The sequence below is a fragment of the Plecotus auritus genome (assembly GCF_963455305.1).
Source record: "Plecotus auritus genome assembly, chromosome: 8".
Taxonomy (NCBI): Eukaryota; Metazoa; Chordata; class Mammalia; order Chiroptera; family Vespertilionidae; genus Plecotus; species Plecotus auritus.
Genome location: NC_137782.1, coordinates 158,830,439 through 159,074,231, shown reverse-complemented (window position 1 = coordinate 159,074,231; position 243,793 = coordinate 158,830,439). Strand labels below are relative to the sequence as shown.

The following is a 243,793-nucleotide window of genomic DNA, read 5'->3' as shown; positions in this document are numbered from 1 at the left end:
AGGAGTGCTTGGTCAGATGGGCCAAATACAGCCGAGAGGATGAGGAAGATACAGGCCAAAAAAGAGTCCGTTAACCTTGGTCTTTGTTGACCTTGAGAAAGCATTTCCAGTGAAGTGTGAAGAAGATGTTACAGTATAAGCAGGTTGAATCTTACCTGGGATGAAAGACAGTGGAGACAAGAAGTTTCTCCAGAAGCGCAGGTGTGAAGGGAATGAGTGGGTTAGGGCAGTAATTACGGGAGCAAAGGAGAAAAAAAAAGCTTTTAGGACATAAAAACAACCCGAGCATGTTTGGATCGTGAGAAGGGTGAGCGGACAGGGAGAAGGCACTGTTGGAGGAAGGGTCCTGAGCAGGTGGGAGTCACCGGGGGAGACAAGCCCAGGGGTGGATGGCCTCTGACAGGAGGAGAGCCCCTCTTTTTGAGTCGAAGCAAATGATTGGTACCTGTAGGCAGACTGGGCAGGGAAGTGGGGTCTCCCTGTTACTGTGCAAGGCTGGAAGAGGGTGTCATTGTCAGACCCATGGAAGGGGGCAGGGTCTCGGTCTGCGTTACAGTTTGCCTTGTAGGTGAGATCAGGATCCCTCCCTCCCTCCTGGCTAATAGAACTAGAGAGTCTCTAGGCTGCCATGTCCCTGGCTGTTGTTTTGTTTGGGTTATCCGAGGGTTTCAAGAAGTCTCTGGCCACGTGGTGTGAAATGGATTGTGAGAATAATTAACACCGTCAGTTGAAAATAAGGTGATGGATGGATGCCATAAGGTCAGAAAGGCTTCTGTTGTGTAAATACAAAGTATGTATAAATCAAAATAATATCTCAGATCTTCAATAGGCCTCGTTTTCTGTTTCTGAATAATGATTGCTCACGTCAGCACACAAGGAGAAATGTTTACGACGGCGGTATTTATTTTAGCACATTGTATTTTAATATTCATTGTTTATTGCTATTGCTAACTTTGAATCCTTAAAAAGGGATCTGTTATGAAACTGCAAAAAAAATTTCCCATTTGCACATTGGGCTCTCACATGTTGACAACCAATTAGTCCCCTAAAAGAATGGCTAGACCGGAGGTCTTTGGGTCTTTTTCTGTTATTTTGGAAAAAAACACTCTATCCTTTGTATGGAGGGAAACTTCTGGTTTGATTCATGCTGTAAATCTATGAAAAATTGCCCACACAGGCGCCTTTATTAAGATCTCATTTATTAAAAATCAAGGGTGACAGTTTAACAGGCTCATTAGGGCTCAGAAATCCCCTGGGGTGTTTTAAGCTTTTGCAAACTTTTCAGATGTTCATGTTGCTAAGTGCGCTGACCGTCATATCTGCACTCTACCCTGCTCCGGCGCTGGTTTTGGGAAGTGTCACTCTTACTCTACCAAGAAGTCCAAGGTCAGGTACCATCCAAAGTCAGAGTCCAAGGGCTTTCCCTGGAGAGGGGGCGGGGTGGGAAAATGAGCGGTGGCGGGAAGTAGGATTTCAACAAAGCCCCCCCTCTGGGATGGATGGGTGGTGGGCCCAGCTTCCCAGCACACCTGTCCCGTGCTTTGTACATTTCAGGATAATTTCTCTTTTCACTCTCATTCCTCGGGGGAATCACCTCATCTGCTCTCCTGTGTCCCCAAATGTGGACGCAACCCAACAGATCACTGTGTGGAAGTTTGTTTTCAGGGACCGGAAGCCACTTCCATGAGCTCTGTAGATGCCCTGGCATCACCCCCTCCCACCTCAGCCCCCGGGCCCAGCCCTGGCGGTGTTGAAGTTAAGCCTCAGCCATCTCACCCTGTTCCTCTGCCTTCCTCAGAACAGTCCACTCTGTCTAGTCAGTGCCTCTCCCACCAGATGGGAGCCTGGGGTGCTGAGAGAACGAAACCGAGATGGAGCGACAGGTTGAGGTTCCCCCGGGGCCCCTGGAAGGGGAGAGCAGCTCCCACCTGCGGTGCCAGGCTGTGCTGCCTTCTTGCTGGTCCGGAGCCCCAGGGAAAACTTGAGTGAGATGAGATAGCATAGGGACTGCCAGCCTCTCCCCCCTCCCTCCTCCCCCCTCCCCCCTCCCTCCTTCCCTTCACAGACACACAAACACATCAACTTTCCACTTGCCGTGACCTGCCCTCCAGCGAGACTTATCAGCTGTGCGGGCTTGTGGCTAAAAGAACACACAGGGTGCAGGGGCTGCTCTGCATGCTAATGAAAGGGCCGAGCCAGCGCGGGCTTCGGGGAGGGTTTGCGAATGGGGAGAATCATGATGTTGGGTTTCTGACCTCCTGGCACCGCGGCGATGTTTATCAGGAGGCTCATGTGACTGATGAAGGCAGAGCCCCGGCCTGAAGGAAACAGCTGCTCCCGGCGCTCCGGCACTTGCCAGCTGGGCAGGCAGGGTGCACCCCGCGCAAACTGCCCCAGTAAGTAACTGGAGAACGTGTGTGTGCGTGTGCGTGTGTGTGCGTGTGTGTGTGTGTGTGTGTGTGTGTGTGTGTGTGTGTGTGAAGCCACTGACAGTTCTTCATTTTGATTTTTGTTTCCCTCTGGCACAAAAGGAGGCATTTTATTTGTACCGGTGATGAATAGGAATTTTCATTTTTAAAACATTTTTTTAAGAACCTGTTATTTTCAGCTGCGGTGTTTTCTAGTTTTAAGGGTGAATGGGGCACCTTGCTCAGCTCCTGTCTAGAAAACAGAAGGTGTATTTTCTGGTGTCCGGGATTTTTATGGTCTGTGGTGTTTAGGTTCAAAGCCAAGAGTCAGGTCACGAACGAGAGAAGCTTTTGAAGTGTGTGGAGATTTGATTTTAATCAGTGTTACCTTTGGAACTTGAGAGAGAGAGTGTTTTGAGAAATGGCTTGTTTGTTTATTGTATGTCTGACTTGAAGATGATCAGTGGTGTGTCAGTTTTGAAGACTGTCTCATTTAACTGTGTATAGCAAATCTGCAATACAGAAAACTAACGACATGGCATGTCGGTTTAGATTAGAAGTCGGATTTAGATTTCAGACGTGCTTTCTACTTCCACCAGCTAATTCACCTTCCTGACTTTAAAGCTGAAATTTTTAGCTGCCTCTGATCTTCCTTATTTTAGACAAGGGAGCATTCGTGTGTTTACGATGCTCAGAGTCTTGCTTCCTTGTTTATGCCCCAGATTATAACCCTGTTGCCTGAAGCTGATGCTCAACTCTGGGGGGACCTGCTCTTTCTCTGGTTCCCTGGGCAACACTGGAGCTCACTTTGGGGAGAGCCACCCAGCAGTCCCTTCCTGGAACAGAGCTGCTGTTTGGGGACTTTTACCCTTTCCTGGTGGACACCAAAAGAATGCTTAAGCCCAGCCAGTGTGGCTCAGTGGTTGAGTGTCGACCCATGAACCAGGAGGTCACGGTTCGATTCCCAGTCAGAGCACATGCCTGAGTTGTGGGCTCGATCCACAGTAATGGGCGTACAGGAGGCAGCAGATCGATGATTCTCTCTCATCATTGACGTTTCTATCTCTCTCGCCTTCTCCCTTCTTCTCTCTGAAATCAATTTTACAAAAGAATCCTTAAGAAGAAAGGAAAAGGGAAAAGGGAGAGGGCAGAACCTGGAATCGACATAAACTTCTGGAAGTGACCAGCCTCTGAATCAGAGTGTTGTGGGGAGATAACCCAGCAAGTTCCTTTTTCTGGGATGACTGGATGTTGAGGAGGGGGCCAGAGTGTGGTTGGTTTCAAGTGAATTGTTACCAAACAGTTATTTGACTTGTGGCAAGCCCGGGGCACCCTGATGTGTTTCCCCAGGTGACGGATGGCCTGCCATGGATGCTCAGGTTGGATGATTTTCTTGCCATTTCTGTCCCCCTCCCCATGTTGTGTGTAGAGAATGGATTGAAAATGACCCACCGCGTGCTGCTTCTACGCCGTTTACCCCTACATCGTTGGTCTTGAGTCCCACACCGGCCAGAGATCTGGGAAGGAATCAGTTTCGGGTACCCCGTCTGAAAAAGTGGCTCATGTGTCTAGTCTCTCCCTTCTTTTCCTTAACATGTTGAAGAATCCACAAAGCTCAGTGTGTTTGATGAGAACAAGTGTTCCCAACGTCTTTGTTCCTCTTTGTGCCGGGTGTGTGAGGTCGCTGGGTCAGCCTGTGCCCATGTGGCCCGTGGCTTCCCTGTCTGACTGCAGGCGCGGCTGCTCAGTGGGTCCCGGCATAGTTTCACTGTTTCCGCAGGCTGACAGTGGAGGAGAACTGTCCAGTGAAATTGTGTCTCTGGAGTATTACAGCCACCCACAGATGAAATGGGGTGGTATCCTTTGAATTATTCAAGTGCTGAATGTTTGAAAGCCTGCAGATTTTTTTTAAAAAATACAGCAGTGATCCCTTGACTTCCAAAATAATCCTCCTATAGAATAAAAGCCTAATATGCAAATTGTCCCCTCGGGAGTTCAACCACTCGCTACGATGTGCGCTGACCACCACGGGGTGGTGCAGAACATGACGGGCATCGGCGATGTGGGCTGGCGGCGGGCGGCAGTGGAGGTGCTGCTGGCCCCGATGGGCCCCGACGAGAGCAGGACTGCAGCGGGATGGTGAAGCAGGTGAGCGGGTGGTGCCAGGCCAAGGTTGGTGCGAGCGGGGGCCAGATCACCCCTCTGATCACCACACAGATGGCGGCAGCAGGGGGGGAGGGCTGCCACCCGGGCACTGAGGGAGCCGGGCAGGGGGCCCGGCCCTGATCGATCATCCCACAGGTGAGGGGCCAGCGCCAGGCCACAGTGGGGTGCCGGGTGGGGCTGCGGAGCTGCGAGGCTGGGACTGCAAGCTGGGGCTGTGAGCCTTGGGGCACGAGCTGGGGCCCAATCCCCGCAGGCCACCCCGAGGGACCCCACCCATGCACAAATTCGTGCACCAGGCCTCTAATAACAAAATAATAAAAATAATTGTTTTACATGGAGATAGCCTATCGAGTCCAAGATGTTTAGTTAGGTCTGGATAGGAATCTTAGAAGGTACAATCTAATTCCTTTATTTATTTATTTATTATCTATTTATTTATTTTTTAATCTTTATTATTGAAAGTATTACATATGTCCCTTTTTGTCCCCCATTAACCCTCTCCAGTCTGCCCCCGCCCTTGTCTCCCCGCCCCCCCCCCCCCCCCCACACACACACACACAGGCTTTCACCACCTAATTGTCCGTGTCCATAGGTTATACATATATACATTCAAAGTCTTTGGTTGATTACCTCCCACCCACCCACCCTCCCCCATCTTCTTATGAAGATGAGGAAATTGTAGCAAATGTATCTGGGTCACAGTGCCAGTTAGCAGCAGAGCCAGAGAAGAGAGCTCCCAGCTTCTGCTACTTGTCCATCATAACATGAACACTAATAACTTTAACTTACATTTATTGTGCACTTCCCATACCAGATGGCATGCTAAGCAGTCATGTTCATTTTTACATAACCCTCCCAATAAGCCTGTGTGCTCTCTATTATCATTCCAGTTTTAGAGCTGGAGAAACTGAAGCTCAGAGACCCCTTAGCCAAGAGGCTGTATTTGAACCTGAACACATTAAAAACTACAAGTGGGACGAATATGCTAATTGCACATACTTAAATGTAAAATCCCACGACGAAATGCAAATGCGACGAGTTCAGTGCAATACAGTTAGGCACACATGTGTGCGAGGGCCCTTTTGAACTCTCCATGGCAGGAAGGGTGAGGTTTCCCCTCCTGACAGTCCAAGCCGGAGCTCTGTAGTCAATGACGGGCGGTGTTTTCTCTTTTACAGCAGCTCAGCAAAGAGCCTCCCATTGGTAAGAACAGCAACAGAGCTGTATTGCTGCCCCGAGCACACTGCTCTCACGGCCCCTCTGGCCCTTTCCTCCGTTTTTTCCTGTCACTCCTTCCTCTGGAGGGCCGCCACTCCACCCAGGCCCCACCCCAAATAGCCTGCTTCGTGGTGATAAAACGATGATCAGACCCGTTTCTAGTGACTCAACCTGGAAGGTTGGTTGTCCACAGAGGCTGTTGTTGTTTATGACCAGAAGTAATGCAACCCTTCCCCCTGTTTGCTCCTTGGCTTTGTTCTGAGCTGTGAGGGTGGTTGTGGGCCAGGGGACTGGCTGTGGCAGGGGAGGGAGGACAGGTGTGCACCTCTCTGCGGCCTGGGAGGCTGCCTGCACCCGCCTTTGCCAATGGCAAGCTTCACCCCGCTGCCTGCTGCATATCTAAAGAGGCCCTCTCACTTGTGAGTCACGAACCCGAGGCTTTCCTGGGTCGTCAGCCAGAATCCTTTAAGAAACCTACTTCTTGAACCCTTCAAAAAATGGCATCGGGCTCTCCACAGTCCTCCATATGGTGAGATGTCCAGATTAGGGCTGGCGCTGAAAAAGAGCCCTAGTAATTCGTAAGTAGCAGAGGGCCCTTTGGTTAATCAGGAGGAAAATTAAGTAAGCAGACCATTCATGGATGTCAGTGAAAAAGTTACTAATGTTTTCTCAAGGCTGTTATGACAAGATGACACATTTTGAAGATCAGGGTATTAATAGCAAGAAAGGGGAATTTTTAACCCGCTTTGCACCTGCCTGATGTTTCTAAAACTAAGAACCCAAGCGTCTGATCAGCAATACAGTCTGCTAAACCAAAACCACTGGAAATTACCTCCAATCCTTGCTGGGTATTGCTTATTTCTGTAGCAATTGGCACAGTCCAGTGGGTGTTATATGGAGACACATAAGATGGACTCAAAACCATAGAAGAGTTCACAAGTCATACTTCAGAGCTTGTTTGAATCAAAATTGTGATTATTTTCTTAGGAGCTTTTAGGAGAAGGAAACAAGCTTCATGATGAAGGGCTTGCTTTGTTTCTTTGTTTTGGCCAGATTGTGCGTTCCAAAGAACCTGCTCCCAAAGAGTTAACTTCCTGCGGTCCCTCTTTCCTTTTATATGAATTGCTCATATCCAGTTCTTAGAGGTGTTTACGTGTTTGCATTTCACATTTCTATTGTTCTACTAGAGGCCCAGTGCACAAAATGCATGCACAGGAAGGGTCCCTAGCAGCTGCCGGCTGCTGGCCGGGGCCTCCCTTTGTTCTGCGCCGCCCCCTGCTGGTCAGCGCACATCATAGTGAGCGATTGAACTCCCGGTCGGTGGAACTCCCGAGGGGACACTTTGCATATTAGGCTTTTATGTATATAGACTAGTGAACTGGTGCACAAAATTCGTGCACATTAAAAGGGAATTAATTAGAGGAAATATTTTAATATTTCTATTTGCCCTTTCTCTATAATAGAAGTGTCAGAGATGAAAGAAAATTAGTAAAATGTGTATGAAAACCTTCCTCCTGTCAGAGTCTGCGGCACACCCAGGGACCCAGAGTCAAGTCCCCGCCCATCCGCGTGCACCTCGAAATTGCACAAGACCCAAACCCGGCTGGCCCCACCTCCATTGGGCGAGATCCAGATCCGGCCGGCCCCACCCCTGTCAAGCCCCTCTGGGCAGGGGGTGCAGCCTCAGGTCCCCTGTCAAGCCCTGCCGGGTGGGGTCACAGCCTCAGGGCCCCCGTCAAGCCCTGGTGGGTGGGGGGCCGTACACTCAGGTCCCCCGGCCTGGTGCCGGGGCAGGGGCATGCAGCTTCAGGTCCCCCAGCCCAGCACTGGGGGGTGTGGCCTGAGGTCCCCCTTCAAGCCCTGCTGGGCAGGGGACACAGCCTCAGGTCCCCTGCCCCAGCCCGGCACCACACAGCCTCAGGTCTCTGCTGATCGCTTGTTATGGGAACCCCACCTCCACTGTGGGTGCAGCCATCTTGTGTTACGGGAACCCTGCCTCTGCTGTGGGCACAGCCATCTTGTGATGGCATGACGGAGTGAGGGCAATTTGCATATTTACCTCTTTATTTTATAGGATGGATTTGGAAGCCTGGTTTTATTTGCTGTTTTAGACAATCACAGTAGTATCTCTGGAATCTGGGTATATAGGTTCGCTGTGCTCTGATCTTCCTTGAGCCAATCCATGGTATTGGGCAGACACACTCCTGCATTTATATGGGAATTTTATGGTGTGAGGCATTATTTTGCACTTGCTACAATCCTATGAAAAAGACAGGCCAACATCACTATTGTTTACAGTGAGAAACCTGAGAATGAGAGAAAGTGAGTGACTTGTCCATGGTCATGGAACCAGTAACTGGCACAGCTCTGCTAAGTCCCCCATCTCCCGACTCTGAATGATACCTATGAAATTGTCCCTTGTGATCAAAAGTGCTATAATTTGTATTATCTTATGCTGGACAAAAGCTAAGTGAATGGCTGATTTCATGATATGCCATTTCACACATGTCAATGATGGTATTTCCAAGCCTATGGATACTTGGCTTCAGAAACAGGGTTAGCTTAGTTACAGACACAATAGTATTTGCCTGGGGTAATTTTTTAAAGGAACTTAGTGGTCATTTTCTTCCCCTGCAGACCCAATGTGGTTAAGTTGGAGTCAAACCAAATATGGCATTATGTAATATGCAGCTTTGGAAGAAATCTGGTTGTTTTCTTAAATAAAAAAAAGAAAGAAAGAAATGTGACATCCAGCACTCCTCTTACCCAACAAAACCATCAGCGTTCTTGGAAGTTCTGCCTGGTAACAGTGCCCTTATGCCCATGGGAACCGGGTCCACTGTGACCATTTCCCTCTGCAAAGTTATCTGCCCACAACTGTGAGGTCTTAGCTTGCTAACATACTTGAGAATCTGCACTACTAGTCAACTTTCTGTTGGGGCAGTCCGGTTCATTGTGTAAAGCATTATCAGTATGTTGACAAGGTCGTAAAAATGACTGTGTGATGCAGGTGATTTTACAGTGCACGGTGTCATGGCCAGGGCTTAGAGGCGGGGCGGGGTGGGGGCGGGGGAAGTGGAAGCAAGTGAACAGCTTTATGATAATAGCGGCTATTATAGTATGTCTTTCTAAAGTAGCTCTTTTTGGAGTATGAATGTGAAAGGGTAGTCTTCTTTGAATGTAAAAAATCCTGAAAGACATTTAATTCATGAACCGACTCAAAGAGCCTTTTCCTTTGGTGACTGCTGTAATAATCTGCACCTTTCAAGAGAACAAAAGGGAAAAGAAAATTTCCAAAAAAGAGAAGAAAATGAAATGGTGGCTTAAAGGTTCCCAGATAAAAGTCTGTAGAATTTGAAGTCATATAGGCTTTGATGCCTCTATTGTAAGTGGAGAATTGAGCTAAGTATATGAATGACTGATGTACCAGATATCCCAACATCTTTTAAGTTTCTCAGTGATCAGATTGTTTTTGAAAGGCTTCCCTATTTGTCAACTGTTGCCCTATCCTTATACTTAACTTACTATTGTTTAGCTCAGTGGTCGGCAAACTCATTAGTCAACAGAGCCAAATATCAACAGTACAACGATTGAAATTTCTTTTGAGAGCCAAATTTTTTAAACTTAAACTCCTTCTAACGCCACTTCTTCAAAATAGACTCACCCAGGCCGTGGTATTTTGAGGAAGAGCCACACTCAAGGGGCCAAAGAGCCGCATGTGGCTTGCGAACCGCAGTTTGCCGACCACTGGTTTAGGTGGACCTATCCCCAGCCCACAAAATGGGTCTTTATGCCATTGATTTGCTTTAGTATTATGTGTATTCAGCATATCATCTTTGAATATACTTTAGGTACAATCTTTGAGAGAGAACTAGTAAAGGGGGAAATAACTAAAATAACAGTTTAGTCCACATAGTGAATTCCAGAAATTTATGTTAGTAACTACTTAGCTGCTGCTTAATTCAGAAATTGCAGACAAGTGCTTGCTTCGGCAGCACATACACTAAAACTGGAACCGTACAGAGATTATCATGGTCCCTACGCAAGGATGGCATGCAAATTCATGAAGAAAAATTTGCAAACTAGTAACTGCATTTGAATGTGCAAGTGATTGTAACTGCTTCTTTTTTTTTCCCCTCTGAGGTATCTGTACTGAGGTAGAAACCTTAGCAATTGATGAACTGGCCAAAAGGAAGGCAATGAGCCCATGAAGCTGCCATGGAATCAGACTTCATATTAAAAAGAAAGAAAGAAGGAAAGAGCTAAAGAATGGCCATTGAGTTTTGCCTCTATTAAGTTTTTTTAAATATATATTTTATTGATTTTTTACAAGGAGGAAGGGAGAGGGATAGAGAGTTAGAAACATTGATGAGAGAGAAACATCGATCAGCTGCCTCCTGCACACCCCCTACTGAGTATGTGCCCGCAACCAAGGTACATGCCCTTGACCGGAATAGAACCTGGGACCCTTGCGTCCCCAGGCCGATGCTCTATCCACTGAGCCAAACTGGTTAGGGCTTAAGTTTTGATAAAGTAATAATTTTCCTTTCGTTCAGCAATTCAAAATGGCTGAGCTCAGGTGTTGGGGTATTTTTTGTTTTGTTTTGTTTTGTTTTGTTTTGGGTCTTTTACATAAGTTCACTTTGAGGAGATAGCAGTAGGGATTTTTATTTTTATTTTATTTATTTATTTTTTTTTAGGAATTTACACACTGTAAAACCAACCGACCTGATTTTCCAAACTCCTTCCACCTGGAATCAGGGAGCTGGAAAGAACACATGTCCTTTTCCAGCCGTCCTAACAGCGTGCCCTGTGACTGTCAAGGATGAGTGTTCTCAAATCTCAGGTTAATGAAGATTTCTGGAGCTCAGAAACCACTTAGAATTTAAAACAGTTTTAAAATAGAAGAACTGAGTCTAATTTCCATATTTGGTTCTGGAAAACTCATATCATAAGTTCAATTTGACTGACTTTGGATTCAGCTCTACTTCAGTTCTGCTTTTTTAAAAGTAGTAAGTGTTTCATCTATGTATGGAATGCCTGCCATTCAAAATCACATGAGTTGACAGGATGCTTTAGAGATCCTTCTTTTTATGGCAAGGACAGTGCTCAGTCTAAAGGGTGGTGCTCGAGATTTCTCATCCCTTTCTGTTCCCAGCCACTCTGATTCTAAGACGAGTCTGTCTCTATTTTCCTTCCATGGTAGGCATTTCAACTGAGCCTGCTACTGGGAGAGGAGAGAAACTGATGTTTACTTTCACAGCTCCCAGAGGTGGACATTGTTGACACTGCTGCAGAAGTGATAACTAAATTTCTGAGCAGGTTGAGTCACAAGCCAGTGAGTAAGGAAGCCAGGGTTCTGGTCCTAGTTTGCCTGGAAACAGAGTGCATGTCTTTTCTATTCCAACCATACTGTCTCTCGCTCTGCTTATGCTAAAAACTGATGCTCACTATGCAAAGGGCAGCCGTTGTGTGGAGTCCAAATTCTGCTGTTCCTGTCAAACCATGGACATTATGTCATGCCCAGTACATAGCGATTTCCATCAGGAGGATGCTGTGGGACAAAGAAGCATCCCAGGACTCTGTGGGGTCATGACTGCATCCTACAGTCTCCTTTCAGCCCCCCGCCCAGAAAACACTCACCCATTCCCATTGTCAAGGTGTTCTGTCAGCGGTGATGCTCTGCACCTTGGGCAGGGTGTTCTTGCAAAGCGAAGCCTCTGGCAACACTCAAAAATCATCATTCTATCTCACATGATGACACATAAAAAAGAACATGGCTGTAGGACCTGGCTGATTAACCAGCAGTGACAGTTTGCTTTAAGTTATATTCAGTTTTTATGAGAAGTGACTTAATAGTGGCATCGAGTGGAACAGTCATCCTTACTTCATAAGTTTTTTCTTGGGGCCCCGATTACTAATAGATAAAAGGGCCGAGCAGACTTTGAAGCAGGGCCAGGGGGACATATCTCCTGCTATTTTAATTCTCTGTGTTTTAGAAGACCTACTGCTTCCATCCTCTCTTTGGAAGCTGCAGGAACTTCGTTTGACTTAAGCCAGTGATGTAAGAATTGAGGTTTTATCTTTTTTCAGCTACCAGGATGAGTGAAAAATGGGTCATGCATAAAATTCTGCAACCATTTGCAATACTATCTCACAAGTTTGTGGAAGAAAGGCTAATATGTTTGAGAAATTGTTTTGAGTTTTAATCCTCAGATTTGGAAATTCTACTATACCCAAAATTAATAAAACCTCAGTAAATGCAACCTAGTTTTTGGGACCCCCTTATGTGCAATCCAGAATTTATATTTAGGTGACAAGGTAAAAAAAATCCAAAATATTTTTATTTGATTCATTTGTCAAGTATTTTTAAACAAATGCTTTGCACTGCATATTATGCAAACATGAATAATGGCACAGACTTTGTCCTATAGGATATTGCCACCTAGTTAAGCAGATCAATATTTTAAGAATTATTACAACAATTATTGTACAACACATATATTTGTTCTATTAAAGAGGTTTGTACAGAGTTCTATGGAAGTCATCTATGCAGATGACTATATATCAGTGTAAGTCAGGAAAAGTTCGCTAGGGTTGGTGACATTTGACTAGGTATAAAAGGATTGGTAGTCATTGTTCAAGAAGAAAAAAACCCCACTATATTTTGAAAGAATCCATTCCAGGAATAACATGTAACTTGGTAGATGTGAATCATAGGGATATGTTAGAGGGGAAACCAGGGGAAAGTCTCAAAAGACTAGGTGGTTCCAGGGTTAAGGATAGTGTTTGCCCTTCTAAAGCATTCAGATCTTTTAGAACCGTTTAAAGTTTAAGAAAACACACCTTATATTATAGACTATTTCCAATATATACAGAAGTTGGCAATATAATGAACCCCCATGTATTCAATACCCAACTTGAACAATTTTCAATGGCCAATCTTGTTTCCTTTATGTGCCCACCCATGTTCCTTCCTTACCATAACAGTTTTGAAGCAAATCCGTCATTTCATCATTCCATCTATAAATATTTTCCTATGTTTTCTAAACTGTAAGTTTTCTTTTTTAAAATCTACAATATCAGCCATAGCCAGTGTAGCTTAGTTAGTTGGGCATGTCCCATGTACCAGAAGGTTGTTGGCTGGATTCCTGTCAACAAGGGATGTGCAGGAGGCAGCCTATTGATATTATGTTCTCACATCGATGTTTCTCTCTATCTCTCTCTCCCTCTCCCCCCTCTCCCTCTCTCCCTCTCTCTCCCTCTCCCTTTCTCTCTCTCTAAAAATCAATGTTAAAAAACACTGAAAGAAATCCACAATATCATTAATATATTTAACATAATTAACAATAATTCCTAACTGTGATCAAAGCTTGTCAAGTAAAAGGGTGATATGAATATACTTGAATTCTGGGAAGAAAACTCTGGAGGCAATGAGGAGGACATGTTGGGGAGAATAGCATCTAAAATGCTAAAGGAGACAGAGTAATCACTTGAACAGACTGATAACTGAGACCTCTTCAGATTCCATATACTCAATAGTTATAAAACCATAAAGGCTAATGAGTATTATTTGTTCACCAAACCCCCAAACACTGAAGATTTGAAAGAGGTAATTTTAAAATAATGGAATAATTTTTTTCACAATATATGTCGAAAATGTTCTAAATGTATAGTGAATATCCATATTCAGTTTTACCATTAACAATTTATTCTATTTGCTTTTTCACACACCTATCCATTTATCCATTTCTCTATCCATTCATTGGTTCATCTTTTCTTTTCTTCAAAATAAGTTGTGGTCAGCAGTACATTTCATTCCCAAACACTTCATCAGACATAATAGCATTAACGAGAGTTCAATATTTATGCAGAATTTGTATCTTATGTAAGAGAAATTAAACTTAATACATTTATGTTGGCAAAAGGAAAGGCTGTAATTCAAGAAGGATTAACATAATTCAGGGCTAATTCTTATTGGGTTATTTATAAAAATGAGAAGCTGTTTGAAAGTCCCTTGATTCTCAAAGCTTTTTGCTATGGAGCAGCCACACCAGTGACAAACAGCCTTTGACAGTATTTACCTCTCAGTAAATGTTAATTAAAGTTCAATGTGAAGACAGGAGTGGGTTAATGGGGGGAGGGAGGGAGACCTAATACTTTCAACAATAAAGATTTTTTTTTTAAATTTCATTGTGAAGAAATTGGCACCCCAAAGTGTAAAGCTTTCTGACAGTAAGTGATAGAGCGGATATGAGAACAAAGCACTTCCAATAGTTTTGCATTGAGCACCACTCCTTGCCTACACCTACCTACTCCGCAGAGTGAGAATGCAATGTAGTGGATGATTTAAAAGTAAAAAGTGTAATAGAGGCAATGCATTCCATACAGAATCATCCCAAGATTAAGAGAAGCCAATAATTGGGCAATAGGAAAGGAGGTAAAATGTTTTCACAAAAGAGAACTCTTTATTCACGGATTGCAAAAAAGTGGGGGTCTGCATTCATAAATATTTATCCTCTGGTTTCCTCCAAAAACCATTCAAGCAGTTTATGATAAACAGCAAAAATAAAATGAAACTGGAAGTGATTGATGAAGGAATAAAACAAGGTCAAAATATATCAGTAATAGAGTGTGGAATAAGTTTAGACTTTGAAAGCTTTGAAATGTTTAAATTAAGTCATATTCTGCCATGGTTAATCCTGCCAATTGGCTCAAGCATTGAAAATCAAGCTGAGAAGACGTCTGGGAAGATGCATTTGTTCAAATGTTTGTTGTTGGTGAAGATATCTTGTATTCATTTAAAAACTGAAAAATTCAGTCCATCTGTCAGGCATTTGCCTACACAAAAAAGTAGACATTCTGATGCTTAAAAAAAATTTAGGTGTTTGATTGACATTTTCAGTTCCAGTATGATGTTATGACGTCAGTCTATATCAGTAGTTCTCCACTGAAGGCACTTTTACCCTCCAGAGGACGATGTCTGGAGACATTTTTGGCTGTACTACTGGGGGTGGGGGTGGAGTGCTACTGGCATCTAGTGGGTAGAGGCCAAGGATGCTGCTAAACATCTACAATGCATAGGATGGATGAACTCCCCCACTAAAGAAATATCCATCTGAAATATCAATAGTATTGAGGTCGAGAAACCCTGACCCATGTGAATCAATTACAAATCTCACTCTAATATGCTTTCAAAACAATTTAGATGACTTACACGTGCCATTTCTTCTTGAAACCACTGTTGAACAATAAGTAGTGATAACCTAGTGCACTTAATGAAATACTGCTGCATCGGCACCAGGGCAAAAATGAGATGTAAAATGACTAGTCCTTCAGAATAAGGTTCAGAATAAGGTTTGCAAAAAGCTAAGCTGAGTGGTTAACAACACAAGATGACAGCACTCTTGGGTGCCCAAGAGCATCAAATGTTGGCAGGCAGGAAGACAGATATTTTACCAGCAGAAAAGTATCAAAGGAATTAGGGCCACATTGTTTATCTGAGCTGGGAAAAGGATCATTAGATCCTTAGTCAGGGAATGGTTCATCCTGGGACATCTCCCTCTGGGACTTGGAGAGCTCACTTCTCTCTTCTTTTCTCTTCAAAAACTGAAGAAGGAGAACTGCAGGTATCAGAAGCAGATGGATTAGATAAACTCCTCTGCCAACCTGGTGATTCTGTGTCTCTTATTTACATTATTCTCTTTCATCTTCCCCATACTACTGTAATTATATAGACTCTATCTGCATTTGCAACCATTCTCATCTTCTTTCTTTATTTTTGTTACATCTGGTACCCATCCTTTCATTTTTATTATATCCTCCTCCTCCTGAGTCTTTAACTTCTTCCTCTCTATGAGATAATCCCCATTAGAGTCCAGGTATATTCCAGCAACTCTCGTCTTATAAAAATATCCCTTGATCCCACATCCTCTACCAACTGCTCTTTACTTCAATGCTACACAAACTCATTAAACTTATATTCTACTCACGATGTCTTTGTTTCTTTGCCTCCATTTTGTTCTATTTACTCTTCAACTCCCCCAGCCTGGCTTCTGCCTGCTGCTCCATTGAACTGCTCTTGTCAAGATTACCTGTGATCTCCTTGTAGCAAAAAGTTTAAAAGCAGGTAGCTTTCCATCCTTCTCTTACTTGACCTCTTTGTAGCATTCAGTGCAGTTGATGGTTTCATCTCCTGTGAGTATGTGCTGTTGGCCTCATGGCACAGTAAGTTTTCCTTCTGCATCTTTGACAACTACTCAAGATGCTTTGCTGCTTCATCTCCTCTCTCTGACCTCTAGATGTTGGAATTTCCAAGGCTTAAGGTGGGTCCTCTTGTCCTTTAGCTTTATACTTTTTTCCCAAGCTATCTGAACCATTCCTATGGCTTTTGATGCTATTCATGTGGTGATAACTCCCGATTTTAAATTATATTTCAGATCTTTTCTTGGAGCTCCATATTTGAATAAATAACCACATCTTGAGACCTGTACACAGGAGTGTCACAGGAATTTCAACCTTCACACATCTTAAGCACAATTCTAGATTTCTTTTGTATAACCAACCCACCATCCTGCCAGTATTCTCTAACTCAGTATATGGCATTATGATCCAGCCAGTTTTTCAAGCTTTTAATTCCCTTACATCTTTCACTAAATTAATCTCCAAGTTTCAATTCTCGACTTAAATATCACCTCTTCCAAGAGACTTTTCCTACCACTAAACTAAAATAATCTCTCTTGTCATTCTGTGTCCTAGAATCCTGTGTGGGTTTTCATTCATAGCTCTTGTAATAATTTGTAATTATACGTTGATTTGTCTGTCTACGTATTTGATGCTGGTTTTCTTCACTCAGCTGTATACTCCCTGGACAGGGACCAGGTCTGTTTCATTCACCACTGGATACCTGGGCCCTGGCAAAATGTTTGGAAAGTACAAGTGTGTGCTCAGTCAATATTTGTTGACTCAATAAAGGATTATTTTGATACCAAGCCTAAAAAAGACATTTTTTCCCCCCAGGCCAAGATCAGAATTGGGTCCTTTTGTTAGAATCATAACTTTAATTAGTTTAAAAGTTAACATTTAAACACCACCTAGAAAAACACAAGAAAAAAAAGATCATATTTAACAAATACTTATTGGTTAACCAATTGAAAAATATACTAAATTTCTTTGCATTCCAAGTTGTTCATTGGTAACATAGAAATAACACTATTAACTCTCTTTTATAGAATTATTTAATAGGATGAAGTTAGGCAATTGCCCTCTAATCTTCTTTGAAGAAAAACATTCAAGACATACAAATCCCCGTTCAAGATGGTGCAGAGCTTACATGTACAATCAAGTTCCTAAGTCTAAGGAGTGCACTGCACCAGTGTGTGAACTCTTGTGGTTTGTGAGCCAGCAAAGTGTCAGTCATCTTCAATGTTATAAGCCCTATTTGAAGAACACCATATGACAGTGTTTTTGTGAAGTGGATAGAATTATATAATTGTTTATGCAGCCCCAGAGCCCTCTTCTCTGCTACCCCGCCTGATGGGAAGTGCCATATGAAGCTGGTGCACCACACAGAAAAATAGTCCCGGCTGATGGTGTCTGGCCAAGTTACTGAAGTGGAAATAGGTGAACGAAATGGCAAAGGAAGCAACTTCAAGGGGAGGAGTAAAGGGTAGCACCTTTAGGTCTTGACGAGGTCATAGATACCTCTGCAAAAGGGAAACTCTTATGTTTTTATTTATTTTTATTTTTTTAAATATATTTTATTGATATTTTACAGAGAGGAAGGGAGAGGGACAGAGAGTCAGAAACATCAATGAGAGAGAAACATCGATCAGCTGCCTCCTGCACACCTCCTACTGGAGATGTGCCCGCAACCAAGGTACATGCCCTTGACCGGAATCGAACCCGGGACCCTTCAGTCCGCAGGCCGACGCTCTATCCACTGAGCCAAACCGGTTTTGGCGAAACTCTTATGTTTTTAAATTGAATGTTCAGTTTGGGGGTGCTCATGGGCTCTTGGGAAGGGGTAAAATTTTACTACCTCAAATTTTTGTGACTCAAAAAGCTGATGGTGGAAAACAGGGGATGGTGTTTTTCTCTGACCTTTTGTATTGGGCAAGTCCATATTTTTTGAGGTATAAAAAATGATGGTAGAATCTCAGGAAATACTGATTTCCCTTTGTCTTCTTTTGAAATTTTCTGGGACAACCAGTCTTTGTGCACTTGAGTAGTGGTTTTCAGACCTTTTGAGACCCTGGGAAGGTGGCCCATCTGCACCCAGAGGGCTCCTTGAGTTTCTCTCAAGCGCTTAATAAGAGGTATCCTCATGAAGACAATAATCCCATTTTGTAAAGTAGAGAAATCTCTCCCTGATGTTCAGATTGGAGCTACCCAAGCCCTAAGCAAACCGCTGGGAATGTGGGAAGTATTTGCTCTTTAAAATCCTACTTACCCCCTCCTTATCCCTCTTTTAAAAAGCTGTTGCTTGCTATCAGTTGTAGGTGGAATTTGATGACAAAGACAATGGGAACTCTAATTCGTAACCTGTTCAGTCCCAAACCTGAGAGACCAGGGCAGAGGCTCAGAGCCTACTAGTGCTGAAGGAGTGGGTTTAGATTGGGGAAAGGGAGCATGTGAGGTCCTTTCTGGAAGATTTAAAAAGAAAAGCCAAAGTTTGAGTGGCCGGAGGTAACTAACAAAATGTGTAGGGTTCCATGTGACAGGAGTAGATGGACAGACAGGGTTCAGGGCCCAAACGTCAGAGGCAGAGAGCCCGCTGTTTGGGCCCAGAGCCATTGTGAGTTCCAAGGCTCCACCTGCTCGAGCTCACCTTCACCACACGTCTTTGCCCATCTCAAGGTAACCAGAACTGCTTCAGATGCCCAGCAACCAGGAATTTTAGCTATTTACTGAAACCTCCATGTCATTTTAGACCGTCGAAAACAAGAGCTATTTTAACAAAGGGAGATGATTAGGTTGGAATCATTTTTGCAAAGTCAAACAGGCAAATTCTCTTGAAATCAGACTAGAGAGCAGAAATTCCGTGACTGACAGCAATCTCGCTGGAGATCTAAATGGCAGAAGAGCCGCTTTCTGTCCGAAAACTCACACTTTTAAAAAAAAATCTTTGTTGTTGAGATTATTACAGAAGTCCCTCTCCCCCGCCTCCCCATAGTTCCCTTCCACCCGGTTCCCAACCCACCCCAGGTCCTCACCACCCTATTGTCTGTGTCCATAGGTAATGCATACATGCACATAAGATCTTTGTCTAATCTCTTCCCGCACATCCCCTCACCCCTTCCCTCTGAGGATCATCAGTCTGTTCCATTTCCATGCCCCTGATTCTATTCCATTCACCAGTTTATTTTGTTCATCAGATTTTTTATTCATTTAATTTTTAGATTTACTTGATAGATATGTATTTCTTGTCACTTTGTTGTTCATGTTCATAATTTTTTATCTTTTTCTTCTTTTTCCTCTTCTTAAAGAATACCCTTCAGCATTTCATATAATACTTATTTGGTGGTGATGAAATCCTTTAGCTTTTTCTTGTCTGTGAAGCTCTTTTTAGTCTTGTTGTAGTTGAGCCTTGATTGCTGTTGGTGTCACTGTGAGGAATTGACCTCCAGGCCAATTGGCCGGGGAGACCAGCTACGACTACAATGGAAGAGCTGCTGTGCAGGAGACACCCTTATGGAGCAGGACTTGCTTCAGTGGGGCTTTGGTGCTCACTGAGTCTGCCTCTTGAGTGTGTTGCTTATGGATGTGTAGAGTTGTAATTTGGTTTGGTCTCACACTGACCACTGGGTACACTGGCTCTTGGGTAATTTGGTTTGGTCTCACACTGACCACTGGGTACACTGGCTCTTGGGTCTCCAGGGAGGTGCAAAGTCAGCCACTGCCTGGGGCCACCCAGCAGGAGCTACAGAGATCTGCAGATTACTCCTCTTTGTATCAGGTTTGGAAGCATCGATGTAAGGCCCAGCTGTGAAGAAAGGCAGGCTGGTGCTGGTGCCGGGTTTTTTTTTTTTTTTTTAATATATTTTATTGGTTTTTTACAGAGAGGAAGGGAAAGGGATAGAGAGCCAGAAACATTGATGTGAGAGAAACATCAATCAGCTGCCTCCTGCACACCCCCCACGGGGGATGTGCCCGCAACCAAGGTACATGCCCTTGACCGGAATCGAACCCGGGACCCCTGAGTCCGCAGGCTGACGCTCTATCCACTGAGCCAAACCAGCCAGGGCAAAGGTGCCGGGTTTTTTGGACCTTTTATTGATAGGTTTGTAGCTCCCTGACCCAGCTGCTGCCTGTTTGACAGGTTTTGCCTGAGTAAGGACAGTCCATTCATATGCAAAAGCCACTGTGCACGGCTTGGGTGGGGTTGTAAATTGGGTGGGGCGAGGTCTCAGGGAATCACCAGGGCGGAGCGAACAGAAATGGCTGCCTGTCAGCCCTACACTGGGGAGGTCCCAGCACACAATGATCCCTGCAAGCACCTTCTTCAGGAGAAAGCTGCCCCCAAGTTCCTGCCGGGATGCCAGACAGTCCAGTTTCTCTCCGTATGTGTCTGGATCCCCCCAGCCTCGCCCAACGCTGGAGCGCAGAGCAGTTGGGAGCCTATAAGTTCAGTTCGAGGTGCGGCCTTTTAGGAGGAGCAGAGGGGTCTCCAGCAGCTGTGTGTCACTCGGCCCCAGTCTGCACTGGTTTTCACAGCCCGTAGTTCTTATGGTCCGTAGTTCGTACTGCCTTTAGGGACTTCTTTCCCCGGCTCTGGAACCCTGGGCTGGGGGTCTGGTGTGGGGCCGGGACCCCTGGCTCCTCCGGGCGGCCTCCGCAGAAGCAGTCTCCCTCCTGATTAAAAAAGCTTAAAAAGCGGCCCACGTGGGTGCCCACCAGCCCGTTGCGCGCCTCCGCACCTCCTCCCAATCTCAGTGCGCTTTGTTCTCTTCCTCTCCGGTTGTAGGACTTCCACTCAGCCAGCAATCCCGCAGCTCGGGATGATGGTGGCTCTGTATTTTAGTTGCAATTCTGATGTGGTTGTGGGAGGCAGTGAGTACAGGCCTTTACCTATGCCACCATCTTAGTTCCATCCCGAAAACTCACTTTTTAAAGCAGATGCTTTCGTTAGAAATCAGCCTTCTCACATGGACTCTTTCTGGCCCAGGGACCTCATTGTGAGTCTGGAAGCGCACGGTGATGGAATACTTCCCTTTCTTCCACTAGCTCACTGTTTACACTTGGGCAAATTATGTTATGTTTTGGTGCTCTTTGTAAAATGAGGTAAGCTGGTCAATGAAATGGCCTCTTGGAAAGGGGACTTCTCCCCTGTACCACAATCTCTCTATCTGGTTCAACTATACAGAGTCTCTCCGAAGAGACAAAAATCAGCACACTATCAGAAGACTTGAATGAGTGAGCGGATGAAGCTAGGTGTTTAGAGACCAATCCTTGCAAATGTCCTGCCCAGTAAGAAACCCTCCCTTGGTGTCTGGTTTTTCCTTTTGGCATCATAAACAACAATAAAGGAAGAATACCAAATCAACTTGTAGATTCACCAATTATCCAAGTGGTCCATTATCTAAGTGCTGGAAACTATCCTGGAAAGTCCACAGTGATACCTACCTGTGATTTACTCATGTGTGATGTGGAGGAGTAAGCTGTTACTAATTGTAGTCAACAAATCCAAAGCAGCAGAGAGAGGAAGTGGGAGAGAGTGAAACTAGATACCGTAGTGTAGAAACTGAAAATGCATTTGCCTACAAGCATGAGTAGGTACATATTTTTTTAATAGATGGCCCAGTGTACACTCTGTTTTCCCTTAATCTTTCCAGAATGTACAAATTAAAGTCTTGTGAGGGTATTGGCACCATGTCTTATATGCTCTTTGGGAATCATTAGTGAACACCTATTTTACAAGAATTTTTCTGTAAAAGAAAAACACAGCCCAGCTGGTTTGGCTCAGTGGATAGAGCGTTGGCCTGAGGATCAAAGGGTCCCAGGTTCAATTCTGGTCAAGGTCATATACCTTGATTGCAGGTTCCTCCCCAGCTTGGGCCCCAGTCAGGGCGCATGCAGGAGGCAACCAATCAATGTGTTTCTCTCACATTGATGTTTTTCTCTGTCTTTCCCTCTCTCTTTCACTCTCCCTAAAAATCAATGGCAAAATATCCTCGGGTGAGGATTAACAAAAAAAGAAAGAAAAACACAAAAATCAGGGGAAATTAAAAAACTTGGAAGTAACCTAGACATTTTAATCATATTATAAATGGAAATAAGTAATAATGTGTTAGCCTAACCAATGATTGACAAATGCTACAGAAATCCCCAAATTTACTTTCTTGTTTGGGCAAGAGTTGAAGTTTGTGTTGCAATTCAAACCTACTGTTTCAGTGAATATATGCCAGAAGGCATAGTAGCTGTCTTGGGATTCTTCCTTACCCAATCCGCCAACAGTAACATTCTGAAGATTTGCACATTGAAGAGTCCTTCTTAGCTTTTGCTTAGCATCTGTGGTGTCAGCAAGCAGCCTGCTAAGTCTGAGGTCGGGGTTCACAGGTGCAGATGTCTGCAGGGCCAACAAGACACCATAACAAGTGAAGTGGATTAGGGACAAAAAGAGTTCTCTATCTGGGACAAGTAATATTTCACTTTCCTCTTAAATTTACTAAAAGAGAAAAGGCGCATAGTGGGGTGATAATTGGCAATGACACTTGGTCTCAGTTTGGGGGACGATAGCGGGTAGTGGGGACTTTGGGGAACAGGGAAGTAGTTGCTCCTACACTTCAGCTGCCTCACTGGGATGCAGCCCTAGAACATGCAGATCTGATTTTTCAGCAAGAATCTAGAAAACTGGATTTTTCATGTGAAAGACTAGATTTGAATACTTTATTCAAAGTATTTTTGCAACTACTTTAAAATTTTTGAAACTTTGTGAGAGCCAATTCTGTGCAAGCCTAACAAAAAAATTACACCCAGCCCTGGCCGGTTTGGCTCAGTGGATAGAGCGTCAGCCTGCAGACTGAAGGGTCCCAGGTTCGATTCCGGTCAAGGGCATGTACCTTGGTTGCGGGCACATCCTCAGTAGGAGGTGTGCAGGAGGTAGCTAATTGATGTTTCTCTCTCATCAGTGTTTCTAACTCTCTATCCTTCTCCCTTCCTCTCTGCAAAAAATCAAAAAAATATATATTTTTTAAAAATTACACCCATTGGCTTGTTCCCTGTCCAAGAGGTCACCATTTTATAACCTGTGGATGTTGAGTCAGAAAGAACTTGTCAACTTGCTCCATCTTCAGTTTGGAGAAAAAAATGAAGACTTGTGGTTTATTATTTGTATGTCTTTAAATAGGCTTTCGCAGAGAGAAAGATGTAAAAAGCAAAGGGCACTTGAGAACAATGCTTATAATGATTAAATAACCACTGACTGTCCTGTTATACTTAAATGCTGTAGCATCAGAGCCAGAGTTCTTGGGTTATTGTGGAAAGCATGATTTTGTGTTAGGACACACATCCATATCTATGTGAGATATTGCTGATGTCAGGCATATGCTATCTGTACAGTCATCTTGCTGTGAACATGATCCTCAATAAAAAACTTGCTGGAACAAGAACAGACATATAGACCAATGGAACAGAACAGAGAACCCAGAGATCGACCCAAGCCATTAAGCTCAATTAAGATTTGACAAGGGAGGCAAGAGCATACAATGGAGTCAAGACAGTCTCTTCAATAAAGGGTGTTGGGCCGGAACCGGTTTGGCTCAGTGGATAGAGCGTCGGCCTGTGGACTGAAGGGTTCCAGGTTCGATTCTGGTCAAGGGCACGTACCTTGGTTGCGGGCACATCCCCAGTGGGGGGTGTGCAGGAGGCAGCTGATCGATGTTTCTCTCTCATCAGTGTTTCTAACTCTCTATCCCTCTCTCTTCCTCTCTGTAAAAAATCAATAAAATATATTTTAAAAAAAATAAATAAAGGGTGTTGGGAAAATTGGATGGATACTTGCAAAAAAACAAACAAAACTAGAACACCAATTTACAGCATACACAAAAAAAAATTTAAAGTGAATAAAGGACTTAAACATAAGATGGAAAACCATAAAAATCTTAGAAGACTCCATAGGCAGCAAAATAGCAGACATATGTCGTAGCAATATCTTTACTGATGCAGTTCCTAGGGCCATGGAAACTAAGGAGAAAATAAACAAATGGGACTACATCAAAATAAAAAGCTTCTGCATAGCAAAAGAAACCATCAACAAAACAACAAGAAAGCTCATTGCATGGGAGAACATATTTGCCAATGTTATCTCTGATAAGGGTTTAATCTCCAAAATTTACAGGGAACTCATACAACTTAACAAAGGAAGATAAACAATCCCATCAAAAAATGGGCAAAGGACCTAAATAAACATTTTTTGAAAGAGGACATACAGAAGGCCAAGAGACCTTGAAAACATGCTTGAAGTCACTAATCATCCGAGATAGCAAATCAAAACAACAATGAGGTACCATCTCACACCTGTCAGAATGGCTATCATCAACCAATCAACAAACGACAAGTGCTGGGGAGGATGCGGAGAAAAAGGAACCCTCATGCACTGCTGGTGGGAATGCAGACTGGTGCAGCCACTGTGGAGAACAGTATGGAGTTTCCTCAAAAAATTAAAAATGGAACTTCCATTTGACCCAGTAATCCCACTTCTAGGAATGTATCCCAAGAAAACAGAGACACCAATCAGAAAGGATATATGCACCCCTATGTTCATAGCAGCACAATTTACAATAGCTAAGATTTGGAAACAGCCTAAGTACCCATCAGCAGACAAGTGGATTAGAAAACTGTGGTACATCTACACAATGCAATACTACGCTGCTGTAAAAAAAGAAGGAATTCTTACCATTTGCAACAGCATGGATGGAACTGGAGAGCATTATGCTAAGCAAAATAAGCCAGCCAGAGAAATATAAATATCACATGATCCCACTCATTTGTAGAATATAATGAACAACATAAACTAATGAACAAAAATAGAACCAGAAACACAGAAGCATTGAACAGACTGTAAAACCTGTGAGGGAAGTTGGGGGTGAAAGGGTAAGAGATCAACCAAAGGACTTGTATGCATGCATATGAGCAAAACCAATGGACACAGACAGTAGGAGGGTGAGGGCTTGTGCTTGGGGGAGAGGGTGGCGGGGGAGAGGTCAATGGAGGAGGAAAAGGAGATTCATGTAATACTTTAAACAATAAAGAATTTAAAATGTGGAAAAAAACTCACTGGAACGATTCAGATTGCTCCATATTATAGCAAAGATAGGGAGCTTTGGATACATCTAGATGACATAAGGTGTTTTCTAGTTTTTATAAAATAGATGTTTGGCACTTTGTAGACAACACATTATCAAAGTAAAAATCCCATATTTAACCGCAAAATTAGAGGCCTGACCAGGTAACTCAGTTAGTTAGAGCATCGTCCCCAGACACCAAGGTTGTGGGTTCGATCCCCAGGTCAGGGAATGTTCAAGAATCAACCAATGAATGCATAAATAAGTGGAACAACAGATGGATGTTTCTCTCTCTCTCTCTCTCTCTCTCTCTCTCTCTCTCTCTCTCTCTCTCCCTCTCCCTCTCCCTCTCCCTCTCCCTTCTTCTCCCTCTCTAAAAAATAAAAGCAAAATTAAATTTTGGAAAATAAACTATAATACCTGGAAAACAAAAACACTCTGACAAAACCTGGAATCCCTTCACATTGTTTTAGATGCATGAAAGCAATGCATTTTGGGTCTTGAGCATTCCTTAATTTTTAGTCTAGAACTGCTTCAGATAGTTCAGTACTTTTCCGCAGTCACTGCTGTTTTTATTGTGTCTTTTTGCCTTTATCTCTCAAACCAAGTATTAATTACTACTATATTACTTTGGAGCACTTAGTGAGAGGTTTAAACATTTTCATTTGCATTTTTGCTTTAAAAATGCAATAAATAATTTGTGTTGCATTTAGTAGTGAGGAAGTATCTTTTTACCTAAATGTGGGGTGAATACATTCAGGCTTTGTGTGATTAATAGTTCAAGAGTGCTAAGGTAATGAAGTAAATAAATGCATGCTCTGTTTCCTGGACTAGAAATTAGAAGTGTGTTGGGAAGGAGTCACTGAAGATGAGCTGTTGTGGTGAGAGAAAGATTGGCAAGGGTTTAAAACTGTGTGAACATGCAGATTTGTGAAATCCCCACAAATTACCACAGAAGCCGAGGAGGCTCTTGTTCTAATTTTAGTGCCCAGCTTGGTTTCACTTACTATTTCAGCCTTGCAACATCCTTATTGTGACTGGTAGATCCAGCAGCAAAACCTTTCTTGGAAATGTTTTTCTGTGTTATCCACTCTCAAGAATTGTCTTCAGGGATATTAATCACCTGACATGCATTTTACTTCCATTCTGCGGAAGAATGAATGCCATTGTCAAGACTTAGAGACCAATCATGACTCATTGGTACACATGAAATATCACTTACATTTCTATAGATTTCTACTGAAATCTCCTGACTCCTCTTTGGGGGCATGTACTAGTATGTGTCTTTGTATCCCCTTAAGTACTTGTGATAAAAAAAAAATAGATGGACACTGATCAATAAAAATAGAATTGAATAGGTTGAGTTGTATGTGTAGAGAACTCTAGTTTTATCCTCCTAAAATAACGAATACAACAGAGTATAAAGCTGAGTACAGAATCTTTATTTAAGAAATCATGTAACTAACACATAGTAGAAATGGGATTTAAGATAGTTCTCATTTTATAGCTCAAATTTTCAGCCTGTGCTGCCTTGCTTTCCCCTCTTTTTCCTTTCTTTCTCTCCCTCCCCCTCTCTCTCCCTCTCCATCCCTCCCTCCCTTCCTTCTTTCCTTTCTTTTGCACCATGGATATATGTAGATAAAATATATGTGGCTTGTGAGTTTGAGAGAGATGACATAAACATAAATTATTTCATCCCTTAGGTAGAGGGCACTGCCGGGTCGCTTACCAGAAAAATAATAATAGTAGCTAATACTTCTTGAGAATATACTATGTGCCAGCTAATGAGCACTTTACCTGTGTTAACTCATTTGATTCTCATAACAACCCTACAGCATAGATTCTATTATGCTACTATCAAGATAAAGATGTCAAGACACAGATTAAATAACTTTCCACGCAGCTATAAAGTGCAAGAGTCTACTTGGATCCCAGTGGGTCTGGCTCTAAAGTCCAAGTGCTTAACATTAAGCTGCACTCAGAAGAGAACCCATTAAATGAGTGGCACGTGTGAAGGCTCCACCGAGCCACAGAAAGGCTACATTGGACTGTGCCACTCGGGCCTTCACAGAAGCTTTTAGTTGTGATGCTTAGAACATGGCAGTTCCTCCTCTTTCCCTCTCTCAATGTTTGGTGAGTAAAAGAAGGACACATATGTGCTTGTATTCCTTTAAGACTTCATCCTTTCTGCTAGCATTGCTGCTTTCCCACAACTCTCGGCCCTTTTCTGAGTCATTTTCTCTGCATGCTGTGTGCTGCTTCTTTTCTTGGCTCAGTGCGCCCCCACTCATGCTTTGAGATGCATCTCAGTTCTGTGAGAAGTTGATTTTATTTCTCTCACCACTCTTTCATAATGCCCTTTACCCTAATTCTGCTCATGTGTGTCCCCTCTGTCGATCCTAAGGCTTCCGAGATCATAATCTGTGTCTGGCATATACCTGTACTTCTGGCCATGGTGGTAAGCACAGTGTCTGGCACAGAAGAAAAAGGCGTTTACTCAATAGGAGATAAAATGACTGGGGAAAGTATTCAGTGTATTTTTATTTTCTTTACCATAAATCTGTAATACTAAGACTTTAGGAGCGTGTCTTGAAATTCCATTATGGGCATGTTCATATAAACAGAGAAAAATTTATTCACTAACCAAATGAAAAAAATTCAAGAATAAGATCAGAGAAGAAAATTGGAGAAGAAACAAATTTGAAGTTTGAAGACCATGTTGGAAGAATGAGGTGGCAGGGAAAGATACCCGTATAAAGATATCAGACACACTTCTGTATTGGGGGCTAGAAAGACAAAAGACATGGTCTGGTTCTCAAGAAACCACTAGGGAGGCAGAACCACTTTGTAATACAAACCGTACAAATACTAAAGGAAGTCAGTATGTTGAGTGTCAGTATGTCCTGCCTGGAAGAGGTGGGAGGGAGGAGGAGAATTCAAGTGGGTATCTGAGGATGTGAGAATGGGATTGCCAAGCAGACATATTGGGGGGAGGGGGAAACTTGTGCAAAAAAGCAGTAAGTGCAAAGCATGATGTCTTGGCTCAGGCTGCTATACCAAAAATACTGTAGACTGGGAGTTTTCAACCACAAACCACCATCATGCCTTAATTATCTCCCAAAGGCTCCTTCTTCAATACCATAGCAGTAGGGATTAGGATTTTAATAGAGGAGTTTTGCGGGGACACAGACATTCACTCTGTATCACATAGGCACTATGAGAAAGTTCATTTTACAACAATAACTTGTGGTGGAGTGAAGCAAAGGTGAATAAAGAAGCGTTAGGGTATGAATGGCAGACAGTGAAGGCCATTCATGAAAGACTTTGTATGCCATCCAAGACTTTAGAGTTAGAGAAGAGACGATAGGGTTGAAAATGGGAATCATGTGATCGATCTGGTAATTTGGAAAGATTGATTTGGCACCAATAGAGAGTAGAGATTAACAGGAGGTGAGAGTTCATCTGAAGCCTTCTATGTGAGCATTGCAGAGGATCCAGGGAAAGGTAATGACAGCTGTTGTGAACCCAGGAGTAGCAGTGGAGAGGAAGAGGAGTAGAGGCATAGGAGGAGCATTTGGGAGATAGGTGATCAGACTTGGATATGGAGAGATGGTGAAAGAAGGTGCTAGGGAATCTAGGGTGAGTCCCAAGTTTCTGGCATAGAATATTGGGGGGCAGGTTGAGGAATTAAGGAAGCAATATTCCATTATATAGATACTGGAGGCCCGATGCATGGATTCTCCCTCTTGCAATCCGGGACCCCTCAGGGGATGTTGGAGAGCCAGTTTTGGCCCGATCCCCGCAGGCCAGGCTGAGGGACCCCCACTGGTGCATGAATTCGTGCACTGGGCCTCTAGTATGCACTGGGCATATAAGATCTTTGGTTAATCTCTTCTCGCCCTCCCCCCACCCTTCTCTCTGAGATTCATCAGTCTGTTCCATGTTTCCATGCCTGTGGTTTCCACTCCTGTGTTGAGTGTCTGCCCCCTGGTGGTCAGTGTCCATCATAGCTATCAGATAGTTGGCCAATAGGCCAGTCAGCTGGTCGCTTAGGCTTTTATATATATATACTAGCAGCCCGGTGCATGAAATTCATTCATTGGGGCGGAGGGGGGGTCCCTTGGCCCTGCCTGCCCCCTCTCACAGTCCGGGAGCCCTCGGGGGATGTCCGCAGTCTGGCCTCCCTCTGCAGGAGGCAACTGGGCTGATCAGGGGAAGGTGCCACCTGTATCACCCTGCTGCTGCTGCCACTGCTGGTCGTCTCATCTGCCAAGGTGTTTTCATTAACACAGACTCCAGTCCCTTCACCACGAAAAAATGACAACTTTCTTTAGGCATTTTCAAGATGTCTCTTTCATAGGATATGGCATTCCTTTCTTTTTTTCTTTTTTATCCTCATCTAAGGATATTTTTCCATTGATTTTTAGAGAGCATGGAAGAGAGAGGGAAAGACAGAGAGAAACATCAATGTGAGAGGGACACTTCAATTGGTTGCCTCCTGCATGAGCCCTGACCTGGGCCCCAGCCCTGAAGGAGTCTGCAACCTAGGTACATGCCCTTGATCAGAATCGAACCTGAACCCTACAGTCCATAGGCCAAGGCTCTATCCACTGAACCAAACTGGCTAGGGCAGGATATGACATTTCTTAGCTCCTCCAGCAGTGGACCTTCACTTTTTCCTCCAGGAGTGAGGTGGAAAAACCCTAGATCACCTTCTTGGATTCTTATTACCCAAGTTACCAAGAACACTGCGAGTGGTGTACTGGGAGCTTAGCCAATGAGCGGTCAGAAAAGGTTTCCTCTGCAGCTCACGCACAGAGGTGGGACTGCTGGCGCACCACGGTGGGTCTGCTCTGGGCCTGTTCCAGCCACACCATGGCAGCTGGGGCAGGCCCCCCGTGTGTGTGTCCAATCCGGGCCTGCTCCAGCCACGCCGCGGCGGCTGGGGCAGGATGCCCTGTGTGTGTGTGTGTTTGCTCCGGGCCTGCACCATCTGTGACTTGCCTCACTGCACATGCAGTCCCCTCGCACCCATCTGCGCATGCAGCCTCCTCCTGAGCCGGTCGTGACTGTTATAGCGTCCCACTAATTTGCATATTACCTCTTTATATAGATAGATAGGTAGATACCTCATCTTGTTTATGCATTCATCACTTCATGGACATTTGGATTGTCTCTGCTTTGGGGCTATTATGAATAATACCGCTATGAACATTTATGTACACACTTTTGTGTGAACTTAAGTTTTCAATTTTCTTGGATATATACCTAGGAGTGAATTTGCTGGATTTTATGGTAATGCTGCGTTTAAGTTTTTGAGGACCTGCCAAGCCATTTTTCAAAGTGGTTGTATCATTTTGCATTGCCTTTAGCATCATGATGGTGTGATATGAAAACTTACCCAGAAGTTGAGCAAAAGTTGCCCAAAGTCACACACTAGTAGTAGCAGAGCCAGGACATAATCCCAAGTCTGCCTATCTCCAGACTCCTCTCTGTCCTCAATAGTACCCCATGCAGCGGGCCTCAGTTTGGTTTGGAATCACCCACATAGAGGTGGTAGTTGAAGTGGTGGCTGTGGATGAGTGTGCCATAGAGAGTTTGAGGTGAGAGGGAAAAGCCAGGCACGGGAACCTGTGAACCCCTAGCAAATAGTCTGCAACATGAGACTGAGAAACTGCAACCAGAGGCATTGGAGGAAAGCCAGGGAAGAAATGTTGCCAGGAAAACCATCCAAGGATAACATTTTACCAAGAGTGTGGTCAAGAGTGACACATAGCTGCTGAGCATTGGCGTGATTTCCGCCACAGTGGTTTTGGTGAAGTGTGGGGTGGGGAGTGAAGGGAGAATTGGACAGACCTTGATTCTGGTGATCTGAAGAGGGATGGAAAGAGCCAGCAAACTTTATTGGCTGTGAAGGATGGAGAGATAGGAGAGATGGCCAACAGAGAGCTGGTGTTTTTGTGTTTGGCCCGAAAAGACACCTCATGTTTACTTAAATTGTTAACAATCTAGTTCCAATTAGCGAATTCCTCCCTTCTTTTATAACTATCAACACAAGCCATATTCCCAATCCTTTTCTTCCTCTAACTCTTTATAAAAGCTATCTTCTTCTCCCTCTATCTTCCTTTCTTTTCCTTTGTCTCTCTCGATCCACTAATGAGTAAAAAATGCCCCTTGGATTCATGTTTCTAGCAGTTACACAATTTCTGGAGGCTAATTTGTCATATAAGGAATGAGTACTGTCAACATCTAAACTTCTTGAGGATTCCCGAAGTTCTTTTCAGCATTTTTTAGGACCCCACAGAGCTCCTTGCTCTTTATATGCAAATCTGCTGTTAATCTGTTTACAGTATATTGTTCTAATTGGGAAATATACAGGGGGTGGCAAAAGTTGGCTTACAGTTGTGAGTACACGAAACACAGTTTGTTCTTGTATAATTATTTATTAATTATTGTATTATTTTCCATACAAACAACTGTAAACCTACTTTTGCCCTACCCTGTATTCTAAATTCTGAATAACCACTCTACAAATATAGTTTGCAACATTTCATAATTTTAGGACTTCCTTTTATTGATTGTGCTTTATGCTCATAAATCCTTTTACAAATCATTTTCTTTTGTTCTACTGAGGAAGGCAGAGTGATATTATTTCTCTCATGTTAGAAATGATGAAAGTGAACCTTAGAGAAGTTAAAAGGGACCTAAGATACTACTGATATTTTCTACTCCCTTATGTTATCTCTTTTGTTGATATGTATGATGTATTCTTTTTAGGATTAAGGTGAAATTAATGTCTTAGATGGGAGGAATAGAAATGCCGTCACCTTTTGAGATTTGTTTTCCTTTTTGAGAAAGAGAAGCATTTGCTGTAGGGGAAATATCTGAAATAAAAGAGAATGACCAGGTCATTAAGTGGAGCCTTCGAATCATGGGCTTCAAGTTGTGTAAATATAAGTGAGAATACAGAAATAGTCTTTAAAACATTTATTTTGTTCCTATACTTTACTTTTTTAAATTATCACCAGAGGATATTTTTCCATTGACTTTTTAGAGAGTGGAAGAGAGAAGGAAAGACAGAGAGAAATATCTATGTGAGAGAAACACATCAATTGGTTGCCTCCTGCACGTGACCTGACCAGGGCCTGGCCAGGCAGTGAAGAGCCTGCAACCTGCAACCGAGGTACTTGTCCTTGACTGGAATAGAACCTGGGACCCTTCAGTCCACAGGCCAACACTCTATCCACTGAGCCAAACCTGCCTGGGCCCTGTACTTTAGTTTTGATAGGTTCCAATAAAGTCTAGCTTCAAATTCCCGCTTCAGAAGTAAATTATAACTGAAACTTTACCACACCATTAGAGTCCTGAAAACATTTAAAATGTTTTCACTTACATGGTATCATAAAAGGGAAATTAATATTATATGTTCAAGTAGCTTTGTGTTCAAAAATTAGCTTAAAATACTTTAAGATATTTAGCTTTTGCCCAGTCAGCATTGCTCAGTGGTTGAGTGTCAAACTATTAACTCAGGAGGTCACGGTTTGATTCCCGGGTCAGGGCACATGCCTGGGTTGTGGGCTTGATCCCCAGTAGGAGGCATGCAGGAGACAGCCAATTGATGATTCTGTCTCATTGATGTTTCTTTCTCTCTCTCCCTTTCCCTTCCTCTCTGAAATCAATAAAAATATATTTTTTAAAAAGAAATTCAGCTTTTAAAGCTTATCACTATCAATAGTGAAGTGTTCATTTCATCAGCACTTCTTCTAAATATTACCTTATGTGTGTTCTTATTCTTTTTTTCTTGTGATGATAAGTTTCTTAGCAGATTGTTGATATCTATTTCATGCTCAATTCTGGAGTCATGCTCAAATACTTCTGGCCACTGCTCTGGCTGACAGCACTGAATTTAGGTGGTATTTCCGTTTGTTTGTGATCCATAAAACTTAATACTCTCAGGTGTCCTCTCTTTCAGGAAGCCTCCCGACATCTCTTTGGTTGAATTCCGTCCCATTTCTGTGCTCTCATGACACCCGGGCATGTGTCTCTGACACTGGACTTAACAGACTCACTGTTTTTTAATAACCAGTTTGAAATCTGTCGCCCATATGGCGATGTGGGCTCTTTACATCTCAGCCCATACACGGTGCTTAACATTTAATAGATATTCAGCAATCACTGGCCTTTCACCAAATAGTGCCTTTCTCTGAAAGCGTGGAGATACTTTTGAAAGCAATCTTTCATTGTCACTGCTTCTTGCAACATTCCTATGTAGCAACTTAGAACTCAGGATTTTAAATCCTTTCCTGGTATTTTTGGAGACAGGCAGCTTCCACCCCCAGAATGCAGCAATGGTAGATTAGAGAGAGTTTTGTACTCCAGGCTGTGCCTTCTGTTCACATTCTCTTGCTTCTTAGAGGCTTTCACCGTATAGTCCTCATTCCCTTGGAGCCTCTTTGTGTAGATTCTATCCTGTGAGATTGTCATCTGGCCCCAGTGGGAGGATGCCTAAGAGTTTTAGTTACTTACTAGTGGCTTGATGCACAAATAAAGATTCATGCAAGAATGGGCCTTCCTTTCCCTGGCTGCTGGCACCACCTTCACTCTGACCAGAGCAGCCTTTCCACTCTGGCCCAGAGCCACCTTTCCTCCTTCCCACGCTGCCCAGAGGCCCAGAGCAAGCATCCGGCCCATCCCCGGCCCGCTCAGTGCCTGCATAGGCAAATTAACCCACCATCTTTGTTGAGTTAATTTGCATACTCACTCCTGATTGGTTGGTGGATGTTGCAAAGGTACGGTCAGTTAGCATATTACTCTTTTATTAGGTAGATGACAGTTACTGAAAATGATCTCTTGTTCATGGTGGGCACATAAGGCATGAACATGTTTGTGCTGGTACCAAGAACTGAACGATGTCAATAACCAATTCAGAGTTCATCTCCTAAGGCCTCCTTGCATTTTTTTGGTAACAGTTAAGTAACATGGTTTAACTGCATTTTATTTATTGCTGGATTTCTGGGGTGGAGCCTGGACTCCCAGAGTTCTTTGGGTAAAGTGCTCAGTACAATGACTGGCACAGGAGCACTCATAAAGATGAGTGCCGCCTCCTCCTCTGCCTCCTCCTCATCCTCTTCCTCCACCACCACCACCACCATCATCATCATCATCATCATCTACTTCTGAGCTGCACATATCTTAGTTTGGGGCCTTATTTTGGGGTGTTATTCACAATTTGAACATTGAAATTGCCATAGTATGCCATAACTCTTCCATGTGGTTGAGTTTGTCCATCTGGAAACCACCTGATTGCAAATGTCTAATAAGTATATACTTTGGTTCTCTTCCATGTCCAGCTCCAGCCAGATGCTAGGAAAATACTTCCTTGATGGGACTTTGGAATTCCATAGTTTTTATTACTAGAGCTCTTCAAGACTTTCTCTTCTTGAACTAATGTCAAATCACTGTAAATATGTTTGTTTGGTTGCCAAGGTTAAATCCCAGTAACCAAGAAAAGATAAATAAAATGCAGTCTAACTTTGTTACTTAATGGGTTAACCAAAAAATGCAAGGAAGTCCTGTGAGATGAGCTCTGGGTGGGTTATTGACTTCTGTTTTGTATTTCATACCAGTGAGTCCCTGAATTGCCAAGATTGCTGTATTAATGCTGGTTATTCATTTGCAGACAATAGGGCCTGTGATAGAATGCTTAAAAGCCAAGCACAGGCAATAGTAAACATTTGTTCTAGACAATGCCTAGAAATTGATCAAATAAGTTTTACTAATGATAAAATGTGTGTGGATGGTGGAAAAAGTTAAATTTTAGAATCATATGGACCTGACTTTGCAAATGAGTAACACGATATGAACAAGTAATTGAACTTCTGTAAGCCTCAGTTTGCTTATCCATGAAATGAACAGAATAATACTTAGTTTCTGGGTGTTATAAGACTTAAACATTAATAAAGGTAATTTTTCTAACATGATGTCTATCATATTACATGCCACCAGAAACTAGTATTTGTAGAGACTATTATTTCTTCATTTTCTAAAATCTAGAACAACATTGATTATAATGCCTCATTGATTTAGTAAAAGCTTTTTGCAGGGGGGAAAAATGTAAAAACCCAGGAAAACCTCATTTAACAAACCCATCCAAGACAAAAATGAAAAAGAATTACATTTAGAGTTAAGAAATACATTATTATCCAGGGCTACCACATATTGTAATTGTTAACTAAATTTTGGGGATATTGCTCCACTATCCATAAATAATAGCTTATTCTCTGAGTCATCATTTCAACCTGTTTACAGCATTTTAATTTTACTGTAACCATTTGGCTCGTGCACGACGGGGTGTGTGTCCCTCAGCCCAGCCTGCACCCTATCCAATCTGGGACCCCTCGAGGGATGTCCGACTGGGATCGGGCCTAAACGGGCAGTCGGACACCCCTCTCACAATCCAGGACTGTTGGCTCCCAACTGCTCCCCTGCCTGCCTTCCTGGTTGCCCCTAACTGCTTCTGTTCACTCCCTAACCACTCCCCTGCCAGCCTGATCACCCCCTAACCACTCCCCTGCCAGCCTTATTGATGCCTAACTGCTCCCCTGCCAGCCTGTTTGCCTCCCCTGCAGGCCTGGTAACCCCTAACTGCCCTCCCCTGCAGGCCTGGTCGCCCCTAACTGCCCTTCCCTGCAGGCCCGGTCACCCCCAACTTCCCTCCTCTGCCGGCCTGGTCACCACTAACTGCCCTCCCCTGCAGGCTTGATCACCCCCAACTGCCCTCCCTTGCAGGCCTGGTCCCTCCCAACTGCCCTCCCCTGCTGGCCTGATCACCCACAACTGCCCTCCCTTGCAGGCCTGGTCCCTCCCAACTGCCCTCCCCTGCTGGCCATCTTGTGGCGGCCGTCTTGTGTCCACATGGGGGCAGCCATCTTTGACCACATGGGGGCAGCCATCTTGTGTGTTGGAGTGATGGTCAATTTGCATATTACTCTTTTATTAGATAGGATAGAGGCCTGGTGCACGGGTGGGGGCCAGCTGGTTTGCCCTGAAGGGTGTCCTGGATTAGGGTGGGGGTTCCCTTGGGGCATGGGGTGGCTTGGGCAAGGGGCTTGTGGTGGTGTGCAGGCTGGCCACACTCCCTGGCAACCCAAGGGGAGGCCCTGGTATCTGGGATTTATTTATCTTCTATAATTGAAACTTTGTAGCCTTGAGCGGAGCCAAGCCTCCTGCTTGCTCCGTGGCCGCAGCCATTTTTGTTGGGATTTATTTATCTTCTATAATTGAAACTTTGTAGCCTTGAGTGGAGGCCTAGGCCGACCAGGGTGTGCGGAAAGCTTGGCTTCCTCCATTTCTGGGGAAACCCAAGCCTTCTGCTCGCTCCATGGCCACAGCCATCTTGGTTGGGTTAATTTGCATACTCACTCCTGATTGGCTGGTGGGCGCGGCTTGTGGGTATAGCAGAGGTGCAGTCAATTTGCATATTACTCTTTTATTAGATAGGATGCTTTAGACAAGACAATCTTTGGAAGTTCTAATATGGCCAACATCACTTCAAAACCATTTGTTGAACGCTTATTAGATATAATACTTCACCTTATAAATTCTGCAAGCACAGAGCCAGGAGGAACCTTTGCTGTCATTTTGGCATGCTTCCTAGACACTGTCTGGGAATTTAGTCTACAGCATCTCTGACAATCATTACCTTATTTGGCTGGAGAACTTTCAGGAATGGGATTCCATTGCTGATGAGCCCACCTGCCCCACTACTGGATTCTCTGGTGTCACGATATTTATTCTTCTATTTCCCTTTCCCTTTTCTAACCTACCATCTCTCTTCCTGTCCCTTCTACACATAAATCGTCTACTGTAACTAAATCCTCAACTTAAAAGCCTTTAAATATTGGAAAGGAAGAGGTAGCGCAGGCAAAGGGAGACACCTTCCTGAGCACACAGCGTTTTGCAGGCCACATGGTAGGTACATTTTATGGTACCTCACTAACTCTTTAGGCAAGCTAATACACTAAGCAGCATTAATAACATTTTACTCAGAGGTAATTAAACTTTCACCATTTAGTTAACTTTATGTTGAAATCCAATTTTTTAGACCTCTAAACATTCTGAGTAAAGAGCCCGAGGTGCTAATTCACCCTGGCCAGCGTGCTCAGTGGATAGAGCACTGGCCCACACACCAAATGGTCTCAGGTTTGATTCCCGGTCAAAGGCATGTACCTCTGTTGCAGGTTCCATCTCCAGCCCCAGATGGGGCACATGCAGGAGGCAACCAATCAATGCAGCTCTCTCACATCCGTGTTTCTCTCTCTGTCCTCTGCCCCCTAACCCCTGCCATGCTCTCTAAAAAATCAAAGGGAAAATATCCTCGGGTGAGGGTTAACAAAAAAATAAATTTAAAAAGAACCTAGGTGCTAATTTATAGCTGTTAATAGATAGTTGCATGGAATTGGCTCCTCTACACTATTTCTAAAATTGGGAGCACACTTCTTGTTGTCCTAGGCAACCTCACAAGGGATTTTTTGAAGAAAGAGGCTTCGCCAGTCACGTTAATGAAATTCTTTTTGCTGCACAAACACATCATGGCTTTTGGAAATCACACCCAACAGAACTATGTTGCCCTTTTGAAGTGAGAACTTCTTAATTAGAAACTAGAGGCCCGTTGCACAGATTTGTGCACGGGTGGGGTCCCTCAGCCTGTCCTGTGCCCTCTCACAATCCGGGACCCCTCGGGGGTTGTAGCAGTGCCAAAGGGGCAGGCGGCCAAGGAGGAGCCCCAGCTGGGGTGGGGCGCAGCTCTGCTCACCCCAGCCCTGCTGCACCTGCCACCGCTGCGGCCGCTCTGTAGTGTTGCTGTGGAGGCAGGAGAGGCTCCCGTTGCCGCAGCTGCGCTCGCCAGCCGTGAGCCTGGTTTATGGCTGAGCGGCGCTCCCGCTGTGAGAGCGCACTGACCACCAGGGGGCAGCTCCTGCATTGAGCGTCTGCCCCCTGGTGGTCAGTGTGCGTCATAGGGACCGGTCGACCAGTTGTTCTGGTCATTCAGTCCTAACGGTTGGGTTGCTTAGGCTTTTGTATAAATAGATGGTGCAATCCTTGGGGAAATTCTGGCTTCTTGTGTCCTTTCTAAACCTGTGAGAAAATGTCTATGCTGGGGAGCAATCATTTCCATTGCAGCCAGGGAGCACGATCAACATTAAAGCAACCCCTAAACCACTGGGAGACTAAACAACCTGGACTGAAATAACACTGACATTCACGCTGAGACAGTCAGGAGTGATTTAGAGCCAGAGGCTGAGGATCAGCACAACAAATTGTTTTAGAGGTTTACTAACATCCCAAAGTGTGTGTTTGGGAATTCTCAATGAGTAATCCACTGATAGAAGTCACTTGGACTAAAGTAATATTTTACACTATGTGTATAAATTTTGGGTTTGCAACATTTTAAGGTTTTTAATAGACTGGATTTAAAAAAAAAAACTGCTTGACTTTTGAAATATTAAGTCACAAAGTAACTATTTTGAATGTTTTCTCTTTTTTAATTAAATTTATGGGTGAATTTTAGACAAAATAAATCTCAAAAAAAAAAAAACCAACACCTATATTTTAAGGTTTTTGGAAATGCTTTACCACAAGGTGAATTCTCTTGGGTTTCTATTATTCAACTCTGTCTGAGGAATATTTTTCTGTTCTTTTATCAGGTTCTCCAAAGTACTTACTACTTATTGGATAAGCCACCACTACAGACTATGTTCCCAATGCAATTTCCAATGATGGTAACTGCCCTTAAAATTCATTCAGACCTGGAAATCTTTGTGAAGCCAATAGGTAGGTATTTCTTTAAACTATTGTAAATTAAGCAAGAAACTCTGCAAAACAAATATCCCTGGAAAAACTAACAGAAACATGTCATGATATTAAACAGGAGTTATCTTTGGGTGGTGAGATAATGGACAGCTTTTTTCCCTTTCCTTTCTTACTGTCTCTTTTAAATGATGCATGTATATTGCTTTTACAGTAAAGGAGCTTTACTTTTGAAAAAGCAGTTGTAGATAATAGTATCCACATATGTGACATAAGATCTCAGGTCCATGTGCAGGTGACAGAATCTAAGCAGGGACACAGACACATCTGCTGAGTATAGAAACAGATTGTAACGGGATAGCCCAGCCCACCTGGCTCTCCGGGGCTGGCTTCTTTGCAGATCACAAATATAACTCCGAACATGGTGACAGGATTTTGGTACCAGGTTATGTCTAACCCCTTGTGGGAGGTCAACAACTTCACCATACAGCTTGGCTGAATAATTTTGCATTTGACCTGAGAAACTAGTTTAGTTAATCTAGGCCAGTGGTAGGCAAACTCATTAGTCAACAGAGCGGCAAACCGTGGCTCGCCAGCCACATGTGGCTTGCGAGTCGCAGTTTGCCAACAACTGATCTAGGTTGTTTGGTTCTAAGTAATAAATCTAATATTCAGCAACAGGAGTTCATAAGATTAAAAAAAAAAATGTCTGTATATACACAAAGGTAACCAAACTTGTCAATTACCTAATCTTTACTTTTAATGGGGTTGACAGAGATTAGGGAAATCAGAGAAGTGCAGCCCCCAAATGTCCTGCAAGACGTTACCAAGTGCATATTATAAACATAGGCAGATCCTATTGAGTCCTACTGATGTTTGCTAAAACCTGATTTAAGTTAGTAAAACAAACTAAAAAATGACCTCTTAAAGTGTATAGTACACATTCAAGCAAATATACACATATTCAAAATCAAACTTTTTTTTTAAAATATATTTTTATTGATTTTTTACAGAGAGGAAGGGAGAGGGATAGAGAGCCAGAAACATCGATGAGAGAGAAACATCGATCAGCTGCCTCCTGCACACCTCCTACTGGGGATGTGCCCGCAACCAAGGTACATGCCCTTGACCGGAATTGAACCTGGGACCCTTGAGTCCGCAGGCCGACGCTCTATCCACTGAGCCAAACCGGTTAGGGCCAAAATCAAACTTTTTATGATTTTTCTTTTATTAATTTCTTCATCTATTCATTCACTCATTCATTAATTTAGCACATGCTTTTTTCAGAGGCAAAAGCATAGGAGTTGGGGAATATACAAGGGGGGGGGGAAAAACACAAAAATCCCCAAGTTCCTGGAATATGTTTATAGTGTTCGAGAAAATATTTTAAAAACCCAAATAAACAAGTAAAATATATCATAGGCCATATGCAGATACATGTTAAGAAGGAAAATAAATCCAGGAAGTAAGGTTGAGCATGCCAGGTGGGAGCTGGGCATGGAGAAAGAGGTGTTGTTTTAACTGGGTGGTCAGGAAGGCCTCCGGTAAGGTAACTTAGCTAATAAATGTAAGAGGGTGGGTTCCAGGCAACTTTAATATTCCCCTTTCTCAAATCATTTGCGCAGCCAAAGTGGGAGAATATTGATTCAGCGTGTCTGTTATATTTCATTGCACATGTGAAATAACCCTACTTTTTATGCTCTAAGAGTGATACCTTCAACACACAAGAATATGGTTCTTATAGAAAAAAATGCACAGTAGACAAGTTTCCTCTGGAAACTTGCCTGGCGAACAGACTCTCTCACATGTCCGCTTTGGTGGTCCCATTGACTTAGTACAACTGTTCGGATGGACATTAGTTTTTTTCCCCTATTTACTCAAGTGTTTGCTTACTGAAATTGACTGTGAGCCCACTGAAAGCAGGGAAGGGACAATGATTTGTCCCCTCTTATCAGCCTCAATGCCTTGCCCAGGCCTTGAACATGCCGAATACTCAGTGATTACCAGTTGCATAAATAAATTTCAGGAGTAAATTAGACATTGACTTCAAGCAGTTCATAAGATGACTCCCCAGGGGCCACATTTACCTACTCAACTGTTCAACGTGGGTAACTATCTTACATCATGATGACATCTGGACTTTTCCAAGCCCTATGTGGACCTGGCATCAAGAAGTCGCTCTGTAAAAGAAAATGATGGAGTGCCCCCAACAGGGATCCTTTCAGTATAAGCAGTCCTGAGAGGTTATTTCCAATCCCATGTTCCCCATGACAGTGCTGTAAAATGAGACAGCTGTCATCACCACATTTTTCTTCTTATCTCTGCAACAGAGAATCAGTTTATAGCCTCTTTCTGAGATGGCGTGAAAGAGTGATATTTTCACATTATATTAGGGGCAAAATTATGAGAGTTTATGATAACTATACTGGGGTGAATAGTAAAAAGAGAAAAAGGAACCCAAAAGCTTGATTTTATAATAGAGTCCTGATTCTAGGGCCTTAATAATAATTGTGTGGTTTTGAACAAGTAGCTGAATCTCTGTGAATCCCATGGCCTCATCCGTAAACTGAGAATAATAATTACTGCCTCACAATAATATTATGAAGTTCAAGTTGTATAATATATGTAAAGAGTTTGGTATAATGCCTGGTATATAATGTGGGTGTTTAATAGATTGTTTGTATTTTTACTACTACTAATAGTAGTGTTGATGGAATATTGCTTAGCCCTAATGAAATTTTGCCTTTTGTGACAGCATGGATGGACCTGGAGACTATTATGCTAAGTGAAATAAGTTAGACAGAGAAAGACAAATACCATATGATTTCACTTATAGGTAGAGTCTAAAAAATAAATAAAATGAACAAATAAAACAGAACCAAACTCATAGATCCAGAGAACATTTTTTATGGTTGCCAGGTGTGAGGGAGATTAGGGGAATGGGTGAAAAAGGGGAAGGGATTAAGATGTAAAAGTTGCCAGTAAAAACAATCACATGGATGTATAGTCAATACAGCAAAGGGAATATAGTCAATACTATTGTAATCACTATGTGTGGTGTCAGATGGGTACCAGACTTAGCTGGGTGATTACTTCACAAGGTATATACATGTCTAATCACTGTGTTGTACACCTGAAACTAATATTTTATTGTATTTCAACTATAATTGAAATTTTTTAATTTTAATAAAAGAAAAATATTATAGTGTTACTATTGGAGAACTTAGGCAAATAAGATTTTTTAACTTTTATATGATCACTGAGGATAATGCTCATAAATATATTTGCAATTTAAAATTTATCTTCGTCTATATACTCATAATATTAAACTAAGTAATGTTTATAAAATTCTTGGATGTTTTGTCACTTGAGAACATGAAGAAAATGTTTCCCCCAAAATTTCAGCTGCAAAATGGGATGGTATTTAATAGAGAACATTTGTGGTCTCAGAGCATCATACTCGATAAGGGATAGCTTAGCAAACATTTTGCCATCATTGAGGTTGATACTTTTCCTGTAGAAAGATACAGTTGATGAAAGCAATTAGCTTTTTGGGTAGGAAAGTGATGCTTTAATGGGGTCTGAACTCTGGTCTGATAACTTTCTTTTTGTTTCTTTAGAGCCTTGAAGTATAACTAAGGACAGAGACCACCGCGAGGCACAAACATCACCAACTTGCATGATTATGGAGATGGTCTGTGTGATGCTGAAAATGTCTCTAGTTTTTTGACAACGGCTAAATAACCATGGGGTCCAGTGGACTTGGGAAAGCAGCAACATTAGACGAACTGCTGAGCACTTGCATTGAGATGTTTGGTATGAGTCTTTTCTCCCCTTCGTATATCTTGATATCACTTCCTCCTAGTCAGAGGCAAGTGTTGCTGTAGAGCAGAATTCAGTCTTCATATCTTGGTGCTTAAGGCCTTTTGATTGACCCAGTCTGTCTCCCCAGTATCATTGCTCTCTGCATTTCCTTCCCTTTACTGCCCACAGCTAATACACTAGCCATACTGTCTACATAATGATTCTGGAACATTCTCTGCATCTTTCTACCTAAATGCCTTTATCATACCCCTTTCACTGAAATCCTGCTTTAGGGTTCTTCACAGATATCATCTTCAATGTTCATAATACCATTCCTAATCTCCCCTGTCAGGATTGTTCCCTCCCACAGTCCTTTGTAACTTTCATATGGCACATGGCATATGCTGCTGTGATCACTTCTTGGTCTTTGGCTTGGACAAGTGAGGGTAGCACAATCTGCTGCATTCTCTATTTGCATATGTGTCTTATATCTCCTACTAGTTACAGACTTTACAGCTATATGCTTATGTTTATGTATCTACCTCAGCATTTTACATTACTCTTTACCACAATAGAGTCACACTCGAGTTATTTGTTGAACTGATTTTATACGAAAAAGCTAAACCAGAGTAGGATTGCCAGATAAAATACAGGATGATCAGTTAAATTTGAATTTCAGATAAACCACAGTTTTAGTATAAGTATTTCCTAAATAATGCATGGGATAGTGGTTTACCTTATTTCAGATTTAACTAAGGGTCCTGGATTTTCATTTGCTAAATTCTGGCAGCCCTAAACCAGAGTAAGGGTGAAACCTACCCACTTAAACTTGCAAGAAAATACCAGCAGAAGTAGGAGGAAAATGATAATTGAGTCTATGAGAAATTTTTGACACTAATGTTTCTCTACTGATATTAGGAAAAGAAAAGAGAAGTACTGTTACCTCCTCACCCTTCATCTCATTTTATTTTTTAACAGATGACAATGGAGAGCTGGATAATAGTTATTTGCCAAGAATAGTTCTACTGATGCACCGATGGTATTTATCTTCCACTGAATTGGCAGAAAAACTTCTCTGCATATATCTTTTCAACTACTGTATAATCATAAATCAAGTTATGTACTTGTGTAGATAGAGTGTCTAACCAAAGCCAGTAAATTAGGATGAATAAATAATCTTCAGTCAGTTATCCAGCTGTTTTGTGAATATATTTAGACGTCTAGACAAAACATCTGGATGGTGGAGCAAATAGTTGCCTATCCATATGAATGTTTTGGCTCTCCTTGAACGTACGCGCTAGATATAAAATGAAACAGGAGCTCTAGGCTGAATGTCTCTAACCTACTTCAACATTTCTGCTGTGAGTACAATGAAAGAATATTTGGCACTGATTCAGGACCTAATTCATCCCTTTTAGAATGGCAAAATGGTGGACCTAGAGAATATGATTCAGACATTTAGAAATGCCAGCCAAAGTAATATTATGTGGCTCAGGCACAAATACCACCTAAGATTTTACATCTTTCCTTACTGTCAAGATACAAAGAACATTCTAGCAGGTTTATTGTAATTTGTTGACTGATGTCAATTTCAGGTTTTCTTCTGACTTAAGAGGAAAAAAAATATCATTCTAGAAGTGTTTTTAGCAGTTCATCAGTTGCACATAATGCAGTCTTAAAAGATGGTTTAAAAGCCAAATGACTGAAAATGGTCTTACATTTATAAGGATGTTTCATTCGCCAATATCTAATGTTATCATATAATTGCTAATGTTGGTTCCTATAGTCTCTGCCTGCTTCAAGCCCAGGGGCCCTGCAGATAAGAGAGAGGCCCTACAGGGCCGGGCAGCCCGAGAGGGGGCGGGCCCATGGAGTGTCATCCGGGCCAAGAGGAGCTTCCACCTGCTTGCTTCCAGCTTCCTCCACTTTCCACTTCTTCCCTCCATTCTCCCACAGCCTCCAGGCAGAGGAGATGATAGAGAGGATAAGGGGACGTTCACTCTGAACAGCGGTCCCTGGAAGTGAACAGGATCCTGGTTCCCAGTGCCCCAAGGTTTCCAAGAGTCCCACTACTGAAGGTAGCCCACAGGGAAGGATGGATGGAATTGTCTGTCTGGTCCCATCTCTCCTCAGGATCCAAACACTGTCCAAAGAATGTGCCCCAAACAGCATTCTCATCATTAGTACGCCCGCTAATAAAATGAAACACATTAAAATGGATATTTAGACACATTACAGCCTAATGTCTGAAAGCACCGATTGTGTAACAGTTGAAACTGCCTGTGAGCTGACATTTCTTTAGATTTTCCTCCCTTTGGATCACTAGCTACTGCATACCCACAGTGCCTGGCCTGCAGCAGGAGCTCAGTAAATATCTGTTAAAGACAGTGAGTAAATAGACCAGAATAAATTGCAACACACCCTGTGTATTAATATAACTGCCAATGGCATTTTCAAATACTAAAGAAATATATATATTAATTTCTAATAATATATATTAATTTCTACTATATATATATATATATATATATATATATATATATAATACATATATAAGGCATTAATCCTAATTACAAAACTTTTTTTTTTTTTTTTTGCCAAAATGGTGCTTCTATGTACTACCAGTTTTAAACGATATCTAGTTGGTAGCATAGCTGTAATTATAGTTGACAGTCATCACTTGGTAAGGGCTCAGGAAGGTAAAATTTTGTAAGTGACTTCTCTTCCTGACCAAAAAAGGACATCCCAGAGCAATAAACTATTCAGTGCTGACATCATCAGAACACACTTCTCTCCCCATTTGAACGCCCACATAAGCCAAAGGTCCCCAGTGCGGCCCTCTTATCAGGAATTCATCTACATTGATCAAAGCTGCAGGTGTCTGCAAAGGAAACAAATTGCAAGGAGCTTTTCTTTAACAAGTGTACGTATCGAAATGCCAGTGGAGAAAGCTGTGATGAATTTCGATTAAAGATCTGCTACTTCATGAGGTAAATATACTTACAAATTTAATTGTCTTATAGTGTCTGCTTCTGGTTGACACTTTCCTTTCCCCCAAGAGGCAGACCTGGTTTGACAATGAAACTGACTCAGATTCCCCTTTGTTGATTTTGCTAAAATTGGCCCTCCTCTGTTCTTGGAGTTAGAATTTATCTTTCTTTGGAACTAGAGCTCAAGCAGTGGTAAATGTGATTTGGGGTGAAAGCAGCCCTGAGAGTGAATTCTTTTTTTCTACTCCTCACCATGCACATTCCCACCTACTTGCCATGAGCCTAGAAGGGTTTCCTTCTGGAGAGAGTCAGAAAGAGGGGCTCAGTGTGGGACTGGATTTGGGTCCTTGATTGAAGGGAAAGGGTGAGAGTCAATGTGAAGGGTGGGGGATAGGAGATTGCTAATTGGGGTGTGGTCCTAAATTCTCTGTTGAATGTAATCTGTAAAATGATACTATAGTTTACACAGAGGTCCAGCTTGAAATCTTCTGGTTGTCAAAAATATTTGATGCCTTTCAGGTACTGGATTCTGAAATTTCCTGCAGAGTTTAATTTGGACCTTGGTTTGATCCGCATGACCGAAGAATTCCGAGAAGTAGCTAGTCAACTAGGATATGAAAAACATGTCAGCCTCATCGACATATCCAGCATGTAAGAGTGGCTCAAGCTTCTTTCAAACATGATGAGTCCTCTGTTCGGGGGAGGGACTGGTGACGACCTCGCTAGACCTCAGTCCATGCCATTTCAGAATCAAGGTGTGCTTCTTTGAGAAAGTCTTGCTGCAGTGAGCATCATTGCACCTAATTCATCGCTCCCAGCTTCCATTTCCTTATTTGTAAAATGGGAGTTGTACCTTTTTCATAGAGTTATTATGAGCATCCAGTCAGTACATAAGATAGTAGGTAAAAGCATTTGGCACATATAAATGCCCATATTTTCTAAATGTAGTGAATGTCCCCTACGCCCTTGCCACTCAATAGTGTGGTCTCTGGATAGGCAGCATTGGCATCACGTGGGAGCTCAATAAAAATGCCGACTCTCAGGCCTCACCCTAAACCTGCCGAATTGGAAACTCTACTTGAATCAGATCCCCAAGTGATTCATATGCTCATTCAAGTTTGAGAAGCCCTGTACCATGGTGCTTCTGAGGTCAGCCTGAGGCTGTACAAAATTGACCATAGTTGTGCCATGAACTAGTTAGCTCAGTTATTAGGAACGTGGTGCTAGTTAGGATAGTGTTTTATATCAACCAGTTCACTTTGCACAGAGAAAACTATTTTATGAGCCTATGTATGGGTTTCCATCTTGCAAATATGTGTCCTCTATTTTCCTACAATACTTCTTCAAGAGTGATCCGGGAATCCTTCGGGATGTTGTTAAAAATCCAGACAATTATTCAGATTCATTCCAAGTAAATCAGAATCTCTGGCAATGAAGTCATGCCTCTGTCTTTATAACAAACTTTTCTGATGATCCCTATCTTGCTGAAGAGTGAGAACCAGTTTCTAGTGATCCCCATGTGCCTTAAATCACTACCTATATATTGATTAACTCCCAAATTTATAGACCTTGTCCTGACCTCTCCCTTATGATCCAAACCTTACTGGCCACCAGAAAAACCAAGTGAGAGATTCTGGATGGATCAGTGCAAATCCACCCTGTCTGGGAAAACAACTCAGAGTTTATGTTCTACTGGCGATGGGTCAGTGGTTTACTCTTCAAATACCCAGGACCGGGCATGTATTTTGCACAAGCCTCTGGAGGCAGACCAAGAGTTACAGAGTCAATAGGTTAATAACTTCCATTGAAGGAAACAGGCTTTCGGCACACTGACCAGACTCACTCCTCTTTTCTAGACCGTCCTATGATTGGATGAGAAGAGTCACACAGAGGAAAAAAGTATCCAAGAAGGGAAAAGCCTGTCTGCTGTTTGACCATCTGGAGCCCATTGAGTTGGCTGAGCACCTCACTTTTCTGGAGCATAAATCTTTTCGAAGGATCTCAGTAAGAAATTTGACATTTATTCTTCCAAGGATAACAACCTCCATGCCAACTTTCCTAAGAGCCGCGTTTTCATACTCTGACGTGTTGGCAGCCTCTGTCACTGTGTTCTATTGGAAAAGTGCCCTTAATTCACAGGAACAATCCCTTTCCACCAAAAATAAATATTATCCTGTCTTTATTTTATGGCTCGGGAACTATATTTCTGCTGCTGTATTTTCAATGTCCCCTTTCACAGGATGAAAGCATGACTTTCTGAATACCCAGTGCCGATACAACCATTCAAGGTTTATTTAGGTCTGTTGGCTTCTCCCCAGTGAACGTATTTTGCTAGGCCCTCTGTTTGGGGGAAGAAATATTTATTTAGGTTGGGATTTGTATAAATGCCTAATTATGGGTGTAGGTTGAAAATAGGAATTGTAGGCTTTGAGGAGAATCTCAGTATCCGAGTGTTGGTTTTCCAGGGATGGAGATCCTGAATTAAACATTTCTTTCCTACTCTGTCTTGATAGCTTTCCTTCTCTACGCTTTTCTTGCTTCTGACTGTGGTCTTTTACTAGCAACCTACTCACTGCCCACTTGTTATGATAATATTTCCACAACGGTTGGTTGGTTACAAGCAGCCTTTGTCTCTCTCACCAAGCTCTGGGGCGGTCACTCCTCCTCCTTCTTTCCCAAGATGCCAGGGAATGAATTACATTATTCCTTGCAAAGAAGAACACGAGGTTAGAAATATGGATTTCTGAAAGACCGATTCTTTTCACTAAGCAATCCTACTTGGATAGGCCCTTTTACTGACTCCCGGCAGGCAGGCTATAAGAGGAAACCCCCTACACTGTTTATATGACAGAAGGCTCATATGTATTTGACAACATCCATGCTGATTTTCTGAAAATATGTCTGTTTTACTAAAGAGCTGTCTTACTTCAATTACTATTTTTTTTCCTGGAAAAATAAAACATTGATAAAATTTGAAATCATTATATTTGTATGCATTTCCTCCTTTTTAATGTATGCCATTGTATCTCAATCTTACCTGACCATTGGAATCACCAGTTGTGGGTGAAAAATGGAGATTCTGAGGTTCTTTCTCTGAAGATAATGACCCTTTAGGTCTGGGGCATTCCCAGAAAACCCTATTTTAGCAAATGCCCCAGGTGACTATTATGACCCAGCAATTTTAGGTTTCACTGGAATGTGACTTGGAGTCTTACCCCTTCCTCGTCCCACCAACACCGTCATGTGTACTAGTAATGAGTATATGTCTGTGTCGGGGAGTGAAATACAGCCAAATAACATGTTAAAGCTACATGTGTGTTTAAACTTACAAGATGCCACTAAAATGTGAAATGGAAGAAATCATTGTGCTATAATAAAACAATATCTCACCTCTTTCATGCAACATTCTAATTTCCCATTTTGCAAAGACTTCATTATAATTCAGAGTCTCTTTTACTAGTTTACTGATTACCAAAGCTATGTCATCCATGGCTGCCTGGAGAATAACCCGACCTTGGAGAGATCTATTGCTTTATTTAATGGAATCTCTAAGTGGGTCCAGTTGATGGTTCTGAGCAAACCAACCCCCCAGCAAAGGGCAGAAGTCATCACAAAGTTTATCAATGTTGCCAAGGTATGTACATCTGGTCATGAGACTGGAGTTCTTAAAGCATTCTAGATGTCCATGCACTCTATTGAGAAAAATCGTTGGGAAAACTTGGGGTTCATAATATAAAGGGCAATTAAACTACTCATACATGTTTAATGAGCAAATCATCCTTCTCTCATGCAAGAAAATTGCTTTTAATTGCCAATACCTGAAAGCTCTATTTTTCTGTGCAATGATTAATATATTTTCCTAATGGATTTTATTTGCACTTCATTTTAAATTATTTGTCCTATATCCTTGTTATCAAATTGTGTATGCATTCACCTGTAATTCAGAAAGCACAGAAGAATTCAAAAATTGTTAGAAAGTACTGATGTTGACATTTTTTATTGCAGAAGCTCCTTCAGCTCAAAAACTTTAACACCCTGATGGCAGTGGTGGGAGGCCTTAGTCATAGTTCCATTTCACGCCTCAAAGAGACCCATTCTCATCTTTCTTCAGAAGTTACCAAGGTACAGTGGCTTGGATGCTAATCCCAAGTAAAAAATTCATTCGTAAACTGTTTAGGGGTAGGATACTCTTAACAAATGTCACTGAGAGGGGTGTGTTTTCTTCTTAGACAATGGTGGGGTACACGTGGGGGATGAAATAGGAAGGGAATAGACATGCCACCTGGAAAACAGGTTGGAGGTGGTGGCAAATGTCCAAGTAATAGTACCTTGAATACCATTACATATTGTAGTTGTCAGTATTCAACAAGTATGTATTTGGTGCTTCCCATGTGATAGGCACTGTGATACAATCAGGGACTATAAGGCGAATAAGACAGAAATCATTCCTATCATCCCCTCCTCAAAGGAAGTCATTGAACTCCTGCTCTATTCATGGCACTGTGTTCAACTCAGCAGAAGATGCAATGGAAGCGAGAGACATAGGCCTTGTCTAGAGACTCCTCAGATTTATTGCTGATTTGTCAGGAGTAAAGGTATATTTTTAAAAAATGATTACTTCCCAAATCAAGCTTTCTGCCACGTTTATTTCCAGGTACCTATAATAATATTTTTCCTTACTGAACAAAAAGAAAAATTTCCTTCTTATGAAGAGATTTCCTCGTAAGAGTATACTTTGCTGTATCAGTAAGGACACTTTCAGTTGTAAGTTTTTTAAAGCTCTCGAAATGGCTTAAACAATAAGGAAATAGATCATCTTCTCACATACCTGGAAGTCCAGAGGCAAAGCTCACTTCAGGCATGGTCTGATCAGAGCTCTGGCTGCTGTACTGCCTTCCTCTGAGTATCAGTTTTTATTTTGTTTTGTTTTGTTGTTTCATCAATGCAGAAAATTAAACTCTCTTGTTCATGAAAGGTGGAGACAGAGAACATTTCTTTCGTTAGCTCTGCCCCTGTGGAATTAAAGACCTTCTTTTTAGACAGATTGGACCATCTCAAGTCATATGTCTACTTCTGGACCAATAACAGTTGCCAGAGGAAAACAGTGTATGGATTGGCTTCACTCTGTGTTTCTGAACCAATCACAAACTAGAGGGGTGGAGTTATGATAACGGTAAATCAGAACCCATCCTTGGACCTAGGGATGGAAACAGCCCCCTCTGAGTCACGTGGGCTGCTTTGGGAAAGAGTAGACTGATCAAAATGAGGGTCTATTAGGAAAGTCTGGTTGCTGTTAGGCAACCAACAATAACTTGTCCAGACAAACAGGAGGACGTAGACCACAGAGCACTGGTGTCTGACCTCAAGCACTGCACTCACTCCAAGCATGATAGGGCTCATTACGTGTTTCATTTTCCTTTAGCTTTGTACTGAATTTCAAATAAAGAGCAAAACATACTTTTTTATTAAAAGTTTTTAATGTTGGCATGATTGCAGACATTCCCCTGGTGAAGAATATGAATCCAACAGAGGCTCAAAGAGGCTAGGTACCACCAGTGTGTCTTAAAAATTACTTATTTGAACTCCTCTTTCTTTTTTTTTCTAGAGTATAATTTTTTTTATTGTTTAAAGTATTACAAATAGTAGTACATATGTCTCCTTTTTTTTTTCCCCATTGACCTCCCCCCGGCCTCCCCTACCCCCTAGTACATGCCTTTACCTGCCCCCCTCCCAGTGTCTTGTATCCATTGGTTATGCTTATATGCATGCATACAAGTCCTTCGGTTGATCTCTTACAGCACGCTCCCCCCCCCCCAATCTCCCCTGCCTTCCCGCTGTGAACTCCTCTTTCTTATAGAAAAGGGAACTGAGGCCCTAAAAAGTGAAGTGACTTGGTCAAGGTCACCCTGTGAGTGGCAAAGTTCAAAACCACAGCTGTCTCACACCTCAGTGTGACATTTCCTACCCCATACTGTCCCAGATTAATCTTTAAGTAATATATCTCAAATGCAACTTTCTTGGAATAACTAGGAAATTTTAATATACTACGTACTTTAATGTAATGCATGTATTTGTGAACCGTAATGTTTTCATTAATTATAAAATACATATATAGACATGATATTTAACATCCCAGCTTCCCTAATAGGTTGGTGGAGGTGTGGGCTATTTGCATGTTGCAGCAGAATGGAACAGGCTGTCCAACTCCTAGGACATTTTTCTTGTTCCTGTTTAACATTTCCTTGTATCAACATTGGTGCAATGGATACTTCTCTCAGTAGCTGAGGAATTTCCTAGCCACACACTGCGGGCCTGGGGATGGGCAGATGGAAAGGCTGTCTGAAAATTCTTCTTTTCCATCTGTTCCCAGAACTGGAATGAAATGACAGAGCTGGTCTCCTCCAACGGCAATTACTGCAATTACCGCAAGGCCTTTGCCGACTGCGAGGGCTTCAAAATCCCCATCCTTGGTGTGCACTTGAAAGACTTGATAGCAGTCCATGTCATTTTCCCAGACTGGACAGAGGAGAACAAAGTGAACATTGTGAAAATGCACCAGCTCTCCGTCACCCTGAGTGAACTGGTCTCCCTGCAGAATGCCTCCCACCACTTAGAGCCCAACATGGATTTGATCAACCTGCTCACGGTGAGTCCAAGGGACTGGGGTGTGTGCTAATAACTCTTCTGACCATTACGTCCCAGGTGGTGCAGAAAGAACTGTGCCTGCAATTCACTGGGGGTGCAGAGGGTAGGGTTGAACTTCTGGTCAGTAAACGGGGAGAACTCTCAAAAGATGAGGGGAGCCAAAACCGGTTTGGCTCAGTGGATAGAGCGTCGGCCTGCGGACTGAAGGGTCCCGGGTTCGATTCCGGTCAGGGGCATGTACTTTGGTTGCGGGCACATCCCCAGTGGGGGGTGTGCAGGAGGCAGCTGATCGATGTTTCTCTCTCATCGATGTTTCTGGCTCTCTATCCCTCTCCCTTCCTCTCTGTAAAATATCAATAAAATATATTTAAAAAAAAAAAAAAAAAAGATGAGGGGAGGGGATCCCATAGCCATAACCACATGATTTAAGGCCCAGTTTCTGCACCTGCAGCTCTAGTTTCTAGCATTTTTAGAGAGGCCCTCCAGGGCGGCCTTCAGCCCCTCCCTATCCTTCATCACACTCCTTAATAAATCACCTCCTTCTCTATGCCCTACACTCACTGCTTTCCTTTATCCTCATGGCTGTTGGCGAGGCCTGGAGCAATGCAAGGACCTCCTTTGTGATCTGCCCTCACCACCAGTCTCCCCCAAACCCAAGATGCAGTTCCCAGCGACCCCGGAAGCCCTTCAGGACGCATGTTCTGACTCTCAGGCTAGCCTTGTTTGTTGTCATGCAGCCCCCATCACAGCTGCCTTTGAGGGATAGCGGACTTCTTACACTTTCCACCATGAACTGCTGCCCCTGCTTCCTGGCCTTGCACTTTCTTGGAAAACCCCTTCCTTACCCACCCCTGGGATTAGCCCCAATCCAAAAGTGCCGATTTTTCTGGTGCATTCTCTCTTCCCCTCCAAAGCACTAATGCAGGGGTCCTCAAACTTTTTAAACAGGGGGCCAGTTCACTGTCCCTCAGACCGTTGGAGGGCCGGACTATAGTTTTTTAAAAAAAACTATGAACAAATTCCTATGCGCACTGCAGGCCCGGGACGAGTCGGCTGCTAAGCAGGACAGGCAGCAGCACCCAGCGGGCCGGATAAATGTCCTCGGCGGGCCGCATGTGGCCCACGGGCCGTAGTTTGAGGACGCCTGCTAATGCGTCCGTCGCATGTGTTGCCCTTGCACTCTATGCCTTCTTACCTATAGGAGGTATCCCTCGGCATTAGACTTCTCCCCCTGTTTACCTGACTTATACTTCACATGTCCCCCGCACCTTTCACAAAACCTGGCATATTTAGGAGCTCAGTAGGTGAATCAAGTGCTGTACTTAGTAATGATGGAGGTCGGACAGAAGTTCACCTGCCATTCCTATCTTAGGGCATTTGTGACACACACCTTTAGCTGGTGCCTGGATCCTAGCACCTTTAGACACAGCAGGTGTATAGAAGAGAACTATTCCCATGGGCTGCCTCTTGGTCAGGGGGACAAAGCAGAACCAAATTCTCTCACCCTTGCTAAGCAACTTCTCTGTATAGGTTTTTAACACGGTAGCATCTGAAACTTGGCTGCAATATTGAATTGACTCTTTTCCTTTAATTGGCCGTGGAAAATAAAAACAATACCCTGTCTGAAGTTCTGAGAGCCTAAATCCCCTAGGACTGTGCCACTGGAATAGAGTGTGGTACCCAGACCTTCTCCACAACTGTTCCTGGAGCACATAATTGTTTACCAAAGAGGAGAAACCCTAAGTGTACAAAATGATGCCAGCTGCACCCTTAGTATAAAGCAGAAGTAGCCAACACACAGAAACACAAATCTCTTGGGGTTCAGTTTGTGTGACAAATAGTAAACACACAGACAGTCTCTATTGGAGGAAGGGGGGAAACCTCACAATAATCTAGGCACCTGCGTTTACTAGTATTCATCATTTGCCTGGTAAATCTGTTTCCATGAATAAGTGCCCAGACTGGCACCTTCCAACAGACTACAAACCCACAGACACAGGTGCTGTCTGCAGACCGGCCTACTTTTCACCCGTCCCTGTCTGGGTTGTCTCCATGAGGTGGAGGAGAATGTCACAGAGTAGAGGCCTACACTTAAGCCAGTTTCTCATCCAGGCAGACGTTAATGATGGAGTAGGGAAATTACTTTTGAGTTATAAATGCAGCAAGCAACATCACAACATCACGACACACCTTTAGAGAAATATAGAAGGATTTGTGACTTAAAACTTTTGGGATGCAAATCAAAAATCTGACCTGTAGAAATAAAAGCTAAGAAATAACTCCGTTTGCTAGGAAGAAAAGAAAAAAGAAAAAGATGCCTCTCTCTCTCTCTCTCTCTCTCTCTCTCATATGGAAGGAAAATTTGGATGCCAGTATGCACCGTATAACACTTAGTAATGGCAGTGTTACATAGTAGAGTGTAGCAGCAAGATCCTAGAAGGAAAATCTACCTCTGAGCCCTGCCTCCTTGCTAACGAGCCTTGAGGTTGGATTTTTCCAAAAGGATTTTGTGTTCATTTGTGAGGTCTCTTCCAGCTCTAAACTTCTAGAATTCTAGATGTGAGGAATGGTGGAGCCTTGAGAATAAGGAGCCAAGTGTCAATGTGATTGAGTGATTCCAGCCCAGACACTCATTAGGCACAGTCCCTCATGTGAACACACGTCATCAAGCCAATTTCTATTTAAAGCCAAGATCCTTTGTCTCTCTTCACAACCAAGGAGAAAGCTCAATGAACTGGGATACACATTCATTCTTTCTGCCACGGGCGGATTAATCTCAGAATGAGGATCGAGGAGACTCCCACGTGTGTCCCCTAGAGCCCAGTGAGCATTTCACGAAGCACCTACCTGGTGGAACTAGAACCATAGGACTGACTGCAGCTACCCAAGTGCATGTGAGGTGTCTGAAAGTGCATCCTTTAAAGGACAATTCATTTTGCCCCAAGACTCTAGATTACATTTCTGCCTGAAATGACTGCTTCTAAACTTGGCTCCCAGCGAGGAGGCTGGTGTGACTGAGAGCCCTGGAAGATAGAAAGTGAAAAGTCTTAAGTTAGTCCATAATCACTGACTGCCTGCTCTGGGCAATAGGCTGCATGGCGATGCAGGGACTTCCTCTAATAAGTGATTACAGTTTTCTTAATAGATTCTCACAAGCCCCCTGTGATGTAGTGCCCAAGGGTAACAAATGAAGAAACTCAGGTTTATAAAGGACAAAAGCCTTGCAAATGGCAAGCTTCTAAATCCCAGGGTGTTCTCTCTCTCTCTCTCTCTCTCTCTCTCTCTCTCTCTCTCTCTCTCTCTCTCTCTCTCTCTTTCTCCGTCCTCCAACCCTGATAGGCATTTACTGTGTAATGTGTTGGCATTTATTTTATTTTGCATCTGTAAAAATTAAGTAATTTCTCTCTTCATGGACGTATAAAAAGTAGATTACAGAACAGAATCTGTGAGGGCGCGGACTTTTTATCACTGTCACTTTAGCCCCCGAATGGTCTTGGGCGCATGAAGGAAGGAGGACTGCTCCACTGTTGGGGTTTGGGCTGTTCTCCTCAGGGCAGATCTGGAGAAGACATTTTTTATTGTCATCCCAATTCACATGCGAGGAGCTTTAAAAGCTGACGCTTCTCATTTCATGGCACATAAAATAGTCGGATGCTTTTCATAATATTTTTAGATCTGTCAGATACTTTTACCAGAGTCTATGCAAATAACTGGAAAGCCCCTGTAGTTTTACAGTCTCATAAGAAAAAAAGAAGAAGAATCGCAAAAATGGTGAGTGGAGATAGTTTGATGATCAGGTGTGTCTTATGTTAAAGCTCTCCAGTCCCAGCCATGCAGGTCCTCCCGTTCAGACTGAATCCACAGCCACCTTTGCCCATTGGCTTGGGCGTAAATGCAGCCACCTGAAACGGTGACTCAACGTTTTTCAGAAACAACTCAACTTATAAGAGCTCGACACAAGCACATATTCTTGAAATCCCATTGACAAGCTGCCTGTGTTATAAACATGGGGTAGGGAGTCAAACAGGTCTTTCTGTGCAGGGCCTTTGTGAAGGCCCTAGGCCAGTGGTCGGCAAACTCATTAGTCAACAGAGCCAAATATCAACAGTACAACGATTGAAATTTCTTTTGAGAGCCAAATTTTTTAAACTTAAACTATATAGGTAGGTACATTGTTATTAACTTAATTAGGGTACTCCTAAGCTGGCCTTTGCTAAAAACTCAAGGGGCCAAAGAGCCGCATGTGGCTTGCGAGCCGCAGTTTGCCGACCACTGCCCTAGGAGATCCAAAACGACGAACAGGATCAAGGCTGGGAAAGCAGAGAGTCGGCAGGGTACCCAGAGGGCAGCGTATGGCCACTGATGAGCACAGTGGCGTTTGGCTGCTGCACTGACTGGAAACGGAACCCTGCCGTCCCCATCTGTGAGGCCCTCTAAACAAGCCCTGTGGACACATATTAGCTCGTTTAACCTTCGCCACAGCCCTGGGGGTGGGGGGCGGGGAGCTATGATTTATGATTCCATTTTACAGATCAGGAGACTGAGATTCAAGAAGATTAGTGTCTTGCCTAGGTCCACACCGCCACGAATAAGTGGGGAGCAAACATTGGGAGAAGAACAGAGCACTTCCGTCATAGATGCAGATACCTGTCCGTTTGATATATGACAATACCCAAGGATGTTCTGTGTCTTTCGAGAGAGCATCTCCCCTGCGCAGTGTGTGGCTTATTTGAATTTCTGGTTGGATGTCTAGTCCTGCTGCCAACTCCTCTCCAGCACCAGCCTTTGGAGGCAGAGTCAGGAGGACAGGAACATGCCCATCAGAGTCCCCATTAACTCTTTTTCTAAATATAGTTTTATTGATTTCAGAGAGGAAGAGAGAGAGAGAAACATCAATGATGAGAGAGAATCATTGATTGGCTGCCTTCTGCACACCCCCTATTGGGGATCGAGCCTGCAACCCTGGCACGTGCCTTTGACCAGAATCAAACCCAGGATGCTTCAGTCCACAGGCTGACGTTCTATCCACTGAGCCAAACCAGCTAGGGCAAATCTTTTTTTCTTTTCTTTCATGGTTAACTTAGTGTATTTTTTTTTCAATTACAGTTTACATTTGATATTATTTTGTATTAGTTTCAGGTGTACAGCATAGTGGTTAGACAATCATATCTTTACAAAGCATTCCCCTTGATATTTCTAGTACCCAACTGGCACCATGCATAGTTATTGCAATATTGTGGACTATATAACTCTTAATAACAAGGAATTCTGAAGGAAGACATCCATTTGTTTTCCTTCTTTGTATGGAGCATTCACAGTGCAAGGCAACACACTGGGACAGGCATTACAGAGGCGGAAAAGCTAGAGGCACAGCCACTTTCATGAGGCTTGGGGACTAGCTGAGTCTTCTATTGTGGGTTTTACAAACTGGTAAGCACCTGCCCACAGCAGGTATGTTTTATTTGGCTCACATGGAATCATAACATGTTTTTTTTTTGTTATTAGTTGCCAGAGTTTAAAAATTGGGATATTCCATATAAAACTCCAGATTTCTGGCTCCTTTTGACAAATCAGAAGACGTGGCAATTGTCAGGCTGACAACAGTTTGTCCTAGCTCAGTAGTGGCTGCCTCCCATTCGTCAGAGACCACACCATTCCCCATGGCTTCCCTGCCCCAGAGATCCAGTGTCAGATTCCACTCCTCAACACAAATTTTCCTTATTGTCTACTTAACAAGAAAGACACCCAAGTCAATTACCCTGGCAAAGACCTGTTTTCCCAATAAGATGTTGTTATGCCAGTATTACTGTCAAAATATGCCTTTCAGGCTCACCAAGTAGAATGATGGAGTTTATTTGGTTATTAGTGGTTGTTGGCACACACTATGCAATATAAATTGAATGATGGTACCAGATAAAATTATAGATGGGAATGAAGCTTGTGTATTATCCATTATCATGTGTAATCAATAAATAGTTTTATATCCTCTTGAAAAAAAAATCCCTTTCAGACATCCCACTTCACTCTTCTATGTAGTGGCTGGTTCCTGAAGGCATTAGTTTGTGATGTGGGGATGGTCCTCACCTGCGAAGTGGCGGAGCCCCTGGAGATGCGAGAGACTGTTGTTCCGGGGAAGGTGGATGAAGTGCACATTCTTTGTGAGCAGGGTGTTCATGATCTGAAACAATGCCGGGGCAATTTCATAGTAAAGTCGATTTTATTATGTTTAGGAAAAAGTCTTTAGGTGACCAAGTCTAGATAAAGCAATATTGATGCTGATGACCACACAAGGTTTATTTTTCCTCTTTTTAATTTCCTTTTCCACCTCTGCATGCCATCTTCATACTGTTCTGCATTCACTCAGATTATTAGACATTGCTTAACCATTCCGTTTGAAAAGTATAACGGCAATTCAAGTAAATAAATAAATATGAGCCAACATATTTATTTATCCATTCTAATTTCTTGTAGCTTTCACTGGACCTCTATCACACAGAAGATGATATTTATAAATTGTCACTGGTGCTGGAACCTAGAAATTCTAAATCGGTAGGTATTGCCTTCTCTCTGAGAATCAGTGCCCACCACCGCGGTTTGTTATTTACAGTAATTGGCTGTTGCAGTGGTGCTCTGAGATCTAAAGATTGAAGAATTTAAAAATCTATATTATTCCCTTTTCAGCAATCACACCGCTTAGCCCTGACAGTTTGAGAAGTACTTCTTTACGTAGGCTAATAAAGAAGAACATCATTTGCAATTACTCTGTGTTACTATTGATCTTCTATGGGTTGTGTCCCCTCTAAGAACTCACCTACATCTAGGACCAAAAAAAGTGAACCATAACTCATCTTAACGTTAAATATCATTAAGATCCTTCCAGGCTTTTCATAAAAAATCCCATTCAACATAAAATTAGATTTAATACATTTTAAATACCCTGATCATCATCCACAAATTTTGCTGAGTCTAATAATGATTGACTCAGCTCAGAATTTTAATATTACATTGGATGGTGTCTTACTTAATTGATGGCTGGCTCTTAGTAAAAAAACATTACATAATGAGATTGATGAAAATGCATTACTGAATGAGCACTTCTCATCAGTTTTAGCAAGTGGACTATCTCTTAAGTGTGTTTTACACTGATTAAAAAAAAAAAAAAAAAGACCTGGGTGAATTTGAAATTCACAGTGAGGATGAGGTTTGAATGTTAAAGGAAAAAGCGACTCTGTTTGCTTCTTATACCCATATCCTGAGATCAGTTTTTTAATAAAGGTCTCATGCGCCTCTTCTCCCCGGTTGAACTCTGTGGCAGCAACTCCAGCCCTAAGTCTGTCCATCCACTAATACCTGCAGTGATTCTGCACCGGGAGGCTGGAAGGGGCAGAATGACTGTGAGCGCTGCTCCCTGGCTCTGGGAGGGCATGCACATGAGTCCGAGTCAGCTGACCTGGTAGCATCTGTTCTTAAACTAGTGAGGGTGATGGTTCCATCAGCTCTTCACCCTGCCAGTCCCCAGAGGCCCATCTCCTAGGGACACTGCAGAACCGAGCCATGTGGGAAGATACAGCAGAGACAAAGGGAGGAGTGAGGACCCAGACTCTCCCAAGTTATCACGACTAAGAGACAGCTAGAGAGAAAGGCAAAGTTCATGTGGAGGGAGGAGGAACGGGTTCGCCCCTTCCTCACTCCATAGCTCTCATGGGGTGAAGCTGGCCGTGGTGTGGTCGGCTGTACTGACCTGTGCTCACGGCATTTCCACCTCCGACACCTTCCTTTACCTATGACCAGGTACCTTCACTGCTACCTGTTGGTTGTTGGATGCCTGGCGGCGCATCACATGCATGTTATCTCATTAACGCCATGAGGAAACTGAGTCTGGCGAGCGTAGGTCTCTAGGAAAAAGGAGAGCTGGGATTTGGCCTCATGCCCGTCTGTCTGCCAGTCTGTGCTTTTTCTACTGTGGACGCTGCCCGTCATTTTCCCACCACTCCTTGTGGGAACAGGGGCGGGTCAACCATTTTAGCACGCTTGCCTGCTTTGTGCTTTTTAGATCCACTTTAGTTTATTTTCAGGATTTCAAGTTGTTGCCGATTTGGGGAGACATGTCCCTCAAACATTGAAAGGTCTTCTTGCAAAAGAAGAAACTTTCAAAGCCCCTTCCACGCGCTAAAATCCTGTGTCTATAAACCACATGTCCCAGTCCCTTTCTGTCTCTCTTAATGGGATGCTACCCTCTGGGGTGCTTAGTGTTTGACATGTGCTGATCACAGGAGAGCCAGGTGCAGGCAGGACTATGTTCCTGAGAAGCCTGTAGCTTTGATGTGCTCGCCGCCCATGCTGGCCAACCTCACCTACTAGCCAGCCAGCCCCACTAAGAAGCTTTTTCTGTTGTTCTTAGTGGGACCCTTCATGCCTCACTAGATCTTTGTGTTTTACTATGTTTCTCTGGTTTTTCACACGACCTCTAGATCAAACAAAATACTTAACAGGTCCACTTAGAGAGTAAGTCCAAACAACTTAATAAATATCTATGTTCTAACAGCATAGTACCCAATTGAAAAAAAAATAATACATATATATTGAAATAAAAATATTTTTTATTTCATTCTTAAAATAACCACAATTACTTACTAATGGATGTGTGTGCCTCTTGGGCTCTGTACAATTTCTTAAGTGTTGGAATCAGATTGGAAACTGCCACCCTTATTTATTGTTCCACGTTGACGTTTTGCTTCGAGACTGGAAAGGTGGCACTGTCTAATGGGTGGCCGGTGCACTACTTCAAGCTGGTAGTTTGTGTGGTGTCTGACAAACACTGGGTATCACTGTATTTCCCTTGGAAGTTTGCAATATCTTTTGGTACCCCTCTGAGTTCTCTGCAGTAGTGTGGGCAGGGTACCTGGCTGTACAGTTTGGGAACTGTGGGCTCATCCTTCATCAGATCAATGAAATGAAAAGCTTGCTAGAAAGAGCCATAATGAGGGCAGATGTGGGAGTGGCCGTAGCCAGCGGGCAGGTAATTTTTGGTCCTGTTGGTAGCCCGCAGGATGCCACCGACCCCCACCTCACAACATTCTTCGGGGCTTAAATCAGTACATTTACTCCTCAATTCCTCTTGCAAAAATGTTTATCCCCAATTTAGTATCCAATAAAAAAACAACAACACCTGTTAGTACAAGTTTGCATGTGTGCAGCAGCCAAAATATTTACATTATGCGGGGTCCCAGGGAGAGGATGTAAACGGGACAACTGGTCTCCCGATAGGATTGTGTTTTTCACTTGCGTTGTGTAAACATGTTATGCGTTATCATCAACATCTTCACCACATTATTAAGTGAAACTGTCTTGCAAGAATATGGAAAAACCTGTGTGGAAAGTTCACAAAAGAGGGCTATAGGGACCTAATAATTAGACAAACAATCTAAGTGTATTAAGAGAGATGCCAGTATAAGGACATAAACTTGGCCAACCACTGGCAACCATTTACTGCACACACCTACTAATTTATCACTAGCACCAAGTATTAAAGAATTAGGTTACTGGTGTTTCATATATTTTGTATTATGTAGAAATCTGTATGGATTGTTATATGGGGGCTTAAGGGTGTTTTTGTAATATTTGGGGAACTTGGATAGGATTTTTGGATGGGCTGGGAGAGCAATTATTTTTTCCCATTTAAAATAATAGAATCTAGGTTCCTGCTAAGCAGAATGCACTATTCCAACATGTATTTCGTTTCAGGTTAGATTCCATTGATAAAAGATATTTGTTTTCAAAATATTTAAGTGTTGCATATATGTAAGTTTTTATTGGGATTATTAATATACAAAATGTAAATATATTTCTCAGTGTTCCTGGTCCTAATTATTCAAGGCCTCAGATAAAGTTAAAAAATGTGTGTGTTTTCTGTCAGCAGCCTACCTCCCCTACAACGCCTACCAAGCCCGTGGTGCCCCTGGAGTGGGCATCAGGAGTGGTGCCAAAGCCAGACCCCACAGTCATCAACAAGCACATAAGGAAATTAGTTGAGGTAAGTGGATGAAGGAGTGTTAAGAGTGAGCACTAGAAGGCCCCTTCTCTTTTCAGAATATTCTTTGATTGACCAGGAACCAACCGGGGGCCTTGAAAACAGCACCACCACCCCCTCCCCGGAGCAGGAGCAGGTAGGAACAATTTAGCAGACACTTAGCTCAACCTGACATCAGCCTCTTGGAGCAGAGTCTTCAAGAAAGGCCCCCTCTCTCCTCCTTGTCAGTCTGTTCTCACATGCCCAAATACTCACAGCTACTTTCAGTTCCTTTCTTTCTCCAGCACTTGACACTTCTGTCATCGTCCCTGCAACTTGAGAGGCTGTTTGGGATAATCTACTCATTCAGAACCCACATGGGTCACAATAACATGCCCCATACACTGGCTACCTGAGAGTAGGGAAAGATTCTGTAAGTTGGATAGCTGCTCTTGCTGTAGGCATCTGGGACACAGCAGCACAATGCCATCTAGGTAAGAAACATCACTTAATGAAGGGCAAGGCTCTGTCAGAGCTATCCATACAGAAAGAGGAGTAGCAGCCCTAACTGGTTTGGCTCAGTGGATAGAGTGTCAGCCTGCGGACCAAAGGGTCCCATGTTTGATTCCGGTCAAGGGCACATGCCTGGGTTGCATGCTCGATCCCCAATAGGGGGCCTGCAGGAGGCAGCCAATCAGTGATTCTCTCTCATCATTGATGTTTCTATCTCTCTCTCCTCTCCCTTCCTCTCTGAAATCAATAAAAATCTTTTAAAAAGAAAGAAAAAAGAAAGCAAAAGGAGTATTGGCGCCAGTGTAGGGAAAATGGAAACATTTGCTTGTGACATGACTAATTCTGTGCCCTCAAGTTCCACACCTGTTTCATCAACTTCTTCCTCTTCGCTCTCCTCTTGTACAGTTCGTCTGTTTCATTGAATGTTTGAGACGGCTTCACCTGGAACTCTGAATTTCTCAGCAGCTTCTAGCTGTGCTTGCCGAGATAAATCCTGGATCTTGGCTTCCCCAAAACTGTGTATTGTCCAAAGCTGGGCTCTTATAGACATATGGTTATGTGATGACAAAGAGGATATTCTTAGATTTCCAGATAGTGGCCCTAGGAGCCCCTGTAACTTGTCAGAGACCCCCTTTGGACATAGCCTTCCATGCCTTCTTTTCCCTTCGCCTCTGTTTTGCTTTGCTGGCTGGTTCTTCGTGGATTTCGGCTGCTGCTGCCAGCTGGGCTTGTTGTGTGGGATCTTGTTCCCCCAGCTCTGGTACTGATTCATCACTGCCAGCCTCTGTCCCAGACCCTGTCTCAGCCTGGGCTGTAGCAACTCATGCCCTGTAGCAGGGAGACTTCTGTGGCTTCACTGAACACCTTTGCGGGGACCACAGAACCAAGATAGCGGCAGCCTCATTACTTCTCATCTTAAACAATTTCAGACTGTTCTCAAGGCCTTCACTTCTGTTTGAACTTCAGAATTAGTTTGTTCACTTAAAACGATTCCCACTGGGACTTTGATTGGAGTTGCATTCAAAGCATACTTTAAATTTTGAAAAGTTTCACATTTTACAGCTTTATTTTCTATTGTCTTGGTCTTGGTATTTGTGAATTCACCAAGCTTAACTCCTATTCAACCATGAGGTCTCAGTTTAGACCTATTTTCTCTGGGAAACCTTTTTAAGGCCACCTCTCCCACCCCATAGCACTGTTTTTATCATTAGCATTGTACTTAAAAGGCTCTCAGTTTTTTTAAATCTCCCATGAGATTCTAAGCTCCTTGATGGAAAGAATAATATGCTAGTTATCATTGCTTTCCCAATAAGAAGTTCAGAGCCTGACTTGTAAGTGGTCATTCAATAAATATTTGTCTTTCCTTTGTAGTCTGTGTTTAGAAACTATGACCATGACCATGATGGGTACATCTCCCAAGAGGACTTTGAAAGTATAGCTGCCAATTTTCCCTTCTTGGATTCCTTCTGTGTGCTGGACAAAGATCAGTAAGTCTTAATTTTGTTATATTTTAATGCAACTTTCCTGAAGCAGAAAATTATTATCAAAAGAGAACAAGGAAATGGTTCATTTACATATCGACAGCTTCCATCCTAGTGCGTTGCTAAGTCTAACTTTTCACTGAATTTTCTCCTGGTGACCATGAACATGACTGGTTGGATGGAATCGCAGGACAGTTCACATCGTCAGTGCTGAGTACAAGCGCCCACTTGCAAGTTAGCCCAGCTCTCCATTTCCCACATTATTTCTACTGTTTAGCTAGTTCATCAACCCTGAAACCTCCATCAAAAAAAATAGAGGAGAAATAGTGTTAGGGCTGGCCTGATACAGTCCTCAGCATCAGTGAACCTGCAGGCAATCTTCAAACTCACCAAGAAAGTAAGATTTTTTTTATTTTTTACTTTGATTTTTTACTATTGATTACTTGTGGTTTTCATGAGAGCAGGTTATGGCCGCAGATAACCAAGAGTACACCCATCCATGTTTTTTTTCCTTTCCAGCTCAAAGGTTGTCTTGATAAACAACAACAAAAATTTTCTTTATCTTCAAATAATTCTTGAAAAATTAAATGAGTGTAGAGGCTAAAACCCAGCTCATTGGAAAAATGATTAAAAAATAATTGCCAAGAAAGCCTGGCATAATAATTTGATTAATTTTTAATTGTCTGAGATTAATTCATAGTTTAAAAACCATCCATAATGAAAAGCTGGATTTTATATTGGTGATATGTCCACATTATATCATATTAAATTCCTCTGATATTTTTGTTGGTGTAAGAAAATTTTAAAAATTAAAGCTGTATGTAATTCAACATACCAAGGAAAGCCTTGCTACTTTATCATAAATGTCTTAAAAACTTAATTCATCTTTATTATATATCTAGAACAAATAATATTTTAAATGAATTAAATTATTAAAAACAAAACTTCCTTTATAAAATAAAAGTTAAGTTACCCACAAGCTGCCCATTTCTTCCCTTTGTTTGTTTCTATGAATAGCACATACATAGGACATAAACTTAAAATCATTTCCCAGTCTTTATTTCTTTTTGTCTGCTGATACTTCAGATGGAACTGAGACTTTCCAGCAGATATACAGCTTTTGTTCCCCAAAAAATGAAGGTTTGAAGTATTCATAGCTTACATGATTTCTTTGGTCAGACAGTCAAATATGTTGATTTTGAGAGGGAAATGGACCATCCAGGAAGAGGTTCTAGCAGGTTGCTGAAGATGTAGCACCAAGATTCAGGGAAACAGTCAGGGCTGGAGATGTAGAGTGTGATGTTTTCAGCCCAGTGGGATAAGCTGGACTCCCAGCCGTAAGAGCCAACATGGGGCCCGAGGAATGTGATTTCGGAGACTCCTCTCCCCACATGTAGAAGCTAAAAGGAAGAAGTGGGTCCTGCAGACGAGCCATGAAAAGGGAGGGGAACACAGGCATCCCTGTTCATGTGCTGCCAGCAGGTGAACAAGCTCAATGAACTACTTGAGGATGTCATTGTGACAGTTTCAATAAAATGGTAAGGTTAGAAACCTGATCATATGGAGTAAAGAGTAATGGAAGGAATGGAAAAAATGTCTAACGAATACTCTTTTTGAAAACTTTTGGAAGTAGAGAAGAAAGAGAAAAAACAAGTATAGGCGATGGCATCAGGACTGAGGAAAGACATTTTTAGGAAGGAAGTCCTGAGCATATCTGTAAACAGAGGAGGAGTGGGTGGTGAGAGGGAGCAGAACCTGAGGAGGCTGGAGAGGGGGGAGATGGGAGCAAGACTTCCTCTGAGAGAGGATGACTCCAAGAGACGGTTACCAATGGCAGTGGCCTGGATGGCATCTTACTGAGTAAATATGAGAATGGTGGGCCCAATGATCAGTTTTCTGCCTTCCTCTTGCAGTCTGATTCTTGCAAACTCTGTTGCAAGGCAAGGGGTAGAAAGGAGATGTCCTTCTGGAAGCTCCTATTTGGTAATAAAGGAGACTTTCTGAGCTATGGTGCACAGGACACACACACACACACACACATCTTTTGCTTACTAAGAAAGCCTTTGGCACTTCAAACCTATGAGAGGCTCTCTCCTCCTTCAAGGTTTGGGGGAGTAAATGATTAAAGTGTGACAACCACTTTGCAAGATGGTATTCAAAGATCTCTCCCTTCTTTGATTCTCTTCACAGGGATGGCCTAATTAGTAAAGATGAAATGATGGCTTACTTCCTGAGAGCAAAGTCCCAACTACACTGTAAAATGGGGCCAGGATTTATCCATAATTTTCAGGAGATGACCTATCTCAAGCCAACCTTCTGCGAACACTGTGCAGGATTTGTAAGTCTGTCTCCCATTGGTTCCTCTTGTCTGTGGTTATTTGTGCCGCATTGTGAGAAGGTTCACTATCAGAACCCGCTGACTGCCTTGGATCAGAAGTTAAACATGGTGGCTCCCTGAAATTAAAAATTAAATAAAAAAACAAAAGCAAGATCTGCAGGTTTAGTTATGTTCTTTCTAGGGATACAGGGCTAGCCAAGATAGGGAGGACTGGTGAGCCTGTTAACTTGAGTGAGCAATTCCTCCTACTGAATCCCTGCCAGGCAAACGTTCCACCCAATGAGCCCTGGCATTCATCACTAATGCTCATAAGTGGTGCAGTTAAGGAGGGTATTCATCATAGCCAGTTCCTCCCAGTTCTTATTTCATATGGTGTCAGTCACTAGAAATCCATCATGGCATGGCTCAGTAATTTATAACTCAAAAGGGAAAAAGACCCTTTTGGAGAGAGGATGGATATAACATTTACCCAGCACTTGAAATACTTCCGTAGACATTAGTAATCCTCATTACTAGCTGTGACATGGGCATTTGACTCTCCCTATTTGCCTGTGAAGGTAGGAGGTCCAGAGAGGATGACCCAAGTTTCCCAGGATTGCACAGCCAATGGTGACCAGAGCCGGGACTCAAATGCAGGTGTTCTGACCTGAATCCTGTGCTCTAGCTACACCACTGCAACAAATGAAGATTACACACTTCATTTCCCCACATTTGATAAGTCTTTGGCAACAAAGGTCAGCTTTGGTCCTGGTATTAAACAAAGACTTCATCTTCTAGTTGATATGATGTTAAAATAAGATGGAAAAAGTGGCACTCTACGTAAGAGTGGCCCAGCAGCCAAGAGAATATGATTATTGCTCCTGGCTCAGTTACGTTAGCTTCATTCAGCCGTCAAGTCCCACTGTTGATCCATATTGAATTCACAGCTGATATTATATGCTACTACTAAATTACATTTTCCCCATCCCATCCCATTCTTGAAGAATGAGCTTTGAGAGGCCCCAAAGACAGGATTTTGTGTTTAAGCACATACCACTCTGACAGTGGCAGTGGTTACCTCAAAGATGGCCCCAACTGGTCACAGCAGCTGATGTGGTCAAGGGCAAGGCCAGCCTAACAAGCTCTCTTGGCCCAGCCCCAGGGAAAGAGAGCTTCTAGGAGCTTCACCACTGGAATTGCATGACCTGACCACTTCATCATAAAAGAAATCTGTCTCCTTTTTTGTGTTTCTCTCCTCTGGTGGGAATTTTTGCACGTATCTAGACCTGAAAGGCACTGAAGTGGGAGGAGGCCATGTGTAGCTCTCAATTGCAGAGTGGGGCTCAGCGAACCTGTTAGGCCATGGCATGGCTCAGGCGAAAGTCAGGTTGAGATGTCTGCCTTTTGGTGTGTTGAGAGAGTTGGAAGGCCCTTATCAAATCTCAGGAGCTTATCTCTGCTCTCCAGTCCCTCCAGATGTCTCTCCATGAAAAGGACTGTCACCAGTTCTGTAGAAACAACATGGCAGTGTTTCTGGGGTGCATCCACACTCCTCTCCCCAACTCATCAGAGCAGATTTGCTGGCGCTAGGTTCTTGATGCGGCTGTGATGAGGTAGAAAGCTCTGGACTTGGAGTCAGGAATCCTGGCTTTGAATCTCACCTCTGTCGCTTATATTAACTCTTTGTTCTTGACCCAGTTATTGACCATCTCTTTGTTTTCCTATCTGTAAAGGGGGTTAATACTTACCTGTCCTGTTGCGTGTCACATGGCTCAGAGTAAATATATATTTTATATATTTTAGTGTTCCTTGATACTTTTGGAACTTAATGAAATCAACTCATTAAAATTTTAATATCTCTATTTTATTTTTCCAAATACATTTAATCGTTGCTACAATTTGACTTGATCTTTACTCACAAACATTTTTAAAACCCCAATGGTTTCAAAGGGATTTATAACTATAACTCTCACCCTGGCTGGGGTGACTTAGTTGGGTGAGTGTTGGCCTGTGTTCCAAAAGGTCGCTGGTTTGATTCCCAGTCAGGGTACATGCCAGAGTTTTGGGCTCGATTCCCAGTAGGGAGTGTACAGGAGGTAGCCAGTTGATGTTTCTCTTTCATATCGATGCTTCTCCCTCTCCCTTCCTCTCTTTCTAAAATCAATATAAACATATTTAAAATAAATAAAACTCTCTAGATATATCATTGAAAGGCTTTGTAGGGGAATGTAAGGAACCACTTATCAGTGACTAGACCACCTGCTTTTGAGATAAATTCTATTTTAAGGGTAAGAAAGATAAACAGACAATGCTTAAAATACACTTATTTTAAAATTAGAATTCCAGAACTGAAAGAGTTTTGCTGATTCCCTTATTACAGGGTCTGGAGAAGTTAAGTGACTTCCCTAAGGTCACATGGAACCTTAGCAGCAGGTCTGTGACTCATCTCCAGGTCTCCTGACTCCCGGTCCAGTGCTCCTTACATCACAATCAATCCCCCAAATGTTACAGCAGCCTGAGGTCTCCAATCAGAGGACCGTGGGAAGTACTCCTACACGCTCATCTACGTGAGGCCACCCTCTCCTTGTCCTTGGCTGGCTCACTGCCCAGAGCCTCTTCCTGCCCAGCGTTGTCTCCGAGTTGCTAAGTAAGGAGGCAACAAGCAATACCCTGACTTCCCCTCCTGAGAGGCCTCGGGCTTGACTGTCTCTCTTTCAGCAGTTCCTGCAGCTATGCTAATAATGTGTCATATCCGGATAGCAGGATGCTTCCTAACGCGTGTCCTTTCTTGTCCTAAATCAGTGGCTTTTGCTCCCCACACAGGGCACCCAGGAGCAGTGGCTTCCTGTCTTTCTTCCAGGTGACACATTGTTCTTTCCCTGCTTACTAGCTATGAGGCCTTGCCAACTGAATTCACCGCTCTGTAGCCCAGTCTCATCTGTAAAAAGGAGGAAATTATTATTTCCTACACCACAGGGAGATTGTTAGCATCAAATGAATTGATACACATAAAGAGCTTAAAACTGTGCTTCTCCCATAGCAAGACTCCAATACACCTTAGCTATTATTATTATTGTAATAATAATAGGACTCGATGAGGTAAAAATTTCTTATCACTACAAAGTTTCCCAGACATGGGACCTTGCAACTTATTTAATTTCCTGGATCATCACACTTATCTATTATAAAAAAGGAATAAACGAGATTATCTTGATGGTCCTTATGGCTCTGACATGATGTCTCTGCCCTGACCACCCACTTGCTTTTGCTGTATTGTCTCCTCCCACCCTAGTCCAGTTACTCTAGGCACCTGAGGCCTTGCTTTCAGTCAGTTGTCATATGTATATGTGTATGTGTATGTATATGTATATGTATATGTATATGTATATGTATATGTATATGTATATGTGTATGTATATTTTAATTGATTTCAGAGAGGAAGGGAGAGCAAGAGAGAGGTAGAAACATCAATGATGATATAGAATCACTGATCAGCTGCCTCCTGCACACCCCCTCACTGGGGATTGAGCCTGCAACCCTGGCATGTGCCCCGACCAGGAATCGAACATCGCACTGTGACCTCCTGGTTCATAGGTCATGCTCAACCACTGAGCCACAATGGCTGGGCCCAGTCAGTTGTCTTAATAATCCTTCTTGTCCCCAAGGTAGAGAGTTGCCCTGCCCCAGGAGTCATTTGCATCGTAATAATGTATCTGAAGAACCAAATGACTTTTAAGGCTCAGAGGAATCACTCTCCACTGGAGGGATTTTCTTGTCAGGAGGAGGGTACGAAGCAGCCTTTATAATGCCCTTCATCACTTCACATTGGCGGCTACTTATTCTCGGCAGAGGGCCATAATGCCTACACTCAGGGCATTGTTCCCTGCAGTGCGTTGTGAATGACATCTCCATCAGCCCCAGTAGGCCACCAGCCCGGCTGCTTTCCAAATTATTCTATTAAGTAGATATTAGCACCTAACCTAACCATTAAAAGGTTCGGAGTGAGCTTCTTCACTTAAGCTCAGCCCATTTCATCCATCCGCACTGTATGTTCCTGGTGTCCCTGGTACCCACATGCAAGTGCTGTGACAGGCGCAGGAAAGAACATGGGGAAGCCCCTTCTTCACAGTCTCCAGTGTGACACCACCAGGATGATGCCCCGGAACTGCCCGGGCAAGTGCTCCGACGCTTCCTACGTCTCACTTCCTACACGGTTGGCAGAATCTGAGCCTTTTCTGCATCCTTCATCCCTCACCCCCACCCTCAGCTCTGGCTCAGGCCAAACACTGAGCAAAGGCGAAGAATGAATGCACGAATAAATACTAGATCCTTTCCTCTTCTGCGTTCTCTCAAAGTACTAATGTTACTCAGAAGATAACCTGGCAAAATATAAATGCTTTAGTGCAGTGGTCGGCAAACTCATTAGTCAACAGAGCCAAATGTCAACAGTACAACGACTGAAATTTCTTTTGAGAGCCGAAAACCGACTTCTGCGCATGGGCCACGAAGTTTTAATCGCACTGTACGTGCGCGCCCGCACGTGGTGTTTTGTGGAAGAGCCACACTCAAGGGGCCAAAGAGCTGCATGTGGCTTGCGAGCCACGGTTTGCCGACCACTGCTTTAGTGGGATGTGCACTGCTTAGGTCACTTAACACGTTAAGCACCCAGTCGGTCACCGGTGACGGACACTATACTTTCCGACCGGAAGACAGAACAAGCTGGGCGCTTACGTGTTAATTCCCTCCAATGGGCACCTAGAGCAGCATGAAGAAAATGAAAGCCGAAGAGAAAAAGTCTCCCCCATGAGTCTTGCTGAGAGCGCAGGTGCTAAAGTCCAATAAATGCACCAACGTCAGTTTCCCATCCCAGCTCCCATTTGGCTCCCAGACAGAAAAGGGAAGCAGAATTCCTGTTATCACCCCAGCTGGAGCGGGCTGGGGGAGGGTTCTTCTATCTGACAGGAAGGGTGTCAGGGGCAGCTACATCCTGTTTGTGCTCCACTAGTCATCACGCTTCCCAGGACTTCCTTCTTTGGGGCCTTGTTTTCTTTCCAGATTTTTCTTCAGATTCCCTGACATCCCTTTGTCTTTTGTTACAGCTCTGGGGCATTATCAAGCAAGGATACAAATGCAAAGGTAAATACGTGTTACTGTGTTAACCTTTTTTACGTGTGACCTTTGGGACAAGAGTCAAATTTGTCTGATGAAACGACAAAAGCTCTTGGCATGAAGGAGAACTTGGGTCTTTGGGGCCACTGGCAACTGAGGAGTTAATGTGTCTAGGAAAGGACTCCAAATAAGGTGGGAGTTTGGGGGAGCCCAGACTGGGTGTTCAGAGCTTGTTAGAAGAGGAAGCACACACTTCTATCAGCCCGCAGACATCTAGCCCCACATCTAAAATATGCTCATAATTATCAGCACACATCAAATAAGGTGGGAATTGTGAAGTGGGACAGGCCTCGCTGAAATGCTGCGTTATAAAACTTTATCCTTCAGGGGGAAAACACACACATAATCAATACATATGCATTGCTTTCCACTCTCACACAGCTATTCCTTTCCCTAGTCAATCACAGATGTTGATGAGAAGAGAAACCTTGAAATGTACTTTTGACCCTTTCAATGAATTAATTCATATGGCTCCCCCATTTAATTAAAATACATAAACTGAATAAATACATATGTGATGACTGTAATACACATGCAGATTACTAGGCATTTAGGACTGTGTTTGCTGCTTGTAACCTGTGAGTATTATACATGATTGATATTTGATTTAAGAAGTTACTGAATCTTTTATGCAGACTCTTTGTACTGATTCTTTTAAGAATCTGATCATGCCCTTGAAAAATATAATAAAACTGTTGGCTCTTGAAAAACATAATAAAATATAAAAATATGTAATAAAACTGAACGGCACCAGGTGTTGGACTGGTGGGGTTGGACCGGACCTGGATTCAGCAACCTCGGTACTTGAGTTCTGGCTAGGAAAGAATTCAGAGCCAAGACTCCAACTATAAGAGAACATTGATTTGGAAAATGACAGAGGTAGGAGAAGTAATTCATAGAAGAAATGGGCTCAGGAAACAAATTATAGAGACAAAGGAAGGGCCCTGGGAGCTTAGAAGTGAGGGAGATAAAGGTGACTGACTTGCCTGGGAGGAGTGGGGTGGGGGGGAGTAGAGGAGGGAGGGAAAGGCTCCGAGGGAGGGAAAGGCTCCGCAGGGCCCCCAGAAGGTAGAGTGGGCTGGGTCCTCCATCTTAAGGGTTTTCAGGATGGAGATTTTAGGGCAGGTCCCAGGGGAAGATCTTGTAGAATATTCAGCAGCTTTCCAGGTGTGTCCTTTCAGGATCGGGTTCTCCTTTGATTGATTGGCTGTCACCAGGGCAAAGGGTTCATTTTTTAATACAGCTGGTCCTGAGGTCAGTCTTGGGGTCACTGGTCTGATTTTGCTGCTTTTCTGGACTGAGCTGAAATACAACTGAGGCCAGGATGTTATCTCTAGGGAGGAAAGGTCAGGGGATCCAAATCGCATGACCACCCATGTGCTAGGGGAGGAAAGGTCACCCTGGGCACGAGGTCCCATCCTATAATTGCCCTTGGCTAGGCACCCAGGGCTTTCCACCCTGGTGGCTTCTGTACCTGGCCCGTTGTCCTTGCTCTGCTCATGTCTGTCTACCTGCCTCCCACAAAACAACAGAAAGAGACATCTTGATCACAGGAGCCTTCAGATTACTCTTGGTCGCTTGTGATGCCTTTTTTCTCTAGTCGTCTTTCAGTGTTCGGCCCTCATTTTGCATGAACAGAATGCTTTCCTGAATCTCAACGGGAGCCACATTTTAGTGCTCAAAATTCTTCCCTTTAGATCTTTGTATCAGTGTCTTAGTCTAACTTGGATTTTTACTTTCAAGCAGCAAAGACACTCCAGTATCTTACTGCCCATTAGTTTTATCCTGGTTCTGTCCCTTGTACCCTAAAAGACAGACAGATACACACACACACACACACACACACACACACACACACACACAATTTTATGAAGATGAATATCAGTTAAACTCTTGCATCATCTTTGTACATATGGCATTTTCTCTTAAAGGCACAGAGAGTGAAAAAACTAAAATAGACTGAACACGTCATTACAACTTGATCTTTCTGTGATGTCATTCATTACAAGACCATTTGAAATAAGACCATTTGGGGGAAAATAGGTATTGGAAGTCATTAGGTCCTCTGATGGTAAGAGAGAAATATACTCTTTAAAATTACCCTATCTTCTCAGTGAATCTAAGGGAAATGTAGATTTGGCATCAGATGAAAAATTTCTACACCAAGTAGCAATTAATATTCTACTTTGTTTTTAAAGTAAAGCATTCTAATGGGAAATTTCACAGACTCTACTTCTGGCCCCCATTCTGCCTCTCTGTGGGGAATCCATGGCCTGGGAAAGAACCTCAGACTCACGTGACTTGCATTTAGTTTGGGGCAAAGGCAACTTCTCACCCAAACTAGCCCCTGCTTGTTGGCTTCCAGCACCTCATTGATCTGTGTAGAAAAAGAAGCTGAACAAATATAAGAGAACTATAGGAATTCCAGGCTGGCAAGAGTCCCACTGGCCCTTTTCCAGCCCCTAGACATACCCTGTGGGCCTGAGGCGGGCTCTGAGCATCAACACAGAATCCAGGATGGGGGAGGGAGGGTGCACAGCTCAAGTGCAACCCTGGAAGCCCAGTCAGCACCAGAGGCACTTGGTTCTCACTGACCCTCTGTGACGCTTTGGGATTTTTCAGACTGCGGAGCCAATTGTCACAAGCAGTGCAAAGACCTCCTGGTTCTGGCCTGCAGGAGATTTGCCCGGGCCCCCTCCTTGGGCAGTGGTCATGGGTCGCTGCCTGGAAGCCCCTCATTGCCCCCAGGTAATGTCCTCTACTTTCTTTACTACCCCGATTTCTCTCTGCTCCCCTTCCCACACCTGGACCTCGGTTGGGTTCTGGATCTAAACCTGGTCAGAGTCATTATAAACACCAAGGCATTCTTCAGGGTGAGCAGCAGTGGCTACAGCCTTGAGTTCCCCTTACTCCTCTCTGCTTTCAGGTCTAACATGCAATTCACCCTGTTGCTCTGGGACCTGACCTGTCAGACTCCTATTGTTTGTACCAACTTCGATGATTTGCTATGAAGCAATCATATGCCAAATAATCACAATAATTTTCCCCCTTCCAGTGCAGGATGAGGTGTTCGAGTTCCCTGACGTCGCTGCTGGACACCAAGACCTGGACAGCAGAGCCATCACACTGGTTACAGGCTCTTCTCGCAAGATCTCCGTGAGGCTGCAGCGGGCCACCACCAGCCAGGCCACCCAGACGGAGCCTGTGTGGTCAGAGGCTGGCTGGGGAGACTCAGGGTCCCACACCTTCCCTAAGATGAAATCCAAGTTCCATGACAAAGCAGCAAAGGACAAAGGCTTTGCCAAGTGGGAAAATGAGAAGCCCAGGGTACAGGCTGGCGTGGATGTTGTTGACCGGGGCACCGAGTTTGAAGCTGACCAGGATGAAGCAGACATGGGTGAAACCAGACAGGATGGTGAGGTCAGTGCTGGGTCAAACCACAAATCAGAAGAGAAGCTGGCAGGACTGAGATGAGTGTTACAGTGAGTTCAGGAGGCAGTCTGGTAGTTTTGAAAGCGGAATGGTTGGGAATCAAGACATGTCACTTTTTGGTTTTCCCACTGGCTGGTTATGTGGCCCTGGGCAAAATAGTTTCTTCTCTTTGGACCTCAGTTTTGTCATGTATAAAATTGAACTGAGTCCTAAAACTTAGTGAAGGTGGCCATGTCTGTGTACTGAGATGATGTCCCAGGGACCCGTGACTGCTGTGTGTATTCATTATACCAGTGTGCCATACTAATCAGCTTAGTTTTCCAAGTTAGAATCAGGAGGCAGTGAAAGACTGGTAGATAAAGGAGAGTTGGAAACTCTTGCCCCTATTTTAAAAGGAGGCTTTGACCTGGCTGGTTTGGCTCAGTGGATAGAGCGTCAGCCTGCGGACTGAAGGGTCCCAGGTTCGATTCCGGTCAAGGATACATGCTTGGGCTGCAGGCTTGATTCCCCAGTGGGGGGCGTGCAGGAGACAGCCGATCAATGATTCTCTCTCATCATTGATCTCTCTCTCCCTCTCCCTTCCTCTCTGAAATCAATAAAGATATTTTTAAAAATAAATAAAAGGAGGCTTTGACAGCCTCATGGAGAAGGGGGTGGTGAGAATGAGACATGGGGACCTCACAGCTCTCTAAGCTAGACTCTGCCTCCACACAAAAATTACACTCCAATCATCCAAAGCAAATTGGGAAGCATATGGAACTTGTTAGAACAAGCTGAAAATATAAATTGATTCAAGATGGACTTAGATAAATTTATTAGTCAACAATTCATAGTGTATTAAGAAAAAGGATTTGGGGAAATTGGTGTCATATTCCTAACCTTCAAAGCAATGTCATGGAGGGCAGCCATTGTCTCCCTATTGAATCCGTCTCATAAACCGAATATTGGGTTAGGCAGAGATCCTATTGGATCAAGCCAGTGCTCTTTATTCTTATGGGTGGTCCTCCACATTCCACACTCCTCAGGAGACCTAGACACACAGTCTCCATAGTTTTCCAGGATGAGACAAACTCCAATGACCTTTACTTAAAATTCCTCTAGTTCCTTCGTCACTGAAGACAATAAGGAGGCCACACATAGCTTCAGTCAGATGAAGTTTATTGTAAGTTTCTGCTGAGCCTTTTTTTTTCCCTTTCTTATAACACCAACTTTGTTTTAATATTTTTTATTGGTTTTTAGAGAGAGAGAGTGCAAGAGAGAGAAACATTGATGTGAGATTGGTCAGCTGCCTCCTGCACACTCCCCACCAGGGATCAAGCCTGAAACCCAGGCATGTGCCCTGACCAGGAATCGAACAGGCAGCCTTTCAGCGCATGGGATGATGCCCAACCAACTGAGCCACACTGGACAGGGCTCTTATAACACCAACTTCAAAAAACAGCTTCACTGACATGTAATTTACATACTATAAAATTTACCTATTTGAAGTGTATAATTCAATGGGTTTAAGTATATTCACAATGTTGCACAACCATCACTACATTCTAATTTTAGAACATTTATATCATTCAAAAAAAAAAAAACCCTGTGCCCATTAGAGGTTATTTCTCATTTTCCCACCTAGCCCAGCCTTAGGTAACCAACTAATTTACTTTCTGTCTTTGTATATTTGCAATACCAACTTTATTTTTATTTTTAAATACATTTTTATTGATTTTAGAGAGAGAGGAAGAGAAAGAGAGATAGAGACAGAGAGAGAAACATTGATTGGCTGCCTCCTACACGCCCCCTGCTGGGGATAGAGTCCAAAACCCGGGCATTTGCTGTGACCAGGTATGGAACCAGCAGCCTCTCAGTATATGTGACGATGCTAAAGCAACTGAGCCGCACCAGCCAGAGCCCAACATTATTTTTAATGTTCCCCCTACTAATCATCTTGGCAAATATTTCAGTCCTATCCAGTATTTCTTTTAATAGTCTAACATAGTTGAAGCTTGGAATATAAAGGTGGGTAGGAAAAAATTCATCATTTGGTGATAGAGGAAGATATCGTAGGACAAGGGATCTTAGGGTCTAAAAAAAAGGCTTCAGGAAATTCATGAAAGTGCATTATGTTTTATGTAAAATTATACATGCACCTATGCTCATTTTGGGGCAGAGTTTCTCAAGAAGGTCCGCAATCCAAAAAGTAGCGTGGAGTCAGTGTTAGATTTTTTGGATGGTGTCTGAAATTGTACTAGTCACCCCAAGTACCCCTTCAGCCTGCAGAGGCTATTGCCATGAGCAATGTGGCTGTTATTGAAATCTCAGAAAAAGAGCTTCTGTGGTAGAGTAATAGGATGCCCAACCAGAGCGCTCATGGACCATCTTTGAATTCAGATGAGTACCTGTGTTTGTTTAACTAGCCATGAGGTCACTTCCATTGGCTAGCACCGTTCTAGTTACTTAAACCTTGCTCTGGGTTAGGTGTAGAACAGCCACTTACCATACATGGGTAAGATTTCCTGATCTTCAATCTCTATAAGGAAATAGAAACTAAGATCTTTATTTGATTCTTTAAATATTGGACCTTTATGTTCACGTGTTTCCTTACCCTTTCAATTTTCTGATCTCATAAATCATAGAGATGGTTCACTGACCACTAGTACTTAATTTTATTTGTGCTAATTGAAGAAGATAGTATATTCTTATGTAAAATGTATTGGTGTACAGTCTTAACCCTCACCCAAATCAGCAACAAATAAGAAGATATTTACCCTTGTTTAGGGAAAAGGCAAGCAGGAAAAATGTAACAAAATTACACCAAGGGTTAAATATGTAGGAGTTTTCAAATTTAAGAGTTTTTCTGTTGAGCAAGACCAATGAATGGCTTTAGAAGGAATGATCTACACATTTATTATTTAGGTTCAGATGATATTTATGAGTCCGATAAGTAAAAATGTTAAACAGACAAAGAAAGTAGTTGGATTTATGATCTGTGTTTTTCCTTCCGTGGAGTTCCAGGACTTACATTCATTTTGAAATATAAGGGTGTGAACATTTTCTGTGGTGGTGGATACCATTCCACCAATGATCATTGGGCCCTTGGATGGCAAGAAAAGGTCAAGATTACTCTCTTGGCAGTAAGAATATGCATATTTTCTTTATAATGCTTCTTTGTTTTTTATTATCGTCTGCTAACTTAAAATAATTAAACATAGAAAGGCTAGGAAATGGTGGACTAAACAAAGTTAAATATGTTTATCTATATATACCTATAATTATCAGTATAGATATAGATCTTCTTCCCTTATAAGTTTTCCCAGTATCCTTATACTAATATATATTATGAATTTCTAAAAGGGAAACCTTGCCCTGGTCAGTTTTTCTCAGTGGTTAGTGCGTCAGCCCTCGGACTGATGAGTCACGGGTTTGATTCTGGTCAAGGCCACATACCTTGGTTTCAGGCTCGATCCCCGGCCCCAGTCGGGATGTGTACATGCGACAACCAATTGATGTGTCTATCTCATATCAATGTTTCTCTCTCCCCTTCCTCCTTCCCTTCCACTCTCTCTTAAAAAAAAAAATCAATGGAAAAAATATCCTTGGGTGAGGATGATAGATAGATACTAGATAGATAGATAGATAGATAGATAGATAGATAGATAAAATAACAGGGAAACCTCCACAAGGGATATTTCAGGGACCAGTGCTTTGTACAGTACCCTGTAGGGAGAAGTGTCCTTATTGGCAAGCATCCTTATTGAAGGGAGCCTCTGTATGGACGCCTTTACGATTTCATGTGCTGGGTGGATACATGATCTTTTAATTCTCTCTAAATCTTGAGAGTACAGATTCTGATCACTTGAGATGGTCCTTCAAATAAACAGCACTCTAGGAACACTCTTATTTTGTTCAATGAGACGCAGCCATGCAACAGGTTCTGATTTGTATTGCAGGATGGCTGACTTCAGGCTGAAGACACCAAAGGCAATCACGTTGGCATTTGGAAGGAGCAAGATGAGAAACTCGGAAGAACAGTCCAACTCTCAGGAAGTTACCTGAAAAGATATGTGGACGTTTACTGCCTAGTGACACCGTGGGATCTCCCTGATTGGACTATGGGACAGAGGACTTGCCCTATGAGCTATTTATTTCCTCCCCCCGCCCCTGGTTAGGTGCCACAAAGACTGTGTGATGTAGTTGGTGGTTTTCTCATGTATCTTTCTCTAGAGCCATTCATATACGGGTGAAATGGAAGCTTTTGTGCATGTACTTGATACTTACTCTCTAAATCAGACTTTGCTTTTTTTTTGTGAGGATATTATTTCAGTATTTTTATAAACTTTTTTTTGGGGGGGGGGGCGGGGGGTTAATGAGAAGTTGATCTTGAGGGTTTTTTGTGTGCTTTTTGGATGGGACCAGGACTTAACATTTTCTTGAGGGACAAGGATGCTATTCAGATCCTGGAAGGCAGAGATTCTTCTAAATGATCATCTGATGCAAGGAGAAGCTGTTTACATTGATTTTTTTTTATCACATGGTTGCTATTAGGATGTGTAATAATTCACACATTTATATATCACATAAGTCTTACCTATTCTGCATCACTAGGAAGCTCCGACACAGCCATGAAAACTCTAATAAAAAAAAATTCCTAATATTTACAATTGCCATAAATTATGAATATTGTAATTTGAAAATTAACTCTTCTTGTCCCACCTGACTAAGTTTAATCATCTTTATTAAGACTTCTATTAAAACTGCTATTAAGAAATGTGAACCACAAAAAATCAGTTCAAATCTTTGGGGATAAAATTTAGAAGAAACACAAACCACTTAGTGAAATATAAAACAACCATCAATTTTTAAAAACTCAAAATAGTTCTAAGTATTTTATTTGTTAAAAGAGAGAATTTGGGGTTGTAAAAGAGACCTAAGAAATTGCCATCCATAATTAAAGAGCGTCATAGGAAGCAAATCACAAACCAGCTTTGATGAACAACATTTCATTTAAAATTTTAGTGTCAATATTTTATATATCTTTTTATATATCTTTGACCCAAAATAACTCTACGTGGGCCTGTTCGTTACATGAGGAGAGGAGAGAGCACTTGGTTTAAGATGTTCAAAAGTAGAGATGGGATTGCGCCTGGGCATGAGGGCCATGACCTGCTACCAAGTGATCAGTTAGAAACTGTACCCACAGAGGTGCACTGGTCTACATTTGGGAATTTAAGTTTATAAATAGTCCACGTAAGGTTGAATTCATTTCTATTGGGGGCAGTCACGTCAGTAAAAAATTGCCTTTTTTCTCTTTTCCCATTAGGTCATTGAGGACAGTTCTGCTCAGCAAACATTTGTTGAGCGCCTGCTCTAGGCATTTCCTATGCTAGATGCACAAAGACAAGCAATGCTTGGTCTCTACCCTCAGAAGCTGAGAGCCTGTGGGCATTAAGGCAAGGTGGTTGCTTAAAATACAGTTCCAAAGTTGCTAGAACTGGCATAATTGTGCGATTTGGAGATGGATTTGCAGAGATATTGAAAATTAAACAAAGTTATTAGTTGAAGGAGCCGTGACTAAGCCAAGTAATATGAGAATTCACCATATGGAAACACCTCAGAAGGTAAACAGCCACCCCCAAGTGTTGGTTCTATGTATATATGCTATCTATTCTTATTCCTAAATGCAATGAAATACATGCTAACAAAATTAAAAACAGAAAATGGCAGTTTAAGTACAAGCAACCTTTCTTGTGTTTGTTTTTTTTTAATTTAAGAAAATTCAGGAAGAACCTTGTTAATAAATATTAGACTGTTCTTTTTCTTTTCAGAGCAATTATATTCTTGCCACTCAGTATGGGCTACTTTTGAGTAAAAAACAAACACAAACAAAATAAAACAAACATATGTGTGTACATATATATAAACTATATGTGTGTATATGTATATAAATATGTACATACACTATACTATTTGTAGAAATTTGAGTCCATAATGAGCAACTTGATAATTAAGATTATATCATTTACTCACAACCGATGGCGACTGTGATATTTCCAATCTACCGATTTCTCATAATCAGCAAAATAAACAAAATAGGCAAACCCATGGTGGAGCAGAAGGATATTCCTCCAGACCTTCCTTTTGTGGTTTTGATGATCATGGTCACCTTTTAGGTGGAAAGCAAAAACAAAGCTCTTAACAGTGAATATTATTAGGTACCAGGAGAAGATATGCTAGATGATGCAACTGGGTCTTCATTGAAGGACATACAAATTGGGTTGAGGCATTTTTATATCTGCCTAAACCAGAGGACGGCCCTAATGGTATTTGAACAATTTAGGTTGAGTGGTTGCTTTTTAGAACAATAATGTCCCCAGATTCCATGGTAACAGAGACTCTCCAAAAGTCAGAGGGGTTTGGTATTTAACAATGCAGGACTCCTACAGAAGAGAACTGTTATTAATAGTAAGAGCATAATATTCCTAAGATAAACATATTGATTTTGCCAAAATATAAAAGACTCTAAACCAGCTTTCGCCAACTTGTGGTCTGTGGACCGCTAGTGATCCGTGAGGTCTGAAAGGTTGGCGACCACTTCTCTAAACGACTGAGGAGGTAATTTCAGTCAGATGAGATTACAATATACCTTTGGTATGCAATCCACATCCAGATTTAAATCCCATCTTTCTCCCTTAGAGTCATGAGATCCTGTTTGAGCCTCAGTTTCATTATTTGAAAAATGAGAGTTTTCACCACCTTCCTCAACTACCTCATAGAGTTGTTATAAAGATCAAGTCAAATAATATTTGTAAAAATACACTGTAAAGACCTTTTAAATTAGCGAATACTATTTTTCAACTAAGTAGGGTTCTACTCTAAAATTGTCTTCAAGATCTTGGACTCTATGTGATACAGGGCTGTGTACTTTGGAGGCTCTAAATACATCATTTAACTAAATTTTGTGTCACCAGACCGGCATGGCTCAGTAGTTGAACTTCAACCTATGAGCCAGGAGGTCACGATTTGATTCCATGGTCAGGGCACTTGCCGGACACGGTGGGGGCAGGAGGCAGCCAATCGATGATTCTCTCTCATCATTGATGCTTCTATCTCTCTCTTCCTCTCCCTCTCTAAAATCAATAAAATATATATTAAAAAAACAACAACTAACTTTTGTGTCAAATAAGGCTTATCCAAGCAAAGAAGCATAAGTGAAAAATATTCAAAGTTTTTTCTTATTCCTGGCACTGTGTGTGGATAGTTTTTGCCCGTTTTCTAAGATCAGTTATTCTTGCTCTGTTGGAAAATAAGTAGGCAAGATAAAGAAACCAAATGGGTAAAATGTAAATGAGTTTAGAGAAAAATAGGGCAAAATATAAACCTGATTAAGAGGCTAGCTCTCGAAAGAACTACAGGGAGACAAGAAGGAAACAAAAACTAGTTTTTAAAATAAAAAGTATGCCCGGCCGGTGTGGTTCAGTGGTTGACCATGGACCTATGAACCAGGAGGTCACAGTTTGATTCCCAGTCAGGGCACATGCTGAGGTTGTGGGCTTGATCACAGTGTGGGGCGGACAGGCAGCCAATTAATGATTCGCTCATCATTAATATTTCTCTCCCTCTCCCTTCCTCTCTGAAATCAATAAAAATATTTTTTAAAAAATAAAATAAAAAGTACGTCATTTATTTTACAACCATTCATTCCAAGTGGTGATGATAGGAAGCTACTTGGAATTTAAGGCTCATCAGGAAATAGCTTTCTCCAGCTGTGTCCAAATCCTGCCTGCTGAGGTCTAGAGAGTACTTGGACCTCAAACCAAAATATTTACTTAATTTTCTTTTTAAAATGTTAATGGCGAGCACATTGGCATTCACATTCAGTGACTTGCAGTTTATATATAATAGCATAAGGGAAGCATGACCACAGCAGCTGGCCTAAGCCCTTCAAAAATAAATTGTCAGAAAAACCTGACAAAGGAGGGGGAGGAACAGTTTTGGATCAGATAAAACACACGAACCAAATGAAACGCAACCCACCAAATGCAATGTTGTAAACCTTGATTGGACTCTGGATCCAAAAATAAATAAAGCAGATGTTCTCAGGGAGCAACCGGGGAATATGGACCTTGTATTAAATGATGTATTGAATGCTCATTCACTTCAGTTGATAGTGATTTTAGGGTTTTCAGGAGAATGTCTTTATTTTTAGAAGTTGCCTGTCGATGTAGTTAGGGGTGAAGAATCAATATCTGAAGTTTACTTTCAAATTGTTCCGTCAAAAAAAATTGTTTGCATAAAGAGATACAGGAAATGTGGCAAGATGGTATGTTAAGTTGTTGAATCTAGGCACATGGATATGCATTGTACAATTTTTTAAACTTTTCTGAAGGTTTGTAGTTAAAAAAAAAAAGTTGGGCTAAATGGTATGGACCCTCTCAGGGTCTGTGTCACAGAGGAACAAATTGAGGAAAGGCGAACAAGGGTGACAAATGCTTCCTTGTAGCAAATTCCCAAGGAATGACTGCAGAAAAATGCATAGTCACACTTTTAATAATTACCTATGGCCTGGCTGGTTTGGCTCAGTGGATAGAGCGTCAGCCTGTGGACTGAAGGGTCCCGGGTTTGAGTCCAGTCAAGGGCACATGCATGGTGCTGTGGGCTCGATCCCCAGTAGGGAGTGTGCAGGAGGCAGCCAATCAATGATTCTATATCATCATTGATGTTTCTATCTCTCTTTCCCTCTTCCTCTCTGAAATCAATTTTATATATATATATATATATATATATATATATATATATATATATATATATATTAAATAACCTATGAAACAGGAAAAATATCACAGAACTATTTGTTAGCAGAACAGAGACAAGAACCAATTTTTTTGAAACTCCTTATACAGTCTTCTTTCCAGGAATTTCCCCATTGCTCTTATTTTTTCCTATAGCTAAGATGATTTCAAAGGTGATGCTCTGTACACTCATAAGGTAGCAGAAGTAAGAAGGGGTTGGCTAGTGTACAGTATGCAGAGAGATCGCTCTGGTCTACGACAGTGGATACGTAATGTGGGTCCCTCAGATACACATGAGACATTTAGCAGGTAGTGGTCTGTAAGCCTTTCTGTTCACTACACACTTTTAAATTTATAAAGTAAACCCTCGATTTTGCAGACCTCGATTTAACAGACTTCGGATTTAACAGACAGAATTTCTGGTGTGTATTCATATGTGCAAATTAACACCCTGTTCATTTTAAAATGCTTTTAACCAAGATATGCTTATATTAAATTAACAGGTTATTTTGTTGTTATTCACTGTGTGTGTGTTTTTTTTTTTTTTAAACTTTAGGGAATAGGACATATGTTGAAAAAAAACACTGTAATAATTTTGCCAACATAAATAAATATTCCATATCTGCACCTATAGCCTATATATTGAAAGCCAAGAGTCGCCGCTTGTAAACAATGTTCAGCTAATGATTAGCACGTGATCGCACCGCATCCCCAGCGGTCACTGGTTCTGTTCCACGTGGCGTGACTTTCTGCGGCAGCTTTAACAGGTGCCAGCTGGTGCGCCCACGTGCGGCCAGCCACGCTCGGTCCTGGCCTCTGTTCACCCGCGGGGACTGCGGGGACTGCGGTGACTGGTGAGTGCACGCATTTACTGGACTTTTCTGTATAAACTTAAAATTATAGTCATATACATAGAAAACTTCCGTGAAACGGAACTTTTCATACATACTTAATTTTCATTACACAAATGTGCAGTAAAAAGAGGTCAACTAATTTGTCAGTTTTTTAACTTATGCATTGGGAAAAGCTACTTCATTATATGACAGACTTTCAGCCTTAATGACACCCCCCACCCCCTAGTTAGTTCATTATATTGAGGTTTTACTGTATTCAAACTTATCATAAATGTAAGGAAGCTTATTATTTGCCATAAAATGAAATGAGCAGCCACTGTGGTTGGAGTATCTCATGATGTGATCTGATAAGTTTCAGCCATCTTATTGCATAAAGACCCCTGAATCTGAAAGAAGTCATTTAACATTTGCTCTGTGAGTTTTATGCAAGTGCTTTAATAGATTTAAGTTTTGTAAAATAGTTGTGTTTAGAAGACGTCGTATAGCCCGGCTGGCATGGCTAGCGGTTGAGCGGTGACCTATGAACCAGGAGGTCACCTTTGGGTTCCTGGTCAGGGCACACGCTTGGGTTGCGGGCTCTATCCCCAGCGCGGTGTGTGCAGGAGGCGGCCGATCAATGCTTCTCTCTCATCGTTGATGTTTTCTGTCTCTCTCTCCCTCTACCTTCCTCTTTGAAATTAATTTTTAAAATATATTTTTAAAATATAAAAAATAAAAGACACCGTATAACTAAGACATACTGTTTTTGGTTGCTCTGAACTCAGACTATCCTAAGGCCAATTTGATCATTAAGGGAAATAAGCCTAAGGAGATTTAAAGGGCTAGAATGGCTTTGACTAAATGTTAAAGGAGGCTTCCTTGAACCAATATTTGGTATGGTCTGTTTGGCACCTTGAGGATGTGACACTCTGGGGCAATTTGCAAGAGGAAGATCTGAGATTTGTCTGTGGGTGTTTTTGTTTTGGTGTTTTTTCCTTTGGGTGTGTTTTTTGTTGTTGGTTTTCTATTTTGTTTTTTAAGTTTATCTTTATTGTTGAAAGTATTACAGATGTCCCCCTTTTTCCCCCATTGACCCCTTCTAGCTTGCCCCTTTTCCTACCCCAGACCTTCACCACAGTATTGTTTGTGTCCATGGGTTATGCATGTACTGGTATGTATATAAGTTCTTTGGTTAATCTCTTCCCACCCACTCACCCTCCCCCTTTTTCCCTCTGAGATTCATCAGTCCGTTCCATGTTTCTATGTCTCTGGATCTATTTTGTTCATCAGTTTATTTTGTTCTTTAGATTCCACATATGAGTGAGATAATGTGATACTTGTCTTTCTCTGACTGACTTATTCCTCTAGGTCCCTCCATGCTGTCTCAAAGGGTAAGAAATCCTGCTTTTTTACAGCGGCATAGTATTCCATGGTATAAATGTACCACAGCCTTTTTATCTGCTCATCTGCTGATGGGCACCTGGGCTGTTTCCAGATCTTAGCTATTGTAAATTGTGCTGCTATAAACACAGGGGTGCATACATTCTTTCTGATTGGTGTTTTGGGTTTCTTAGGATATATTTCTAGAAGTGGGATCACTGGGTCAAATGGCAGTTCCATATTTAATTTTTTGAGGAAACTCCATACTGTTTTCCATAGTGGCTGCACCAGTCTGCTTCCCACCAGAAATGTACTAGGGTTCCCTTTTCTCCACATTCTTGCCAGCACTTGTCATTTGTTGATTTGTTGATGGTAGCCATTCTGACAGGTGTAAGGTGATGCCTCATTGTCCTTTTAATTTGCATCTCTCAGATGATCAGTGACTTTGAGCATTTTTTCATGTCTCTTGGCCATCTGTGTGTCCACTTTGGAGAAGTGGCTATTTAGGTCCTTTGCCCATTTTTTTAATTGGATTGTTTTCCTTTTGTTGTTGTATGAGTTCATTCTATATTTTGGGTATTAACCCCTTACCAGATTTATCATTGGCAAATGTGTTCTCCCATACAGTGGGCTCCCTTTTCATTTTGTTGATGTTTCTTTTGCTGTGCAGAAGCTTTTTATTTTTATATAGTCCCATTTGTTTATTTTCTCCTTTGTTTCCCTTGCCCTCGAAGATGTATTAGCAAACATATTGCTATGAGAAATGTCTGAAATTTTGCTGCCTATGTTTTCTTTCAGGATTTTTACGTTTTCACGACTTACATTTAAGTCTTTCATCCATTTTGAGTTTATTCTTGTGTGTGGTGTAAGTTGGTGGCCTAGTTTCAAAGCTGGTATTATCAAATACATACTAAATGCAATGAAAAAGATACTCATGTTTGAAAAAAAACATGTAATTTAAAAGCAAAAGGGTGCATAACATTGTCCATCGTCACTTCTGTATTGTGTGGGCAACCAGGATATTTTAGGCTGTTTTGAAGTTGTACAGACTGAATGCTATGCACTTTGCAACATTTGTTCCAAACTTTAATCAGGAAGGGAAGTGAGATACTCTCCCTAAGATTCTGTTTAAGGTATTCCTGAGTAGTAATTACCTCTGTATTGACAGAAACTAAACAGTGAGTGCATATTATGTATCATACATTATGGTAGGCATTTTACAGATCATCACACTTAATCTGTACAGCTACTCTCGAAGGTGGGAATTACTACCCTCATTTTACAGATTGGAAGATTATGGTTTAGCTAGGCCAGTGGTCGGCAAATTCATTAGCCAACAGAGCCAAATATCAACAGCACGATTGAAATTTCTTTTGAGAGCCAAATTTTTTAAACTTAAACTTCTTCTAACGCCACTTCTTCAAAATAGACTCGCCCAGGCCATGGTATTTTGTGGAATAGCCACACTCAAGGGGCCAAAGAGCCGCATGTGGCTCACCAGCTGCGGTTTGCCAACCACTGCTCTAGGGAAAATACGCTATTCCTTTGTTTTCCGTAGTAAGCACTAAAATATCTGGGTAAGAAGTTAATTGATAGAGAATAGTGTCACAAGACTTAAAACCGTTATATTTCATCATATTGTAAACAAGATACTAAGCCCAGCTGGCATGGGCTCAGTGGTTGAGTGTTGACCTTTGAACCAGGAGATCACAATTTGATTCCTGGTCAGAGCATATGCCTGGGTTGCAGGCTTAATCCCCAGGGTGGGGCATGCTGTTTGGTGATTCTCATTATTGATGTTTCTATCTCTCTCTCTCCCTTCATCTCTGAAATCAATAAAATATCTCTATAAATAAAAGCCTAAGTGACCATTATGACAGAATGACCGGAACGACCAGTCACTATGACACGCACTGACCACCAGGGGGCAGACGCTCAATGCAGGAGCTGCCCCCATACCGCAGGCTCGATTGCCAATGGGGCCTGCCAGCCAACCTCCCTGTCCCTCCCCATGGCCAGCAGGCTCTGATCGCCCAATCAGGGCCGGGCCCCCAGGCTGGGATGGGGAACTGGGGGTGGGTGGCTGTGGACGTGGGCAGTAAGGGACGGGGGGGTGGGGGGCGGGGAACATGATGGGCCCTGATCGCTGGCCAGGCCTAGGGACCCCACCCATGCATGAATTTCATGCACCGGGCCTCTAGTATATAAAAAAAAAAATGTATATGTACTAAAATAGCCCTCACTCATCTTTTAGGTTGGGATTGACTTTCTGCTTGTTTCATTCGATTTTTTTCATTAGTTTCTGATAATTGAGAATAAGTTAAAATGAAACCGATTTCTCTGTAGTCCCACATTAGTGTAGCTGAATTATGACTGGTCTTCTATCCCATGAGAACTGGTCTCTATTGAGATAAAGGATTCTGAGGCGCCTAAGGGCTTAGGAGACAAAGACCTTAGAGATGGTGTTAGCGAAGGCCTTAAGTGCTGGGAGCTATGTACAACTGGGAGTAAATGTATCTGCTCAGAAGACTTGATAGTACTTTTCATACCTCTCCCCAAGAAAATCTGATCTCAATCATCTTGTAAATGCCTCATTCAAAAATAGCATTGATACTGATTGCTAGATAAAAATAAACTTTTGATAGGTTGTAATCATTCAGTCCCTCCAGACCTCTCCCCCTTCTCCTAAATTTGGTTACAATTAATGTTATTGCCACCCAATCACAAAAAAAAAGAAACCCAGTCATACTAAATTTCCTATTCTTATGCCAATTAGTAAGTGTGGTGGTCTTAACTCTTGTTACTTCCTGAATTTGTCCCTTCTCCATCCCTATTATACATTAGTTTAAGCTCTGTGTTTCTCGTTCCAATCTTTGCCCCCTGCCTTAAGTCCATTCTCTACTCTTTAGCCAATGATTTATACAGAATCCATTATCTGTTCATGCCTTGGCATACTAAGGTCCATAAACTAGGTCCAAGTAACACTAAATTTAGAAAGGTATGTAGAACCCTCTATTACCTGGCACCTGCATCCTTTCCAACTTTTCCTGCCAATTTCCACCTCATCTCATGTCAGCAATACTGAAGACTGTGCCATTCTAATACTCTGGCTTCATTCTAATACTCTGGGATCTTTCATTTTTAAAACCATAATACTACAAGCATCTGTTTCTGCATCTGCCACTGGACATTTCCCAAGGCCGGGACTTCCTAACTTATCTTTGTGCTTCAAATGCCCACCACAATGCCTCGACTATGGCAGGCACCCAAGTGTTTATTGAACTGAACTGCAGGCCTTTTTCTTTCTTTCTTTTTACAGAGAGGAAGGGAGGAGCGTTAGAAATATCGATGAGACAGAAACATCCATCAGCTGCCTCCTGCACACCTTCTACTGGGGATGTGCCTGCAACCAAGGTACATGCCCTTGACCGGAATCGAACCTGGGGCCTTTCAGTCTGCAGACTGATGCTCTATCCACTGAAGCCAAACCAGTTAGGGCTGCAGGCCTTTTTCTTCTTGAAGAAAGTGTAACATAACACATACTGGTCATTGTAATACTTTTTATTCTTTGAGAATTTCCCTCCAATTCCAAACTTTTTCACTGATACATAGTGGGCAGTGAATGATTTACTGTGGAAGTTCTCATGCCAACAGTTATGTTTATGCAATGCTTTTTAGCAACATGATTTTTGCAGGCAACTAAAAGGTGAATAAGTGAGTCCAAGCATGTTTCTGCATCTGCCACTGGACATTTCCCAAGGCCGGGACTTCCTAACTTATCTTTGTGCTTCAAATGCCCACCACAATGCCTGGGCTATGGCAGGAAGGGAGAGTTAGAAATATCGATGAGAAACATTGATCAGCTGCCTCCTGCACACCTCCTACTGGGGATGTGCCCGCAACCAAGGTACATGCCCTTGACCGGAATCGAACCTGGGACCTTTCAGTCTGCAGACTGATGCTCTATCCACTGAGCCAAACCGGTTAGGGCTGTAGGCCTTTTTCTTCTTGTGCTGGTCAGTGTGAACAGCAGACCCTTCAAGAGGGGAAAGAAAAGGTTCTGATTTGTAGTATTTGCTGCTTTTGTTGTGTAAACACTTTAACTATCAATTTCAAGCTATCATGGTGACATCATTGCATGGGGAGTTGGGGAGAAGTGTGCGCGACCCACTCCAGCTCCAGCACAGCACTCATTGCACCCAATAGCCATAATTAACAATTAACAATTTTTAATGATTTTTTCTCAAAAGAAATAAAACATTATGAATAATGTCGAAGTCCTCCTGTCTCTCTCCACAGATCCATATCCTTACCTTCCTTCCCCAGAGACAACTACTATCAAGAATCTGGTATGTACTTTTCCGGATGCCATTTTTATACGTTCCCTACACATCAGTATATATAACATAATAGCATGAGGTAAAATGCAAAGTATGCAAAGCATAACTAGGTGTTGTTTTGATAACCTATATGTGTAGGGAACGTATAAAAATGGCATCCGGAAAAGTACATACCAGATTCTTGATGGGGAAGGAAGGTAAGGAGATGGATCTGTGGAGAGAGACAAGGAGGACTTCGACATTATTCATGTTTTATTTCTTTTGTGAAAAAATGTCATTGAAGTGCATACCCGCTTCAATCAGTGATTCTTAAAATGTGGAAATGCAGTGCTAAACAACAAAATGAACATTTCTAGTGATTAGAATCACATTAGTGAAGAACAAGAGAAAAAGACAAGCAGCAGAAAGTTTTATATAACTTTATCTAGTGATAAATGTTATTTTTCTATTTAGCTTAACCTAAATTTTCAAAAGGCAAAGTATCTAGAAAAGTAGAATGTGCAAAACCTAAAAAAAATGAACATCTAAGTATAAGATCCTATATAATAAATCCTATATAATAAATCCTATAATAAAAGGCTAATATGCAAATCGCCCAAACGGTGGAACCACTCGTTGCTATGATGCGCACTGGCCACCAGGGGGCAGACGCTCAACGCAGGAGCTGCCCCCTGGTGGTCAGTGCGCTCCCACAGGGTGAGTGCCACTCAGCCAGAAGCTGGACTAACGACTGGCCAGTGCAGCAGCGGTGGCAGGAGCCTCTAGTATATAAAAAAAATGTATATGTACTAAAGGATGTCCGACTGCTGTCAAGACATCCTCTGAGGGCTCCCAGATTGCGAAAGGATGCAGGCTGGGCTGAGGCACCCCCCCCCCCAGTGCACAAATTTCATGCACTGGGCCTCTAGTTATGTATGAGTGAATTAGGCAATGGGAAAATAGGTATATATAGAGAAATGACTTCAAATGCTTTCTTCCCCTCAGCAGGAATTTATTTTGTGCCCACAGTTGGACACTAACTCGATTTTTGGATCTAGAGCAAGAAATGAACATGACAGTGCCATATCTTTGACAATTTTCATAGTGTTGATATCCCATTCTAGTTCCTGGTATAGGGAGGAAACAAAGCACTAACAAAAGGTACTGTTTGTCTCAATCTGTCTAAGACAGTGGTCGGCAAACTCATTAGTCAACAGAGCCAAATATCAACAGTACAACGACTGAAATTTCTTTTGAGAGCCAAATTTTTTAAACTTAAACTTCTTCTAATGCCACTTCTTCAAAATAGACTTGCCCAGGCCGTGGTATTTTGTGGAAGAGCCACACTCAAAGGGCCAAAGAGCCGCATGTGGCTTGGCTCGTGAACCGCAGTTTGCTGACCACGGGTCTAAGAGACAATATTTTGGAATTTCAGGTAAAAAATTTCCTCCTAATTTTCATACCCTATTCATTATTTACTACAAGTTAAGGTTAAGAATGTAAGATCAACATACCTGCTCTATTAAGTAATCTAGCAACTTTATTATTTTAATATAACAAAACTAACTGGTGGTTTAAAATATCCTATTTTTAAATAATGAAATCTACATCAAAGAGAAACTAAAAGACAATTCCTTTATGGTTTCATAATGTGTAAAAATTCTACCTTGAAGCAGAAAATGGAAATTTTAGAATCATAGAGAAATGTATCATTTACTTTCTAATATGCTATTTGAAGAGCAATCTATTAATCATAAAAATGAAATTATATTTCAAAAGACTGCAACATAGTTATTAGGTATATTCTGAGGCTAGGTAAAATAGATTAAGGAAAATACTAAATGAAGTATATTAAGATATGAAACCTTGACAATCTTATTTTTAATAAGAAACTCCTGCTGTAGCCAGTTTGGCTTAGTGGATAGAGCATTGGCCTGTGGACTGAAGGGTCTTGGGTTCGCTTCCGGTCAAGGGTACATGCCCAGGTTGTGGGTTTGAACCCCAGTAGGGGGCGTGCAGGAGGCAGCTGATCAATGATTCTCTCTTCCCCTCTCTGAAATCAATGAAAATATATTAAAAAAAAAAAAAAACTCCTAATTATACTAAGTATTATAACAGCACGGAGACGAAAACTTAAAACATTTAAGACAGAACTTAGCTAGCCAAAAAAATCTAATGAACAGGTAAAGTTAACAAAAGATCAAGGGAGACTTTCAAAAATGGTTTTAGCTATCAAAGCAATGTGCTTATCTCAATAGCAAATAGAAGAATGGAGAATATAAAACAAAATTCCTAAAAGATGGGGCTGTAATTTACCTGTGCCTAATACACTGTGTAGCAACAGCTACACCCAGTGGCCACATATGAGTAATGACATTTTCTAGCTATAACATAGTAAAAGGTCGGTTTGGAAACAGCTATTTTTCGATTTATTTAAGGTTCTAGGGTAAACATTATCTTTCACTACAAATTATGTTTTAAGAGAACACCCAGGAATCTCAGGGAGTGGGGGTTGGGGGTGGGGGGGTGAAGGAGGAAGGCAGTTGACATAGGCCTTAGTTCATAAGCTTTAAGCAATTATGCAAAATAATTCCTTTTAAAAAGTAGCTAAAACAAAACTCAAACACCACAGAGAACGTAAATACTTTATTGCTCACCTTTCACACAAAGCACACCTCCAGCCATTTTCTTTCACAGCTTGACAATGTTTAAGTATACAAAAACCCAGCAAGAAGCGTGGTGTAGATTTCAGTAAAGGAGAATGTAAAACATCAGCTCAGCCAGGCTTTTGTTTTCTGCAGCAATAATAAAGGGCCTCCTGCACTAAGCAAAAATCTGTCCTCTTTCTCTGTAGTGCATTTCTTATGTTACAAAAGTCTCCTGCCCAAAGCAAACTAAATTGTATTTGCTGAGCCAGTGGTATTAACTCGTGCATAAAACAAATTTCAGTTTGCTGTTTCTTCTAGCAGATTTCAAGTAAAAATAGGGTTGAAGGAGGAACTTGTTTTGAATGAATGCAGGTCAGTTTGAATTGCTATACTTCACTAAATGCCTACATGTACCATAGACTCACAACTTAGTTTGCTTTAATAATCTTGACGGATTTTGGCCGCGTTCAAGGTTTTCTGAGTTCCGCTTGTGGTATAATATTCCATCAAGAGGATAAGGCTACTGAATGTGCTATCTGCAGAAGAGCTCAGTTAATAGGAACTGACCTAAAAGTTCTATCAGGAAGCAAATGTGGCATAACCTCTCCAAATAAAAAGCCAACCAGGGTGGAAACTGTGCTTGAAAAATAGACATTAGAATAGTATAAGGAAAATGCATATAAATGGGTTGTTAATATGAGGAAGGCTTCCTAGTTGTAAATCTAAAAAAATCTAGGAGAATCCTCATTTTCAAAACTGTATATTGAAAACTACTTATTCAAGTAATTTCTTCAAAAAAGTATGCATGTTCTGACTGTGGAATTAGTCTACTGGTCAATTAAAGGCAATTTTAATTACCTTTAAGAAAATTCTTCATACAAAGGAGCGATGTTGTACATGTTTCTCAAATAAACAGCATTATGTAAGTCCATTAAAAAAAACAAACAAAAAAAAAACAGAATTGAATGAAGACCTACAGATGCTTGTGCCAGGCAGGAATCTGCCTGCCACCTGTGGTCTTACATTCGAAATCCATACTGGACTCAGGATTCTTAAACTAAGTTTCTATTACTTGAGCTCTAGCAAAATGTAGGTTCTGTAGCCTCAACTAGTGTAATGTCTTCCTTGTCCAAATCCAGAGTGATTATACTGATAACCTCCGTGCTGGAAGTGCTGTTCAAACTGTCCCCCTTGGTGGTAATTCTGGCTTCCCCTCCCTCCCCAACCTCCTCCCTGGCCTCCGCGTCCACCTCGGCCTCCACGCCCACCTCTCCCTCCACGACCACTGCCTCGATCACCATGGTGCCCACCATCTTGGTATCTATTGTCCTGCTGGTATCCACCACCCTGGTATCCACTGGCTGTATAAGTAGTTGTCTGGAAGCCACTATAACCACCACCTTGATAGCCACCGCCGTGGCCACCATGGTAGCCACCTGGCTGGAAGCCTGAATCTCGATAACCACCATCTTGGTAGCCACCTCCTCCTCCACTCCCTCCATCTGTCCAGCCTCCTTGGTGCTTATTTCCTCTTCCTCCCCCTCGGCCACCGTGGTCGTAGCCACCACGGTCGTAGCCACCACGTCCACCTCTCCCTCCTTGTTCATGACCTCCTCGTCCTCCGTATGAGGAATGTTCATAACCACCTCTCCCTGCGCCTCGGCCTCCTGCTTGCTGCTGGGGGCCATCCTGCCTTTTCTGCCACGGTGGCATCTCTGGGGGCGGAGGCTCAATTTCATTGGGTCTACCGCCTCTGTCAGGCACCCTGCCCATCAACACCTGCAGGAGAAGAAAGGCATTTTAAACCATTTATTGTGTAAACAGAAATACCTGCATTGGAAAGAAAGATAAAGGTACTCTAATCACCTTATTGATGGCACAGGCAGACTTTTCTCTTATAGAACCACTGCTTGTCCTTAGAATCTTTGACAAGTCTTGTCTTGCAGCCAGAAGGTGAGCAACAGAAATAGTACTTTTAGAAGATAAGATCGAACGTTTCGGCTGGTAAACCTTTGCTAATTTCTCTGTGTGACTCTGTTGAAAGAAAACGTTCAAAGAAAATGTCAGTTTTCAAAATGAATATAAACACTCATATTCAATAAGTTAAAAGATTTCCAAAATGTCTGGTAAATATTTCCGAGGCTCTAGATGGAAGGGGGAAAGTTATATACTCACCATTGCTCCTACCTAGTCAAGAACTCTATTACAGTACAGCAAGAAATAATTGTGTGTATTTTGGGGGTAAAGAAGAAGAGGTACCCAGGGGGTAGAGGGGCGATTTTGGACTGTGAAGGTCACCCCTGCCATTGGTCTCAGATATTTGCTTTTTAATATTCCCATCTTTGCTTATTATGAGATAAAAAATGTTAGCTGTGACTAATTTGTACTAATTATGCTAACACAATAACATGATACATTTCTTACAAAAGTGATCCCCCCCCCCCCCCCTATTTAATACTTTCCCCTGGAAGGACAAAGGGTCTATCTTAAACATTAGTAGAAGTGTAAGTAATGATTAAGGTTGTTAGATCTAAGGAGAGAGACAAATCATTGGGAAATTAGAAAACCTGTGCAAGTCATTTAAATCTATTTCAAACACAAGACCACAAAAGATAAATAAAAAATATAAAGACAAAATTCACACAAGAGAATTTAAGTTCAAATAAATATAAAACATTTTCAATATATTCAAATTAGAGTAACCTAAATTTTGGGATTCAGCAACAATTCCTATCTATTAAATTATAGAAGCACCAGCTACAACTACAATACACAGCAAGTCAGCACAAGAACAAAAATATTTGGTATGCCTTTTGGTTATATGCAGGTACTCAAATATTGATGGTAAATGTTTGGATTACATTATGTAACAAAATAGAATATAAAAAGGTAATTTACCACGATTAAACATATGAATAAAGAAAGATACTAAAAATGCAAACAGCTATTGTAGGTAAGACAAAGATGATCTGTGACTTTTTTAAAAAAGATTTAATAATGAAAAGAATTAAAAAATTATCATTCCATAGTTTGGGGAATGTTTCCTGAATATCTTATATTTATTTTTCTTAAGAGTCACTATTGTACCTAAATAAGTACTCAATCAATGTTTGTTGTATGGAAACAAATACCTTTGAGAAAATGGTTTCATGTTTCAAATAAAACTGATTTAAAATGCAATTTCAAAGTGATATATAAGTGCATAAATTTTATTTCATATGAAATAAAAGTTCACTTTGTGCATATTAAAATAATTTCTACAAAGTAATTTAAAACAAAGTTTTAAAATGAGGTGTCAGTACATAAATTTCATTAAATGAAAAAATAGATTTGTGCAAGTTAATTTGTATAGGCCTTCCTTATCCTTAATATATTTATATATTTCATACAATCATTGTGTATTATAGTTCAACAGAATCAAATATCACCTAGTCCTAGATTAAACCCAGCACTTTAAAAATGTCAAAAATGAGGAGAGTACACGGAAGCTCAGAGTATCAGGGTGCCCACTGTCAAGTCCAATGATGGCTAGCCAAGACTAGAACCACGGTATCAATGTCTCAGTCATGCACTTTCATCAGTCATCATATGTTTCTCTAGCTGAAAGTTGTAGATTATTTATTTCTTTAAATTATATCAACTACTAGAGGCCCAGTGCACAAAATTGGTGCGCTCGGGTTGCGGGGGGGCCCTCAGCCCGGCCTGCGCCCTCTCGCAGTCCGAGTGCCCTCAAGGGATGTCCGACTGATGGCTTAGACCCACTCCCCACAGGGAGCAGCATCCTTAGAGCTGCCATGGAGGTGGGAGAGGCTCCCGCCATGCCGCTGCGCTCGCCAGCCTGGCTTCTAGCTAAGCAGCGCTCTCTCTGTGGGAGCACACTGACCACCAGGGGGCAGCTCCTGTGTTTAGCGTCTGCCCCCTGGTGATAGCGTGCATCACAGCTACCAGTTGTTCCACTGTTCGATTTGCATATTAGCCTTTTATTATGTATGATGATGCTGAGGGTGAAATGATTATTTTTATCAAAGATAATTTAAGGAAGGACTTGTATTTCTTAAACAGCAATCACAGAAGAGAACAATTTACTCCTGGTACTAGTGACTTGCTGTGAAATACTAGGCAAAGTCTCCCAAGGTTGCCATCTTGTTTAGTTGCAAAATGAGGGGAATTAAGACTGATCTCTAAGACCCCCTTCCAATACTAAAATGTCATAACCAAATAGATATCTACCCCTACAATTTAGTCAAATAGGACTTTGCTGAGGTTTCAAGATTTTTGTGAAACTAACATATTAGCAAGATTATTGGAGAACTAAATAAAAACAGTCAATTCACTAAAATTCAGAGAAAAATCTATTTTTAAAAATGAATGCATTGCCCAGCCGGCATGGCTCAGTAGTTGAGCATTGATCTATGAACTAGGAGGTCATGGTTCGATTTTTGGTCAGGGCACATGCCTGGGTTTTGGGTTCGATCCCCAATGGGGGGGGGAAGGCGCGTGCATGAGGCAGCCAATCAATGATTCTCTCTCATTGTTGATGTTTCTTTCTCTCTCTAGCTCTCCCTTCCTCTCTAAAATCAATAAAAATATATTTAAAAAAAATTGAATACACTATTAAGGGAACATCTCCTACTAACATTTGGACCAACCTCCACAAAAATTCACAATTTAGTTCCATTTCAGGGTTTTAAGGTTAAATTAATCATGTCCATTAATTCCCACTTACTGATCATATAACAGGTATTTAAATAAATATCTACTGTTGAATGACCAAGACCTTTAACTGGATTATCTCATTTAAGCTAAAGTAAGTCTTATTCTCCAATTCTATAGATCATAATATTTGGTCTTTCTAAATCCAATGAAATTAAATTGTCAAAGTACAGTAAAATAATTTTAAAAGTTATTTTAGTAATTTTCAGACACTCCATTTCTCTCACATGAGTACTTCAAGTAGGGTCTAACATACAGGGTTTGCTGAACAATATTAAAAAGAAAGGTTCCTCTGTGTGTTTCCTATGTATTTCTCTTGTAGTCTCCACTGTATCTAAACTGAACTAGAAATGCTTAAGGATCAAGTCTATAAATACTTTGCTCTTTTAAATTATTTAATGTGTACCTTAGCTCGGTCAGACCAACCAAAAGACTGGACAGTGACATCCAAACGTTTTATTAGCAGCTTTCTACGAACTTCATATTCATTGGCTATGGCTTGGTTAATTGCTTCTATCTTTTCCTGGAAAAAAAACACAAAACCACATTTTTAAGAAGTTAAGAATTTAAATCTGCTTGACCCTTGTCCAAAAGGGCAGAAACTGTGTCTGTTTCATTCATACCTGAATCCCAGCACTTAGCACAAAATAGTTATTCAATAAATATAATAAAAGTTATAAATTAAAAAAGTGATATGCAAAATAATGTCTCAAAACATAACAGATATGTACAGTACAAAATTATGATTTAGCTTTTCTATAATCCATTGTGTGAAGCTCAACACAATGAAATTTTTGACTTGAAGGCAACCCATATGGCGATTAGAAACATGCATCATACTGAACTTCTATTCATTTTAATTGGCTGTATGAAATATTTACAAATTATGATGTGTTTCTAATCTTAAATAAAATTATTTGCTGCACAAATCTTAAAATTCACAAATGATTCTAAGGATGTCCATCTAGGAGACTACATAGTAAAAAAAGTAACTTAAAAAGCACCCACTGTAGGTGTCAACATAAATATCATAGGATAGATGGATGATTCCTTGCAAATTCACTCCATAGATGATCAATACTCACCCAGTGGGCCGGTCCCAATGACTTCTTCAGTAAAGGCTTTCCCACATGATTAGGTGGAACTTTTGCTAATGTTTCCTTTAACTGACACAAAAAACATAAATGAATGAATAAAAAAATGTAAAAGTAACATATATCCTCCTCATCTTCCTAAGTCCCATCATATCTTGCCATCAAAAGAAGATTCCTGACAGAGGGAAAGGTGGAGGATGTTTTGAAATGTACAAGACCCACACAATAAAGACACTGGCCCACTCCTCATGTGCCTATGGAAGCATGATTCCTTCACTGCACCTACGCCAGCGCCTGACAACAGTAGGCACTGAATGGGTAGTTCCTGAAGGAATGAATGAACACACAGAAAAATAGGGACTATGGATACACTGCTGCTCCCCTGTAGAGTTCAGCCAGATTTGTGCATCATGGTGTACATCGGCCCCATAATGCTAATGTACCAATTCTTAGAGTCCAACAAATATGCATACAGAGTAACTCTGCTATAACAAATATCATTCTCTTTTACTCATTCATTTTTTAAAACCTCTTCATGGTTGATAATGTGTGGCATAAATTATTTTCACATACTAGATTATGTTAGCAGTCAAATCTAAATTGCCAATTGAAACTTTGTAAAACTCGAAGTGAGTGGATTAAAAACCAAGAACGTTAACATCCCTTTTCTGTCCCGTTAATGGGGATGGTGGTAACATTTAATGATAAAGACTTTAAAACTTAATTGCATTAAAGTTTAATTATAAAATAATTTTTAAAGGACTTAATTCTTTTTACATTATATCTAGCTTATTTCAGCTTATAAATCCAAGTGTCAAGTTTCCTTTTTGAAAAAGAAACATGCTAACATGTTAAAAAAAAAAAAAAAACACACTAAAATACTGATGTCTCTTTAAGGCTTCTAGGATTTAAAACCCAAAACTCATTTAGTAACAATTCCTTAATAATATGCACATTAGGTTCCCATTAAGAGAAATTAACTTGCTTCATTTCAAACAAATGTAGGACTATGCCTTTAATACACTACAATCTGGTACTAAAGGTCTTACTTTTTTTTCAATCCCGCTGAAGAATTGGAACATAGTTATATTGGCTGGAGGTTTGGACATTCCTAGAGCAATACATATGCCTTTCAACTCTTGAAAGACCTCACTACCGCCTCCTTCTTGAGCTTTTTTTGGAGGAGTATTCACACAGAGCATTCTGGCAGCTTCTAGTTCTGAGATGAGGTATGCTGAAGTAAACAAAATAAGATTTCAAAATGAGATACAGCTACAGTTAATAGTCATAAGTCTGGAGTCACAACTCTATAGACCTAATGATATGTAACTTTTAAAGCTGCAAGAATGGATAAAAACAAGAAAGGAAAACCATTTTTACCTCAAGTGACATAGCATATAAACTGATTCTGTAACACAGGTATTTAATCAATATATATTTAAAGGCTAATTTAAAAATAAGTGATTCTTCTTTGAAACCAAAAGATCAAGGTAGCTGACATCTGAAAATCTGGATTCTTGCATTCTACTATTAAGGAACCTACAGAACAGGGGTTGGCATCTGTTGACAAATTTGCAAAAGGTGGCAGGTGGCAAATTTTCAGTGACAGTTAAAAAGGTTTATTTTTTTAACTTCTCCCCACTGAGCACCAGTGATCCTATATAATAAAAGGCTAATATGCAAATCGACCAAATGGTGGAATGACTGGTCACTAATGATGTGCACAGACCACCGGGGGCAGACACTCAATGCAGGAGCTTCCCCCTGGTGGTCAGTGCGCTCCCACAGGGGGAGCGCTGCTCAGCCAGAAGCTGGGCTTGCTGCTCCTTAGCACTGCCTCGGAGGCCAGAGAGGCTCCCGCCACAGCCACCTGGCGAGCACAGAGGTGGCAGCCCTAAGGACCCCTCAGAGGATGTCCGCCGAGGGGTCCCGGACTGCAAGAGGGCACAGGCCGGGCTGAGGGACGCCCCCCCGCCCTTCCAGTGTACAAATGTCGCGCACTGGGCCTCTAGTATAATTATATGTTCCTCTAACCATCCAATACTTAGGAAGTCTGTTTAGAATTGGCATAAAACAACATTTTTTAGTCGTCAAAGTTTAATGTACAGGAGAAGGGGGAAAGCACTAATCTCCCAAAAGTTCCTTATGGTGTCCAGTAGCTTAATGTCACGCTCTGGCTGTTCAAAATAAACCCCCCTCTTCCATCTATATTCTTCTCACTATTCCCTTCCCCCTACTTTCCTCATTCTCATCCCCTCCCGTGAAAACAACAAAACTTTCCAGGCAGAGTCCTTTTGTATCAGTATCATCCCGTGTGTGTTGATTTCAGTCATGGATAATGAGGGCTGCAATCTGCTTCAGGTAATTAAAGTGAAGATACAAATATTCAATCTTATTCCTTTAACCTTCCTAAGGACATTTATATTTTTATAAAACTATTAGTAACCATGTGGATTTCAGGATTTCAGGAATGTGACCAAATGAGAACCTCTTGATAATATGAGGAAGTTGGTTTTGAAAAAAGCCATTTTCTGGGCCCTTAAGTTTAGAAGGTCAGAAGAATGATCAGCCTGAATATCTTATGTCCTATACCCAAGGTGTAATGCTAGAAGTAGAGGGGTCATAATTTTGGCAGATCATTTCTGAAAAGCTGCCAACTCCTATTCTAGAACAATATATATACCCGAGTTTCTGGAAAGGTAATTCTAAATGGGTTTGATCAAATCTTAACATATTCCATACAGCAAACTGTATGAGTTAAAAGATCAAAACAGTAAAACTCCCCACTGTCATGAAAATAATCAATTTTTATAAAAAAGGTGTTATTGGAACACTGCCACGTTCATCTGTTTCTGTATCGCCTGCAGCTGCTTACACGCTACATAGTAGCACAGTTCAGAGTTGTGACAGAGGTCTTCTGGTCCACAAAGCTGAAAATACTTATAACCTGGACCTTTAAGAAAGAGTTTGCCAACCCTTGTTCTAGAAAATCATATATTATATGATTTAATAAATTTGTTCTCTAAATTTAGGACAACGTAGCTCAGGTATTCACAAAATTAGTTCCCCAATACAATTATCATCAAAAAGCATTAACTGTAGCTGGTGTGTTCAAAGTACTAGGAAAGGCACTGACTGGATATTTAATGCAAAACAAACAAAAAAAGATCACCTCTACTGACAATCTAGTGAGGAATAAATAATAAATGCATAAAAAGATGAATAGTTTTTCATCTATTAGAAACTTAGAAATGACTTATTTTACCTAAGGAAAATGTTCTGAAAACCAGAAAGGCCAATGAACGGCTAAAATAGTTCTTAATTTGACACAGGAGTTTTTCAGCCACTCATTCGAAGACTATTTTATTTTACTAACAATTCCAATGAGGTAAGTTTATTTTTTACCCCTCAAAACACAATGTATTAAAAGATTCAAATCAGTAAGGTAAGGGTGCTGGAAGAAGTAAGTCAAATATAGCATCAAGATGTGACGACTGATACTTGGGAAAGACACAAAATATTCATATGGAGCAAGTAGAGAATGAGTAAATGTACATAAACATTAGCATGAAAGAGAAAACAAACTGGGGGGAATATTTTAGAAAAGAGGAGACAGCAAAATCAAAGATAAGGAGGGAGGTGAGTAGTGTGTATGTGTGAAGAACACAAAAGAGCAGAGTAAACTTTAGCTGACTCAATCATTCAGTTGAGCAAATAGTTGCATATTCTTGAAAAGCTTTTGAGGTGACAGCACATTAAAACAGCCTATTAATACTGACCCACAATGATCATGTTCTGTGCAGTCTGCTTAAGAAAGAGGAAAGAGTTAAAGATATTTTATAAAGATTTATATTCAAGGTGGTTTTCATAAATATCAGCACTAAAAAGGCCAAACTCTGAGCTCTTTGGAAGAATTAGCTACTCAGGGTTATTACTAACCTTTCCACACAGCTGTTGTCCTGCTATGTAAGATAACATAGTCTAAGTGCCAAATATTAGGTGTTGGTAAAGATAAACAGTGCTGCCAAAGAAGAATCACTGAACACACTGTGGCTGAGCCAGTTACAGAAATTATACGATTTGAAGGTTACTGCATGCATGCACAAGAACTACTGCAGCAATATCAGTACCTAAAGCAGCATCTAATCTTAAGGCATATCCCCCAGTAACAATCATTTGGCAAAGGGGAAGTTAAAAAAGTGATTCTGGTGCTCACTTCTGCAGCAGCACATATACTAAAATTGGAACAATACGGGGATTAGCATGGCTCCTGTGCAAGGATGACATGCAAATTCATGAAACATTCCATATTTAAAAAAAAATGATTCTGGAATAATTAGTGTTAAGTATAGTGGCTATGAACACTTTTTTTTAAATTGTACCTTCAAAATTAGAGCTGTAGCATTTTCTAGAAAACATACGGTTGTAAAGACAAATATTTAAAAAACTCTTATTTGTGTTTGTCATAGTAAGAACTGTACTACTCAGCTAACCAAAGCTTAATCTAAATGTGTTTCAGAATGCTACAACAATTCTGAGTTAAGACTATTCACTGAATTTATTAGAGAGTTTAAGACAGCAAAATTTGTGAGTCTACTTACTGTTTTTCAGGGTGAAGAGAGAAATAGTAGTTAGTATAGACAAAAAATGGAAGGAAATAACTTTTTATAATAATTTATTTCCCACAATGATGAGTAAATACAGGAACAAAGCAAATATTATTGCAGAAAATTTTACATTTGCAAACAAAACCAACACCCTTAACCAATTACCCAACCACAACGAAACATCAACAAGACAAAATATTTTAATTTAAAAAACAAAAAACTTCATTATTTCCACACTGTTTTCACAGTCTGTTTTAAAATATGCTTCCAGTCTAGAACGCTAAGGTTTAATGATCACACATTGAACAACACTCCAGCACTACCTCTGGTCACAGTAGGTGAAGCACAACAATAAATGAGTAGCAATTACAAAACAACTCTGCTGCCAGCGCACGGACCCAATAGCTTCTAAGCTGGAAATTTAATCAAGTTTTCTTTAAAGTAAGTATTCTGAATTAAATCCATAATAAAACAAAAAGTAACAACTAGTTTATTAGTCTTGGAAAACATAAATAGAAAATAATAGCTACATTCTAGTAGCCATGAACTTACTGAGCAAAAGGAGGCAGTTCTTCTGAACGAGAAGGCGCTTCGTCACATCCCCAGATGTCAGTGAAGGATATGGACAGTTCATCTCCCCTAGTAGCCCACTCACCTCAAGCTGGAATTCTTCAGCTTCATTCGGGCCTTTTAAGAATTAAAATCATCTTATTTGATAAAAATGTTTTTCCCATTAGCATACACACATATATAAATTGAAATTTTTAATAATATTTTCCTAACAAAAGTTCCTTTTTCTTCTAATTCATCCTTTCTCACACCACTGACAATTTTCTTCCTTAAATACTTTCATTGGGTTATTCCCTTATTTGCAAATCTTTAATAGCTAATCTCTACCTCATCTAATCAATTTTTTTTCTTTTTTTTTAATCCTTACCTGAGGATATTTTCCACTGATTTTTTAGACAGAGTGGAAGAGAGCGGGAAAGACAGAGAAACATCTATGAGAGAGAAACACATCGAATGGTTGCCTCCTGCATGAGCTCAACCAGGACATGGGGTGGGGAGGAGCCTGCAACCAAGGCCGTGCCCTTCACCGGAATTGAACCCAGGACCCTTCAGTCCACTGAGCCAAACCAGCTAGGGCAAAATTTTCTGTCTTTAAAGATTTTTCACAGCCTCTGCTTTGCCCTTCCCGATTATGTTTGTAATAGTTACCTACTACTTCCACAAATATTTCCTCTATTTGTGTCAGGCTAGTCTCCTCAATGCCATAGGGCCGTCTAATTTCCACATCTGTGCCTTCATTTCAGTTATTCCCCATGATGGATATGCCCTCTATCTCCTCTTCTCTATCAAATCCCACCTATCTATCAAAGTCCAGTGGTCTTGCTCCTTGATGAAACCTTACCCAAGTATTATGGCACTAACTGATTTCCTCCCACTGTGAACCACAAAGGGAACCAGGTAATTACTACTAATATATAATTGTTTCAATTGCGCCAGATGTTTCTAGTTTCTAGACTAAGTGTGAAGGTAGTGAACATGACTTGTAGTTCCTATAACATGCAAAATATAAAGTATACTGGGTGAACCAAGGAAAAACAATGCTCTTTATTCTTTACTATTTTGATGGCTCTCTATTCAATATCACAGAGGGGCAAAAATTAACAAACTTTGAGTCACTTGACCTGAGACCTTTTTCTCATCTATAAAATGGGAAGACTGTATTATCAATGTTTTGCAAACTGTGTTCTGTGAGGTCCAGAGTTGCACAGCCCTCCTTTAGAGGCAGCTGGGACGATGAGAAGAGAGTTGTGCTAAAAGTACTCCCTCTCAACTTCAACTACAACAGCTACACTTTACCTGTTTTATGTGTTGGCTTCCATAAAGTGTTTTCATATGAACAAAGGGGATCCGGGTTATAAATAGTTACCATACAGCACAGGTGTTTGTTCAGAAGTTCTTACAATCTATGAAATGTTAGGTTAAGTGGCAATGTTAAGAGTAATGGCTCCCAGCCCTAACCGGTGTGGCTCAGTGGATAGAGCGTCGGCCTGCAGATTGAAAGGTCCCAGGTTCGATTCCGGTCAAGGGCATGTACCTTGGTTGCAGGCACATCCCCAGCAGGGGGTGTGCAGGAGGCAGCTGATCGATGTTTCTCTCTCATCGATGTTTCTAACTCTCTATCCCTCTCCCTTCCTCTCTGTAAAAAACAAAAACAAAAACAAAAAAAAACAACCAATAAAATATATTTAAAAAAAAAAAAAAAAAGAGTAATGGCTCCCAAATTTGACTGCTAGGATTGAATCCTGGCTTTATCACTTACTGGTTGTATGACCTCAGGTGATGTCTTTAACCTCATTGTGTTTCCTTGTTTAATGTATAAGAGAGTAATAAAACCTAGGATTGCCCTGAGGTTTAAATGAGTTAATATAAGTAAAGTACGCAGAACATAATAAGTACTCAATAAATGTAAGCTGCTGCTATCATTACTATTGTATTATACTCTCCTTAAAAATTAGAATTGGGCCCACTCAGTATGTCTCAGCGGTTGAATGCTGACCCATGAACCAGGAGGTCACTGGTTTGATTCCCAGTCAAGGCACATGCTCAGGTTGTGGGCTGGATTCCCAGTAGGGAGGCATGCAGGAGGCAGCGGATTTATGATGTTTCTCTCTCATCGTTCTATCTCTCTATCCCTCTCCCTTTTTCTCTCAAAATCAATGAATGGAAAAAAAATTTTTAATTAGAATTAAGTGCAATTAATATGTACACATTAAATATATTAAACATAAAAGAGTGAGCTCTTCACAATGGAATTCTGTGAAAAAGAAAATGGGCTTTTGTATATAGTTCTCTATCAGAGTGGATTAACAGGTGGGCATTTTTCTTTTGTCTATTATATTATAGGTTTACCTATGGTAGGAGGGAAACCAGATGGCAGAGTGTCAGGTTCTAAGCCGTACAGCTCTTTTGCAGAATTAACAAAACAGTAGTTGTTATTGCTAAAACCATAACAAAATTGGCAAATATAAAACAGCTCTCAATGCCATAAATCTGATCGTGTTGGATTTGATTTTGGTATAGCTAGTGATATATTATACAGAAAACTTAATAAAGTGTTCTCTTTCTCCCTACCTATACTAATTACAGAGTATTTACTTTACATGCTGTATGTACTTCTAGAATCTGGTAGTACAAAAAGAAAAATATCTTAATTTCTAGTGCTACCACCAATTTAAGATCTCACAAGTCAAGTTTTACAAAGAATGGGAAGTTCATATATGCTATATTTCTCTCCATTTTTTTGTATCTTAGTAATAGGGTCTTTTTCACCTTCCATAACAGTTGCATGACTATATTTTGGTTTTTTCAACTTCGGAATCACTTTTCTCTAAAAACAATGGAGGCAGAGTATTCTGTTGCTTTACAATTTTTTTTATATATATTTACAAAGAACTTGAAATTTTAGCTTTAGTACTGATAATGTTCAATTGACAATACCCAAATTTTATTTTTTATATATTGGACCTAGAACTGATCTTTACTTACTGTTAGTTGCTTGCACATTTTCTTCCAGTTTACAGAGCACTCTTAATTCAGACACCAGCCAAGCACAGAGTTTGGTAAACTCAGGGGAACTGGCTCCAGCAGAGACCGCCTGAGACAGAGCGCCATCTTCTAACAATGGACCCTTGTAACTGGCGAGTTAAGAAATCACACTTCAGAAGAATACAGAATCACACCTAATATATTACAGATGCAATATATTTACGTATTATTTCTATAATTGATAGTTTAAAAAAGATCTTATGACCAGTTTCTAAACTTACAAATATAAAAACTTGAACTATACGAAATCATTAGAAAAATAAGCTAAATGGTAACTGCATTTCATCCCTTCAAAACATAGGGTAATATTTATGTCTACTTCACTTACTGAAAGTTCTTACTGTATAAAGATTTATTTTCTTACTCTAACTGAACTGAGTATTAAAACCAGATTAGTAAGTGATAGCTAGTTATACCATATTTTACTAGTTTAGAAATATAACTTAGGTTATTTTTTCTTGAGATTTTTCCAGAAATCAATTAGGTTAGGGTTTTAATGACTTACATTAAAAGCAAAAACTTTCCAATTAATCATTCATTTCCTTTTTCTATATTTAATGACGGTTAAGACCAGTAAGACCTGCTAGTACCAGAGAAATGTCAAGTTTAATAATTGCTGGCGAGTTGATGTTTGGGTGAATTGGTACAAGTGAAACCTAATCCTTTGCAACTGATTCAAATGTAATTTTAAAAAATTACTTAATGTTCAAACATTCATAAAAGGCAATAGTAATAACGAACCCCAATCTAGGACATAGCTATGACAGATTTTGTCTTTCTCAAAGGAATTTTAAAATATATATTCTTCAGAAGATTATTTTATCTTCTCGTAAAGAAAATATTAATAAAATCCTTGCTATTAAAGGTAATATATTAAGTACGCTTGAGATCATTTGATGTTTAGTGGTATAGAAATGTTAGGGAAATTACAATACTTGGTCCTTTTAAAATACAACTATATGTGAATACAATGAATGGAATGGAAAAAGTGTTACACAAAATGAGGTTATAGATCTCTGGCATCTAGATTTAAAAGCACATATTAGACACTGGGGTAAGGAGCCTAGGCCTAGAAGGAGCCTTCTCCTTTTAGATTTTGCTCTTTTATTTTACAAGTAGTTACTGAATTTCTACTGTGAGCCAAATTAGAGATAAAAGATAGTCATTTAATTCTAGAATTTCTCAGTGAATCCTTTAAAAGTACACATCCATCAATTAAGACTAAATTTTAATGATTGAATGCCACCAAACTAGTTACTGTTAAAATTTATAGCAAAGTTTTCAGAAAATCCCACGGTTTACATTACAACCCATCCTAACTAAATATTGGGTTACAATTACTACTTTTATAGTCCCCATGGGAACAGTTAAAAGAAGGTAAAAGAACAATAATAGGAAGAAACATCCATCACCAATTGTTAGGTGACCTCTTCCCATGCAGAATGACTGCATTTACATAAGGTCTACCTAGTCCTCTCATCCCACAGCTTTCAACACTACCCTTAAGGGCCACTTCTTAGAAGCGTCTAGGACTTGATTTCCTTTGGCAGTAAAGGGACCTTCCTCACACCTCCTCACAGCATATTCGGATAGTGTGCCCTTCTCTTCCAGCTCACTCTGTACCCATCCGTGCTCAGCCCAACACTGCCACAGAACAAATGTTCCTCAAAAAATGTTTACTGAATGAATGGCTTCATGTGTGAGCATGCAATTTCGTTTGAGATGTCTACCAAAACAGTCCATTTTGCTGAACCGCTTTTACTTATACTCCATTCAAAGAAATAAGCCCGCTAAAGTTTGGAATATTCATTAAAAAAAAAAAAAAAGAAGAAGAACAATGGTAATTCACTTTGACAAAGAAAGGTGATCAGCACTGCCACTTCCTTTCCTAAAAATTTCTACCAGGACAGCAAGTTACTTAAGGGGACAGCCTTGGGGAACCCTCACAGTGTCCTTTCTTAAAGAAGAACAGTTTCCCTCAAATGGTTTCCACGTGATCCAAAAGCCTAGGGAAAGGTTTTGATAAAGGACTTGTTTCTTTATAAATACAGCTACCTAAATCCGTAAAAAAAAAAAAATTCTGACACTTTACCTATAGCCAAATATTTAATCATACGATTTGTTTCTGAAACCGCATTTATCCCAACAGGTTCTGAGTTTTCAAGTTTTAAGAGAGTATTCTGATCTGGGTAACCCAGTGAGATAAGAAGCCTTATTTCCAAGTTCTAGATAAGACGACTTAGGGTTAATTAGCTGTCAGGAGGGGAGACAATAGACACCGCAAACAGGTAGGGATTTGGTGAGTGAAGACGACCCTAAGGGTTAAGTAAGGGCTAGTAATGGCTCGAAAGAGTGTCAGAGGCAAGCGAAACTGCCCGTGGTTCCCACGGAGGTGGTGGCAGGTGAGGTGCACAGCGAGCGAGCTAGCGGGACGGATGCGGCGCAAAGACATGTGGCTTCGGGAAGCCTGGGTGCATGCAGAGATGACTGGGCAAAGATTTTTTGAGACAAATGGGGTGGGGTAGGAGTAGGGGCTCAATACTGGGAGTTTGGAGGACAAGTAGGAAATCCGAGAATGAACTTTGGCAACCTCTAAAGTGAGGGGGTACAGCCGAGGGATGGGGAGCAAGGAGAGACGCTCAGAGAGGGGGATGGCGAGAACCGGTGCCCAGACAATGACACGCTAGACTGACAAACACCGCGGGTAACTCGGCTGCAAGGAGCACAGGGCAGGCCTAGGGGCGTCGCATGTGGAGGGCCCTGACCGAGTTGGGCAGACAGTAGACGTGGCATTGGGGTCCCGGAGCCTGAGGGGAGGCGACAGCCAGGCGCCGCGGGGTGCGGCGTGGAGAGCCAGGTGTCTCCGCCTGGGACTCAAGAGGTGTGCCCGGGGGACCGGCCGTGTGGGGACCGGGAGACCCGTGCTCTGGTACTCTTACCCTAGGTCTTCCAGCGACTCCAAGATGTCAGTCTCCATGAGGTCGCACTCCATGCTAGTGGTATTCAAATTTCCGAGTCGAGAGGCTCCCCTCTTCGCCGGCAACGCGTACACTAGCGCATGCGCTGCCTCCCCGGAACTTCCAAGTCGACGTCTGGCGCCTCAGCCCCTGCACTGCGCATGTCCCGAGCGTGCGCAAGAGTCGTGGTCCCGCCTATCGCCCCGCCCCTGCCGGCTGAGGGATAGCCAGGAGGCAGAGTTTTGCACATGCGTATTACTGAGTAATGAAGCCGGCAGCCCAAAGAAGGGCAGGAGGACTGGCTGCGTGGCAGCCGGGCGTGGGGACCTGGCAACTGGGGGAGAGGGGGATTAGGGGAGGAGGGGGGATTAGGGGAGAGGGCATCGTTCTAGCCTCTCTTAACTTCCTTTACGCAAATGTGAATCTTGGGGCGAAGCGGGCGGGGGCGGAGTCAGGGGGTCGCCAGCTCTGGGTGGGTGTTGTCTGGGAAACAATCTTGGATCTCAGGGAGTGGCTGCCCGCACCCTGCCAGCGTGTTCTAGCCTTAGCTGCGGGCCATGGAGAAGGGGAAGATTCTTAAGCTTCGGAGGCATAAACGGGACAAGTGCCGAGAATGGCATATAAATGCGTTTTGATTTCCTGGTGGTTGCAATAGACGTGTGTTCAGGATTAGGGAGCAGTAAACTTTGCTTCGTCGTGGTCATATTCAGAAGTTGTTGCACTCCCGCTTTGCATTCTTTGACTTCTTTAAGACCTTCAGACACTAAGAATCTTATTTTAAAGGGTGGGGCAGAGAAGGGCTTCACTTCATAACAAAAAGAATACAATATATTTAAATCCATGCACTTTAGACAGTGAATAAACTTTTTCTGTCATGCAATTGCCGTTGATATTATTTGCCTGGGTGTAACATTCATTTCACGGTGGGTTATGATTTCTTGATAGTTATTGGTTAGGTATATGCTTAGAAATTATTAAAAAATGAAATTAAAAAGTTTTCAAGATGATGGCATATTTAGAAAATTATATTTAAGCGTAAATTGGTATAATATTGCATTGTGTAGGCATTTAATTAAAGAGTTTTCTAATTGGCACCAGGGTGTGTGTTTTTTGGTAATCTTCAAACATTTTTGTGTCTAGTGGATAAATATCCCCTATAGTATTTGCATCATCTGGAGGAGGGGGTGAGGAATTAACATTTATTATGCAGCTAGTGTGTGCTTGACATAGTATTACTTCCTTGATCCATATTATTTACCCAGTCGTCATAAGGCTGTGTAAGTATTACTCCGTTACACAGATGACACTAAGACTCAGTAGCTTCATGACCAGTTAAAATAGTAAGACCAATAAGAAATGGATTTTGAGGCATATCTGAATCCAGATTCCTTCCTATTTGACTATTCAAATAAGGATTTATAGGCTAGATGTGAAAAGATAGGATATCAAGCTATTTGAATTTGTGTAAGCTTGTATATGTTGTACATGATTACCTTGTAATGAAAATGGAATAATAATTTATTCTCAGGGTTGTAGAAGGTGCCAAATAAAAAGTAATGCTTAATGCAAAATCAGTTGGGGAAAAAAAGTTTCATTCTTGACTCAATTTTCCACGTAAATTGTAACACATACTATTAGTGAGCAAGTGATGAATCCCCTAAATTTGTTTTTCTAATACAAATTATTAGATTAAATGGAAGGTAACCAACACAAAGGGATTTTTAAAATATATTGTTTAAAAATAATTCTATAATACATTTTACTGCAATAAAAACAATGCTTCTAAAAGTAAATATTGTCTCAATAAAAAAGGGAAAAAAGTAAATATTTCTATCATTTTTATAGGATCTACTAGAAATCTTCTGCATTTTATTTTGCATTTGTTTGTATTTATATTGTAACCAGGATATCTAAAGACCTCATTCAAACTGAAACTTAACAGAATGAAAAGAACACTGATTTGGGAATTATTGAGCCCTGGTTTTTGATTCAGATCATTATAAGAAAGGATTTTCTATCACAGTTGTCTCAAGTCCATCAGGTATCTTTAAGAGATGAATTTTCTGTGTAGAAGGTGTTCAACTTGAAATTATGAATGACCTTAGTTTAAAGACCAGCCTTTCCAGATCTTCTTGAAAAGAGTAAAAAGAAATCATATTTTATACTTCTGAGAAAAATATACAGGGGAAAATTGAAATGAAAACTGATATCAATTTTCAGAGGAACATCTTTTTATGTATAACAAATATTATTTAAGAGAAAATTTTAATTATGTAGTAGTTAAAAATTTACGCAGCTGAGATTCTTAGGAAAGTTACTTCTGCCCTGGCTGGCATGGTTCAGTGGTTAGAGCATTGGCCTGTGCACCGAAGGGTCGTGGTTTCCATTCCCAGTCAAGGACATGTACCTGAGTTGCAGGTTCAATCCCCCGGCCTGGTGGGGGTGCATGTGGGAGACAACCACTACATGTGTCTCTCTCACATCTTTCTCTCTCTCTCTATTTCTCTCTCTCTCTCTCTCTCTCTCTCTCTCTCTCTCTCTCTCGATTAATAAAAGAAAAAAAGTTACTTCTAAAATCTATAGAAGGGTAATTTTTTATTTTACTTTTTAATTGAATTTATGGGGGTGACTTTCTTCTACCTCCCCTGACTTCCCTTTTCCTCTGATAATTACAATACTGTTGTTTTCTGTGTCTATGAGGTTTTTTCCTTAATCCCTTCTCCTTTGTCACCCAGCCCCCCAAACCCTGCCCCAACACCTGTCAGTCTGTTCTTTATGAGTCTGTTTCTATTTTATTTGTTAATTTATTTTGTTCATTAGATTCTACATATGAGTGAAATCATATGGTACTTGGCTTTCTCTGACTGGCTTATTTCACTTAGCAAAATGCTTCCCAGGTCAATCCATGCTGTCTCCAAGGGTAAGATTTCCTTATTTTTAACAGCCAAAGTAGTATTTCATTGTGTAAATGCACCACATCTTTTTATCCATTCAGCTACTGATGGACACTTGGGCTGCTTTCAAATCTTGGCTATTGTAAATAACAGTGCAATGAGCATAGGAGTACATATATTCTTTCGAATTAGTGTTTCGGGTTTCTTTGGATATATTCCCAGAAGTGGAATTATTGGGTCATAAGGCAGTTCCATTTTTAATTTTTTTAGGTAACTGCATACTGCTTTGCACAGTGGCTGCACCAATCTGCATTCAGGGACTCTTCACATGACCTTCCATGCGCACATGTGACAAGTGTGTTGGGTAGAGCCTGGCTCACTCCTAGTTTTTTCACTTCTCAGGTGGAGTTGGTTTTAATTGACATAGTGAATCAAACAGACACTGGTTTAATTTGATATAGTAAGAATTTATTAGACTCTATCCCAAAGGTGATAAACTGGTATGTATCCATGTCAGGCCAAGAGTTGTGTTTTATTTGGCCTAAGTGATAAATTTAAAGAATTTTGAGTCCTCATTTAAAAGTTTGGAGATATTATTGGGTTTTCTTGAAAAAAAAAATCAATCAACTTGGTAGCACTGAACTCTTATTGTCCATCAAGGCAATGATTGCCCCTTGGGTTGAGAAGGCTGCCGGTTCAATTTTCTTAAAACCACCTCAGATGGTTGTGTAATTAGTCTTTCATAATTGAACATTAATGTTATAATTTTATGTTGTTTTTAAAATATGTTCCGATCTTTTTTATCCAGTTGCTATAAAACGATGCATTTTCTGCATGTTGCTTAGTACATTGATGCATACACCAAAATGTTGATTAGTTGATCAACAAGAAAGTTTTCCCTTTCTCCTAACCAGATCTTGCTTTCTTCTGAAAGAATAAAGCGATTCTGTACAGGGAATGAATAACTATACAACAATGAGCTATGCTCTGAGCTCTTGGATCATCCTGGAACTTAGTCAATGCCTATTTAAAACTAGGCTATTTTGGTAGGATGATATGTTCTCTGCTGACTTAGATTGTTATTAGCAACTTTGTATTTTATTCTAGTGCAGTGATCCTTTATGGTGGGGAGAAAGAACCCTCAGGGAGACTTTTCAAGCTCTCCACCTCCCAAAGGTCCCCTTGAGAATCACAGCATTGTGTGATGAGAGATGCTACTGATTGGGAGTGTGCTGTGAGAAAAATAGGGCTGGAGCAGAATAAAGGCTGCAAATCACTCTTCTAGGAAGAGCTTGTTAATATGACCATGATAATTAGGCTGGTTTTAAAAAATATATATATATTTTTTAACTGATTTCAGAGAGAGGAAGGGAGAGGGAGAAATAGAAGCAGCAGTGATGAGAGAGAATCATTGATCAGCTGCTTCTGCATGCCCCTGTGGACAAAAGGGACCAATGCTGACCTGACAAGCTCAGGGAAGGCCTGCATGGCGGTCTTGCAGATTTGGAGACCTAAAGTCACCACAAAGGATGGTCTGAAATTAAACTTTAACTAAAAGCAGTTATGGTGGGTAGTTACGTCCTAGGCCAGCGGTCGGCAAACTCATTAGTCAGCAGAGCCAAATACCAACAGTACAACGATTGAAATTTCTTTTGAGAGCCAAATTTTTTAAACTTAAACTTCTTCTAATGCCACTTCTTCAAAATAGACTCGCCCAGGCCATGGTATTTTGTGGAAGAGCCACACTCAAGGGGCCAAAGAGCCGCATGTGGCTCTCGAGCCACCGTTGGTGGACCACTGCCCTAGGCCATTATCTTCACTGACAAGGTCAACCTTTACCTTAACTGAGCCTTTCTGTCTTTTTGCATCTATGATAACATATCCTTGAAATGTCTGGGTAACCTGTAACTTCCCCTTTTCTGGACCCCTTGGGGCACAACCTAATGGGATGGACGCCAGGACAGATACCACAAATTCCTTCATTATTATCATGTTAATAGTTCTTATATCCACCTTAGTATGTGTCTATCATTTTACTTGTATCCAATCCCAGAGGTTTTTCCCACTTTGCTTTCTCCCGCCTCTTTAGTCTATCACCAATGGATTTCATGTAACCCACCCATGTCCCTCCTTTGATTGCAATGTATAAAAATAGAGGAAACCCGCCATTCTCCTGAGCACTATCCCATTCTGTTGAGATATTGCTTCCCGGCAATTGTCAACAGTTTGGCTCAAATAAACTCACAAAAATTCTTTACAGGTTTGAACGTTTTTTACATTAACACCCCCTACTGGGGATCCAGCCCACAACTCAGGCATGTGCCTTGACCAGGAATCCAACTGTGACCTCCTGGTTCATAGGTAGATGCTCAACCACTGAGACATGTCAGCTGGGCTGTTCATTTGTTTTTAAACTCTAGATCATTTATTTTAAAAAAATGCTGGTTGGCGCCAGTTGGTGCCATGGTTTAATTCCTGTCAGGGCACATGCCTGGTTTTCGGGCTAGATCCCCAGTAAGGGGTGTGGGGGAGCCAGCTGATCAATGATTTTCTCTCATCATTGTTGTTTCTGTCTCTCACTCCCTCTACCTTCCTCTCTGAAATCAATAAAAACATATACATATATATGTATATATTTATTTAATAAATATATATATATATTTTATTACTAGAGGCCCGGTGCACAGATCCGTGCACTGGTGGGGTCCCTCAGCCTGGCCCAGGGGTTCCGGATTGGGAGAGGGTGCAGGCCAGGCCGAGGGACCCAACGGGTGCACAATCAGGGCCGGGAGGGACAGCGGGAAGGCTCCAGGGCATGTCCAGCCTGTCTTGCCCAGTCCTGATCAATAACCTACTAGTCAGAGTGTCTGCCCCCTGGTGGTCAGTGCGCATAATAGCTACCGGTTGAACGGTTGCTTAGGCTTTTATATATATAGATTATTATTTTTTAATGCTGGTTGGCAGCCACTATGTTGATCTGGGTCACTGAGATTGTGAGCAGCATTCTGAAAAACAGTGAACGAGAAAGTTTTAGTATGTTTCAGCTTGAGCATTTCGTCTTATGGCTTAACCATCCTCATTTTACAGGTAAGTACAGGAAGCTTCAAACACAAGAACCTAGGTGATGGCCACCCATTAAGGACTCAGACATATCTGGGGAGGCTAATGGGGAAGCATATGTGACCCAATGAGCAAATACCTGAAGCTGAAGACTTGCCTTCAGCATCCTTCAGCAGTGAAAAATCAACTTCCAGGCACTCAACTAGACTGGATAAAGAATTCACCATAAGTGCCCCAGCTGGTTTTGCTCAGTGGATAGAGTGTCGGCCTGCAGACTGAAGGGTCCCAGGTTCGATTCCAGTCAAGGGCTTGTACCTTGGTTGCGGGCACATCCCCGGTAGGGGGTGTGCAGGAGGCAGCTGATCGATGTTTCTCTCTCATCGATGTTTCTAACTCTCTATCCCTCTCCCTTTCTCTCTGTAAAATAATCAATAAAATATATTTTTTTTAAAAAAAAGAATTCACCATAAGCAGAGATCATGACTGTACAAACTTTCAGAGATACTGACGAGGGCTCGTCCAGGAGGAATAGTTCTGAGTATATTCTAAAGCAATTACATTTAAGTGGACTTCTGACTTAGCTCAAAGGAAAACTGGGCCTATTTCCTAGAACAGGAAAAGAGAGATAAGGTGAACTCTAAGCATTTTTTAAAAACCATTATAGGGTATGACAGACATTTATACTTCAAGAAGCCTTGTTTAATGGCTTAAAGACATGGGGGTGGGGGCGTGAAATGGGGGAGAGTAGAGGCTTTCCTTATTTGCCTACTTTATTATTTCGACCTTGGAAATGGGACAACTATGGACGACAATGTCAGTTGTATGAAAACATCACACTAGAAGTGATCTCAGGAGCTTTGCTGAAATGGAGCAGATTACTGCCTGAATTTCACTGAGGACTGTCTGAAGACAGGATATTTTTAGGGAGGTTCACAATCTGTGATTGTTCACCGGACTGATGTGTCCTGGGTGATCTGTTTCCTTAGGAAAGAATCGTCCTGCCCCAGGCCATGAATACTGGTGATGTAAAACCTGAACCCATATCCTGTGATTCTCAACTTAGGGCACATGGATTTTTGTTGTTGTTTGTAATTATTTGTTCACTTTTTTTTTTTTTTTAATGCCCATGGCAACCCCCTGTCCCCCCTAGTAGTCCTACCTATGACTGTGATTATCCCCCTCCAGGGCCAAACCTGGAAGTAACCCAGGGGCCTGATGCTGAGGCCAGTGGGCCTGCACATGCTCAGTGAGGCTTCTGGGTACCTGCCTCAGGAACTCTAGGCCTGTGAACTGGGGCAGCCCCAGCTCAGCGTCTTCTTGGAGATACCAGTCACCCCTCGCTGCACTCCGGATGCGAAGCGGGGAAGGTTTTAGGAGTCAGACCCTTTGTGGCCCTGTGCCGGGAAGGGAACACATACAGGTCCCAGGTGTCTTTCCTCAGGGGACTTCCCAGCTATGGCCCTGATGGCAGGGTTAAGGCGTTCCCATGAGATCTGGCTTCAGGGAAACGGGTAATTCTGTTTGGAATGGGTGAACTTTGGCATGGTGGTGTTTCCCCCAGAAATTGCCGCTGGTGGTCGGGTCTATCTCTGTAAGTCTTGTCTGAATGCCAAGTCACGTAGCCTGCAATGTGCAATTCACTACTGTGCAGCTGCCCTAGGCACAAGGTCCCTAAGGCCTGCTGGACAGGGCCTGGCCCCCACCAGGGGTCTCCCTGGGCTGTTATGATCAGGAGGTTTGACTGATGGATACCATCAGACCCCATATGGCCCTGCTGTTCTTAGGGGCCTCTGTGATAATCATTGTTGTTTTTAATCCAAAACTATTACGGTGTTTTTTTGTTTTGTTTTGTTTTGTTTTTAAATATATTTTATTGATTTTTTACAGAGAGGAAAGGAGAAGTATAGAGAGTCAGAAACATCGATGAGAGAGAAACATCAATTCAGCTGCCTCTTGCACACTTCCTACTGGGGATGTGCCCGCAACCAAGGTACATGCCCTTGACCGGAATCGAACCTGGGACCCTTCAGTCCGCAGGCCGATGCTCTATCCACTGAGCCAAACCGGTTAGGGCTATTACGGTGTTTTTAATCCAAGACTTCTTTGATTGTGAGGTGCAATTTATTTTAAGATACTCTTATCAGTATAATAACAGAACTTTGGGAAAGCAAAATGCTAAGTGACATACACATGAATTTTCCTTTCATGTGAAAAATACACACTAGCAGATCACAAAGTTTGAGTTTAATCTCTTTTTACATTTAGAACCTAAGTATTCTTTTGGGTCACTTTTTTTCCCTTGACAGATTGCACAGCATCATGGTAACATTGACATGGCTTAGATAGGATGATTGAGCAATATTGGGGGATGACTTTTGTGTGGTTGAATAGAGGGTGATGTTTTCCACTTGCTTCAGGGAACCAGGGGAAAGGCCAGATTTGTGGAATAAGATCATGAGATGAGTTTTGGACATGTGGAGACATTTTGGAACATTCTATTTGACACAACGTTTTGGAGCTCCCTGCTATTTGTTAGATGGGGTACTTACTGCCCGATTCATGCCAGCTCCCCGGAAGGCCTAGGTTGTCTCTGTATAGATGCCTTGAGATTGGACTCCAGGTTTCTGGAAGTCACCTTACTAAGGAACCAAGGCATCTACTTTCTCCTCAGAAGTAACATTCTTTAGTAATTTCGTTCACACCAGGAAAAACCCAAACAAGGGCACAGCTCCCATCTTTGATCACCATGTGCCTGTTATCTCTCCCCACCTTCGCCAGTCCTTTCCTAGTTAAAGCCCCCTCTGCTGTTAGCATTTTAACAGTTGTGTGTGTGTTTTTTTTCTTACAACTCTACATTAGGGTCCATCTTAGTGTTAAAACTGCCCGATTGCTTCACTCTGCCAAAGTAAAGAAAACCAAGGCATTGATTCATTAATGTGTTTGACAAATATTTACTGAGTACACACTCTGCTGTCATATTTAATGAAGATTCAGGGCCTGAGCTACTCCAGGCCCCTCTCCCTAGTTGTTTGCTGGAGGAGACCAACTATTATTTATAAATTATGGGGTAGTGTTTGGGGCTTGAGATAAACATATTTTTAAAAATGTATCCCAACAAATCTCTTGGTGGTTTATTTGTTCCATGATCATATTGTCCTTGAGACCTCAAACAATAGTATTCTGAAGTGACTAAAATTCTCAAAATTGTTTGAATTTCCTTGATTTTTCCTTTTGCATTTGATTTTATGGAGTTTAATTTCTTTTATTTCACTGTTACAAAAAAAAAAGAAAAAGATACCTCAGAGTTTATTTAGCATTGAAAATGATAAAGAAAACTTAGAAACATTTCTTTCTAAATGTCTAAGTGCTAAGGTATTTTGATCAAATTTTTAAAATATTTTATTGTTAGCTCTCAACGATTGATCATTGCCTGCCCTCCTCACCTTCCCATCTATTGAAATTTTCTCTGCTGATGCCAAACCGACAACAAAAGAACAAGGCCTTGTGTCCGCCCTCATCAGCTGTAGTTGACTGTGTGAGATGAGAATATGTGACTTTAGAATAATGCCCCCCCTCCGCCCCCCACATCTATGGCCTCACAGGAAAAGATGAGCTGGACTAAACATTTCTTCCCTAGGGAATTGGGAATTGGGAAACTAGAGCACTAAGCCTGAGCCAGTGGCCACAGAGACGGTGGTGAAGCTGTGATATAACATGGCCAGGCCTCCTCGAGGAAGGAGAGAGAAGTGAGAAAGCCACTCAGAAAACCTGAAGAGTGCAGGCATTTTCTCATCTTTATGAAGGAAGCAGTGGCTCAGAGTGCTATCCAAACATGTAGAGCTGATAAAGGTAAATTGTATTCGCAACTTGCTCTTCTTATACTTTCTCCCTTCATATGAAAGTAAAAGACAAAAGAAGCAAACAAACACAAAAACAGACAAAACAAAACAAAAACTTGGGTAGTATCAATGAAATAAAATTCTAGGATAGGTCTCCATCTTACTTTGCCTATGATCTCTCTCTGTCTCAAAATGCTTAGACGTGATGTACACATATTAGGAGTTTTCTGATTTGTATTTCACCCAAAGTAATTTTAAAATTTCCAACCTAGTAAAAAAACAAACATAAAAAAACAAACAAGTAATGTTATATTCTCATTATTTCACTGTTAATAAGACACTCTCCATTTCTACCAGTAAATTGATATCTATAGTCTGCTTTTTGCTTAGAACTCCAGTGGGTGCAAGTCTTTCTATTTAATGAAGAGGCTGAAAAAGAGGAGAAGGAGAGGTCCTCTCTGCCCTGGAGCTTCTGGGGAAGAGAGAACGTTCTGTGCCATCAACGGGGTCAAATAATCTAGTTTGATAAACCCTTGGAAACCTTCATTAGACTCTCAGTCTTGCTTTTCTGGGCAATAAAGAGATTTTTGTGACTATTTATCATTGTTGCTAACTTGTTTCCTGCTAATATAAAGCTGCCCTTGGAAGCAAAATTGAAACAAAGGGAAATTATAAGATTCCAAAGACCTCAGAAAATAGTGCCATGTCCTGCGAAAATAACCTTCAAAGAGAAAGATGTAATTTGGCTCTGTTGGACAGCCTGATTAACGCTTGCCCATTCCTTCCTTCACTGATGCCCTTCCTGGCATAGATCCTCCCAAAGGCTGTTGTTGGTATCCTGTTGTTGGTATATGTTCCCCCATAGTGATTCCACTGTAGGGATCTTGACATCTTTTCCTGCTAGTGGACTATTGTCTAAGCTACACTGATCTACCCAGGTCACGTGGGGCTTCACGTATCTTTCCTCCCAGGGGGCTTGGGCTCCTTAAGCAAAGTGTTCAATCTCTCATCCTGAGTATTGCATCCAAAGGCGTCTTAGGTGGGGACCTTTATCATGCCCTATTAGGATTCAGTTACATTCTTCCCAAGGACATGGCCGCTTGCCTGCCTTTTACTTGCAACACTAAAAAATAGACCATTCGAATGATAGCTCAGTTTAGACAGGAGCATCATCCTTACACCAAAAGATTGCAAGTTCGATTCCTCTTCAGGGCATAGACCTGGGTTTCGGGTTCGATTCCTGGTTGCAAGCATGGAGGCAAGCAATTGGTGTTCCTCTCTCACATAATGTTTCTCTCTCTCTCTCAAATCAGTAAAGCATATCCTCAGTTGAGGATTAAATAAATAAATAAGTATATTATTAAAAAAAAAAAAAGACAATCTTCCCCTAGATAAGTTGTGCCTCAAGGAGCTGCCATAATTTAAAACTTTTCCTCATTTTAAACTCCAAACACTTATTCAAGGCCATGTGCTGCCAAATATAAGGATTTCAGGGCATACCAAAAGGAGGTGAGTTTTTAAATCTGCATATGTTCATAGTGTTGAGTGGAAATCCCTGTGTGTACCCCAAAATGAATTAGACTTCTGTCTGAAAAATGTAGGGAGGAAAAAAATGTTTCCTCTGTCCTCTCAAGCTCAGTGTCTTAGGGCCTGCAAATTAAACTGACAAAAGACGCATTAGCAAGAGAAAAAAAACAGTTTACTCACAAATGCAACATGAATACACATGGGAGTTCTTAGTGATAAAAACTCAAAAGGGTGGTTAGAATTGGGGGCTTATATACCACTAGAGGCCTGGTGCACAAAATTCGTGCATGGGTAGGGTCCCTAGGCCTGGCCGGCAATTGGGGCCGATCAGGGCCTTCTGGCTGCCGGCTGGGGCCTTCCTTTGTTCCACATCACCCCCTGGTGGTCAGCACATATCATAGCAAGCGAACAAACTCCTGGTCTCCTGGTCGAACTCCCAAGGGGACACTGTGTATTAGCCTTTTATATACACTGAGTGGCCAGATTATTATAATCTCTGAACGCATAATAATCTGGCCACTCAGTGTATATAGATAATAAACTTAAAAAATATACAGAGGGTAGTTTCTTTTTGAAGAAAAATATAGTTGATTTCAAGAAAGTTCAATTAACCCAGATATCTCCTAATCTCCCTAGAAAGTCAATCTTAATTGATTTTTAAAAAATGTATCTTTATTGCTAAAAGTATTACAAGTGTCCTCTTTCCCCCCCCCACCATTGACTCCCACTGCCCCACTCCCATCCCCTCCCCAGGCCTTTCCCACCCTATTGTTTTTAACCTCAAGTATATGTTCATTCCAATGGAATTTTTTTTTTTTTAAAAAGACAGCTCCTTAAAAAAAGAATCTATTTATTGATGAGAGAGAAAGAGATAGAGAGATTTGTTGTTCCACTTACTTCTACCTTTATTGGTTGCTTCTTGTATGTGCCTTGACTGGAAATCAAACCTGTAACCTTGGTGTAACGTGAAGACACTCTAACCAACTGAGCTACCTAGCCAGGGTCCCAATGGATCTTGAATAAAGGAACTTTGTGATATTGGAATTCGCTTTAGTGTGAAACCTCAGGCAGTAGTGGAATAAATTCTTACCTCAGTGGACCTTGACTGGTGTTTCTCATTGGACAATTCCATGGTGCCTCGTGGCATAGGAGGGGCGAGGGAGATGGTGGCCCAGGTGGCGCTTTGGTATAGGAAATTAAAATGCAATTAACTTACATGATAAAAGTCTGGTTTCTTGCATTTAATTTTTCTATTCTTTGTTTTTAAGTTTGTAGTCACTAACGAGTAACAATATTCTTTTCTGCTTGGTAAGTTTTTATCCACTTGATAGCTCACCAGATTGGTTTATTCTAGTCTGTACTGAGGACTGGATGTACAATATTTTTTTTAATCTAAAAGATAAAATTTAGATAAAGTGTAATTTTCCAGTTCATTGCATGCCTGTGGACCTAGAAAAGACAAAAGATGAGTTGACTAAATGCTAATGAAGTGGAAAACATTTTTATTTTGTTTTAATGACTATGAGCCCCCGAGCCTGTCGGGATAGTTGGTTTTTATGTTTTGCTGCTGTAGGTACTCAACAATGGCTTTGGAATAGTCTCTTGGTTCTGTGGCCAATGAGATTTTCCTGCTGGTGGCAGATGGTAATTTATTTTTAAGTTGTCCTAAACAGAACAGAACAGGTATACTTTTTTTTTTTTTTCTGGCTATGGTGATGATTTCCGGATGACAAGCCTCTATAGAATGTTAACTGTCAGGTTAGATTTTTCATGTAATCCTAATTGGAAGAATCAGGAATAATGACTGTAAATTGACCAGTAAATACGTCCCACAGGGGAAAGATCTACTCGGAGTGGTTGCTAATGATATCAAGGCCTCCAGCTTCTTCTATAGCTGATGACCATTATACACTGAGTGGCCAGATTATTATGATCTCTGAATGCATAATAATCTGGCCACTCAGTGTGTGTGTGTGTATACACACACACACACACACACACACACACACACACACACACACACACATATACTAGAGGCCCAGTGCCCGAAATTCGTGCACGGGGGTGGGGGGTATGTCCCTCAGCCCAGCCTGCACCCTCTCCAATCTGGGACCCCTCTAGGGATGTCCAACTGCCCGTTTAGGCCCGATCCCAGTGGGATCGAGCCTAAACGGGCAGTTGGACATCCCTCTCAAAATCCAGGACTGCTGGCTCCCAACTGCTCACCTGCCTGCCTTCCTGATTGCCCCTAACCGCTTCTGCCTGCCAGCCTGATCACCCCCTAACCACTCCCCTGCCAGCCTGATTGATGCCTAACTGCTCCCCTTCCAGCCTCTTTGACCCTAACTGCCCTCCCCTGCAGGCCTGGTCACCCCTAACTGCCCTCTCCTGCTGGCCATCTTGTGGCAGCCATCTTGTGTCCACATGGGGGCAGCCATCTTGTGTGTTGGAGTGACGGTCTATTTGCATATTACTCTTTTATTAGATAGGAGATATAGATATAGATATAGATATAGATATAGATATAGATATAGATATAGATATAGACATAGATATTAGAGGCCCGGTGCATGAATTTGTGCATGGGTGGGGTCCGGCCAGCCTGGCCAGGGGAGGGGACATGGGCGGTTGACTGGCCTGCCTGCTGGTCGAACTCCTGTTCGAGGGGACAATTTGCATATTAGCCTTTTATTATATAGACCATACACTGAGTGGCCAGATTATTATGCATTCAGAGATCATAATAGTCTGGCCACTCAGTGTAGTTCAGACTTTTCTCTTGTGCCTTATCTTGGTAGATATGCTTTGAAGATCCTTCTCTCTTTGCTACCACGAGGCCTCTAACCATTCTTGCATAATTGTGATTTTATATTTATGTTTACTTGATGACTCTCCTGAGCCATTATCAGCATCTGCTCCCACAGTGTGCAGGGCATAAAGCAGGAGCTCCTCTAGACACTCTGTGATGTATGATGGATGCTTCTTATCGACTGCATTTTAATCAGTTTCTCTCTCCTTTGCCTCTCAGTAGACGTATTTTCTGCATTGTGGCATTGACAGGTAGAAACTCTCATTGGCTTGTCCATAAATTCATTAGAAAATTAGTTTACAGTTATAAAAGAATCTTACATTTTCCTTACTCAGATTTGTTTCTCCCAAAAGAGGGAGATTTGCAATTTGCCTAGAAAGTCTGATCTGGCTCTAGTCTTTTTTAGAACACTGAATGACACTTTAGCAGTGCTTCCGTGTGTATTCATTCATTTTTTGTATAAAACAATTATCTGTTATGTGGCTTATGCTCTATAAAAAAGTTCTAGATAAAACAATTCTGTAGATCCAAGCTGTGCTTTGAACCTATCATTAGTTTTATGGGAATTTTATTTCAGAAATGACATTCATAACCTCATATTAAATGACTTCTTATGAAGTTATTTCACAGCACTGAAGAAAGAAATCAGAGAAAGCAATGATGTGAGTCTGTGCATTTTCTTAAGTCTAGCACTGATCCAAGGGCCACTGTATGATTTCTGTGGAGTCTTACTGGACTCTTATAGTAGTCATCTTAGAAATTATCTTAGGATAGTTTTATAGACTTAGTATTTGTGTTCCCCTCCCCCTTTCCCCCTCCAAATTTATGGGTTGAAACCCCAATTCCCAATGTGATGGTATTGGGAGGTGGAGCCTTTGGTAGGTAATTAGGTCATGAGGGTAGCACTCTCATGAATGGGATTAGTGTTCTTATAAAAGAAACCTCAGAGAGGTAGGGCTCTTGCCCTCTTTCTTCCACATGAAGACTTAACAAGAGAACAGCAGTTTGCAACCCAGTTGAAGGATATCCCCCAAACCTGACCATGATTTCAGACTTCTGGCTCCAAAACCATTTATATATATAAAAGGCTAAGCTGTCCGACCGTCCAACTGGCCGATAGGTATGATGTGCACTGACCACCAGGGGGCAGATGCTCAACGCAGAAGCTGCTGAGCTGCAGTGACTTGGCATGGTGGTTCTTGGGTGACGCACTCCGGAACCAGAGAGGAGGGAGCCCGATTCCGGGGTGTGTCACCCGAGAACCACTCTTTCGCAATCCAGGACCCCTCAGGGGATGTCAGAGAGCTGGTTTTGGCCCTATCCCCACAGGCCAGCCGAGGGAGCCCACCTGCCAGAGGGAGCCCTCTCACTCCACAGACACCCTTTGAGCTGCAGCGCCGCCCCAGGTGCGGCCGGCTGGGGAGGGACCATGAGAGGTTGGCTCCTGGACATGTCTGGCCTGTCTCACCCAATTCTGTCCCGCCAGCCACCTTCTAATTAATTTCCTTTCAATGTGCACTAGTGAGAAATAAATTTCTGTTGTTTATAAGCCACTCAGTCTGTGGTACTTGGTTATAGAAGCTTGAACTAAGCCAGGTGGCATTTCCCTAAGTTTTCCATAGAACAGTAGTTCAGAGAACTTGTCAATAGGTTCAAAGAAAAAACACAGTGAGAACACATGGTTCAAGAGATTTATGAAGCAGGCTAAAAAAAAATAGAAAGTTTTCTTTATTGTAAGATTTCACATTTCTTTGAAAATGTTAATGTGGATTAGAGTCTCCAAGAGATAAATAAATTATTTTGTGCTTCCCAAGGATATTTAACCATGAATTAATTTTTTTTCCAACCTGTCATTTTTTGAGGCTCATGTTTAGTCAAACATATGGGCAAATGCTGGTCTAGTGTAGCTCCTTTCTGCTTCAGTGGAAGAAAATTAACCCAGAAAAGGGAATTGACATTCCTGAGATCACTCAGATGGTGAAGTGCTGATTCAAGGCTGAAACCAAATTCCCCATGTCTGTGTTCTTTCCATAGTTCCACACTGGCTCCACTCAGTTATGCTTTCCTCCATGACGACCACTGTTAGAGTAGCTCCTCTATACTTTTTTTCATGACATACTTTTTGCAGTAGTTGTTCCACTTACTTATGCATTTATTGGTTGATTCTTATATGGGCCTTCACCAGGGATCAAACCTACAACTTTGGTGTACCAGGATGATGATCTAAGCAACTGAGCTACCCGGCCAGGGGCTGCAATATAAATTTTAAAAATTAAACTTTATTTTTATTTTTAATTGATTTGTTTTAGAGAGAGGAAGGGAGAGAGAGAAACATCAATGTGAGAGAGAGAAACATTGATCGGCTGCCTCTCACACATGCTCCTACGGGGGATCAAATCCACAACCCAATCCCACCACATATGTATTGTGCATTCCTATGGGAACACTGAGATGGAGTAACTCAAAGGGGTGGGTAGAACTTGGTCTTATATAACATCTTAAAAGAATAATAGATTTTTAGGGAAGTGACAAGACAAAGGAAAAGGAATTTGAGTTTCTAGATTGGCAAATTATTGTGGGCAGGCAAATCTATGGGGAAATTAATGGAAGGTAAAGGCAAATGTTAGCAAGATTTGTTATGTAGACTTCTCTAGTGTAGTCTACAATAGTCTCTGATGATTAACTTTTGTCCTTGGTAGAAATCTCTGTCCTGTTTTTACAAATTTATGTCCTTTTTTTAGGGAGGGCAGAGAACTTTTATTGTATCTACTTCTTTTTAACTACTTTTAGCTCAAAATAATTCTTAGGCAAAAGTGGCTTAAAATATTCTATTTTAAGGCTTAATAATATTTCATTGCATGTAAATATCACATGTTGTTTACCCATCTATCACTTGGGTAATGGACACTTGGGTTGCTTCCATTTTATGGCCATTGTGAATAACGCTGCTGTGAACCTGCATATACAAATATCTCTCCCAGTTTCTGCTTTCGGTGGAGTTGCTGAATCACTTGTTTTTAATTTTGAAATCCTATTGGTTAGATGTTGAAATTCTTAAATTGATTCTCTAATTTTCTTATCCTTTTTCCTCCTTCTATTTGACTTTCCTTTTTATGCTACTTTTTGGAAGTCGTCCTTTACCGTGGTTTTCAACTCTTCTCTCCTTCTAATTTTCTTCCTCTTTCTCTTTTTCCTTCTATTGTTCCTTCTTCCCTTCTTTTTTTCCTTCCTTTCCTCCTTCCCTCTCTTTCTTGGACTTTAGCTATATCTCTTACATGGAATAAACACTGATTTGGAGTTAAATCATGAAGCAATTTTACTTTTGTCTACTAGTCTCCTTTTATTATTACCCGGGGCTAGTTTTTTCTTTGCTCCTGAATGAAATGTGAAGGGAAAGAAGGAGAAGAAATCAGAGACCTGACTGTGAGGATAATAGGGTCAAGGTGCGTAGTTTCTTGTAGGTAATACTTTCCTATATGATTTTTATAAGAACACATAGCCATTATTTTTTAATTAAGTAGTTTGTATTTTTACAACCTCATTAGCAGATATAAAATGTTAATATTTAATACAGATGTAATACATCATTTCAATTATGTTGAAGCATCTCCACAACCCCACCTGTCTCCAAAAGAGTTGACTCATCCACATCCTCTGCCGCAGCTTGTACTTCTGTTTTACTCATAACAGACTATATTGCAATCACTTGTTTGCTTGTCTGTTTCCCTTCCAGACAATAAGCTACTTGAGGGGCCTCCTTGTCTCTCCAGTGCCTGGAGTATAGTGTTATTAAACAAATTTCTGTTGAATTAAACGGACAATTCAAAGAGTAAAAAAATCAAAGGTTCAGCAAAAGAATCCAAAGCGAGTGCTGATTCCAGAAGACAGGCTGTTTGTCTACTTGGAAAGAAATATCTCTCACTCAAGATTATGGCCTCTGGTTCCATCCTTTCCTCCTCCTTCATTGAGTAGGGGAGGGGCTAACAAGTTTTTCTACTGTCAGTTCAGGGCTGCCTCCACCCAGCATTAGACAACAGGGCCAAGAACATTTTCCTCCTGAAAAGGAAATTCTGATTACAGTGATCGTGTTCAAATACCTAAAGGAATCTGACCCTCAGTTACCCTGGGAATTACCATATTTTGGAATAAAATTACTCTGAAATAAGATAATGAGATAGGCTTATTCTATATAATAAAAGTATAATATGCAAATCGACTGAATGGTTGAACTACCGTTCGGCAGGGGGCAGGGCCGGCAAGCAGAGGGCGGGGACAGCGATGGAGGGGGGGAGGGGGTGACCAGCGGTGGCGGAGGGGCAATCAGGGGAGGGGTGGCCACTCACCGGCCAGCGCCTTCCCCAGATTGGCCCATAAGTCACCTCCCACAGAGGGTGGCCAGAGGGCTCCCAGACTGCAAGAGGGCACAGGCCAGGCTGAGGACCCCCCCGAGTGCACGAATTTTTGTGCACCAGGCCTCTAGTTTGTAAATATTTGGCTCACCTTTATGAGAGACATATCTTTACACTATGCAAGTGTAGAGTATGTTTTATGGGTTTTTATCTTCCTTCATAGCTCTGTAAAATCAGAGCTTTATTGGTGTGAGCCCTCTGTGTGAAATAAATGATAGATAAACAGATGATCATTCTATTTCATGATCGAGACAAAATGTGCTCGGCTTTATTGCACCTAATCTCCCACTGAAAGAAGAGTTTTTAAGTGCATAGTAGTGGAGAAACCAAGATGGCGGCATAGGTGAACACCCAAACTGCTGCCTCGCACAACTATTTCAAAACTACAGCTAAAAGACAGAACGGACATCATCCAGAAACACAGGAAAGCTGGCTTAGTGGAAATTCTACAACTAGAAGGAAAGAGAGGGCCACACGGAGACTCAGAGGACCTGTAAAAGGCTAAGGGATGGAGACACACGCGCAGAAAGGTTGGGCAGCTGAGTGCCTGGCTAGCTTTCTCTAGCGGGAGAGAGGTGGAAGCTCCCAACTGCACTGAACCCCAGTTCTGACTGCACTGAACCCCAGTTCCGGGCGAGACCTTGGGGTCCCAGACTCATATGGGGGGAGTCTGGACTGTCGGGAAAAGAGGAGCGCACGGAAACTCAGGGGAGCCACGAAAGGCAGAAGTCTGGAGGCACGTGTGCAAGTGCACGCAGAGAGGACTGACTGCTGAGTGTGCCACTGGTTTTTTCTAGCAGGAGGAAGGCAGAAGCTCACAACTGCACTGAACTCCAGTTCTGGGCAAGAATCTGGGAATCCAGATTCATTGGGGGAGAAACTGGACTGTCTGGCAGTGGGCGCAACTCGAGGGCAGCTTTCTCTCAGAGATGCTTGCAGCGATTACCAAGGGACACTGAGACCCAGGGGCCTCATAGGGCAGGGCTGACGGGAAGCCAAGGCTGTCTGCTCAGCCCTGAGACTCCACCCCATCCAAGCTGAGCACAGAGGCTTTCGCAATTTTGCAAGTCTTGTCTCATAAGGCTGTCTCCAGCACAGAAGTTCTCCCGGGGTAGGCACAGCTGATCCTCACAGCCAATTGGCCTGGAGGTCAACTCCTCCCAGTGATACCAACAACAATTAAGACTTAACTACAACAAGGCTGTACACACAGTCCACAAAGGGGTGCACTAAGAGTGTCTACCTCAGGTAACTGGGGAGGCTGAGCTACTGGGCCATATAGGACACCTATCACACAAAGCTACTCTACCAACTCAGGGAAGCAATGAAAATGCGGAGACAAAGAAACAGATCACAAACGAAAGAAATGGAGGAAAGCAAACGACTGGATATAGAGTTCAAAACCACAGTTATAAGGTTTTTCAAGATTTTCCTAGAAAAGGCCGATAAATTTAGCAAGACCCTTGAGGATATGAAAAAGGACCAACTAGAAATTAAACATACGCTGACTGAAATAAAAAATATTATACAGAGACCTAACAGCAGACTAGAGGAACACAAGAATCAAGTCAAAGATTTGAAATACAAAGAAGCAAAAAACGCTCAACTGGAAAAGCAAAAAGAAAAAAGAATCCAAAAATTTGAAGATAGTGTAAGGAGCCTCTGGGACAACCTCAAGCGTACCAACATCAGAATTATGGGGGTGCCAGAAGAAGAGAGAGAGAAAGATACTGAAAACCTATTTGAAGAAATAATGACTGAAAACTTCTCCCACCTGGTGAAAGAAATAGAATTACAAGTCCAGGAAGTGCACAGAACCCCAAACAAAAGGAATCCAAGGAGGACCACACCGAGACGCATCATAATTAAAATGCCAAGAGCAAAAAACAAAGAGAGAATATTAAGAGCAGCAAGAGAAAAACAGTTAGTTACCTACAAGGGAGCACCTATACGACTGTCAGCGGATTTCTCAACAGAAACTATGCAGGCCAGAAGGGAGTGGCAAGAAATATTCAAAGTGATGAATAGCAAGAACCTACAACCAAGATTACTCTACCCAGCAAAGCTATCATTCAGAATTGAAGGTCAGATAAAGAGCTTCACAGATAAGAAAAAGCTAAAAGAGTTCATCATCACCAAACCAGTATTATATGAAATGCTGAAAGGTACTCTTTAAGAAGAGGAAGAAGAAGAAAAAGGTAAAGATAAAAATTATGAGCTACAAATACATATCTTTCAACAAGTGAATCTAAAAATCAAGTGAATAAAAAATCTGATGAACAGAATAAACTGGTGAATATAATGGAATCAGGGGCATAGGAAGGGAGTGGACTGACAATTCTCAGGGTTAAAAGGGTGTGGGGAGTATGGGAAGAGACTGGACAAAAATCGTACACCTATGGATGAGTACAGTGTGGGGGGAGGTAATGGCAGAGGGTGGGGTGGGAACCGGGTGGAGGGGAGCTATGGGGGAAAAAAGAGGAACAATTGTAATTTGAACAATAAAGATTTATTAAATTAAAAATAAATAAAGTGCATAGTAGTTAATTTTCTTTGGCAGGATATGAGCTGTAAACATGTTTGCAATTGCTTTTTCTCTTTATTAAATTAGAAATTTTCAGTGATTATAATTTTTTACTTCTTTTGTGGGGAACCTGGAAATAATTTGTTATATCTATGTTTTCTATTTTTCAGATGCAATTGCAATGTTACCTGGAGTGACATGGGATACAATTTTAATAATTAGTTTTAGCATATTATTACCATGGTATAGTAATATTGACTAGTATAGGACAGAAAGTTAATTTTCTCTTTTATACCAAGTCTGACAAGTAATGTTTGGTTCTGTGGACTATTGATCTGAGAATGTGATGAGGCTGCATCGAGATTCAATAGGAAACAGTGCTACACCTGGTTAGAGATGCCTTCCTAGGTTCAGGAGTGGGATCCCAGTCACAGCTCACATCATTAGAGTAGATAAGTGGGAAGGGAGTTGGAAACCACTCCTGAACCCATGAATTTTAAGACAGGCTCAGTGGTTGAGTGTAGATGTATGAACCAGGAGGTCACGGTTCGATTCCCCATCAGGGCACATGCTCAGGTTGTGGGCTTAATCCCCAGTGTGGGGCATGCAGGAGGCAGCCAATCAGTGATTCTCTCTCATCATTGATCTTTCTGTCTCTCTCTCTTTCTCTCCCTTCTTCTCTGAAATCTGTTATATATATATACAGATAACCCTATTCTATAGGAGCACCATGAATCCAAAGGATACCCATTGGGAATGGGCTTCGGTTTCACTGACAGATCCCTTCTGCATTTCTCTAACCCTTCTTCTATACCTGGAATCAATGGATATATCTTCTTCCCTTAGCATAATGTTTTTAGGGTTTATCTATGTTGTAGCATGTATTGCTTCTTCATTTACCTCATTTTGTCTATCCATTCATAAGTTGATAGACATTTGAGTTATTTCCACTTTTTGACTGTTATGAATAATACTGTTACACACATTGGTGAACAAATTTTTGTGTGGACATGTGTTTTTATTTCTCTTGGGTGTATAACTAAGAGTAGCATTTCTGATGTGTAACTCTATGTTTAACATTTTGGGAAACTGCCAATCTGTTTTCCAGAGTGGGTGCACCATCTTATAATCCCTTCCGTAGTGCAGGAAGATTCCAATTTTCTTACATCCTCACCAGCACTGGTTACTGTCTGTGCTATTTAAATTTTAGCTTGTAATGGGTGTGAGGTGGTAGCTCATAGGGTTTGATTTGCATTTCCCTGATGGCTAACGATGCTGAGTATCTTTTCTATCATGCTGTTTTAAGAACCTATTTCTGTGCCAGTCATCAATGCCTACTGTGTGCAAGGTACACAAGCACGGGTACATTAATGGAACTGAGTCCAATTTTTTGTAAATTAGGGATATAATATTTATCTCATGGAGTTATTATAAGGACCAAACAGTGTTTCACAGCTCAGACATTAGTCAGCTAAAATTCTAATCCAGGATCTGTCTCTTACTATCTGTAACTTCATATATTATTTAGGGTTTCTTAGCTTTAGTTTCTTCATTAGGAAAAGGTTATCTCTCCTTCCATACTGTTGTGAGGATTAAATGAGAACATGCAAGCATATTTTTGAGCACACTGCCTGCCACATAATCACTGAGGGAGAGGCAGCTCTTCCTTCAGAGATGTCAGTTCCTGTAGCAGCCTGAAGAGCCTTCCCAGACCCCTTCGCTATGCCCCTGCCCATGAGGGTTGACTGCTTAGAGCTCACTGCTGCTCTCTTTTCCCAGAGAATGGCCCTGGGACTACATTCCCCCACTGGGGGGGCCAACAGACAGCTAATGACTGACTGCTTCGTTCTTCAAAAGTCTGGTCCCTGGCCTCAAAGCAGACCTACTCTTGGGTGCAATTTCTGCTCCGCAGCTCTCTCCCTGTGAATCAGGCCAAAGTCAGTCTTTGCCCAAGACCACATCCTTGTTTGCTCTTCCTCTTTACTTTCCAGCTCCACCTTCCCCTTACCTGCTTTTTCTGAGTGCATCCTTCAACAAATTACAGACACCCCAAACCCAGTCCCACTTTGCCTCTTGGGAGCCTGCCCAAGACAGTGCCCTACCCAGCCAGCGCCCAGCATGGCCCTCCTTCAGCACAGTCCTTTCCTCCACCATCACCCCCTCTTCCCTTACTGGCCCCCCACCACACCCTCACCCACATTCTACTGCAAAGAGAAGAGGAGAGGCATGTTAGGAAAGTGTGAAGGAGATAGAAATAATAAAAGAAAAAGAAGCTATAACTGTGGGGAAGAAAACAAGGAGGAATTAATGAAATGCCGGAGAGAGGCGAAATGTAGCCATACACAGAGGGACTATGAGTGACATAAATTCAACAATAAAATTTATGGCTATGGTACGACAGAAAAGAATTCTTCTTTACAGCCCTCTCAGAAACTCCTTTCTAAGAAGGATGTGTCCTAAAAATGGATCTTTGTTTTAAGAGGTTAGCTGATACTTGCAAAGATGAGAAGCAGAAGGGAGATAAATTACTCTGCATAGTATAGGAAGGCTGGGGTGGCAGGGAGGCTGGAGGAAGTACCTGAAGTGAGGAAGGGAGGGTGGAGCGGAATAGGTGTGGATAGTGACAGGGGATTAAATCAGAGATCTTTAAGAATGATTTTATTTTCATTTTAATGAAGGTTGTTGTTTTTTTAAAACCACAGGTGTCCGATGTAAACCCAGCTTCCAGCCTCTTTCAAATAAATCATTAATGAAGATCCATTTCTCACTAATGTGCTGGGGCCTGGGGTGGGGGCGGGGGTGTGTGTTGAACTAATTTTAGAACAGTGAGTCCTGATTCAGAAGCAGATGTAGGGGGAAGACGAGGCACTGTCTCCTGGGAGCCAGTCTCCGGGGAGTCCCCGTAGTATACCTACCCTGCTTCTAAAGGAAAACCCTGAGAAAAAGAAAGGACAAACTAGGAGCTTGTGCATATATATATGCATTTCTTTTTTCAACAGATTTTATTCACTAAAATAGAGCTGAGGTGAGGCCAGAGGGGGATGGAGACAGAGAGGCAAGGGGCAATGCAGTGAAACTCCCCCAAGCACATCCTTGGGTGTTGCAACCTGGAAATTTCCATGAATGGGGGCTCTGGTGTGGTTCCATGGCTTGTGTCTATTTCTGGGATTTTAGTGATTTCAGTGGCTTCTAAGTAATTACAGTTCTTTTGGTGGCACCATGATTTCTCAAATCCTGTTATATACCAGCGTGAGGCATCTGTCCTCAGGGTCCCTGCTGCTACGGGAAGGAAGGAGGAGGGTGGCATGAGGACGGAGTCTGTTTCTCTCAGAAAGCTCTCCTGCAGCCCCACTGAGCCATTTGCTTCTATCTTGTAGGTGAGAACGGGGTCCCTCAGCCAGCCCGGGTGTGGGGGTTATGAGAAGGCCGGCATTCTAGCTGTCCAGCCTCCTTCGTAGAGGACACAGGCAAGAGGCACGATGTGAATGGCCTTTGGCTGGCCAAGCTGTTTCATCTGCCAGAAAACAGTATAAAAATCAGGAAAGTGAATACGTGTGTGACATCTGACAACCTAGCAAGGAGCCTGCAGCCTGGGCACCCTGAGAGAGGATGGCCCCTGCCAAGGATAAGGAGACTTCTCACTCGCACAAGGTTGAATTTATCAGAATTTAGAGAGACCAGGCCCTGCATAGGTGGGGGTGTGGGGAAAAGCTGAAGGGGAGGCATTGGTGGAAATACATATACAGAACAAACTGTCAAATTTCCTCCCCATACCCTCTACACACACAGCAAATAGTTTAGTCTCCTGAGACCTTCTGTGAGACAGCGTGTGGAGACCACGTGAGGATGGCATTCTGAATCATTGTCCCCCTCTTGACCCCGTGATCCCAGAATACTGGAGCCAGGTGGATATACCTCAGAAAGGAAATGGAAGGATTCTTCCCTGGGGAAATTAAGAGCCCAGGAGAAAAATCTTTAGAAATAGACACTGACATTTGGCTTTTAATCTCTCTGTGGTCTCTCTATAGCCAGGCAAAATCGGAGTCACTGCTCCGAAGCTGGGATTAAGAGCAGTTGCGTTTTCTCAGGGTGAAACCCCCGACTTTAAGTGATGAGGAAAAGAAGACATTTTTGGGGGGGCAGGGGTGAAGGGGTGACGGGGCCGGTGGTGCCTAGCAGCTTGACTCTGTACCTAGTTATTCAGTATACCTAATGGACATTCTTGTTAACCTATAATCAAGTCACTGCCCCTTCCTTAATTATCTGGTCTTGTAAGACCTGTTTACCTAAATACTCCCATTCTACAGAGGCCATAAACCATGAACCATACACAACCCCTGGAGGGGGTATCACCAGGCCAGGCCTTTAGGTGTGGTCTCACGGCCCCCATCCCAACATACGGGGCTTTTTGCAAAGCCCGAGAAAGGTCCGGAAGTCTGATCCTTATTTGGGGGACAAAGAAACCAAAGGGTATAAAGGGAAAACTTCCTCCATATTGGCTTGCTCAGGATTTGGAAACAGGTTCCCGTGAGTCACAGTACTAATACATCTGGAAATAAATGTGTTTTTTTTTTTCCCTGTATCTCCTGTGTGTATTTTCCAGTCACCTGGTAAATTCTGTAACATAAGAGCTGTGTGCTGGTAGGGGCAGTAGCTTGGTAACATGGCCTTTGTTTGCCTTTCCTGACACAGAACTGCAAACCCAGGAGTGGGTGAGGGAGATTGTGACCCAGGATCCTCAGCTTGCTACGCTTGGGGTAGAGCCTTCCCCCTATAAATTGGGGCTGGGCGAACCTAGAATCATGTCTCTGCACAGGGAGCAAGTAATGCTCCCAGATATCATAGATAGCATAGCTTCTGGCCAGGAAGTGGGGGACAGCCATACAGTCTTGGCTATACCCAACCAGAGTGTAACTTTCCTCATGCTGAGCTGGGGGATGAAGGAGGGAGCAGGTCAAGGCTCTAATGCCAAAGTATCTCCCTGTGCTTGTCAAGACTTAGCAGATTTTTTGAGTAAATGTTTCTTCATTTGCTGTATGCCCTTAGGCAGGGGTGGGCAAACTTTTTGACTCGAGGGCCACAATGGGTTCTTAAACTGGACCGGAGGGCCGGAACAAAAGCATGGATGGAATGTTTGTGTGAACTAATATAAATTCAAAGTAAAGGAGCGGAAGGGAGACCAAGAGAACCGGATAGAACAGCCAGATCCGGCCCGCGGGCTGTAGTTTGCCCACGGCTGCCTTAGAGCAATTTCAAGAGACTTAAATGGTTGTATTTTTATAATTTTCACCATTAAATGTTTGTCCTGATGGATGGTAGGTCTGGAACTTCTGTTGTCCTCCATTTTGATTGTTGGTGGAAATGTTGGAGGGACTTCCTCAGAGTATCCACAGCTCCACACCTGTTGTGGAAGAGATATAATAGAGGCCGTTTACTTTTATGGAGGAGACAGAAAACTCTAAACCTGAGTTCCTTTCCCTCCCTCCAGACTTAGGAGTCATTGGGAAGATGGTATGGATGTTATAATTCAGCCACACACTATAAACGAATATGGTGGGAACAAGATTTATTAATAGAGAATGAGTGTTCATTCTTCTCTCACTCTTTTACTAGCTAAAGCAGGGGTGGGGAATGTCTGACCCACGGGCCGTATAAGGCCTGCTAAATCATTTGGTCTGGCCCTGCCAAGGCAACTGCAGGCATGACTCGAAATGCAATAAATCTAGGAGCTTTTTTCATAGCGACATAAATTAATATTGTGAATCATAATAGTAACATAAATTTTGAGGGACAAGCAAGGAACATCCATTATGGGATAGACAGGACACATATGAGTACATGATGAAACAGACACATATGCTTCTTGTTGGCTGCCTGTGGCCCCTGTGCCTATATTGGGTTGACTCAGAGGATAATCAGTGCTAGACAGGCTGGAAGTGTACATGTTGCGAAAGTGTTAATACACTGGGGTGAGACTATGGAAATCCTGTGAGAGGAGTTGCGATGAGATGATTCCTCATGATGTTGATGACCTTGCCTCCAATGACTGATGGCCATGTTGTCAAGTTCTTTGTCGACACAGACGATAACTCCAACCCAACCTTTAACCATATGTCCATGATCAATCCTTGCAAAAACTGAATCTCAGATGGAGATGAAGAACATTACAGTTCATTATAGAAAAGACCTCAAGAGTCAAGGGAATTCCTTTCTGGCCTGTAGAGTTTTTGATGAGAAATCAGGTGTCAGCCTTATGGGAATTCCTTTGTAGGTAACAGTTTGCGTTTCTCTTGCTGCTTTTAAGATTCTCTCTTTGTCTTTAATTTTTGAGATTTTAATTATGATGTGTCCAGGTGTGGGCCTATTTGGATTCTTCTTGCTTGGGGTTCTCTGTGCCTGCTATACTTGTGTGACTTTTTCCTTTACCAAGTTAGGGAAGTTTTCTGCCATTATTTCTTCAAACACATTCTCTATCTCTTTCTCCATTTCTGCATCTTCTGGCACACCTGCTATTCAAATATTGTTTTGTTTCATGTTGGCCCACAGCTCCCTTAAGCTGTCCTCCTGTTTTTTAATTGTGTTTTCTTTTTGGTTCTCTGATTGAGTGATTTCTTCTAACCCTGTCTTCTAATTCACTGATTCAGTCCTCAGCGTTCCCTAATCTGCTGTGTATTCCTTTCAATGTGTTTTTTATTTATGCTATATCATTCTTTATTTCCTACTATTCTTTTTTCATAGTTACTATATCTTTTCTCATGCTGTTGAGCATCTTTACCATCATTATTCTGGAGTCTGTTTCAGATAAGTTTCTTATCTCCTTTTCATTTATCTCTTCTTCTGGAGAATTCTCTGGTTCTTTCATTTGTGGGTTGTTTCTTTGTTCCCTCATTTTGGCTGCCTGTTTGGGTTTGTGACTATTTATTAGGTAGATCTGCTACTCCTCTCAGTCTCTAGTGCAGGTCAGTGTCAAATGCTGTTTCTGACTAATTAGATCAGGCAAAGACTCAAAGCCTCCAGAGACGACCTCTGGCTCCAGACTGATAGGATTCCTCTTGATCTGCCCTCAGGCAATCATCCACAGGTGTGGCAAGAGTTTTTTTTTTCAACAGGGTGGGGTAATAGTTTCTGCCTGGAGGCTAATTGTTATTCTCAGTCTCTTAAGGGCAAGGTGTTTTCTAATAGGGTGGGTCAGCTGTTCCCCCACCCCCAAGGCAATATCTCCTGTATAGCAATTATCTGCATGAGAAAGATTACCTCTTCAGTGTGAGGGAATGGCTCAGCACAGGAAACCGGGGTGTCTGCCTTCTGAACTCTAATCCCAGAACTCTTGATCCTGGCTTCTGCTCACCCAGCTCCAGTCCACTCTGCTGTTCCTCTGTCAGAGCACAAGATGGGTGGCTCCACAGGGAATGCTATGCATTGGCCCTTTAAGAGGGTGCTTTAATTTCCAGCCATCTCTCCCTGGCAGACAGCTACCCCGCTGCTTTTCACAACCAGATATTATGTGGGTACCCTTCTCAGTTCTGGTGCTCTCTCCTGGGGGGGCCAGCTTGGGAATTAGACCCCTGAGTTCTCAGTGGAAATCCCCCACAGCTGAAATATCGCTCTGCAACCCTCAGTGGCAACCACCTCAAAGCTGAGATATCTCTCCGGACCTTCAGCTGCTGTCTGTGGGGGCCTGGCCAGCTCTTTTGTGCCTCCACCCCTCCTACCAGCCTCTATGCAGTCTCCATTTTTGGTCTTTGGTTATCAGGGTTCTCTCCAGCGAGTCTGGATTATTCAGTAAGTTTTTCTGTCTTTTATAATTGAATTCCAGTTTGGACCTGGGAGCATGTTTGTGCAGCATCCACTTACTCTGCCATCATTTTTAACCTCCATGTTTTTGACTCTGGACTTTGGGGGTGAAGTCTCTCACCAGCATATAAGGGTCTGATTGTATAAATGTACCCGCTGCATTAAGCCTCTGCCTGTAGCTTCAGATTGATGGTTTTTGCCCTTGGAACGGAAACACCAGACCTTGGCTCGCTCTCTGTAATACATAAAGGACATTGAGGACATTGATTTTATTTAGATTTCCTTCCATGACATCAGTAAACTATCGTGTTAGGTCAACTTATGCCAGACAAGATTATGACAGTTCTGAGGTTGCTAAGGTTTGTTGTGTGTTTGATGAAAGGGCATTGATTGCAGGTTCTCAGATGAGATTTCTCTCTGTGAGATGGAATCAGGTGAAGTTGGGGAGGGGGGGAGCTTGGGGTATAGGTTTTAAAAAAATAGTGGAAATGAATGTTCCAAAGAGGTGATTTCTAGGACATCAAAGGGCCTAGGGCTAGAGCAGTCAGTAATAGTTGAAGCAGGTTTCCTGGAAAATAGGTGAGAGAGCTACATAGATGCAATCGGCTTCTGAGTTTCTGGTAGACATAAAATTTGCACAATATCCCCATACCTGGTTGAGTATTTTAAAATTATAAGCATGGGATTTTATATTTGGGGTGAAGAAATTATCTGGCACGTGGTACTTTTTTTTAATGTCAAATTTCAGTCTTAATAACTTTTATAAAAAATAAAAACATAAAGACACCTCATATCTACAGTGTGACCCTCCTGAAAATGATGGTCATCTATTCTATGGAATTCAGTGGCTTTTCAAACGTGGTTAAGTGGGGTGGAGAAAATAGATGTATGACTTTCTTGGCATTTTGCCTTCTTTAAGGAGTCCAGTTGCTTTGGAAAAGCCAAGAAAATCATCATCAAGATTATTTTTAGGGGTTATTGTACTGAGGATTTTAAGAATAAGATAAGGTCTTGGGTTATTTCTAGTTCAGGGGAATGTGGAAAGGTATGCAATTGTGAAGTGCTCTGTTGTAGCTAATTAATCCATAAGGGGACCGTAGACTGTAGACATAAGTACAAACCCGGTGCAACTTTCTGTATGTTGTTGGGGGAATAAAGTTTCACAGAACAAGCACATGGCCTCCCTGATTTCACAATGCCTTTATTAATGTCTGTATTAGCCCTTAATTTTGTCAAAGTCTTTTCCCCCTCTTCCTCTTGAAAAATAAGTTCCAAAATATAGTTTACTGAATCTTCCATCATTAAAATGTTTGCTCTTTCTTCACTACGGGCAGTTCACACAAGGCAAAGCTATTAAACAGTTGGTTTTAGTATGGTGTGTAACTTTGCTGTGTATTAAACTAATTTTTACAAGTTTTCATCCTAAACCTCAAATCACATAATTAATAACTTGCCTGTTTTATTTATACCTAATTGTGATTCTTTTAGTAATAAAAGCTAATGGAAAATGATCCTTAATTAAGCTGATGACTAGAACTATGTTTAGTTTTCCTGCAGTATATGAAGTATTATACCAGAGTATGAAAAGATATGTAATATTTTATTGATAAATCTATCCTTTAAAAGGAATATGTTATAGGATGTCATCATTCTGATGTGAATCATTAAATGTTGATAATATGCACTGTTTATTATATATTTAGTGTTTCCAGAGATTCACTTAATTGCCTTTTTGCCCACGTATATTATGTAGTCTATTTGCAATTGTTTTTAAAAAGGTACATTAAAATAATAGTTTATGTAGAGAAACATTAGTGGATGTTAATTGTCCCTCCACCTGTATTTAGGGGTGTTAGTTCAACTGCTTTGCTAGCTGCAAAGCCATATTACCAGAGTATAAGTGTGTTTGTAAAGTATATGGGAACTAAACATCAGGAATAAAACCATTTTCTTAAAAAATTAAAAAAAAGGAGTCGATGATGAGAACGTTGGATGTGTTCCAAACTCAAGATGGTGACTACAAAGTAAAGTTGATGCAGTGTCGATATTTCCAAGAGAAAGGGACAAATTATTATTATTTTTTGTTGTTGACGTCAAAGGCAAACCTGTGTGCCTAGAGTGTGGTGATGCGTTAGCAGTAATGAAAAAAGCCAATCTGAAGCGTCATTACAACTCAAAAAATGCTAAACTCCTTGAATTGGGAGGCCCTTGTTCTTAATACAGTTTAATAAATAAATACTAAATATACATCTCCCCTGCTTTCTTATTAGATTTTTGCCAGTAGTACTGATTATGAAGAATGCTGATCGTTATATCAGAGGCAGGAAAAATGGGAGAATCAAACCCTGTTTTAAGAAAAGCATCTGTTTGGCCTGTGATTCTTTTTCTCAGTTAAAAGATTTAAAACTTGTAAAACATATGTATTTTTACTTGATTTACATATTCAATTCCATGGTTATATAATGTGTATTTCATTAACGGCTGTTAAAACTGAGGTTCTGAGCCCTGGCTGGTTTAACTTGGTGGTTAGAGTGTCGGTTCATGGACCCGAGGGTCTAGGTTCGATTCCTGGTCAAGGGCATGCACCTGGGTTGCAGATACTATCCTGGCCCAGGTCGGGGTGTGAGCAGGAGGCAACCGATCAATGTGTCTCTCTCACATGGATGTTTCTTTCTCCTCTCCCTTCCTTCCACTCTCTCTAAAAATCAATGGAGAAAATATCCTCAGGTGAGGATTATAAAAACACAAAAAAGAAAAAACAAAAACCGAGGTTCTTCCAGCTAACAGAATGCTAAACAAAAGTATATGAAATGGCATTTGGCCCATATTCCTCAAAAGGGTAAACGGAGAGTTTTTCCTGCACTATTTCACTGGCTGATGTCGCAATTGGTGGGAAGGGGTAACAGCTGTGAAGGACTCCCCCCCCCCCCGTTTCACAACTTAGATAACTGAGGATGGTATTATTTCAACAAGGTATGAATGTAGGTGAAGAGCATTTTAGGGAGGTAGAAGAGATGATGTTTGGAGGTTGACTACCTATGCCTGTGGGACACCAATCTGGATATTTAATGGGCAGATAAATAAATAGATTTGGACTTTGGAGGTGCTCGAGTGAATGATACTGATTTTGAAGTCAGTAACATAATAATAGCGGTAACATACGAGGGAATAAATATGATGATCAAGGGAGGAAGTGAATTTGTGGTAGAGGAGTCTTATGCGCAGAAGACAGAAGGGGGTGAGATGATAGAGTTTGGAGAAAGGAAGAGGATCAAGCATCAGGAACTGAAAAGCTCTAAATAGAGCAAAGTATTTCAGGAACTCTGGGAGGTGAGAATTTCTAGAGGGCAAGAAAGTGAACAATATTATCTAATTCCGAAGCAAGGCTAAATAAACAACACTAAAACAGAAAAGTATTATGGCCATTCAGACCTTTATTGAGTATTTGGTAGCCAGGAGGTGGTTCTCTGTCTTTACCAGTTAGGGGCAGTGGGGGGGATGAAAGGTTGCTGTAGGCTGCGGAGTGAATTGAAGGTAAGGAAGCCGGCAGAGGGAATGTCATCTACTACTTCAAAACCTTGGAGGAGAAGGAAGGCAAACCTGGACCCAAAGCTCATCTAGGGGAATGCAAGCTCCAAGCTGTTATCCTAAAAAAATGAAACAACCAGTTATCATACCAGCAAAATGGGTTTATTCAGCAATAGCAGAGAATTGAATTTTGGGACACGCATACTATAGCCAAAACTATAGCACATGCAAAGATCAAAGGAGAGGAACTTTATTGAGAAAAAGGAGGAAGTAGGAAGGGGTTGTTTTGAAAGAAAGTCCAAAAGTGCGGGTGATGATGGTTTCTCATTGGTTCAGTTGCTGGGCAAGGAAGGAACTCTTCCTTCTGGGGAGTAAAGCAGTATCCACTCACAAGGTGTCTCTTCCTCTTGAGGTGTAATCCACAATTCCTCCTGAGGGATCTAATTGACTTTGCCTGCTCCGGGGTGAGAGCTCCCCCTTCTGGCCTCCCGACTTCCTTCTAAACAAGGCTTTCCTTTATTTTCACAAAGGGAATAAGGTTAAACACTTTTTTCATTTTTTATTGAAAAATGAGGTCCCCAAACCCAATATATCTGACCTAGTAAGTAAGGATTTAAAGAAAAGAAAAGTCAGGCGGTCAGGGAGTTGAGGTTACCAGCAGGAGAGTAGTTGGAAGTCTGTTCTCCTCCCTCTTTTCTCATTTCCCCAACTCAAACCCTTGCTTGATTCTACTATACTTAGCAGACACCAGCTACATAGTGGATCTTTTGGTTGTGGCCAGCCTGTTGTTTATACCTGTAAGTGATGGGTTTAGAAAAATTTTCAAGGTGAATGTTGAGAGTACCATGGATTTACCCTCCCATTATGCAAATGGATCATTCTGAAGCTTGAGAGAAGCTTAATGGAATGGTTACTTCCTGGTATTTCTCCCCTTGCCCGACCCTCACCACAGAATAATCTCTCTGTAGCCCCATTAAATCCATCAGTCACTTCAAAAGGGCCACGAGTTCAATTCCAGCCAAGGGCATGTATGTACCTTGATTGCAGACTCAATTCCCAGCCCTGGTGGGGGCACGTGCAGGAGGCAACCAATGTGACATATCAATGTTTCTCTCTTTCTCTGTTCCCTCCCCTCCCCCTTCCACTCTCTAAAAAAAATCAATGGAAAAACATTCTCAGGTCAGGATTAACAACAACAACAACAACAGCAACAAAAGAAAAGGAGTTAGTGTCCTGGCTGAGTAGCTCAGTTGGTTAGAACATCATCCTGATACACCAAAGTTGTGAGTTCGGTCCCTGGTCAGGGCACATACAAGAATCAAGCAATGAATGTATAAATACTTGGAACAACAAATCTCTGTCTCTCTCTCAAATCCATAAATAATAATAATAGAAGTTAGGGATGTAATATGCAACATGATGACTGTACCAATTAACTTTGCTCGTGGTATATTATGAAAGTTGTTAAAGAGTAGATCCTAAGAGTTCTCATCACAAGGAAAAAATATTTTTCTCTTTTCCTTTTTTTGTGTATCTATATGAAATGATGGATGGTAAGTAAACTTATTTTAATCATTTCATGATATATGTAAGTCAAATAATTATGCTATACACCTTAAACTTATACACCACTGTATGTCAATTATATCTCAGTAAAACTGGAGAAAAGAGAACCGTGGAAACATCCTCTGAATGCAGTTGTTGTATTTATCTTGAGTTGATGCATTGCTTACAGTGGTTCTCAACCTTTCTAATGCCGCGACCCTTCAATACAGTTCCTCATGTTGTGGTGACCCCCAACCATAAAATTATTTTCGTTGCTACTTAATAACTGTAATTTTGCTACTGTTAATGAATCGTAATGTAAATATCTCAACCTGTGGGTCGCGACCCACAGGTTGAGAACCGCTGCTGTAGAGCCTAAGACCATCAGAAAACATAGATATTTACATTACGATTCATTAACAGTAGCAAAATTACAGTTATGAAGTAGCAACGAAAATAATTTTATGGTTGGGGGTCACCACAACATGAGGAACTGTATTAAAGGGTCGCGGCATTAGAAAGGTAGAGAACCACTGGCTTAGAAGAAGCTAAGCTCCTGGGACAAGGTGTTCTTACCTGGGACAAGGTGTTCTTACCTGAATTCCTGCTGTCTTCTGGATATCTTATACTATCCCACCTCTGTTCTATGTCAGTGCTATTCAAACTTAATCTTTTTTACCTTCTAAGCCATGTTTCAAGTGAAATTTCACGTAGATTCAGATAAAAGTGTACTTGTTCTCACTGAGGCAAGGATGTGGGAGGTTTTTCTCTCCTGACTAGTGGCTCCTTCCAGAAACATTGATTAAAAATCTCCCCTTTAGGATGGTAGCAGCAATATAAAGGACCAAAGAGTAGTTTGGCCCACCAGCATGACCAGGTCACTTTCACTGAGTAGTTGTGAAGGATTTCAATATCAAATGGTACCTGAGGCTATGAAATGGGGAATCTCACGTTTGCGCTCTTAGAAGAATGGAACGTAAGAAGTGAGAGACTGATTTTCCCGTAAATGTCTGATTTACACAGACCAAGATTTATCTTCTGACCAGTGAATATCTGCCAAGAATCTCTTCCCATCCTCAAGCCAATAAACTTCCTGGTTAAACTCTTGACTTTCCCCATAAATACAGCCTACCCCAAATCCTGGACAGACTCTCCCGTAGCTTGCCACAGCCTGTGTTTCCAGAATTGCAATTCCTCTGCCATTCCTCAATAAACTTAATTTCTGGTAGTTCAAGCTTTCCTCAGTTTACCTCTTTATTTAGGTTGGCTTAGTCAAGGCTACAGAAGCCAACCCATTCAGTGGGAATGCTCGATGTAGGAGAAACATCAAAGAAAGGAGACAAGTACAAGAAAAGTAAAGGAGAGTATCCAGGATAGTGAGGAGATTGAAACATCACCTTGTGGGAGAAATAGTTGAAAGGACTGGCAATGATTAGCCTGGAGGGAAAAAGTGTGATGTCTTGAAATATTTTTAGGACTGTCACCTATAATCAGAAATGAATTAGTTCTGTGAGGCTGCAGAAAGTAGAACACGAACCACTGGGTGGTAGGATGCTTCAGGGGAAAAGAAAAGCTTCTGGCTCCATTTAAGAAGTAAGTTTGTAATCTATAATAATAAAAGTGTAATATGTCAATTAGACCAGGCAGGTGAACGGCCTTCCGGACGTCCTTCTGGATGACCTTCTGGACGAAGCCGCAGCAGCAGGGGCCGAGGCAGAGGCGGTTAGGGGCGATGAGGCAGGTAGACAGAGGGGTTGGGGCGATGAGGCAGACAGGTGAGTGGTTAGGGGCGATGAGGCAGGCAGACAGTGTGGTTAGGGTTGATGAGGCAGGCAGGCAGGCAACTGGTTAGGTATGATGAGGCAGGCAGTCAGAGTAGTTAGGGGCAATCAGGCAGGCAGGCTGGCAAGCGGTTACGAGTCAGCGGTCCTGGATTGCAAGAGGGATGTCCGACTGCCACAGGGATCAGGCCTAAACTGGCAGTCGGACATCCCCCAAAGGGTCCTGGATTGTGAGAGGGTGCAGGCTGGGCTGAAAGGCCCCCTTCCCCACGCACAAATTTTGTGCACCAGGCCTCTAGTATTATAATGGTTGCCTCAGGACTTCGCAAGTTTCCAGTCCCTGGGGATGTTGAGCCATTGCTTTGATGACGGTGATTATTTATTTCCTCCATCCTTTCTTCCTTTCTCATCCACTCAGTTTGAAGATTCATTTTAATTTAAGGAAGACTATAACTTTCATCAAATAAAATTAAAATTTGAGTACCTACTATATGCCACACAAGTGGTTCCTAACTACAGTGCTGACAGAGAGCTGTATCACAATTAGCTGTGAAGTATGTCACAAAAATTAATTTCTATTGATAAATTATTAAAGTTTGCAAATGACTTGTTTTAAAATTAATGCCAAATGAGAATGGATTCAGTGTTGTGCCTATACTAAGGTCACTTTCATTCTTCTGTAGTCTGTGATCATATGTGAGTGGGAGAAAGGGATGTGGGTTATTAGCTAAAATGTCTAAAATTAATTATAACGTATGTCATATCACATTTAAATTAACCTAGAGTAAGTGGCTGATACTAACTTACCATGAAAAAGTGTGGCGCAATGTAAGTTACCATATTGTTGATGTAGGAACATCCAAACCTACAGAGAATATTTATAAGAGTTTATTTGAACCAAACTGATGACATGCTGGGAAGCAAGATCTCAACTGCTCCAGAGAATTCGTTTTATAGCTTCATTGATGCCTTTGAAATTAAGGAGGGAGGTAAGGAAGATACATGGAAGTGGGAAAAAGCAAGGTGGGGATTGGATTATAGGGTAATTACAAGATTTTGTGCTTTCCTGGGGGTGGTTACAGTTTATTTCAAAGGTGTGTTAATCTAGATGCACAGAAACCGTGGACGGGGCTTCCTCCAGGCAAAGAGAAACCTTTTCCTTTTAGTCTAAAAAGTTATAGACTTGCAGGTAGAGAGCAGGCTGGCAGCTGTGGGGGAGACAGGGGAGGCACGACTGTGTGGTGGGGGTAGACGGGATTGAGCGCCCCCCCCCCCCCGCCAAAAAAAAAAGAGGAAAAAGCTCATGGACTTACACAACAGTGTGGTGGTTGCCAGTGGGAATTGTGGGGGTGGAGGGAGGTGGAGGACACTATAGGGGGATAAATGGGGTGGAGGGAGACTTGACTTGGGGTGGTGAACATACAATATAGTGTACAGATGATGTGTTGTAGAATTGTGCACCTGAAACCTGTATAATTTTGTTAACCAGTGTCACTCCAATAAATTCAATAAAAAGGAAAAAAAAAAAAAAACACCTGCCACTGTTTACAGTGACAAAAGTGTTTTTTCTTGTGATGAGAACTTTCAAATATGCAATACAATACAGTATTACTAATTAAAAAATATAAAAAAGTATTACTAATTATAGTTGTCATGGTGTACACGCACAAAAAGGTTACATGCCGGGGGCATGACGACCCATCATGACCTGCTCAGTTAGGAAGTTGTGATCAGATTACCCTGTGAGGTTATTTTCCATAGAACGCCCTTGTCTTGTGCACAGCATCCTTGTGTGTTGTTTTACTTTCCAGTAAATATTTTTGCATTAAGAGCCCCATCAGAGTGTGTCCTCCACATGAATATCCTGTTATAGGACACACCTCAGGGTCACTGCCTCTACCCAGGGGGGAAGTGTTATTGGTGGGGTGCTCTCTGTGTCCCCACCTATTGCTGGTGGAAGTGAGCTTCTTGTGGTGCCACAGGAATAAGAATTTCCCGAGATCCTCATGGGAGGATGAGGTATCATGGAAAGCTTTGCTTCTGTGGAATTAAGCCCCTAAGTTTCCAAGGCCCCATCTCCCTCCGTCCTGCCATGGGGAAAGCCGCACTTAGTCTTCAGCGGGGCTGAGATCAATGCCTTGTCCAGAGTGTCCACTCCTTATTAAACCACAGTCCAGTCCAGCATCTGGCTAGGTTAGCTTGTGTTTCCAGCTGTAGTCCATTGGGTGTAGGGTCCACATGGCCGTGGGTCATGCAGCTTTTAGGGCCACATGGCTATGGAGGGAGCCGAGGTGAGTGGAAGGAAGCAGGCGTGAAGCAAGAGGAACAAGAGAGAGAATTCCTTTTTCTGAGGATTTCGTATTCCCCAATTTTTACAGGCGTGCTTTGGGGTCCACCCTCCTAGTCAATGATTTTGGTTCCCAGGTTAGACTGACAGGCTTCCCAATGTCACTCTGACTTCACTGCACATGCATCCATTTCCCGCCCCCCGTGATTTGCAGGGAACGGACCTGGAGAGTGTAAAGCTGCAGCTTCCTGGTGAAGCTGCCCAGATGACCATGCTTATAATGTCTGGCCTCCCCTTTGCTCCTTTCCTATCGTTAATATTAGCCAGTTACGATGGTAACAGAAGGGCTGGCCGTTGTTAGAGCTTTGGAATTGGACATGTCTCCTGATGACACAGCACTGACATTTTTTCTTTCTTTTTTTTTAATTTTTATTTTTCAATTACAGATTATATTGAGCATTATTTTGTATGAGTTTCAGGTGTACAGCATAGTGGTTAGACAATCATATACTTTACAGCAAGCATGTCAAACTCGCGGCATGCTTGCTTTATAGTGTTCTCCTTGATATTTCCTGTATGCATCTGACACCATACGTAGTTATAATACTATTATTGACTATATTCCCTATGATGTTCTTTACATCCCCACGACTGTTTTGTAACTACCAATCTGTACTACTCAATTCCTTCATTTTTTTCACCCAGTCCCCAAACCTCCCTCCCCTCTGTCAACCACCTCTGTCAACCATGTCTGTTCTCTGTGTCTATGAGTCTGTTTCTGTTGTTTGTTTATATTGTTCTTTAGATCCCACATGTAAGTTAAATCATATGGTATTTGTCTCTCTATAACTTATTTCACTTAACATAATACCCTCTAGGTCAGCCTTGGGCAAACTACGGCCCGCGGGCCGGATCCGGCTGTTCTATCCGGTTCTCTTGCTCTCCCCTCCGCTCCTTTACTTTGAATTTATATTAGTTCACACAAACACTCCATCCATGCTTTTGTTCCGGCCCTCCGGTCCAGTTTAAGAACCCATTGTGGCCCTCGAGTCAAAAAGTTTGCCCACCCCTGTCTGTGCTGTTGTAAATGCTAAGATATTATTATTTTTTTATGGCTGAGTAATATTTCATTGTATATATGTACCACAGCTTTTTTATGCACTTGTCTATTGATGGGAACTTAGGTTGCTTTCATGCCTTGATTTTGGGTTTCTTTGAATATAGTTCTGCGGAAAAAATAATTGGATAGACGATTGCTATTGTTTGAACTAGTTCATGAAGAAAAGCTGTTTTCTGAACTACATAAGTTTTTTAAAAAATATATTTTTATTGATTTCAGAGAGGAAGGGTTAGGGAGAGAGAGATAGAAACAATGATGAGAGAGAATCACCGATTGGCTGCCTCCTGTATGCCTCACACTGGGGATTGAGCCTACAGCCTAGGCATGTGCCCTGACTGGGAACCGAATCATGACCTCCTGGTTCACAGGTCAATGCTCAACCACAGAGCAACGCCAGTGGGGCTGAACTACATAAGTTTTTATTTTGACCATTATTTTCTTGTGAGGTTTTACTATTTCAAAACAAAATCTACATTTGAATATTAGATCTAACCAACAAGAAATTATCAGCAAAATATAGGACTGCAGAAAACATTATTTTTTTCCCCCCTAAAATTCCAATTTAAGTTATTGGCTATATGTTAACCAGTGGCTGGTTATATTGGGCCTTGTTGGTGAGACTTTAAAATAATTAAAAGGCTTTGAGAAGATTTGACTATTTTTACATGTGCTAATTTGATGTATTTCTATAAAGTGTAACTGGCATAAGTGGGCCTCACTAGACTGTGATTACACGGTGGGAAATATTTAATGTCCACTTGACCACAACTCTGAACTGCACCCAACTTCTTTGACTCCAGCAATAGGGCCAGGATGAGGGTGAGGCAACAATGCTCTTTTATAAATTAAAAATTGCAATAGTTGGAAATGATAACCATATGTTTAGCAGGCACTTAAGGGGAATAAGCTAATATATTAGCAGAGGAAGAATTATTTTGGGAACTCCAACAAGAATTATTTGAGAGGCACAGGCTGGTCTGAGGATTGTAAAGCTATTCTATTGCTAAACAATTTCAGAGCCTATTGAGAGGGAGCCCTGCTGGTGTCTGGTGATTATTTATCTATCTATCTATCTATCTATCTATCTATCTATCTATCTATCTATCTAATCTATCTATCTATCTATCTATCTATCTATCTATCTATCTATCTATCATTATCTATATTCCGGTCATCTCCTTGACTATCAGCATTAACTCATTAATTTAACTATATGGGAGGGTATCATTTAGACTGTGAAGTGCTGTTTGAAAAGAGATTTATTCAGAATGTCAGCCTCTCTTGCCAATGTACTATTAGAAAATAAAATCTAAGTCTTTTTCTTGCCTATGGAGTTGTGTTAAAACTCATCCATTAAGGGGGATTTGGAGGATATTTTCTTCAAGTGTCATCTCTGTGAAAAATCATCCTCTGAGGATGAAATACTAAAGAGCTTTAGGAGCAAGTGACCACATAGAACATCCCCCATGCATTCCTGCAATGATTGGGAATGCTTCTTCTATACACCCCTCAATAAGCTAAATATCTCAGAGATTAAAAAACAAATAAGGGCTTGTGATGAAGAACCGTCTGTGGTGCATTGTGTGAATGACTTATAGATGATGTTTATAGTACTGCCATCAGGTTGGAGACACTGGTAGCCACAGTAGTGAAGAAGGTTGCCTGGGGACATGGTCGTTACTCAGGAAATGACTGTTTTGTTCTTTGATTTAGTAATTCATATTGCAGAAAATCAGCCAAGTTATACTACCTTTGAGAATCTGCCCCCCTATATATCAAAACTGACTTTATGAGACAGATGCAGATGATGAAAAATCAGTGGTGATTAGAAACTGTTTCAAAAGTGAGTTTTCAGCCATTAGGACTTATACACTACTGTATTCCTCACACCTGCATCTACATGTACAAACAGAGTACTTTATAATTAATTCAAAGAGAAGGTTAAATTCTATCAATTTTATGTCATGTAGTAAGCCTCTGAACTTGGGTCAAAGAGAAGTATTATTGTTAGTTTTTAGCCAGGTTTCCTATCACTCCTCTGTGAGGCCTTGATCCTCTACTGGAAAGCTTATCGCACTATCATCTCTGCATCACTATACCTTGTCTAAACCTCTTGGGTTGTACTTGTTTATAGTTTTTGTTTATTTGGCTTTCCAATGACATTTTGATCTCCTTAAGGTCAAGGCATTTATCTTATTCACATTTGTCTTCCTCGGACAAATGTATGTCACATTGGTTGCTCAATAATGATCATTCCATGAATATATCTGTAGCCTTATTGGACCATCGTTCTAGTGTGTCCTGAAATTATCACAGTTAAGATATTGCTCTTTGGGAATACCCTATGCTGTAGTTTGGACAACAGGAACTTAAGAAGACTTAATGAATGACACCCTTGTTTTATATCCCTCAGACTAGCTGCCCTAGGTCTCATCAAATAAAACTTCATGGTGAGCTCTCTAATTCTTTCAAATATTCTTCTGGGAGATGTCTGCTCAGATACTTTTGTTGAGGATGTAGGATGTCTACGAAATATATATACAACAAAACCTTTTAAAAAAAGAAACATACGTTCCCTGAATCAGAACATAGAATTTACTAGATTCCTGTATTATAGATGAGAATCCACTAGATGGTACCATTACATAAGTGATCATACTTGGAACAACACACTGAAATTTTCTTCTCCATTAAACAACTGCTCACTGATTTTGTTTTTCAACTCAAACTAAGCCAGCTTCACTAATAATGTAACTTTAGTTTAGAGCGAGGAAGTAAATTGTCATTATTAAGATTTATGGTAAGTTCCTTGCAAAATAAATGAGTAAGGTTAATCAATTAGCGGTCTTCTGGTAGTTTGTAATGCATGGAAAATTGTGAACCAGAACATGCTGTATTTGAAAACGAGGTCCTTTCAGAAAACCATTTTGGTGCTTAGGAGAAGGGAATTGCATTTGGTATGCATTTAAAATATCCTGCTTTGTAGATGGTAATTCATTGACTATTTGGTGTTTACAAAGTGTTGCCAGGAAATCAACCACTAGTCTGGGAAAGTCTAAACATTACACACTATTCAATTAGAAGCAGATTTGATTCAGGGAAGCAGCTTTATGGGAGCTTCCTTGTAATCCTTTCCATGAAGTTCATACTCTGGATTTCCTTTGGAGTTGGGGCCATTTGAAAGCAAGCCATTTTGATACCTAAGTATCCTTGGAAGTAATCCAAGATGAACCTGATTCATATAGAATTCACTTCAGAGTATCCTTATAACAGAGACTCTCAATCACCAAAGTAATAGATTACATATGGAGAATTCAAAGACATGACTAGAAAGGATAATATATATTTCTATTAAAAGCAGCAATTACATATGTCAGCACTAAAGTTACTACACTTATTTTAACACTGGGAAATGTTCTCTAAGTGACATATAACTAAGTGAGTAAGCTAATACTATGTTGTTTTTTTTTTTTCTTTAAGCTATTAAATCCATTTAACTTAGGACATCTTAATCTGGCCCATGGGCCCCTTATGTGTTCAGGGATGGAAAATTGGGCCCAGGAATTTTGAGTGGAAGAATCATATCTACCTGAAACTTAGTGTTTTATTTACAAACTAGTGACCTGGTGCATGAAATTCGTGCACATTAAAAGGTGATTAATTAGAGGAAATAATTTAATATTGCTATTTGCCCTTTGTCTATAATAGAAGTGTCAGAGATGAAAGAAAACTAGTAGATCTTGAAGGGGAAAGTGGATGTTATTGGAAGCCTGAAAATCTACAACTGTGGCACCCACCGAACAGCTTGCGAACCCCAGAGCACTGCTCCCCAATTGGCGCAAACATGCGGATTCAGAGGAGCTCTGCACTCCATCATGGAAAGGTCAGATTTTGCCTGGGATAAGGTGAGGTCTCTGCTCCTGGCAGGAGAGAGAAATGTGCGCACTGCGGGAGCTGGAGGACCGGGGGAAGTCTGCGCCTAGAAAAATCTGTGGCTGTTGGGGCTGGCATGATCTGTGAATGTGGAAGGTGGTCCTCAGAGCTGCTAACAGAAAGGAACTCTTAGAAGCAACCCATTTTGATCTGACGCAAAAGAACAGCCTAAAAATTTTAAAAGTGTGCTGGCTGCTTAGACACAAGGGGGAAAAAAAGACTGCACAGACTTGTGCACAGCCCCAGAGTTCACACACTTACACTGGCTCTTTTTTGTTTGTTTTTTTGTTTTTTTGTTTTTTCTTTTTCCTTCAAATCCTTGCTTCTGATTACTAAGCGCAATATATAGGATCACCCAATTGGGGACACCCTAAGAGACTGCAGGGGAAAGTTGTTTTTCTGGAACCTGGGGATCAGAGCGGGGAATAACCATCAGAGAACCAGCTTTGGGGCAACCCACTCCCACAAACCAGTACTGAGTGCCACAGGGAAAGCAGGATCTAAGCACTGGCTAGAGAGGACCTATAGACCCGGAGGTCAATCCAGAAACACTGCCACCTAGGGGTTGAATCACAAATTGACTCTTGTGCAAACACAAATAAAGGAATACAAGAAATTAAGACACACTGCCTGCTTAAAAATCAGGACTGGCTTACAATACTGAGGAGCAGTGGAACACAGGGAACTGCAATACTGTCCTGACTAGGAAACAGGCATGCCAAACAGAACAGTAGAGGAAGTGAATGACCTTCACTACTACACATTTTATTTTTATTTTTTTCATCTTTTACTTAAGAAACGAATTTTTTTTTCTTTTTTCCTCACTTGATTTTACTTTTTAATTATTACATTTTTATTTTCAATCAGTATTATTACTACTACTATTTTACCTTTTTTTAAAAAAGTATCATTTTATTTTCTCTTTATTTTACTTTGGGATTAGTGTTCTACATTCTATTTTCATCTTCCCTTTAGCATCATTTTACTCTATCTAAACTTTGCCTTTATGCCATCATTCTCTTCCTAACTTTTCCCCTTTTGTGGTCCTGTTTCTCTTATCCTTTTCCTGCTTTAGATTTTCCCTATTCTTTCTTTTTACCCCCTGTTAAAATTTCACCCTACTTATTTATCTAATTTCCAATCCCCTGCTCCAAGTCCATACACACCTCTCTCTTCTCTGCCTTCACTATCAAAAAATTGTTTTTCTCTCTGTCCTTTTGTTGTTGTTTGCTTGATTGTTGATTATATCGATTTTTATGCTTGTTTGTGAGATTGTTTTGCTTATTCTTTTTTGTTTGTATTGTTTTTATTTATTTTTTACTTCTGTTTTCCCTTGCCTCGCTTGATAATAGTTGTTGTTTGTAGTTTGTATTCATCTCCAGGTATTTGTTGCTGGCATTTGTTGGGATTAGTGGCTGTTTTATTGGAGTTTTCTCCCCATATATATTGTTTGTTCCCCTTTTCTTTTGTATTCTCTTTCTTTTTTCTCTTATGTTTTTTTTTCTTTTCCCAATTTCATTTTTGAACTCCTTTCTTTTTTGTTCTCTTTTTATTTCTCTTCTATCCTCTAACTTGCCTTTCTCTGGTGGTCACCTTTATTTGGGGTTATTAATATCGTGAATACATTTCTATTCAGTGCCTTGTGCATTGTACCTGGTAGTGTTGTATTTTGTGCCTTTAAATCAATGCAGGAGAGAGAGAACTACATAACCAGACACCCAGAGAAGAGAGACTATGGGGAGACAAAGAAACAGCCTGCATATGAAAGAAAAGCAGGCATCACCAGAAAAGGAAGTAATCGAAATGGAGGCAAGCAACCTGCCAGAGAAAGAATTCAGAGAAATGGCCATAAGGTGGCTGAAAAGAATGGAAGACAAATTCGACAATATGAGTAAGAACCAAGAGGAAATGAAGAACCAAGAAGAAATGAAAAATGACATCGCTGCTGCAAAGAACTCAATAGAAAGCATCAAGAGTAGACTAGAAGAAGCAGAGGACTGCATCAGTGGGTAGAAGACAAGGTAGGAAAAAATACCCAAGTAGAGCAGCTTCTAGAAAAAAAATTAAAAAGCAGGAGGAGAGCCTAAGGGAACTTTGGGACAACACGAAACAAAACAACATCCGCATAATCAGGGTTACAGAAGGAGAGGAAACTGAGCAAGGAATAGAAAACCTGCTTGAAGAAATAATGACAGAAAACTTCCCTGATATAGGGAAGAAAAAACACACACAAATCCAAGAAGCTCACAGAGTCCCAAGCAAAATGAACCCCGAAAGACCGACGCCAAGGCACATTATAATCAAATTGGCAAACACCAACGACAAAGTAAGAATCTTAAAAGCAGCCAGAGAGAGACAGAAAGTTACCTACAAAGGAACCCCCATCAGACTAGCAACTGATTTCTCAACAGAAACTCATCAGGTCAGAAAGGAATGGAATGAAATATACAAAGTCATGCAAAGGAAGGGTCTGAATCCAAGAATACTGTACCCAGCAAGGCTATCAATCAAAATTGAAGGTGAAATCAGGAGCATCACAGACAAAAAAGGACTAAGGGAATTTATTACCACCAAACCAGCAATGCAAGAAATACTAAAGGGTCTGCTGTAAAAAAAAAAAAAAAAAGAAAGAAATAGGAAGTGAAGAAGGAACACAGGGGTAAAGAATAAAAATGTCAACAAATAAGCACCTATCATTAATAACTTTATTTATTTTATTTATTTTAAATATATTTTATTGATTTTTTACAGAGAGGAAGGGAGAGGGATAGAGAGCTAGAAACATCGATGAGAGAGAAACATCGATCAGCTGCCTCCTGCACACACCCCATTGGGGATGTGCCCGCAACCAAGGTACATGCCCTTGACCGGAATCAAACCTGGGACCTTTCAGTCCGCAGGCCGATGCACTATCCACTGAGCCATACCGGTTTCAGCTATCAATAATAACTTCAAATGTAAATGGATTAAATGCCCCAATCAAAAGACATAGGGTAACCAACTGGATAAGAAAACATGACCCATATATCTGCTGTTTATAAGAAACCCACCTCAGAAAAAAAGACTGAGGGTGAAGGGATGGAAAAAGGTTTTTTAGGCGAATGGAAATGAAAAAAAAAGCTGAAGTAGCAATACTTATATCTGACAAATTAGATCTCAAATTGAAGGACATAACAAGAGATAAGGAAGGCCACTTCATAATACTAAAGGGAGCAATCCAACAAGAAGAAATAACTCTGGTAAACATATACATACCCAATACAAGAGCACCCAAATACATAAAAAAAACTCCTGGAGGACATCAAGGGAGAGATTGACAGCAATACAATCATAGGAGGAGACTTTAATACCCCACTATCACCACTGGACAAATCCTCTGAACAAAAAATCAGCAAAGAAACATCAATCCTAAATGATTCACTAGACCAGATGGAATTAATTGACATCTTTAGAACATTTCACCCCAAAGCCACAGAATATACATTCTTCTCAAGTGCACATGGGACATTTTCAAAGATAGACCATATGTTGGGTCATAGGCAAAGGCTCTTCAAATTCAAGAAGATAGAAATCATATCAAGCATCTTTTCAGATCACAGTGTGATCTGAGAAGGAATAAAACTGGAAATGAACTACAATAAAAACAATCCAAAAAAATCAAACACATGGAGACTAAACAGCATGCTATTAAACAATGACTGGGTTACCAGAAAAATCAAAGAAGAAATAAAAAACATCATGGCAACAAATGACAATGAAAACACAACAATCCAAAATCTATGGGACACAGCAAAAGCAGTCTTGAGAGGGAAGTTCTTAGCTCTACAAGCCTACTGCAAAAAACAAGAAACAATGGTAATAAATTACCTAACCCTACAACTCAGAGAGTTAGAAAGAGAACAACAAGAAAAGCCCAGTGTAAGCAGAAGAAAGGAAATAATAAAGACCAGAGTGGAGATAAACGACATTGAGACCAAAAAAACAATACAAAAGATTAACAAAACGAAGAGCTGGTTCTTTGAAAGGATAAACAAGATTGATGAACCTCTAGCCAGGCTCACCAAGAAGCAAAGAGAGAGGACCCAAATAAACAAAATCAGAAATGAAAGAGGTTAAATATCAACAGACCCCACCAAAATACAAAGGATTGTTAAAAAATACTATGAACAACTCTATTCCAACAAACTGGACAACCTGGAGGAAATGGACATATTCCTAGAAAAATATAACCTTCCAAAACTCAATCAGGAAGAATCTAAACAGCTCAATATGCCAGTAACTATGGAAGAAATTGAAGCAGTCATCAAAAAGCTTCTAGCAAACAAAAGCCCGGGGCCAGACGCCTTCACAGGGGAGTTTTACCAAACATCCAAGGAAGAACTAAAACCTATCCTCCTCAGGCTATTCCAAAAAATTCAAGAGGAAGGACCACTTCCAAGCTCATTCTATGAAGCCAGCATCACCCTAATCCCAAAACCAGATAAAGACAACACAATGAAAGAGAATTATAGGCCAATATCCCTCATGAACATAGATGCCAAAATCCTCAACAAAATTCTAGCAAATCGGATCCAGCAGTACATCAGAAAGATCATACACCATGACCAAGTAGGATTTATCCCAGGAATGCAAGGATGGTACAATATCCGCAAATCAATAAACGTAATACATCATATAAAGAAATTGAGAGGTAAAAATCACATAGTCATATCAATTGATGCAGAAAAAGCATTTGACAAAATCTAACACCCTTTCTTGATAAAAACTCTCAACAAGGTGGGACTAGAAGGACCATACCTCAACATAATAAAAGCCATATATGACAAACCCACAGTTAACATCATACTCAATGGGCAAAAACTAAAACGGTTTCCCCTAAGAACAGGAACAAGACAGGGATGCCCACTCTCACCACTCCTGTTCGACATAGTACTGGAAGTATTAGCCATTGCAATTAGACAAGAAGAAGAAATAAAAGGCATCCAAATTGGAAAAGAAGAAATAAAACTGACATGATATTGTACATAAAAAACCCAAAAGACTCCATCAAAAAACTAATAGACTTAATAAATGAATTTGGCAATGTAGCAGGATACAAAATTAATGCCAAGAAATCTATGGCATTTCTATACACCAATAGTGAACTTACAGAAAGAGAGACTAAAAACGTAATCCCATTTAGCATCGCACCAAAAAAATTAAGATACCTAGGAATAAACTTAACTAAGGAGGTAAAATATCTATACGCGGAAAACTACAGGACACTGAAAAAAGAGATAGAGGAAGATGTAAACAGATGGAAGAACATACCATGTTCATGGATTGGTAGAATCAACATCATTAAAATGTCCATACTACCCAAAGCATCTATAGATTCAACGCACTCCCCATTAAAATACCAATGGCATATTTCACAGACCTAGAAAGAACTGTCCAAAAATTCATCTGGAATAAAAAAAGACCCCGAATAGCCACAGCAATCCCGAGAAAGAAGAACAAAGTAGGTGGGATCTCAATAACAGATTTCAAGCTGTATTACAAAGCCACTGTTCTCAAAACAGCCTGGTACTGGCACAAGAACAGACATATAGACCAATGGAATAGTAAGTCCAGATATTGACCCAAACCACTATGCTCAACTAATATTTGACAAAGGAGGAATGAACATACAATGGAGTCAAGACAGTCTCTTCAATAAATGGTGTTGGGAAAATTGGACAGATTCATGCAAAAAAATGAAACTAGACCACCAACTTACACCATATACAAAAATTAACTCAAATGGATATAGGACTTAAACATATGACGGGAAACCATAAAAATACTAGAGGAATCCGCAGGCAGAGAAATCTCAGACATATGCTGAAGCAATTTCTTCACCGATACCTTTCCTAGGGCAATGGAAGCTAAAGAGAAAATAAACAAATGGGACTAAATCAAAATAAAAAGCTTATGCACCTCAAAAGAAACCATCAACAAAACAACAAGAAAGCCCACTGTATGGGAGAACATATTTGAAAATGGTATCACTGATAAAGGTTTAATCTCCAACATCTACAGGGAACTTTTACAACTTAATAAAAGGAAGATAAATGATCCAATAAAAAAATGGGCAACGGACCTAAATAGAATCTTTTCAAAAGAAGATGGAAGGAAGGCCAAGAGACATATGAAAACATGCTCAAAGTCACTAATTATCCGAGAGATGCAAATCAAAACGACAATGCAGTACCATCTCACACCTGTCAGAATGGCAACCATCAACAAATCAACAAATGACAAGTGTTGGCGAGGATGCGGAGAAAAAGGAACCCTCGTGCACTGCTGGTGGAAATGCAGACTGGTACAGCCACTGTGGAGAACGGTATGGAGTTTCTTCAAAAAACTAAAAATGGAGCTCCCATTTGACCCAGTAATCCCACTTCTAGGATTATATCCCAAGAAACTAGAAACATGAATCAGAAAGTATATATGCACCCCTATGTTCATAGCAGCACAATTCACCATAGCTAAGATTTAGAAACATCATAAATGCCCATCAGCAGATGAGTGGATTCAAAAACAGTGGTACATCTACACAATGGAATACTACACTGCTATAAAAAAGAAGGAATTCTTACCATTTGCAACAGCATGGATGGACCTGGAGAGCATTATGTTAAGTGAAATAAGCCAGACAATGAAAGAAAAATACCACATGATCTTATTCATTTATGGAAAATAAAGAACATTATAACCTGATGAACAAAAAGATAGACAGAGGCAGTAAAGCACCGAACAGACTGTCAAATTACAGCGGGAAGGCTGGGGAGTGTTGGGGAGGGAGGGAAATAGATCAACCAAAGGACTTGTATGCATGCATAAAAGCACACCAATGGACACAAGACACTGGGCGGGTGGGATGAGGGCATGCGATAGGGGGTAGGGGAGGCTGTGGGAAGGTCAATGGGGGATAAAAAAGGAGATATATGTACTGATATATGTAATATTTTAAACAATACAAAAATAAAAAAAATAAAAATTAAAAAAATATTTATAAAATAAAAAAAGAAAGAAAATTAGTAAAATGTATATGAAAACCTTCCTCCTGTCAGAGTCTGGGGCTCACCATGGGACCCAGTCAAGTCCCTGCCCACCCACATGCACCTCAAAATCGCATGAGATCCAGTCTCGGCCGCCCGCCCCCCCCCCCCCCACCGCCCCCCAATTGGGCTAGATCAGCCGTGGGCAAACTACAGCCCGCAGGCCGGATCTGGCCCGTTCGGCTGTTCTATCCGGCCCGCGGAGCCGAAAGAGTGGAGGGTTCTCTTGCTCTCCCCTCCGCTCCTTTACTTTGAATTTATGTTAGTTCACACAAACACTCCATCTATGCTTTTGTTCTGGCCCTCCGGTCCAGTTTAAGAACCCATTGTGGCCCCCGAGTCAAAAAGTTTGCCCACCCCTGGGCTAGATCCAGACCCAGCCAGTCCCACCCTTGTCAAGCCTGCTGGGCAGGGGGCATAGCCTCAGGTCCCCTGGCCCGGCGCCAGGACGGGGGGCATGGCCTGAGGTCCCCCAGCTCAGACCGGGGCAGGGGGGTGTGCCTTGAGGTCCTCCATCAAGCCCCACCAGGTGGGGGGGCGGCACGCAGCCTCAGGTCCCCCATCAAGCCCCACCAGCAGGGGGGCGCAGCTTCAGGTCCCTCGTCAAGCCCTGCTGGGTGGGGGCATGGCCTGAGTTCCCCCGACCCAGCACTGGGGGTGCACCTTGAGGTCCCCAATCAAGCCCCGCTAGGTGGGGGGCATGGCCTGAGGTCCCCTGTCAAGCCCAGCCAGGCAGGGGGGCACAGCCTCAGGTCCCCTGGCTGGGTGCTGGGGTGGGGGGGGGGGCGCAGCCTGAGGTCCCTTTCAAGCCCTGCTGGGTGGGGGGTGCGGTCTGAGGTCCCCCAGCCTGTTGCTGGGGTGTGGGGTGTGGCCTGAAGTTCCCTGTCAAGCTCCACCTGGTGGGCGGTGTGGCCTGAGGTCTCCTAGCCTGGTGCTGGGGCGGGGGGAGCAGCCATCTTTGTGATGGAGTGATGGTCAATTTGCATATTCCCTCTTTATTAGATAGAATGTAGACAACAACCATGGATGTATTATCAGTACCTGTGCTTTTGAATCACCAGAAATCACAGATATTTTCATATCATATTCCAGTTGTTTCAATATCTTAAAATATCTTTCTTGTTCATCACTACTTTAAAGTTATGGTGGTTATTAGACTCTTTGCTAGTTCTTCTTAAGTTGTTAATAAAGAAATAAATGTGTGAATGCTATAATAATTTAGAAGTATTTTGATTATCATATTTCAGTATAATTAGTTTCCTTTATAATCCAATACATTTGACTTTATGCATACAGGTAGGAATATTATTCTGACAAGGGGTTCATAAGTTTTACACTAGACCACCAAAGGGGTCCATAGTACAATAACGTTTAGAAACCCTGCTCCAAGCTGTCCTTTGAGATAGAACGTTGTGGCAAAGCTGCACATTGGTCTCTTCCTAAAAAAAATAAAAATAAAAATAAAAAAATTGTTTCATTCCTTGAACTGTACTATTTAAGGGCATTGAATGACCTAGAGGGTAGATAACATTAAATAAAATTTAGGATTACCCTTCCATTTAGCTATAGAAGGTGACTATTTCAAGTAAGAGAATATCCAGGATTTCCAAATCTATCAAAAAATAAACTTTTAAAGTACAAAGCAGTAGACTCTACTTTCTGTAGCAAATGGGATGGAGAATTGAAATAAATAAGCAGAACCTTGTTTCTTAGTATTCAACTCCCTAGAGCAATTCAGAGGTTGGGGAACTAGTCTGATGTTCATTTAACTTCCAGAAATTAAGGAACATTAAGTAAGTTTCTACTAGGAATAGAAAAAAAAAAGAAAAATATAATACAATAGCCTAAAAATATAAAAGAAAACTGAATAAAGCCAAACTATAATCAAACTACTTGAATTTGGTAGACTTATCAGTAAATATTATGTCTGCAGTCACAATTCATATATACATAGTAACTATTAGCAATGACTAATACCTTAAATACGTTTTATCACAAATTACCTACAGCTCAATTCCATTTAACTGAATCTTGCCAAAGGTTTATGTCACTCATAAGTCCAGTATGTTTTGGTTCTCTCTATTTCTTGCTAAAAATGCCAGTTTAGATTAAACAGTGTATTTGAAGTGAACTTTAAGAACTCAGGGCAATTGAGAGAGGAAAGAAGGAGATTAAGGATAAATCTTCTTGGTAGAAAACACTATAGCACTTTTTTTCTTGGTCTCATAAGGGCTTTTACATTTTTTTTATTCGTTAAGTGTGAGTGATTGTCCCTGTGTCCAAAGAAAGGCTGACGGTGCGAAGGGCTCCTCGTTCGGCACAGTTCTACCATGGGAATGTTAGAGCTTCTGGCTGTGGGGTCTGTGCCCTTCCTCCGGGAGGATTTGCCGCTGGAGGAATCAGGCCTGGACGCCCGAGTGCGAGCTTTAATATCGGTTCATCTGCATGTGGAGGACGCCCAGGTCTGCTGCAAGGGCCCTGAACACTTTCCTGTTCAGCTAATTGTCACTCATGGGCAGATCTGTTTCTCCTGCTCCCTCAAGCTTTTCCTTGGTTTCTCTTAGAAGCTCAGTCTCTAGGTCTTGATTAGATAGTTTTTTTTTTCTTTTCCTTTCATTTCACCTCTTAGACTATATTGTCCCTTTAGTTCTCTAGTCCCTGGTCATTTCTGACCTTGCTTGATATAGTATTTAATGTGGCTATAGACCAATGAAACGGATTTTCCTTTGTGGCTTCTAGAATTCAATCTTCCCACATTAGCTTCGAGTCACACCATACATCATTTTCACTCCATTAATTTCTTTTCCCCTTCATTCAGTACTAAATGCAATGCTAGCCATCTTGATTGTTACTGAATTTATGTCATTTTAATTCCTTAAATCCTTTGGTGGTTCCCTATCTCCCCTTTCATTATCAATGCTGTCATTGCAGTCAGTGTTTTATCAATATTATTTCCCTCATATCCTAAGATACACTTTACTATTCTTTCTGTATCCCCAAGAAGTCTTTCATTTACAAGCCATTCTTCAGACTTTCTGTACTATATCCCTTCCATAAGGCTCTAGAAACATGGCCTCATATTCCAGACTTCAATCCATGCCTTTTATAGTCTTTCTCAATTATGTATTAAGAAGAAAATGCAGGCTAAATAACCTCAACCAGTAGTGTATCTCCCTTCAGGGCTAACAATTCTGTTACAACAAATGGAGATTGATAATTACAAACAATTCAAGAAAGAATTAAGCCACCTATATCTGTTTGAGTGGTGGCTTCGTTATGTACAATCTACCCCATGAAATATTTTATCAAAAACTGCAAAGGTGGTTCTATGTTGCCGAATTGAGTTACAGACTCATACTCAGGGTTGGCCAGTAATGAATTATTCTTTTCACAGACTCATAATTTCCCACCAAGCTCTAGTGCTGACAGGAGAAGGAGCCTGGGAGCCATTGTGGCCATGGACAAGTCCCAAGCACCTGTGAGGGTCCACACTCATCCAACACATATCCCAGTGCCCAAGGGACTGTGACAGTAAGTAGCAAGAAGAATGCACTATGACAGGTCAAGAGAATCTGAAGAAGGACAGGGAACAAGTAGCAGCTTCTCTACATCCAGTCAGACAAATAATTCAACAAGAAAAAGAAAAGGAGTTTTGGAATGTTATTGAAAACATTTTGATTAAGGTGTATATTCAGGGCTGGTGTCTTAGCTCAGACTGCTCTCACAAAATATTATGTTACAGAAGACCGGAGAAGAACCAAGCAACGCTTAGAGAGATGGAGTTACACTTTATTATTATGCACGGGCTGAGAGAAACTGTATTTCATATTCCAGCCCCAACATGGAGGAACTTTCCCTATTTATATGTTTTTACCTTCTTTGTCTCCCAAATATGGGGTTTTTCCGGTCTCCTTTGCAAGTTCTTAAAGAGCCCTATGTGCTGGGGCTTTGAGACCTCAACCAAAGGCTTGGCCTGGTGCCAGCACTGATAATTTCGTCTGGGTAAGGTTTATGGCCTCTCTGGAGCAGTCTTATTTTCCTTATTATTTAAGCAAGCAAGCATTTACAGAAGCCAAAATAGCAGGGTTAAAATTTCAAACAGCAGTTTTTATATAAGATGGATGCTTCAATTATAGACTAGGTGGCTTAAAAATCAGACATTTATTCCTCACAGTTCTAGAGGCTGGGAAGTCCAAGGTCAAGGTGCTAGCAAATTTGGTTCCCTGTGAGAACAGGCTTCCTGGCTTATGGACAATCGCTTATGGACAATCATCTCCTCACTGTGTGCTCACATGGTCTTTTTCTCCTTCCTCTTATAAGGACACTAATCCCATCAGGAAGGCAAGACCTAATTTAAACCTAATCACCTCCCAAAGGCTGCCTCTCTCCAAATACCATCCCAGTGGAGATTAGCGCTTCAACATATGAATTTCCAGAAGACATAAGCATTCCTATGGCTACACATTCTGAAGGACAAAGTGCAAGATAAAAACGTGGGGCCTTGTTTAAAAGCAGGAACACAGTGCCAGTGAAGGTACTAAAATACGGGGTGGGAAAAAGTAGGTTTACAGCTGTTTGGAAACGAATACAATAATTAATCAATAATAGTACAAAAATGAACTCGTGTACTCACAACTGTAAACCTACTTTTGCCAACCCCTTTATAAAACTTTTCCCTGTCTTCAGGTCCCTCTTGACCTGTCATAGTGCATTCTTCTTGCTACTTACTGTCACAGTCCCTTGGGCACTGGGATATGTGTTGGGTGAGCGTGGACCCTCACAGGTGCTTGGGACTTGTCCGTGGCCACAATGGCTCCCAGGCTCCTTCTCCTGTCAGCACTAGAGCTCCCTGGGAAATCATTCCCCCTTTCCATAAGATTGCTGTCTTAACCAACAGTGGACAGGTGATCCCCACTGGGATGGGCTAGGTACCTGGATCAGGGGCAGGTGAAAAGCTTGCCCTGGCCAAGCCCTCTACCAAATAAGTGTGCCGTGGCACTGCCAGCCTTGAAAGGGATGGCCACCGCCATGCCCCTCACTGATACAGGGGCCTGTGTGCTTTTGTACACATCACCCTGACACTCTCCAGGCCTACACTGCAGGGGGGCAGAGGGTGGCAGAGGTAGCTGGGTCGGGTGGGGACGGGGGGTTGGGTGGGGCCTGCAGCACCATGGAGTCAGGACTGACCGGGCAGCTGAGAACCCATCCCACGGAGGCAGCGGGAGGCAGGCCTACTTCCCAGCCAAGGCTCCAGCCCCTGGCACATGCTCCACTGTCTAATCATCGGACAAATTCAAAGATAAGATTATTAAGAATTCTAAGACAAAGGCTGCAATTCATTAAACTCCGAGCACAGGGCTCTTCTGAGCATGAGGCCCTGTGTGGCTGTACTGGCCACGCGCCCACACTGCCAGCCTTTCCTGCAATCCCTGAGCCTTGGCTGTTAGTACAGCATTTCAGACCAAGCTTGTAAATCCCTCAAGAATAGGGAAGGTAGCATAACATGGTGTCGCTCCTCATGAGTAGCTGTGCCACATATTCCTTGTCTCTGAGCCCAGCAGTATGCTCTATAGTAGCATATGTGAAAAGGTGATTCACCGAATGTTTATACATCAAAACAGTGAACCAACAACAGGGTTGAATCCACAATTAAATACTGCATCAGTGAACATTTATTTGGTAGTATAATTTATACTTTAAACAGACATACACATATGCTCCCAAATCTGAGAATCTCTTCACAAAGGTGCCACTAGATTATTTTTCCTCTAGTAAATTGATCAATGTTTAGGTAGGAGCAGCATTCACAGATACAATCCTCAAGGAGGAGCTCTGAACTCATTTCAACATCAAGATTTGAGGTTTCTATCTCAAGAGTGCATCCATGAAGAGTAGGATTGTCTCCAAGTATAATTAGTTCCAAGGCAGAATTTTATCAGCTGAGTCTATAGGGAGTTGTAACATAAACACATTAAAATGTGGTGGTGGGAGGGGGCACAATTCTGCATAAGTCAAATTAGACAGATGCAAATAAAAACAAAGGCTTCATGCCCTCTGGGATGATTTGTTCCTTGGTTGAAGACATACGTCTATCATATGGTGGATGTTAAGAGGCAAAAAGGAAAGTCTAAGGATGTTTTTGCAGTTTTCAAATAGCTCTGACAAATAGAGATATAAACAGTACAGCTCACAGAATCTATTATTTTTCCCAGGGCATGTTTAGGGGAAAAAAGAGCTATTGTATTATGTTTCCATATACAGGCAGTCCTCGGGTTATTTCAGACTCGACGTAAGTCGTTTCGTGGTTATGTCGCCATCTCCCATTTATTTATAATAAAAAAAAGTTCCATCATTTCGACGTATGTACATATGTGCTTTGTGTTTTTTTAAAATTTTATTTTACCGTTTAAGGTATTAAAAATAGTAGTACATGTGTCTCCTTTTTTTCCCCATTGACCTTCCTCCGGCCTCCCCTAACACCCCCCCCTCCCCCCTGCTGGTGTGCTTTATGTTTTTTATTATTTATTTGCCACAAGTAAGGTCAGGAATTGTTATCTTTTAAATTTTATTTTACTGTTTCACTTCATTGCTGCTGTGTATGTGCTCCATGTGAGTGACATAGGTGCTTATGTAAGTGGGTTCCGACTTACGGTGAAAATCGCGTTATGTCGCACCATAGGAACGGATCTCCGATGTAACCTGAGGACCTACTGTATTAAGTTCTCAGGAAAACCTGAATTAAAGTGTATTGTGGGCTGTCTTATCCTATACTAGAGGCCTGTTGCAGGAAGATTCCTGCAGTAGGGCTTCCTGCTGCGGTCTGCTTCCCTCCCTTCTCCTCCACCACACCTGCTTCCCTCCCTTCTCCACAGCCCCACTTGCTTGCTTCTCCGCAGCTTCGCTCCTTTCTGCAATGCTTGGCTTCATTCTACACTGTCTTCAGTCTTCACTCTACTCCTGGATATGCAAATTAACCGCTATCTTGGTTGGGTTAATTTGCATACTCACTCCTGATTGGCTGGTGGGTGTGGCTGGTGGGTGTAGCGGAGTGATGTTTAATTTGCATATTACTCCTTTATTAGATAGGATAATAAAAGAGTAATATGCAAATTAACCACCATTCCGCTACAAGCCACGCCCACCAGCCACGCCCACCAGCCAATCAGGAGCGAGTATGCAAATAAACCCAACCAAGATGGCTATGGCCACAGAGAGAAGGAGGGAGGCTTGGGTTTCCCCGGCAATGGAGGAAGCCAAGCTTTCCACCTGCCCTTGCCGGCCTAGGCCTCCACTCAAGGCTACAAAGTTTCAATGATAGAAGATACATAAACCCAAACAGAAATGGCGGCAGCCACGGAGCTGGAAAGAGCAGGAGGCTAGGGTTGCCCCAGGTGATGGAGGAAGCCAAGCTTTCCACACACCCTGGTCGGCCTAGGCCTCCACTCAAGGCTACAAAGTTTCAATTATAAAAGATACATAAATCCCAATAGAAATGGCTGCCGTCACAGAGCAAGCAGAAGGCTTGGCTCTGCTCCAGGCTACGAAGTTTCAATTGTAGAAGATAAATAAACCCCAGATACCAGGGCCTCTGCTTGTGTCGTCAGGGGGCATGGCCAGCCTGCAAACCACCACAGGCCCCTCGCCCAGGCCGCCCCACGCCCCAAGGGAACCCCCACCCTGATCCGGGACACCCTTCAGGGCAAACCAGCTGGCCCCCACCCGTGCATCAGGCCTCTATTCTATCTAATAAAAGAGTAATATGCAGATTGACCATCACTCCAACACACAAGATGGTAGCCCCCATGTAGTCAAAGATCCTGCCCCCATGTGGACACAAGATGGCCAGCAGGGGAGGGCAGTTGGGAGGGACCAGGCCTGCAAGGGAGGGCAGTTGGGGGTGATCAAGCCTGCAGGGGAGGGAAGTTAGGGGTGACCAGGCCTGCAGGGGAGGGCAGTTAGGGGCAAACAGGCTGGCAGGGGAGCAGTTAGGCATCAATCATTCTGGCAGGTGAGTGGTTAGGGGGTGATCAGGCTGGCAGGCAGAAGCGGTTAGGGGCAATCAGGAAGGCAGGCAGGCGAGCAGTTGGGAGCCAGCAGTCCTGGATTGTGAGAGGGATGTCCGACTGCCCGTCGGACATCCCTCTCACAATCCAGGACTGCTGGCTCCCAGGCCTGTTCGCCCCCAACTTCCCTTTGCTGCCGGCTTGGTCAGCCCTAACTGTCCTCCCCTGCAGGCTTGATCGCCCCCAACTGCCTGGTGGGATCGGGCCTAAATGGGCAGTCAGACATCCCTTGAGGGGTCCCAGATTGGAGAGGGTGCAGGCTGGGCTGAGGGACATTACCCCCCCCCCCCCCCCCCCGCCGTGCATGAATTTCGTGCACCGGGCCTCTAGTACAAATATAAATAAATCGATAAAAAAACCAGCATATTGTAAATAGGTGAGACAAAGCAATAGAAATGAAGGCTTATAAGATGTATTGATTGTTTTTCTGCCTCTATTTTTTTATCTATGTAAAACTAAGTTTATTGAGGCAGCTGGAGAAATGAAAAGTGAGTGTCATATTGAGTCAGGTGTATGTTGGGATAAGGACTACATACTTTGTAAAAATTGGGAAGCTCTTCTTGCTGTGGCTAAATATTCAAGACTTGGTTGGCTCTACACAGCTGGAGAGTTTTGAGAGATTTTTTTTACCCTGTAGTTAGGTTAGTAGAAGTGAACTGGGAAGGAGTTGTATTGATTGACTTCATTATAGTTTTAGCATGCATATCAATAAACGATGTTTTATATTTCACATGTGAATGAATTTTATTTAAATAACTAGAGGCCTAGTGCATGAAATTTATGCACTGGAGTTGGGGGGTGGGGGTTGTTCCTCAGCCTGGCCTGCGCCCTCTTGCAGTCTGGGAGCCCTCGGGGGATGTCCCGCTTGGAGCGGGCCTAAGCCATCCGTTGGACATCCTTAGCACTGCCATGGAGGCGGGAGAGGCTCCTGCCACTGCCAATGCACTTACCAGCCGTGAGCCCGGCTTCTGGCTGAGCAGTGCACCCCCTGTGGGAGCGCACTGATCACCAGGGGGCAGCTCCTGCATTGAGCATCTGCTCCCTGGTGGTCAGTGCGCATCATAGCCACTGGTTGTTCCGCTGTTGGGCTGAAACCGGCTCTCTGACATCCCCCGAGGGGTCCCGGATTGCGAGAGGGTGCAGGCTAGGCTGAGGGACCCCACTGGTGCACAGTTGGGGCCGGGGAGGGTCGCAGGAAGTTGGCCAGCTGGGGAGGGACCGCGGGAGGACTCCAGGGTGGGTCCAGCCCATCTTGCTCACTTGCTCAGTCCCGATTAGCTGGACCGCAGCAGCAAGCTAACCTACAGGTTGGAGTGTTTACCCCCTGGTGGTCAGTGCATATCATAGCAAGCGATTGAGCGGCCTTAGCATATCATTAACATATTATACTTTGATTGGTTGAATGGCTGACTGGACGACTGGACACTTAGCATATTAGGCTTTTGTTATATAGGATGGCTTTCTAAAGATTTTACCTCTCTATGTGTAAATATTTTCTTCCTCATTTTCTTAGATCAGTGGTCAGCAAACTGCGGCTCGTGAGCCACACGCGGCTCTTTGGCCTCTTGAGTGTGGCTCTTCCACAAAATACCACGGCCTGGGCGAGTCTATTTTGAAGAAGTGGCGTTAGAAGAAGTTTAAGTTTAAAAAATTTGGGTCTCAAAAGAAATTTCAATCGTTGTACTGTTGATATTTGGCTCTGTTGACTAATGAGTTTGCCGACCACTATCTTAGATGCCAGGACAAAAAGTCCATAAAAGGAGATTCCATTCTTCCAAACAACATTTTACAAGGGAGCCTTCTCTGTCTTTGGACCACTGCTTACAGAAATGCCTCCCTTGGGCCTTGGGCCTCTTGTCCTTTAGTGGCTTTTCAAGTATTTACTGAGAGTGTTAGAGCAACAGTTCAGCTAAGAAACTAGGTGCTGTGTATTTTAGTAAACATTACCTGAAATAGAGCCTCAGGAATGGTTAACGCCTAATAAATATAATTGAGAGTCAGACAAAAGGTCACTTTAAGAGAATTGGGAAAGGAAAATGTCAACATTCTTTTTTTTTTTTTTTACTACAAATGTCCTGAATCAACATACGAAGATTTGGGGGTATTAAGTGTTAATACATAGAATAATACTTTTTCTTCTGTCACTGCTACCTTCTCTCCACTTCATTTTAGTTTCCTTGATGAGAGAAGCTCTACCTTATATTTTGCTTTGTGGAATTTCTAGCCAGTATTGCACACTTCACAGTGTTCAATGCATATTTCTGACGTGAAATTTGAAAAAAGAATCAGCTGCGAATGGAAATAACTGTGAGTAAGCAAAAGACCTAATAAGACAAATAAGCCATACATGTAGTAAACAAAGCATGAATTGAATTGGTGTTTTGTATGGACATTTTAAAGCTGCATTAGTCATTATAATAAACAATCATTAGAAATATTTTACATTGTTTAGCCAATATATTTTTAGTGTAACATGTAGCTAGGTTTAACTATAGGACTGTCATGTGTTTATTCTTGCAATCTATATTCTTGTATTCATCTAAATAAAAATTCATGATGCCAGGATAGCATTATTTGGCTTCATTCATATTCCCCAGTGATGATCAACACTGTCTTTCCTCAGCTGAATAACAAAAATCAGGTTCTTTGTTCTGTCTTGAAAGGTAGTATGGAAAGAAGGAACTCAGCCTGCCTTTGTTTGTCTATATCCCATGCTGTATTAGTCTTATTGAATAATATAAAATCGAGACAGGCTCTCCTTTCCAGCTCTTGGTGGTGCTGACACACATAGAAACACAGTGTTTTACACTTTACAAGTGTGAGAGATACTACATGTAATACAACCTCATAAAAATAAGGTAATACAAATATGCAGTAAGTTAAACAATGTTGATTTGGAGGTGATTAAGATATAGATAGCAGCACGAAACTGTTAGGCTTACTGCTATCGTTTATTTTTTTAACCAATGCAAAATGTAAAGTACCCACTTTGCATGTCATTGGATTCTATCCTACTATAATTCCTTCCCCCTCAGTTTCATCAGATACAGTTTGATCCAATTACACCTTTGGACTGATGAGAGAAAATCAGTGATGCAAATAAAACTGTGTTTTGGGCAAATTTTCATAAAAAGCAAGTCTCCAAGCTACAGCAGATGAAAGGCTATTTAAATGTAGCTTTTCCCTTTTTTTCTATATTTACTTTATCACTGCTGAGAAATAAGAAAGATAAAAAAAAAATAAGTGTGTTTAAATTGCTTTTCCTCTGTCTACTCTAGTAAAATAATAATAATAATAAAAAAAAACCACCCAAGATATCAGGGATCACAACGGGATGACAAGATTTGGTATCTCCTAAGCCAAAGAGAATATGAGAGGGCCTGGTGAGGTAACTTAAGATCAGGAAGGAGACGGATGCTTTTTTAATGTAATATGATCTAGGAGAACACTTCTAGAATAGTGGAGTAAGAAAATCCACTCCTCTATAAAAGCAATGAGAACATTGACAAAAATTGTCAAAATCAACATTTCCAGAACTCTGGAAATTAAATTAAAGGCTTGCAATAATTCGAGGACCATTTATTTATTCAAGAAAAATATTTAAGTCTTGGTATGAACAGGGAGCTTTGTGGTGTTTCAATTTGCCTAATCTTACCCCCTTCTCACCAGCCTTGAAATAATGATACCCAAGAAAATCAGTAGCCTTATAGCCATGAAGGGGCAGAATGGGTTTGAAGATCCTTAAAAAGCCCCAATTCTTGGACAGTTATCATTATTTAGCTTGTGTGTCAGTTCCTTGGAAACCCCATTGTGAGGTCTTGTCTTTATTTGACCTGACTGGCTCAGTGCTAACAGCTTTTCCCCCTGAGGCATTTGCTGAAAATAATCAGTGGCAATTATTTAGCATTGCAGCTGCCTGAGGTGGTGATGATATTTGGGCCACACAAGAAGCTGGCCAAAAACTTAAAAGGAAAAGCTGGATAATGAGATGTTCATGGGGGTTTTGAAAAGCTCTGATATATTCTTGGGAATCCAGAAGGCCATGCACATGTGTAAAAGCTGTGTTCACGTCTAGGAATAACCTGAGAAGGCTCTTATCTCTCACTTCTTACTGACCTGAAGTTCTGCTCAGGCAGAAGGTGGAGACCAAGGCAATGCAGTAAACTGCTGAAGGCATAGCCCACGCAGAACCCCTTTGCAAATGCTGGGAGATTTCTTGGTTCTAGATATTTAAGAAAATCTCTCTCCAGTTATTAGCTGACTCAAAGCTAACTGAGTAGACATCAGTGGCCACATGTAACAAAGAATAAAGGTTTTATAGAATTCATTCAGAAAAGCCATTAAACAAATAACCAGAAACAATAGCAAACCTTCAGTGGAAGATCTGATTTTTAGAGTTGCCATATTATCTATACTAATAAAAGGGTAATATGCTAATTAGACCGGATTGACCAGATGTCTTCCAGATGTCTGACGTCCTTCCAGACAAAGCCATGGTGGCAGGGGCTCAGGCAGAGGCAGTTAGGGGCAATCAGGCCGGCAGGGGAGAGCAGTTAGGGGCGAGATCAGGCCAGCAGGGGAGCAAGCAGTTAGGGGTGACCAGGCTGGTGGGGGAGCAAGCAGTTAGGGGAACGATCAGGCTGGCGGGGGAGCAAGCAGTTAGGAGATCAGGCCAGTGCAGGGAAGCAAGCAGTTAGGGGCGTGATCAGGCAGGCGGGGGAGCAAGCAGTTAGGAGCGAGATCAGGCCAGTGCAGGGAAGCAAGCAGTTAGGGGCGTGATCAGGCAGGCAGGCAGAGGCGGTTAGGGGTGATCAGGACAGCAGGGGAGCAGTTAGGGGCATCAGGCCGGCAGGCAGAGGCAGTTAAGGGTGATCAGGCAGGCAGGTGAGCGGTTAGGAGCCAGTGGTCCTGGATTGTGAGAGGGATGTCCGACTGCCGGTTTAGATCGGGCCTAAACCAGCAGTGGGACATCCCCCAAGGGGTCCTGGATTAGAGAGGGTGCAGACTGGGCTGAGGGACAACACCCCCCCCCCCCCCCGTGCATGAATTTTGTGCACTGAGCCTCCAGTTTAAAATACTTAGTTTTTGACTAAAAGTTCAAAGCTCAAGGCATGCAAAGAAACAGAAAGTTTTTTTCCCATGCACAGGGGAAAAATAAGAAGCCAATAAAAACTGACCCTGAGGAAGTCTAAATATTACTAGAACACCATAAATTACTAGGAAGACTTTAAATCAACTGTTATAAATATGTTCAAAACACTAAAGGAAACCATGTCTCCAGAACTAAAGGAAAGTATGGGAGCATTGCCACATCACATAGAGTATATCAATAAAAAGATAAAAATTATAAGAATCAAATAGAATATGTGGAATTATAAAGTACAACTGAAAAGGAAAACATTTACTTGAGTAGCTCAACGGCAGCAGATTTGACTGGCAGAAGGAAGAATCAAGGATTCCTTTCTTTCTTTTTAAAATTTAAATTCTTTATTGTTGAAAGTATTACATATGTAATACTTTTTTTCCCCATTGACCTCTCCTGGGCCGCTCCCACCCCCCAGGACATGCCCTTACCCTCTACTGTCTGTGTCCATTGGTTATGCTTATATGCATGCATACAAGTCCTTTGGTTGATAAGGATTCTTTTCTTAGGTCTCATCAGAAAGACAAGAGAGCAGATGGATCTTCATAACCCTTTTTTATCAACTGACCATTGATTTCACTCAGGTTAAATTAGAGGCCTCTTTGTTACAGCAGGTTTTTATATCAGAAGAAGAAAGATAGCATAAATAAAGTAAAAATATGAAATATTTGGGAGTGAGCAAATGGCGAGATATTCCTCAATTTTGGGGTCTATTTCATTTGAGCATGGAGAGAATAGATAGTCTGGAAATCCAAATTAAATCGTGCAGTCTGCATATAGATTCTAAAAGACCCTGAGAAACTAACTGGAATTCATAACCAATTCCCTGCACATAATTCTTGCTCTCTTATTATTTTACTGTTGGAAATGGACTAATGTAGCCTACTAATCATAGGTAGAATTGCTAATTTTCTAGGACAGTGAAATCATTAAATAGTTGTTTTTTTTAAAAAAATATGTATTTCATTGATTTTACAGAGAGGAAGGGAGAGGAATAGAGAGTTAAAAACATCGATCAGCTACCTCCTGCATGCCCTCTACTGAGGATCAAGCCCACAACCAAGGTACATGCCCTTGATCAGAATCGAACCCGGGACCCTCCATTCTGTGGGCCAACACTCTATCCACTGAGCCAAACCGGTTATGGCAATTGTTGTTTTTATCAGAGGGATTTATTTGTGCTCCTCTGTAGAATAGAGTAAACAAAGATCTCATTTATGCTAACAAAACACTGTACAAAGCTGAGCAAATGACAGTGTCAATAAACACTTGAAATGAAGATTTGCTTCCAACTCACTGTGAATAATTGAGGTGACAAAAATCTTATATCAATAGTTCCTTCCTGAATTAAAGCTTTGGATGAAGTAATGAAGTAAACATGTGCTAGCACGCTCTATCTTCTTGCATCCTGGTTTCTTCCCATTCTGCCCCTGTGGTAGCAATGTGACATCCAGCAACACCAAGGTTGGCAGGGGTGAGAAAGGGACAGGGTGTCCGTGTTTGGTTATACAGTTGGATGTTCACCAACACCTAACATCGGACTACTTTATAAAAAGCACCATTCTATCAAGCAAATTATCCCAAGCGAGAGGCACAGAGAGGTCACTGAGGTGTGGACCTTCCCTGTTAAAGCAACGTTTTTAAGGACCAAGAAGGAAAGGCTTCCATGTGGACTGACACAGAGGATTTCCTTTGTTCTATGAAATGGTCAGATGTGCAGGAATGATTATTTACACAGGAAGCTTCTAACAATAGATTCTGATTCTGCTATCAGGGCTCCTCTTTCTCATCTACTCCAAGAGAACTAGACATTCAGAGAGAAAAGAGAAGAATGCGAAAAAGCAGGATGTCTTGAATACGCCATTGATGCAAAGATTAACCTCTAGAACAGGGCATCTACTATGGGACAGCTCCATGCCCAAAAGTCTGTTTACAAAAGAAGGCATTAATCAAGACTTATGAATCCATTTATAATGTCTTTGCACTGTTGCGAACTCCGGAGTGAGCTAGTGAGTGAGATGGCTGGAACCTGACAGCTAATTTAAACCCAAGGTCTTCACTGTCCAGAGATTTATCAGACAGTCAAGCAGCCAGGATCTTTTATGGCTTGTACCTTCTCCTTTTTCAGAGGTAGTAAATGAAAAGACTGAAAAAAGAAGGTGCCATCTATTGCAGCTGTGTAAAATCACACAAACACCTGTGCCCTGGGCTTTCATTATAACACCTCCTTCTTAGCTAATTATTGTCAGCATTAAATTACAGAGTCAGGAGGCCCCACTCAATACCAATTCATTCATTCCAGGTCACAGTTTGGCAGAAAACCTGTAGCGAAAGGCCAAACCTTGATCCACTAAGCCTTTTATTTGTGACTAAACAAAAGCCTGGACAAGTAGTATAATTTGCACCAAGCAGGGCTACACCCAAGGCTTATTAATAGTTTTGTTTTGTTTTTTTTTTAAATAAAAATTTGCTCTAGCCTCTAGTCCACTTGACAGGACTTAAATACCAAAAGGCACAGAGGTGGTAGACTATTTCCTTCCCAGTTCAAGCATTGTATCTTCTAGTATCAACCTTACAAATGAGTAACATGTTTTTTTTTTGTTTTTTTTTTTTTTGTTTTTTTGTGTTTTTTTTTTTAAATAAGCTCAACATTTTAGACCCATCAGATCTGAGTGGTTGTTTTTTAATACTGTGCTGGAGATGCAAACTTTTTTTGGTGGCATTGGTTTTTATAATGTGTTGATTGGAGAAATTTATTATCTTCACCCAGCCCAATTTCATTATTGTACAGTTCAGCATGCAGGTGGTCAGATCAAAATGCGTTCTGAAGAAATGCAGAGTGTTTTCTATCTGCTAGGGATTTCTGGGATATAAAAGTAAATACAGCTACTAACTTTCTGGGAGGCTTGATCTTTTTTACTATCTAGCTATCATTCCTCAAACTGAACTTACTTAGGAAAAAGAAATAAAATGTACTAAAATCTAGTATACATGGTCGAAACAGTTTTATTATAGTTTCTTAAATAAACGGACTTTCTGATCATATAGAGATAAGACTGAGGTGAGAAATTCAAAATCAGCACATCTTAACCTTATGTAGGGTGGAGTGATAATATTAATCCATAGAATCCATTTCTTCTGATCTGGGTGCTTGGGTTTTAGGACATAAGGAAAATGCTTTTGGTGAACACAGTTGTTGTTGCTTTGAATGAAGAGTTGTGTGGCCTCAGTGATGTCAGGGCCTGGGCGAGGCACCTTCTCACATAGGACGTAGTTATTTAATTCTCACAGTGAGAAGTTAGGAATAATCGCGATCTTATAGTTGATCTGTCTCCCCACCCCTAGAATCTAAGCTCCAAGGACAGTTTCTGTCTTGTTCATTATTGCATCCCCTGCACTCAGAACAGTGCTGTCACACAGTAGATGCTCAATCAACATTTGACAAATGAATAAATAAAAATTGAACTTAAGAGAATGGATATCAGGCCTTCGTCAGTTTGGCTCAGTGGATAGAGCATCACCCTGTGGACTGAAGGGTCCTGGGTTTGATTCCTGTCAAGGGTATGTATGTACCTCTGGTGCAGGCTCAATTCCCGACCCGGGTCGGGGTGAGTGCGGGAGGAAACCAATCGGTGAGTCTCTCTTACATCGTTGTTTTCTTTCTCTGTTTCTCCCCCTCCCTTCCACTATCTCTAAAAATCAATGGAAAAATATCCTTGGGTGAGGAGTAACAAAACAAAAAAAGAGGGACAAGGAGAGAATGGATATCAGAATGGATATCAGCAGAGTTAGAATTTTTTAAGTGAGAGATCCTGAGGAATTCCTAGCTTTTGCCTTTGACACTGACAAAACTGAAGTCCAGGAAAAGAGTTTGTGTTTCATCACTTGTCTACAGTGTTCAGTCCCCCACAGAGAACTACTGGAGAGTATCTCTTGATCATGTAAGATGGATAGGCCTCTGGTAAGAGCTAAGCTCTTCGATCTCCCATTGAGTATCATTTCCTCGCCCCCTCAGGGAGGTTTGAGGGCTTTTATTATTCTAAAAGAAAACGATCTTAGAGGAACATAAATTATCTATTAAAGAGATTTTTGGAATTTTAACATAAAAATCATGAGTAGAATTTGTGCAGAATCGACAAGCTACTCTTCCATAATCACCCAAACCATTTTCTTTCCAATAGAAACAAATCGAAACATGTTGTAATTTTCAAGTGTAAAGGCAAAAAGGCACTTAGCACAGCTAGAAGATTCAAATCATTCTGGAAACAACACTGCGGTACTTGGCTCTAATTTGAATTTCAGCTCTTGGAGACAGATTTAGAGTCTAGCCTCATGACCACTGCTGACTTCACAAGGACCTGTGAATGCCAAGATTTGGGAGCCAGAGCTCTTCTCCCTTCCCTTCCCCTTCCCCAGTCTGCTTCATCCCTGTCACTGGACCTTATATGGTGATCCAGTCCAGGAAGTACTCACTATGTTTGTTCCAGAAGAACGGGAGGAATCTTTGGAAGCCATTTATTCAAATCCTTGTCACTGGCTGGAAATAAATGGACATCGTTCCATATAAATTCACTATTATTCATATTTAAATATTTAGATTCTTTACTAGAATGTTGGGTTCTCTGATGCAATTAAGAGAGAACAGACAGCAAAGCATTTGGGTAGTTGTTAAAGGCCCTGAGAATACATAGGACAGGTCTGCAGTATCTTCAAGCAACAACAGAGAAAGTAAGAAATTGCAGGTTGGAAGTGGGGCCAACGTGCATGCAGATTTGGCTTTCCTAAAGGAAATCCTATTCAATGATTAGAGAAGCTTAAGGGAGAAATGGAGTGTCTCAGGACATGGTGAATGCTTAGTCGCCTAGGTGTTCCAGGTGTTGCAACTCTGTCAAAGAAGATCCATAAAGAATTCAAGAAACAGAAGCAAGATGGTCTTTACGGGTCCTCGCAGCCTTAAAGTTCTGCACTTGATCTTAACCAAAAGGCAGAGAAGCAATGCAGCCTTCACATTCTATAAGCACAGAGGTGGCTCTCCGTGATATTGGGTCACGAGGCAGTTGTTGCCATAAATTCTATGTTTTTTATAATTGTGTTTGTTATTCACTTTAAATCCAAGCTTTCCTTTGGACTTCCCTATCCTCCTAGTCACTTCAATCTGAAAATCTGATTCATTTATATATTAGTCCGTTTCTTTCTCATGCATATCTCTTCATCCTCGGCCTGTTAATTTCTTTTTTATTTATTTAAAGATATTTTTATTGATTTCAGAGGAAGGGAGAGGGATATAGAAACATCAACGATGAGAGAGAATCTTTGATTGGCTGCCTCCTGCATGCCCCACACTGGGGATCGAGCCCACAACCTGGGCACGTGCCCTGACTGGGAATCTAACCATGACCTCCTACTTCATAGGTCGACACTCAACCACTGAGACACACCAGCCAGGCTCTTCATTTTTGAAATTAAAATAGTCTTTTATTCAGTTTTTATTTTTATTAAAGTTTTACATACACACAGTTTGAGTCAAATGGTTTTATAAGACTTATGAAAACAGATGTTTCCCATGCCCTTCATTTCCTCTTAGGCAACTGCTTTAAGCATTTTTGGATATTTCATTTGGTACATCTCATGAAGAGTTCTGGATAGAAGGTTCATATTTCTAGTTCTCAGTTTTTCAGATTTAGGAATGATTTATTGACTTCCCACTAGGAAGATGAAATTTGGTTCTTTTTCACCACTTTCCTCACCTTCTTTCTCATCCTCTCCTCCATTATAACTCAGGTTAAAGAATTATTCAGTCTTATATTAATTTGACTATTTACAGTGAGGTCCCCAGTATGTATTTTCCTTCCCAACTTTTTGTTTTTCTGAGTTAATAATTATGTATTTGTGGTTTGTTTGTTTTTTTGTTAGAAAAAAAAAATGTGTGTTTTCTATGTACATACTCACGATTATTATTTTTTTTTTCAAATTTTTGTTAAGGTATTATATGTGTACATATCTTACCATTGCCCCCCCCCACCCCACTCCCATACATGCCCTCACCCCCCAATGTTTTGCATCCGTTGGTTACTCTTATATGCATGCATACAAGTCCTTCAGTTGATCTCTTATTTCCCCCACCTCTCCCTAACCTTACCGCTGTAATTAGACACTCTGTTTGATGCTTTACTGCCTCTGTAACTATCTTTTGGTTCATCAGTTTATAATGTTTTTCATTATCCCTAAATGAGTGAGATCATGTGGTATTTTTCTTTCCTTGACTGGCTTATTTCACTTAGCATAATGTTCTCTAATTCCATCCAGGTGTCTACAAATGGTAGTAATTCCTTCTTTTTTATGGCAGCATAGTATTCCATCGTGTAGATGTACCATAGTTTTCTGATCCAGTCATCTGCTGACGGGCACCTAGGCTGTTTCCAAATCTTAGCTATTGTAAATTGTGCTGCTATGAACATAGGGGTGCATATATCCTTTCTGATTGGTGTTTCTGGTTTCTTAGGATATATTCCTAGGAGTGGGCTTACTGGGTCAAATGGGAGTTCCATTTTCAGTTTTTTGAGGAAACTCCATACTGTTCTCCACAGTGGCTGCACCAGTCTGCATTCCCACCAGCAGTGCACGAGGGTTCCTTTTTCTCCGCATCCTCGCCAACACTTGTCGTTTGTTGATTTGTTGATGATAGCCATTCTGACAGGTGTGAGATGGTATCGCATTGTCGTTTTGATTTGCATCTCTCGGATAATTAGTGACTTTGAGCATGTTTTCATGTGTCTCTTGGCCTTCCTTCTGTCTTCTTTCGAAAAGATTCTATTTAGGTCCGTTGCCCATTTTTTTTTATTGGATCATTTATCTTCTTTTTATTAAGTTGTATAAGCTGCCTGTAGATGTTGGAAATTAAACCTTTATCAGTGATACCATTTGCAAATATGTTCTCCCATACAGTGGGGTTTCTTGTTGTTTTGTTGATGGTTTCTTTTGCTGTGCAAAAGCTTTTTATTTTGATGTAGTCCCATTTGTTTATTTTCTCTTTGGCTTCCATTGCCCTAGGGGCAGTATCACTGAAAAAGTTCTTTTGGCATATGTCTGAGATTTTGCTGCCTGTGGATTCCTCTAGTATTTTTATGGTTTCCCATCTTATATTTAAGTCCTGTATCCATTTTGAGTTTATTTTTGTGTATGGTGTAAGTTGGTGATCTAGTTTCATTTTTTTGCATGTATCTGTCCAATTTTCCCAACACCATTTATTGAAGAGACTGTCTTGACTCCATTGTATGCTCATGCCTCCTTTGTCAAATATTAATTGCGTATATTGGTTTGGGTCGATATCTGGATTCTCTATTCTATTCCATTGATCTATATGTCTGTTCTTGTGCCAGTACCAGGCTGTTTTGAGGACAGTGGCTTTGTAATACAGCTTGAAATCTGGTATTGAGATCCCTCCTACTTTATTCTTCTTTCTCAGGATTGCTGTGGCTATTCGGGGTCTTTTTTTATTCCAGGTGAATTTTTGGAGAGTTCTTTCTAGGTCTGTGAAATATGCTGTTGGTATTTTAATGGGGAGTGCATTGAATCTATAGATTGCTTTGGGTAGTATGGACATTTTAATGATGTTGATTCTACCAATCCATGAACATGGTATGTTCTTCCATCTGTTTACATCTTCCTCTATCTCTTTTTTCAGTGTCCTGTAGTTTTCCGCATATAGGTCTTTTACCTCCTTGGTTAGGTTTATTCCTAAGTATCTTAATTTTTTTGGTGCGATGGAAAATGGGATTGCTTTTTTAGTCTCTCTTTCTGTAAGTTCACTGTTGGTGTATAGAAATGCCATAGATTTCTTGGCATTAATTTTGTATCCAGCTACATTGCCGAATTCATTTATTAAGTCTGTTAGTTTTTTGATGGAGTCTTTCGGGTTTTTTATGTACAATATCATGTCATCTGCAAATAAGGACAGCTTTACTTCTTCTTTTCCAATTTGGATGCCTTTTATTTCTTCTTCTTGTCTAATTGCAATGGCTAATACTTCCAGTACTATGTCAAACAGGAGTGGTGAGAGTGGGCATCCTTGTCTTGTTCCTGTTCTTAGGGGAAATGGTTTTAGTTTTTGCCCATTGAGTATGATGTTAGCTGTGGGTTTATCATATATAGCTTTTATTATGTTGAGGTATGATCCTTCTATTCCCACCTTGTTGAGAGTTTTTATCAAGAAAGGGTGTTGGATTTTGTCAAATGCTTTTTCTGCATCAATTGATATGACTATGTGATTTTTATCTTTCAATTTGTTTATGTGATGTATCACATTTATTGATTTTCGGATATTGTACCATCCTTGCATTCCTGGGATAAACCCTACTTGGTCATGGTGTATGATCTTTCTGATGTAGTGCTGGATCTGACTTGCTAGAATTTTGTTGAGGATTTTGGCATCTACATTCATGAGGGATATTGGCCTGTAATTCTCTTTCATTGTGTTGTCTTTACTGGTTTTGGTATTAGGGTGATGCTGGCTTCATAGAAGGAGCTTGGAAGTGTTCCTTCCTCTTGAATTTTTTGGAATAGTCTGAGGAGGATAGGTTTTAGTTCTTCCTTGAATGTTTGGTAAAACTCTCCTGTGAAGCTGTCTGGCCCCGGGCTTTTGTTTGCCGGAAGCTCTTTGATGACTGCTTCAATTTCTTCCATAGTTACTGGCATATTGAGCTGTTTAGATTCTTCCTGATTGAGTTTTGGAAGGTTATATTTTTCTAGGAATATGTCCATTTCCTCCAGGTTGTCCAGTTTGTTGGAATAGGGTTGTTCGTAGTATTTTTTAACAATTCTTTGTATTTCGGCGGGATCTGTTGTTATTTCACCTCTTTCATTTCTGATCTTGTTTATTTGGGTCCTCTCTCTTTGCTTCTTGGTGAGCCTGGCTAGAGGTTCATCAATCTTGTTTATCCTTTCAAAGAACCAGCTCTTGGTTTTGTTGATCTTTTGTATTGTTTCTTTGGTCTCTATGTCATTTATCTCTGCTCTGATCTTTATTATTTCCTTCCTTCTGCTTACACTGGGCTTTTCTTGTTGCTCTTTTTCTAACTCTTTGAGTTGTAGGGTTAGGTAATTTATTACCATTGTTTCTTGTTTTTTGCTGTAGGCTTGTAGAGCTATGAACTTCCCTCTCAAGACTGCTTTCGCTGTGTCCCATAGATTTTGGATTGTAGTGTTTTCATTGTCATTTGTTGCCATGATGTTTTTTATTTCTTCTTTGATCTCTCTGGTAACCCAGTCATTGTTTAATAGCATGCTGTTTAGCCTCCATGTGTTTGATTTCTTTGGGTTGTTTTTATTGTAGTTGATTTCCAGTTTTATGCCACTGTGGTCTGAGAAGATGCTTGATATGATTTCTATCTTCTTGAATTTGAAGAGACTTTGCCTATGTCCCAACTTATGGTCTATCTTTGAAAATGACCCATGTGCACTTGAGAAGAATGTATATTCTGTGGCTTTGGGGTGAAATGTTCTGAAGATGTCAATTAATTCCATCTGGTCTAGTGAGTCATTTAGGATTGATGTTTCTTTGCTGATTTTTTGTTTAGAGGATTTGTCCAATGGTGATAGTGGGGTATTAAAGTCTCCTACTATGATTGTATTGCTGTCAATCTCTCCCTTGATATCCTCCAGGAGTTTTTTTTTATGTATTTGGGTGCTCCTGTATTGGGTGCATATATGTTTACCAGAGTTATTTCTTCTTGTTGGATTGCTCCCTTTAGTATTATGAAGTGGCCTTCCTTATCTCTCATACTCACCATTAATTCAACTCAAAACTCTCCTTCATTTTTCCAAGTTTCTTCTCAGTTCTTTTATTTAGATGCATCAGGTGATTTATGAGTGTCATCTTTTGAAGAAATATGCTCCTGGATTCTTTTGGCTTGTTTTGGCTGCCACATTCTGGACTGGTGGAACAGTCGACTGTCTGCCCCCTGGTGGTCAGTGCAAGTCATAGCGAGCAGTTGAGTGGCCTTAGCATATCGTTAAGCATGTTACACTTTGATTGTTTCAACAGCTGACTGGTCAACTGGACACTTAGCATATTAGGCTTTTTGTTTGTTTGTGTTTTTTTTTTTTTTAAATCCTTACCGGACGACATTTTCCCATTGATTTTTAGAGAGAGTGGAAGAGAGCAGGAAAGACAGAGAGAAATACCAATGTGAGAGAAACACATCGATTGGTTGCCTCCTGCATGTGCCCTGACCATATTATAGCCCTCATGTTAACTTCCACAAATTTCTTTATTTGTAGAAAAGGAGAACTAGGTCAGACATTAGCTAATGATCTAATCAGTGCCATTATAATGAGCTGGATTGGTTTTTGCAACACACCATTCCATGGTATGTCTGCTGGGCCACTTCCAGATATCCCACATGTGTTTGCAGAAACTTCTTCCTTAGTCTTTTGCTTAGTATTTGCCCTCACTGAACCTTAATGAGTCATTAAGCATAAGAAATTACTTAATAAATATCAAGGTTAATTCTTGAAAGCATACATGATTCATCAACAAGATCTCTGTGAAATTCAATAAAACACAAATATGTCAGGAAATTTTGGAAAGTTAATAACAGATCTTTCTGGTTCATAGATTCCAAATATTCTAAGACCCCTAAAACAGTGAAATCTATCACCTTGCCAATGTGAAGGATTCTGAAGCACTTGCTAGTGCTTTCCTAGAAGATTAAAAAGGGCTTTCGGGGGTCCGTGAGGGAGACAGGGGTTGATGAGGACACATATGTAATACATTAATCAATAAAGAAAGATTAAAAATAAATAAATAAATAAAAAGGGCCTTCATTTATTTATCTTTTGGGAGTAAATTAATATTCAGAAAATATCAATAATGAGGTACAGTTACTCCCACATTGATCTTTTTTTTTTTTTTTTTGCTTCATGTTATATGTCTCCCAGCAAGTAGAAAAATATTATATCCAATCCATTTGAGTGGCATATCTACCCCAAAGTTCAATTTCACCTAATTTGGAATCTAATTTGTCAAGTAACATTTTACAAAAATGATATACTTTATGTTTTTATTCTTCATCAGACTCATCATTCCAAACTGAGCTCAAATGTCACACCCCATGTCCTGATTCCTTCCTTCCTTCTGCCTGGCAGAATCACGCTCTCTCCTCTAGGCTGAAACAGCCCCTTCTTCCCTTTCCTCTAAAATAGAACTTATAACACGATAATGTAAAGTTTTGGTTTCCTGGAGGGAAATTTTTTTCTATTACTCCTCTTTGATCCCCCTATACCTACCAGAGTTCTTGGCCCATAGCAGGAACCCAGCACGTTTGTTGAATGAATAATGCAATTTCCTCCAGAGCACCTGAATTCATTTCATGCTGAAAAATTCCATGTTCAAGTATGTATTAGCTAGTTTCTGTAACAAATGCCAAAATTTCAGAGGCTTACCCAAATAGGACTTTATTTTCTATTCATGTAACAGCAATGTGGTTATTCCTGGTCAGGGGGTGGATGGCTTTTAAGGACTCACATTCGTTTCATATAGCTCTGCCTTTCTCTCAGGCCACGGAGACCTAAATTCATGTTATTCTACATCTTTGTGATAGAAATTCCTGGACCTACTCTTGTATAATACAATGTATGCTGCCTTAGGTAAGCCACTTGTCTCTCATTAATTTAGCAAACTAATATGTATTTGAGAGTTACTATGTGCAAGACAATGTTTGAGGAACTTAATATGGAACAATGAACAAAACAAAATCCCTGCCCTTGTGGAACATACATTTTATTGCAGACAGGCAATAACTAGTAAATTAAATAAATGAAACAATATAGTATGTTAGAAGGTGATAAGTGGAAAAAAGAAAAGGTAGAGCAAGGTAAAGGAGATCAGGAGTGTTTAGAAGGCTTGTTGTAAGCTGACGTGACAAGAATTTGGAGGTTGTTTGAAGTCAGATGAGATGGACCATTGTGAAACCTTTGCCAGCCACAAGCAGTGTCCAAATAAGTACTTACTGCATGCACACGTCCAAAGAGCTCATCATCTAGTCTTCATCACTAGTCTTTTTCTAGCTTCCTATTCGCTGGACCAAGCTAACACATGGATGTAGGCTCCAGACTCCAAAGCTATCTTCCTTTCCAATCACTGTTTCTTACATTCTACCATCTATTTCCCCTGGCTTAAGACTGAAAACAATTTTTAATTCTTTGCTAGGCCAAGTGCTGAGCTTGTGGGTTGGGTCTCCTCATCCAACTAGACCAGTGGTCGGCAAACTCATTAGTCAACAGATCCAAATATCAACAGTACAACGACTGAAATTTCTTTTGAGAGCCAAATTTTTTAAACTTAAACTATATAGGTAGGTACATTGTTATTAACTTAATTAGGGTACTCCTAAGCTGGCCTTTGCTAAAAACTCAAGAGGCCAAAGAGCCGCATATGGCTCACGAGCTGCAGTTTGCCGACCACTGAACTAGACCATAGGTTCTGCCAGTAAAGTGACTTTTCGGTCATCCACTTTTTTCTTCTGGGCAGTGACCCCTCCCTCTCTGCCTTGTGCTCATCTTCTGGATGTGTTTCAGAGATGCTATCAACTTCCTCTCAGTTTTGAACTTTCGATATTATTTCTCTTTGCCCCCCAACAGAGCCTCACTGCTCCAGGCAAACCTATTGGCCTATCTCCCCCTTATCCCATTTCTTTCACTGGAAATACCTCACCCTACTCTCATTTTTTCTTTTAAGGTTTAGTTCTAAAGTCCTTGTTTTAAGACTTTGACCCCCTCCAGCCCACTATTATCACTCCGTCATTTATTTGTCTTTTCAGTCCCTACATATGCTTAGGTGTTGCTTTGTAGCTATTGTTGCTACCACTCTCATCCTCCTTTAATCACTACTTTAATCATGATCATCTTCTCCCTTTTCCCTACTGCTTCCAGGCTAAAACACACTTTCCCTGGAGGCTTTCACCACTTCAGACCCCAAGCAGCATGGACTCACAATGATTTGTTCCCTCCCTTGGATCATTTTGGAATCATTCTGAAAAGAGTTGTTAGGGAAGTGATTTATATTGTGAAACTGAGATCTGCTGTCTTCCTCTTTGGTGGTGAGTGTTAGAGTGGGTCCTAGGAATATCCGTCAGAAACTTAGTCCATTTATTCAATTCTTTGTTCAACAAATGTGTATGGAAGACCAGGGCTTAGGTCCTCGAGATAAAGTGATGACTAAAACTAGCCCTGGCCCTCAAGGAGCTGCCATTCAAGTGCTGGGGGAGACAGACAACAAACACATAAATGCACTGACAAATAACGTACTTTAAGGGACTGATGAGTGCGGCAGAGAAGCTATAATAGGATCATGGGCTAGAGTGACTGAGGGGCAGGAGGTACTCCTTTGGGGCGGGGGGTTGGAGAAGACCCTTCTGGGGAAATGCCATTTGAGTTGAGATCTTTAAGAAAGAGGAGGCAGCCATATTGAGGTCAGGGAAAAGTGTTCCTGAAGAACAACAAGTAAAATATCAGAATGCTTTCCAAGTTTGAGGGAGAGGGGTAGAAGGCACTAGAGAGTATGGACTGAGGGGAATAGGGAGAAATGAGAGAGGAAGGCAGGGGCAGGCTGTGAGACCCTGGGAATGTATTCTCTGATGGGAGACCCATGGGGGAATTTTAAGCTGACGAGTGATGCCATCTGATTTCTGCGTCAGAAAGCTCATTCTGACTGCTGTGGGGAGGTGCTGTGAAGGGGCCAGGACGGGGACCACAGCAGGGGTTAGACCAGGGAGAGCAGTTTACGTTCTCTTGCAGGGGTCTTGGCAAGTGGTAACGGTGGCTTGTTTACTAGGGTTATAATAGCAGAGAGGCTGGGAAGTGGATGGATTCAGAATATTTTCTCACTGCATGATCTCAGTGAAGTTACAGAACCTTTCTGGTGCTCAGTTTACCCATCTGTACAGTGGGGGTTACAAATAGTACCTACCACACAGCGCTGCCATGAAGATTGGATGAGTATTTGTAGAGTGCTTAGAATGTACCTGTCACAGATTAAGTGCTATGTGAGTATTTATTAAATAAAAAATGAAAATAAATATCTTGGAGGTATGGCTAGTTGAAGGTGCTGATGGATTGGATATGCAATGTGAGGGAAGGAGAAGAAATCAAGATGACACAGTCCGGCCGGTGTGGCTCAGTGGTTGAGCATCGACCTATGAAATCAGGAGGTCATGGTTTGATTCCCGGTCAGGGCACATGCCTGGGTTGCAGGCTTGAGCTCCAGTAGGGGGCATGCAGGAGGCAGTCTATCGATGATTCTCTCTCATCCTTGATGCTTCTATCTTTCCCTTTCTCTTCCTCTCTGAAATCAATAAAAATATATTTGAAAAATGACAGATTTTTTTAAACTTGGGCTACTGCACAGATAATGATATTATTGGTTTGAGGAAGGCTTGTTGGTGGAAATGGGGGTGTATTTACAGGATAGTGGAGATCAAAAGTTCTATTTTGGCCACACACATTCCTGAGTGGTTATAACTTGATGACTCTCAAGCTTCTATCTCAGGCTCATCAATAGGCTGCCTCCTGCATGCCCCCTACTGGAGCTCAAGCCTGCAACCCAGGCATGTCCCCTGACCAGGAATCAAACCATGACCTCCTGATTTCATAGGTCGATGCTCAACCACTGAGCCACACTGGCCGGACTGTGTCATCTTGATTTCTTCTCCATCCCTCACATTGCATATCTAATCCATCAGCAGCTTCAACTAGCCATACCTCCAAGATATTTATTTTCATTTTTTATTTAATAAATACTCACATAGCACTTAATCTGTGACAGGTACATTCTAAGCACTCTACAAATACTCATCCAGTCTTCATGGCAGTGCTGTGTGGTAGGTACTATTTGTAACCCCCACTGTACAGATGGGTAAACTGAGCACCAGAAAGGTTCTGTAACTTCACTGAGATCATGCAGTGAGAAAATATTCTGAATCCATCCACTTCCCAGCCTCTCTGCTATTATAACCCTAGTAAACAAGCCACCGTTACCACTTGCCAAGACCCTTGCAAGAGAATTTAAACTGCTTTCCCTGGCCTAACCCTTGCTGTCAAGTAGGCAGTATACTTGAATAATCTGCAACTTATGGGAGAGGACTGAGCCTGAGATAGAAGCTTGAGAGTCATCAGTGTGTGCTTATGACTTGCAACTATGAAAATGTGTGAGAGCTCTTAGGGAGTAAGGTTATATTGGGAGGGGGAGAGTCCTGAAGACTGATCCCAACGAATATGCCAGCATTCAGAGATTTGTAGAGGGGGCAGAGCCTTCACGAGAGTGAGAAGGCGTGTCTGGTGTTGCAGAAGGAAAAGCAGGGGAAGGTATGAGTTCAGGAACCTGGTGCAGAAAGAGTTTCAAGGAGAGTGTGGCCAATCACATCAAATGTTGCTGAGGGAATGAGTAAGATAAAGACAAATTGTCCATGGCTTTGGAAAAAAGGAGCCAGCTCTGTGGGATGGTGGGGAGGAAAGCCTGATTGGAGTGGGTGAAGGAGGGAGGGGTGGAAGGAGTGTATATATATATATATATATATATATATATATATATATATATACACACACACACACATACATACATACTAGAGGCCCGGTGCATGAAATTCATGCGTGGGGGTGTGTGTCCCTCAGCCCATCCTGCAACCTCTCCAATCTGGGACCCCTCGAGGGATGTCCGACTGCCCGTCTAAATGGGCAGTCAGACATCCCTCTCACAATCCAGGACTGCTGGCTCCCAACTGCTCGCCTGCCTGTCTTCCTGATTGCCCCTAACTGCTTCTGCCTGCCAGCCTGATCACCCCCTAACCACTCCCCTGCCAGCCTGACTGATGCCTAACTGCTCCCCTGCCAGCCTGTTTGCCCCTAACTGCCCTCCCCTGCAGGCCTGAGTCCCCCTGCAACTGCCCTACCCTGCAGACCCAGTCACCCCAACTTCCTTCCTCTGCCGGCTGGGTCACCCCTAACTGCCCTCCCCTGCAGGCCTGGTTCCTCCCAACTGCCCTCCCCTGCTGGCCTGATAGCCCACAACTGCCCTCCCTTGAAGGCCTGGTTCCTCCCAACTGCCCTCCCCTGCTGGCCATCTTGTGGTGGCCATCTTGTGTCCACATGGGGTTAGTCATCTTTGACCACATGGGGGAAGCCATCTTGTGTGTTGGAGTGATGGTCAATCTGCATATTACTCTTTTATTAGATAGGATATATACTAAACCACCTCCCTTGCCCATATATATATATATATATATGGGCAAGGGAGGTGGTTTAGTTTTCTCTTTTCTTTCTTTTTCCTTCTCTTTTTAATTAAAAAAAGATGGGTGTGATATTAAGACACATGTGCTGCCAGATGGAATGATCTTATTGGATAATTCTCTAGGTTCATTTATGCTGTAGATTTAGGGGCTTCTCTGGATAGACAGTGAGAAGTTATAACGTATGCAGTGGCCACCGGGCTTACTCATTATGTCTTTTTCCTCTCTGTTTTCCAGTTCTTCCAGGTCCCCATGTCTGACTAGATGATGCTTTGCTATTTGCTATTATAGAACATGCACTTTGCCCATTATGGCACATACAACATCTTATTTTTATTTTTAGATACATTTTCTTGGTCTTTCCCTGAACTGAAAACTGTGGAAGGATAGCAAGCATATTTATTTTTCTCTCCATTGTACCCCTAGCACCTGGCACAGCCTGGCACCTAATAAACACAATTATAGAGATAGGATTGGCATGCAGCAGGCACTTAATGCATACATTTGTCCAAAGAATAAATTAATAAAATTGTGTGTGAGAGAAAGTGTTCAAATTTAAATTAAGTACCTTTCAGATGTCTCTAGCAAGATCCCAGGAAATCCTTTTCTAATTCAATGAGAGGTAGAGATTTATGTGGAGAGGAGTATTTAATGATATCCACCCAGACACCCATTTTTCTTCTTGCATTGTCACTGAACAATCTGTATTAGATTATGGCTAAAAAATGTAATTGTATTACATACAAGTGAAGTTAGTGACACAAACTTGTTAATAAAATTTCTTACTTGTGTGTAATAGATGCCAGTTTTCTTTATAATATTCAGGAAATAATTTTACCATTTTATACTTATTTTAAATCCTCACCTGAGGATATTTTTCCATTGATTTTTAGAGAGAGTGGAAGGGAGAGGGAGAGACAGAGAAACATTGATGTGAGAGAGACACATCAATTAGTTGCCTCCCACGTGTACCCCAACCAGGGCCGGGAACATGCAACCAAGGTACGTGCCCTTGACCAGAATGTACCCTTGATTGGAATTGAACCCGGGACCCTTCAGTCCACAGGCCTATGCTCTATCCACTGAGCCAAACCAGGTAGGGCAACTTTACCATTTTAGAGAGTGACTTTATTGGAACTGGGATTAAACCCTCTCTGTCCAAATTGGTGAGAAGTCCAGTGTTAATTATTTCTAGGGGTCTCCAGGCTTGCTTGTACTATCATTGCTGTGGGCTTCTGTCATCCTGACAAGACGTCCCACAGCCTCCAGATTCTTGGGTGGGTCAAATCCCTGTTCCTAAGCCAGCATTGCACTATGGTTACTATTTTTTTTGGTCCCATGATACTGTGGCTTGGGGCCTGGCCACATTTGTGGACCCAGCATGGCCATTTTATGTCTTCAAATCCAGGTCCTCACTCAGGATCTGCAGACACTCCACATGAAAACATGTAGGGTAGGCATCCAGGATCTGCAGACACTCCACATGAAAACATGTAGGGTAGGCATCCAGGATCTGCAGACACTCCACATGAAAACATGTAGGGTAGGCATCCAGGATCTGAAGACACTCCACATGAAAACATGTAGGGTAGGCATCCCAGGCTGGGTCGCCTGTGTCTGCCCTCTACCCTTCATGGGTCTGACACCTCTGAGGCCTTGCCCCTGAGCAGCTGCAGGATCTGCAAGTCTTGTACTTATTCCCAGTTCTGTGTTATCCAGTGGAGCAATGCCCCCTCCTCCCCTTTCCATCTCCCCAGTACAGAAAAGGCTCATCCTGCCCTTTGCACAGTGGGGCTTGAGGAAGCCCAGGATGGCCCAGAGTGCCTGGTCTCAGACCCACCACGAACGAACCTCTTTTCTTTCCTGAGAGTGAGAAAGACTTACTTTAGGAATGCAGAGGCTCGATGCCTTCCTTTCAGATGCATCCATAGCAACAGGAAACAAAGCACAAATTAATTTCCCATCGGGTCACCCCTCTATCTCATGTTCTCAGTAAATCACATCGTAAACACTCAGTCCGTGTTGGCCCAGTGCACTTGGACTCTAACATGGGAAAAATAAGCAAGCTTCCCTTTAATATACAGATAACATTTTGATGAGCACTTTGCATAAATGGTTGGGCTTAAAGGGCTTACAAATATGTGTTCTCAAAAGCACTGGTAAATGAAACATTATCTTTAACCTTGCTGCCATTATTTATAGTTTTAAATGTATCTTTATTGTTGGAAGTCTTACAGATGTTCCCCTTCCCCCCTCATTGACCCCTTCTGGCCCGCACCTGCCCCCCACCCCAGGCCTTCATAACACTACTGTCTTTAATATTTTTTTTATTTGTTTGAAAAATTTTCCCCATCAAACTGGAAAAAATATGTATTCCTATATGCCTGACAAAAGAGACCAAGCTAATGTAGGATGCAGCTGTTGACATTTTATCTTCTCTAATTTGCGAGTGGGAAGATTTATTTTAGTAGCCTGAAACATACACTTACAGTCTCCTATTTTGGGGTTTGTAAGCATTGTGTTTGCAGGCAAAGAATGATCAAGTTCTTTCATGTCTTTTTGTTCCTCCCTGGCATTTATTGTCAAAAGCCCCTGCGTCTCTGGTCACAGTATTGCTTGCCTGGTCTGGACTGTGTGGCAGGCTATTTTCCTCGATTTCTGGGATTCGAATGACCAGAAACACATTCTGTCTCCCAGGATACAAGCCCACTGAGGTTGCTGGGGAATGCGCACAATTAGGATCAGCTCATTAACTGCAGTGGTTTTCAATGCATCACACGGAGAATGCATGCCTGTGCAGTCAGAAGCATTGCCCGTTAGCCTGCACCTGGGCCATCACCTTCCCATTCGGTTTCTGTGGAAAATTTCACACTCTCTATAACAGAAGCAAGGGAATAGAACACCTTTAATGAGCAGCTAGCATTAATACACTGACTCAGTGTATACTCGTGTATATATTAGTGTATGCGTTCGTAATCATGTTTAATTTTGATATTTCTTTGTCTTTCAGTTAGCACTTTTCGAAGAGAATTTCATGAATATATTTGAGAAGAAGCCATAGTCCTGGTTCAGCGCAGATTCAAGGGAAAGGAGAGAGATATTTCTCAGCCCTCCCCATGACCAACTGAATGGCCTCAGGTAACGAGGGGTAATCGGGGGCTGGGTTAAATCAGTACTTCCTCATGGCTGAAGAGGCCTCTAGGGAGCTTTTAAAAATACCAATTCTCAGGCACCACCCTGGATCAACTGAATCAGATATTGTCTTGTGGGATCTGGCATCATTCTTACTAACATTATTTAACAGCGTCTGCAGGTGATGTTACTATGCAGTCAGAATCGAGAACCACTGGACTGGACCTTCTATACCTGTTATCCTAACTTTCGAAGTCTATGAATTAGTTTGTGTTTTTAGGGCAGGAACTTTTTGTTGGACATCGGTGTTCTTATTAAAATTATTAATGGCACTTCCCTTTTCCAACTTGACATTTAAGTATTAGTTAGGTAATTTGAAGAAGTAAACACCACGGTATTACACTTTTGTGATCTCTAACAATCTATAGTTAGAGAGATGGGCAGTTTTGGCATTAGCTGGGCTGCCTGTGGATATGCAAATGAGAGGCAGTCCTGCTCACCAGTCAGTTACTTAACTAGTGTGTCTGAGGACCTGAGGGCCTGGCTGACTCCTTCAGGGCGGATTCCTGCCTCAGCACTGAGATCAGGACCAAGAGTGAGGAAACAATCCAATAGCATCCTCATATGCACGTAGGAAACCAGCTGGTAGAAGCCCAAATAGGAAGGCTGTTAGGTGCTGCGGTGTTACTGGGATGGGAAACATTGATCTAATAAAACTCCTTATGAAAGCAGAGTTTTGATCTGTAATATGAGCTAATCATAGCAGCTTTGAATTGGAATGTAGAGGCACTTGGTTGAGATAATCCATGCAAAGAGCTTAGCTTAGTGTCTGGCACATGACAATCACTTCAACATGTTACTTGTTGTTACCACTGCTGCTGCTGTTATTGTTGTTATTTTTATTAATGATCTCTGGCCAAGGACGGCTCCAGGTGAATTCTCAGTGATAACCTTATCTGCTTGCTTGCCTGTCATTCCTTGGGACCCACACTTGCCTGGAGGCCGCAGGCTCTGGAGAAGTTGGGGACTGAGCAGCACAGCCATGTGCTAACCTTTAGCCTTTCTTCTCATCTGCTTTGTACATCTCTACTTCCTCTCAGGCCATGGGCCCCTGGGATGAATCACAGGGACCTGACTCAGAGGTCTTCATATACTCATTCATTTATAAGTTCATTTATTTAGTTATTCCCTCATTCCAAGTAATACTTAGGAGTTAAATATTCTGAAGTGGTTTCCCCCCCCCGCCCCCCCGCCCCGAGGCAGAAATCAAGCCTGTAAACACAGCTGCTTCACTCTCTGCTGTCAAGTGTGAGAGCATGTTTTTAAAAGAAATAGGAAAAGACCTCCCACAGAGAAAACTTCATGTTGCTTCCGAGGTCCTGAAGGCCACGCTCTCATGCCCAAAGTCATGTGTGCAGGAGACATTTCCCTCCCGGATGCTAGGAGAGGCTGTCAGGGTCTACACTGCAGACCCAGCCTTCTGTCCAGCTCAGAGGGTAACGATACTTCTCTCTACCTTATACTTGTATTGATCTACCACCTTTATCTATCTCATTGGTGGACAGGCGGCACGTGCTCAATGCAATTGACTTATTTGTTTGGCAGCATGACCAGGGGATTGACATTCTGAGGAAAAAAAAAGTGTTATTTCCACAGAAGCAAAGGATGAAGAAATAATTACATGTTCAATTTGGTCAATTTGTTCATTTTTTATGAACTTGCTCCTTCCTGCTTTGCTGATTTTAAGAACAGATTCCAAGTGTATGGCCTTATTTAATTTAGATGTGGTGTTTCTGTAGCTCTCTGAGGCACACCGTCTGTTTTTGCCTCGTGCTTTTGAGTACGAGGAGTGTAGTTTCCATCTCTCCCTTGGGGGACCTGAATGGAGCTGTGATTTAGGAAGGACGCCTGCATACTGGCACACTTTTTGCATTCAAGGGTTGGGTGTGGAAAATCTTGATTTGCCTTAAAAATAACTTTCCCACTTTCTATCACAGAATATATGTTTATTGCAAAAGTTTTTGAAACTAGAAGAAATTATATTAAGGGAAATAAAATCACTTTCAATCTATGTGTGTGTAAACACACATAACTATCATTCTCCTTAACCCCTCTTGCCTAGATCCATTTAACAAAGTTATATTTATTTATTCAGCATTATATCTGAAATTTTATCATGTCATTACACTTTTCCTCTCAGTTTCATTCAAATATAATTACCATACAACACTGTATAAGTTTAAGGCAGGGGCGGGGAACATCTGTCCGGCCCGTGGGCTGTATAAGGCCCACAAAATCATTTGGTCTGGCCCTGCCGAAACATTAGGGGTGAGTTAATTAAATGTTTGACCAAATATAGCAGGCTAATTTTAAAGTTGATAATTTTGTATGAGCCGCAAATGATATTATAAATATCCAAATGGCCTTAGGTAGAAAAAGGGTTTCCTACCCCTAGTTTAAGGTACACAGTATAATGACTTGACTTACATATGTTGTAAAATGATTACCTACCTCAATACATTTAGTTATCATCTATCTATCACCTCATATACTTACAAAAAAGAAAAGGACAAAAAGTTTTTCCCTTGTGATGAGAACTTTTAGGATTTACTCTCTTAGCAACTTTCAAATATACCACATAACAATGTTAACTATAATCATCATATCATTACACCTTTTTAAAGAATTATATTTAGTGATCACATAATATTCTGTTCTTTGGATGTTTAACTTACTTATATATTCCCTTATGGTTGGTCATGTAGGTTATTCCTGAATTTTCAATTACTAGTAATGGCATGAATAGAAAATATGTCCAGATATGATTTTTTAGGTGATACTGATAATACTCTCAGATGTTAGTTCTAATCTGGATCAGGGCCAAGTTTGGTAGTTGCGTTAGAAGAAGGTTGGAAGTTTATGCCTTGCTATTAACTTTTTTTCTGATCATTAACATGTATCGTGGTTTGGAGATTGTTAATAAGCTTATGTACCCTCACTGGTTTGGCTCAGTGGATATAGCATCGGCCTGGGGACTGAAGGATCCCGTGTTTGATTCCAGTCAAGGGCACATGCCTGGGTTGCGGGCTTGATCCCCAGTCGGGGGTATGCAGGAGGCAGCTGATCAGTGATTCTTTTTCATCACTGATGTTTCTATCTCTCTCCTTTTTCCTTCCTCTCTAAAATAAAATTTAAAAAAAGCTTATGCAACAATCAAATTTTAGAACATTTTCCTACCCCCAAAGGAAACCCTATACCCATTAGCAATCACTTTCTATTCTTCCCAGTCACCAGCCCCTGGCAATCACTAATCTTTCTGTCCCTATGGACTTACCCATCCTGGACATCTTACCTAATAATAGACAAACATGTAAATTGACCGTACCTCCACTATGCCCACAGCCAATCAGGAGTGAGTATGCAAATTAACCAACAAAAAATGGGTTAAGTTGCATATGCAGGCACAGAAGGGCTGGGTGGGGTGGGATGCCTGCTATGAAGGGGGAGCGGAGGGAGCTACAGGAGTGGTGCTCCGGCGCTCCTGGGTGGCTGGGAGCGAAGCCAGGGGAAGGAAGGCCTATTCTTGCACGAATCTTCATGCAGCGGGCCTCTAGTTTCATATGTGATGTGGCATTTTAACGATATGCCTGTCTGACTTCTTTCACTTCTGTTTTCAAGGTTCATCCGCTTTGTAGCATGCATCAGTTCTCCATTTCTTTTTATGACTAAATATATTGCATTGTATGTATGCAGCACATTTTGCCTATCTATTCATCAATTAGTGAACATTTGTTTTTTTTCCATTTTTGGCTGTTATGAATAATGCTGACATGAAGATAGAGGTTTAATACAGTCAGTAATTTGTTCATTGTCATGCAATAGATGGAAAGATCTTAAATGCAAAGACTTAAGATGACTCAGAGTATGAACTTGTGACAACTATTTTATGTTGCTTCTTGGCAACAAACTCTGACTTCATGAAATCTCACATCTTTATGCAACTTCTTGGTCCAGAAGTTGGCTTCTTATTCCTGAGACCCAGAGTGGTTATAACCATGTAAGTGGCCTTCTCTTTGCAGAATTTTGCCCAAACAACATATATTACTGGCTGGAAAAGTAACATGTTACAGATTTCCATATTTTAGGTCAAAGAAGGAAGTTGAGGGGAGATCCCTCTAGCTTTCCCTGTTTACTGGCTCAATCATAAACCATCTACTTCTCAATATCCAAAATGATATTTTGTGGCTTCTTCTGAAGTTTCACCAAATTTAATACCTCATGTCAGTCTTTCTCTCTTGTGTTGCAGAAGGGACAGAAAATAAAATCAAGAAAATAAGCACCCCCACCCCCCAAAAAAGAAAAATAACCCCCCATAAAAATGATAAAGCCAGAGGAAAATGGTTTGAGGGTCACTGTTGTTTTACTGCTTGTGTCAATTCTCACCTTTTACACTACCCAACTGTGCCAAGGCCCACAGCTCCCACAAGTACGAGGCAGCGTGGAGAACAGCAAAGCAGCCAGGAGACCATCCAGTTACACTCCTTGGAAGCTACTGCCTGGAGTTCCACCCAATGTAAACAAGAGTCTCACAACGCAGAGGGGAAACACTGTACTTTCCCCCCTCTTTACAGCTCCAGTTAACCGATATTTAACCATTCAGCGAGGAAACATACATGCTTCATCCCAGCAACAGCTTCTTTTACACGGTGCTTTGTTAGGGAGAGTGTACAAAGGGGAGCACGTTTGAGTTGAGCCGAGCCATTTGAAACAAAGCACACCTTGCCAGCTGGCTGGTAGGAAGGCCGACTTCCCCTGGGCACGATTCAAGCAGGGGCAGCCAGCAAAGGTAAAGTCTGGACTTCATATTTCCATTAGAAACAGGGATTATGATTTCGATCCTGCTGTTCAATGTCCTCTCCCTCTTTCTTTCCAATTGAAAAATCCCCAGTCTGTCCAAAATAAAATTTAAAAAGAACTTTCCTGACTCCCTGCAGCAGGGTCACATAGCTCAGCTGTACATTAAAGCTCCATTCAGCAATGGGTGCCAGGAACCCTATGCTCTCATTCCAGGGGGTTATGTGATGGGGCAAACCACTTAACTTCCCAGTGTCTGAATTCTAACTTGTGAAATGAGCAGAAGAGAATTACCACAGGGGTTTAAGGAAACTAATTAAGGTTTATAAAGATCTACTTGAATGAAAGATAATGTGATTGTTATCATAAATGACTACAAATTTTCATGGCATCCTCCCACCCCCATCCCACAGGACCCAATATACTTAATGCATATGAATCTGTTTAAATGCCACAGTTCAACAATTAAAAAAATAAAATTAAAAAAAAATAAAATGTGGACATGCAAACAATTAAAAAAATAAAATTTAAAAAAAAATAAAAAATAAAATGTGGACATGCAAACAATTAAAAAAATAAAATTAAAAAAAAATAAATAAATGCCACAGTTCCCCATGAGGGAGAAAGAGGAAGATCTCAACACTCACATTCTACAAGGGGAAACTGAGGACCTCCGAGGTTAAATTGAGTGCCCATAATTCTTGTTGCCTGACTTTCAGGGGGATGCATTCCTCACAAGTTCATATTGTATTTTAGTAAAAGCATAGAGAAAACTTGATTTTATGATGCAGATTTGTCTCCCAAGAGAGCTGTGTGAATATTTTCACTATTCAGCAATTTATGGAAGAGGAAAAGAGTGTGCTGACGTACTTGCTCCATGATGTCGTAACATAATAGATGAAACGGAGAAAACAAACATTGAAAGAAAAATAAAGAAGGAAAAGAATCATTCACAGAAACAATTTGGTAATGACTGGTACATTTCTGTCCCACTCAGACACCAACACACACATACACACACACACACACACACACAGTCTTTGGGGAATGACAAAGGCTGTATATTTATATATAATGAAAATAAATTACTCTTCAAATGGCAGTTTAACTTATCTTAATGAAGTATTACCAGTGTATTAAAATATTTCTATAAATTACTCAGCTGGCTTTTATAATACTGACCTGTCCAACTTTAAATCTGTAGGAAGTTATATTCTGCTTCTATTTGGACCTGACACAACAGGCTAGAAAGAATACATTGCTCTCTTAGAGGAAATATAATGACTCTTTTGGGCAGTTTGGGTGCTACTTGGTACATTGGGTGAGGTGATTTTTCTAAATGGTATCCTAGAATTAATGCACATTTGAAAGAGAGTCATTTACTCTTTTTGGACTTTACAATGGGATGCAATGGCTAAATGTAATTAAAGCAGCAGTAATGTGATTTTTTTATGCTTGCTCAGTCCCGGTAGTGGAAGATAACACGAGTAAGACTTCCTCTGCTGGGGCTCCGAGGTCCTGATGGCTCTGGTCTGTGTCATTTACATTTGAATTAAAGATTCCACTAATTCTAGTTCTTTCCTGAACACGCCATGGAATTATAGAGTGAATGGAGCTGTAGCTGTTGGGGGAGATTTATTTGAGTCCCCTTTACCTTTTCTTCTACCTTACTCTGTGGGATCTGGTAGTTACAATATCTTCAAGCTGTAATATGTAGTACATCTCTAAGTTAGAATGAAGAGAGATTGATTGAGAAGGCACGTTGCCATTTTGTGAGCCAGGGGCCAGTGCGTGCGTGCGTGCATGCGTGCGTGTGTGTGTGTGATGTTGATACAAGGAAGAAGTGGGATTAAGGACTAGACTATGGTCTAGCTTGGTATATGTTCCATGGGTCCTGGAAAATAATGTGTATTTTATTGTTAGATGGAGTGTTCTACTAATATTGATTAGAACCTGTTTTTGATGTTGTATTTGATTTCCTTGTTGATGGATGTTGTATTTGATTGTATCCTTCCGGTTGATTTTTAAAAACATTAAGTTTGACGCTTTTCTAGTTTGTTGTATGATCTATGATTTTTGACTTAAGCCTAGATATTTTGGGTAAATAGTACAATGAACCGCATCCAGCATGGACAAGGGTGAATCTGAGGTGGGGCGGCGAAGGATTAAAGGACCCAGGTGGATCTCACCTGCCTGGATGGGGACAGAGAGACCCAGCCTGCAAGCTGAAGCTTTATTTTATAGTCAGAGCACACAAAGCAAAACAGGGGAAGTGGTCAACATGTTTCAATGTTCTTGTGAGTTTCACCTTGTTTTGGCAGCACTTGCTGCCCCTCCCACAGCCCATTAGCTACCTAGGCAGGAACTAGGGAGGACTATTAGGTCAAGCTTAATTATGTTAGGAGGGCTCTGCCTCCAAGCTGGGACTTGTTTGTGGCCCTCCCACAGGTCAGTCCGAGGCTTAACCCTATAGCCGCTCCCTACAGTATAAGACTCTGGATCTTATTTAAAGCTTATGATACTGCTCTGGCAGGGGAAGAGGGAGATGCCATCTTATTGCTGCCCGGTAGGGGTAAAAGCCCAGCTGATTCACTCAACCTCTGTTGACACCTGAGAAGGGGACTTGACTCCTCATCACTGCTTGGTGGAGGTGGTAGTTCCAGATCCCTGCTAGGCCTCTACTGTTATCTCTCTGGCTGGGAGGAGGAGGAGTGAATTGGTAATGCTACTCCAAGGGCCTCCATTGACACCATGGGGCTTGGCCACTGAGCAGTGGTAAAGGTCCTGACTCTGTGCTAGGCCCAATCTGATACTACCCCACTGGGGAAGGAGAGGGATACCGAATCACTGCCAGCTGCTGGCGGAAGTCCAGGCTCCACTGACACCATGAGAGGGGAGCTCTTTCCACCTGGTGGGATGGAGGTCCCACTTTCCCACCTGGCAGGAGTGTTGGGTATTAGCTTTCTGACATCCTCTTGAGGGCAATCTAGACATCTAGCTTGCTAGGCCTTTGCTGGCATGAGTGACTGTAGGGCCACAGTTCTTTCTGTGGTGTTTGGCTGGAACAGAGCAGTTATTTCTAAAATGTTTGTCTTGCTAACTTGTCTCTTTCCTGGCCCTTTCGCCAGAGAAAGCAGGCTTTTCTTGGGGGCATTTTTGGTCTGTGCCCTTTAGTGTTTCTTCGTTGGCTTCTCGGTGCCCAGCCTGGGATATATGTGGCAAAGTGAAAACTCAAGGAGCTCACCACTTAGTTAATCCTCAGATCATGGATCTTCCCGCTTCTCTCCACCTTTCACAGTCTTCTTATGTTTGTTTTATAATGTATAGGGGTTTTAGTTGTACTTACTGAGAGGAATAGGAAATGTATGTCTACCTCATCTTTCTATGGATCACAGACTTTGTAAATTGTAAGGAACATTATACCTATAGGCAACAATACTGTGTTGTACACTTAAAACTTTGTTAGGAGGGTGGATCTCATGTTAAGTGTCCTTAGCACACACACAAAGATATTTAAGTCCAGTTGCATATGTTGCAGATGGACTTCTCAATGTTAACTGTGTTCTCAAGACTCCCTAGTTAGTTCTGGGTAGAAAACTAGACTAAAAGGGAAGTATCCTACTTCTTAACCTGCTGTAATTCATGATGCACCATACTGCATCATGACTAGCCACTAAAATATTATTTTCGAAGCATGAAGGAGAACTACATCAAGCCAATTGTACCAGCCCGCCCCCCCCCCCACACCCTCCAAGAAACAACAACAAACAAACAACAACCCAGCAAATTTTCTTTCAAGGAGCAATAAAACAAGGAAAGGAGAACAAATTAATATCTGTAAAAAGTAATGGCTGAAAAAAGGTTAGGAGTACTCTGGGACAACAGGGGATAGCTCACAAACTAGATCCTGTGCCTCTGAGGTTAAGTCAGTGTGCTAAAAACAAACACACACACAACCAAAAAACCTGAGAGCTTCTTGTAACATAATATTCTGTTATAAGACATGTTTTTCAAATGTGAATTTGTTAATAATAGGATAATAACATTTTTTGGTTCTTATGTAACTTTTTCTCCCCAAATATTAATATTTTGAAGTCATCAGATTTTCTCATAATTAGAGAAAAAAACAACTGTAGGTCAGTGGTCAGCAAACTCATTAGTCAACAGAGCCAAATACCAACAGCACAATGATTGAAATTTCTTTTGAGAGCCGAATTTTTTAAACTTAAACTTCTTCTAACGCCACTTCTTCAAAATAGACTCGCCCAGGCCATGGTATTTTGTGGAAGAGCCACGCTCAAGGGACCAAAGAGCCGCATGTGGCTCACGAGCCGCAGTTTGCCGACCACTGCTCTAGGTGATACAAAAAGCCCTAAAAAACCCCATTTTAAATCTTGTAAATCTATTTTCTTTGAATGCAAAAATAAAATAGTGGCCTAGCCAGTGTGACTCAGTGGTTGAGCATCTATCCATGAACCAGGAAGTCACGGTTTGATTCCTGGTCAGGACACATGCCGGGGTTTCGGGCTTGATCCCCAGAAGGTGATGTGCAGGAGACAGCCGATCGATATTTCTCTCTTTCCCTCTCCCTCCCTCTCTAAAATCAATTTAAAATAGCATATTGAAAAAGAGGTGGGGGCGGGAGACTATATTGGATTATCCTGGTGATCTCAATGTAATCACAAGGGTTCTTACAAACAAAAGCGGGAGGCAGGAGGGTCAGAATCAGAGATACTTAAAGATACAAGTCTGTTGGCTTTGAGGATGAAGGAAAGGACCATGAGCCAAGGAATACATACAGCTTCTGGATGCTGGAAAAGGCAAGGAAACAGATTCTCTCCTAGAGCCTTTAGGAAGAACACAGCCCTGCCAACGCTTTGACATTAGTCAGCCCGGTGAAATCCACTTTGCATTTCTGACATACAGAATTGTAAGACAGCGACTTCGTGTGGTTTTAAGCTCTAAGTGTGTGAAAGCACCACCAAGCCAATCATCCAAATAAAATTAAGGAGAGAAAGAAATATCTCAGAATTCATGGTAAAAGGGACTGGCGTGAACATTGAATGCCTTTGAATATGGAACGAAGACAAACTAACTCCAGGGGTTATGGCTTCAGAATAGATAATGAATGTATAGTCTATTGATGGACTTGTTAGATGAATCCTATAGATAGAATTTAGAAAAAAACGCTGTAAAAATAAACCTCGAAATGAATTGGCTTAAATGAAATAGAAATCCATTGCATTGTCACACAGAAGTCTGGGTAGACAATCAGGGCTGGTTTGGTGGCAGAAGGTATTGGAGACTCAGGCTACTACTACTTTGTTGTTCTGCATTATTAACATGTGGCTTTCATCTCCTATTCCCCTGTGGATGTGTCAGCTGTCACCATCATGTCTGCGTTCCAGCCTGTGGCAGGTGGGGAAGAGACATAGGCAGGGCCATGCTCTTTCTCTGTAAATGCATGGTCCCAAAATTGCATGCATCACCTCTTCAATGTTTTGTTGCCCAGAATTTGATCAGATGGCTACACCTACCTGCAAAAGAGGTAGGACAATGTAGTCTTTAGCAGGGATGTCTTCTTTCTTTCTTTCTTTCTTTCTTTCTTTCTTTCTTTCTTTCTTTCTTTTTTTAAAGCAGGGATATCTTACACTCAGCTAAAACTTGCATTATAATTGAGAAAGGGGAAAACAGATTGGGGAAGAAGAAGCAGTATTTGTCACACTTGGTAATTTAAAAACAATGATAAAATCTGAGTTAAGGGTGAGGAGGAAGGGAGAAGGTGAAGTGACCTGCTTCCTCCCTCAAGTTTTTATAGCAGATGTCAGTCCACCGGAAGCGGCTAAACTTGAAACATTAGTTAAAATTCATCTTGAAGCTTTTCATAATCACCTTTTGACCTAAGAGTGATCTTTTAGGAAATAGTTCCTGTGGTAGAGAAATATTTCATATACAGCAATTACTTCAATTTTATTTCAGTTTTATTTTGTTTTGGTTAAATAAAATTAAAAGTAAGTTTTAAAGTTAAAATAACATGCATTCCATTTTAATGAAAGTCAATCTACCTTTCTGGATATATGAATAGACATGCATCTAGACTAATACATAATGTTAATTATGGGCAGTAGGATTTTAGGCATTTTTTTCTTTTTTTTTTTAAACTTCTCTGCATCAGTTTAATTTTTATAATGAGCACACGTCATTTTTAACACAATGATAAAGTAGTTTTTAACAAAATGTGGTCATTACTAATGTGAGGAGGAAGGGATTTCAGAAATGTTATAAGAAGTATCATGGAGTGTCTTTAATTAGTGTAATATACAAACTTTAATTTCTAAAAATCTCTAACAACCTTTCTTAACATATTAATTATGTTTGCTCCTTTCTGTTTTCCTGTCATGATTAGCAGTAAACCCTTCAAACTCAAAGTGAAGGGTAGATGTTTTCACTCTAGAAAGTCTTGTGTAGGCAAGGATCTCCAAGGAGCAGAGGAGGCGATGATAGCTGTGAAGAGAATAGCATGCAGGCTAAATTCTACAGATTGTGGAAAGAAAGAGACAAACCATAGATCCAGCCTGGGGTTGATAGGAGACTGTACCAGACAGGCCAAGTGTATCACCCTCTCAGAACCACACTTTTATTCCAGAGCTGCTGCCGCCGCCTAAATGGTGTTCTGCCACATAACCTCATCTTCCGTCGACTGGGTCATAACTTATTGGACCAGGATTGGGCACTTAAGCTAGGGGGGCAGTATTTCAGTTGGCTGGTGATGACCTACATAATTTGGCTTGAAGATATGATGTGTGCAACCTCTGAGTTACGTTCATGTCACCGATTGGTTTCCCACGAAGCAGACTCTGAGAGGGAGACATCCAGGGGTGCTCTTAAGATCATCATCCAGGGAAGGGGAAGAGAGGGAAGGGGAAGGAAGCAGAAATGGCAGAGGGAGCAGTTGAATGGTGATGTGGTCTCAATGCAGGGAGTTCTGGAGATGAAATGACCATTCAGAGATGTCTGGAATTGGGACAAGAGGACTAGGCCTTTATTCTCTCTATCTCTCAGCCCCAGCTGCCCAGGAAGGGCAGCAGGGGGTGCGGGAGGGTGCTGGTGGGTGGGGGTGGGGCAGTGCCTTGAATGAGGCAGCTCTCTTCAGTGCAGCAGTCTCTGGAGTGAAGCTGAATGAACTTTTGTGGCTGAGCCTTTAGAGACACCTCCAGCTCCAGTGTGGTTCTTGATTTCCTGTACATAAACATTCCTATGCATAAAAATGTCCTTTTCCACCTGTATTCTTCTTTAGATAGCAGCTCAAAGATCTGAAATTCTTTGGGCCCCTAAGTGTACACAATTCCATGTGGCTTGGTCTACATAAATGTAAGGAACTCAGAACAAGGTACACAGTCATCCTGTTTTGGGGTCATTTACCTACAGGGTGGGTCAAAAGTAGGTTTATAGTTGTGAGTATGTGAAACAGAGTTTATTTTTGTATTATTATTTATTAACTGCTAGAGGCCTGGTGCATGAAATTCATGCATGGGTAGGTTCCCTAGGCCTGACAGGTGATTAGGGCCAATTGGGGCCTTTTGGCTGCCCACCGGAGCCTTTCTTTGTTCCGCGCGCCCACCCCCCCACTCCCACCCCAACTCCCAGTGGTCAGAGTTCATCATAGTAAGTGATTGGTCTCCCGGTCAAACTCCTGTGGGGACAATTTGCATATTAGGCTTTTATATATATAATTGTATTATTTTCCAGATGAACAACTGTAAACCTACTTTTGCCCCACCCTGTAGATCAGCATTGCTATAATAACATGGTCCCAGTGATACAGGATGATGAGAGGTGTAGGTCTACATTTAATGCATTTTATGACATTGATCTAGTGCCACCTCTGTGTTCTTGTCCCATGCCATTCATTCTTACATTTCATTGTATGCTGAAACAAAATATTCCTACACTGGATATTTAGTTAATAAGTTCACTGAGAGTATTTTGTTAAATAAGTGAGGTGGAGCATTATTTATTATTGATCTTCTTAATAACATTAATAAACATTTATTGTGTACCTATTACCTGTCATCAGCTGTGCAGAGGGCTTTATATTCATTATTTCAGTTAACACTCAAATGTCATATGATGGGTAGTTTTTTTAATCCCCCTTTTTACAGATAAGGAAACTGATACTCAGGGGAAGAAATATTTTGCCAAATGTCTCAAGGCTGGTAGAGTCAGGACTTAAACCAGGCAGCTTGCCTCTGGACTATGCACTTATCTGTACACTGTTCTGTGCCATAGAACTAAAGGAATATAATCCTGACACCACGCTGCTGGGCTTTTGACAGATTCTTGGGTGGTGGTCTGTTGAGTTCTGTTCTCCTCACCCAGGGGCTGCTCTGCCTGAGGTTTAACCCTTTGAGGTTCCCTCCCAGACTCCCTTCTCAACTGCCTTCTTTAAAGGGGCAACAATATTATAGGATGCCAACTCCCTTGAACTAATTCTCACAAGATGTTATTGGGTTGTTGAAACAGTTTAATCCTATAAAACCAACCTCAGATAATGGATGTCTGGGAGTCTAGGACATGCTGATTAAAGGGGACAAAGTTGAAGCCACCAAAGAAAATTCCCCTTGGGGGCATTTTCCCTTCCATTGACCTTATCCTATATAATAAAAGGCTAATATGCAAATCGATCAAATGGTGGGATGACCAGTTGCTATGACGTGCACTGACCACCAGGGGCAGAAGCTCAACGCAGGAGCTGCCCCCTGGTGGTCAGTGTGCTCCCAGAGGGGGGAGCGCCACTCAGCCAGAAGCCAGGATCACGGCTGGCAGACATCCCCTGAGGGGTATCGGATTGCAAGAGGGTGTAGGCGCAGGCTGGGCTGAGACCGCACCCCACCCCCCCCAGTGCACAAATGTCGTGCACCAGGCCTCTAGTTTAAAGATAATCTGGTGTGTAGGATATCCTTTTGAGTGCAGAGAAGGTAACACTCACAGGTATGAAGTGATGCCAGCTGAATTTTAAAAGTTGGATACAATCCAAATAAGGTTTATTTTACTCATTTTGTAAATCAACATCTTCTAATTGATAAAACATGCTCAAATACAGTTTGGGGAGGATAGCAGTGGTTCTAACTATATTGCAACTCTTCACTGTCAGTTTTCTTTCTGTGAATTAAGCAAACCTTCAGGTGGTGGCGGTACAGTCACCTCTTTGTTATCTTGAATGCCAAAGCCTGTGCTAGGTGGTTGCCTAGCAACGCTTGTCTCTTTTGTATTCTTTTGTAAGAAGGTATTTTTGTATCGTACAGCGCAAAATTTTCTATTTGTATATATTGGTGATTCACAATAAGATTTCTGCTTGTATGTTAGAATACAACAAATTCCATGTGGTCCATCAAACCTCTGGGTAATAATTATGAGACAGTGACACCTTATTTGCTGAAACTACAAGCAGTAACAACTCCACCATCGTGAAGGCATTTCAAAATCCTGCTGGAAAGCATAAAGGACTGAAAGACTGCTCTATGTCTAATAGAACTGCAAGTTTCTTATGAAAGGTTTCTTTAAAACTATTTTTTAAAATGTTTACTTTGAAATAATTTTAGATTTACACACAGCTTGAAAAGATAGTCCAAGAGCGTTACCATATGCCCTTTATCTAGTTTCCTCTAATGTTAACATCTTGTGTAACCCGGATACATTTGTTAAAACTAAGAACCCAACATTGGTACAATGCTATCAACTAAACCCTACACTTCATTCAGATTTCACAAGCTTTTCCACTAAATATCCTTTTCTGTTGCAGGATCCCGGCTGGGATACCACATTCTATTGGGTCATCTGGTCTCCCGAGTCTCCTCTAGTCTGGGGCAGTTTCTTTCCTTGTTTCTCACAACTTGATAATTTTCAGGAACACTGGTCAGGTATTTTGAAGAATGTCCCTCAATTTGGGTTTGTCTGTTGTTTTCTCATGATTAGGCTGGAATAATGGATTCGAGGAAGAAGACCACAGAGATGAAATGCCCTCTTCATAGCATTGTATCAGGGATCTAGGACATCTACATGACTTATTACTGTAATGTTGTCCTTGATCACTTGATTAAGGTGGTGTCTCCACTGTCAAGTTACTATTTTTCCTCTGCCTTACTCTTTCGAGTGAGTCACTAAGCTCAGACTATACTTAGTAGAAGAGAGGAGAAGGTTAAATTTCATCTTCTAGAGCAGTGGTTCTCAACCTTTCTAATGCGGCGACCCTTTAATACAGTTCCTCATGTTGTGGTGACCCCCAACCATAAAATTATTTTCGTTGCTACTTCATAACTGTAATTTTGCTGCTGTTATGAATCGTAATGTGAATATCTGTTTTCCAATGGTCTTAAGCGACCCTGCTAGCGGTTCTCAACCTGTGGGTCGCAACCATCGGAAAACACAGATGTTGACATTACGATTCACAACAGTAGCAAAATTACAGTTATGAAGTAGCAACGAAAATAATTTTATGGTTGGGGATCACCACAACATGAGGAACTGTATTAAAGGGATATGGCATTAGAAAGGTTGGGAACTGCTGCTCTAGAGGAAATAATATCTACATATTATTTTTCTTATTCACAGTGTTACAGATGCCCCCCCATTCTACCCCCACTTAGCCCTCTTCCACCCAGCCTCCACCCCATCCCAGGCCTTCACCACACTGGCTGTGTCCATGGGCTATGCATATATGCATATAAGTTCTTTGGTTAATTTCTTTTCATCTCCCCCATTCCCTTACCCTCTGAGATTTGTCAGTCTGTTCCATACCTCTGTGGAATCTAATGAACAAAATGAACTGATGAAATGCTGCTTTTTAAATGCATATATTATTAGTGCTCTCATGGGCTAAATGTACTTTTATTGAAGATATCTTAAAGTTGCTAAGCACTCAAAGTTATAGTAATAAGAAAGATGCAAAAACAATATAAAACATATGCAGAATATTTTTCATTATTTTTCTCCCAGAACTTAGGAACATGATGATTTGCCTTTTTAAAAAACTCTAAATGAGGAAGTCCTGGGGCTTTCATGTGATTTACATTCTAATTTTCCTCTTTGAACTTGGCTTTCCTTAATCTCTCTCAAGGGTTCTGAAGGGTGATATCCAGAAGGCTTGAGAAGAGAACTATAAGTATTCATGGCAAAAACCATTATCTTAAAGTCTGGGGGCATTAGATTCTGATATGGAAAGATGATCTTATGGCAAATATTTAGTTGCCCCAAAAATAGAAGCTAAGTTTATGTAAACACTAAAACCAAATATAGAGTTGCGGTGGAATTTAATGTCTTCTTCACCCATGCAGAAGATTTCTAATTAAGTAATGTCAGGATCAAAGAGAAGATGCAAAATCCCAATTTTTTGTAATCCTCACTGGTTCATTAAAATAAAGTCTTGTTTAGAATGAAAAGAAGAGTACGTTGGAATTTCCTTAATTCGATCTCCTTTGTATTTAGAACAAAGATTGGGTTTGTAGGGTATGACATAGGGCTGTGGCCCAATGCCCAGGTTTTCTTTAGGAATTTGTCAGTGACTTAATCAGTGATTGTAAGCAACCATTTTACTTGGCCACTCAGTGCCTCTGATTGTCTCTTTATGGAATTGGAAACTTTAAATATCATGATTGTTGTAACCTACAGAGGTTGTGATGATTCATGAGATAAAATAAATTCACCAGATGTCTTCATCCCTGAATAAAGCACAGCATTCTGCTTATTAGTGTTTGGCTAGAATTTCTGATTGCTTCATTTTAGTAATGAACTAGGATATCTGTATCCTGCTGATGGTCAGTCCAAAAGGAAGGTACAGCTTTTTCCAGAAAAACTGAATGACAAAGTGGTATGGAAATAAACATTTAAAGGTTAAGATATTATATTCTTTTTAAGGTAACACATTTTGGCCAGACTAGGTTCATTTAAACAAGTAACCTAAAGGATTCTTTGTGCATTTTTTATTTGTTTTCATGTCCATGCTTCATATATATTTTTTTCAGTTTAATTTTTCATGTCACTCAGTGATGAAAGTATTATTCTGGACTTCCAAATGAAGTCTGAATTCATACTAATCAGAAATTAAAGCAATTTTTATGTGTATACTTTTTAAAATTTATTTTTACTGTTGAGGATATTACAGAAGTCCCCCATTATCTCCCACACTTTGCCCGCCCCCCTCCCCGGCCGGCCCCAGCCCCAGCCCCACCCCAGGGCCTTCACTGCACTACTAAGTGTGTCCATGGGCTGTGCATAGTTGCATATAAAATCTTTGGGTTATCTCTTCCTGCGCCACCCCTCTCCTCCTAAGATCTGACAGTCTGTTCCATGCTTCCATGTTTCTGGACCTATTTGTTCATCCGTTTATTTTGTTCATTGGATTCCACATATGAGTGAGATCATGTGATATTTGCCTTTCTCTGACTGGCTTAGCATAATACTCTCCAGGTCCCTCCATGCTGTCTCAAAGAGTAAGAGATCCTGCTTTTTCACTGCTGCATAGTATTCCATGGTGTAAATGTACCACAGCTTTGTTATCCACTCTTCTACTGATGGGCACTTGAGCTGTTTCTAGATCTTAGCTATTGTAAATAGTGCTGCTATGAATATAGGGGTGCACATTTTCTGATGGTGTTTCAGGGATTCTTAGGATATATTCCCAGAAGTGGGATCTCTGGGTCAAATGGCAGTTCCATTTTTAAATTTTTTGAAGAATCTCCATGCTGTTTTCCACAGTGGCTTGCACCAGTCTGCATTCCCACTAGCAGCGTACTAGTGTTCCCTTTTCTCCACATCGTCACCAGCACTTGTTGTTTGCTGATTTATTGATGGAAGCCATTATGGCAGGTATGAGGTGATACCTCATTGTAGTTATACTCTCTATCTCTCTGATGATTAGTGATGTGTTTGTTTTTAAGTTATGTTTTTATTTTCACTTACGAATTACAATCTTTTACTAGATGTTCTCTCTTCCTGGAATGCTTTCATCTTATGATCATACCTGGCTGGTTCCTTATTGTCATTTAGATCTTAGAGAGACTCTTCTTGACAATCCATATAAAATAGCTACTGATCAATTCCTTTCACTTCTATTTCAAATCTTTGCATAGCACTAAGGTCACTGTCTATTTCCCTTCCATTTTGTTCTTTTCCCTTCCCTTGCATTCTCTTCTCTTCCTTTCCTCCTTCTCTCTAGTTGTAGATCTGTCCCCCAGCTGCTTATAAGACTTTGTTAACTCCACAGGCAGGAACCTTGTCTGTCAGGGTCACCTCTGTTTCTAGCATCTACAACAGGACCCAGCATAGGTGCACCATGAAACGGTATATAATTTAATGAAGGAATGAATTAGAAATTCCCCTGCATTCTAATGAACACAATATTGAAGGAATTATAATTAGTGTACATTCCATAAAGCATCATTTAACATTTAAATGAGTGTCCGAATGAATAAACTGCTATATCCTTAGGGAAGAGGTGCTTCTTTGTTCGATCCCTTGTGTTTTTAATAAATTCCTTCTCATTGAGATTGTCTGCTTTTTCCAAACTCATGGATCTTCTCTTGATCCCATTCTTGAGTCCATGCTGAACTCAATCCCTGCTCTTTTTCTTATTTTAACTGGGCACATCTAAAAAAAGTAGATGTGAGTCTTCTCATATAACAGGAGGGAGTAACTTAAAAACAATGGATAATTAATGAATTACCTTTTGAGGTTTGGATTGCATTATATTATTTCAGCAATTCACACATTAGGTGATAAATTCATGTTTACTATATGGCGGGCACTGGGAATAAAAAGGTGAGAGGTGCAAAGTTCTTACCCTTGAGGAGCTTATATTGTTGGGGAGGATTGATTTATTCACACATAATTTGATGGGTTCAGAAAGGTGGCATAGGACATACATATTATTTCTTGAAAATTTCATGGGGGTTTTCCAGGAAAAGAAGGAAAAGAAAAACATTTGCAAGCATGTGCCCATTGGCCTCTTAGGCACCAGGTTCTATCCAACTCCAAGTCATTCTCCACATGGATACTTAACGGGGCAAGTATTTCTAAGCATGGGGATGCTACTTAGCAGTGTCTGGCATATGCCACACACTCAAAAAACATAGTAAACAAATGAATACCTTTGCCCTTTGGATAATAAGGATTCACCAAAAGTTTCCTAGTGGGACACACACAAATAATGTTTCTCTAAAATTGTTCACACTGGCATCAGGGGAAAAGAACCTAAGGGGATATCTGGTGCCTGCGAGGCCTGCTGGGATAATCTAGTGACTCTAGCTCTCCTTGCAACATCCAAGCAAGAGCATCAGCAGAACAAATACGAAGCAGGAGGGGCGTTGGATTCAGGAAAAGAAAATGTAGACATGTTTAGAAGAAGGGCAAAAACTCTTCTATTCTTGGACAACTGGGCACTGCAAATCATCCTTCTAAGTTACTCAGAAGTGTTCAGAAGGAAATACCTTTTGAATTTGAATCACAGGATTGTTATTCTTACTTGAAGTTACGAGTACAACTTCTAACAGGAAATCTTTTGCTATTTCCTCCCAAGACCTGGTATTTGTCAACCTCAGCTCCTGCTTTAAGGCAATTTAGCTTTTTCATTTTTTTTTTCCCCTAAGAAAGAAAGGCACTCTCAGCCCTCCTTCAGTAAGAACTTGTCTGTGATGGAAAAGTCTCTCCCACATTGACAGAGATTGAACTCAAGGCCGAATTTATTTGTCGGGGCAAGTTTGGAGAACAGACGCCCACTCTTGAGGCTGCCCCTGAAGTCCCTCTCACTATCTAAGCTTCTGTGGCGGTGCTTAGAATATGACGTAGCTTCCTGAATCTCACTCAGGTAAAACCTCTCACATTTATGTACTACCTGTACGATTGCTGACGTTTTTCATTAAATAAACTTTGAATTAAGCAAAGTATTAAAAAATTAGGCTGATCCTAAGCAATCACATTCGTGGGTCACAGATTTTGTGTGTGGCTTCTTTTCCCTAACACACATTAAGGTCAATTCATAGCCCATAAAATATGTTTATTCATAACAAGTAAAATGATCTTGTGTCTTCCTAATGATATAGGACTTCTACATTGGAAAACTCTGGGAGAGTGTTTCTAAGCTTGCTAGGACACAAAGCTTTGTGAGCAGCAGCTCAAGGCTAAAATTTGGAGGTGGGTGAAGAACAGAGGGGGGACCCAGTACCTCTCACCACTGACTGCTGACTCAGTCTGTTTAGGGCAAGTGTGAAGGTCTTGGTAAATGAGGAGCCAAGGGTGCTCATTTTTCTTCCCAGCTTTGGTGCGGCCAAAAACAAAATGATACTAGAGGCTGAGAGATCTGCTGTGTCTCTCTTGTACAAAGGATGGCACAGGAGGTGGGGTTACTGTCCTGCAGGTGCGACAATCCAGGAGGAGCTCCTGATGGAGGGGGATCTTGTATTTTCTCTGGAACCTTGGCCCCTAGTTGGTTCTTGGCTGCTGGGAGTGATCAGATCTCCAGATAACTGGGGCTTCCCCACTCATGTTGACCAAAAGCTCCTGTTCAGATGAAGAATCCAGATTCTCATTAACGAAGACATTACTCCATTAAAGGTATTTGGCAATTGAGAAGCTAAGTGCCAAATACCTTGAAAGGCTACGGCTCTGAGCAGCAACTCCAGGAAGAATTGAGGATGTCAGAAATGCAGTTACTGTGGCACTTCAATTAATAAAACCCATGGGAAACATGCCCGTTTGCAAGAAAATCATGTTTAAGAAAATACAAAACAAAATGACTATAAATCACAAAGTAGCTGTGCTGCCTTTACTTGACTGAAAAAAGCCACAGCAACAAATAAAAAAATCCAAACCATCAACCCCAAACCTCTGTTCCACAGCTTGTGTTGGGTCCTCACAGTTTGAAGTGAATAACGAATTCTTTGAGTGATTTTTTTTCGAGCCTCCTGTCTCATCTTTCTGTACCTTCCCCAGCATACAGCCCACATACTCCATCATACCACCTTCTGAATCCCATGGTCACCCCCACCCCCCTTCCCTCAATGTTCAGGACCTTCTTCCATTTCTTTTTCTTTCCCATTAAAAGAATCCAGAAACCCAAACCATTTATCTTTACTGATTATCAGCTGATTATACTTTAACTTATCATATCTGTGAGTATGCTCCAAGGACAAGTTTTTCAGATGCCAATGAGTGCTATGTAACTAAAAAGAGGAGGTTACATGTCCTGAAGTTTGGAAAATTCGGGGTTGAACAACTTGAATATGGGACTTCTCAGAAACTTTAATGTAGATATGAAATGATAAATCAAGAGTAAGGCATATAGCTTTCATTGTTTCCCAAACTTATTTGACCCTTGTAAAATTTTATTTTGAGCATCTTCAGGAACTTACGTTTGTCTAACAGACTATGGAGAATGCTGTTTTACTCGAAACTCATCAAAGTGTGCCTAAGTAAAGTGTATATAAGCAATCTATTTACATTTTACCACTATAGTAGGTTGAGCCATGGATCCCTGATACTTGTGAATGTACCATTATTTAGAAACTAGAGGCCTGGTGCATGAAATTCATGCCAGGTGGGGTCCCTAGGCCTGGCCAGCAATCATGGCCAGTCGGGGCCTTCTGGGTGCCAAATGGGGCTCCTTCCAGCTGTGGGCCAGGGCCTTCCTGCCGGCTGCCAGCTGCTGGCTGAGGCCTTCCCTCCTGCAGCCCCTCCCCCTGCCCGGCCCCACCTTCCTCCTGGCTGCTGGCTGCCAACAGGGACCTGACAGATGGGGGAGGGACCACTGGAGGTTGGCCAGCCATGGGAGGCTGGCTCTGGGAGTGCACTGACCACCAGGGGGCAGCTCCCGCATTGAGCACCTGCCCCCTGGTGGTCAGTGTGTGTCATAGCGACCAGTCGTCCCAGTCATCCTGGTCGTTCCAGCGTTCCAGTCATTTAGGCTTTTATATTATAGATAGGGTCTTTGCTGATGTAATTAAATTAAGAATCTTAAATTGAGATCATCCTGGGTTTAGGGTGGGCACTAATCCAATTACAGTGTCCTTGTAAGAGACAGAAAAGGAGATGACACAGAGATACACAGGGAGAAGGCCACATAAAGAAGGAAGCAGAGATGGGAGTTTTGCGACCATAGTGAGATGGCCAGGAGCCAAGAGAACCTGGAGAAGACAAGGAAGGAATCACTATTAGAGCCTTTGAAGGGAAGGAGGGTGGCTCTGCTGACATTTTGATTTCAGATTTCTAGCCTCCAAAATTGTGGGAGAATACATCCCTCGCGTTACGAGCTACCTGGTTTCTGGTCATTTGTGGAGTGAGCTCTAGGAAAGTAGAACAGTGCCCTTCATTCCTAACTGTGGAGTGTGGTGACTTAGGCTTTGACTTGTTATTTACTTATTTATTTTAAATGATTCGGTATCACTGAGCAGTGGGCAGATATTTTTGAGGCTGGAAGCCTGACTCTGCTTTTGATGACTGAAAATAAAGTTGATTTCATTTTTTGGAGTTGACTGGTTGGAGAGAGGTGGTTGGGTCAATTAGAAGAAATAGAGCCATGGTTTCTATCCAAAAAGTAATTCCCTTTCTTTTGGGCCCCTTTCTAGTGTTTTCCTGTCTTGGTGAGGGGCTCCTGCCTCTCTCCTGTCTTACTCACTTTCCATACCTGATGAATTCCAAATCCTGATAACGTTAACTTCTAAATCTTGCTCCAGTCTCTCATCTTGTTCATCTATTTACTGCAGCACCTGAGTCCAGGCTTTCCCAGCTGCTGCCTGGGCTACTAGAACCTCCTAACTATCCTCCATTTATGTACTCTCGCTCCTCTCCAAAGCATTTTGCACCGAGTCTGTTATCTATCCCTCTCTTTCCCATCATTTACTACACTATCTTGGCCTTCCACCTCTTTTAGGTAAAGACCATTATCCTTAATATGTGCTTCAAAGCCTGCCATGATCTGATCTCTACTGCCTTTCCAAACTCATTTCATACCCTGTTTCATTCTGCTCTCTTCTCCCTCCCCTAGAGCATAGAGGACGTCCATGTTGTTGAACCCATGAATAACTTCCATTCCTGCCTTTGTGGCCACCTTGTTCACAAACCCAATGACCAAGCATGGGTTAGCAGGCGAAAGAGGCTGACAACTGTATATAGAAAGCCTCCTTCCCAGCATAGGCTGTTTGGTCATCGCTCCAAATCTCCTTTTCCTGGACCCCGAAAGAAACTCGAGCCTTTCAAATTCCTGACAATCTGGCTGAACCATTAACCACTGTCTATAAATTGATAAAAATTCTTACCTCATGTCTTCTCTGCTTCTAGGCCAAATGGCCCACAGGAAGAACTGCTCAAAGTCTCCCTCACTGCAGCAGTCCGCTTCCGGTGTCAGCGGATTTAATAACATTATCTGTAAGTCAGGCTCCAGTGTCCTCATAGTTAAGTATTCACAGATAACTTCTCTCTGGACTTTAAAAGTAGGTTGACAGAGAGGTGGTTACATAGCCTTTAGGAATGAGACACCAGGAGGGTGAGCCATCTGCTTATGCCTTTAGGATGGGTTTAAGCCTGATTTCATAAATACCAGTCCACTTGATAATGAGGTGCCTCTGAGCATACTTCTCTTTATGGCTTGTTAAATTCAAATAGTGCCTAGCTTCCATGTCTGCTGGTTTTCCATTTTGACATTCTGTCTCTACCAGGGCTCCATGGGTAGTTTCTAAAAATGAGAATAGTTATTTAACAAAGGGTGCATGATTTTACTACAAAACCTTTGAGGCCACTCTCTCCAATGGGGATAGCTATTGTTTCCTTACAATTTTCTATTAGCTGCAGACAACCTAAGCATCATTGGGTCCTCTGTGTCACCCCTCCAGGGGGGTGGCCCTGGGTCCCACTCACTGCAGTCTTTGGGAGATCCCAGTTGAAGGCCTTGGGAAAATTCTGCTAAGGGATTTTTTTCTCCCTCTTCATATCCTGCTTCTTTCCTTCCCCTTTGTCTTTCTATTTTCTTTCACATTTACATTGAGCTCTTTGTACTCAAGTCTGCCCTGCCTGACCACAGAAAGACCCTGGCTCCTTCTCACTTCTCAAACTTAATGCAATCCCTGCCCTTTTCTCCCTATACCCCCAAGACTTCCAGATATAACTTCTATAATTCTGACATTTTTGACATAATAATAGCATTTAATTCATTTTTTAGTGCTGCAACTATTCCTTACTCTCGAGTCCTAGAGCACATCATTAAGTCTCCTACACCATTTGACCTTTGTCAAAAACTTCCTAAGTAGAAGAAATGTGTTGAAGCTGCATGTCATTTTGCTAATAGAAGTGTCATATATTAAGTTGAATTCGCCTTGGGATTTGGGCCGCTGCTGAAAGTGGGTCTTGGGACATGTGATAACTGTAGGGAGCCAGGATTTCTGCTTGATCCTTTTTTGGAGAGATGTTCCCTCTGAGAGTAGGATGTACATTTCTTCCTACCATAAATAAGCCTTTCCTCAGGAAGGGCCTGATAGGTCGTTTGGTCCATTGCATCAACACGATCATATAGCAGGAGGAAGGACAGTCTCCAGTATCTGATCCCAGCTGATTTAAAGGCCTAGAGACATGGACTTGCCCTTGCTCCCCGGACAGCATTAGATTCATAGTCTCATTCTTCATGAGTCTACCAGGTTATTACACTTCATTTCTCTTTTTTAAAATCCCTCCTCTTTCTTAATTTCTGTTCAGAAAAAATGCCATTCCCCACTACACATCATTTTCACTATTTATGGACTAATTTCAAATGCTTCCATTTTTTATGAACCACTCAGCTGCACTTGTTTCTCTCCCTGGGAATTATCATTTTCTTTATTATATTTCTTTTCTTTCTTGCCACTAATTCCCTTCACTATAGATATAACTCGGTGACCTTCTGAATTCCCAACTTGGTGCATCATCCTTAGATGAACCTCAGGAGATTCATGCTATTTTGTTCTGTTTTGTTTTGCTCAGTGGAATCAGAGAGTTTTGTACATGTAGCTAAACAGTATTCATTCTTCTCCCTAGCCAAGTTCATAATACAAATTTTTTTCTTACCTGCTATTCTTGCTTACTCAGTGATGTCTTTTATCATTATTAGATCCCTATTTCCTCCAGTCTCTTGGGCATGGCAAGCTTCTCAATTGGATGAATTAGCATTTTTCACATTGAGTATCATACAGCTATATGTTGCCTAGGTTTCCAAGCCTATTTTGTGTTTTTGTAGTATTTTATCTGTGCCCAATGATATTTGCAACATCTCTCAGATTAGTCGCATCAGGAAAATCTCATTACCTTGCTGATCACTCTTTCTCCCAGTTCTTTATCCTATATAATAAAAGCGTAGAATGCAAATTGTCTCTTTGACTGGGAGGTCATCCGGGAGTTCGACCAGGGGGCGGGGCCAGCCTGGGGAAGGGAGGGAGGCCCTGGTGGCAGCAGGTGGCAGGGGGAAGGGAGGGAATACCCAGCCAGCAGCCGGCAGCCACTAAGGACCCTACCAGTGCACGAATTTCATGCACTGGGCCTCTAGTCCTAATATATATAAAGCGCTAGGTGGCATCATGACCGAACGGGTGACCAGGCACCATGAAGTGCATGGAACACCTTTTGGTCCCCCCTCTCCCCCAGCCCCTGAGCCGCTCACCATGATCGGGGGCTGGTGGCAGGGCAGGCCTGGGGACTGTTGAGCGGCAGTGGCAGGCTGCTTCGTGGGGTGGCTGTGAGCTTAGCAGAGCAGTCACCCAGGCAGCAGCGAGTTTCGCGAAGCAGTCGCGGGGCGGGGGAGTTTTGCAGAGCAGTTGCAGGGTCAGGGGAACCTTGAGGAGCAGTGACGGGTTGGGGGGAGTTTCACGAGTTCCCAGCAGCAAGCTTCACAGGGTGGCAGCAAGCTTTGTGGAGCAGTCGAGGGGTTGGGGGAGCCTTGCGGAGCAGTGAAGGTACCGCGAGTATTGCAGAGCGTCCCGGGGCGGGGAGCTTCACGTAGCATCACAGGGCGGCAGAGGCCATGTGACGGAGGCCAGGCTAGGCCTAGGGACCCTCACTGCGCACGATTTCATGCACACTGGGCCTCTAGTTAAGACACAAAGATTTAATACACATTTCTCAGCACTCTACTAGTCATTTTGGTTTCATACAAGCCTTTGTGGCAGAATTAGAAAGGACCCTGCAGGTGTGTCTGTCAGTTCTATTAATACTTTACCATGCATGCCATCTGGATCTGTTAATTTATACCTGCTTCTTAGGTTTCCCAACTCTACCTTCACTTCTATTTTTCTCTAAGAAGTTCTTTTTATAACATTGTCATCATTTATTAATTGCCCATACTTAGAGTCTTTTAAAGATGGACTCCCTTATCTCCATAAATTGTTGTGGGGGTGGGGTGGTTAACCGACATTTGAGTTCTTATATGTTTCAATGTGTTAATACTAGAGGCCCGGTGCACAAAAGTCATGCATGGGGGGGGTGTCCCTCAGCCTGGCCTGCATCCTCTCACAATCCGGGACCCCTTGGGGGATGTCCGACTGCCGGTTTAGGCCCAATCATGCCTAAACCGGCAGTCGGACATCCCTCTCGCAATCCGGGATGCTCGCCTGCCTGCCTGCCTGATTGCCCATAACCACTGTGCCTGCCTGCCTGATCACCCCTATCTGCTCACCTGCCTGCCTGATCAACTCTAACCGCCTCTGCCCTGGGCCCCGCCATGGCGGCTTCATCCGGAAGGACGTCCAGAAGGTCGATCATTCAACTATCTCATTTAATTAGCATATTATGCTTTTATTATTATAGATTATTTCATTCAGTAGGCAGCACCCACATGTAAGGAGATTTTATGACTTCCTTTTTGTAGATGTTGAAGCTGAGGTGCAGAGAGGTTAAGTATGCTTATTCTTGGTACCCGATGAAGCAGTGGCTGGACTGGGATTTCAATGTGCTTCTGTCAGGCAGCATCCAGTACACCAACTGCCTGTAGAGGGTCAGTCAGGTAGGCAGCATCATGGTCTGGGGCCCACTGGCTTTTTGCCAAGGATTTTGGTATTTCAGGTGAAATCTGAGAGAAAGCATCTAGTGAGGAAGGTAATCCGGGCACCACTGAGGAGGAAGCAACCACAGTGTGCTCTGGGAAGGATTTCAGGAATCTCACGGGAGAGGTGATGTCTAAAGCTGGTCTGAAAAGCACCCATGTGGCTTCTTCCTCCCTTTGTGACCTCTTACCATCCTGCCACAATTTATGCCAGACTTTCTGACTGTGCGAGACTCCCTTGCCTGCTGCAGGAAACTTTTAGCTTGTTTAGCACAGTGCTGCCTTGGGAATATGGTACTGTTCTTTTAAGGATCATGAATCTCTTTTCCCACCACTGTCTCTGGTGGGGCATGAATTTGAAAAGATGTTGCTATTTCATTTTCCCAGGAGAAAGCTAACATAGATGAGTGTAAAGAAAGGCACAGAGAAGAGTCACGGTAAGTGCATAAAAGATTGACTTTAGTGAACTCCAGGGAGGGATTCTGTTCAAATGTGCTTACTGCCTCCAACGCCCCTTTCCTCTTGTTGGTTTGGCTTCAGCTGTTCTATGAGATTCCCTCAGTCACACACACTCTTTTGCCATAGATCTATACTTGACCTGGCTGGTGACCTTCTGTTTGCCTGGGGCCTGGAACTTGTTTCCTTCATTCTCAGCCTTGGAACCAGTTCTTCCAACTTCCATGCTCCACTCCAACTGCCTGAGACTAACACCACCCAGGTCATATTCCTGCTTATCCCACTAACCCCGAGGAGAGGTCAGGTAGATCGGGGCTGGGTTACTTGGAAGAGGGAGGGACCAAGGCCAACGGCTGGTGATGATGTGTTCTGTTATAGCTATTCTCCAATTTGTCTAGATTAAATGATAGCAGCTTGACTAATCAGCATAGGCAGTTGTGACTCGCTATCCTGGAGTCTTACGCTGGGCATTCAAAGTGATCTAGGAGCCCCAAACAGGGATGCCAGATTTAGTAAATAAAAACACCAAACTTCTAGTTAATTTGAATTTCAGATAAACAATAACTTTTTAGGATATGTTATAAATATCACATGGAAACTTTATCTAGATTGCCTGGAAACCATGTGGGGTGTTAAGTAGCACAATTGCAGCTGAAATCCTCTACCCCAGGTCTACTTAAAATATTGCATGGCATATACTAGTACTGACACTAAAAAAATTATCTGTTGTTTATCTGAAATTCAAATTTAGCTGGAGAGCCTGTATTTTGTTTGGCAACCTTACACCCAAGGGAAGGTGCCCTAACTAAGTAGCAAACAGTCCTTGGGAAGATAGACCCCTGCAAAGACCTGCAGCAGCACCAGGAAGCTCATCACAAGGACCCAATGAATGCCATGGACAATGAGCTCAGAAACAGAAGAGTTCTGCTCGATTAAAAGAATTCAAAGGAGTTCACTAGGTAGAGGCAAATTTGCGTGGAGAGGAAAGTGGGTTTTAGGTTGGTGAAGGGATCTAAGCAAAAGGATGGAGGTGGGGAAGCTTAAGACATTGCAAGGGGACGATGAATAGAGCTGGGTTGGAGAGTAATTGGAGATGGATTGAAGAGGAAACCAATTTTGAACTCTGTTCTGCTGTCAGCATAGAGCCTTTAAAATTTTTAACCACAGGGGCGAAACACTGTGAGTCATGTTTTAGGGAGATTATTGTTTCCCAGAAGAAGAACCTGAGGCAAAGAGAGGTTCTGTAATTTGCCCAACATCCGATGTTAGTGGCGAAAGGAGAAAGGAGAAAGCCCATGCGAATACAGTCAACTTTAAGCAACTAAGAAAACCTGACCCTCAGGCTTCTGTTTTTCTTGGTACTATTTTCTTAGATTGCATAGCAACTGTGTAAGTGGTAGAGTTGTGAGCTGACAAGTTGTACCCTGGATGAACTTGGCCTCTTTTGATATTTGGAGACTAGGAAACAAAATTAAATAGCGACTGAGAGTATTTGTCCCCATATGCTGGGATGGCAGCAAGGGAGTACATGTTCACCTGCGTTATGTTGACCCAACCTGTGGGCTTATCCGGGAGGGGCCGTGGTCACCTTAACTACTGCAAAGGAGTCACGCTTAATCTACTCAATTGTCACGGACAGTGTGACTCTTCCCTGCCCATCTGCCTCTCTCTTTTAAGGGATACACAATAGTGCAATTAGAACGTGGCCTATTGTCTCAGAACTGTTTACAATCTGTAAATTCTATAGAAATTATGACATTTCTGCATAAGTATGAGGTCATGCTTTTCAAGGAAGCCCCATCCTGTGGGAATAGTCTAATGCTTCGATTCTGTCCTTTTGTTTAGGCCGCCTGAAAATTTATGTGTCAAATTAACATCGGGAAAGCACAAGCAAATCTCCAGCCTTGTAATTTTCTGGGTGACTGAGATTGCTTTCACATAAATGCTTATAATTTTGTTTCTCATTCTTAGGTTTATATTTTCTCCTTTCTTCATTAACTAAAAGTGTTCTGTTTTCTGGCGGTGTGAGGCTAGAATATATCACATGTCAGAAGTGCTGTGGTCAAGATTCAGGCATTACAGGCAATGGTCGACTAAATGACTTTTAAGAACGCTTCCATTTATAAGATTCTGTTCATCTATTTCCTTGGTGACTCAAAATTATATACTGATTTTCTCAGATACTCAAAATTTGTATTTGACAGAAAAAAAGGGCTTACAAATATTGATTGATCACATATCCTCTCTTTTGTTTAGTTATGATCAAGTGATATAATACTGAGATTTGTCTTTTGATAACAATGATTTAATTGCTTAGCAACTATTTATATAATACTGGCCAGTGAAAAATTCAGATGATTCCTCATGCTTTAGGCTGTTAGAACAATGAGTTGGTCTAAAACAATAGCATCAGGACTAACAAAGAATAGGAGTTTTCAGAGTAAAATATGACAGAGAAGTCATTCCTCAGAATCATCTATGAAGCTTAAAAAAGCCAAAAACAAAACAAGTTTGCCAGACCTCATCTTGGAAATTCTGATTCACTATATCTGGAGTACGACATGGGAATCCTCTACTCCCCCAGGGAAAGCTGGGCCCTGGCCTTCTACCTGCTTAACAAAAACTGACCACTCCCCACAGGTGCTCCGTTGTCTGTGAGCATGCATGTGAGCCGAGGTTATCCTGGGCAGCAACCATTTCTCAAAATATGATTTGGGACAACTCCTTCTCCCTACTGCCCTCCAGTTTCCTTAGGTTTATCTAACAGCCCTCCCTCACTGTGCCAAACCCCATGCATCTCAAACGCTGCTTCTGATGTTCTCTCACTGCTCATGCATCATTAAAATCAAGAAATCTAGCCATTAAAAGAATTCCCCCTGCCATACCTTCCTTCCTGAACCTACTCTCTCTCATAAGTAAGCCTACAGATGGCAGATGGGATCCTGAAGAAAAAGATTAACTTACTGTGTTAGTCCGTTTGGGCTGGTATAACAATATCACAGACTGGATGGCTTATAAATAGCAGGAATGTATTTGCTCATAGTTCTGGAGGCTGACGTCCAAGGTCAGGTGCAAGTAAGGTTGGGTGAGAGCTCTCTTTTGGTTGGCAGACTTCTGTTATAGCTTCATATTGCGGAAGGGGCTAATGAGCTCTGTGGGGTCCCTTTTATAAGCACTAATCCCATTCATGAGGGCTCTAGCTTTAGGACCTAAACACCTCTCAAATACCATCATCTTGGGGGTTAGAATTTCAATGTACACATTTTGGGGGAACACAAAACATTCAGAACATAGTACTTACCAAAAAATGATGCCAAATTGGGAGTGTTTCCTTGCTGTATTTATTTCATTAGCTTTGTAGATTTGCAGACTAGCATGTCTTTTCATTTTCGTGTTTGGCCAGTAGGTCATTCACATTGTTTGCAGATTGAAACGAATGAGTAAAGATTTCTTAATTTTTATTTTCGGTATGAACCTTCCGCACAATACAGAATTCACTGCTGCCATCACACATTCTGTCTCCAAAGGAAGAGACAATTATTTGCCTCGTTTCAGTTAGTTTAACTTAGAAAGTGTATGAGGGCTTATGTTGACTTGTTTTTCTTTTGGTTCAGGTTTCAATTCTTCCTTAGTAATTGCTTTTGGAAAAGACACTTAAAAGAAAACAAACTGTTGCCCCCAAAAGATTGATTATACCTTTTCTTCTCTTTCTCTGTTCTTATCAATTTTATGTGACATATGTGAAAGTCAATATAATGTCCATTTTTCATGACTACATGAACAAAATTCCCAGCTATGAGAACCTTTAAAAAATCAGAGACTTTCCCTTTGCATCCTTAAATCACTATTAAAAATAATGCTTACCCGTAGTATTTTCTAATGTACACATGCATATATGGAAAGTGTTTTTCTCCTCCTTTGAACAGTTTGTGTGATTTTTTTAGAAAATGTAGAAAAACGTTTATTAAGAAAATAAACATTTTAAATTTCACCATCTAGAAAAAAATTATTAGTTTTTTTTTTTTTCAATCACTGATAAATTATATGCTGGCATGTACATAGAATTTATATTCTCTTTTTTGACACAAATGATAGCATAGTCACAATTCTACATTTATATGAATTTATAAGTATATCTTGCTGTTACTCTGTATTACTACATGTAGAAGTACTACAATTCTTTTTAGAGGCTCCATATTATTGCATTGTTTTGAAGTCCTTTAATTCATTTAACTAGTCTTCTACTGATGCATATTTAAATCATTCCAAATGCTTAGTTATTAAAAATGTGTCAGTGAATATCCCTGAACCTTTATAGTTTTATCCAAATGAGTATGAGTATATCTGCAAGATAAACTTCTAGCAGGGTCAGAAGTTTGATGAATAAAGCCAAATTGCTCTCCAAAGAGGTTGTAGCTATGAACACATCAGCATGTCCCATCAGCATGTTTGACAGTGTCCTCTATCTACACACTCACCATTAAACACTTTGGACCTTGGCATCCTAATGGATGATATGTATCTCATTGAATTTGCACTTCTCATTATGAAAGAATTTGAGCATCTCTTCCTTTGGTTTAAGAACTATTTTCATTTCCTTTTCTCTATATTCATTCTTCATATCGGTTATTTTTCTGTATTTTCTATTACGTTTTAAAATTTTATTTGTAGGAGCCCTTTGAAAAGTAAAGAAAGTTGGCCCTTGACTCTAAAATGCTTGCTTTCGGTCCCCCCACCCACCCCATTTTGCTAAGGGTTCCCATCCATTGGTTTGTGATGCTAATTTAATCTTAAATTATAGCCCTTCTATGGAAGAAACAGTTTCCTGTAAACTCTGAGGAGTAGAGGGAAATTTATATCTTATTTTGCTTTGTGGTTCAATGCAAGCATTTGTTTCTCATAAAAAAGATTGGACTGTTAACTGTGCCACCATTGGTGGTTACTATTGAATCTCAGAAGAAAAAATAATTAAAAATTTGACATTTATTCTCCCGTCTGCCAGTGGATTTGTAATGGCATATTGACATTTAATGGTTTTAACACTTGTTACAGACGATCTAGCAAATTTCAGGCTAATCATTATCATCTAACTTTTTTCTTCAAAATTGGTTAACACTAATTAAAATGCCATAGCCAAGAATTTGTAGAACTGTAAAGCCTTATCTATCATAATGTTCCAAGAAGACCAAATCTTAGATAGAAAAAAAAAAAATCCAAGTTTTGCTTAGAAGGTCAAAAATTAAATAGCAATAAATAATATCTGCACTTGCAGGAAGCTTATTATTTCCCAAGACAATAAATAAATATAATAATATTGTAATTTCTAACTGAAATAGAGAAGTGAATATTTATCAGTCTAGACTTTCATAACCTGTAACACTTGGTGTCTAGAATGTAAGGGTACCCCTCTAGCATGTCAACTGGGAGGATTCTTTAGAAAGGACCACCGTGTAAACACAGTTGAATGAGTGATTAGTAGGGCTTTTGTGACCACTACAGATATGCAAAGATTCAGAACATAAAGAATTAAAAATTGGGGAGGTGGAAGAGGCATAGAAGGGATAAATAGTGATGGAACAAATTAAATTAAAATGTAACAATTTTCCATAAAAAAAGGACGAAAAAATTGTGCTATCCTAACTGTAATTGAAAAATAAATAAATAAAATGGTTCTCTCTTGTTCAAAGAGGAGTAGATGAGGTAGAAAGAATAATCTCTTTAGGAAGTAGCTCAGGTGTTTCGCAATTAATATTCAAATGCTATATCCAGTCATGCTTGTCTTGCCTGTGTGCTGGAAACCTGCCCTGCTTTGTGCCTGTGATTGGAACTACATAATTTTTACTGAGATGATTTTTTTCTGGCCTTGACACTAAGCCTCTCTCTAACCTGCTTAGGAAACGCTCTGTCTTGCTTTGGGCCACTATACAGAGCAAGTTGAGGCTCCCCTCTAAAATTTTCAGGTCCTTATAATTATGTAACATTTCCTGACTACCCTCACAGTCCACCTTATTCAGAGAGCAACAGCCAGAATTTCAGGCAAAAATGTTTATACATAAAATAGCCAGACTTTAGGAAGCAGTCCTTGAAAAACTCAATCTATTTCATGACAGCAAATGCTACAACCTGTTTAGCTTTTGGTGAAAAAAAGAATGGTATGGTTTGATAAATAGCAGGCATTTTTTTTTTTTTACATCAATTGTACCTTTCCAAATAATACTGTACTGTTGATGCCTAGGATAGGAAATTCAGTTTAGTGGCTGGGGTTAGGCAGGTATTTACGATGTTTCCCTGAAAATCTTTCTTCTACCCTCCCCCACTGCCAAGTTGTGGAAGGTACTGAAGGTGGATGAGGCTATATATAAACCTGACTTGTTCATTGATGGCCAATTGAAGGATCTCCTGTGTACATTAATCTAGGATTGAGCTGTGAAACAATACTTATTTATTTGTTCATTTCTTCATTGCTCATCTACATAATTAAAACTTACAAAATCCCTGTTTATTATGTGAGAGTCATATCAAAACCATATTTAGAAGAAAGGGTATAAGGTCCAGCTGGCATGGCTCATGGTTGAGCATCAACCTATGAACCAGGCAGTCATGGTTAATTCCTGGTCAGGGCACAAGCCCAGGTTGTGGGCTTGATCCCTAGTAGTGGGTGTACAGGAGGCAGCCCATCAGTGAGTCTCTCTCATCATTGATATTTCTATCTCTTTTCTCGCTCTCCCTTCCTCTCTGAAATAAATAAAAATGTATTTACAAAAACAAGAAGAAAGGGTACAAGAACCCTTGAAATTTATTTGGACCAGAAGACTTAATTCCCTGCCAAAGCATTTTACTTATTGTTTCATCAATACAGCTAAAAAGTTGAAACTTGTCTGTGATCATATGAAACTGTATTTTAGACTACAATTGCATGAAATAATCTCATTAAACCCCTAATGGGTTTTTATGCATATTCCATGAGAAGAATAAACAGGCACATTGATGTCTACCCCACTGGTTTATTTGAATATGCTCATGTTCGTGTGACTTTATTAAAGGCAAAGTGGTTCATGCATCTCAATATAAAGATAAAGAGACCGTGGAGGATTCCATTTCCAGCTGTAAGGTGGTTAAGAACCTAAACAACAACTCTGCCTCTAAAAATAACTAAAAAGGATAGATAAATTATTAAAAGCTTCTTTTAAATGGAAAACACAAAAGTGATAAGATAAAAAATTAAATGGGAAGAGGAATTCAAAGAAATGAGCAAATTACTAAAGCCAGATTTTATCCTGAGCCATGTCAAAACTGGTGAACTTGAGCTTCCTTTTCATGGCCTCCTGGGGCCCTGAGGATAGAAGATAAAGCTAGAGCCTTCCAAGTCAGAGAATCCCATAGAGGACCCATCCATGGCTGTCCAACAGCTATGGCCTCAGAGAAAAGAGGAATTTAGAATAGACCCACATTCTCCTTGCCCCAAACATAGCGAGAAAACACTGCCTATTGAATTTTAGTGCCGAGCGATGAGAGAAAAATACTCTTCTAAAGGTTCTTAACTACAAGTCAGCCTTCATGAGGTTAATAGCCCAAATTCACACGACCTGAATGGTCTGAAAAACCTCAGCAGAGAATTTAATGTAAAGGCCCTGGAAGTTTGCAATTGGGAGAGTGTAGTGGTGTGTTCCGACTGCTGCAGTAGAAATAATGGTGTAAAATTCCTCGTGTTTTGTAGTGATCTAGGTCTCTATCACCATCCTATTGATCTGGGAAATAAGGAATTGTAGGTGACATCAAATTTAGAGAAAAGTTCTGAACATGAGACCCTTTAAATTTGCTTGAAAAGGCACCCTTAATGAGAAGTCTTGGCACAATTTAAAGTCAAGAGATAATTTACCATGATTCTGGGTTTCTTAAGAGGTGATTGAATTGTGGCCAGGTTGCATCCATTTCACTTATTCTATTTTATTGCCTTGATATGAACAGGTTTTTGATAGAGAGCAAGACGATGTTCAACATTTGCAGTGTCTAGTTTAATTCGGTTTGGTTGTTTAACTATAATCTATAACCCCCAGATTTTATGTGTTTCCTAGGAAGGTAAGGTATAACTCTGAAATTTGAAGATGGATGATACAAATATTTGGCTGAACTGCTAACCTAGCAAGGTTTAAATTAAGTCCTGAAATAGAGGAGAAATCCTAAAATGAGATCATACCCACAGAGCAGGATGCTAAGTAAAGCAACTACTGGTTTGATTTAATGGGATTAATGTTTAGAATAGGACAATGGGAAAATACCAGGCATATGAGCTGGCCTTTTATGAGCTATCAAATCTTATCTCCCAGGGCTTCCTTCCCTCTACATTCTTCACCTCCATTTGTATTTCTCTCTCTCTCTCTCTCTCTCTCTCTCTCTCTCTCTCTCTCTATCTCTCTCTCTCTTTTGGTTAATCCTCACCCAGGATATATTTTTCTCCATTGATTTTTAGAGAGAGTGGAAGGGAGGGGGGAGAGATAGAGAGAGAAACATTGATGTGAGAGAGACACATCAATTGGTTGCCTCTCATACATGCCCCAACCTGGTTTGGGGATCGAGCCCACAACCAAGATACGTGCTCTTGACTGGAATCAAATGAGACCCTACATGGGCTGATGTTCTAACCACTGAGAAACAGGCTAGGGCCTCCACCTCTATTTCTACTACAATCTCTGACCTACTTGGTTTCAAACATGCTCTTTTTTTGTTTGGAGACATCATATGCCTTTCCAACTCCTCCTTTCTTTTAAGTCAGTTGAAATGTGACTTCAGTTACATTCCTGACTTTGTTAGGGAGGGCTTCGGTGCTTAAACTAAAGTAATCATGCAAGAATATTGTGATTCCTTGTTTCTTTAACTTCCCACTAGGCACGAGATTTTTTTGTTTTTATTTTTTATTTTTTTGCCTCTTTGTGCCTTGCACATGAATACCTTCTAATGAAAACTGTATTTAAGTTCAATAACTGAACCAATGAACAAATCAGTAATAGTTGGGGGAGAATGTATCATGGGTAGTAAGGAAGTAAGTAAAGAAGGTATTCAGGTGAATAGTCAGATATGTAGAAGTGGAGCTCCCTAGAAAGAGATGGGTGAGGATGCAGGTGAGAAAAGCAGAGGGATATTCTTATGGGAATAGTCAACAGGCTACAAAGCCAAGTTGAAGTTTTGAATTGTACATATGCGGCTGAGATTATAAAACTGGCAAAACTGCAAGTGCACCAGTAATAACACAATTCAACTCTCTGGATATCTGCTCAGAATTTTATCATGCTGAAAGCAGAACATCTGATTAATATTTTACAATTTCAGCTTTCAAAAGGCAGAGGGAGCAACATAGGGAAAGTGGTTCAGGACCGGCGTTAACACAGGGCTAACAGGTGTGGTGTGGAAGAGACAGGAGTTTTGGGGAAAGAACACTCTGCTCTCTTTGCAAGGAATGATTACTCCTGACTATTAAAATTATGCATACACTAGAGGCCCGGTGCATGAAAATTAATGCACTGGAGGAGGAGTCCCTCAGCCCGGCCTGCCCCCTCTCACAGTCTGGGAGCCCTCAGGGGTAGGAGGCAACCTGGCAATCAGGGGAAGGCGACACCCCATCACACCTCTGCTGCTGCCACTGCCAGCAGCACAAGCCTCAGCCGGCCCTGGTTACCTGAGCCTCGGGTGGCCCTGGGTGGCTCGGCAGCCGCCATCCCAGGCTTGCCTGCACCTTGGGCCGGCCCTGGGTGGCTTGGGGGTCTGAGGGTACTGGGCGCCACCATCTTGTGGATGTGGGCACCACCATCTTTGAAGGTATGACAGTCAATTAGCATATTCCCTCCTTATTGGCTGTGGGCGCTGCCATCTTTGTGATGGTGTGAGGGTCAATTAGCATATCCCCTCTTTATTAGATAGGATTTGTAAAGGTTGACTTATAAAGAAATGTAGAAAGAGAAAGAGAAATAACCCCAAATCTCCTTTGATTCCTATTACAGCTAACATTTGTGTTATTTCTTTAGGTCTTTAAAAATATGAATACACATATAATATGTGCAGTATTACATATCTGGGTATATGCTTTGGTAATATATTTTTAAAAAGTTAATGCTATTTTGAAAATAATTTTCTGTATTACTTCATATTCCTTTATAGTAGTGCTGTATTAGGTAAATGATTATCTATGGATATATCACATGTTGGGAGTACTTAATCTCTTATTCTTGGGTGCCTAAATTATTTTCTATTCATATCATTATCTATACATTTTCTGGGTACGTTTCTAGAAGTGAAATTATAGGCAGAGTATGACTGTTAAGGCTCATACATTCAATAAAACTCCTTTTACTCGTGGAGTATGGAAGTGATGTTTCCACTTTAACTTGGCTTATATACCAATACATATACACACCATGTATGTGTGTATACATACACTCATATTAATAAATACACAATACATGTTTTGATTTGTATTTTCTTAAATACTAATAAGTTTATTTAATTACTAAAGTGATTAAAGTTACAAAGAGCTCAGTACACTTCAGTCAATGAATTACCTCTTCAAGGCTTTCACCCATTTATTTCCTTCCTTGACTTATTTATTTTTCTTATAAATCAATTTAGACTGAATTCATTATTTTTGTTTTTAAATGTTTTCATTGATTTTTTTTAGAGAGAGAAGAAGGGAGTGGGATAGAGAGATAGAAACATCAATAAGAGAGAAACATCATCGATTGGCTGTCTCATGCACACCCTGTAATGGGGATCAAGCCTGTAACCTAGGTGTGTTCCCTGACCGGGAATCAAATTAGTGACCTCTTGGTTCATGGGTCAACACTCAACCACTAAGCCACACTGACTGGGCTAGACTATATGAATTCTTTAGATTTATTTTCTTTTCTCCTTATTTTGCTTCTGCATATAAAAAGAAGTAACAGGAGTTGACCCAGCAGGTAAGAATCCTCACTTCTTACAGGAGCAGGGATGGAGTTTCGGCTGTTGTAAATCTTTTATTTCCATCATGGTCATTTATTTTTATTTTTATTTTTTACATTTGTGTGGTTGGTGGAGAACAAGAAACTGACAAAGGAAAGAGAGATAAAAGACTCAAGAGCATAGGTGGGAAACCAGGAGAGAGCAATGAAGGGTAGTAGACTATGCCACCTTAAAATATGCCACTTCTGCATAAGGATAATTTTTGAGCTAAAGTCCCTTTAAAGTCAGCAGGTGCAATAAGGACACACTGACCTCTTCTTTTCTTCCTGAAAGCAAGGAGATATAACTTGCATGTGAAAGATGCTTTTTCTATGCTGGGAGGAAAGGATCATTCATATCATCAGAGATGGGGAGTCAAGGCCGAGATAATTTTCTACAAATAGACTTTGTTAAAATAATTCTTATCTTCCTGTGGTCTCTTCATATACGTTACTCTTCCACATTTGCTTCTCTTTGTTCAATCTAATATATAAGCACTAAGGTTTTGCCATTTCTTTGGGTCTTCATTTCCTTAAGAGGGCCCCCATGTCATCTAACCTTAGAGTAAATAAATTTGTATGCTCTTCTCTTGTTAATCTGTCTTTAGTTACAGAGCCCTAGTTGAGAACCTGAATGGGCAGAGGAAAAAAATTTCCTCCCCTGCAGCAATATTGTGGAAAACAAGGCAAGGGACAGTTTCAAGAAGGAAGGTGTGGTCAATAGAGATAATGCCCGAGAGTAGTCACATAATGTAAGAACAACAAACAAACACTATTTTATAAATAAGAGTATCTATTAAGAATTAAATCATAGGGGAGGGTTAGGAGGGTAAGAGGTCAACCAAAGGACTTGTATGCACGCATATAAGCACAACCAACAGACGCAAGACACTGGGGGTGGGGGGACAAGGACAAATGCCAGGGGGTAGGGGAGGCAGGGGGGAGGTAGGTGGGGGGGGGGGGAAAGAGACATATGTACTACTATTTGTAATACTTTAAACAATAAAATAAAAAAAATCATAAAGTTTCATTCATTGTTCAGTGCTTTATATAATCTCCCTACTTATTTCTCACAGCAATTCTATTAAGTGCTATTATTATCTCCATTCACAGAATGGGAAACAGACTTACAGAGGCTAAGAATTGTGCCTAAGAGCACACCACTAGTATGAGATTCACATCCAGGTTTTTCTGGTTATAAATTCCAAATATTTCACCATCACAACTCACTGCAATTTGAGAAGAATGAAAGGTTTTGGGAGCTAAGTTACATAAAAGGCTACTTTTAAAGTTCTGAGCTTTCACCCTGACTGGTTTGGCTCAGTGGATAGAGCGTCGGCCTTCGGACTCAAGGGTCCCAGGTTTGATTCCGGTCAAGGGCATGTGACTTGGTTGCGGGCACATACCCAGTAGCGTGTGTGCAGGAGGCAGCTGATGGATGTTTCTCTCTCGTCGATGTTTCTAACTCTCTATCCCTCTCCCTTCCTCTCTGTAAAAAATCAATAAAATATATATGTATATAAATAAAGTTCTGAGCTTTCCACCTTGACTTATTTTAGAATACATCAGATAACCATCTATTAGGGATGTTGTTGAAGGGATACTTAAATCAATTGGGAAGGATTATATAAGGTCCTTCCCCAAAATTGTAATTGCTGGATTTGGTGGTCTTCCCAAAGAAAAAGTTAACATTTCTATTACAGGGAGGTACTGTATTGTCATTTTGGACATTTTGTATTATTTTCATTGATATAATGCATGTCTCTGGTCATCATATCTGGAGACATTTTGTACTTTTGTATGAATGATATTTACACATGGATTTTAAAATAAGAGATACAAGTCATCAATGTCCAGTTACTTGTTTATAGGACAATGTTTGACATTAATAGGCTATTGACTCTAGGACTATACCGTTCTTGATGGGAGAAAAATAATCCACACTTATATTCTTGGATATATTTATTAGATTGACCTCTGTTTTACTGAATTTGCAGCAGATCAAGTGTTTCAGCCATCCTCATACATTATCCTGTTCCTAAACTTCATAATTTAGATAATGTGAGTGATTGGTGGCTACACACTTACCGATATTTGTAGCTGCAAAGACCTCTGCTTTCCTGTAAGTGGCAATTACATTTATTTAATCAATTTGAAGTACATTCTGTATTTACTGCTACTCTACTGATGGTTGGGCTCTATTCAGTACAGGCCAGGAAAGTAATTATAACAAAAATGTAAAAGACACAATTATTGTACCATCCAATCCAATCCAATCCAATCCAACCCAATCCAATCCAATCAAAGCAAATAGCTAATACCTATTTGTAAGTTCATATGATACTGTTTATATGGTCTGTCAAATTAAAAGGTATAAGCTGTATGAAAACAGTCATGTATAAGATATGGATAGCAAATTCTTGAGAGCACAGATGGCATCTTATTCATCTCTGTGTCTGCAGCAACTTGGTGTAAATAAGTGCTCCACAAACATTATACACACAGACAGTTGTGATCTGGAGTAATAAATAGTCTCACCTGTGACTTTTCAAATGAACCTACTACAAAGATTTTTTTTCCATTGAGTTTAATTTAGTCATATGTTTGAGTGATGACTTAGGAAGGTTTGGTTAAACAAGGATAAATTTGTGATTTTAAAAAAATTTAATTTCTTTATTGTTTAAAGTATTACATATGTCTCCTTTTCCCCCCCTTGACCTCTCCCCGCCTGCCCCCATTCCCTAGTACAGCGGTCAGCAAACACATTAGTCACCAGAGCCAAATATCAACAGTACAACAATTGAAATTTCTTTTGAGAGCCAAATTTTTTAAACTTAAACTTCTTCTAACGCCACTTCTTCAAAATAGACTCGCCCAGGCCATGGTATTTTGTGGAAGAGCCACACTCAAGGGGCCAAAGAGCCGCATGTGGCTCGTGAGCCACAGTTTGCTGACCACGGCCCTAGTACATGCCCTTCAGCCCCCACCCCAGTCTGTGTCCATTGGTTATGCTCATAGGCATGCATACAAGTCCTCTGGTTGATCTCTTATCCCCTCATGCCCCGCCTTCCCTCATAGGTTGGATAGTCTGTTCGATGCTTCTATGACTCTGGTTCTATTTTTGTTCATCAGTTTATGTTGTTCATTATATTCCACAAATGAGTGAGGTCATTTGATATTTATCTTTCTCCGACTGGCTTATTTCGCTTAGCATAATGCTCTCTAGTCCATTCCAGTCCATTTGTGATTTTAATGGGGATACTAAATTTGAAATTTTAGTAATGTTACAAAATTACAATGTAAAGACATTACAATAGATTATTGCGAACAGCAATAAACTATACAGGTGCAGAGAAAGATATGTGCCAAAAATGTAGGTCAGTGTTATTCCAGCACTTGAAAATTAAATCAGGATCAGGTCTTCCTGACAGACAAGGGGAACAAAGTAGGGAGGGTGTAGAACAAGACATCATGAAGTTATAACATTAAAGCTTTAATCAGCAAAGTTATTTCTTTGAAGGATTTGCTAATGAGATCAGAATGCATTGCTAACCAGGTCCAGGGATAGAATTAAGAATTCCCGGAAGACTAAAAGGCTCATATGTCCCTTGGGCGTTGATAATTTTCAGTGAATAGAAAAAAATACCAAGTTGAAGATGCTGTTCTTTCAAAGTTTCCTGTTAGAGTGCTCTTTACTAGAGGCCTGGTGCACGAAATTCATGCATGGGGGTGTGTGTCCCTCAGCCCAGCCTGCACCCTCTCCAATCTGGGACCCTTTGAGTGATGTCCAACTGCACGTTTAGGCCCCACAGAATCAGGCCTAAACGGGCAGTCGGACATCCCTCTCACAATCCAGGACTGCTGGCTCCCAACTGCTCGCCTGCCTGCCTTCCTGATTGCCCCTAACCACTTCTGCCTGCCAGCCTGATCACCCCCTAATCACTCCCCTGCCAGCCTGATTGATGCCTAACTGCTCCCCTGCAAGCCCCTAACTGCCCTCCCCTGCAGGCCTGGTCACCCCTAACTGCCCTCCCCTGCAGGCCTGGTCACCCCTAACTGCCCTCCCCTGCAGGCCTGGTCATCCCTAACTGCCCTCCCCTGCAGGCCTTGTCCCCCCCAACTGCTCTCCCCTGCAGGCCTGGGTCCCCCCCACCCCCAACTTCCTTCCCCTGCAGGCCTGGTCACCCCTAACTGCCCTCCCTTGCAGGCCTGGGTCCCTCCCAACTGCCTTTCCCTGCAGGCCTGGTCACCCACAACTGCCCTCCCTTGCAGGCCTGGCCCCTCCCAGCTGCCCTCCCCTGCTGGCCATCTTGTGGCGGCCATCTTGTGTCCACATGGGGGCAGGATCTTTGACCACATGGGGGCAGCCATCTTGTGTGTTGGAGTGATGGTCAATCTGCATATGACTCTTTTATTAGATAGGATGGTGAGCAACCTCACTGAGGCAGTAGACCAGACAGCCAGGAAATGCCATGACTGGGACCAGGTGCAAGTTGCTTAGCCTCTGTTCAATACTGAAAGGCCACCTTCAGTCTTTTCAGATGCATGGGTCAGAAGGCAGCCCCACGTGGGGCATCTCTCTGTTCACTATGGATCACACCATGAAAACCAAAGGTTCTGAGGCTGCCAAGCTGTGGCCCTGTGCAGAACCCATTGTTGTGTCACTTTTGGTCTTTGAATAGCCTAGTTCCTGGAAGTGTGCTCCTACAGCTGGGAAGCATTCTTAACACTTCTCTAGACCTTGAAGGATAATGTTCCCTGGTCCACCCTTCTACAGCTTGCTAATCCTTTGAGGCTTAGAGTCATCTGCCCATGGATATTCCCCTGAGCAGGACACCTAAGTCCCATTGGTCAGGCAATAATTTGATGTCCTGCAGAAATGGTAATTTCAAGAAGTCAGTCATTGATTTAGAAGGACGGCAGAGAAGGTATGAGGGAAGGGGGAAGAAAGAGATTCTCTGGTGGTGGCCCTCAGTCTCTTTTTTGTGGTCAGCTGTGACCCAAACTTTCACGCCACACTCAGCAAAACAAAAGCATACAACCAACTGGACACATCTGAAGTCCTGCATCCTTAGGTTTCTGGGTGTGCCACCTGGAGGTCTCAAGTCCCATCCCAAGTGGCTTAGCAGATTTTTTCCCCAACTACTTATAGTCTCCTGGAGAGGACTTCTGGTAAATGCAAGTGTCTCCATTTAATTACATTTCCAGTGATGTTTTTATGCCTCTTATTGATTGGTGCCCCAGTTGGCTGCCTGGCTGGCCGACCCTTAATCAAGCTCTGGTATACCTCAATGGAAATCTCTTTGGGGTCTTTTACATGCACGTTTATGACCCTTTAGCTCTACTGAAGCTATATAAATCAATCAAACAAATTCCAACAAAGGCCAATAGTGAAGCAACATTTCAGCAAATGAAACATTAAAAACCTTGCCTGAGGAAAATGTGGAAAAAACTTGGCCCTTTTTGCCCCTTGATTGATTCTTCTTTGATGTACTTTTGACTAGAAAAAAGAAAACAGAAATTTGGGCAGTTTAAAAACAAAGAAAGGCCTACATAGGAGCAAGACACACAGATAATCTGCTCTGGGCCATTTCTCTCACGTTGGGGTGATCACCACAAAGAGGGTATTTAAGGCTTCTTTAAACCATCTATGTTTGATGAATGGCAGTACCCCTTGTATGTTGGAAAAGTAATTATACTTGGAAAAATTGAAACTAGTGAGCATTAGAAAGAATAAAAGAAAATATAATGGAAAGAAATTTTAATTTCAAGAGACTCAGTGTTTTGGTGGAAAATACCTTATTATCATATGGTCTGTATTCATCACTGCCATCAAACCCTCTTTACCATGGGAAAAATCAAACTGTATGATCTAGATGTCAGAAGTAAAAGGTACACATACCCTTTGGTAAATTTGGAGAAGTGAAGAAAACTGGGCTGTGTAACTTTACCTAATGAAATGAAACGTGTGTAGCCAATGTTTCCGAACACTGCCTCTAAGTGTACAACTAGAATTTTAGGAGACAGGGAAGGACATTTTGTTTGGTATACTGAATAAAACATAATGAATCTCATTGACTGGTGATTGAGTGTCCCACCCATGAGAGACATGGAGATAGTATTCACTCATCTGCTCACTTACACCCTTACCCATCCATTCCTTCTCTTAATACTCATTCCCACAATGGTGCATGCTGCAACTGACCAACTTTATCACGACTTAGATCTCGCTCTTTAAGAACCCTCAGCCCAGTGTGTGCCACAGACTCATTAATAACAGAGCATTGCTTTAAGGACTGTGAGTAAACCACGCTGGGAGACAGAAGAGAGCAGCTTTCTCTGAGAAATAGCAATCAGGAGTGTGTATAAAGAGAAAGTGGGAAGGAGGCAATATGTATCTTGAAGGATATACTTGCTAGCCAAACTGAATTTGTCTCTCTGAATAATGTTTTTGGTGTGTATATGGGATTATAAATATAATATCCAATGAAAAAAATGTGGGACATGTGGGTAAATATTTTTAAAAGACTGAATGAAAGCATGATTCCCCAAATTGGGATATGCACACTCTCCTCTTAAAACAGTTACTGTGCCGCCGAAACCGGTTTGGCTCAGCGGATAGAGCATCGGCCTGCGGACTGAAGGGTCCCGGGTTCGATTCCGGTCAAGGGCTTGTACTTTGGTTGCGGGCACATCCCCGGTGGGAGGTGTGCAGGAGGCAGCTGATCGATGTTTCTCTCTCATCGATGTTTCTAGCTCTCTATCCCTCTCCCTTCCTCTCTGTAAAATATCAATAAAATATATTAAAAAAAAAAACACCCACAAAAACAAAACAAAACAAAAAAACAGTTACCATGCCCCGCTGGTGTGACATCTCAGTGGTTGAGTGTTGACCTAGGAACCAGGAGGTCATAGTTCGATTCCCTGTCAGAACACATGCCCGGGTTGTGGGTTCGATCCCCAGTGGGGGGTGTGCAGGGGACAGCTGATCAATGATTCTCTCTGTTCATAGATATTTCTCTCTCTCTCTCCCTCTCCCTTCCTCTCTGAAATCAATACAAAAATATATAAAAAACCAGTTACCATGTACAGCAGCTGATTAGAGTGGTGATATGAAGCCCATTTGTTGTTACTGGTTGTCTGACCCCTTCATTTGATTGAAAATAGAAAATTGGGCTCTGGGTTGGGGGTTGGGACCATAAAAGGACATGCATACTGACACACCATGAGTTACTAGCTAAGTTGGGACCAAATCCTTGTATCCTAATGCGTAATCTGAAATCCTTTCTGCTTTAACACACAAACTGCTTCAAAGGAACTTTCAGCCAGAAAAATAACACTGTGTGGAGCATATTCTGGAGTCACGGTTCCTGATTGGTGTAGTTTCCATGATTGTACCATCTTTATGCAGAAAGGGTATCAAAAAGTAAAGGTATGTACCTAACCCAAAGGTGACTTCAGAGTGTGGTTAATCTTCTGTGTGCAATGGGTTTTTGAAAAGATTCATTTTATTGGAAGCCAAGGCAATGCAGAGCAGCGAGTCTATTTGAATGCAGTAGTGCTTTATAGGGAATCAGGTCCAGCAATTTCTGGTTCCCTGAGGCTAAATTCTATTAGGCATTAAAACTCAGATTTCAGGTACCTTGCACTGATGAACACAAGGAACATTGGCAGCAAGTGTCTAGCATTATAACCCCCGAATACTGATTGCTGTCAGAAGAGCTAGGCATAACTTGCCAACGGGCTAAAATGAAGAAGCATTTGTTTCTAAAGAATATATAAGTACCTTTTTCCTACCTTTCACTGGCCTGAGAGAATGGTGGATTAAGTTGATAAATATAACCCCTAATTTCAAGTTGGATATTTTTTACTCAAGAGCATTTAGAGGGCTTACTAATAGACATGCTAATAGTAAGTACCATTAATTGGGCATCTACTACATTCTAGACATTTTAGGTACTTTATTCCAATCCTTACAGTAAGCCTGAAAGTTAATAGTATTATCTTCTCTGCAAAGAATAGAAATGAAGACAGATGGATTGGGGAGGAGTGGCAATTTTCTAGAAAAGGGGTACAGGGGAGACAATTCATAACTATTGCCCTCAAAATCCAGAATCTGATAGAATAGGTCAATGATCCAATAAAATATCAGAGAATATAGTGATTGTGTAAAATAATGAAAACAGCCAACTTTTATTTGGTCTCACAGGTACTATGCCAAGTGTTTTATGCCTATAATCTTACTTCATCATCACAATTCTAAGAAGTAGCATTATTCTCCTTGTATGGGTCAGGAACCAAGCTCAGCAGAGCCTGCATTGTTAATTATCACGCTATACTGCCTTATCTGATGACTGCCAATCGTTGTAGAAGTGTAACAGGAGGTATTTGATAGGTTTATGAAATGCTAGTGCACACAAACTCTTTACAGTGCTCTTTGTGATCAACATAACAAATAGTAATTAGTTTAAAAAAGCAACCATGTTAAAGGAGGGCTAAATGGTGATGGATGGAAACTTGACTTAGGGTGGTGAACACACAGTACAATATACAGGTGATGTGTTATAGACTTGTGCCCCTGAAACGTATGTAATTTTATTAACCAATGTCACCCCAATAAATTCAATAAAAAAAGAAAACAACAATGCAACGCACCAGGCAAGGTGCATTGGTAATGCTTTGTGATCATGCACTGGCATTTATTTGAGTGCTTTAACATTGTCAGCTGTGTGTATTTTTGTCCCCGTTGGATAACGGGAGATGTGGCTATACAAAGTGACCTAAGGAAGTCCACCACAAATCCAGTGCCAAGTGGACAATACAATTTAAGTTTCTGATTGCCCAGTTTCTTGGTGCTCTGACTGCTTTTCAGTTGAGTCGCTGCATTGAGATTTTTATGTCTAGAGAAAAAAAATGGCTTCTATGGTTTGGAATAAGAACTGATACCTTCTACATTGACTTTATGATGCTGGAGAGGAATTGCTAATGTATAAAGTTGCAGAAAACCAGGAAAAGAGACTTTTTATAACCTTGGACATAGCCAAAGCACCTCAGTATGTATTTTTTTGGTTGCAATTTGATTGAACACAATATGATTTAACACAAGGGTGAGAAAAGGATTCCTTGACTCTGATCAGACTACAGTCATTGACCAAATATTACCATGTGCAAGGGAGTGTGGGGATTTGGATCCCAAGGAGCTTAGTTCAGTCCCTGCCTCTCTTCCATTTACTACTTGTAGCATATTTAGTGAGCCTTGGATTCTTCATTTATAAAATGAAAATATTAATAATTACTTTCACTATTTAACAGGTTTATCCTACATATCAAATGAAATAATTTATATGAAATTACCCTAGAGACACTAAAGGTATTATACCTTTTAAACCCCATATTTCAGAAATTCAAAAAGTATAGGGAATTATAAAATGAACCCTCCTGTATCCACTACACAGTTTAAGAAAGAAAAGATTACTGATAATTTGAAGTCCTCTCCCATCCCACTTGGTGTACTTGCCCCTGATCCAGTAATTCCCCTTTTGTCTCCAGAATTACTTATTTTGAATTTATTTAGCATTCCAAAACATTTTAAAATAATTTTGTAACACATGGATGTATCTAAACGATATATATTCAACCCAGTATATCATGCTGTGTACATTCCTCTGCAACCAGCTTTTTTCCACTCAAGTTATTTTTGTGAACTTTGTTTATTTTCCCCAAAAAACTTGCCTAATTTAATTCAGAAATGTATTCTTTCTCTCATTGTTGAAAAATGAACTTGTTTCTTATTTTCTTTTTCTTTTTTAAAATATATTTTATTGATTTTTTACAGAGAGGAAGGGAGAGGGATAGAGATTTAGAAACATCGATGAGAGAGAAACATCGATTCAGCTGCCTCCTGCACACCTCCTACTGGGGATGTGCCCGCAACCGAGGTACATGCCCTTGACTGGAATTGAACCTGGGACCATTCAGTCCGCAGGCCGATGCTCTATCCACTGAGCCAAACCAGTAAGGGCACTTGTTTTCTTTTTAAATTTGTTGTTTTTATAATTCTGCCTGTAATCTTTTAAAATCACCCTGTGCCCAGAAACTTGCCCCTTCACCCGTGGGGTTGTCTTATTCTCCCTCTACTCTCATATCACTGGCCCTGGGGGTGGGATATGTGTGCCTGTTGTTATTTTTGTTGTTGTTGTCACAGAAAGACTCTTCTCCCTTCTTCCTAATAAAACTCCCTATGCTTTGACTATTCTATCAGACTCTTGCACCCATGGTCCCTCCTGCTTGCGATTGTTGGCTGTCTCCCACTTTACTCTCCCATCACTCAATTCACTCACCCTTATTTCTCCAAGATTATTAATCCTGATCATTGCCGGTATTTTCAATACTATTCCTACCTTGATTCTTGATGATTTTAATATCCATCTAAATATTATTATCTTCTCTGCAAAGAATAGAAATGGTGATGAATTACTTCAATTCCTCTTCACATTATTTTAGCTGCGCACTTGCATGATCAAAATATAAACGTTTCATCACCTTTCCATAGTTTCAGGCTCAAGCATCCTCCCTGTTCACTGCCCTATCTTTTCAGCTTGCTCCTTCCAGTACTTCCACTCTGTCCTTCAATCCCCATTCATATGATAACACTGATATTGAAGATCAAATATATTAGAAAATTGAATTTAATCCTTCTCAGGATGTAATACCAATGGAAAATGACTGGCCTGAGGAAGAACTGGACTTATCTAACCATCAGCTAAATTCTATGGTAAATAGTTTGCTACATGTTTATCATAAGGTATAACTAGTGATAGATCAAGGGGGGAAACTAGTAATCAAAAGAATAAATATAAAAAGGTATGCAATTTATGTAATGGAATTATAGAATATATTAGTTGTTTCTTTAAACTGGCTCTTCAAAATGTTAGGCATATTTGGAGGGATACTATTGCTGCATCAGTTATATAAATGCTAAACTAAATGTAGATGCTCAGACAAACAGGAGTATTTTGCTGTCAGAGAGCCTCGGCCAAGGGCTGGGGTGGTGGTCTGTGTAGTAAAGGAGCTGGGATGTTCAAACCCTGCATGTTCCAAAGAAAGGGCTGGCCTTTGATTAGGTTCTGAGGGATAACCTCTAGCTTTGGAATATTTTTCCTGATAAGAGTGTCTTTGCATAACTGGGGCTTTAGGATATGGTAATTAAATGCCTCCCTAAGGACTCTTGCAATTACATTGGGTAACCCTTGGGTAACCCAGAATAAGCTCTCCAATTTAAGACTCTTAATCACATCTGCAAATTCTCTTTTGCCAGGTATGGTAACACATGCATAGGTTCTGGGGATAAGGATGTGCACATTTTGGGGGGAGCCATTATTCAATCTACCACACTGAGCAAAGTAGGCAGGTGTCTGAAAAACTACCAAGCAAATCTTCTGCAAAACAATACCCACCTAAGCCTCCGTGGAAGGAGGAGACGGGGGTGTTGTGGGGCTGTGTGGAAGGCAGAACACATGTCCTCTCTAGAAGGGGCCACCCCCCGCTCAGTTCTGGTGATTATTGCTATTTAGGGAGGTTGGCTCTCAACTGCCAGAGAGGACAGGAACCCAAGTGTGTGTGTAAAACAGCCAGCCCAGTGTCAAAATGTGTACAGCTTATTCAAGTTTGAAAGTTAAAAATACACTGTGGAGGTCAAACAGAGCAAAAGCAAATCTTGTGTTCTCTGCTGTGCACACTTTCACGATGATAATGAAACTGTGTTTGAACAAAGCAAGAAGAGAATGTTGTTGTTCTCTTGTTTAGGCTAGGACTCCCGCCCCCACTGCCCATGAGAAAAATCATCCATTGTAAAAATGAAAATGAGATTTACAGAGTTCTCCTTATGACTACTTTGTGAGGTTGGTTGTCTTGTCCCATTTTCCAGGAAGGAGTCTGAATAATTTAGAAGGTAACGGAAGTGTCCAAGGCCACCTAGTGAGGGCTGTGGGGCGAAGACAGGACTTGAACCCAGGTCTTTTCCTTCCAAATTCCGTTGTTTTCCCCTTCCCTTTATAATTACGTCTTGTTAAATTAATTACACAGGAGGCCAGTCGACTGAGTGGCTCTGATGCCCTGGCACCCTACATAAGCAAACCCAAATCTAAATCAGTAAATGCCTCAAAGTTACAAAATGGAAACCTAAGGGCACAGCAGCCACCTGCTTTAAGTGCCAGCCCATCTTGCTTTGCTTCAGCCTTTTCTCTATGAAAGTCTCGCCCTGTTCTCCTGATCCATTCTTGTTTGGCACTTCCTGATTTGAATCAATTTTTGCTCAAATAAACTCTTAACATTTTTTACATGCCTCAGTTTATCTTTTGACAGTCCCAACACTTGTCATGCCAGCTGATCTCTCTTAGGGTTTTTCATGATGAAACTGCTTTCTCACTGACTGTGTTTCTCACAAATCAGGGGCACAGGATTCCATGGCATCCTCTCAGCTTTGTCCCCAGAGCTGCTGGCAATAACTCTAGGCCAGAACATGCAGAC

General features: G+C 41.5%; 2 protein-coding genes, 1 long non-coding RNA gene and 1 pseudogene across 6 annotated transcripts; 1 reads left to right on the top strand and 3 right to left on the bottom strand.

The window, feature by feature from the left end:
* Positions 1–1,179: 1,179 nt before the first annotated feature.
* LOC308257073 lies at positions 1,180–2,142 on the bottom strand. Its single transcript, XR_013961512.1, has 3 exons — positions 2,095–2,142; positions 1,777–1,957; positions 1,180–1,424 (listed from the first exon to the last, which is right to left on the bottom strand). It is a non-coding gene; the product is annotated as an uncharacterized lncRNA (long non-coding RNA).
* Positions 2,143–2,269: 127 nt separating this feature from the next.
* On the top strand, positions 2,270–80,969 carry RASGRP3 (RAS guanyl releasing protein 3). Of its 2 annotated transcripts, none has more exons than XM_080685884.1 (18): positions 2,270–2,396; positions 38,782–38,908; positions 42,505–42,700; positions 43,667–43,769; positions 45,616–45,678; positions 46,198–46,329; positions 47,535–47,682; positions 49,139–49,312; positions 49,684–49,800; positions 52,049–52,324; positions 58,795–58,872; positions 62,243–62,356; positions 64,217–64,332; positions 66,517–66,664; positions 71,743–71,779; positions 74,435–74,560; positions 74,868–75,232; positions 79,183–80,969. In XM_080685884.1, exons 3-18 carry the CDS (start codon positions 42,631–42,633, stop codon positions 79,189–79,191), a joined length of 2,076 nt encoding a protein of 691 aa, XP_080542010.1. In that variant the 5' UTR covers positions 2,270–2,396; positions 38,782–38,908; positions 42,505–42,630; the 3' UTR covers positions 79,192–80,969. The 2 variants fall into 2 exon arrangements, with proteins under 2 accessions (XP_080542010.1, XP_080542009.1); XM_080685883.1 differs by having other exon boundaries at positions 62,240–62,356.
* On the bottom strand, positions 62,715–64,036 carry LOC308255869 (nascent polypeptide-associated complex subunit alpha-like; annotated as a pseudogene). Its single transcript has 3 exons — positions 64,032–64,036; positions 63,144–63,690; positions 62,715–62,822 (listed from the first exon to the last, which is right to left on the bottom strand). The product of its transcript is annotated as a nascent polypeptide-associated complex subunit alpha-like (transcript).
* Positions 80,970–93,180: 12,211 nt separating the features above from the next.
* Positions 93,181–110,346, bottom strand: FAM98A (family with sequence similarity 98 member A). 2 transcript variants are annotated; one of them, XM_080686770.1, is made up of 8 exons: positions 110,170–110,346; positions 107,171–107,319; positions 104,168–104,302; positions 100,058–100,242; positions 99,000–99,080; positions 98,321–98,437; positions 95,068–95,235; positions 93,181–94,980 (listed from the first exon to the last, which is right to left on the bottom strand). In XM_080686770.1, the coding sequence occupies exons 1-8, from the start codon at positions 110,220–110,222 to the stop codon at positions 94,306–94,308; spliced, it is 1,563 nt and encodes a 520-aa protein (XP_080542896.1). In that variant the 5' UTR covers positions 110,223–110,346; the 3' UTR covers positions 93,181–94,305. The 2 variants fall into 2 exon arrangements, with proteins under 2 accessions (XP_080542896.1, XP_080542897.1); XM_080686771.1 differs by lacking the exon at positions 100,058–100,242 and having other exon boundaries at positions 104,271–104,302; positions 110,170–110,317.
* Between the last annotated feature and the right edge of the window lie 133,447 nt (positions 110,347–243,793).

What these genes read in the sequence shown, in the direction of transcription:
- RASGRP3 (XM_080685883.1), top strand. Translation starts at nt 42,631, where the DNA reads ATGGGGTCCAGTGGACTTGGGAAAGCAGCAACATTAGACGAACTGCTG. An exon ending in AAGATCTGCTACTTCATGAG is followed by an intron (nt 45,679 to 46,197) that starts GTAAATATACTT and finishes GATGCCTTTCAG; the next exon opens with GTACTGGATTCTGAAATTTC. An exon ending in CTCATCGACATATCCAGCAT is followed by an intron (nt 46,330 to 47,534) that starts GTAAGAGTGGCT and finishes CCTCTTTTCTAG; the next exon opens with ACCGTCCTATGATTGGATGA.
- FAM98A (XM_080686770.1), bottom strand. Translation starts at nt 110,222, where the DNA reads ATGGAGTGCGACCTCATGGAGACTGACATCTTGGAGTCGCTGGAAGAC. An exon ending in GAGTCGCTGGAAGACCTAGG is followed by an intron (nt 107,320 to 110,169) that starts GTAAGAGTACCA and finishes TTAACTCGCCAG; the next exon opens with TTACAAGGGTCCATTGTTAG. An exon ending in GAACTGCCTCCTTTTGCTCA is followed by an intron (nt 100,243 to 104,167) that starts GTAAGTTCATGG and finishes TGTTTACTTCAG; the next exon opens with CATACCTCATCTCAGAACTA.